This window comes from Silurus meridionalis, chromosome 10 (genome assembly GCF_014805685.1).
Source record: "Silurus meridionalis isolate SWU-2019-XX chromosome 10, ASM1480568v1, whole genome shotgun sequence".
NCBI classification, from domain to species: Eukaryota; Metazoa; Chordata; class Actinopteri; order Siluriformes; family Siluridae; genus Silurus; species Silurus meridionalis.
Genome location: NC_060893.1, coordinates 4,474,254 through 4,762,611, shown reverse-complemented (window position 1 = coordinate 4,762,611; position 288,358 = coordinate 4,474,254). Strand labels below are relative to the sequence as shown.

Below are 288,358 nucleotides of genomic sequence, written 5' to 3'. Positions count from 1 at the left end.
AGGAGCTGCTCAAAGATGTTTTATACAAGGGGTGAGAGACGTTCTCCAGCAATGATGATAGTTTAGCTACCATCCTCCTTTCTCCCACCTCCTGTACAGTGTCCAGGGGAATCCCCAAGACTGAGTTGGCCTTCCTGATCACCTTGTCCAGTCTCCTCCTGTCTGCAGTAGAGATGCTGTCGCACCAGCAGACCACACCATAGAATATGGCTGAGGCCACCACAGAGTCAACAAAGGTCTTCAGTAGTGCTCCCTGCACTCCAAAAGACCTGAGTCTCCTCAGCAGAAAGAGTCTGCTCTGTCCTTTCTTATAAATTGCCTCAGTGTTATCTGTCCAGTCCAGTTTGCTGTTCAGATAAACCTTTTTGTAAATTGTTTCTGTTTCTGTAAATGGTTTTCCAGTGGGTACGAAATTAGAGAAAATTGTTTGTTTCTGTGCAAATTCTACAGGAAAGAAAACCCAAAAGTATAAATGGTTCTCGGAAAAGCTTAACAACTGTTTCGAACTGTTTTGGCTATAAAATCAGTTTGCAAGCTCCGCCGATTGCACTCTCTGACCATCTAATCAAAGGACATAAAACTGCTGTTGTTATTGGACGCCCGCTAGATGGCCTTGTAGTGGCCAGGTCAAAATCTGATTGCTTAAAGCAACAGACTTCAAGCAGCATGAATTGTATGCTACAAGCACCCTCAATGTTAATTTGTAAAGGCCTCACAGTAGATTTTGACCGTGGCAACACGTGATGTGATAGCTAAAATCCAGTTGGATAGAAACTCCAATGTAAACAGACACTCCTTGTAGCATACCTATAAGAAACATTATGAGGAATGAAGATAGAATAATACATATTTATGGACAAAATATACCAGATCTTAAAGGTATACCCAGGAAAGCCATGACATGCTGTAATTTTGAGCGAAAGATTCTCGTCATCAAGAAGGTGTGTGAAAAAGCTTATATTCAAATCCATTTTTCAACTCTTCATTTGGAACCATTTAGTTTCAATGCACTATATTAATTGTACTGGACTTCATTTTCAGTAACTGCTTCATCATGCTCTTGGTTCTAGTGGATACATAGTGGATAGTATTTAATCACTGGGCATCACACACACAAACACACAACTGCACACAAATCCACACCTGAGGTCCATTTAGAATGAACAAGTCTGAACCTACAAGTCTGCTTTGTGAGGTGACTGAAAACCGAGTACAAACAAGGTCAGTGGTGGGGAATGCATTGACCTCATTGTCTAGAGATTGTAAATCCAAATCCCACAATGACTTAGCTACATGTGATTGCCCAGGAAGCACAGTTGCAGTCTGGGACGGTGGGATGGGAGACACTCGCCTTCCTGTTAATCGTGTTGACACTAAGCAATAGGTGGCTATTAATATGGGCTCATGTTCAAAGAAGAGGGCAGGTTTGTCATGTAGGTTGATTGCTTATATTAATATAATGTCTTTCTTTCTCAATTCTCTAATAATATGTGTGTATGTTTAGCAACAGCTGGTTTTTATGAAGTGAGTCAGCTAAAAGGACAGGTCTCTAGTTTACTGGCATGAAACTCAATCCAGCCATTGAGCTCTTATCTCCAATACCCTAGCATTCTCACGGTCCATGGCCTCTGGTTGCGAATCCCACAGAGTACTGGGGTCTTTTGTAAACAGCAGTTTTGCAGCACTGTCACCATGTCACAGGAAAATGAAATCCCTTTACTCAGAGATAAAGAGGTACAGTAGAGTTTAACTTTGAAGCTGCAGAACTGCTCTAATCAATCTTAGTGGTTTCTGGCAAAGCATCACAAGCGCTGTTTGTGAAGGGTAAATCGATGCAGACATCCTGAGCCATGTCCTGGGGGTTGCTTGTGAAGTTAAAAGCACATACAGTATCTCATAAAATGAGTACACCCCTCACATTTCAGCAACCATTTTAGTATACAATACTAAAGAAATAAAACTTGAATATATTGTAGATTAATCAGTATTTTAGATTAAGTGCTGGAAGTGCTGGATAACAATGGTGTTCACACAAAATATTGACACTTTGGACACAGTTTTGACATGTTCACTTAGGGTGTACTCAATTTTGTTGCCAGTTATTTTGACATAATGGTTGTATGTTGAGTGTTTTTCAAACGGACAGTAAATCTGTACTGCTATACAAGCTGCACATTAACTTCTCTAAAATATATCATTTCTATAGTATTGTCCCTTGAGAAGATATACTAAAATGGTTGCTGAAGTGTAAAGGGTGCACCTATTTTTGTCAGATAACGTACATGATGAAGTAACTCTGTGCTCAAAGATAAGTGAGTCATATTTTAAATGGCAAATACAAATGTACATTTGTTTCCATGTGGGTTTTATGTGAGTACACATATAGAGTCTTTTTCGGGGTCTTTTAAAAGCTACGCTCATGATGCCCAGATGTCACTGGGTTTCAGCTGAAAAGACCAGATGCACCATTTACATCTGGTTCAGCCAGATGAGGAGGAAGAGCAGATGCTAATACAGCTGTCTGAAAGCCAGAGTATTGCATGGCAATAAATAACAGGACAAAATTCACTGTAAAAAAAAAATCACATGTACAGTGTTAGCTTTAATCACCTATTTTACAATAAGGGGAAAATAAACACACAAAAAATGAGAGGCATGCTGGAGCATATTTCAAAGACTGATATGACACCAATTTACTTTTCATGAAATGTCTTCTGTAAAGATTTGAGGTTTCCTAAATCATGTTTTAGGAACTTTGGAAATCCGTACGTGCTTTTTGAACGTCCCATTCCACATTTAGTCCCTATTTCCTGTTATAATAACCTCCACTCTTCTGAGCAGATGGTCCACCAGATTTAAGAGTGTGCTTGTGGAGATTTGTGCTCATTTAGCCACAAGGGTGTTAGTAACGTCAGGCACCGAGGTAGGTGATTCAAGGAAGCCTGGCATCATCTCACAGTTTTTTACATCCCCTAGTTCAAGTGAAGGGAAAGTTCCTTGATACTGAAAGCAAAGACTTTCAATACAATTGTGTGCCTCCAGTTTTGTGGTAACAGTTTGGAGAAAAACCACATGTGGCTAGAGGAGTCATGTGTGCCAAAACATTTGTTCAAATAGTGCATGTAACCATTGGTATGAAAATGTTTATTTTTATGAATTGGGCAATTCTTATTGATCATCAGTCATATTGTTCGGATCAATTGTATTATTATTTTTATTATTATTTAATCATACATTTATCCTTTACCATTATTCAGTAATTACTATAAATGCATGTGTTCCTACAATGAAACGAACTGATAAGGTATCAATCACATTCATGCTGTTCCAACAAAGCTGCAACAAGCAAACATGTTTGTCATGAACGTCTTAATAGGTTGTAATGTTTCCTTTTAACTTTAATTGAAGGACCTGGAGCTGTTTCATCATGGCCATGCATGCTAATAAATAGAGATATCTAAAGACAAACACCTTTGGCATGAACTTTTAGAGAGTTTAAATGGTGAATGTATCTGGCGATGTCACTGCAATTCTAACCACGATTTGTTTGTCTGAGTCAAATTTAATTCCCAGTTTAAATTATGGAAAACGTAAAGGTTCCTGTAATCCGAGGCTAAAATCTGTAGTCTTCGATAGCTGGTTTGAGATGTTTACCAACAGTCGATTAATGGCCTTTGCGAACATTTTTTCCTCAGATGAAATTGTAGCAGTTTCAGAAGTTTTTAGACATTTTCCTGCAGGACTTCTCCTACGACGACAATCAAACCAAGAACCAATAGGTGCCAAACCTGATGACGCAATTAGCGTGACAACTTCAAACCACCTCAGGGAAAATGCGAAGTCAGGTGGAAGAGAAACGTATTGAATTATATATTACATATTGTTTTTGTTTGCTGCCAGCTACCATTAGCGAGAGAACGTGGGTCTGAACGTGGTGGCATAAAACTTCGAACGAGTCTTTTTTGTGTGCGTAAGTTTTTGACTTGTCGGACATTATGGCAACTGAGATCTTACACTGTGACACGGGGATAACGATTGAACAATCAGACAAGCAACAATCGCAAAGGACTATTAAAAATGTCACAATGTGAGCCTGGCATTAGGTAGGCAGTGGTCAAGACTTGCTAATAATATTAACATGGTAGAAAGACATGTCTTCTTTAACTCGCCAAATGAGACTAGTTATTTGAAAGGATTTGTAGTAGCTACATGTATTTTACCTTTGTGTATTTGTGTTTGAGTGTGTTTTTGGTAGTACACAGCATACAAGTCAAGTTCAATGACTTAACATAGCCTTTGAGTTGTACAGCTGTCAACGCTTGATCTTTTTTTTTCACATATTAATAGAATTAGCTTTGAAAAGGCGTTCTGTTTGAAGAAAGAAACATTCAAAGACTATCTGCAAACGTATACACAATGATGACGTGATCTGGTATGGTATAAAAGTACACAAAACGAACACATGTCCTCACAATAGTAACCCATAAAAAAAAGTGTCTCGTGTTTGAAGAGTTTAATTAAAGCAAATGAGAAAAATCCCCACCCTTTGTCCACAGGGACAAACAATACCATCTTTTTACAGGAACACTTCAAAAAAACGTGTCTGTTTAATTCCCTTGTGGAAAACTTATACTGACATTTAGTAATACCAACAACCATCTGGTATTAGTGATCTTATTTTAAAGGATTTTTTTTTCCTTTTTTAAGAATTGTAAAGTATGGGATTAAGAACAAAGGTCCTTTCTTTTTCAGCTTATTTACATCACCGGTGTCTCACTCACAGTGATGAGTGACATGCCCCAAATAAATGGAAGACACAGAAGAAGGTATGAGCATCCATATGTCTCGGATTTAATTTGACTTGTGTATTAGAAAGTAAGATACCTGACATCAATCAAGCTTTGAGAATCTTTAATGTTTTTAAAAGTAAATACATGTAAATAGTTAAATTATTACAATTACGACATCATGTTCATACAAGTATTGCAGAACTACAGTAGGTTATAGTAAAATGCAGCTAGATGGCAAACTAGTGGACTTGATGAAGTAATGGTATGATGTTTTCAAGTTAGAGAAATACGGAAAAGAGAGAGAGAGAGAGAGAGAGAGAGAGAGAGAGAGAGAGAGAGCTTCTTTAATACAGGTTGCTGTGGTTTGCACTCAGTCACGCACAGCGGATTGTCATTATAAAGCCAAAATGAATGGAAAACATTTACAAAGTCATCTCACCCTCTTACTATAGGCACATATGAGTAAACCTTTCTCAGCACTCACAATATGGAGTGGCTGCATGGTCATGGGTAATGTTAATTATTAATAAGCGGGTCAAAAGTATTTATCAGCGCTCATAAGATCAATTGTATTGTTATTATTATTATTATTATCATCATTATTATTCCATTATTCAATAAAAACTATGAACTTACACTATATAAGCAAAATCGAATACCTGACCCATTAAAAATATGTCAGCTTATGTTGCATTATTATAATTTTCTGTTATAATAACCTCCACTCTTCTGGGAAGATGTTCCACTAGATTTTGGGGTGTAATCGTGGAGATTTGTTCTCATTCAGCTAGGGATTTAGTAAAATCAGTTACCACAGTTACCTGTTCAGTGTTCAGTAGGGTCACTGATCAGAAATCAGAGCTCTATAGCTCTATATCACCTACCCTTAAATTACCTAAACTAACTTTTTAACCTGATTCAACCATCTCCAATACAACTACTTAGATTTTCATTTGGGGATTCACCCCTAACTTCAACTAGCTTAACTAGCTTTTACTGATTCAAGTAGCATAAACATTTTTATAAAAGTATTATTAATTAAAATATCTTCACCATAGTTAACTAAATTAGCCTTGATTTAATCTTATCTTGCTCAAAAAAAAACATATATTTGATTCAATCACCTACATCACAACTATCCAAGCCAGCAAACCACCTACTCTACAACTACCTAAACTAGCGTTTATGGATTCAGACACCTACCTTACACCTACCTAAACTGGCTTTTATTGATTTAACTACCTACACTAGATTCTATAGAATCAGTCATCTCCACTACATAAACTAGCTTTTATGGATTTAGCCATTTACTTTACAACTACCTAAACTAGCTTCTATCGATTCAACCATCTCCCCAAAACTTCAAAAATATCTGAACTAGCTTTTATGGATTTAATCACCCACCCTACAACTACCAAGACTATCTTAAATTAATCCAACCATCTATACCACAACTGCCTAATATAGCTTTTATAGATTCAACCATCTACCCTACAGCTATCTAAACAAGCTTTAATGGATCCAACCATCTACCCTACAGCTACGTAAACAAGCTTTAATGGATTCAACCATCTACCCTACCGCAATCTAAACAAGCTTTCTTGGATTCAGACACCTACCCTACAGCTACCTAATCCAGTCTTTATGGAGTCAACAACCTACCCTACAACTACCTAATCCATCTTTTATGGATTTAGACACCTACCCTACATCTACCTAAACAAGCTTTCTTGGATTCAGACACCTACCCTACATCTACCTAAACCAGCTTTTATGGATTTACACACTACCCTACAACTACCTAAACTAGCGTTCTTGGATTCAGACACCTACCCTACAACTACCTAGAGTTCTTTGATTCAGACACATACCCTACAACTACCTAAACTAGCGTTCTTGGATTCAGACACCTACCCTACAACTACCTAAACTAGCGTTCTTGGATTAAGACACATACCCTACAACTACCTAAACTAGCGTTCTTGAATTCAGACACCTACCCTACAACTACCTAAACTAGCGTTCTTTGATTCAGACACATAACCTAAAACTACCTAAACTAGAGTTCTTTGATTCAGACACATACCCTACAACTACCTAAACTAGCGTTCTTGGATTCAGACACATACCCCACAACTACCTAAACTAGCGTTCTTTGATTCAGACACCTAAACCAGCTTTTATGGATTAGGACACCTACCCTACAACCACCTAAACAATCTTAAATGGATTTAAAAATTTACCTTACAACTACCTAAACTAGCATTTATAGATTTAACCACCTCCATTGCAAGTAGATAACCTAGCTTTTATAGATAAAACCTAAACTAGCGTTTTTGGATTCAGACACCTACCCAACATCTACCTAAACCAGCTTTTATGGATTCACACACCTACCCTAAATCTACCTAAACAAGCTTTCTTGGATTAAGACACATACCCTACATCTACATAAACTAGCGTTCTTGGATTTGAATTTAGAAATTTACCTTACAACTACCTAAACTAGCATTTATAGATTCAACCACATCCACTGCAAGTAGATAACCTAGCTTTTATGGATTTAACCACCTTCCCCAACAACTACCTAAACAAGCTTTAATGGCTTCAGCCACCTGCCCCGCAAATACCTAAACCAGCTTTTAGACACCAGTTGCCTTTTACTGACCCCCTCAAAAGCATTTGTGGTTTAAATCGTGTGTGAAATTCCTTTTACACCCTCATGTGCAGCCTGATAAAGTTCGTCCCGCGCTCCCAGCAGCGGCGCACATACTCGGTGTAGGCGTGGCTTCAGACACCTGCCTTCGCCTACCTGCCTCCAGGCAGAAAGAACTTTGAGATGTCGTCAGGACACAGAGAGCAGCTCTCGATGCGCTTTGGAACCTGATAGCCTCCACCTTCCCACATTCCGCCGGGAGGGAGAGGAGGAGAGAAAGTGTCGAAGAGGGAACTTGAGAAGCAGGTTCACCTGACGAGGAGAGTAGAAGAAACTCAAATCTGTTCTGCTTTCTTTTTTTTTTTCTCTCTCTCTCTTTTTTGTTAAACAAAAGAGCACGACGGAGGGAACGCCAGGAACGACACGGGTTCACTTCTCAAAAGTGTGTGTGTGTGTGTATAAATATGAGTGCGCGCCTGAGCGTGCTCGTGAGTGTGTGCGTATGTTTTACTCCAAACAAAAGACTCGCATAGCATCTACTGGCTTCATTTTAACTTTCACTATGGGTGTCGGATTCCCGAAGCCTTTTAAAGGAACTCGGAGCACCTTGCCCGCCAGACGGATACAGTTGCTTCACCTGTGACTGTACGCCGAAGCGAAGTGCCAATGTGAGAGAAGCTTGTTGGAGTTAATGGCCCGGGCACAGCGCTTTTTAACACCATGCCCAGATCCCTAACCCAGTGGATGATAAAAGTGCTGCTCTGTTTCACCATCATTTACTTGCGCCTCGGGTGAGTTACGCCTTTATACAGTGATCTGACGTGGGTCAAATGGGGGGGTCTCATGAGTAGAGTGTTTATCAGGTAATGGGCATAGGCATTGTCTATATAACATCTGTTGGCAACTTTGTTGGCATCTTGGCTAGAATAAAGGTCAGTTTAACAACATGGCACTTCGCGCTTCTCCATTAAAGCACCTGTAACCGGTATTAGTACATTTCTGAACTGCTTTGCATAGCTGTCCAGAGCATGTAGGCCAAAACACCATGCATGTTACGTGAATGATCTGTACATGCTCTCTCTCTCTCTCTCTCTCTCTCTCTCTCTCACACACACACACATACACACACACTTTTCATAACCCTCATTAATAACAGCTCGAGCTGTATTTCCACATTCCTTCGCTCACACTGTGCATGTTGCAATCGCCTCACCTGTAGTCTAGAGTGTATTATAAATGAAAAAAAAAATGGATGCAACTTACATAATATTATTGCTAAAAAAACTACACAGCTTTCTTTTCTTTTTTTCTAAATGATGTATTACCTTTTTTTTTTTTGCTGTAATTACATCTTAATTAAAATACTCTGCTCAAACCTTATGCACAAGTTTTGGTCACCTTTTCTTCTATTTGGATGTGTATCATTATTATTTTTATATTTTTATAGTTTTTTTTTATGTGAACATGTTGTTCGGTGCATGCACTTATTTCGAATGCAAAAATTGCACGCACACAAATAAACATACGTGTTGGGATGCATACAATAGGATTGTTTTTTTTTTTTTTTTGCATGCCGTATAAAGAAAAGAGGATATTAAGTAACAGACCGCTTTTCAGATAACATTCAGATCCAGGCCGTTCTGGAATTACCTGCAGAAACATAAGCAAGTGAGACAGTCAAAGTCGACAAAAGAGCTACGGCGAGCTCTCCGAGATGTTTGGAATAACTTAGGGGCTGATTTCCTTATAAAACGACACCACAGAGAACCAGTGCCATGTTTTTTTTTTAAAGGTGTTAAAGGTTTAAAAGGGATATTAGTTTTCAGTTATCACCGCTAACATTTTTCCTTGAAAAACACACTATACACAGAATTTCACAAAAGTAAGTACACCCCTTCGCATACCTTCTCAAGGGACAATACTATATAAATTAAATGTGGATATATTTAAAAGTAGTCAGCTTGTATAGCAGATTTACTGTCCTCTAAAAATAACTCAACATACATCCATTATTGTTTAAATAACTGCTAACAAAAGTGAGTACACCCTAAGTGATAACAGCTGTACGTTATGAAAACGTGCAAAGCCACATGTCTTATTCGTCATGGTCATGTTTTTGTCTGCTTGACAGAAACATACACATTTGTGTATCTTGTATTAGAACAGTTCAAATGTGGTGCTTTGGGTACAATTCTCTCATACTGACCACTGGATGTTCAACATGGCACCTCATAGCAAAGAACTTTATGAGGATTTGGGAATTAGAATTGTTGCTCTCCAAAAAGACGCCGAGGCTCTAAGAAGCTCGGTAACACCCTGAAACTGAGTTACAGTACAGTGGCCAGGGCCATACAAAGGTTTTCCAATTAAAACAGGTCTTGTGAGGGTCCATCAAAGAAGTTGAGAACTTGTGCTGTGCGTCAGGTGCGGAAGCTGGCTTCAAAAAACATATGCATAAGCGCTGCCAGAATTGTTTTAGAGGTTGCAGAAGCAGAAGGTCTGCTTGTCAGTGCTCAGACCACACGTTGTAAACTGCAACAAGTCGGTTTGCATGGCGTCGTCCCTGAAGGAAGCCTCTTTTGAAGCTGGATCACAAAAAAGCAAGCAAAAGGTTTACTGAAGACAACCTGTCTAAGAGCATTAATTACTGGAACCATGTCCTGCGGTCTGATGAGACTAAGATAAACTGGTTTGGCTCAAATGGTGTCCAGCTTGTGCGGCAATGCCTTGGTGAGGAGAACCAAGAAAATTGTGTCTTGCCTACAGTCAGCCATGGTGGTGGTAGCATCATGGTCCGGGGCTGCATGAGTGCTGCTGGTACTGGGGAGCTGCTGTTCAATGAGGGAAAAATAGTTTCCGACATGTGACATTCTAAAAGCAGGACATTATGCCCTCTCTTCAGAAACTTGGCCGAAAACACACCGCCAAGATGACAACTGCATTACTGTGGAAGCTGAAAGTTAAGGTGATTGAGTGGCCAAGTATGTCCCCAGACCTTAAACCTATTGAACCCCAGTGGGGCATATTCAAAGCAGAAGGTGGAGAATTGCAATGTGTCTAACATCCAGCTCAGTGAAGGAGTGGATGAAGGTCCCAGCAGCAAACTTTGCTGCTCTGATGAATTTCATGACTAGGAGTATTAAGGGAGTAAGCGAGCCAGTGGCGACTGTGCCAAGCAAAAACTTCCCGAGATGGCATGATGAAGAAACCTCGAGAGGAACGTCAAGAAATTCAATAGGGAACCCATCCTCATGCAACTCAACCCTGAAGTGAATAAAGACATGTATGATACAGAGCAGGCAAGTTGTGTATAAAGATGTGCAGAACAAACCCTATCAGACCCGTTTGCTTCCCCTCGGGCCCTCACCCACCATGACTGTAGCACTCGGCTGAGATACGAGACAGTGGGTGATGACAGATCGGCTTTCAGGTGCTTGTGCAGACAGATCTGAAATCTGTCTCAGGTTTCATAGTGGAGACCCCCTACCCTGTTTCCTTTTGTGTGTGTGTGTTGGATTCAGCAGTAGGGGAATGATCCAGCTTAAGATGAAACCTGATTGTTTGTTAAGCTTGGGGAAATTAACTAAAGATATAGGAGGACGCCTTGAAGCATGGCTAAGCATGGCCAGAAACTCAGAATGAAGCTGATGTCCACGATGTGTTGAAAGTGGAGTCAGGGTTGCCCCTTTTTGTCAGGAGTAAAGTGGGCGGACAGACGCGCATCTACCCAATGGCAGCCCCCGAATACGAGAGAAAGAAAGAGACTCTCTTTTTTTTTTCTTCCTCCCCTTGCCATTCGAAAATCCTTAAAACCATCATCGTTCCAGTTTTGGCACACACATGGTGAGGAGCCTCGCCCGCAGAGACATGACACACTCGCTCTCCGCGCTCGCCGCCGCTGCGCCGCGCAAAAAGCTGTTCCGCGGAGCCGCTCCAAGCCGAGGAGACTCCACTCCTGCCTAACGCTCGACTCCAAAAAGGATACACCGAGAAGATCTCCTTTTATTTATTCTATTTTTTTCTTCTTCTTCTTCTCCTCCTTCCTCCCGAGTCGATCTGCGAAGCGGCACATCGCTCCATGTCACCATGATCGTGTTCTCGTCGCGCACTGCGCTCCTGTCAGTCTACTACCCGCAGATCTTCCTCATCCTCACCAGCGGCAGCTACCTGTAAGTGCGAGCATCCAATAAGGTTCACCCCTAGTGACCTACAAAAGTCAAGTTCTAAACTTACTATGTAGTTTTGTGCATCTCCTCTGATTAGTAAGTTGACTCGTATGTCTAATGCTCATATTTAATACGTTTTAAAAAATATATATAATATTGTCACGGATTTCTGCATGAAACTGCTGTGGAGTCGTGATCCGGAAAAAAAGAACTCATTTGGCCACTGAGTGGCAGAAATGTTCAGAGACATCGAAAGGCCAAGGGCAGCTTGAGTTCCTGCACAGGTGCTGTCTCATGGTTTTCATCTCACCTTTGGGTTCTGCCAGAAGGAAACCTTTTAAATAGTCACCTGAGACAAGAAACAGAGGAGAACAGAGAAAGAGACAGAAAGACTCTCTGTGCCTGACTCTATCTATCTATCTATCTATCTGTCTATCTATCTATCTATCTATCTATCTATCTATCTATCTATCTATCTATCAAGTAACATTGCTACTAACTATTTATCTAGTAAAATATCTATCTATCTATCTATCTATCTATCTATCTATCTATCTATCTATCTATCTATCTATCTATCTATCTATCTATCTATCTAAGTAACATTGCTACTAACTATTTATCCAGTATCATATCTATCTATCTATCTATCTATCTATCTATCTATCTATCTATCTATCTATCTATCTATCTATCTATCTATCTATCTATCTATCTATCTATCTATCAAGTAACATTGCTACTAACTATTTATCTAGTAAAATATCTATCTATCTATCTATCTATCTATCTATCTATCTATCTATCTATCTATCTATCTATCTATCTATCTATCTATCTATCTATCTATCTATCTATCTATCTATCTACGCATATTACAGTATATTCGTCTATGTGTTCAGCTGAAGTAAATTGGACTGCCAGACGGACACCCCCCGAATTCAAAGGTTAATATAAATGCGGTTTTGAGTCCCTGTGGTCAACACTTCAGTACCAGACGATACGCCATTGTTTCTGTTTTTTAAACCTTCTTAATTCAGCATATAGTATTTCTAGTATTTCTAATGTTCTAAGTCACTAGAATGAAAAAGCTCCAGGTTGTGATCAATGAACAGATGTAATAATAAAAATTAAAAAAGATTTGTAAAAAAAAATCAATAAAATCATCAATAAAATAATAATAATAATATTAATAAAAGTGGAATACTTGTACAATAATAATAGGACTAAAAGACATTATTGCAACTATAATAGAAATAATAATAATGATTATTAATAAATATAAAATGATTAATTTTTGAAATAATAATTATAATAAAAATCTAGTGCTTTTTATTACAATTGACACCACCTTCATGCCAGGATATTTTCTGTATTGTTTATGTCCAGGGCCTACCACGGAATCTCTACGTCAGCGCAGTTATGTTTTAACAAAACTATAATCATCAACAGATTTGCAAATTCAGTTTAATGGAACGGAAACTATTTTTTTTTCACTCCCATTGTGCAAAAGTAAACAGTAGGAGCTGAGAGAGGTTGTGAGGTTGAGATCGGAGAGTTTCCCGTAAGCATGTGGTGCCAGCCAGTTCACATGGGTAGCTTTGAGGTTGTTTAAGTCAGTTTTGTTTTAAGTGGACAGTGAACTGCATGATATCTCAAGCCAAGCACAAAGACACCATTTATTTTCTCTTGTTTAAATGGAGAGTGCATTTACTTGTCCGGCCGGATTATTTATTTATCATTTACCAGAAAGTCCTGCTCAGTTTTTCGCGTTTGATTTATTTCGCTATATTTTCCGTCGACCGCAATTCCATCCACCGCAGTTCCATCAACCGATGCGTGGTTTACATGTAATGGTACCCCAATTAAATTAATGTTTTTACATTCTGTTTATAGAGCTAGCAGAAAAAAATTGTCTTTGAGAGCATGTGTGTGAGAGCTTTAGAACAAAAAAAACTCCTCGATATTTCACCGGTTTACTTTTGCCACGAAGCCTGTGAACCTATTAATCCTTTCCGGACTGCTGAGCCTGTAGAAACGTAGTGTCAGGTCATCCACCTTTGCCGGTCGGTGGAAAAGCACTGCAGCTGAATGTAGAGGTGGAGAGCGAGCAGTACACTGTACACCCACACACACGGGTTTCCTGAAAGCTTCGTCACCAGACCGTGACATGATCAACAAACAGTGTCAACTGCATGCAATGGGATGGTGACATCACCACAGACCTGCCAGCCAGTGATTGTGTCTCGTCCCCGCTTTCTTCCTTTTTTTCGTCACAACCTGACCTGAGGTACAACGTTTATATTCAGATTGTTGAACCAAAATCACCACTGAGCAGACGTGCCAGTCAGGGCATTATACTTGCTGGAAAGCTGGCATGTCATTATACGTAGCCTTTTCTGGACACTGAATAAACAATATGATGGTTTGGGAACGGTTTAGTGTAAAGAGTTCCACAATAATGTCGATTTTGTGTCGCGAAATTTTCAAAAAAAGCTTATTTACAAATGAGGTCGAAAAGGCATTCTGGATATACTGTATATATATATATATATATATATATATATATATATATATATATATATATATATATACACTGAGATTTTTTGTAGCTGTAGATTTTTACATTTTTTCTTCACTTTAATGTAAATTTATACCAACTCAAGTAGCACTCAAATAAACAAGTTAGTAAGAAGAAGAAAATATACATTCAGTATGATTTAATCTGTACTGTACACCAACCAGAGGATGATCAGTTTCAGTATTTTGTAAGCTATATTGCAAACCCCTTCCCTCTTTTTTTTTGTCTTATTGGGTTCCCTTAATTTCTGGAATGTTCTTTGACTATAGTGACAATTAAAATCCAGGAGCATTTTAACATAAAATCGTTCAAATTTGCATGATTTCTTTTTGTTGTTGTCTGAAATACAACCTAAAATACTGTCGAAATGTCTCAAATTTTTTTTTTGTTCGAACTTCCTTATTTAAGATTAACTCTGAAATCTTGTGGTAACTCCAGGGAACCTTCTCTTTTGTTAAAAAGGTAATGTTTCTCAAAGATTTCTGACATAATATCATAAAAAAGGGGATGCACCAGTGTGAGAATTTCTCTGCTGAAAAATATTGCAGAATTATGGTTCGGAAATTGACTTATATGTGATCCGGTCCTAAAAAATTAAAAGGAAAACTGTCAAAAAAAGCAAACATTTGGAAGGTAGAGAGATTAGAGGCTAGAATATTGGGTGTTTTAGTTTTAATTTCGAGTTTGAGATTGGCCAAAATATTTTTATTAGTTGCTATTTTTATTAGCTGTTTTTTTTTTCATTTGTGTTATTTTGTGCTGGCGTGTTTTTCTCGCCGGAGTTCATGTTTATTACGGGGCTGTTAGAAGTTAAATAAAACTTGTTTGAGGATGATTGGCTTTGCGAAAAGCTTGAAGCAGAGGTATGGGTCCACCGTCTCCGTGATGCGGTCTTCGTTTAGTTTTCTTGCAAATATTCAGTATGTGTTAGGGTCCTTCTTGCTGCGACACCTTCCTTTTTTTTAAGATTTAGTTGCATTACCTGCTTGCATTTGCAGTCCAAAACACATGGATTTGATTGTCTGCAGAGACGAGAGATGTCTCCCGATCTTGGAGCGAAGGACACGTTTGTTGGTTCCTCATCTCTGTCTTTATTGCACATGTGGTTTTGTATTTAAGAATAATACTTAAGCCTTTGTGGACATGGAAATGCAACTAAAGTAGACTCAAGCCAACCATATCCAATTTCCAATGAACATTCCCTCCCTTCCCAACAAACCCCCACCCCCAACCCCATCCACAACTTTCATGTGTTTTGTAAGGGAATCCATAAGTAGTAAGTGCCCTACCCCCACCCCCACCTCATTTTTTTATTTTTTTGCTGACACACATCTTGCATGCTGCAGCCTGCCCTGCTTGTGGTGGAGTCCTCGGTGGTCGACGTCATACTTCAAAGCTGCCAGTGTGCTTCCATGGGCTTTTCACAGCCCTTGTTTCTGATATGTTTGAAAAACTTATATCTGCATGGGTTTAGATGGTTGTAAACACAAGGGCTTGGTTGTTTAGCTTTTTTTATCACAAGCACAAACTATGCCCAAAATACCCAATGCCTACTTGGGAACGATCGTCAGGAGCGAATCAACACAAGAACAGGGCTGAGTTTACTGATTTCTGAAAACTCAGCAGAATTCTGTCAAAACGATCTCATTTATTGACATCGTATTATAAACCAATCATCCTTATGTGTTATATTAAATGCTGCTGAAATGCTGCCTAATAAATGCTTAATTCATTTTTAGTTGATTTGTATAGCACTTTTAAACAATGGATATGGTTCCGAAGTAGGTTTCAAGAAATAAATTGATTACAAATATACATTTCAGTATTAAATAATAATTCAGTTAATTCATTATTTATTTAAATTTTATTTGTTTAGCGCTTTTTACAATGGAAATTCTATCAAAGCAGCTTTACACAGATAAAGCGGTAATATTTGTCCTTGAGATCCTCTGAGGAAGAACCCTGGGTGACACTGAATTTCCATTCATAACAGTTCCATCGTTGTTGAAAGTTATCATTTGTTCACTGATGGACTCTTGAATGCAGAAACTGTTATGAATATATAAAATTATACATCCCCTATTCACCTTTAAACGTCTAGGAACGTTGCATGAATGTCTCATGAACTTTTCTTTTTCGTCATACCATCTACGTTTTGTAAATACAGTGAGATACCAGATTTGAAGGAATAACAGTTATGGTGATTTGAGGGACATGGATGTGAACCACTTCTAAATTTGAGAAGCAGAAATTACAAATCGTGTCGTCGCCTGCGGCGTGTCCGCCGCTGGTTAGGTCTGGAAACAATTGCAGCCATGTTACCTAACAATTAGTGTACCAACCCAACTTACTTTATCAGGGACTCGTGCCAAACCATTGTGGCCAGACCTCACCCACAAGCAAATAAACACAATCTCATTTTCTGCTCTGACCTTTCCGACATGCATTGTCCAATGTTTGTCTTTTATACCTTCTAAAATATATTGTGATGTCATTTCTTTTCAGGAGATTGTATTGAGAAACTTTTAATAAGGCTCTGTCTATTAATTGTACTAATATTGTTATAAACTATAAAATAGTTTATGATACTGAATTCAATTACGGCAATGTTTTTTTTTTTAAGCCTGTAGGGGAAATGTATTGCGTATTGCATTGTATTGTATTCTCTCGATTTCCTACATTTATCATACATACATACTTCTGTTTATAATTAAGGTCTCTCTGCTTCTCTTCCCCTTCAAGGGCCCTTTCTTCTGTGGTGGCCCTGGGTGCCAACATCATCTGCAATAAAATTCCAGGCCTGGCTCCTCGCCAGAGGGCCATCTGCCAAAGTCGTCCTGACGCCATCATTGTGATAGGCGAGGGAGCTCAGCTGGGCATCAATGAGTGTCAGTACCAGTTCCGCTACGGCCGTTGGAATTGTTCGGCGCTGGGAGAGCGTACTGTCTTTGGCCAGGAACTCCGAGTAGGTCAGTTCTGTGCTAAAGGCTATTTTTGGTTCACTCTGAGAAAGAAAAAGGTCAGTTGAAGATCTCATTCGATGTAATTAAGAAGAAATCTCTGGTGATTATTTCACCTACATATTGTTTTTTTTTTTGTTGTTATGACTGATAACGTTGGTTTTTAATTAAAATAACTAATCAAAATTTAACGTTTTGCTGCACCAAATTTGTAAAAATTAAAAATATATATATATATATATATACAAATATATATATATTTGTATTTTTTTGGTGAGATTTTGACGTGCTTAAGTTCACTAAAGCGTTAGTTGTATGAGAAAGAATATGAAAATGTCTTAAGTGGCAGTTTTTACTGCAATACTGGTTCATATAAGTCACATACATTTAAGGACATCACAGTCTAAAGAATTTTCTTTTAAGAACATTTGTCAAATTAAAGTAGGGCTGCAACTAACGATTATTTTGAAAATCAATTAATACGGCGATTCTTTTTATTTTCTCGATTCTTCAGATAAAATAATAACAATAATAATAATAAAAAAAAAGCTGTTTTGCTTATTATAACTAGAGAGAACGCTAATTCAGGGTATTTATGTATAAAAGTGTACATAGAAAATGCAAAAGCCACATTTTTGCTGAGGAGTGTATAGTGGATTTCTCCATGAACAAATTGCCTCATGCTGGGTTTTTTCTTTTTGTAAAAAAAAAAAAAAAAAAAAAAGCATTTGAGCATGCGAGGTATAAATTGTGTAAATTAACATTTTATTGTTTTTAATGATAAATGCAGATGGCAAGTTGACAACCGTGCTTTAAAAAATACACAGACATTTTGTTTAGTTGTGAAAATATAAGCATTTAAAATATAATGAATTGAATTTTGTATAACCATTAAATGATATACGCGTAAATTAAATATACAAACATCGAAAACAAGCGTTTGAACGTAGTAAAGCCGCAGTACATCACGTTTGAAAACGGATAAGTTACTAGCAGACAAACGCTATTAAAGAGAACAGAACGGAGAAATGCAGCACGCTAACGAAGTTAGCAAACAAACAGTTTGCACGATAGCGCTTCATTAAACTACACCATTTTAACACGATGAGGTTTTTGCTCACCGTGTTGATGTTCCGATTTCATCCGTGACTCCAGTGTGTTTTCTTTTCCCGCTGCCGGTTGACCCCGTACTCATTTCGCACGTGGCCGTGTTATCTTGCTGTCACGCTGAGCCGTAACTTGAGCAGCCCAACTAACCGATAACGGCATTCGTTGACAACGAATTTCATTTGTACATTATAATTTTATTTGTTCATTAAATACAAGCAAAGTATTTCAGCTGAATGTTTGTAGAGAGACTAATTATCCAGCAGTGTATAAAGTTCTTATTCACGCTAAGGTGGACACCTGTCCATGAGATTCATACGTGCTTTTTGAACATCCCAACCATAATTCTGAGTGTGTCCCATGGATACTCTGGTCCAAATAGTGCCAGTGACTTAATATATAGGTTTATAAATGGTTGCATTTCTGGTTCTTTTTCTCCACTTTTCTGTCAAAAGGAAGTCAAATATTTTGGATTGACATTTCAGGCAAAGTCCTAGAGAAGTATGGCTTTTTATATATTTCTCTCCATTTCAGAATACTTTAATAAGAAATATTTTGAGAAATGTGATAATAGCTAATATGCAGATGTACTCGAAGTGAAATAAATATAGTACATGATTTGTTATTCATATTGCTTATCTAAAGAAAATTAGAGAATTTGTCTCTTTTTTTAATTTGCTGCATGTAAAACTTTTGAAATGGCTACAAATGACTAGCAGTAGACATAATAACAAACATGGGCCAGAGAATCGCGTGCCAAAAACGACATATAAATACAATTCTGAAATGTAATAATTAATCAGGACAATATTGTTATTTTAAACTATTGTCACTTATAAAAATTGCCTCCAGAGCTGTTTCTCCAGTTGAGGAATATGTTAATTGTGGTTGTAATATAACTGCCAAGCTTATAGCTATAATTCTCATTTCTGCTTTCAGATGTGGTTGTGTTTTTTGTTTCAATGGCAAAATTGTATTTTGTTATGTCCGTTTGCTCTTTGATACAGTCCAAGGTCTAACGTTTATTTATTAGGGCCAGGAGTGCTGTTTTATTTAAGCTTCAAATCTAGCAATTGATTGCACATAAACTTCACATGCAGAACATCAGTCTGTCATGATTGTGGATAGATGAACCTAAGTGCAGGATTTTATTAAAACCTGTGTAGCAGACAAACAAAAGAGCCAGACAATACTTAGACACATGAGGCAGGCTAATGGTCCAGCAATCAGATTATCTGGATAAAACAAATGGTCAAACAAATCTTTAACTGGTTCCTCTGAAGGTTTCCTCCTCATGCCATCTCAGGGAGGTTCTTCCTGAAATGATTGCTTCTGGCTTACTCATTAGGGATAAATGTATTAAAACAAATATTAGATTTCTTTATTTCTGTCAGACTGCTTTGTATAAAAAATGTCATTTGTTAAAAGCATACAAATAAAACGGAATTTCAACATAATTGAAAAACTGGGCGAATACCAAAAGCTTGAACTCGTCACAGATATAATTCTAAAATGAGACTTGGCAAATGTCATAAACAGCGTATGAAGGATGTTCAACACTGAAGTCAGAGCTCAGTGGTTATGGCTCTCATTTACTGATAAGAGGGTTTGGGTTTAAGCCCCAGTATTGCCAAGCTGCCCCTCTTGAGCCCTTGAGCAAGGCCCTTATCTCAGTGTTCTTCAGGAGCGCTGTATCATGGCTGATCCTGCACCCTGACCCCAGCTTCCTAACATCGCTGGGATATACGAACAAAGAATTTCAGTGTGCTCTATTCTATTCTATTCTATTCTATTCTATTCTATTCTATTCTATTCTATTCTATTCTATTTTATGAGATTAGGAATAGTGAATTCCAGATCACAATGTGTTGAAGTGAGAATCCAAAATGTTTCTGGATGATTTACTATTTCTGGAAAGTGTGGATTTCTGGACACTTTTTCAGATAATACCGCTCACAGCTTCTTGTGCGAGGGAGGAGGAGTTTTGTGATAAGAGATGCATTTTAGAGAGGTGTTAATGAAATGTGGGAAAACAGCTCAATGGAATGAGATTAATTAAATTCTATAGTATACATTGAGTATACACTGTACGGACAAAAGTTCAGGGACCTTTCCAGCCATATGTGCTTCTTCTCCAAACTGTTCCCACAATGTTGGAGGCACACAATTGTATAGGACGTCTTTGGATGCTGTAGAATGAAATGTTCCCTTCACTTAAACTATATATAGTAGTCCAGATTTAAAGTGTCCCAGTTTGGTTGCCACTAAAGTGTTCATGTGCTAGTCAGTGTATCCTAGCATTTGCTTACTCTTGTGCTAAGCAGTCAAAAGTAGGCACTTTTTGTGCATAGTGTAAGTAGGCATGCTGTATTTGGGACACAGCAATGGACTTGGAGGTTATTTAAAGGGAGTAGAGGGATAGCAAAACAGAGGTCTGTTAGTAATCATGTGACCAGGCTACACATTCTCACTTACAACCCGTCACATATGGTTTGTCAGGATGCCTTGGCATCACTTTTTTGATGCCCTGGGTATCGCTTTGGCGTCTTTTTTGAATCTGCAGGGTTAAGGGTAGGGTTAGGGGTAGGGTTAGGGGGTAGAGAGAACAGGTCAGGGTTAGGGTTCGTTAGGATTAAGAACGTGTAGATGAATGCTGTTTCACAGATGGCACTTTGATATCAGGCAGGGAGTGAATTTTCAAATCAAAAAATCATTTGGAGAGCTAGATAAATATGACCTTGGGGCAGTTTGCTTACCTAACATGTCAAATTTCAACATATATATGTTTATAAATGATTATATTATATTCATTACAAGAGATAATCTGTACACAATGTCATCTGAGATTTCACTAATCAGCTCTTCATTGTTCATGCGATTTTCGGATTTTCGACTATACTTTTCACAATTGTAGAAAAAAAAAAGACATAGAAACTTTTATTAGTGGTTTGAGAAAAAATTCAACTGTTGAAGTTTAACTGTTCCATAGTCAAGCCTGTCCAAAAAACACAGTTTTTATCTTCTGAGTTTTTAAACCTCTTAACCATATGAATAATTTTACAGCTAAGATGAAGTTGTTTTTAATGGCTTCAGTGGGTTTTTACTTTTCTGTTGACTTGTTTCAGATAGACTCAGAGAGACTCAAGTTTGTTACTTTCGCACTAATTGAAAATATCCTTCTCGGGTTACTTCCAAGAAAATAATTCCTCCTCATTCCAGTTACTTAATGTATTTATTTATTTTTATATATACTGTTAGTCTTCCAGTTTCTATCCAACAATTTTCTTTGAATGAATGGTGTTTCAACTCAAAGAGTTAAAGGTCATTTAACCGCAAAGCTGATTCGCTCTCCGCTTGGCCAGTCTCAGAAAGCTTCGACAATCTCTGGTCGTTCTATTTTGGCTTTTCAATGCAGCACACATTACTAGCCGGGTTATTGGATATTACTGAGCCCCTGAGATTTTGTTCAAGGAAAGATTCTGTTTCAGAAAATGGTCAGGTAATCCGATCCTCATTTTAGTATTAACCGGGAAATATAAATATCTGCGGAAGGAAAATGGTGGCTAAATATCTTTATATCCTACTGTTGAAAAACATAACTGATACTGACAAGGAAGAACCTAGAAACAGCAAAAGTTAGACTGAAAAAAGGTTGTAATTTAGAATAACAGCTGCTCCCCAAACAGCATCAAATGAAAAAAGTTCTAATTCAATTTCAGTCAAGTCAATAAAGCGTCTTTGTGCGTTGTAAGTCTTTTCCAATCTCCACTATGCAAGTAAGTTGTTGAAACTGGAAAATTTTGCATATATTGGTTTGTAATCCTGGTTATTCGGTGCATCCATGTAAAAAAAAAAAAAATTGCTTGAAAACAAGAGTATACCGATCTCATACACTTCAGCGCAAGGTAAATGAAAGGGCAGGTGAATGAGTCCTTCAACCTTAAATGGTTTTAGAATTTTATCAAGCATAGGCTAGGAGTAAGACAGAGTACATGTGTGTGAATGAGAGGGAGGGCAGCAGGGAGAAGAGTTGGAGTAGATGGAGGAGTCCAGGAGGAGGAGTCCAGGTACAACGATCAACAGTGCAAAGTAATGGAGAGTGTGTTGGAGAAGTGAATAAAAGAGTGCTGGCAGGGTGGAGTGGGTGGAGAAAAGTGATAGCAGGAGTGATTTGTGATAAAAGAGTATCTGTGAGAGTGAAAGGGAAAGTTTATAGGACTGTGGTGAGACCTGCGATGTTGTATGGAATAGACACAGTGGCATTGAGTAAAAGACAGGAGGTGGAGCTGGAGGTAGCAGAGCTGAAGATGTTAAGGTTTTCGTTGGGAGTGACGAGGATGGACAGGATTAGAAATGAGTTTATTAGAGGGACAGCGCATGTAGGACGTTTTGGAGACAAGGTGAGGGAGGCGAGATTAAGATGGTTTGGACATGTGCAGAGGAAGGACATGGGGTATATCGGTAGGAGAATGCTGAGGATGGAGGCACCAGGAAGGAGGAAAAGAGGAAGACCAAGAAGGCGGTTTATGAAAGTGGTGAGGGAAGACATGCAGGTAGTTGTGTTAAAAAAGGCAGATGTAGAGGACATGGGGGTATTAAGACAGATTATCCGCTGTGGTGACTTCTAATGGGAGAAGCCGAAAGAAGAGGAAGAAGATATTCATAGTAAAAAAAGATTTTCAGGTTTGATGCAAATGACTGAAAGCATCCATCAATCCATCCATCAATCCATTTGTCCTCACAGATTAACAAGAATAACAAGAGAGCTCTCTATCTTCTCTATCTAAAAAATCTGAAATAAGTGGAATATCGCCAGAGACGTTTGTTGTTTGTCAATGTTTAGTTTTTTTTTTTTATTGAAACGGGATGTTAATATGTATTTTTGACAGTCAATAATACAAGATACCCCCTCTAACAGTGGTCCACTTAGTGACATAGTGAATGCACAGACCTTTTCCGGAAACTTTAAAATTCTAATAAATATATTTATTATGCAATATTGATATCACAACATTCTGGTTAGGAGCTATGAGATTCTATTCAAATTCAAAAAATTATTGTCAGGGTTAAATACTTATAAAACAATTTTACTTTCCAACACAGTCTTTACAACAGATGGAAACACACACCTTAATAGTTCCCTTTTTTCCTTAACTAGCAACTTACTATTATATAAAGTCACATCATCAGAACTTTATTATTATCTGATAATTCTACCATCTGAGCTATAAAGGTTGTAGAGCATTCAGATCGAGAGCGGCGTGAAGGCGCACAGAGTAGCATTGCTGCAGCTAAATCTCGCCAAGGTGTGAATGAATGAGTGAATGGTGCACTCTGACGGACTGGGATCCCATTCAGGGCACATGATCCCTCCCAGTCTGGATTGTTACCGGCACTGGCTCAGTTACATAGTTCTTGCCAGTTCACAATTTCATCCTTTTTCTTTTTTTTTTTTTGAGGGATGTTTATCAGTAGCCAGGTGTCCTGGTTATAGAGGCAAAAGAAATGATTAAATAGAGCTGTATGCATAGAGAAAGCACTAAAGGAAGATAAGAATGAATATGAAAAAATGGTGTCGCAAGTAGCTTGGAATTTCTTGGCATTGGCTCCACTTAGAACGTATAAACAAGTGAAAAGAGAGTGAAAAAAGTACATTCAATGCATGCTGTAATAAATGAAACACCTATACTATTAATCTAGGACATATACAGTATTTACCACCTTGATCTATTCTTTTTATATAAGTTTATTCATAGCTACCCTTCTTGTACCATACTAAAGACTAAAGAGTTTGACATATTATTTAGATTTGTCCTCTGACAAATGATTCCTTATAAAGAAGTAAATGACCTTCTGTCTTTTTTCTAACAAACTTTGGAAAGTCTTTCACTATCTTTTCATTTTACTGGACTTCTCCAGAATAAATGTCCAGAGTATTTACAAAGAAATCAAATAGTGGTTTATATGCATTTGGACAAGAAATGGGTGATACCATAATTCAAATTCAGTACCAAGCAATAGCAAGATTAGTTTATTTAGCAAAATCTAGTCAGGTATTAAAACCAGTGAAAATGTGAATATTAGGAATTATATGTTAAATAATACGGGGGGGAAGAGATATAGAAATTACAATAAACTGAATTCACTGGCTAAAGGTTTGTAGACTAAAGCTTACCATTACACCTTTGTGTGAGCCATCCATAAACTGTAACACAAAAGTTGGATTGTATAGGATCTCTATTTGCAAACTGTGGTGCTACAATTTCTTATCACTAGGTGATGGCACAAACCTTTGATGGCCAAAATTAGAGTGAAAGAACTCGAGTATTTGATCCAGAGTCAATACCACAGCCTACACACAGAACACTTTAATAATAAGCTGCCACTCTTTGGGACCCTGAGCAAGGTCCTCAACCCTCAATGCTCCAGTGGCTCTGTATCATGCTTTGCCCTGAGTTCTGACCCTATCCTAACATCAGGTATGCAAGGAAAGAATGTCAATGTGCTGTAAAAGTTCATGTGACAAGTATAAAGCACCTTTCAAGCAACCTTTCAAGCAACCTTCTAAACAGTATTCAGAACTGGAAGACCAACTGAACCCCAGACTTCCTCACACACATCAACATCAGAACCTGGTCTCACTAATACACTAGTGGCTGAATGATCACAAATCCCCACAGCCATGTTCCAAAATTTCAATCAAATCTAAAACCTTTCTAGAATAGTTGAGTTTGTTATAACAGTTAAGTGGAATTGTATCTGGAGATGAGATGTTCAAAAGGTATGATGCCCACAAACTTTGGCCATATAGTGTGTTTTTGAGTGTGTCTGTGTTGAAGTTTTACATTCTGTTTGATAAATCAATAAGCAGACAATATTAATATTTCTATGTTATGATTTTGCTCCTGCATTGTTTAAAAGACTGTGTGCTGATGCAGCATTTTACTTGGTAACCCCCCTACCCCATCCCACCCTATCCCTGTTAGCCAACAAAGCCTGATTGCCAAATAGACTGGGTAGGAAGCATTATCAGTCTAATCTGTATCCGCCTCTGGTGGCTCGGCCAATGTAGGCATGCCTGGAACTTTGCATGGACAAATGGATAGACAGTCGGATGGATGGAAGGGCAGAGGGATGGGTTGTGTAGGCTGTGTTATCAGGCCAAATCTGTGTGCCTCTGTTGGCTTGGACAGTGGAGGTGGTGAAACGGGATGTTTGCAGATCAGATTGCTCAGCTCCACACAATGCGATGAATGCGCTGCATTGATTGGCGAGGGAGAGACTGGCTGGATTCCTATTACAGTTTTTCTCCCAAATGTGTTAGTTGAATACAATTGTATTTTCAGACGCATAAAAAGATGTTCGATTTGACCTTTTTATAGCATTTGGAACCTTCTGGGACAGGGTGGACAGTAATGAAGTGAATGTAATTCTTAAGTGGATTTTTCGTGTATCTGTACTTTAATGAAGTATTTCCATTTGGGAAACCTTTGACTTTAACTTCACTACATTTCAAAGTGAAATATCGTACTTTTTCCTCAACTACATTTTGTGAAATCAGTCGTTCGTTTTCATTTATGAGTGGATAAAAATGTAACTGGTTATCCACGCAGCAATCCACCAATCAGTGTAGAGGCTGTTTTTTGAACTTCTTTTGATTGGCACTTGGTGTATCTATTTATCACCAACATACAGTTGAGCGTCAGTTCAACATCAAGTAGAACATTTTAAAAGTAATAAATGATGAAAGAAACTTCTGATTCAAATTCGCCACAACACCCGTGGCCTTCTTTTTGCGATTTTCTTGTAGTTGAAAAGAAGGTTTTGAGCTCATGATTATTAGAATAAATATCGATCAGTGTTTGACTCATTAATATCATTCTATTATTAGATTGGGGTGCTGAGAGTCACATTAGAGTCTTTTTACATAAACTGAGTTGATTAAGCAAAGACTCTTGTTACAAAAATGATAATATGAACATTATAGCCACAATAAATCATAGTGCTTTGGAAAGGGAGCAATAATATTTTACTTAGTGTGTCTCTACTTTAACTCAACTACATGGTTTGTGTACTTTGTGATGCAATTCAAGAGCATGCAAATGTGAATGGGGTCACAATCCAATCATTTCATTGTGAAATACTGTAAAATATTTAACTGCATGCTCATATAGTACTTTAATGTATATAGTATTGTTATGTATATAGTATTGTTATGTATATAGTACTGTAACACATGTAATACTGTAACATATATATATATATATATATATATATATATATATATATATATATATATATATATATATATTACTGTAATTCACATAGATCTGTACTGTAATGTATATAATTCTGTAGTATTATGAATTTTTGCTTGGTCTTGAATGGAATAATATCCTAAGGCCCTTAACAAGTTTCAACCTTTTTTTTTTTTTTATTTGAATGAATTTTAAAGCAATGCTTGATTTGAAGGCATAAAGGCCTTGCTATGGTGAACATGTACAAGTAACACATAAACACACATTTGAACATCTGTGAATGCATCAGTTAATACTCAACCCCCTTTAAGCATTTTTGCATCCTCTAACTGTAAAACTCATGAACCACAGCATTGTATATACTTTTTACAATAATGCATGTTCAAAGCAATGTGAAAATCAAAGTTACCCATTTATTGAGCAGTTTCTCTGTTGTTTATATACAAGAAGTACTAAGTTTTGCTTCTGCTTGAAAAAACATTGATGGCGTATTCCCATGTATCTCCTATAAGGGACCCCAAAAGTTAGTGCAAAGTTGACATGATTTTGCTCAGCTGTTATATAATTAACGCTTATCATAATATACTAATCTACATAGTGTTTTGGTTTGAAGCTTAATCCAAACCTGGTTAACTCCAGACCTGCAGCACCCTATAACCACCAGTGGGTGCCACTTTTTTCTCTGTATTTATTCAAGCATCAACAAGCACCTTGTGTGACTAAGTGGTGCAAAATGCACTTCATGCAGACAAATGCTTCAGTGGTGAATAAACATTTGAGGAAAGCTCAGACCTAGGAAGGTAGTATAGGCACAGTGTAGTCACTGGAGATCAACACTTGAGAAATATATGCAGTTAAACGCCTCCAGGGTTCAAGTGTGCCCAAGCCTCAAGGTGCAAGTGTGTAATATCCCTGTGTTTCTGACTAATATCTTACCACAAAGTGCTCTAGTGTTCTCCCACATATAATTTTGAGGCTGGGGAAAAAGATCACGGTGTAGCTCTCTCAGGTCATTTTTCAGCATTGCTATACTCTGCCAAATTCAGCAGGTACTGAGAGAGCTTACTGGGGTACAAGGAGTTCTAAGTAAATCTTCCAAACTCTTCCAAAGGAAAAAGCTCAAAAATAGTTTCACTGCAGAACTGCATCGGGATAATTACTTTGCCGATGTGGATTATATAAAATCAAATGTTTTGACAGGTTTGTCTTTGTTTTAGGATGTTTCAGTGCTCTCCTATTCATAGTGGCCATAAATGTGTTCTTTAGTTTTAGTAGTATGTATAAACTGCACACTTTTACATTGGACAGCCACAAAATTCAATTCAATTCTGTACAATTTTAAATATGTATAGCGCTCTTAATAATGGACAATGTCTTAAAGCTTTACACAGATAAAAAGGTTCTAAAGTTGTATAAAATAACGTATGCGTATAGTTTTGTTCCATTTAATTTTAAGTTTATCCCTAATGAGCAAGCCAGTGGTAGGTGACTATAGCCAGGAAAAACTCCCTGAAATGGCATGAGAAAGAAACCTTAACAGAAACCAGACTCAAAAGGGAACTTCATGGATCTTAGGCTGTTGATGTGGAACCATCCCCAGCTGCACAGAATGTCTCCAATTGAAGTGAACTTCATCCATATGTAGAGTGTAGGGGTGACTCAGGCAGATCAGAAGAGAAGAAAGAGAAGGGAACACTGGTCACTGGTACCTCAGAAGCATGTTTAAATAACGAGGAAATTTTAAGAACTGTTTCCTCGATAGTTGTAATGGTTGCAATCTGATCAGTTGTTTTATACAGAGTTTGTTTAGTAAAAGATCTCAGCTGCTACACACACCACAGACACACATACTATATTGACAAACGTTTATGGACACCTGACCATAAGATTCATATGTGTTTTTTTAACATCCCATTCCACATTAAGTCAGAACAGGTTTGAACAGGTTTGGGTCTTCAAGTACAAGTGAAGGGAAACTTTCATGCAACTGCATCCAAAGACATCCTATACAATTGTGTGCCTCCAACTTTGTGGTCACAGTTTGTGGAAAACACATTGCTGGAAATTTCAGGTGTTCCAATACTTTTGTTTATATAGTGTATTTTTTCTATACATAAGGAGGTCAAACTGACCTATTTCTAAATCAGAGGAGAGAAAAACTATCTGAAGCATCTTTCTTTTTTCCTATTCATCTTGGACTCTTGTCACAGACACTTGCCACTGAACTCTTTGAGCCACGTGGTTTAATAATGCCGTGTTATTCTCCCCGGGCAGCTCCAAGTCCATTGAGGTTTTGCTGGTCAGTCCAATTTTCCACTGGCATAGCACAAGGCTATCCTAGGGTGGTTCCTCCTGGAACAGAGTTACATCATTGTTACTGGACTCTTCACATCCTTTAAAAAAAATTCTGGATGTCAGGATCCACATTAATGCAGAATGGGGTAAAAGGAAGAAAGTGAGACACAAATAGAGAAAACAAATGCAGCCGTAAATATGTTTTTTTTTTTTCTCCTTGACGAGATCAAGCAGTCTGTGCGTAAACAGGGACAAACACTGCAAACAACATCAGCATGACTGCAGCAGGAAAAGTTGTACTTTTTAAATAAGCACTGTGTGTGTGTGTGTATGTGTGTGTGTTTGTATGTATGTATGTAAGTGTGTATGGGTGACAATAGCATATAGAAAGAAAGTCTTCTACCCTGCGAAGACCACCGAACAAAGCTGTTTGCATAAATGTTTAGCCAAGCGCATGAAGAATATGTTATTAAAAAAAATCATAACCCATTACAGTAAGGTTGGATATGGGTGCTATATAGGTTTCTAATCCATTTAAAAATTAAAGCATTGTCAGAAGATAAGGTTTTACATTTGCATGCTACTTGCTTTAGGTACTTTATATACTTTGTGATCTATTTAATAGCATTAGCAGGAGCACAGGGTTCTGGTTGTCATACTGTATGTGTACCATTGGGAAAACTGTATTCATCTTCGGAGACAGAGAAGCATGTGGCCTTTTCTCTCTTTCATGTGGCCAGCATACAAGGTGCTTTGCTTGAGGAATTCAGCACTTTGGACAGCACCTGCACAACTTTTTTTTTTTTGCACTGTCAGTGTGCCATGGTTTTGTGCAGACTGTTTGTTAGACTGCAATGTTTTACATTTGAAAGAATTATGAGAAATTATTTAGAATATATATATATATATATATATATATATATATATATATATATATATATATATATATATATATATATATTAATTACTATAAATACCAATCATCTACCAATCATCCTAAACAAAACATGCATAGTACAGTTTAAGTTTTAGGTTTTAGACCCAATGCTTCTAGCTATTTTAATCTTCCTTTAGCATACAGTGTGAACGAGTGGAGCAGATATCACAGGCTAATCTCTTTTTCCCCAGGCAGCAAGGAGGCTGCATTCACCTACGCCATCACAGCTGCCGGAGTGGCCCATGCGGTGACGGCGGCATGTAGCCAAGGCAACATGAGCCATTGTGGCTGTGATCGTGAGAAACAAGGCTACACCAACCAAGAGGAGGGCTGGAAGTGGGGAGGTTGCTCCGCCGACATAAAACACGGCATCGAGTTCTCCCGGAGATTTGTGGACGCTCGGGAGATAAAAAAAAATGCCCGCCGACTGATGAACCTGCACAACAACGAAGCAGGGAGAAAGGTAGTCCTTATAATACACACTCTATTTGTATATGGTTTCAATTGTTTAGTCTCTAGGAATGCATACTGGCTTGAATTAAGATTTGGTCATGAGTGACCAGTAACCAATAGGTAATTATGATGCTTAAAACAATTCAAGATTGCTGATAATTTGCACAGGATATAAAGAGATGATTATGGTAAAGCTCAGGTTAGTATACCGTTTATTGTAGGTATTTGGGGGTGTAGTAGCTTAGTGGTTAAGACTTTGGACTTTGGATCTAAAGGTTGTGAGTTCAAATTCCAGACACACCAAGCTTCTACTCCTGGCCCCCTGAGCAGGGCCCTTAACCCCATAGCTGCTCAGTTATTTTAAAAAGATCAGTGTGAGTCACTCTGGATAAGGGTCTCTGCCAAATGCCATAAATGTAAATAAATAAGTGTGGGAAAGAGAGAAGAATAATCTGATAAAAACTTGATTTAAAATTTTTTATTTTTATGTCAGATGTCTTGTATCTGATGAGAGTTTGTTGCCACCCTCTGGTTTTTACCTTGTAGCTGTTGGTGGAGCAACTTTGATGCGGGATGCTCTCTGTGCTACACTGGCATAAGATGAGGATGAGTAGAGTCCAAGCTTCTCAATATAGAGACTGTAGTGACTCAGGAAGGCAGATAATATAATCAGGTCATCGCTGATGTGTACACCAAAGACAATGACCAAATTTTGGCAGAGCTATGATTATAAAAAAAAAAATACTTTGCATATCTACAGTATTTGCAGTTTTGTGTGAACATGAAGTACAAGAGGGGGATGTGTATATATCTTTGGAGGTGTATCATCTCTGTTCAGGATCAGTGTAAAGGAGCTTCACCATTAGCACTTGGAGTCTACTTTTGAAGAAGTTGCATGTAGAGATGTTCAGGACCCTGATCTTCATTATGAGGTTTGATAGGAATGATGGTGTTTAATGCCAACACATAACATTTATGCATCTCTGGATGCATGAGATCCTTGTGCATTATTATATGTTATGTTAGGTTTCGGTCGAACAAGTGTTTGAAGAGAATTCCATATGACTATGAAGCACACTAGGCAACTCCCCATACAACGGCGCGCAGGGTGCGATTTTGAAAAGCTTCGGCTGATAAGTAACAGTCAAAACATTTTTGACAGCTTGTTTTCCTTTAGCCAATTACTGTGCGCTTTCCCTCCACCATCTTGTGGCATCCTCCCCAATTCCAGCACTGGTTTGGCTTGGCTCTGCTCCCCTTGGCCATGTTTGTTTGTTATTAGTCATCCAAAAACATAAAATAACATGCACCCTAACAGCACAGCTCTTCTGCTTCAGAGTGCACTCTGGTGGCAAATGGATCTAATTAATAACGCAGCTCTTTATTGTGTGTGCTGGACGAGCCAGGCTGAGCGAAGTGGAGCGGAGCCCCGGCTGCGGTTGCCAGATGGAGCCCTGCCATTCACCCCCCACCACCCTTCTAGTTCATTGCATGGAATCATGAAGTGTAAAGTCAGTAACAGGATATTATTGTAAGGCTCTTTCTGCTGCCCTGAAAACACAGTATTCGCTTCAGTGCATCAATGTTTTTTCCCTATGCCTTTTTATAAAGAAGCCATCATTGTAATAGTTGAACGGTGGCATCACCAAGTAGGAGGGGAGGTTGGGAGGGTTTTCATTGACCATGTGACTCTGCAACGAAACAGGGGCTCTGCTGCTTCTCTGGAATTTCAATTGCTATCAGACGTGTGTGTGGTTTCAGCTTGCTTTGAAGAACTTCGGGCAAAACTGGTGTAGATCATCCGACTAAACGTAAAACGTACTCTCTCAAGTGCGTACAGCCGAGCTGCCATTAATGAAAAAGGACTAATGTGGAGTTAAAACTGTATAATCCATCTTGGATGGGTTTGGATATTAGTGAAAACAAGCTGAATAAAGATGTTTTTTGGAAGACGTTGAAAATTGTGGCTCAATGCAAACAATCTGTGCCAAAATATGGCGAGGTGATAGCTCAGCTTAAGGCATTGGACTCTGGATCGGAGGGTCGTAAGTTTAAATCCCAGCACCACCAAGCTGCCATTGCTGGGCCCTTGAGCAAGTCCCTTAACCCCCAACTGCGTAGTTTAAGTCACTCTGGATAAATAAAAGAAAATAAATAAATGTTTTACAGACTTGCTGTAAGAATTTATGCATACAGGTAGTGATGTTGGGAAAGCTGAATTACTCAGATAATTATATTATATATATATATATATATATATATAAAAAACAAAACAAAAGGAATACAAATATACTTAGTTTAAAGATGTGGTTGACTGAATGATCCACATTCTTGGTAAATGATAATCAAATTCTTGGTCTTCACCAAGGCAGAAGGATTAATACATGAATGTAATATGACTAAGTACATGTCTATAGTTTTATTTCTTTTATTTACACCTCTTTTCCGGTTATAATTATTATCAATAATTATTACCCTGATATTGTCAATAAAAATGAATTACTAATATAATGACTGTCAAAGGATTGGACAGATAGTCGTTCATCGTTTTTGAGAGACACGGGCATGTTCTTCGTGATCTTCGTGATCTTCTCCCAAGTTCCTTTTGCCAAAAATGTCTTTTTTTTAATCATCTGTCCACAAAACCTTCTTCCAGTCATTCATTGTCCATTGTAGTGTGCCTTATTATTGGCAGGTACTGTAAAATGAAACTATGGCACATGCTTAACAGAATCCCATCACATAAAATCCTGTTTAATGCTCTTCTCCAGAACGCTTTATCATAACTCCTGTCTCTTTTGTCCTCAGGTGCTGGAAGAGCGGATGAAGCTGGAGTGTAAATGCCACGGCGTGTCCGGCTCTTGCACCACGAAGACATGCTGGACCACCCTTCCAAAGTTCAGAGAAATAGGCTACGTCCTGAAGGACAAGTACAATAAAGCGGTCCACGTGGAGGTCGTCCGAGCCAGTAGACTACGCCAGCCTACTTTCCTCAAAGTGAAGAAAATCCACGGCTATCAAAAACCAGAGGAGACAGACTTGGTGTACATTGAGCGCTCACCGAACTACTGCGAGGAGGACGCTAAGACGGGCAGCGTAGGAACGCAGGGACGCTTATGCAACAGAACGTCTCCACATACAGACGGCTGCGACCTCATGTGCTGCGGCCGAGGCTACAACACTCACCAGTACACCAAGGTGTGGCAGTGTAACTGCAAGTTTCAGTGGTGCTGCTTTGTCAAATGCAACACCTGCAGCGAGAGGACGGAGGTTTTCACCTGCAAATGAACAATCGTGTATCGATCAGGACATGTACGAACCAATATGGTGGAAGAATTACTGACAGAGAGAAATTATTTTAAAGAAATATATATAAATATATATTAATACAAATTTCCCGAAACCTAATGGAAATTTGACAGTCTTCAGCTCTTCACAGCATCGTTTTGCACAGCAGAATGTTCATACTTGCTTTTCTCACAGAGGTTAAATCCTAACCTCACTACACACCAGTCCAGCTTTTCTTTTAACGAGTTTAAACTCTCAAAAGCTCATGCACTGATGTATCCATACTGACTCAAAGAATAAGGGCTACTTGATGCATGCTATGCCATGCCTGGGACAACGCATGCATTCTGGGGACTGTATTTTTTTCATTTAATATGATGCTGAGAAATCAAGGACCCAAAGGAGGCCATGAACATTTGGATATTAAGAAAAATCAAATAAGGATGGGCTGAGGTAACCACATTTATAATATAGGGCTAATACATCCTTAACTCTGTAATAAAAGAGAGGTTAGTACAGTCTGAAAAACTGAGTTTTGCTACATTAAACCTCCTACTGCCAACTGGAACTTGGTGGGATACAGTATGTTAGCTGTCCAGTCACACTGGAACTGTATGTTTGAACACTGAAAATGTTTATTTATGTAATAGTATCTAAGAAAAAAAAAAAAAAAAAAAAAGCGAAGCACTAACGGGTAGAAAATGTTCTTATTTTGTACTAAATGTAAATAAACAGAGAAAGATGGGGGAACAAAAAACTGTATAAACTCCTGACTGAAAGTGACTGACAGACTTCTCGAGAAAAAAAAAAGTCCTGAGACAAACTTCTATTTTCCTAACATGGTTCAACCCAAGAATAAGTGTGTCGTTTTCCGGAACCACTTTTCTTTTTTTTTTTAAAGACAATATAAATATTTAACATTGTGCTGTAGCTTAGGGTCAGAGTGCAGTGAGGTATGCACTAAAACTTTTGAACATTCCACTTTAAAAAATAAAATAAAAACCTTAGACAATAAATAAAACGCACTCCTTAATGACCTTTTCTCAATTTTCTGGATATGTTGCTGCACTGATCTTTTTTATTTCTAGAAACGAAATAAATTTGCATTTGACTGACTTTGAGATTTGATTGGATAAATACGTGGCCTAGTTTGCTTTTCAGAATCAGGATATTGATCCCCTATGGAAATTGTTTTTTTATTGTTTTAAATGTTTTATATTTTTTATATACAGTTACCTTTATGGCAAAAGTAACTGGATATATACACTATATGAGCAAAGTTTGTGGACACCTGACTAGAAGATTTATATGTCCCTTTTAAACATCCCATTCCACATTTAGTCCCCATTTGCTGGTATAATAACTTCCACTCTTCTGGGAAGATGTTCCACTAGATTTTGGAGTGTGCTTGTAGAGAGCTTTAGTCACAAGGGTGTTAATAAAGTGTGATGTACGTAAGGAGGCCCTGAGTGTAGTTGGAATTTCAATGAATCCAGAATATACTGTATCTGGTTTATTTATATATTTAGCCTTTATAGGTTTATGCCATTTTTTTATGCTAATAACATTCAGTGGTGAAGTATTTTTTACTGTATTAAAGTACATTTTAAAGGTATCTGTACTGTAACTTCAGGAAACCGACTTCACTACATTTTCATCTCATTTTTAACTCCACTACATTTCAGAAAAAAAATCATGACTTTCCTCACTACTTTGAAGTGAATGCATTCACTGTGTCGAATGAGAAATCTGTCAGAAGACCACAAGTGTATTGGTTCTGGTCAAGTGTGTGTGGAGTAAGTGTTCTCTCACTGTATGTCTGTAACTATAGAAAACTTTTCTGATGAAGGTCTGGTGTGCAGGTGAATGGCACACTGAACTGCGTCCGTTATTCACATAGAGTTCTTATAGATCAGTACTTTAATTTTTAAACTTAGGTCAATTCAAAAGACAGTAGTATTTACTGAAATTGGAATGTAAAAGGAGTGCATTAACTGTTCCTGAAGACATATTTAAACCTGGGATTTGTACTTTTCCTTAAGTGTAGAAATGGTGTGCTTCGGTCACCATTGATAACAATCATAATACAATAGTATACTACAGTAAAACCCTGTTGGTTTCCATGGTAATTTTATTTACTTTCGTTTTCCCAGCACCATCACTGATTTTCTTGGGAGACATTTTTCAAGATTTCTAGTGAAAATAAAATTTGCTCTTGAAATAGGGTTAAATTTTGCGAGCAAGATCGCTCGTATCTCCGTTTGCTCGTACTATTAGTTGCTCGTACAACAGGGTTTTACTGTATTAGTTTACTATTCAAAAAACAGTGAGGATCGAGGACCATTACCCTTTCCAGCTGTTATGTATTTCTAGTCAAAGTCGTCTACGTTGTTTCTCTTGGTAAAAACCTGCTTTCCACAGTCATGAATTGAGACCCTATTTGGGATTGTTCCCCTAAACAAGGCAATAATATTCATAATGCAAGAAAGTTGTGCCAATTCTTGTACACTGAGAAAAGTCCCTTATTCTCCAGATGTTCCAACCACCTCTAAATACGACCACTGGCCATGTGGATGAAACATAAATCATTAAAAAACATGAAAACACAATAAATCTGTCTAACTTGCTGACTTGGACCTTATTTTGTACACACCACATGGTCATAATAACTTGTGGTCACATCCCTTGATTATGGTATGCATGATAGTTATCTCTGGCAGGAAAAAACAAAAAATCAGGAGCCCATCTTTTACTGAGCTGTTGGATGGGAAGGATGGGAGTTCTACCATTTCAAAGGTGTTGTGTAATTCTTTGACAGAATGTAATTTTAAGGTGTTGTATGAATGCTGAAATCTATCTTTGTTAGGATTCCAGTGGGCACAAGGAAAAAAAATAAATAGGAAAAAGGCTTGGCAAATAAATATTTTAATGAAGTCCCTCAGAATATATTTTTATTATTTTATTTATTTATATTTTACTTTATTGATCCCACATGGAAATTGTTATTTCTTCACATATCTCAGCGATGTTTGGATGCAGGGGTCAGAGTGCAGGGTCAGCCATGATGCTGCACCCCTTGAGCACAGAGGGTTATGGGCCTTGAGAGCAGATTGGCGATATCGGTGGTTGAACCCCCCACCTATATATAGTAGGTGGGGGGGGTTCAACCACCGATATCGCCAATTTGCTCTCAAGGCCCATAACCCCATAATAATATATATATAGTAGGTGGGGGGTTCAACGACCGATTATGGCTTCATAATGGCACTCGTCAGTGGGTGGGATATTATAATTAGGCAGCACGTGAACATTTTGTCCTTAAATTTGATGTGTTGGAAGTAGAAAGAAATGTGATTGAGTGAGTTTATCAAGGTCCAAATTGTGATGTCTAGATGACAGAGCATCTCCAAAACTACAGCTCTTGTGGCATGTTTCTGGTCTGCAGTGGTCAGTATCTATCAAAAGTGGTCCAAGAAAGGAACAGTGGTGACCCCGCGACAGGGTCATGGGTGACCAAGGTTTATTGATGCACGTGTGGAGAGAAACTGGCCCGTGTGGTCCAATCCAACAGACGAGCTCCTATAGCTCAAATTGCTGAAGAATTTAATGCTGTTAATGCTTGACAGGTCAGGACTGTTTTGGCAGCAATATATATATATATATATATATATATATATATATATATATATATATATATATATATATATATATATATATATATATATACACAGTATATACAGCCTAAAGGTCAACACTTTCTTTTCTCCACATCATATGACACATGGGACCGCCCTGAATATAATCTCCTCTTAAAATTACGTTTTGCAGCTTATTAACTTAGCATTCAAGTCAAACTGTTCAAACTGGCATCAAAGAGAGTCTTATCCTTTCTACATGATTGATATTACTCATAAGGATTGCTGCATTTATTAGGCCTGTATTCCTGTTTCTGCACTGATTATACTGATAGGCCAAAAAGACTAAGATTACATACAGTTACAGCTGGTCATGCACCCTTGGTAATTTAATATTAGATGTATTTTAATATACAGTGTATGTATTTTCAAGTAAAGAGAAGTAAGCATGTTTGCCTTTACATATTATGCCATCCATATACTTTATTTTGTCCAAGAGATAATGATGGTTCAGGTCAAAGACTCACAGGCTTGAAGCTTTAAGAGATTAGGATCTGAAAACTTTTTTAAGGTTGTTCATGTCATTTTAATAGAAATGCAATGATTTATAAACACTTAAAACTCTATAATTCAGCTAGCCAAGGTTCATCCAAAGGATAGCTTCTGAAGGAATAATAATAGAAAGCAATAAAGCATATCAAATAATTACCCCCCAAAAACCAAAAAAAAAAAAAAAATTAAAATTTATATATATATATATATATATATATATATATATATATATATATATATATATATAAAGTATTACTATTTTTTAATTTTTTAATTTTAAATTTTTTTTTTTAAACTCGCCAGTATCTGGTTTTACAGATAAGCAGCAACACAGAATTAAGATTAGATTTGCCATAAAGGATTTTGACAAAAAACATTTTAAACATTAAAATAATATGAAAGACGAAAAAAAAAAGTACCCTGCTGCATGTATTCACTTCTAAAGCACTTTATGCCAAGTTGTCAGGATCATTAGTTAATCATGAGTTTTATGCTGATAGCTAATGCCAGGTCAGTGGTCATTTATCTGCAGTGTGGTTTTAGAGCAGGATTACACCGGTCAAGCAGAAAGCTTACAGGAAGCTGGGATTTATACTGTATTCTCTAATAAGTGATACTGTGACATTCACAGTCTTTTCAATGAATGAATTTAGAAGAGAGATTAATCTTTAGTTTTTGTGCTGTGACACTTTTGAGAAGCCTGAAATAAATAGGGTCAAAAGCTCTTTTGAACCTTGAATCATGGTTCTAATGCCCTGGCTTTAACACTCTGATTAATCTGAGAAACTGGGCTCAGATCCGTGTTCCTTTTCAATAGCTTCATGGGTGGTTGGACTAAACAACATGAGCAAGACAATCTGTTAACGTCTGCCAGTAGTTTCCAAGTGAGATAATTCTAATCGGAAGCCCAGAATACATTTAGCAGGCAGTAAACAGGTAAAATTTGAGTAACTGGGAGGTCTTTAATTGTGAAAAGTGCAAGATGAATAGTCAACCGGCTGCCAACTGTCACTTAGCTCCCATAACTAACTTTTGGAGGCCAAGAACAAGAGAGGAAAATACAAACCAGGATTCTAGATGCTGTTGATAAAATCCTTCCCTGTTTCCTGTGGTGATTTGGCTCATTGGTATCGAAAGAGTTGCCCATGGTTTGACCCGTCTGTGCTCTCTCTCATCCTCACACAAAGTCCTTCTTTCAGGCTTTCAGGAAATGGGCCTCATCAGTCTGCTTCAATGAAGCTCTGGCAGTGTCGTTGAAGCCAGTTGCCAGGCATCAGGCAGACAGCGGGGCATAGATGCTGTGAGTGTATGGGCAAAGGAAAGTTTTTGTAGTCGTAGAAAAGGTTGACCGAGTTCACATTTGCTTGACGTATCCAAACACTTATTTAAGATAAGAATACGTTGTAGGGGTGTTTGTCTTGGGCATAAACTGAATGAATATAATCAGGTGACGTGGTCAATAGCATGTCAATTGGTGCCTTTGAGTGCAGTAATTACGATTATCATAGAATTATCAGGAATACAGGGTTTTTCACTATTCACCATGACAAGTGAACATAGTATTCTGTATTACAATATCAAAAAATATATAATAATATAGTAGTAATATTATAGCAATATTATATTTTACTAGTAATTATAGAAAAATAGTATTATAGTATGGTATTTGGGATGCCGGTATCACAGGTTTCAATTACATCTCTCACTCTCAGTGTTTCAGGCACTGCTTTCCAAATACTTTTCCAAGGTCGCACACATAAAGCACGATAACACGACCAAGCAACACATTTTGTGGCACTCAAAAGCGGAACAGCAAATCTCCTGGTAATCTGAACGAGACCCACAGCCTTCAAACAAGCTGTGTTTTGCTCTCTGTGGAGATAATACACAGCTGTGAGGGGGAGACTTGCGAGAGTGGTGAAAAATAAATTACAGCAAAAAAAAAAAGGAAAAAAAAATGAGGAGGGAGTGATGGGTGAAGTCTAAGAAGTCAAGGGGTCTTTTCAGCTGACAAGTGAAATTTACCAGAGTGGTAAAGAAAGCGGCGCTGTCCTCCACTCACTGCCAAATCTGTTTCAGAGCTGCTAAAGCCTTTACCTCAGTGTGTGAAGAGGAACTGGGAAGCAGTGCATCTCTTATACGGTTTCTGGGTTTTGTTTTCTGAACATATTGGCATGAAATTGAGTGATGACTTACGAAGCGAGGGCAGAATTTCATCTGACTTACAATGTTTCACAAAGAAAAGGATTTGAAACTTGTTATCGGTTGCAGTTTAATATAGATTTAGAAAATTATAGTTGAATTTATAATTATCTACTAAATCACTGAAAAAGTGATTTGGAACGTACTTGTATTTCTGAATACTACAGCAATTCATCATCCAACTGCATCCATGTCAGACTGACTTCCCCAAATGTAACTGTTTAAAAAGTCCTTTGGGGTAAGTCTGGGAAATTACCAATTGCAGTTGTTTTCAATTGTCATGCAAATGTCACAAAAAGATATGCATCCCTAAGTTGTCCCATATGTGTCTGATACAGGATTCTTGCTTCTAAACAGTTCTGGGTGTCCTTTGTTGTGTTTTTCGTTTCATGATTGCCAAATGTTAGTCTAGGCAGGCCAGTTCACCACACATTACACCACACACACTATTCTACTACGAATTCATGCTATTGCAATAGATGCAGTATTAAGTTGCATTGTCTTGCTCAAAAATGCAAGACCTTCCCTGAAAAGAAAAATGTGTTGCTCTAAGACCTGTATATGCCCTTCAGCATTGATAGAGCCTTTCTGAAAGTGCAAGCTGATTATTACACAGGCACTAATGTACTCCCATACATCAGAGATGCGGCTTTTTAAACTGAACGCTGATAACAAGCCAGACGGTCCCTCTCCTCTTTAGTCCGGAGGATGTGGTGTCCATGGTTTCCAAAAAGAAAATAACATTTTAATTTGTCTGACCACAGAAAAGTTTTCCAATTTGCCTTTACCATGCTTACACATGCCTTCTTCTTTGCATGATCAAGTTTTAACCTGCATTTGTGGATAATATGGCAAATTGTGTTCACAGACAATAGTTTCTGGAGGTGTTAATTAGCCCATGCAGGGATTTCCATTACAGAATCATGACTGTTCCGACATGACATGAACATCCAATTGCGATTTTCACCCTTGTCTATTGTTCACAAAGATTTCTCCAGAATCTTTTAAACTTTTAATCATATTATGTACTGTAAATAAGCAAATATTCAACTGTTTTTCAAGTTTATGTTGGGAAACATTATTCTGAAATTGTTCCACAATTTGTAGACACATTCTTGCACAAATTGGTGAACCTCTGCCCATCTTTACTTCTGAGACACTCTGCCTCTCTGAGATACACAATCTGTACCCAATTATCTTACTGACCTGCTGCTAACTAGTAGCAATATGTTTCTTCAACTGTTTATTTTTTAATAACTTCCTTAATTACTTACTTACTTAGTTTTTTGTTTCCCGATCCAAACTTTTTTTTATCTGTGTTGCGTCCATTAAATTCAAAATGACATAATTTTTCCCTTAAAATCGTACATGTACTCAGATTAAACTTTTGATATGTTTTTTTTGTGTTCTATTGTGAATAAAATATGGGTTCATGTAATTTACAATCAATGCATTCTGTTTTTATTTACATTTCACACTGTGTCCGAACTTTTTTGGTAAAAATAAACATAAATAAATTAGTAAATATTATTATTATTATTATTATTATTATTATGATTATTGTTATTATTAATATAACGTGTGTTTTTCCAGCCTTTAGTCAATACGTTTCATCGTAATTTTTTTTTAAGCTGTAGTATTTTCAGGATGTTGTTTTGAGCTCAAATATGAACAAAAGTGACACCTCAAGTTTCGTCTTTCCCCACATTCCCACAGTGGCATTGTTCAATACGTCCAAGAATTTAACCCAGCCTTGAGCCACAGTATGCAAAGCCCTGTAGCCTGGAAACAAATGCAAAGCTTTGTCTGGAAATTGTGTCTCTCATGATCCTCGTTGTTTTGACTGCTTGTCTCATTTAAAGTCTATCATTTCGAGGTTCCATATCATCTGTTTAATATTAGCGGTAAGGAACACATAGTCGTTCAAAGGCAAAGGACGGGTGACATCATGCGTGGTACGATGGTCGGGAATGAAGCACGCATGGTAAATGGATAGGAGGAGGGTAGGAAGAAAGAGGGATGAAAATAATATAAAAGAGCAACCTGAATGTCCCCACAAGTTTACACATACAAACATATTTACATGTACAGAACATTTCATTATTTAAAGCAAACAGATGTTTATTACAGGCCATTTAAACTTCGGATAATCGTTCCTTGAAATTTCTTTAACATCTCTCCTTCTTACGTCTGCTGGTGCATTTGGACAAACAATCTCAAGCAGATAACTGCAACTATCCATTATGGCTTGTTGGAACTCATTTCCACTACTGGGAAATAATAGATTTATTGCAAGCACTCCCTGGTGAGAACGTTTAATAACTATGCTTTAATAACTAGCTGTTCTCGTGCATAACAGCAAAGCATAAATAACGTTGAATAAGCAGATATATTGCAGGGAATATATATGTACAAGGCGAAGGACAGGAGAGACAATAGAACAGTAAAGAATTGCTCTCAACTTGGCCAATGTGTCTATTTATGTTGGCTGGGTTGGGCTAGCAGTACTTGCAAAACTCAAGTGGGGTTAATGTGTGTGTGTGTGTGTGTGTGTGTGTGTGTGTGTGTGTGTTGCCTCCCTCCAACCTCACACCACGACTAGCATCAGCAGTCTGAGAGGGTGGGATTGTAAAAAAGGGCCAGAGGAAGAGGCTAGTGTGTGTGTCTGGGTTTGTGCGGTTGGGTTTGCATATATCTTTGGTGTCTTATGCAATATGTGTGTGTGTGTGTGTGTGTGTGTGTGTGTGTGTGTCTTTGCCTGCCTGTTGTAAAATTGTTTTCTGTTGGTCTCTAAGAAACCTGTATATAAGAATACCGGTGTGTGTTACTTGTGTGTGTATATGTGTGTGTGTGTGTGTGTGTGTGTGTGTGTGTGTGTGGGTGTGTGGGTGGGTGTGGGTTTGTGCCCATGTATTTCTGTACGAGAAATTTTCGAGGACGGCCCACACACGTCCGGATCCCACAGCTACCCCGGACTCACCCTCCCCTTTCTGCAATCAGACTATAATATAGTGAGAAACTTTCACGATGTTTTCCCGTTTTATGATTTCTGTCTCTTAGAGACAGAGCGAGTCCAAATGTCTCAAAAGATAATAACTACTGCTCTGTCCATTAGAAATAAAAATGGAAAACATTGCATGGCTAAGAAGATACATTTGAATGACTTTAGATTCAATGAAATAGTTTTAATAATAATTTGAAAATTCATAGAACCATGTTAGAATGCCAATAAAATGGCATATAAATGTGATAAAGGATGCCTTGAACTACATTGTATAAAAGGAAATATTGGGACACAACTAAATAGGATGTATATGTACAATTGGAGGCACACAATTGTCTTTGGATGCGGAAATACAAGACTCAAAATCAGTTCCAGCGTGACAATGCCTCTATGCACAAAGCTCCATGAAGATATGATTTCTATGGTTTGGGGTGGAAGATATTAAAGCTCTGACCTCAACCAAACCAAACTGAACACCTTTGAAATAATTGGAACTTTGACTGCACCCCAGGCCTCCTCATATCACCTACATCAGTTCCTGACTTCACTAACACACACTTGTGGCTAAATGAGCACAAATCTCCAAAAGCACACTCCAAAACTAGTGGAACATCTTTCCAAAAATGTGGAGATTATTATAACAGGAAATGGTGACTGAATATGGAATAGGGTGTTCAAAAGCACATTCCAATTGTATAATCATTTGTCTATAAAAGTTTGCCATTATAGAGTTGTTTAGTGAGGTTTAGTTCACATTAGTGTGCTTGGAAACAAGCTAGATTTAGAGTAAGCCAAATGGTACTGGGGTTTTAGTAACTTGATATGTTGGATAGCTTGCTAGGTACAGTAGGTTGCTTACAACATCTGTGCTCATCAGCCTTTTCTTTATCAGCAATTCAGGATTTGATATAAATTTCCTGAATCGTGTTGAAGTCTGTCATCTTAATAAAAACATAGATATAGTGCCCTCCACTAATATTAGCACAATTTGAATATATCAGTAAAGAAGGCTGTGAAAAATTGTCTAAATTGTTTAACGGTCTAAACTTTTCTTCCAAAAACTCACTCTCATGGATATCAAATATTTGTGAAATATATGTGCTGTTAGCACGCTTTTAGTCAAACATTTTGTGCTACATCTCTTGGCCAAGATAAAATCTCTGAGTCCTCTTATATAACACCTGATGAGGTTGGAGAATACATTACAGAGATCTGAGATCATTCTTTTATACACCATCTTTCTAGATCCTTTAAATTTCACTGATGGTGGTTTTTGGTTATCTCTATGTTAATATACAGTAACATTCAAAAGTGCAAAATTTCACCATGCTGCTTGAAAAGCTTACCAAAGGCATTCTTTATTAACTGGAGATTTCATTCGGACCTTGGTGACTAGGCAGGCCATTCCATTATCCATAACACTTAACAAAACCAACTGCTCGTTCTGTAAATAACACTTACAGAAATTACTGCATGTCATTGGATTGTATGGTGAAGCTGGTTCCAATTAGACACAGTAGAAACAGAATTGCATTGTTTTGAAGTACGGAATGGTTGCCATGTTGGTTCAGTATTTATTTTCACCACCTGTAATAAGTCTCCAACCTTCCCTGATCCAAAACAACTCCAAACCATTATGTTTCCACCTCCATGTTTGACTGTGAGGGTGAGGCAGTCCGCTAACATTTTTCTCCAGGTATCTGTTTTACAGAAGTTCTTCTTTTAGAGAAATTTTGAAGTTGGACTCATTTGTCCACAGAACATTCTTTCAGTCATTCACTGTCCAATTCTTGTGGGTTTTTGCCTTTTATCGAGTTTGTTTTATGGAATCAAGAGGAACATGCATGTGCCTCTAAGACTAACTTTCCAAACTTTTGGCAGGTACTGTAAACAAATTATGACATCTGACATGAAATATTTTTTACATTTTATAGATTGTTATAGAGGTTTTGAAACAAGTAGAGTGTTACAGACATAACAATGGGCTGTAATTCAAAACAGTTCAAAACCCATTCAGTCATGTTCAAACAGTAGCACTTTTTATTATTTTTATTAGTAGTAGTAGTAATAGTAATAATAGTAGTAGTAGTAGAAGTAGTAGTAGTAGTATATTTGTTTTAATAAAACTTGAAATTTGTGGAGGCATTTAAACGCATATAGACTTTAAGTAGTCCAGGCAGGGCTTTTGCATTTTAAAACCGCCTGTCTGAATGCCATGTTCTGAATACCACTGATAAAGCTTCAATGTGCAGCACAGCTGAGACCGCAAAACTTGATACCTCAAAGCAAAAATCCCAGGACATTTGGAAAATATTTGCATTTTCAACATCTTGGTTAGGTCTCAAAGCATGCATGATGTTTCCAGTAAAAAAAACACATTCTAAAATATGTTTGACATATGAGGATGAACATCCTGTAGGGAATTCAATTCAGTTTCAGGCTTTGTAACAGATTATGTGGCACATGAGTTGGATCAAATACAGACATGGATTTATATATGGTCCAACCTACAATTAAAACAAGTCTATCATCCGGTACAAATCCCGACAGTTTCAAATCTTGCTGTATTTCAGGTTTCTATTTCCAGGTCCAGATCTACGTGAATCAAATGCTAATAGAGTTAACTGGTAAACACTCAAATGTTACACATCAAGTCCTCATTACAACAGCTCAACAACCTGGTATCCCATGTGAAGCTGCAGGTAGGAGCCATGCTTATGTGGCACACTAGGAATAAGCAGATCAAACCTAAAGAATTTATATGTTTACTATTGGTGTTGTATCAAGTGGACCTCAAATTACAATATCAATCCTACCTGCAATTTTTTAAACGATTGAGTTTAATATTCACTTATTATAAATAGGAATTACACTTCTTGGATAAAAAATAAGGACTGGGACACCTGCCTTTCCAGCCATATGTGGTTCTTCCCCAAACTACTACCACAAAGTTGGAGGCACACAGTTGTACAGGACGTCTTTGGATGCATAACATTTTTCCTTCACTTGATATTTATTAGAAAACCCAAAATACCCCAGTGCACAAAGCAAACTCTATGCAGATATGCACCACATGGTTTGAGTGGAAGATCTTGAGTAGCCTGCTATAGAGAACGCTGAATGCACCTCAGACCTCCTCACCTCACCTACATCAATATCCGCCTTAGTAAAGTCAGATATTGATGTAGGTGAGGCAGATCACCTTTATCCACACAATGTATTTCCTCTTGCACTGTGCCTCAGTTCATAGAACAAGTCAGTATTCTGTCAATAAATCATATATCTTGAAGTAATGATGTCACCTGTATGTTATGAGCAAATGACAATAGGATTATGATTTGTTAAAGATTTATTTGATAATAATGACTATAAAATCCCAGAGAAAAAAAAATTCATAGAAGTATTGGTATTAATGATATCGATACCAATCCCTATTGCACACCTACCTGACTGTATGTGTGAGAATCTTTTATTTGTAATTGTGCTATTGTATATCATCAAATCAAGTTTTTGTCAACTGAAAAAGAGTCACTTTGTGTTTAAAACCACAATGCATTTGGTTCAGCGCATATCCACCAGAATGTCAGCCATAACATTAAAACTAATGACCAAATAACTTTACATTGATTACCTCACTGCAATTACATCTGTCAAAAAAAGGGATATAATAAGCAACAAAGGAACAGCTAGTTCTCAAAGTTAATGTGTTGGAAGCAGGAAAAATGGGCAAGCATATGGATCTGATGGATCAATAACAAGTGCCAAAGAGCCTGATCCAACACTGTTTGCTATTGCATTGGATTTAAAGGTTGAGCCAAAGATATAGAGATGGAGCTGATGGTGATTAGCCATTGCCTAACTGTCTTTGGTAGTTAACATAATCATTACAAACCCTAGACTAACTCTCAGTGTTAGCAAATCAGCGAAAAATATTTAAGAAACCTTTCTCACATGTATGGCATAATGACATGTTCTACTGATTCCCTGAGTTTCCCATTTTATTTGGTGTTACTTTAAGTGAAAGGCTGATTTAGCTACCACCATATACAGTGAGCATAACAATAACAAATGCAGGTAAAGTATACAGGACCAATGGTTGATGAGCATATAGGGTGGTATCAAAGATTTAGAGCCTCGGGCACCACAGATCTGGTCGCTTTCGCAGAATGTCCTCCCTCAGATGCCTGCTCAAAGATGATGAGCATGCACTTGGTTTAGCTGTGGACCCAGTTTCACACAGAACTTGCTGTCCATGATAAAATTAGACATGGTAATGTGTGTGGTCAAAATAGTACCAGTTGCACAGCTCTCTATATGCACAGGACGATGTCTTTTAGCACACTGACATAAAGGTCGGTGCTTCCTGTGACAGTGCGTGCAGCCTTGTGCTGCCATCTATTGGTGTGTTAAAACATTTTGTTACCACCTTTTTGCCCTGCACTTGAGGAAAATACATAAACTTATCAAAAATTAAAATGTCAGAAATGTGGATTGAGAAATGTGGAGCAGAGTTCTCCAACTGGCTGGCCAGAGAAGCTGTGCATCCACCAATGAGGTCGCACTGGGAAAAAACACAAAACACCTCTGATGAACTTCCCAATCATTCTCTTCACTATGCATACATGAAAAAAATACTTTACACATATTCTGTAAGTGATTAACTTGCCAAGAATCCACGTGTGTTCATGGTAGGCCCTGAAGACAGACAACATCACAGCAACCAGATCATTAGGGGTTATAAAAGATTAAGAGAATCTGACATGATGTCAGAAAGACTATTGTAGATGATGTTAGTAGGACTATGTTTATTAACCATTTGAATAGCTGTAGGTTTTCATGTTTTGAAAACCATACCTAATAGCATATACATTATACAGACAAAAGTGTGTATACACCTGATCATAGTTTTGTTGTTGTTGCTTTTTGAACATCCCATCCCACATTTGCTGTTATAATAACCTCCAATCTTTTGGGAAGATGTTGCACTCCACATTTTGGAGTGTGCTTGTGAAGATTTACTTAGGCCATGTTCACACTAATTTGTTTTCATTTAAAAACATATTTTTCTCTGCATTTTGGCCTTCCGTCCACAGTGAGATGACGTTTTCAGTCAACGAAAATGTAGCTTTTTGAAAAAAGTGGATACATTTAAAAACTCTATTTCATATGTTGCAGTGTGGACTGTGAAAAAGGAGGTTTTCCGGAAATTTTTTTTAGTCATTTCTTCAACGTTTCAAAGAGCCGAAAAGTGAACAAACGCCAGGTGAGGTCAAAGCTCTAAAGCAGGCCACTCAAGATCTTCCACTCCAATCCATGTTCACCATATCTTCATGGAGCTAACTTTGTGCACATGGGCATTGTCATTCTGTAACAGGTTTTGCTGTTTTATTTCGAATGAAGGGAACATTACATTCATAGCCATCCTATACAATTGTGTGTCTTCAACTTTGCGATAACAGTTTGGGGAAGAACCTCCATATAGCAGGAAAATTCAGGTGTCCCAATACTTTTCTCTATATAATGTATTGTGGCATTGCTTTGGTATTCAATAGATAATAAGATATTAGATTCAATGGAAAAATGCAGTAATGCACAATGTGCATTTGTCCCATGAGTCCTGAATATGGTAAAAAGCCTAATGTGATTTGACCTGTCTATGGGAACATGGATCGCATAATTTATACAATATAACAGGGGCTTTCTGTACAAACGTCCAACTGGATTACAGGGTTATTTTCCTTAAACCCTAAAAAAATAGTAATGATTCTGTCATTTCTGTGTGAAAGGATAAAATATGAAAAACAAAGTCCATGGGATGTAGCCTATTGGCGCATTTGGTATTTTCTGGATTATTGTGGTCAGCGATAATAGGGAATAAGGATAAGATGCTTGGCTTTTCTAGCCAGTGTCTGCATTCCATAGGAGAAGCGATGAATGTATGAAAAGAAAAACACTGGTCATAGTTCAGAAATTACAATATGAACTAGCCTACTTCTGTAACAGACCATTGACTGCTTATCCAGTTATGATATTATGTAAATGATTTAGAGAAAGTAGCTACAGGGAGAGCTGTAATGAAAGGGTTTTAAATGACAACACAACTTTGAACATTGTTTAAAAAAAAAAAAAGTTTTCAAAACCAAATGGCCAGACAACATTCTATTTAGTCTCTCTTCTTCAACATAGATGTAGAGCTGTGTCTCAGGGGAAAATATGCTAGTTTACTATGACATGTTAACATCCAACTAATCTGACAGAAGCTTTTTTCCAGAGTGACTTACAAAGTGCTTCGCAGTCTCCATCAATAAATACATTCTAATTATGGTGTACTAGGACAAATAGGAGTCTAAGATATTAATAAGATATTAGAAGACCTGTGACTTAGCTGTTCAGACATCAAGTGGAATTTTGTACCACGACCTTGGTGCCAGTACATAGAATAGTCTAGAAGTATATCTTCTTTGTACCTGGAAAGATAGTGGGACCAGTTGAGCAGTGGTTAAGAATCAGAAAGAGTATGGTGTGGTATGGAGGGAGATAATAGCTGTGAGGTAGAGGGGTGCTGGCCTATTTTTTTGGCTTTGTAGCTAAGCATTAGTGTTTTGAATCTAACTTAGGCAGCTACAGGAAGCCAGTGGAAGGAGCGTAACGGTGGATTAATGTTGGAGAACTTATAGCGGTTGAAAACAAGTAATTCAGCTGCATTGTGGATCAGTTGCAGAGATCAGATGTCTTTCAGAGGCAGACCTGCCAGGACTGAGTAGCAGTAGTCCAGATTTGAGATGCAGAGAGACCGAACAAGCACCTGGTTGCCCTGTGTGGAAACAGAAACAGTCAAATTCTTCTGATGTTGTAAAGGAGAAATTGGCATGAGCATTCTACATTAGCAATGTGAGAAGAAAGAACAGTTGATTGTTCACGGTTACCCCCAGGTGTTGTGAAGTGACCAAAGGTGTTTACTGACATTAAGCATGAATTTTTCTATTATTATTGCCCAGATAAAATTATTGATATTTTGGGAAATAGAACCAACTAACTTTGTTTGGCAGTATAATACGCATTTGCAAACCAAAATAATAATTCACTCATTTTTAAGGATTAGTTTTCAATGGAAGTGGACTTGAGTGGGATTAAAGCCCAAAATAGTTTGCAACTATTAATTTAACACAAATCTCACAGCCATGATCCAAGTGGTAAAGCAAAAGCTTCTGTAGCAGGAGCAAAATCAAGTCTTATTGTATTATTGTCTGGTTTTATTGAGATGCTCAACAAGCACATATGGGTGCGATGGTCAGGTGTACACACTTTTGGGCATGTGTAAGTATAGAATTTTGATGTAAATGGGGTTACAAATGTTATATTAGATACATTTTAAGAAATTCTGATTTTTGATCATTATCATATTCATATATTATTTATACTAATTACAAGAAACCAATTAGTCTGCATTATTTTATTTATTTATTTATTTATTTATTTATTTATTTTATTATTTTGTTTATTTAATTATTTATTTTATTATTTTAGACATTTTGGGTTATTCCCAAGGTATAACTGCTCTTTATTTTTTAATTAAATGTTTTGTTGTTTTTAGAACATTCAATTTAGTATAAATAAATTCTATAACAAATACTATTATTTCTATTTATTTTATGGCTACTATTATATCTTTGGTTGGTTTCACATTAGTTACTACATTGCTTCCTCTGACACACGTCCTCTCTGCGTCTACAAACCAGTAATTACTGCCCAGGAATGTTCTTTTTAGTCAAACACCAAGTCAGGTCAATAGGGCCTCTGGAGGAATGCTCTCCTGAGCATTCCACTGATAATCATCCTTAAGGTTATGGTATTGGGGAACTGACCTGTTCAACAATGATGCATAGGTCAATGGTTAGCTCTTTCTCACAGGCCTGGTGGTGTGAACTAAACATTCCTAATGTTAAGCCAACTCTTTGTGGTCATGGCCCTTTACTGTGATTTGAAAAAAAAAGGAGTCTAATTTAAATCACGAGGTCCATCTATTTCCCCATCAATCAGTTGTGGTTAGAGATAAATTGCTTTGACATTCCAATGACCATGAGAAGCTTCTCTGACAGATGTCTAGAGTTACCCATCTCTTACCAGAAATCCTCTCAGCTGCTTTTAAATGCGCCTCTCATGCTGTGAAGTTCACCCATTTTAACCTCCTTCAACAAAAATGCAAAGGCTTTGCATCAATTAATCTACTATAGAAGCTCAAGTAAAGGTGCTTTTAGACAGGAGAATAAGCCATTTCAAATTAAATGATAAAAACAGTTTGAAAATGGAGATGACCATTAAAATAATTAAACCACAGCAAATAATGTCTTCTGTCTGTTTTTTTTTTCTTCAGTCCCTTCTTTAAAACGTATAAAATAAATAAAAATAAAACATTTTTTTAAAGTCATAATGGAAACAAGAATCTCCAGAGAGAGGCATTAGATCTATATGTACATTTATGCTATTCAGCATTTTATTGTTATTATATGTCTATTTCTTAATCAGAGCACCGATCATACAGTATAACAAGGCAAGTCTGGGACTAAAGTAATGGCCATCAGCGCAAACATGGTTTAGAACATATGCAAACATTAAGAGTTGCAAATATTTGTGTTAAGACAATGCAATTGATGGCTTTATATACACCACAAAGCAGGAAGTAACCTGGGAAGTTACAAATAAGTGGTAAGCTAGATATTAGGGGGATGAGAAAGCTAAGCTATGAATTCTTATTGATTCAATGCAATGAATGTGTGTTTTTTTCCAGTAGCTTGGTAAGGACATATATAATTAGAGCATGTATATCATTCATATATACATTTACTTAACAGCTAATAATATCACAAAGCACACAAGGCAAAAGGAGCACTGACTAGACTATAAGACATATATTCACAGTGTACTAACGATTCAAGATTTCTGATAATTTTAAAACCAATACCACTAAGAGGTCACTGCTGGGCTCTTACACAAGGCCCTTAACCATCAGCTGCCCAGTTTTATAAAAATAAAAAAAAAAAACAGAAAGTTCTGGATGAAGGCATCTGTCAAATGCCATGAATGTAAAAAAGGCTTAATTTGGTTTTTTTCTGATCAAAATAAGTTTAAATGCGTGTAAATACAGGTATGACATGGTGTAAATATACTGTATAAGCAATGCTTTATATCACATACACACACACACACAAATACTGTAATGTGTTAAATTATTAACAAATAACAGTATACTACCCCATACTGATCACCATTCTTTAAAACTTCTAGGTAGACTAAGCCAGTGGTCCCCAACCTTTTTTACGCCACGGACTGGTTTAATGTCGGACACTATTTGACCGGATCAGCCATTAAGGACTGGTGAATAAATACAACAAAGTAAATTATACGACCACCGTAAAAACTGGTATTTTCTAAATATAATAATAAACGTGAATCCACTGTGTTGTTGTTTGTTCATTTTGCTAGCTTGGGGGTTTCAGTTTAGCAGTAATGTATTATGTGTTAGCATCCGGAGCAGCCCCTTTAAGAAGGTAGGGGTTGGAGGTAAGACATGTGACCGAGGCATCATGACATGCATCAAGAGTGAGTCATAGACAGATGTGGCGGAGAGAATCCGGTCATAGTTCAGAAAATAATAAATAAAATGGAAATAATGTAAGTTATGTATACTTTCTGTGTGGCCCGTTACCAATTGACCCACAGACCGGTGGCGGTCCGCAGCCCGGGGGTTGGGGACCACTGGATTAGCCTTTGTCTCAACTTACAATGTTTTCAAGTTACGATGGGCTCATTGTAACTCATCTACATCGTAAGTCTGGAACTACCTGTACCAAACATGGTCAATAGTAAACTTTTCGGTTTCTGTAATGAGTGCATTTCGAAGAGCCTGATAGACCAAAAAACTTATAGGGAATTGTTTTTTAATGGAGTTTTATGTTGAAATAATGAAATGTATTTATAAAAATATAATGATTTATTATAAATTAAAGTAAAATGTTAATACAGTACAGTACTGTATACATAAAAAAGCATGGAACGTAACTACCGCAATAAACGAGGGATTACTGTACATTCATTTAGTCTATTGCCGGTAAATTGCTCCTCCAAAAACATTTCGTGGAATTAATCTGCATTATTCATGTTCATTACATCTGTGACTACGCTTCAGGTACGCATTTTTACCTGAAAAACCAGGAAGTAACCCGAAAGTGGTAAGTTAGGACTCTGGGGAGAGATAATTCAGCTTGCAGGGAGGTGCAAAGACTTTTGCACATGTTACTTTTTTATATTTATAAATTGTGTGTTTTATTGAAATTAACTCAAACACTGTATGTCTTCAGAATATAGTTATATTTCCTTAAGACACACGAGACAATAGTAATTTAAGAACCTTTTGCACATCTGCACAGAGCTGTTGGTTCGGTGGAATAAAATCTTACTGTATTATTCTATCTGCTTTATAATATCATTTCAACAAAACCCATATACACAGACACACTAATATGGGGAAACAAATCTTGAATGTATTACTATATTTATTTACTTTGGCTGGGTCCTAGACATGTATGGGAGGTCATTGTGGCATTTGTGGGCTTGTGTTTATTGTTTATGCAATTTTTTTTCCTCCTAATTAATGCTATGATGACGACCTCTGTCAAAGACATGACCAGAAGACATCTGAATCTCACGCAATGTACAGCTGAAGCCCAAGGCTGCGGCTTTGAGGGTTGCGGATGTACTAAGCCACTGGCTTCGAGGAAGACAGATGTGAATGAAAGAAAGACACCCAGAAGCAACACATTCAAAAAGCATTTAGCATTTATCAAGCTTGTTTAGTAACAACAGAACATAACATAGCATAACAACAATAATTATATTAATATTGCCTTCATATACATATTTATTAGATTTTCAATATTGAAAATATTATATACCTTTTAAAATCATAGATTAAACCCATCTCTGTATCCCATCATTAGAAGGATGGAGATCTTCATGTACAAATATATTTAGCAAAAAATGCATGAAGTCATTCAATGTAAAAAAAAGATGCCCACTTGCCCTCGGACTCGTTCTTTCCTGCTGTATGAGGAAATGCTTTGAAATTCTTGCGTAATTATTCATATACCACATGTAATCACTGGGAATTAGGTTGAAACAAAAATGGGTAAAAGGTATGGTTTTTTTTTGGTGTGTGAGTAATGTGACCATGTGCTTTAAATAGGAATATCTATCTATCTATCTATCTATCTATCTATCTATCTATCTATCTATCTATCTATCTATCTATCTATCTATCTATCTATCTATCTATCTATCTATTTTTTTAGCTTTATTTTTTACAAAGATGAAAATCTGCTGTGACATACACTTCTGATTGTATACTGAAACTGCCTGTCTTAATGCCTCACTCAGTAAAGTCATTATAGACCCCTGTGGTTTTCTCAGCCAAGCATGTTCAGTTTCTTCTGGAGATGTTGACTCATTCATATCGTCTCATTTGAGTGGAATGGCTTAGCCAGAAGACCCTAAAAAAACCTTCGGGGGAAGTCAGAGTTAAAAAACGCCTTATTTTTGCAGCATGGTCAGAAAAAAATACTACATGAGACTAAAGGGACGTTGGACGTTATCGGAATATATTAACCCTGGAGAGGAGGGTAGCTGGCCTTTAGTTCCAGAAAGCCTGGCAATGCCTACGTTTAACCTTCTAGAGTTGTGGTTTGGGTGGTGCGCAGCCATTCATTCAGACATAAATGTTTTTAACCAGACCCCTAAATAGCGCACAGCATACATCAGCACCTGGAGCTTTGCAGGACTTCTTCTCCAAGACACAGGAATTAAAATATTTTGTGTTTTTGTTGTATAATATGCATCAGGTATGAGCTGAATGCTACAAAAATGTATGTATGTTTTATATATATATATATCTATCTATCTATATATAATTTTTTATTATTTTTTTATAAACTTTATATTTGAAAGCGAAAAGAGTGATGACTCCACTAAAGGAGAGGCTCTGGTGTCCCAGACAGGGTCAGGGCCTTGGGGTCAGAGCCACAGGAACAGGATGTGGGTATCCACTAGTCTGGAAACTATTATAAAGGGCAGGCCAGCACAGTGGTCTACACTAAACATTACAGTGACAGTGATATTGGACGCTTTCTTTTTCTTTCTTTTTTTTTTTTACTATTGTTTATCATTTATGCATGCATCCTTTATTCATGCTTTCACTCATTACCCTTCCAGTCATTACTCTCCGTGTGGCATGAGATTAGTCTTATGAGACCAGATTTCCTTCCACTGTTGTCTCAATCTTTTCTGACTGTGTCATCAAGCCCACCACATATTCCCAATATAGAGCAAAGCCTCACTCTCCATGCTCTCTTTTACACTATTGCTGAACAGTAATGATTTTTCCTTACACACACACACACACACACACAGACAATGTGCGTAAAACATGACCTTTATTCTGTTCTTCCAGTGTGTCACCAGCAGAGGCGACATGAAAAAAAAAAAAACAGCTGGACAGGACATTTTTTTTCCTTTTCCCATTTCTTTTTTTCAAGTGTGAGTGAGGCCTAAATGATTTTATTGGGGCGGTGATCCAATGACTTTGAATATAACGTAACACAATAATATTCCTTAGAATAAATATATTTTAGAACAAAACATATTTAGAAAGTAGATGTTCTTGAAAACGGCTTGACGTCTTAAAGATAGATAAAAACCATTTCTTTATATCCAGCTTTCGTTCTGAACATTTGGTCCCTGCAAATTTTTTTTTTCTCACCGACTAAATATTTCCATTTGAACTTGCGAATCCAGGCATCGCTCTGTGATACAATGAGACAAGTGTTTGCATAGAAACTGAGAAGGCTTTCTGCTGAGTTTGTATGCTGCCAGAAATACAAGTGACTGGTGCTCTGTTGACTGGAGCACTTCTCATCCCAGACCTGGCCACATCTTTTGTGTGCTCTGTGTGGGGGCTCTCCATTCAAATCTAACTGTGGGATAATAGCTTACTGATACAACCCTCATACACCTCTTTCTTACTTCGCCTGATTCAGAGTTGTAATTGCATTCCCTTGAGTTGAAAGGAGGGATGTAGGTGTAGATGAAAAAAAGAAAAGTTAGAACCTTACATTACCTTACCTTATGAAACAACCAAACCGAGATCCTACAGTACTCTGGAAAAAAGCATATTTAAAGATTAGACTACCTTTTATTTTGTAGTTACACCAGAGCTGAGATTTTCAATGTCTGGCGAGGTGGAGTTTGATGAGGCGGTTTAATCCCCCTGTGGTATTTTTAATGGAAGTCTCTTCAGGAGCTCTAGTCATGTGCAGGAACAAGTGGCACTGCTGTGCTGAGGGATTAGACCCTCATGTGGGAATTAAAAGCCATTTAACAATACAGTAATCAGCATGTTTCCCTCTGAAAGAGCCTCTAGTCTCCCATTTTAGAAAACCTGGAGTATTACACTCTTTCTCCAGGAACACAAAACCCCTTCAAACGTCCTGTTTAGAGGAAACGAATTAATCCTGTGTGTTCTACATGACCCACTTCTTGAAGAGAAGAAAGAGATGGACAAAAGGAACGGAGAACCAATGTGGACACCCACTGTTAGGCTTCTGCATTCCGATTTCTTTTTTTTTTTCATAAGTTTAAATGAAATGTAAGTAAATTTAAGTATTAAAGCTTACCCAAAGATGAAACGATATCTGATATAGGTTTGCTTTTGAGACTTAATGAGCAGTGGCATATGCTAAGACATATCACATGTATGAGATTGGAAGACAGCAAAACAGAGCACAAATGACTGGCCGTATTTAACTGTGCCATCAACACCAAGTTCAAGTTTATTTCTATAACACTTTTCACAATGGATATTGTCTCAAAGCAGCTTTACATAATTTAAGAATTAAAGTGAATGATGTGTTTTTATCCCTCATGAACAGCCGTGGCGACTGTGGCAAGGAAAAACTCCCTTAGATGTTATGAGGAATAAACCATGAGAGGAGCCAGACTCAAAAGGGGAACCCATCCTCATTTGGGTGATATCAAGAGGCTGTTTATAAATCTTTAAAACCATACAAAACAACTAACATGGATACCGGAACGTGTGATTGTGAGTAATGTCCTTTCTACAGTCTTATACAGTCATTTGACGTTATAACACTCAAAGAGGTCCAATGTCAAAACTCCACATGAAGTGGAATCCAAATGGCGCTGGTACGTCTCTAGATGATTGGGGATGTTTGCGGGTTCGGCATCTACTTCTTTAAAGGTTCGTAATCATGAGGTGGGACGACAACCAACCAACCCAACCAATCTTTAACAAATGCGGACATAATGTTTTTAAACAGAGCTGAAACGTGATGTTGCATTGAGGCCGGCATTCATGTTTTTGAAAATTTGACCACATCCACAAATGAAGACTTTGCATTTCAAAACAAATTTTATTGATTATCGTTAAATATAAACAAAACGCACTCAGCAGACTTATAATAAAACACAAACATTTACGAATGTTAGGTTAGCGGACAGGTTCAGTAAATACACATTTGTACAGAACTGACTGCCTCGTCCTGAGCATCATGTTTCATTTAATACATCTGTGAATAATCATGGTTCAAAGACAACAAACTCCTTTGTAATCGGGACAGACCCAACTTGATTTCTCTTTTTTTTTTTAAGCTCTTTTGTAAGCAAAAGGTTCTCACATTCATCTCAAATTCTGACACTGTCAAGCCATTAACAAGTACTAGGTGGGGAATAAAGTAATGAAATTGCTTGCTAGATGCAGGATAATTTCTTAAACATGAATTTATGACATTCTTTGGTAAAAAATAAATGTAATTCAGTGCCACCCAGATAAGGATCGGTTCCCATTTGATTCTGGTTTCTTTTAAGGTTTCCTCCTTGTGCCATTTCAGGGAGTTTTACTTGCCAATCTCTTAAAATCGCTATACAAATAAAATTTTAACAATGTAATTGTGAGCTACAGAAAATGTGCACTTCAACCTCTAAATATAAAAAAATAATTATACCTCAGTTTTTAATACCTCAGTGTGATTTCCACATAAAGAAAATAATCTTTTAAATAGAACTTGGCTTTTAGCAAAAAGGTGGTATCAAAAAAGTTTTGAGACTAGCTTTGTAACAAGCCAACAGATGGCAGCACAAGGCTGCATGCACAGTCACAGGGAGCGCTGACCTTTATTTGTCAGTGTGCCAAAAGACATTGTCCTGTGTACACTGTGAACTGTGCAACTGGAGCTACATGCATTACCATATCTTCTACTCTGAGATCTTTTTACACGTCAGTTTCCCAACGGAAACAACATGATCCCACTTCCACAGCCACCTTCCTCAACAGATTTGGCTCCTGCAGACTTCGCCCCCTTCCCGAAAATGTAGAATCAGCTTAAAGTGTCAATCAGAAAAGGTGCTGGGGGTGAATTTAATAGCATTTTTCAAAGAAATGTGCATCTCCAGGGCTACAGTATTTCACAAAAGTGAGTACACCCTTTACATTTCATCAAACATTTTAGCATATCTTCTCAAGGGACAATACTATAGAAATGAAACTTGCATATTTTAGTCAATGTGCAGCCTGTATAGCAGTATTGATTTACTGTCCACTGAAATTAACTCAACATTCAGCTATTATTGTCAAAAGAGCTGGCAAGTGATAACAGCTGTACATCACCCTGTTAGCTGTAAGCCACATGCCCTATTCATCATGGTAATGTTTTTGTCTGCCTGACAGACAATGTGTGAATCTTGTATTAAAGCAGTTAAAATTTGGTGCTTTGTGTACAATTCTCTCTAGACCCCTGGATGTTCAACATGGCACCTCATGGCAAAGACTCTCTGAAGATTTGAGAATTAGAATTGTTGCTCTCTAGATACCGAAGCTATTAGTAACACCCTGAAACTAAGCTACAGTACAATGGCCAAAGTCATACTGAGGTTTTCTAAGATGGGTTCCACTCGAAACAGTCCTCACAAGGGTCCATCAAAGAAGTTGAGTTCTCGTGCTGTGTGTCAGGTGCAGAAGCTGGCTTTGAGATAACAGATGCATGAGTGCTGCCAGCGTTGCTTTAGAGGTTGCAGAAGCGGAAGGTCAACTTGTCAGTGCTCATCTATATGCCGCAACAAAACAGTTTGCTACAGTCAAGCATGGTGGTGGTATCATCATGGTCTGGGGCTGCATAAATGCTGATGGTACTCATTGTGCTGTGGCTCATTGAGGGAAACATGGATTACAACATGTACTGTGACATTCTGAAGCAGAACCTAATGACCTGTCTTCAAAAACTGGGACGAACGACGGTTTTCCACATAATTTACATTTGCGGCATTTAGCAGAAGCCCTTATCCAGAGCGACGTACAAAAGTGCTTTGAGTCTCTAGCAATGAATAAATCTACACTGGTTCACAAGATTACAAACTTAATATAAATATACATCTTGAATTCTACAAAGCAAACTTGGAAAGGGCTAATTTAAGTGTTTCAGAAAGAGGTACGTCTTCAACCATCGCATGAAGATAGTCAGGGACTCCGCTGTACGGACATCTAGGGGAAGTTCATTCCACCACCTCGGTGCCAGAACAGAGAAGAGCCTTGAAGTATATTTACCTCTCATTCTGAGAGAAGATGGTACCAGTCACGCAGTGCTTGAGGATCTCAGGCAGCGTGGTGCAGTGCGAGATGTGATGAGGTCTCTGAGGTAAGATGGTACTGGTCCATTTTTGGCCTTGTAGGCAAGCATCAGTGTTTTGAATCTAATACGTGCAGCTACTGGAAGCTTGTGAAGGGAGCGCAGCAGTGGGGTGGTGTGGGAGAACTTGGGCAGGTTGAACACAAGTCGTGCAGCTGCGTTTTGGATCATTTGCAGTGGACGAATAGCGTTCAGAGGAAGCCTGTGTGGACAGAAATGGTCGAATCCTTCAGATGTTGTAGAGAAGAAATAGACAGGAACTAACCACATTAAGTAAGAAGAAGGACAGTTCATTGTCCATAGTTACCCCAAGGTTACAAGCAGGGGCTGAAGGGGAGAGCAGAGAGTCATGAAGAGTTGTTCAGAAATCTTGACCTGGAGATGAATCACCTGGGATGCCCAGCAGTTCTGTTTTGCTGGGGTTGAGTTTTTGTTGATGAGCACTCATCCATGAAGAAATGTCTGTCAAGCATGCCGAGTTCTGAGCGGAAGCTGTGGTATCTGATGAAGGTGAAGAAAAGATGAGTTGAGTGTCATCTGCATAGCAGTGGTAAGAAAACCCATGTGAGGATATGACTTCACCAATGGAGTGGGTATAGAGGGAGAAAAGATAATAACAACCTCAAACACATCGCCAAGATGACAACTGCCTTGTTGAGGAAGCTGAAGGTGATGGAGTGGCCAAGTTTGTCTCAAGAACTAAACCCTATTGAGAAGCTGTAAGGCATCCTTAAGAGAAAAGTAAAGAAGTTCCATGTGTCTAACATCCAGCAATGTCATTATGGAGTTGAAGAGGATCCAACAACAACCAGTGCAGCTCTGGTGAATTTCATGCCCAAGAGGATTAAGGCAGTGCTACATAACAATGGTGCTCACACTAAATATTGACATTTTGAACACAGTTTTGATATGTTCAATTTTGTGCCAGTTATTTTGACAATATGGCTGTATGTTAATTTATTTTAAGTAAATCTGCTCACTGACTACTCTAAAATATATCACATTTTCATTTCTATAGTATTGTCCCTTGAGAAGATATACTAAAATTGTTGCTGAAATGTGAGGGGTGTACTCACGTTAAGATACTGCAGCTAAGAAATAAAAAAAGGGTTACTCATTTCCAGTGTGCACCACATCCAGCTGGTTACTCCATGTATTTCAGTATCTAATGTGTATATTTTTTTTTGTTGCCCAACCTGTCAATAATGTTCAACTCATTTACTTTTACACAGTATGAGCAAATTCTATGACACAGAGACACATGCTCCTTCACTTCACTGATTGGCCTACAGTCTAAGTTTCTAGCAATATGTCTTTCTTTATATACTCCTTTCTGAGGCTATGCAAAACACTGTTTAAATCATCTGCCGTAACGCATGAGGTAATGACTAGTCAATGCTATTGGCAGTGATCATCCAGTACATGACATATGTGTACCTCATTTATTCATCGTGTTCACACCTCTGAGTATTGCTAAAGACAGTTCGCTTTTATGGATCCCGATTTGTCTTTCATCAACCATCACCTCCTCTGCATTCCATGCTGCCTCCCACTGCATTTTGCAATAATCCTTGCCTCAACCTTCCACCTACATCATGCCTATGTGCACAGCTGAGAACTTAGTAGTGTGCCTCATGTCTACCTGAATTTATTATCTGCTTGATAAAGCAGTATTAAGAATAGATCCAGGTAATGTTATGAATGATGTATGTAAAAAATGCTAAAACAGTAAGAAACACAATAAAGGCTTGAAAAGTCCTTTATCAGCTGTAAAAGCAAAGTATCTTTAAAACTGTGTAAAACTGAGTGAAACTGACAAATGAACCTTTTCAGCATTTTAGTAAATGTTTACGTCTCAGGACATTTGGACTCTAGATCAAGCAGATGGTTTTAAGTAAAAAAAAAGTGATTTGTTTCGATAATATTTTTCTCCTGTACTGTGAAACAATTAATAGCTCTGTCAGTAAAGGCCTGTTTTTCTAATTAAATGTTGGCAAAAGGTGAAGTCCCTGCTGAACTTCATGTCCTCCATCCAGCAAAACCAAAATAAAAACAAAACAGACATGCTCACTCGCGGTCTTGCATACCGGCAAAGCCACGACAAAGGCTTTCCATGCCTCCATGCATGACAGAATCCAATAATTCCACAGGCAGCATAAGTAGGGGAGGGGGAATGAATGAATGAAGTGAAACCAATGCTGTTTCCAGGCTAGCCCATCTTCTCCTTTGACTGATGTCATACACAGTTCAAAGTTCATAACCACACCATCTTCAAAGCTCTGTGTACTAAGAGCAGATGCAGTAAGGGAAATGGAGTTTAAGATAAATTTAAATACAGGATGGGGGGATGGAGATGGGTTTTCCTAAAAGGGCTGAGGAAAGCTTAACTCCCTCCCCCCCATCCTGACCACGTTCTACAGAGGGACCATTGAGAGCATCTTGAGCAGCTGCATCACTGCCTGGTTTGGGAACTGCACCGTCTCGGATCGCAAGACCCTACAGAGGAGAGTGAGGACGGCTGAGAAGATCATCGGAGTCTATCTCCCCTCTATTATATACATTTACACCACATGCTGCATCCGCAAATCCAACAGCATTGTGGATGACCCCACACACCCTTCACACACACTCTTCCCCCTCCTACCATCAGGAAAGCGGTTCCGAACCATTCGGGCCTCACATCCAGACAGTGTCAAGCCATCAGGCTTCTTAACACAGATCTCAACTAAACTGACACACAGACACACACACACACACACACAAAAATGTGTGACTGATCTATACAACCCGGACTCAACACACAATCGTACTCACTTCGCACATCTATGTCTTCAGCACCACTTACATTACATCACTTCAAACTGTTTACATGCCGTTTTTGCACATCTTTTCTGGATTGCTGCTATTTGCTCTTCTTCTATTTGCGCTTGTTCTGAACATTTTTGTTACTGTTCACTTTACGTCTTTACAAAAGGTTTACTGGCCCTGTCCTGAGTCCTGAGCCCTGTGTTTTTTGTTTTCTGTGATTGTTGTATGTAGCACCAGGGTTCAGAAGGAACATTCTTTTATTTCACTGTGTAAAGAGTCAGCTATATATAGTTGAAATGACAATAAAAGCTTCTTGACTTGACTTGACTGTTGACAATACAAGGTCACAACTTCCACATATAATAATTAAATTTCTTAACTCAATTCCGCAACAACTTTAAAATAAATGTTTGTTAAACATGCTCCTGAGGTACCAGTGACCACTGCCCATCTCCTCCTGCCCACTTCATCCCGACCTGCCTCTGGATGGTTTTCTCTTTGATTTGAGGCCACTCTGGACAGCCAGGGATGGTTTTACATCAATGGCCTGGGGATACATGAAATTATAGAGTAATACATGAGCATTTAATGGTGGATTTGGACTGTACTTAATGTCAACAGTCTGCTACACTGACTCAGGACTACAGTTTGCATTTGATCACCATCACTGCATGCCGTTTAGCTGTAAAAAAAAATAGACATTCGGTGCCACCCAGATGAGGATGGGTTCCCTCTTGGAGGACAATGTCTATTGTTAAAAGCTCTATACAAATCAAATTGAATTGAATAAATATTTGCGCAGAAAAAAAACATAAGATTCATTTAATCTATTATAATATGCGTTTTAAATGTTTTAGGATGGCAAAAACAAACGTGTATATAAAACTGAAAGTAAGTAAGTAAACAAGTTAGTAAGTATGATAGTAAGTAAAGAACGAAAGAACGAAAGAACGAAAGAAAGAAAGAAAGAAGGAAGGAAGGAAGGAAGGAAGGAAAATAAGTAAATAAGTTTGTAAGTAGGCAAATATGGATGTAATTAGGTAAAGAAGAAAGAAGGAGATAAATACTGTAAGTATGTTAATACTGTAAATAAATACATAGGTCAAAAGTATAAATGCAAATAAATGAATATGTAAGAAATAAGTAAAAATGGAAAAAATTTGGTGATAAAAAATTCAGGCAGGTAAATAAGTCAATAAGTAAGCAAGTAAGTAATAAGTAGTTACAGTAGGTACAAAAGTTAATAAGTAAGCAAGTGGATATGTAAGTAAGAAGGTAAATAAGTAGGCAAATAAGTATGTATGTTTCAGTGGCGGGCCGTGCATTTGATACCTGGGCCTTCAGTGGGGACGTACCTGACTTAATCCACCTCTTAATACCACCAGTATCACGTCGCAATTATAGAAACCATCAATACAATACAAAAACACAATATAACAACACATGGCATTACAAAGAGAGAGGCATATGGAGGGTGAAAATCATTTTACTAAAGCAAGAAATCCAGTTAAGGCTCCAAACCTTTACTGAACCGGTGTAAGTATGTAAGTTAGTGAATTAGTAGGTAAGTAGGTACAGTAGGTATGCGGTATAAAAAATATGGTGTAGGTATAAAGATGTAAATATGAGTAAGTAAGTAACTAAGTAAAAGTAAGTAAAAAGTATATAAGTAAGTAAAATGATATGTAATAAAGTAAGTAGGAAGGTAAGTAGACAAATAAGTAAGTAAGTAAGAATGTATGTATGTGATTAAGAAAGGTAATAAAGAAGTAAGTAGGTAGGTAAATAAGAAGGTAAATAAGTAAGCAGATATGTAAGTTAGTAAGTAAATAGGAAATAGTTTATTAAATAGTTTATTTTTTATTAAGTAAGTAATATGTTCTTGGCTTTGTTTTGAGGAGAAAAAGTTCTGTACAGTATTTCTAACTTGTTACATTGTGAAGTAAATACAACATTAATAACTAGCAAAGTAGCCATTAGACAATGCACATATATCAAATGGGTCTATTAAATGTAAAACGGTGGGTGCAATTTTAAATGGCATCAAATGCAGGTGCATTCAAGTTCATTTGTTAAAGGAAGTTACAGGAAGCCATTTGTCTGGGCGATAGGTACTACATACATCCACACACACATAAACCATGCCACAGAAGGTGTACACAGTCTGTCCAAAACCTTTTAAATATTACCATTTGTCACCAATGTGCTACAGAATGGCCAGACTCTGGGGATTTATCCGATCAGTTAGAGAGGATGAATTTGCGACTGGTTTTGCTGTAGAAACAGGTTTCAGAATGCGATGATCGATCACTGAGACTTGCTCGAGTGCACTCTCATGCTCTACCAGTTCCCAAGGTATTTAGGATTTCCATTCTTCAGAGAGATCAAATAAGGTTTCTGACACAAATAAAGTGCATCTAGATCACAATAATCCACAAAACCACTCTCTGGGAACACTATTAATATGCGCACAGTTAAATTGACAGTGTGCCTTTCTTGGCGGTGAGGGAATTAATCCTCTTTATATCCTTAGAGTGAAACAAAGTGTCACCTAGTAATGTGCTTTTAATCTAAAAAGCTTTAGCTGACTACTTTATATAGACTTTCACACTGAGGGAACTAGCAAAATGTGGTTTAGGAAAGATTTATGCTAACTTTTGTTTATGAGTATTTATGAGTTAAACTAAAATGGAGACAGTAAAGCCATAGCAGTTTTTAGATGGAGTTGCTATTGCTATCCATAAATGGAAATAAGTTTCAAATTAACTACTGAAATAAACTATAACCTCAGGACTACTGAATCTTTTCTACTACCACAATCATTTTATTAGTGCAGACCAAACAAAATAACATATATGAAGAAATCCTTAGCCAAATCAGAGAACTTTCACTGCTTTAAATTTTGACCTATAGTGTTAATTGGTAATTTTTTTGTCCATTCTTCAGTCGATCTATAGTGATTTTGTTTCACTCTGCTTTGATTAACAGAAGCCAAATATAGATGAAGTAAGTAATGTCCAAAACTAGTGGGTTCGTATCTATATGGACCAAATATCATTATGAACCCACCTATTAAACAATATTGCAAACCATGCGGCTACTCGATCCATACTGGAAACACAATTTATACTGGGCATGTGCAAAATCAGCTGCCACTTAATGTCCTCACCAATGTTAGCAATGACTAGCAATATAGATTTTATCGTTTTTATGTAAAGGTTCTAAAATTTCTGTGTGAATGAATGGACTGATGAAAGGAATTAATAAATTTTTGAATAAATACATTAAATAAATAAATAAACATGATAATGTTACATTTTTGGTACCAGGAGTGGGGCAATCTGATGGTCGGGAACAGTATAGTGTCGATCGCATCATTGTTTTGTTTTGTTTTGTTTTGTTTAAAAAAAAAAAGCTGTGTGGTGTTCATCCAAGTGCTGGAGACGTAGGCCGAGGGTTTGAGGCCAAGGGACGGGTAAACTGGAGGGAGAGGAGACATCAGTAGTTGCTACTGAACTGCGAGTGTGGTTGCGGATCGGGAACCAGTGACGTGTGTTTTGCAGAAGTGGACGAGAGTGTTATATGCACATTACAGACAGTATATCATTTTAACTGGGAAACAAAAAGCTTCTCACAAAGACTTTGTGTTGTTGAAAAGACTTTTAAGCATGTCACAGCTGGAGGAAGAGGCTGGGATAGAACCTGGTGTTGCTAGTGGGGATGGTGTGGGTAATGTGCAAAAACAGATACAAGAGCTCAGTAGAAAGCATGCTGAAGCTATGGCAGCTATTGCCAACCTGAGTAGAGAACCAACTAGGTCCTATGTATATGTGCCCAGAAAGCGCCACATTCAGCCTTTTAGTGGCAATCTATGCAAAGATGGTAGAAATGTGGATGAGTTTATTGAAGAGGTGGAAAGAGTGCTGCTTGTGAGAAATCAAACACCTGAAGATCAAGCTGATTTTGTTCTTTCTCTGCTAAAAGGTGCTGCTGTAGAAGAGGTTAGGTTAAGGCAAGGGTGGCGGCCTCCACGAACAGAGGACATTTTCTTGTATTTAAGATCGGCCTTTAGAGAAATACGCAGACCAGCTCAGCTGTTACAGACATTCTACACTCGCAGACAGCTGGAGGGTGAAGACCTCCGTACATACTCTCATGCCCTTTCACAGATGTTGAATACTATTTCAAAGCAGTCCTCTGATGCTATCGCCAATGCTGGCCTTGCACTAAGAGACCAGTTCGTTGAGGGAGTCAGAGATGTAACACTCCGACACCACCCTGGGTGGAGAGTTAGAGTCTGACTGGAGAGAAGTTTTCCAGCAAATGCAAATCGTCAGTCAAGCTAAGAAACAGATGGTTGCTCATATCGCCGGGAAGAAGACAGTGCATATTCCTGCTTGGTCAGTTTCGACGTTGACAGTCAGGGGAAAGGGGAATAGGTGTCCAGAGGGTTCGTCTCACCTGTTGTTGGAGCCGGGGAAGTTTCCCCTCCCTCAGGGGCTGATAATGGTACCTTCTCTTGTTTCCACTTCAGCAGCACTATTTCCGGTGCGAGTTGTGAATCTCTCTACAGAGGATATATGGCTGGGTATTCTCTCTCCTGTTGAATCATTATGTTCTGGAGAGGGTTGTGAAGTAAAGTTCAAGTGAGTCGCAGCTGGGGTGGAGGAGATTACCGTGAGCACAGAGGAGAGGCAAGTGGTGGCAGAGGGCTTACCAGACTTGCTTACCAAGCTGAGTTTGGGTGGAACTGCTGAGCAGCAGGCTGAACTCAAAAAGTTTGCAGTAAACGATGAGGAATTAGGGTTTTCCGACAAAGTGCAGCACAAGATCCATCTGGTTGATGATGTACCGATAACACAGCCATACCGTCGCATTCCACCTACCCAATATGGGGAAGTCAGGGAACACATCACTAAGCTACTCCAAAAAGGGGTCATTAAGCCTAGTAGTAGTCCATACGCATCACCCATAGTACTCGTGCAGAAAACAGATGGAAACTTGAGATTGTGCGTTGACTACAGGCACTTAAACGCCAAAACAAAGCGAGATGTGTTGCAGGGTGCGAAATTCTTCTCCACCATCGACTTGGCTAGCGGGTACCATCAGATAGCCGTGCGAAAACAAGACCAACCTAAAACCATGTTTACCACCCTGTTTGGGATATTTGAATACTCCCGTATGCCTTTTGGTGTGTGTAATGGACCGTCCACATTCCAACGCCTTATGCAGTCCGTAATGGGGGATTTAGTATTTCAGACTCTGTTGGTTTATTTGGATGATATCCTTGTCTATTCGTCTACCTTCCAGGAACATCTCAATAGACTGGAGGTGGTTTTCGGTAGGCTAAGGGAGGCTGGACTTAAGGTTAAGCCTGATAAGTGTAGTTTTCTCCAAGAACAGGTGAAGTTCTTAGGTCATCAGATCTCTGCTCAAGGGATTGGAACCGATCCAGGAAAGGTAGAGGCTGTAAGAAATTGGGAGAGGCCAAGTTCTGTGAAAGAATTAAGGTCCTTTCTAGTGTTCTGTAGCTACTACAGAAAATTTATTGAAGGGTTTCTAAAATCGCCGGTCCTCTCCATGACCTGGTGAACTTTTGTCTGAGACAACAGAGTATGGTGAAGAGACCTGAGTTTTGTGCACTTTGGACAGAGGAGTGTTGTACAGCTTTTGAACTGTTAAAGGAGAAGCTTACTTCGGCCCCAGTCTTGGGTTTTGCAGATTTCTCTCTTCCGTTTACCGTTGAGACTGATGCTAGCAAAGACGGTTTAGGTGCTATCCTTTACCAACAACAAGGGGACTCTAAGAGAGTGATTGCCTATGCAAGTCGTCGGCTATGCAATGCAGAGAGAAACGATAGGCATTATAGCAGTATGAAGCTTGAACTGCTAGCCCTTAAGTGGGCGGTTTCAGAAAAGTTCAGGGGGTACCTGTTAGGTGCCAAATTTGTGGTTGTCACCGACAACAACCCATTATGTCATCTGAAAACAGCAAAGCTGGGTGCCATTGAGCAAAGGTGGGTAGCTCAATTAGCTGTTTTCGATTTTGAGGTACAGTATCGTCCTGGATGAAATAATGTCGCAGCAGACGCCCTCTCTAGGCACCCGTTGGCAGGTGAACTTGACAGTTCGGAAGAGTTTGATGACTGTGTTGCCATCTGTAATGTGGTCAATAGGGGTACACCTTTAGACCCTAATTTGTTGATTGCGGGTGTCCAGTGTTGCAAGGTTAGACAGATCCTGGCCTGGGAGGGTAGTCCAGGGAAAAGTGACATGCAGGAGTGTACGTTTGCTCTTCCAGGTTATACCATGGCTCAGTTGAAGGAATTTCAGCTAAGTGACCCTGTTTTGGGTTCCTTCAATGAATTTTGGGGTAGCCAGAGAAAGCCTACTAATCGTGAGAGAAGCAACTTACCTAGACCTGCGTTGTCGCTGTTGAAGCAGTGGAAATATACCCAAGTGTTGGATGGGTTGTTTTACAGGGATGTGAATGACCTTCGCTTGGGTGAGTGTAAACAGTTGCTTTTTCCAGCCTGTTTAAAAGAACAAGTACTGAGCAGTGTCCACGATAAGATGGGACATCAAGGCATCGAACGGACGCTCGATCTGTTGAGACAACGTTGCTTCTGGGTTGGTATGTACAATGATGTTGAGAGGTGGATTAAGAAGTGTCAGCGTTGCATTCTTACCAAAATGCCAGATCCGCGTATCCGTCCGCCTATGAAGCCATTTTTAGCGTCCAGACCGTTGGAAGTGGTGGCTGTGGATTACACTGTGCTTGAGCCCGCCACGGATGGTCGCGAAAATGTGTTGTTTGTCACTGATGTGTTTACTAAGTTTACACAGGCATTCCCCACCAGAGACCAGAAAGCGGATACTACAGCCAAGATTCTGTTGAGGGAGTGGTTCATGAAATATGGGGTACCCGAGCGGTTGCATTCGGATCAGGGTAGGAATTTTGAGAGTGAGGTGGTGGCTGAGTTGTGTCGCTTGTATGGGGTTAAGAAAACACGCACAACCCCTTATCATCCGCAAGGTAATGCACAATGCGAGCGCTTTAATCAAACACTCCATGAGTTGCTAAAAACACTTCCTCCTGAAAAGAAGAGGCGATGGCCAGAGCACCTTCCTGAGCTGATTTATGCATATAATGTAACCCCACATGCTACAACTGGGTATTCACCTTATTTCTTGTTGTTTGGAGTAGAACCACGCCTTCCTGTAGATGCTCTCCTGGGCAAAGAACATCCTGTGAGTAAAGGGCAGGATTGGTTAGCTATTCACCAGAGTCGTTTTAAAGACGCTCATGAAAAGGCGAGAGCATTTACAGAGCAGAAAGCGGACGAGAGACTGGCTCCTCTTAGGTTTACTGTCCCTCAGTTTAGGTTGGGTTGACAGTGTACTTGCGTCACCGGTCTGTAGGCAGACATAAGATACAGGATGCTTGGGCTCCTGTGGTGTACCGGGTAGTCGATGTGCAAGGTACTACATATACGGTTGAGCCTGTAGAGGGAGGTCCTCAGAAGCGGGTCCACAGAGTTGACTTGCAACCGTGTGCGATACCTGTGGTTGAAACAGCAGATGCAGTAGGTAGTGTAACCACTCCAGCAGCTGTGGTTCCCTCTGATTCAGCAGAAACCGATCCTGTGGATCCAAAGTGTGTAATAGTGGAAGAGGTTACTTTGCCCCATGTTGAAGTGACTGTAGATGTGGAAATGAAAGTTTCCCAGTCAGATTTCCCTTTCACAGGCGTGAAAAATAGAACAGACATTTTTTTGGAGAACTCTGTGAAACAGTCGCATGCTGTGTGTTGTTTCGATATCGAGGAGGATTTATTCTAAAATGGTGCTGTTCCTCCTGATGAGATCGGTTCGAGTATAATCTGCGTGATCCTCGTGTCACGTGCAAATACAAGTTTCTGTCACTACCGTATTTCATTTACTTTATTTTCTTTATCGTATTCTTGCTTATTTTTGTTTTGTTATATTCTCTGAGCCTGTGTGTTCAGTAAATTGGGTGAGAAAAGTTTTTGTTAAACAATCTCTTAGATTGTGTACATTCTTACGCCCTCATTAACACTCAAGATGTCTTTTGGTGTTTAAGTGTAATTTATTGAGTGTGCATGTGGTGCTGGGATTCTAACCAGTAGTAAAAAACAGCAGTCAGATAAACCCCTTTAAAATAAATTAACTATTCTGTTGCCGTGTGTGTTTCTTCGCTACCACCCGGTTACATGAAGTTGTGAATGAGTCTCTTTTTCTACGAAATTAAACCCTTTTCTAAAACTGCAAGGTAAATTGCTTTTACCCAATTCTACCATTCAAGGCACTGTAGAATTTCAAAATATCCATCCTTTTTTTCTTGCCAAACTGAAAGAAAAGCTTGCTTGCTTGAATTACCACAGGAAATTATTAATAATGTTATTGATGAGTTGTCTAAAGAGGATTTGCTGACAGATTATAATAGTAGGGTTTTAAGTACAGCTCAGAGGAGAATGTCCCAGTTGAGCAGACCATCAGTGCCTTGTTTCAATATCAATCTGTCAGAGATCAATATAAACAGATGCATTCACAAATAGCTGAAAGCTGCTTGTTTTGGGATAGAAAGGATGGTAAAATTGTGTGTTTCAAACTGAAAATGTCATCTCTGGGTTTGATCATATACCATGATTTATTTGAGGTGGTAAATCATTTAGGCTCATCTAGAAAGAAACACAATTAGCTGGCAGCTTATCTTTTCCTGGACTGATGTTTTGCCTCACTGCAGGTCAAACATAGACCACATGGAACTTGTTCTTCTGTGTAATGAGCAAGATTTTAAGCATTTCGGACCTGGTAATGTTTTAAGATCATTGAATGAAGATCTAAAAGATCTTGAAGAGAATAGAGTTGTTGTGAATACTGGCAAAACTTTAGTTACTTACTAGGGGCCAGTAAAGCAAAACCTTACTGGCCCCTAGAGCTGCACTGGCTCTAAGCTTACCAGAGGTCAGTCTCGAGAGACTGATACCCTTAAGAAACCAGCCTGGAAAGCTCAGACAGACATGTCTCGGTGGGTCGTGCATACTGTAGAAAGAGGCTATCTGTTTCAGTTCGGGTCTCGTCCGCCCCGGTTCGACAGGCAATCCCATCCACTTTATGAAGGTCACGTGGCCATTTTTGGCCTTGTAGGCAAACATCAGTGTTTTGAATCTGATACATGCAGCTACTGGAAGCCAGTGAAGGGAGCGCAGCAGTGATGTGGTGTGGGAGAACTTGGGCAGGTTGAACACAAGTCGTGCAGCTGCGTTTTGTATCATTTGCAGTGGACGAATAGAGTTCAGAGAAAGACCTGCCAGCAGAGAGTTAAAGTAGTCCAGTCTTAAAATAACAAGAGACTGAACAAGCACCTGGGCAGCCTGTGTGGACAGAAATGGTCGAATCCTTTGGATGTTGTAGAGAAGAAATCTACAAGAACGAGCCACATTAGCGACATGTGAGGACAGTTCATTGTCCATGTGTCTCTGCACATTCAAAAGTGCACCGCAACACAAGTGTTAAGTGCTGACAGAATTTTCATTCATAACTTAAGAATTAAAAAGAATTATCTGTGTTTATCCCTGATGAGCAACCTGGGCGACTGTGGCAAGGAAAAACTCCCTTAGGTGTTATGAGGAAGAGACCTTGAGAGGAACCAGACTCAAAAGGGAACCCGTCCTCATTTGAGTGATATCAAGAGTGTGATTATAAATCTTAAAACAATACAGCCCACCGGAAAGTGAGAACCACCATGAGTGTGTGATTATGAGTATTGTCCTTTCTACAGTCTTATACACTCAGTTGACGTTGTGGAACCAGGAGCTACTGAGCAACTCGTAAAAACTGAGCAACTCATGCAGCTTTATAGCAAAAGTAGTTTTGTACAAATCATTATTATCATAATAAAAACACCTGTAGTTGTTCTGTGAATTGAATTTTAAATGCTCAAACTGACTGTAAAATGTTTTTATGGCAGTTCATGTAAATTTAGTTGCTTTTCATTCCAATGCACAGTAAATTTAACAGTAAATATACTGTAATTTTACAGAGAAATCTGTAACATTTTTACAGCTGTATATATACATAAACAGTACAATTGAAGTTTATAATTTACAGAACTCTTGTATTTTTTTTACACTCTTACTGGCAACTAAAATTGCCAGTAAGTTACTGTAAATTTTACAGTACATTTTTTTACAGTATAGCAAATCCCTGAACAAGTACTGGAAATGACTAGCAACACACTAGCCTTGCTATCTTCAAAGACAGGGCATCACGATGGTGGTTTAGGAGCGTCAGCATTCAAACTCTCAACAGTTCAAACTAATATATTTGCCAATTATATGGGTTTTTGTTGATAGACAGTTTTGGGCTATTTGAGGTGGGGGTAATGAGCATATTTAACATTTACAGTAAAAGGTGAAAATAAAACCAGTTCTCCAGCACTAAGCAAATGTACACCAATCATTTCTGGTTAAAACGTATAGAATGGCTTTTTAACGCCTGATTTATTTTTTTTTTTTTTCAATGGGTTGTTTTGATTCTCTCTAGTGAATGGGATCTAAACAATCCTTGGTACATTATCCAAAGTACATAGTTTTTCCAGTCCAGTTTACATGCGACAGCAAACAACACAACAGTAACTATTCGGCACAAACGAAAATATGAAGCCACCTTCCAGAAACTGTGAAAACATAGTACACAAGACCACAGGCCCTGTCATGCTCAAGAAAAGGGCAACGACCTACCGTGGTATTTCATGCTCTCATATACCAACACACATACATACACACACACACGCATTATGGAAATCCCACAGATTACAGACCACTTTTCACATAATTACTACTCCGCAAACCAGAGCATAATTATGCCATTTCCTCTGAGATGCATTATCCAACAATATCTATATCAAGTGAACATTTCGCCAGCTAATTTGAGAAATTGAAGCAGTGTCAGATAATTAGTGAGATTTAGTCAAATCCCGGTACTCGTCGACTCTCCTACCATGTGTTAATCTGCGATTACACATAAGTACCCATAACATGTGGTAAGATGTTTGGCAGGAAAATAGTAAACAAAATGAAAAACTATGATTGACCAAAACCAAGAGTATTAAGGCTAGGTCTGGCATGCAATTCTGTGCACCTGCTTGTATATATATTCAGTGCACCATGAAAAATCTACTGGGAACTGAAACTAAGTGTTTTTTTTTTTTAATCAATTATTTGAATCAGAACCACCCAAGCACATGTGCATGTACACATCCTTGGTACAAGCTGCAGACAATTAGAGACAGCATAAAGCAGTGTTCTCCAACTCTTTGTACACCATTCATAGTGCCCCCTAGTGGTGTGAAATTCTGTTTCCAATTTTTCCCCGTTTTAATTCGAATTAACTTATAAGCACTATGCAGATCCAGCTTGGTGAATTGTCGTGCTTGTCTGAGTTGTTCTAGGGCAGCAGGTCCAGCTGAAGTGGATATTAGTAACGAAACGTGATGGAGTTCAGGCCACGGTAATCAATAAGGAGTCTTAGTCCTCCATCCTTTTTCTCTACAAAAAAGGATCCTGCTGCAGCTGAGGATGTGGAGAGATTAATAAACCCAGCTGCTAATGCTTCCTCAATATAGTCTTCCATGGCTTTTGTCTCGGGTGTGGAGAGGGGAAAGACTTTGCATTAAAGGGGTGCCGTATTATGGAGCAATTCTATGGATCATTCCCCTGGTCGATGTGGTGGAAGCATAGTGGCACATTCCTTGTTAAAGATCTCCTTGAGGTCATGGTATTCCTTCAGGATGGAAATGGGTACAACAGGTGTAGAGCTTTTGATGTGCTTCCGAGACCACCATGAGTGGCAGCCTTTCCAGCACAAACCAAACTTGTTTATAGAACTACTTGCTCTGAAAATGTCCCCTGCTGATGTGGTTCCCTATTTACCTGACAAGATGTGCAGAGTACAGGAAACTGATCCAGGACTTTGTTGCATGGTGTGACTTCAATTACCTGCACCTCAACACCACCAAATCCAAAAAGATGGTGGAGGATTTTAGGAGGCCCAGGCCTCATCTGGAGCCTGTGACTATCAACGGTGATGGTGTGACATTTGTAAAGACTTACAATTACCTGGGAGTGCAGCTGGATGATAAACTGGACAGGACTGCTAACACGGACGCTCTTTGCAGGAGAGGACAGAGCTAGTTTTACTTCCTTAGAAGACTGGCATCCTTTACTATCTGCAAAAAGCTGTTGCAGATGTTCATCAGACTGTTGTGGCGAGTGCCTTCTTTTATGAGGCAGTGTGCTGGGGAGGCAGCATCAAGAAGAAGAAAGGCTCACATGGGACAGCATATGAAGGTTGCAGTTGTAGTTGTAGTTCATGTCGGCCATGTTTGGAGGCTGTTGTGTTTGTTGAGTCTCAGCCGACTGAGATTTCACAATAATAGCATGCTCAACAAAGCTTTCTGATCTTTTCAGGATGTAACAAACAGAAACATACATTTAAATTCAAGATAATAAATCTGTTAAAATATGATTTTCTGCAGCCCAAATAAAACTTTTTTTAATTGGTAAAATAAAAATAGGTCATAGATAAATAAAGTAATGTCCTGCAAATTGTTATAATAGTTTTTTTTATTATTATTATAAACATCTTTGTTTATTTTGTTTGTTTGTTTTAGTTTTTTTGAGCCCAGGCACAGTGAGTGGTTTGCTACTGTATGAGAAAGTCAGATGTGTCAGAGATGTATGTAAGGGTGGTGCAGGACATGTATGAAGACAGTGTGACAGCAATAAAGTGTGCACTAGGAACGACAGCTTGGTTCAAGGTGAAGGTTGGACTGCCTCAAGAATCAGCTCTGAGCCCTTTCCTGTTTGCAGTGGTGATGGACAGGTTGACGGGCGAGGTCAGACAGGAGTCTCTATGGACTATCATGTTTGTATCGGGTTTGGAAAATTAGCAGGTTCTCATTTGGAACCTGACTAACAGCGAGTTGCAGATTATCTTAAAATTCGCGGGAATCCGCAGCGGGACCAAATGTACAGGACCGTTAGGAATAACATTTTGTTATGTATTTACTAACAAATTTCATAAAATATTGTAATAAAGTGACATAATGTCTAGATTATGTCACTTTAGGATTAAGGTACACTTTGGATTAAGGTACCATAGGGGCTGCGGGGATCCAAAATTAGCAGATTTCCGAGTTCCGGGGGACCACTCTACATTTATTGATTTGACAGATGCCCTTATCCAGAGTGACTTACAATTACAAATGAGCAGTTGAGGATTAACGCCCTTTCTCAAGGGCCCAGCAGTGACAGCTTGGTTTGGTGGTGCTGGGATTTGAACTCATGGCTTTCTGCTTTAAAAATCCAATGCTTTGACCAGTGAGATACCACTTCCAATAATGCATTTACATTTACAATATTTGCCAGAAGGCCTTATCCAGAGTGACTTACAATTCTTATTCATACAAATGAGCAGTTGATGGTTAAGGTCCTTGCTGAAGGGCTAAGCAGTAGTAGTTAAATAGTGGTGGGATTTGAACTCACAACCTTCTAATCAGAAGTCAGAACAGCTAAACCCCTTTGCCTAATACAAATAATAGCACTGCATTACACCCCCACACACATACATCATTACAGTGAAAAGCACATACTCAGATTTATGATGGCATATACAATAACATCCATTAGTTGTATTTTACCATGGGAAACTAGAATGTCTGGGATCCATTGAGCAACTGTAACTGGATGTCTAAAGCACCCTGTCCACCCTGTGAAGTCTAACACCTCTGAGCATACCAGACATAGATATACAGTATATTACAAATATACACCAGTGGACATACTGTTTGTGAGATATAGCATCTGTCAGGTTCTTGGCTAATTGTTGCGCAGTGTCTCTGTTCATGCTATATATTTTAATTCAAGCATGGTTTTGGCTTTCTGTCAAATACACATTCCTTTAGTGTGAGGCAAAATTGAATCACACCTTATGTTTTTAGTCTAATGTAAAGACAATCTATATCTATAGGCTATCACCATCCTGTAATTTGACCGTCATCAATTATTATTTAAACCAAACAATATATTGAGAACATTTGTTGATGTTTTGTAGATATAGAATGTAGAATCTGTACACACTCCACAGACTAAGATTTACATTTATGGCATTTGGCAGATGCCCTTATCTAGACAGACAGACAGACAGACAGACAGATAGAACTTTATTTTCATTGCATAGTACAGGTACACATATATGAAAAGCACAATATGTGTAGAGAATAAGGGATATAAAAATACAATATGTAATATGTACATGGTATGAATGATTATGAAGAAGTTGTTTACAGTGTTTATTCAGTGTTCTAAAGGTGTAGTGTAGTGTTCTTGATGGGAAGTGTCTCCTGCTGTTAGTTTTCAAAAAATCCACAATGAGCTCTTTAGTCTTTATGGCATTGAGGGTCAGGTTGTTGGTGGTACACCACGCTGTCAGGCTTCAGATCTCTTCGATGTAGGCAGATTCGTCATCATTGCTGATCTGGCTGGACACGGTGGTGTCATATGCATACTTGATAAAGATGTTGGATTTGTGCAGAGGAGCACAGTCATGGGTGAATAGGGAGTAGAGTAGTTGGTTACTCACACAGCCCTGTGGGATGCCAGTGTTCAGAATAAGGGTTGAGGATACCTGTTTAAGAAAGTCCAATATCCATCTGCATGTGGAGGTGCAGATACCCAGGTAGGTGAGCTAAGTGATCTGTACAGTGGGGGGGACTGTATTGTACGCAAAGCTAAAGTCAATGAACAGCATTTTGATTCAGGTGGGTGAGAGCTGAATGAAAAGCCTTGGGAAAATGCATCCTTTGTTGACCTGTTTGGGTGCAAACTGGTGTGGGGCCAGTGTAGGTGGTAGACCTGCAGTGAGGTGATTCAGAACCAGTTTCTCAAAGTACTTTAGAACAATAGGGGTTAGTGCAACTGGGCATAAGTCATTCAGGCATTCGCAGCTGAGTGCTTAGGCACTGGTATGTAGTCTTGTGAAGACTTGTGCCAGTTGCCCAGCGCATGCTCTGAGAACATGTCCTGGAATGCTGTCTGGACCATCTTCCTTGCGTGCATCCACTCTGCTAAATGCTGAATAAACCTTGACTGTTGAGAGTGAAAGTGAACTGTGAGCAGTAGAAGAGTCAGTGGTTGAGGTGAAATGTCCTATGCCTTGATGCCAAGCAAAAAAGTGAATGAGTTTGTTCGGTAGGAAGGCACTGCTGGTTGGTTGAAATTGTGGTGTCGGTTTGTAGTCTGTGATGGTCCGGATGTCTTTCCACATGCATCTGGTGTCAGAGTTGTGGAAGTGCTCGTCTTTGTGTATTTTGTATGTATGTTTGGCTCTCGTAATCCTCTTTATAGGTTGGTCCTGGCTCTGTTGTAGTCCTCCACTTTGTCAGATATAAAATCAGCATCTCTTGTTTTCAATAGTAGCCGGACCTGAAAGTTCATCCACAGCTTCTGATTAGGAAAGCATAGAGCAACTCACAACTGAGCAGGGGAGGGTTTAGGCCCTTGCTCAAGGGCCAAGCAGTAGCATCTTGGTGGTGGTGGGATACAAACCTGTGACCTTCCGATCTAAAGTCCAATGCCTTAACCACTGAGCTACCACCTCCATCTTCTCAGTCAACTAGGTGGTCAAGTATTTGAAGTCAACAAAAGAGTTATTCTCCATTCATGATTGATGGGAACCTTGTGGGGAGGGTGAGCAGCTCTAAATATCTTGAAGTACACACCTCTGAAAAACCGACATGGTCACACAATCTTAGGGGAAGAAAGGTAGACAAAGACTGCATCATCTTTAGCAGCTTTGGAAATTCAGGGATTCACCGGCAATCCAGAAAACCTTCTATACTTCTACACCCATCCCTTATTTTCAGTTCTCCTTTACAATCACACTCATGTTCATTCTGCATTTGCACACAGCACCATATATTGCCATTGTCACTGTAAATTCATTTTTTTTGGTTTGTTATTGCCATACATCATTACATTACATTCACTTTGTATTTTGTACCCTTTTGCACATTACATATATGAGCACTATTTTCAACAACCAGTTTAACATTATCATATATTTTTCTCATTATTTTCTCTTATCTTATATTTATAATCCATTTTATGTAATGCACAATAATCTGAGCAGCCAATCAGGTTTACATATCACTGCTGAAAGTTGTATTCTGCATATAACTATTTTTATATAATAATCTTATATAATTATCTTGAATCTTGGAGTTATCTACAGAGAGAAGAATCTGCTAATGTCTCAAATGGTGTAGTATCAACGTAATAATTATTATTTTATGAACTGGGTTTTTTATTCCTATTAAATTACATTGATGTAAAAACATCCGGAAAGTTAAATAAATACAACATAATTTTAAAAAGCATCATCAGAACACCACAAAATCTAACCAAGTCACTGACTAAAACATTCATTCATTTATTTCCAGTAACCACTTTGCCTTCGGATTTGGAGCCAATCCTAGTAACACTGATCACAAATCAGGAAAATATACTCTGGATGAGACGCCAGGCCACTGTGAGGCACCCTTTCACTTATACATTCATATATTCAATAACACCAAAATGTAGTATGTGGTCCATTCGTGTGTGAAATGTGGCTGAATAGATTGGTGTAATGAATATTTTTTGGGAAGGTCAGTTGCCAATATGTAGTGGAAGACCTACTAATGCCCTGTTGTCACATCCAGAGGTGAGATGAACTTGGTTCACACCAAGATAAATAAGTCTAGGTTTTGGAATTAATATCAACAATCTACTACAATGGCTCAGGACCACAGGTTGCATTTAACTGCATCACAATGTCTATTGTTAAAAGGAAGGATGATAGACCTAAATGTCCTGGATGTAAGATTTGATCATTTTGTTCTCTCTCGTATAATAAATTGGGGGGATTAATGTTATTCCGTGCATGCTGAGCTAATTAACACTGTTAAAGAGTTTGATTTCCTACCTAAACATAGCCAAAGTTTTTAAAGAGGATTTGGACATATAACTGTGCCAAAAACACTACTATCGGGTTTGGATACGTTTCGGGAAAATGTTTTTTTGGAGTATTTCCCTTCATGACGTCTAGAAGGGTGGAATTCCTTGTATGCTGTTCATACAGCAACCAGAGTGAGAGCAAGAGCACAATGATCAACGTGCTACATTTGGTTACGGAAGTTGTTGCAGTGCTGCACAGGACTTGATCGAGAAGAAGGTTTCCAAAGAAATGTGATTTTGGATGTGAAAGAAGGAGAACCTTGTTCAGTACTTACCGTATACAGTAGACGCTTCCTGTTGTTTTAATGTTCAAGTTCAGACTCGAGATCCAATTCTGAATCAAATATGTACGGCTGGATCTGATTATTAGGCATAGTTAATTTAAAACCATACGTTTTTTTTCATTTGTTTTATTTATAGCGATGTTTTAGACAATTGCTATGCAAAAGCGAAGAGATGACGTAGAGATGACAATCTGTTAGCAAATATTTGTAACTTTAATCACTGTAAGATATACGTTGGCATTTATGCATCATAATTAAGCAAATTATGTGTAGGATTTGTCATCTCGACATTCGTTTTACTTTGCTAAAAATATCCTTTTCGCAAATATGCACAGTTGACTGCATATGAAAGTTTTCTACATTTAACGGTTTGAAAACAAATTGTGTACATGAAGTGAAACTTGTGACTTCATTGCAAAAAATTCTAACTATTATCTACTTTAATTATTTGAGAGATCGCAGCAATGTTACATCATTCCACATTTGTACATTTTTTACTCCGGTTTGGGACAATGATTAATTATGGCATGTTTTCCTTTTTCTTTTTAAAAAAAATAGTTTTCATTAATTAACTTTATTTGTGTAATTTCTTTGTAAAAAAGGATGTCTCTTGTTTTCTCTCCCTTTTTTTAATTTTAGATATGTGAGTTTTGGGATTGACATTATTCCAATTTTTTTACTTCAGTTTAATTATTTAGTATACCATGCAGTGATATCACAAATATACTTTGAAAATGTGAAAATAATGTTAAATGTTACAGTTTTGTTACATTATGTTTAATGTTAGATTAGTTTTCTTGTTGATTCCTGTTACTTGTTGGCACACAGGTTTTAAACAATTGCTTTTTTAAATTTTCAAATTTAAGTACTGCATTATGTCCTGCTGCTTGCTTTTTTTTTCTTACTCCGGAAGAAATTATAAACCAACAAAAAATTTCCATTTATTTGATAGATGTGAATAAATCTGTGTATAAAAACTGCCATTTCTGTAATATTTTCTGTGTGCAAATATCTGACATATATTTCTATTTCCGTGAAATCCAAACATGAACACATATGCAAATTATATACTTTGCATATATTGCTAAATATTAGATTTTGGTATAATAAAAAAAATTCAGAAGAATCGTGCGTATATTTGTAGCCTGAATTTAGAAAAAAAACCCCGATAAATATTATATTTATAAAAAAACATCAAGACTTAACAGTTAAGCTGTTGCTGATTCAATCACTGTTCAATATTTCAACAATTTCTGTGTTGAAAAGTCAGAAAATAACCACTGAATCCAATACAAGGCCAATTAAGAAGTTTAGAAATAAAGCTACAGAGAATTAAGGAGATAAAAATGTATAATAAAAAAGAATACACAGCTATAGTAAGCTTTTAAGACATGAACTATCATAGAACTGTGGCATTGTTTTGCATTGGTTAAGGCATTATAGTTTTGGTTTGGAACTGTTAGCAAGCATGGCAGCTCTCCAGCTTGTAGAGCACTTTATTATGTGTGCTTTGTCCCCTTGATGGCTGTGTGGGAGTAATGAATAGTCCACTCTTTCCCATTAAAATAATAGCCTCATCAAACACACTCATGCCTGAGATGCCTATTCAGTGCCAGGCTTTGGTATTTATTTCCTAAAAGCCAAAGGAATGCCAGTCTAAAGCTCGAATTTTAATTGCTTCATTAAAAATCAGCGAGTCCTTGAAATGCGAAGAGCTGCAGAAGTGGGATGACATGGTGGCAATCATTTGGTTTGTTGACTACTCTGGGCACAAATAAAAGTCTGATCAGATGGGCTGAGAGAACAGAGAAACTTCCTCTCACACCATCATCTTGGACAGGTCTTGGAGAATAAATACAAAAGGTTGCATATGTTTTTTAAGGATCATAAGAGATTATCAGGGTTAATCTTTGATCTTATGTAGTCCTATGATGCTTCTTCATGGTGTACCCTTTCATGAACCTTCTCAAACTATAAATTATTAATTGTGATGCAATCGCACATTTTCTCTGCCTTAAATGAACCTTAATCAATACATTTCAAGTTTTTAATACTCTAATCAACGTGGGCATGGATGCTTTATGCAAATGTGTGTTTATTATTGGTAAAACCATATTTATCATAGAGCATGAAGACAAAATTTTCTTGTAAATGTTTTAAAGTAATTGTGGTGTTTTAAATGACGTAATCATCAGGACACCAACTGGGACTTTGCCATGTTTCCACACATACAGTTTTAATTGCACCTCTGTGTCATTACGGTGCAACACTCCCCTACCCACATCAGCTGTCCGTTAGCGACTTTTTAGCGATGTTGGCCTCAGTATTAGTCTAAAAAAAGCTTGACTAATTTCTAAAAAACATTGAAAAGCAGCTTTTGTTGAAGTTTAACAAAACTATTGTCCCACTGAAGGGTACATCACATGACAGTCAGCTCATATTTAGTTATACTTTATCTCAAATTATTTACTTTCATTTTATTTGTCCATTGACTAGAAAAACCTTTTTGAAAGATTGCTTTACTGCTTTGTTTTTTTGACTTACATGTTGAATCTTTTAAAAAAATTTTTTATTTTTTCATGTTGAAGAGGTGGTTGTGTTGGTCTTGATTCATGTAGTGTTGTGGTGTACAATTTGATTTGTATTTTGGGAAATAAAACCTCACAAATCAATTGCTTTTGGCTTTTCACTAACGTGTCTTGATGTTGAGGACTAGTGCATCTTTGAGCCTACGTTCAATATAAGTCAAATACTTAAATACTGTTCTCAAGTCATAATGGAATTTATGATATTTAACTTGTAATAGAGTAAGTTTTGCAGAAAGGTACACCTCTTTACATTTCTGTACATTATCAAGTTTACAAAAAATTAATTCCATCTACATTAAACCTTCAGTAGGTTGAATGGGAATTGAGAAGTAAAAAATGTGAATAGAGTATCAACATATAACTACATTTTCAAATAATCCACTAGCAATTAATTTTTTATAAAAATATAATTTGATAATGTTTATTTCTGTATTCGGATTAGTACACCTTAACAGTCTTTTCGATTGCAGCCTTAGTTTTATTTCATGTCCACATAAGAGTTTCCAGCTATACGTCCAACCTTCCTTCTAATTAAAGCAGCCAATGAAAGCAAAATATTACTTCAGAAAAAAAAAGATTTAAAAATTCAGGTCCTAATTTTTATGATCATGGCTTGAGGTCAAACGTAAGAGCGCATTAGTAGGATTCTGGTTTTACGCTGTATCTTCTCAGTATTCTCCTGACCAACACATTTTATACTTGGCATAGAGAGTATTTGTGAAAGGGGTCTGTATTACAATGAAAACAATGAAAGGGTTTCCATTGGTATGTGTTACAATGGATTCTCAATCTGCAGAATAAAAAAAGAACATTATAATAACTTGGAACAATCGAATGTTCTGTTTTCTGTCACATACAGTATATAAGTTGTAATGTGTACAGCAGGACTGGATAAAATCAAAAATAATTAGTGACAATGTCGTTTTTGTTTTAAAAAATGTGATGAATTATTACATTTTAAATGGTGACCCAATATAATAATAAAAATAATAAAAAAACGTTTTTTTTTTTTTCTTTTTTATAAATGTCTCCTTTATAAAAATATGGGTTAACCACAAAAGTCTACATTCATAGCACATAACCCCCTTCCTACCCCCTTACCCAGACCCCATGGTAGAAGCTTGGTAGAAGTATAGAAGTTGACAAAGAGGTAAATGGTTCAAAGAAAACTAAAAAAAGATACCTCAGCCATCCGAGTCCCAGCATTAACCACTGAGCTGTCACTAAATGACCATGCTTTTTAACTGGTTTGTTACCCATTGTTTTCACCATGATCGTTTACTTATACATAACCTGTTGTGTCTATGTCTCGCTGACAAGTCTTGTTGATCGTATCCTTTATTTCTAAGTTCTATTGTTCTTAGTTTCTAATGTTTTTAGTTTGAGCTAGTAATTAAAACCCACAAAACATGAGGAAAATGTCAATGTAAATGAGCATGTTCATTACTATGCATACGGTCAAGGCATGTTTCCTACTGCAGAGTTTTCTGGTGTGGAGCTCCTTTTTCTAGGAACAGAGAACATTCATAGGACTGACGTGGACCATACAAGACAGGGACAATTCATTTGTTGGAAATGCTAGGTACCCTGCTACTCCATTGTGTTTAACCAGTTAAGACCACTGTGGGCATTTATATTGGCAGACATCCCATATCTAGAGTGTGCTACAATGATCCCATTTATTTGAGAATTAACTTTAGATAGAGTATGTTCAATTATCCCATTTATATCCTATTTACTAAGCAGTTGAGGGTTCAGAGCCTTCATTAAAGGGCCATCATTGGCAGTCTGGTGGCGTTGGGTTTTGAACTCACGATTGAATCTTACTGAGCTACCACATCCCATGGTATCTATGCCAGTAAAGGCCTTAAGTAACAATAGAAAGCACTACATTATAATAGATTCCCTCTCACATTGTAACAGAACAACTTTAGCTGATATAAATTGCAACCTGCATGAACTGTTGATGTGTATATGTGACTCATTTCCTATACTTGGTGTCTACAGTATGCTAAGCCTTTTGAGTGCTTGGTTAGAATCTTCAAATAGAAAAGTAAAGTAAATATGTGTGCACAAAACGGAGGAAAAAGTGGTGGGCTGAATGACCAAACAACCCCGGGTAGGATTGTCTTAGGTTTTGGCTCAAACTAATTTGTTTTGTCTGTAGTTGTGCCTGGTTGTTTGTTTGAGGTAAATGTTCCAACTCTTGAGGCTTTCCAATTCCTTAAAACCAAAAGTATGTCTATTTGGTGTACCTCAAGAAGAAGTATTCTTTTACTTTATTTCTAACGGTCACCACATTTAAATATCTTTCAGATTCTGTTATCATCTTGACAAAAAAAACATAGAAAGTCTCAGGAACTACACTCCAAGGAATTCCACTGTAAACCCAAATTCATTTGGAAACAGTATATACAGTATGGTTAATGTAAAAACATTAACTTATAGGCCTTGTTGAAGCCAGAAAAAGTAATACTGCTCGTGGGTTCAGTGGACCTGTTAAGTTTTGACAATTAGCTGATTTATTGTTCCAAAAAATTTACTATTTTAAATGTGAAATATAATCATTTTAATTTTAATGGACGATTACCACATTCCCAAATAAATGGATAGCAGTTTATCTGTCAGTATAGATGTCATTATAGCCCATTAAGGGAAACCATCCATTCTTGTCAACTGTCAGAATGTATGATTAATGCTTCAACAATTTTCTCAACTTACACACTTGACCAAAATTCCTGGCACAGAATTATAGTGCAAAAGTCTGTTTACAGGACCATAATAATAGAACGGAATGGGTATAATATATCTCATGCATAATATGTGTGGTACTAGCACTTATTGGTTTGATTGGAAAGATATCAGCTGTTCTGTTTTTTCTATCAAGACAATACACTAGCAATATGTTGCTTAGCTGCTTTCTGAGAATATATCATGGACATAATACACTAAACATTTCTCCTGAGGGTCTTGGGAACACCTAATAAAAAACAACAAACATAATTAAAATCATTGAGGAGGCAGGGTGGTATAGCGGGTATGATGTCTGCCTCCAGTTTCTTGGTTTGATCCTGAGCTCGGTTTATTGCTTGTATACATGCCATAAAGTGGATAGGCTATATAAAACTGCCCCCCAGATGAGTTATATCCATGAGGTGTTGTCCACCGCATGCCAAGTCTCTGGGTTTGACTTTAAACTCACTGTAAAACTTATAATAAATACATAATGGAAGATAAATAAATGATGATGAATGAATGTCAAATCTCTATGCTGTAACAACTAATATGCAATCTGTTGTTAAGGCAGCAAGCTCTCACATTTACAGCTTATTTTAAAAAGCTCATCTGAGGTCGACGAAAACAAAGAAAACCTATACAGATGAAATATTATCAGTAGCTTTTTTTTTGTCAAAATTAAGATAAAAATATTGAGTAAAATATATACAATGCTACTAGGGAGACAAGGAGGCTGTTTGGGAAGTGGGAGTATAGTGGTCAAGGCTCTGGGTTTGGGAGTTTAAACCCCAGAATTGACAAGCTGCCACTCTTGGGCCCTTGAGCAAGGCTCTTAACCCTATGTGCTCCAGGGGAAATTGTAGCATGGCTGCCCCTGTGCTCTGACCCCAGCTTTCTAGCATTGCTGGAATATGCCAGGATAGAATCTCTCTGTGCAGCTTAATGTACAGTATAATATACCTTTACCTTGATCTGCAGAGAGGATATTTTTTTCTGTCCTTTTCATCATACAATCTTTTTTTGGCTATTTAAAAGCATATAAAAAGCTTAAAAAATATTATATTCAAAAGCATATAAAATGGATGCAGCTGAATATTTGAAGCGATGAAAGAGTATTGTGATGGAGGGACAGCTGTGGGTTGCTCAAGTTGGAGATTCAAGATGTTTCCTTGCTTAAGACCTCTGACCAGAAGGTCTGGATATGTGGACAACAAAATGAGTTGTTGGTCCGGTAAGAAAAAGATAAAAATACATGTGTTAATCTACTAGATGTCAGGGATCCCCCTGCCACACCTCCCTCGGCCGCTGTCAGGGATTCCCCTGCCACGCCTCCCTCGGCCGCTGTCAGAGATTCACCCTGCCATGCCCCCCTCGGTAGCTGTCACGCTGCCTCGTTATCCCGTGCCTGCCATGATCACCGACAGCTGTGGCTCGTTTTGGATCAGACTATATGAACTCATGTTCTCGAGTCACAGGCTGTCAGTTCTTGAACATCATGCTGGTGATTTCCCGTGGCTGCTTTCCCCGCTGGTTCTTTCTCTGAACTCCGTTCCTGTTAGGACTCTTTCTATGTTGTGGGAGTTTACTTTCGTTTTCGGACTCTGGTTTTCTTGAGGATTTCTCGTCCCGAGCAGATACTTTTGGTTTGTGGACATTTGCTTGATTTGTATTTGTGTTTAGAAAATAAAAGGACAATGATTGAGTTATTTACGCTTCCGCGTCATGGTCGTCAGCCTGACAGAAGAACCGACCGAAAGCGGATTTACCCAACCGCGATGCCAACCGCGATGGATCGGCAGCCGAACCCGGTTTCGGATTTCCACCGGAAGCTCAGTGCCGCTCCTCGCAGTTTGGAACCACAGACGCCGGACCATGAGAGTGCGGCTGTGCCACGGCCCTCCGCGAGCACGAGGGGATTTCCGGCTCGTTTCTCTGGGAGACGAATTGGGCAGGTTCCTGCGGAGCATCGGCGAGTATGTGGAGGAAAATGTTTTAGAGCATCTACAAGCTCGCTGCTCTGTTCCGAGGTTCCTATGGGTGCGCCTCTCCGCCATAGTGTCTCCAGGAGCGAGCCTCTCCGCCACTGACCCTTTACGAGCGCGACGAGCCGCCAAAGACCCTTTACCAGCGCGACGAGCCGCCACTGACCCTTCACGAGCACGCCGAACCGCCACGGACCCTTCACGGGAGCGCCGCGCCGCCACAGAGTTCCGCCGAGGGTGCCGCTCAGCTTTAGAGTTCCGCTGAGGGTGCCGCTCAGCCTCAGAGTTCTGCAGAGGGTGCCACTCAGCCTCAGAGTTCCGCCGGGGGTGCCGCTCAGCCACAGATTCCCGCCAGGGGCGCCGCTCAGCCACAGATTTCCCATGTGAGCTCCGCCTCGTTCCAGAGTCCCCATGTGAGCTCCGCCTCGTTCCAGAGTCCCCATGTGAGCTCCGCCTCGTTCCACAGTCCCCATGTGAGGTCAGCCTCTTTCCAGAGTCCCCAAGAGAGCTCAGCCCCGTTCCAAAGTCCCCAAGAGAGCTCAGCCCCGTTTCAGAGTCCCCAAGAGAGCTCAGCCCTGTTCCCAAATCCCCAGGAGCACTCAGTCCCGTTCAAAGGCCGCGAGAAGGACGTTGTACCGCCGCCTGGCCGCGAGAAGGACGTCGTACCGCCGCCTGGCCATGAAGAGGACGTCAGAGACCGCCGCCTGGCCGCGAAGAGGACGTTGTACCGCCGCCTGGTCGTGAAGAGGTCATTGTACTGCCTCCTGGTCAGCAGAAGGACGTCCAACCGCCGCCCCCGAGCTCCACAGAAGGCGACGTCTCGCCCCCGAGCTCCACAGAAGGCGACGTCTCGCCCCCGAGCTCCACAGAAGGTGAAGGCACGCCCCTGAGCTCCACAGAAGGCGAAGGCTCGCCCCAAGTTCTCCTCAGTGCAAAGGCTCGCCCCCAAGTTCTCCTCAGGGTGAAGGCTCGCCTTCCGGCTCCCCGCACGGCGACGGCTCGCCTCCAGGCTCCCCGCACGGCGACGGCTCGCCTCCAGGCTCCCCGCACGGCGAAGTCTCGCCCCCCAAGTCTCCCTCAGGGCGAAGGCTCACCCCCAAGTTCCCCTCAAGGCGAAGGCTCGCCCCCAAGTTCTCCTCAGGGCGAAGGCTCACCCCCAAGTTCTCCTCAGGGCGAAGGCTCACCCCCCATTTCTCCTCAGGGCGAAGGCTTGCCCCCAAGTTCTCCTCAGGGTGAAGGCTCGCCTCCCGGCTCCCCGCAGGGCGACGGCTTGCTTCCAGGCTCACCGCAGGGCGAAGGCTCGACCCCATGTGCTCCTCAGGGTGAAGGTTTGCCCCAAGTCTCCCTTAGGGCGAAGGCTCGCCCCCAAGGTCCCTCTAATGATGACGTTGGTCCTCCAGGTCCCTCTGATGACGACTTCGGTCCTCCAGGTCCCTCTGACGACGGCAAGGCTCTCCAGAGTCTCTCCGAGGGTGTCGTTACGGCCCAACGTCCTGCTGAAAGTGCCCCTGTGTTCCTGGTCTCCGCCGTGGACGTCGCTTGGCCTCTGGTCTCCGCCGTGGACGTTGCTCGGCCTTCGGCCTTCGTCGTGGACGGTGTACGGTTCCCCGCCATGGAGGTCGCGCCGCCGCTGATCTCCGCCAGGAACTTCGCTTAGCCTCCGGTCTTTTCGAGGGCCATTGTCCTGTTCCTGATCCTGACCGAGGACGCCGCTTTGCCTTGGGCCCCTTCCGGTCTTCCCCTGTTCCATGCCGATGCTCACGGGGCCTACTTTGACCCTGGTTGGTTGGAGAGGCCTTCCTCAGAGTACCCTGGCCCGCCTGGCGTTGGTGGGTTTTGAGGCGTCAGGTGCCGCCCCTGGGGTACTGTCAGGGATCCCCCTGCCACGCCTCCCTTGGCCGCTGTCAGGGATTCCCCTGCCACGCCTCCCTCGGCCGATGTCAGAGATTCACCCTGCTACGCCCCCCTCACTAGCTGTCACGCCATGATCACCGACAGCTGTGGCTCGTTTTGGATCAGACTATATGAACTCGTTCTCGAGTCACAGGCTGTCAGTTCTTGAACGTCATGCTGGTGATTTCCCGTGGCTGCTTTCCCCGCTGGTTCTTTCTCTGAACTCCGTTCCTGTGAGGACTATTCTATGTCGTGGGAGTTTACTTTCGTTTTCGGACTCTGGTTTTGTTGAGGAGTTCTCGTCCCGAGCGGATACTTTTGGTTTGTGGACATTTGCTTGATTTGTGTTTGTGTTTAGAAAATAAAAGGACAATGAGTTATTTCCGCTTCCGCGTCATGGTCGTCAGCCTGACACTAGAATATTATAGAATAACGTATAATGTAATGTATTTAGAATTGTTGGCTGAACACCAAGCTGAAATTTTACTTAATTTTTTTTTTAAATGTCATCTTTGGATGAAAATTAGAACAAGAGGAAGAAGAAGAAGAAGAAGAAGAAGAAAGAAGCATCTATTGCATACTTATTCGGAGAGCTTTGTTGTGTAACTCAATCAGCATAAGCATTTCCAGAAGTATAAACTAGTTTAATTTCAAATTATAATATTGTAAAATTAAATTTATTTTTATAAATTTTATAAAGTTATTTGTACAGTTTACTTGCTCCACCTTCTTTGCATTTCTCAATCAGGTATATCATTTGTGTGTGTGTGTGTGTGTGTGTGTGTGTGTGTGTGTGTGTGTGTGTGTGTGTGTGTGTGTGTGTAAACAAGTTAATTAAGTAGTCTTCGGTGGTTTTGCCTGTCTCTATAAGAACTGATATAAATGTCTATACTTATAATAATATAATATAAACATATTATCATATTATACCGCTTTTAGGTGTAGGTGGGCATTAAGTAGTATTGATGATAAAATAATGCACAAAATTCTTTAACTTGTTTAAAAGCTAACCACTGGACTGAAGTATATTATAGGAATAAAAAAATTACTTACTGGGGAATGTCATATATATATATATATATATATATATATATATATATATATATATATATATATATATATATATATATATATGCGCCAGTTATGTGCTTAATCAGTAGCTTGGAGATGCAGAGCAAGTGAGTGTGTGTGCGTGTGTGTGCGTGTGGTTTTGGAGTTTAAGTTTGCGGCTTCCATATTTGGAGGCCGCAGTGGTGGTGAAATCTGGAACTTGGTGAAAACTGGCTGTGATCTGACAGGTAAATATACTTATTTTGTTCATGGGAATAATCCTCAAGGCTCTGTTTACTAAGAAACTGTTTTCAGTGCATGACCAGAATTGAGAAAAATGATCTACGGAATGTTGGTAGAGTTTACATTTTTTCACAATTGTTTAAACCCATACAGTAAAGATGTGGTAATAAAGTAAATCTGTAAAATCCTATATTATATAAATTCAACTTGTGGTTAGATATGACACCCCCACCCTCTATCGAGTTAAACACACTACTGAGGTACCAGCGATCCTGTTACTTTTGGAAAACCACTTGCTGCAGCTGCAGTTTCCCATGAACAGTCTATAGATCAATTCAGTTACTGTGGAGGATTAAACTCAAGAACCTTGCAAGATGGATTTGGACTGTAATGAATATAATCTGCTACAATGGTTCAGGACTACAGTTTTCATTAGCTGTTTTTGCACTCAAGTGTCCACTTGTTAACACCTCAACAGTGATGAACTGTAATGAATGGACATTTGGTGTCAGCCAGATGAGGATGGGTTCCCTTCTCAGTCTGGTTCCTCTAAGGGTTTCCGCCTCATACCATCTCATTCATGTTTTCCTTGCCAATGTTGCCACTATTCAAAAGTTATATTTATAATATGTTTAATTCTGTAAAGCTATTTTGCGACAAGGTCCACTGTTAAAAGTGCTATACAAATAAACTTGAATCAAATTTTATTGAATTACATTATTATGCAAATACCAAAAAGTATAAACTTGCATTGACTCTGCAAATAATGTTTAGTTTAAACCTCTGTTGTGTTGATGTTTAACTTTTCTCCCACACAGCTTAGACCTCAATATGTCTGATGGACATTTTGCTATGGATGGGCGCTCAACTGAAATAAATCTTGGAAGCTGCTGCTAACTGAACTTGTATTATTTGTGAAGATCATTTCCCTCTTGGATCACAACTCCAGCACTCCAGCACACATCGCAAGGGTTGTCTGGAACAACCACCAATTACATGGATCTAAACAAAGTATTCTGCAGACAAAAAGAGAAGATTTTTACCATGTTATATTTCTTTTGTCTTGGGTCTTGTGGTTTAGGCTTCAGATCCACACAACCCTATAAAAATAAAGTTCTAACTGAAGATGAGTAAATGAAACATTTTATAACTAATACAACCATTTAAATCTACGTTTCCAATCTACATATGAGCAATATATTTTTTTAGAGTGTACATATAGGTGCCGGAATACTCCTGAACTACTTACTTATACCTACTCACTTTTTTTTGCAACACCCTGAAATTATTTGTTCCCATTCCCTCTAACATTTCCGAATATTTGATATTGCACAGAAAAAATGACAATACTATTAGTTTCCTTGCCATCACCAGCCATACCAGGGTATTTGTATGTGTCTTTCCATGATATAGATCATAAAAAATGTCTCACCACACAGTACAAAGAGACTTTATTTGTCACATACACATTATAGGCCAGTAAAAATGATTTCCTTTTGCATGTCCTTGCTTGTAAGGAATCCAGGGTATAAGAGTACACGGAGATACAGTGCGCCTGGAGAAGACAGAGTGAGGCGTTTTGCTCAAGGGCCCAACATCAACAGCTCCTTAGTACTAGAGCTTGAACTGGCAACCTTCTAATCAGTAATCTGAACTTAACTGTTTAGCTACTACTCCCCATAAAAGCCTAATTCCCATGTGCTGTTTCGACTTCTGACAGAAAAACTGGACAAAATTGAGAAATCATTTATTCTTGGAGCCACAGGGAAGGAAAAAAAATCATTGAAGAATGAGATCTTTCATCTGTAATTAAAAATAGGAATACTCCTGAACTACTTACTCATACTGTACTTACTCACTTTTTCGCAACGCCCTGCAATCTTTCTTTGTTCCCATTTCCTCTAACATTTCCACTAGAGCTTAAAGCTTTATAATTTGGTTGAAATGTCTGAAACAAAAGCAAAACTTATGGGTCTGGTTTGGCTTGTTGTTTGAGGAGTGACCCTGGCATGTGGTTGTTTGAGCTAGAACAGAGAGAGGTGAGGTGGGAAATGGAATTCATGTGCATTTATTAAACATTTGAAAGAAGAAATCCCAGTCCCAACAAAACTGAATGCGGTATCAACCAGCAGTTGATCTCAACTGGTTTATGCAGAGAAATGGAACAAAGTCAGTGATTTTTATTTATTTATTTATTTTTATTTTTTATACAACATCCCACATTTGACCTTCTGTGCACCAAAGATTGAAGTACTTATTTCAATAAAATTGGGTTAAGAAAACAAACTTATCTTAAGGGATCGTGGATAGAGGTATATTAGAATAATCAAATTTAGAACAGTAATAGACTAGGGGTTACTTTCTAATGCCTTGTTGTAACACTATGGTATTATTTCTTAATAAACCAGTAACTATTCAATAGAAAATCTATTGTAATAACTACTTAGGAATTTGTGTGTTTGGATTTATTATGTTTTTTCCAACCCCATAGTTAAAATAAAATCTAAACAGTTTTACTAATTCGGGATGTGCTTGTTTTTAGTCTATGGTCATGAGGGCCTCGGGACAGACGGTTCCAGATTTTATTTAAAAAAGGATGTCAAACTATAATAATCCAGCCCAGTGTTTGGGTATTGACCCGCCCAATCCAGACATCATCTGATATTATGTCTGAAATATTACTGCCTGTTGGACCTGACAAACGACCTAAATTCTGTATCTGGCACCAAGAATTTAAATGTTGTTTTCATAGGCTGTGGATCATACGACTTCCATCAGATACAGAAGGATATTGTTGAGAAGGTTTAATAAGTAAACTTCATCCATCTTGGTGTATCGTAGTTTATGGTTAGTACTTACATAATTGCTTAACCATGCTAGGAGGCATCAGTCAACTTGTGCAGTCTGGGACAAGAAACCAGCCTGGACTCAGTTACAATGAAGCGAAGGGAAAAAAAAGAGAGGGAGAGACAATTAGAAGTACATAATATTCCAGTCACAGAAAAATGACTGCATGCTGAATAATCTGAAATGTTATAAAAGACTCCCCTTCTTCTTCCCTTCTTTTTCTTCTTTAGCTGCTCTCATTAGGGGTCACCACAGCAGGTCATCTGTCTCCATACTACTTTGTCTTCTACATCTGCCTCTTTCAAATTAACTACCTGCATGTCTTCCCTCACCACAACCATTAACCTCCTCCTTGGCCTTCCTCTTTACCTCCATCCTGGTGGCTCCATCCTTAGCATTCTTCTACCAATGTACCATATGTCCCTCCTCTGCACATGACCAAACCATCTCAATCTCGCCTCCCTCACCTTGTCTCCAAAATGTCCTACATCTGCTGTCCCTCTAATAAACTCGTTTCTGAACCTGTCCATCCTCGTCACTCCTAACGAAAACCTCAACATCTTCAGCTCCGTTATAAAGTACTTCCTTATATTAATTAATAGATGTTGAAAAACAATCATTGTGTCTGATAATTAAAAAAGGTACTAAAAGAAAAAATGGCAAGAAAATAAATCAATACCCTCATGCACTGGTATCTTTGCAATAGTTGAAAAATCTGATATTATAACAGTAGCCCAATTTCCACCAGTACCCTGTTGGCTAACGATACCTGTGGCGGTCGTTGGTTGGCCTCGACCAATCCGGTATGAAATTCTCTTTCATGATCCACATATTTAATTTGCCACGTTTTATGCTGGATAACCTTCCTAACGCAACCCTCCCCATTTATCCGGGCTTGGGACCGGCACTAAGAGTGCACTGGCTTGTGCAACCCTAATGGCTGGGTTAAGCTATTTTGCATTACACTAATATATACTAATTAGAAGTAGGTCACTCATGTGCCTGGAATGTAACTAAAGTTTCTATTGTGGCTTTTTATTATATTTGTCGTTTGTAACTGGACATGGCATTTTAACCAGCAGGTTGTTTAGGCTGCAGCATTTGGGGCAGAATCAGGATGTAAATCTTCCAGTCATGTGTGTTGTCGTCTATTTTCAGCTTATGCAGATGCTTAAGTTGAGATTTACTGTTCTAAGTTGTTAGATTTGTTTTTTTTTTAAATATTAATAGGAAAGAGGATTTTAAACATCATCTACAACATTGTGACACTCTATGTGATGTACATGTGATTCTGTATGTTTATAAAGCAAAAAATATGTGTGATGTCATTTGGACTTTGTTCAAGTAAATCACTGACCACCACAAAGTATAAGAACTCTCAGGTGGTGCCAAACTAACTCTGCTGGGCCCTTGAGACAGGCTCTTTACCCTCAAATGCTCAGTTGTAAGTCTATCTGGATAGCTGCTTCTGTCAAATGCTATAATGTAAATGTTTTACCAACTCTGTGGATTTTCATTATCTGTCTGGTTTTCCATTTTGGTTTTCACATTTTTTGGCCTTGTCTGGTTCGCATTGTTTGTTCGTTGTCTGACCATTGCCTGTTTTTTATCTTGCGTTAGGCAAATTTTTTGACAAATCTGCTGCCTGACAGAATCTTTTGCCATTACTGTAAGAGAACCACCAGCCACGCTCAACACTCCCACTCAGCCTCTCCCTCCTACTAATCACCTACACCTGTTTCCCCTGATCGAGAATCATTTAAAAGATCCCTCTCCCCTTCACTCGCTGTCCAATCTATAGTATGCATACCTCAGATCATTTGGACTTCTCACGGATCCCGCGTTCCCCGCTGTTTCCCCGTATTTCTTGCTACCCTTCTCATGAACCTCACTTCAGCTAAATGGACTATTTCCAGTACTCCCTTCACTGATATTTCTTTGTTTGCTATGTTAAGATCAATAGGTGTGTGCTTGTGAAGATTGGTGTTTATTAAGCCACTGTAGGTGAGGTGAGAAGGCCTGGGGTGCAGTAAGCGTTCCAATTAGATTAGATTAGGTTAGATTAGATTAGATTACTTTATATATAATTTAAAAAGTTATAATAATATATTTTGTTATATGTTAATACTATCAAGTTATAATAAATTTACTGTCATTGTACAAGTACAGAGCTAATGAAATGCAATTTATCCCGGTCATCCAGTAGGCTTGAGTTTAGAGTGCTATAGAAGGCCAGGTATGATCTTCTACTCCAACCCATGTAAACCATATGTTTATACATTTACGTCATTCGGCAGGCGCTCTTATCCATAGCGACTTACACTTATCTCATCCATACAACCAAGCAGCTATGGGGTTAAGGGCCTTGCTCAGGGGCCCATGAGTGCCAGCTTTGTGTGGGTGGGATTTGAACTTATGACCTTTAGATGCAAAGTCCAATGACTTTAACACTAAGCTATCACCTTTCCTCACCTTTATAAAGCTGGCTTCATGCACAGGGACATTGTCATACTGGAACAGGGTCATGTGAAGTGAAGTGAAGTGAAGTGAAGTGAAGTGAAGTGAAGTGAAGTGAAAATTGAATGCTACTGCATCCAAAGGCATCCTATCCAAGTGTGTGCCTTCAACTTTGTGGTAACAGTTTGGAGAAGGACTACATATAGCTGAAAAAGTCAGGTGTCCCAATACCTTTGACAATACTTAGACTTGCCTTAATGCACCAGGGGTGCACTCTTTCATTACTATTCATTTTTTTATAACAGTCTTCCTTATATAAAAGGAAAGGCACATTTCCTATACTGTAAATAGCAGGCAAATCTACTACAACTAATAGCATTCACAGACCAAAATCTGGATATAATATCTGGATGCTGAAAAATAAACCATGAAACGAGGAACACCAGAATGCCCATTCTGAACAAATAGTAAAATTAAATATGCTACATTTTTTTTAAATGTATTTGTTTATTAATGTTAATGTCAATGATAAAGTAAACTGAAAACATCTCTCAAATGATAAAATGTCAAGACACATACAACCAATATCACAAAATATATTAATACAATTAAAAATGAACATGATACATACTTCAGTTGTTTGCTATTATGTCTAGAATTCGGAATTCCGAAGTGGAGAAAAGTGGTCCAATATTTTGAGACGTATGACACACAACTCATGGGAAAATGACTGGGTGTGTATTTACCACCTCAGACAAAACAAAACTATGACACAGCTAAATATTTGTTTTTCAGACTAGGAAAATCAAAACTGTAGGTTGGGTGATGTCAGTAAAGTATAGAAGGATCTCACTGCTCACTGCTGAAATCTTCTTCTCATTTTTCAAGTGTATTTATACCCATTTATACTACCAATAAAATATACTAATAAACCGTTTTCCTTAAACAAACACTTTATAAACATATATATATATATATATATATATATATATATATATATATATATATATATATATATATATATATATATATATATACAGTGCCCTCCACAATTATTGGCACCCCTGTTTAAGATGTGGTCGTGGACTTCTAAAAATTCTCCTTTTTTTTAAAACAACATAGAACCCAAATGCAAAAAAAGAGAAAAATCCAACCTTTTATTTAAGTACATTACTTTGGTGGTAAAAAAATCACACATTTAGAAAAAAAAAAAAAATTGAAATCATGTGTGCCATAATTATTGGCACCCCTGATGTTAATACTTTGTACAACCTCCTTTTGCCAACAAGACAGCTCTTAATCTCCTCCTATAACATTTCACAAAATTGGAGAACACAGAGAGAGGGATTTTTTTCTTCTTTGCACAATCTTTCTAGATCATCCAGTGTCCTGGGTCCTCTCTTATGCACTCTTCTCTTTAGCTCGCCCCACAGGTTTTCGATTGGGTTGAGGTCTGGGGACTGAGATGGCCATGGGAGGACCTTGAGTTTGTGACTGCTGAACCACTTTTGTGTAGATTTTGCCACATGTTTTGGATCATTATCCTGCTGAAAGACCCAATGACGACCCATCTTCAGCTTTCTGGCAGGGGCCATCAGGTTTTTATTTAAAATATCCTGGTACTTCAAAGCGTTCATAATGCCATGCACCCTAACAAGGTTCCCAGGGCCTTTGGAAGAGAAACAGGCCCACAGCATCACAGATCCTCCACCATACTTCACGGTGGGCATGAGGTGCTTTTCGGCATACTCATCTTTTGTTTTACGCCAGACCCACTTAGAGTGTTTGTTGCCAAAAAGCTCAATCTTAGTCTCATCTGACCAAAGCACACGATCCCAGTTGAAGTCCCAGTACCGCTTAGCAAACTCCAGACGTTTACGTTTGTGAGTGTTAGTGAGAAAAGGCTTTTTCCTTGCATGCCTCCCAAACAGCTTGTTGGCATGTAGAGAGCGTCTGATGGTTGTTTTGGAGACTCTGTGACCCCAAGATGCCACTCTTTGATGCAATTCTGTGACGGTGAGCTTGGGAATTTTTTTTATTTTTACTTCTCTTACCATCCTCCTCACTGTGCGTTGTGGCAAGATAAACTTGGGACCTCTTCCAGCCTTGTTTGTCACTGTTCCAGTTGTTTTAAACTTCTTAATGATTCCTCTGACTGTAGATACCGGCAAGTTAAGGCGAGTGGCTATTTTCTTGTAGCCATTGCCTGACTTATGAAGGTCGACACACATCTGCCTTACTTGAATGGTGTGTTCTCTTGTCTTTGCCATGTTGACAAATGGGTAAGAGAATTAGGCCTCTGTGTCACGTCATATTTATACCCCAGGGAAACAGGAAATCATGAATTACTAATTAAAAGTCCCTAGATACCCTGACCAACCTTAGCAACTACAGAAAAATATATATAAAAAAAAAAATAATTAAATTTTTCAGAGGAATTGTTAGGGGTGCCAATAATTGTGGGACACATGATTTCAAGTTTTTTTTTTTTTCTAAATGTATGATTTTTTTTACCACCAAAGTTATGTACTTAAATGAAAGGTTGGATTTTTCTCTTTTTTTGCATTTGGGTTCTATGTTGTTTTAAAAAAAAGGAGAATTTTTAGAAGTCCACGACCACATCTTAAACAGGGGTGCCAATAATTGTGGAGGGCACTGTATATATATATATATATATATATATATATATATATATATATATATATATATATATATATATGCTTCCTCTGGGTGAAATTATATATAAACATGGCATTTGTTTACATTGCTATGCTGATGATACACAGTTTTATGTTTCAGCAAAGCAAGATGAGAGAAATCATCTTAAAAATGTTGAGGAGTGTGTAAAGGACATTAGACAGTGGATGCTTGAGGACTTCCTTCTGCTCAACTTGGATAAGACGGAAGTACTTTTTCTAGGACCATATGCAGCTAGAAGCAAACTTTTCCCGATTACGTAGCATCTCTGGATGGTGTTTCTGTCTCACTGTGTTCAGCAGTCAAAGACCTTGGTGTGATTATTGACCCGAGTCTTTCCTTTAAAGCTCATGTTATATGATAATAACATTACCAGGATCGCCTTCTTTTACCTTAGAAATTTTGCTCAAATTAGAAATATGATGTCGTTACAGGATGCTCACCACAGTATCTGAGTGAAATTCTGTACCAGTATGACCCCTCACACCTACTTAGATCAAAAGATGCAGGTTATTTATACCTCAAATAATGAAGACTACAGCAGGGGGCAGATCTTTTTGTTATAAACCCCACAGTTATGGAACAGCCTTCCAATTAGTGTTCAGGACTCAGACACAGTCTCAGTGTTCAAGTCGAGGATGAAAAAATATTTATTTAGTCAGCTTTTTATCTGTATGTTTTTCTTAGTTAAAGGCGCAAATCTGACGGGATCATTGATATAGAGTGTTCGTAAACTGGGATGTTTGTATGCTGTCGTCCCCTCACTCACACGTTCACTCAGGTTTGTTGACGGTGTTGTGGTGGGTCGCCTCTTATCCCAGAGATCCATCATGTCTGTGTTACCTTCTGGTTCTCCTTTTTAGTTATGCTGCCATAGCGAGTCTTGCCAGAATCCCCAACTGCACAGTGTAAGTAACTTTTATATAACAATAAGGATACTTAATGATCTATATCTTACTCTCCCTGTCACCCCTGTTCTCTCTCTCTCTTGATCGAGTTAAACATGCTCCTGAGGTCCCAGTGACCACTGTTTCTGCCCCTCTCCCCTCCTCGGATCTGCCCGCTTCATCCAGCCTGCCTCTGTATGGTGTTTTCTTCGACTGGAGGCCACTCTGTGCAGCTGGGGATGGTTTCTCATCAACGGCCTGGGGATCAATGAAAATATGGAGTAAGAACGGGAGCTTTGAGGATTTGGATTTGGACTGTAGTTAATGTCAACTGTCTGCTGACTGGTGACACAGGACTAGAGTTTGCATCTGATCACCATCACTGCACCTCAACATTGTTTATCTGTAATAAATAGACATTTGGTGCAACCCAGATGAGGATGGGTTTCCTCTTGAGTCTGGTTTCTCTCAAGGTTTCTCTTGAGTTTCTCTTGAGTCACAATTTCTCCACAATCGCCACCGGCTCGCTTATCAGGGACAAACTTACACATAAAGAACTTATTGGTTATTCATTTTTATCACTGCTTTATCGGTGTAAAGCTGCTTTGAGACAATGTTTATTGTTAAACGCGCTATACAAATAAAAATGTATTGAATTTAATGATTTACTATTTAAAACTCTATGTACATAAAATTTTTGTTTCACCTTATATATCAAATAAACTGCACATATTTCAGTTTAACCTGCTATCATCTTGTCGACACCTTGCCAAAGTCAAACTAAATTTGTATAAACTTACAAATGTAAAAGAATCGCCTCAGGGCAACAAAAAGAATCCTGCGAAATTACGGGGCACAATTGAGTTGTTTTTTTTCCGATTTAGCAGCTGCAAGGACATCAAAAGAAAGCCACTTGTTTCAATTATGACTGTGTGGGCTATGAATGTCCCAGTAAACCATGCCACAGTTCCTGAAGGATCTAGTGTGTACTTCTGCGTGGCTCTAGCTAGAACTGGTTGGAGTTGGTTAGCCTTGGAGCTGTAAGTTAAATAAATGTGGGCATCTGATTTGAAGATGCTGGGTAACACTCTCACTTTCAATTCCAGAAGCCTCTGGGAATCTTGTAATTGGTAGAGTGTGTGATGTGATAAGCAATGCCAAAAAAAGGACTAGCGTTGTGTGTGTCTGCCACCTGTTGGGCTGCTCTACAATTAGCACTCGGTTTTGTTTTTGTTTTTTGTTGATGTGGGTCAAACAAATGGAATAAATTAAAGAATTCTAATAGCAAATGATGCAAAAAAGTATGTCATTGCAAACACGTCATTGACGTAGGAAAGCAAAGTGCTGGGAAAAAGAAATCAGTAAGAGATTGTTTAAATCTGAATCAGACTGTGTTGAATTTCTGGGAATCTGAATCAGACGGGAAACACCATCGGATTGGCTCCTGCAGGCTAATTGCTGCTGTCTCCTGATTGGTGGTTGACACTTTAAAAGGCATCTTGTCTCTTTGTGCCATTTATTCAGCATATTCAGTAAGAATATGCATATTTAATATTCATATTTATTTTTGGTATTAAGAAGGTTTTGGAGATTGTCAGAACTATTGTTTGCTTGTTTAAACAGGGGTTGTTTTCACCCCCTTAAACCCCCGTAAACCTTTTGTTTGGCTCTGTAAATAACCATGTAAATACTCTAAATACTAAAATTGGGGTAATCTGACGCCATTTCTTTTTGAACTTTTTTTTTGGGCTAGGTAGGTAGGATAGTAAATTGTATTTTTTTTTTTCTATGCCTTAATCATTATAGATGTGTTGTGTTTGAAGAGAACATCGTTTTACATTAGACGACAATAAAAATGTATCTCTGATTTAACAGATATTTTTAAGTTTTTAACTGATTAGTTAGAAATCCCTGACTCGCAAGTGTCCTATTCTTTTTCTATCACGTTTTGTCCTTCTGCAATATAAAATACACAACTGATTCAGTTAGGATATGCAGCATAGGCTGGTCCTTATTAGTTGCATTGGATAAATCTTGGCTCATCTTCCAAAAAAAATAATTCCACATGCATTCATGTAAAAAAATCGACACTGCATCCACATTTAAATGCATTCACAAAAAGAGTGTTTCCTTGCCTTTAGGGATTAAATGTTTGAAAAGCATCCACAACAGGCTGTATGTTTTTGATGTATAAAAGTAGCAGTTTTGTGTTTAACATAATGAGAAACAATGGTTAGAAAAACCAGAAGAGAAATACTCTCGCATTTTTATTAAAAGAACTCACTTGTATCTTAAAACATGTGTTGCGGTGGGGGACAGGGGTTCTGGCCAGGAAAAAGCAGAGGGTGTTTGTGTGTGTGTGTGTGTGTGTGTGTGTGTGTGTGTGTGTGTGTGTGTGTGTGTGTGTGTGTGTGTGTGAGCGCACGTGCGCAGACTGTGTGTGCCTACACTGTGCATATGAATGCACTTTGCCTGTGTGTGTGTTTAAGTGTGTGTGTGTGTGTGTGTGTGTGTGTGTGAGAGAGACTAGGATGACCCTATATAGTCTGTTAGCCCAGAACTGGGACCTTTTCCCAACCGACCCTGGAAAAGCTGGACTTTACACTCCCTCATCCCTCGTTCCCCTTTCTCTCTCTCTTTTCACTCTCCTCTCCATCTTTCTTTTTTCACTACTCTCCACAGCCAAAAAACCCTCTTTCCTCCTGTGCTCTGACCACTACACACACTCACACACACACACGTATACGCCTACATACGCACGGCCAGACCACCACCTGGCCACAACACAGTATATCAACACACACACACACACACACACACACACACACACACACACACACATACACACACACACACACACACACACATGCTTCCATTGGGTTTGCTGCCCTGCAATAATTCAGTGACAATTTGATTGCTCTTGTGGCAACTACCAGCAGCTCTTCACATAGCAGAATGGAGGAAAATTGGGCTCTACTTTACTCCACACATGCTCATGTTTCTCCTTGTTGGTTTTTCACATTTTAATAGCTGAGGAGATTGTTTCTATTGTAAAATCTTTTTTACAAATTTTTGTCAAAACAACCTTCAATGTAAAATATACAGTAATGCATTAATTAAGCAAAAATCTTTGCTATCCTGTTAAATATTTTTATAACTTCAATTTGCAACTTTTAACCTAAACCATATGCAAAAGTGTATTCCCATGTGTTGGTAGACAGCATTTATGAGAAAACTGTGCTTTCTGGAATGCTTGCTCTCCATGGATGAGAAAAACCCCACAGTATGAGCTATGTCGAGGGCATTATGCTTCTTCATTGAAGTGCTGGTCAGCAATGGTTTCGTCCCAACCACAGTGATGATTAACCAGCCATGGTTCAGACTAGTCCCTCCATCTGCTCAAATGAGCTAAGGCTGCTTGCCTCATGTCCCCCGACATTGAGAAAAGACAGTCTCGGTTCAGTGGCCCCCGCTGGCAGGGATGTGGTCGCACATAAGCTTTCTAAACCTCCTTTACCATATGCATTTTCCAGTGCAAAACTTAACTTGGTAATGCGAGTTTGCATAGCATACACTATAATGATCACGCTCAGTATGCGAACAACAGGATTGTGGAACTTGTGGACATTTTTTGGCATTTATGCATGTCTTAAATTGACCAGTGAGAAAAAACAGAAACCTTTTATTATTTGTGCAGACAACCAAGCCAAGTAACATGGAAAGTTTGATTTAGTAATGATTTGAAACAAACCAACTAAATTATGGTCAAATTGTAAGCCTGCGTAATAATTAAATTACTCATTTTTACCAGGACACTAATAGTGTGTGGGGAATTTGCGGTTTGAGTAGTTTATTTTGACTATAGATTACTGAGGTCAGGATATATATATATATATATATATATATATATATATATATATATATATATATATATATATATATATATATATATATTATTCGAAAACAACTTAAACATAACATTTGTTTTATTGATACATGTATAATGAAACGAATACTAGTTTACTGGAGTGTACAATTAGTGAATGAACAGTCATTATCTCTACTAGTGAGCAGTCTTCCTGTGGATGGAGTCCTCTTCATTTGGGGCTGGGAATGGTTCCACATGAATAGCGTAAAGATCTATTAAATTACTGAGCAACTCTGTAATTAATTAATGAATTAATCACTCTGTAATTAATATCAACAGTCTACTACAATGGCTCAGGACCACAGTTGCATTTAATCGCCTATCACTGAACAGCTCAACAATGATGGAACTGTAATGAGTGGAACCTTTTGAGTCTGGTTCCTCTTAAAGTTTCTTATTCTTGCCATCTCAGGGAGTTTTTCCTTGCCACACTCACCACTGGTTCACTCATTAGAGATAAACTTAAATTATAAGGAATGAACTTATACGGTTTAGAGACTGTGGCATTGAGTAAAAGACAGGAGGTGGAGCTGGAGGTAGCAGAGTTGAAGATGTCGAGGTTTTCGTTGGGAGTGGTGACGATGGACAAGATTAGAGATTTATTAGAGGGACAGCGCGAGGCGAGATTGAGATGGTTTGGACATGTGCAGAGGAGGGACATGGGGTATATCGGTAGAAGAATGCTGAGAATGGAGCTACCAGGAAGGAGGAAAAGAGGAAGACTAAGGAGGAGGTTTATGGATGTGTTGAAGGAAGACATGCAGGTAGTTGGTTTGAAAGAGGCAGATGTAGAGGACAGGGGGGTATGGAGACGGATGATCCGCTGTGTCGACCCCTAATGGGAGAAGCCGTAAAAAGAAGAAGAAGAAGAAGAAGAAACATACATTCTTTTAGAACTGCATTATCTCTGTGCAGCTGCTTTGGGATAATTGTCTATTGTTAAAATCGCTATACAAGTACAACTGTATTAAATTAAATTCATACAGTAGCATCATGGCAATAGCATGAGTCCACCCGCTTTTAAAAAACTAGCTTACACCGACCACTTTATGGCCACAAATCAGGCATAACCTTATGACCACCTAATATTGTGTTGGTCTCCCTTTTGATGCCAAAACAGTCGTGACCTGTCGGAAATTAACTTCTTCAGCAGTTTGAGCTACAGGAGCTCATCTGTTGGATTGGACCATATGAACCAGCTTTAGCTGCCCACATGCATCAATTATCCTTAGTCACCTTTGACCCTGTCGCGGTTCACCACTGTTCCTTCCTTGGACCACTTTTGATATATACTGACCACTGCAGACCGGGAACATCCCAAAAGAGCTGCAGTTTGGTAGATGCTCTGACCCAGTCGTCTAGACATCACAAATTGGCACCTGTCAAACTCACTCAAATCCTTACACTTGCCCATTTTTCCTGCTTCTAACATGTCAACTTTTAGGGCAAAATGAAGAGATCATCATTGTTATTGACCTCACCAGTTCTAATGATATAATGTAATAATGTTATGCTTGTTTATTACTCCCAGTGTTTCAGTCTAATTCCCCAAAACAGATTCAGAAAAAACCTACTTGAATTAATAATTGTTCCTGACCAGGATAAAAGTTGATTGATTGATTAATTGGATGATTGAATGTGTGAATGAATGAGAATTAATACAACACAATGACAAACATGAAAAGAAATCAACAGAGCCACGTCTCTATTTGTGTAAAAATAACTTGTGGACATACTGAGTAAAACCTTAAACAAATCTGTGAAAAAATGACTGATTTAGCTGTGAAGAATGAGGACATCAATACATTCAAGCAACAAGTAAAGAATTTAAGGTTGCTTATGTTTCGTAGATAATCTATAACATTACTGACTATCACAGACTATCAGAAGTCACATATCACATTTGTTTGCTTTCATTTTATCTGAACAATATATAATTTGTTGTTGATGTATAAAACGGATTCCCAACTCATCTTTTTACTTCTCAAACAATTTTAAATCCAGCCCGTGTGGACTCTACTGATACGGTTTATGACATGCTGTTTAAATATGGTTATGTTACACTGCTTCGTGAATGTTTTATAGACAGTCTAAACTACATTATCAAAATAAAGGTTTAGCTATTATTATTATACTCTGTATTAGATTGTGGCATGCAAACATTTCAACAATTTTTAGAGGCTCAAAAATAGAAATCTACGTGAAAAATAGATGCTGTCCATTTAAAACCAGAATTCAGAGACATAGATGTGAACGTTGATGATGTTCCGATAAGAGATGACTCCATTTGTGACGTAATTCATGGCGAGCTTCAGAACCGTTTTCAAAGGGCCAACCAGGGGCTTCACCTGTCTGACAACACCTGAGAAGAACAATGTAAAATCAATAAAGGTAAATTCTTTGCAAATCAGTAGCACACTTTCATTACAGGTGATGTTTGGGGTATAATATTGGGATGTAATGTATAATGCCATGTTTAATTTGAAGACCTTTATGAGTGAATTTCCATTTAAATATTATAACATTCATTTATTTATTATGTGTAACTGTTAAGTATGTTATTGCTGAATAATATAATAATGAATGAATGAATGAATGAATGAATGGCTAAATAATGGAACGAACAAATAAATGAATAAATTTAATAGGGTGTGGATGTGAATGGTTTATGAAGACATTACATAAATCAGTTATCATATTATCATATCATTTGTAAGGTGGGGAGTGTCTGTATATATCTTTTGTCTAGTTTTTGCCATCTGGCGAATGAACACATAATCATATTGAAACAATCCCCCACCCCAATTTTTCCTCTTATTTTTCAAATACTATACAAGAAATTAGAACTTCAGGGGAAATTAAAGTCGCTCAGTAATCCTAAGATTTGCCACATTTGCAAAACCCCATCACAAAAAATAACTAAAATATTACACATAGCATATCACTGCCAAGCTTGTTCTTTCTCTAAATTTGAGTACTACATGTACTATGAAAGAGTATATTCATTGCATTTGTATTACTTTATTGATATTATTAGATTGAGACAAAGTCTTTCTACCATATACGTGGTCTACAGACACATCATCTTTAACCTTTTAGACCTAATTTATGCAAGACTTCTTCCCATCACAGGCTAAGTTAACTAACACAGCGGTTTGCCTGCAAAAGGTGAATTGAATGCTAAGATAAACCCTTCTGGATCTGATTTCCTTCTTACAAAATTCAAATAAAATGTGACAAGGAACATTGGCTGTGGATTTCTGACAACGTGGTATAGTTTACTAAAGTAACAGCCATTCCATGTCACGACATTCCATCTTTGGAACATTATCTTGCTGATACAGTTACTTAGTGCAATGTTTCAGTGTACAATAGACCCTCATTTGAGCAGATTTTACTCTTCCATACATTAAGGCCTCTATAAACCAAGCTTCATGAGCTGAGAGTTTACAGAACAGACTACAGAGTTCTAGGTTTGCAGAGATGCACTAATTAGTGGTGAAATCACAAGTGGAAACTTAAAGTGGGGCAATAATCTAAAGGAGGCCTTCGGTGTCACCTCTGCATCTATTTAACTTAAGCATTCATTCCATTTACTATTCCCATGATAAATCTCCACTCCTTTTTAGAGCCACCAGGGATTTACTATAAAGTTTTTACCACTATGATAAGAAGTACTTTCTGGGGAATTGATGTGAAGTCTTGAGAAGTATGGTTCTTATCTGGACCTGGGCTTTATATTTCTTTGCTCATTGTGCTGTAGTTGAGACCTCCATTGTCAAGTCTAAGACAGGAGTTTGAGGCTAAGTCAAGTTTAAGACCAAATAAAAATGAGACAGGGCCAGTATTATAACTAAAAATTAAAAACCACATATCAGATTCAAAACACGGATGCTTGCCTACAAGCATCAGTGGACCAGCACCATCTTACCTCAGAGACCTCATCACACCTCACACTGCACCACGTTGTCTAAGATCCTTCAGCACTACTCGACTGGTACCACCTTCTCTCAGAATTAGTGGTAAGTATACTTCTTCTCTACCTACCTCTTCCTGAAACACTCAAATTAAGCACTTTCAAAGTTTGCTTTGTAGAATTCAAGAATTATATTTATATTAAGTTTGTAATCTAGTGTACCAGTGTTGATTTATTAAATGCTAGAGACTCAAAGTGCTTTTGTACGTCGCTTTGGACAAGGGCGTCTGCTAAATGCAAATGTAAATGTAAATGTAAAAAACAAAACTTATGGTGATAGAGTTTGGTGATATCGTTGTTGGTCAATATATGCTGTACATAAGATTGTACAGCTTGTTTTACAATATTGTCAAACTTAGAGAGTACATAATACTTACAACAGAAAAGTTATGATATAATTACTTATATCTACGTATATTTAATACAATTATTATATTTATAAATAACTGAAAACAAAACTAATCATACATTTCCCGATCAGAATCAATTGCCATAAATCATTTAAAAGTTTAAACGTTAATTACATACAGTCTGAGTAGGACAGGAGGTTCACTGACCAGCTGGTTATTCATACAATCTGTTTCTGTTTATGGCAATATTGTAATAAGTTCCTGAGCAGATAAATGGCCCGCAAAGGAACATACTTCTTTGCTTATTCAAGTATTTCTCTCACAACAGCTGAATACTTCCTCTCAGCTGGAGGTAGGATATGGGCTGCAAATGCAAACACATGTCTAATACTGTCTAAGTTATACATGTACACCATTAAGTCTAAAGCATATGTAGAATAACTGGGCAGCTGGGGATCAGAAATAGCTCTAGCAACTAGTCTTATTTATCTAGATGCCTAATTTAGGCATCATTACCAGTTAGGATGTCACAATTGTGGCCAAGCCAGCAAGGGGCTACTTGAAGAAGACAGACTCCATACTGGTGAACTCTCTCCAGATGTCCCAGAAGCATAGCAATGGGGGGTATACAGGCATGGCCTCAGAGTTCAGTCCAAGAGGAGCTGGGTAAATAAAGGAAAACCGGAGGGGACAGTGCAAAGTCTCTCTAGTCGCAAACAGGTTGTGCTCTGTAAAACTTCCTCCATATTTGCTTCACCACTTCTGGGTGGAGACTCCATTCCCCAGGCCTTGGCCCTTGCCTCGAAAGGGCATCTGCTACCTGGTTTAGGCACCCTGGGATGTATACTGCCCACAGTGAACAGCTTCCTTTGGGACTACAGGATGACCCCTCATGTCTGGGAGGAAATGCTTCAGCACTAGAAGCATGGCCAGCATCTCCAGGCAGTTGATGTGCCTCAAGAGATAGGGCCCTTTCCATAGACCTTGGGTGGAGTGGCCACTCATGACTGCCACTTAGCCCATGAGGGAGGCATCTGTCATTAATATGTGACGACAAGGAGCTCCCAACATGGGGCCCTGTGACAGGAACCATGGTTTCTTTCACATGTCTAAAGCCCGAAGGTTTGCCGCATGACCTTGATCATGCGGCGTGGGTTGCACCTCCGGGAAAACCCTCCGGTTCTGAGCCACCACTGCAGGGGTCTCATGTGCAGAAGGGCAAACATATATCACATTGGACGTAGTTGCCATCAAACCAAGCAGTCTTTGAAATTGCTTTACAGTGAGTGACTGGCCTTCTCTTACTCTCTTGACAGCCGTGAGGATCGACTCGATTCAAGCAGGAGACAAGTTCACCTGCATTGTGGTTGAATCCCATACTATGCCTAGATAGGTGGTCCTCTGTACTGGAGAAAGCACACTTTTATTGGCTTTTATTTTCAAGCCCAACGTCTTCATGTGGGCGAGAACAACATCTAAATGCAAAGTCAAACAATCATCGATCTAATACAGTATGCGGTTTAGAGGAGCAAGAGCTGCATCCACACACTTGTGAAAGTGCGAGGTGAGAGTGCAAGAAAAACCTGATATTGTTAAGCTTCGCCCACAAAAGCAATTCTCAGGAACTTCCTGTGTGGAGGAAAATGGGTATATGGAAGTATGCGTCTCTCAGATCTATCGGGACGAACTAGTCCTTGGACCTGATTTAAGACATGACTTGTTTCAGCGTGAGCATCTTAAACCTAAGCTTCATGAGTGAGATCTGAAATGGGGCGCAGCCCCCCATCCTTTTTGGGAGCTATGAAGTACCAGCTGTAGAACCCGAACTCTCTGTCAGGGGAAGGGACCACCTCGATGGCCTCCTTTCTCAATAGAGTGTTTACTTCTTGTTGCATGACCAGAGTGGGAAACACCCTGTTGAACCGAGGTGGAAGAGACCTGAACCGAATCTTGTAGCCTCTATCTACGGTGTGCAGGGCCTATGGAGACACATTTGGCAGGATTTTCCAGGCTGCCAGATAGGCTACTAAGGGAATCAGTCTCTCGAGAACGTCCTATGGCATGCCTAGAGCAGCTAGAGAGCTAGAGTGTTCTAGAGGGCTCCTGGGATGCCGCAGGCCACCCAACACCGCTACGTTCCCAGGCAAAAGCTGAGGGAGGCACTCACTGGAGACCGCTGTGCCCTGAAACACTGAGTGGCAGCATTAACCAAACAATCTCCTGAGGGCACTGAGGAGAAGCGGGCACAGTGTATTTTGTAGCCAGCTTTTAAGCACCATCATAGCACAGAAACTGCTCTAGTTAAAATCACTAATGACCTGTTTTTAGCTTCAGACCAAGGCAACATCTATCTGTTAGTTCTGCTAAATCTTAGTGCTGCATTCGACACTATAGATCATGATCTCCTACATTGCTTACAAAATTACATCGGCATTCAGGGACAGGCATTAAGCTGGTTTAAATCCTACCTGTCTGATCGTTACCATTTCGTAGATTTAAATAGAGAACTATCCAGGTTAATGCAAGTAAATGATGGGGTGCCACAAGGTTCAGTTCTAGGACCCCTGCTTTTTACAATAAACATGTTTCCCTTGAGAAATATTATTAGAAGGCATGTGATTAGTTCCACTGTTATGCTGATGATACCCAACTATATATCTCATCGAAATCAGACGATACAGGTCAATTGGCTTGATGAGGCTGTTCAGCTCATAGATTATCTGGTGCTGTATTGTGTAGCAGGCAGCCCCTTCCTTACACATTAAACTTTCTTTTTGAGTGTGTCAAACAATTAAAAGATTGGATGACTCATAACACTCTATTAATAAATCTTGATAAGACTAAGATTTTGCTCGGCCTAAAAAACAGTACACAGAAGCTCCAGCATTTCAACCAACATTTAGAAGGATTTTCTGTGACTACTAGTTCAACAGTAAAAGACCTGGGAGTTATTTTAGACAGCAACTTGTCTTTTAAAAATCATATCATCTATATTACAAAAACAGCCTTTTTTCACCTTAGAAATATTGCTAAGCTAAGAAACATGTTATCTATATCTGATGCAGAAAAGATCATCCATGCATTCATGATATCCAGACTGGACTATTGTAATGCATTACTAGTTGTCCTGCATCATTAATAAACAAGCTACAGTTGGTCCAGAATGCAGCAGCCAAAGTTCTCACAAGGTCGAAAAAATATGATAATTGAACCCTAATCTTATCATCCCTACACTGGTTACCTGTTAAGTTTCGAATCGACTACAAACAACTACTTCTTACCTACAAAACACTTAATGGTTTGGCTTCTATTTAACTTTATAGTCTTCAAACACGCTATAGTCTGTCAAGCTCCTTGAGATCTCAAAACTCCGGACTTCTAGTAGTTCCTAGAATAGCAAAGTCCACTAAAGGTGGTGGAACATTTTCACATTTAGCTCCTAAACTTTGTAGTTTTCCTGACAGTGTTCGGGGCTCAGACACACTCTCCCAGGTCAAGTGCTTAGCAAGGCCAACACATAACACACATCACATAATAACCATCTGCTTCAGTACATCTGATCACATGCACATTAAGAACTTGTGCCTGTTAATATCATGAACAGGAGCTATGCTAATTCCTCTCCACTGCTTCTCTCTCTCTACCCATCCCGAGGCATCCTGAGGTTGCTCCAGCTCCAGTCACGTCCCACCTCATGAAGATTGTGGACCTTTAAAGAAGTAGATGCCGACCCTACAAACATCCTAAACCATCTAGAGAAGTACAATTGAGAAGTACGCCATTTGGATTCCACTTCATGTGGAGTTTTGACATTGGATCTCTTTGAGTGTTTAAAGGCTCTGGCATGAAGAATCTGGTGTTGGATTTATGATGATCGCAAATGTTGAGCTATTTATGAATTGCTCAGTAGCTCCTGGTTCCATAAACTCAAATATCTGTGTGAAAAGCACTATAGAAATAAACTTGACTTGACTTGAGTTTTGTAGCTTTCTGGTCACTACATGACCCCGCCGGTGACGCCACATGCTTCCCAGATTACACAAGTGGTTCAGAATGTGGTCACGCAGAGGCGTTCCCAAAGCATTGTTGACGTAGCTCAAGTTCCTGAAAGGGAACAAAAAGATTGAGACTAGTTTTTGTAACACACCCACAAATGGTAGCACAAGGCTGCATGCACAGTCACAGGAAGCAACAACCTTGTAAAGTCAATGTGCCAAAAAACATCATCCTGTGTACATCAGGAGCTATACAACTGGTGCTATTCTGACCATGTTGCTCTCCCCACACGTGAGTTTTTTTGCCGGAAACAACATGATCTCACTTCCACACCCATCCTACTCGCCAGATTTGGCTCCTGTGGACTTCGCCATCTTCCCGAAGATGAAGATCCAGCTTAAACATTGCCTTTAACACCATTGCACAGATCTAGTGCAAATCACAGAAGGTCTTTCACAGGTGCTTCCAGGACACATTCCAGAAGTGGCAAAAACACTGGGAGAGCTGTGCTGTGAAGGTGATAATGTGTAAGGAAGGGGGGGTCCCTGGTGGTCTAGTGGTTAGGATGCTGCGCTCTCACCGCTGCGGCCCGGGTTCGATCCCCGGTTGGGGAACCAACCCCAGCCACTCTCAGTGCTGGTCCCAAGCCCGGATAAATGGGGAGGGTTGTGTTAGGAAGGGCATCCAGTGTAAAACATGTGCCAAATCAAATATGTGGATGATCCGCTGTAGCGACCCCTAATGGGAGAAGCCGAAAGAAAGTTTATTGTGTAAGGAAGGGGCTGTCTGCTAGACAATACAGCACCAGATAATCTATGAGCTGAACAGCCTTATCTAGAGTAGCCAGCTATTTGCCCCAGAGCAATATGATAAAATGATCCTGCACCATTTGATCAATTACCCTACCGCTCTATGCTAACCAAGCACACTCTACAAAACCCAAAAGGTTTCTAGATCATTCTCTTACAGCATGCTACTTTCCAGCTGACCATTAGCTATAATGATAGAAGGATAGAATAATGATAGACAGGATAGAAGATAGGGAAAACACTGGAAGTGTCCCCTAGCTTGTGCTATAGTCAGAATATTGTAAAACTTTGCCATAGGTATGCTGCAACCAAACGTTGTACTTTATACAGTATGTCTTTTTTTTTTCCTATTAAACATGTGCTGCTTTATTTATTTTATCAATACATTCTCATAAGTATGTAAAAGGTAGCATTGGGTTAAATTGAATACTTTTTGAATGGCTTTTAATGTCACTTGAAATTCAAGTCCAAGTTTACAATTTACAATTATATACCAAATTTAAGCATTTGAGCATTTTATTTCAAGATAGAAAAGAGCATAATAGGAGACCAGAAGATATCAGCTTCTGTACCACTTTTTAGCAGCAAGAATAACAAGCCATGTGTAATGTGCAAGGACAATTTTTTATTTTATTTTTTATTTTTATAAAAAATAAAAAAAATTATTGTTTTCTGCTGTTCAGCTGAGCCTCAAAAACTGAATAAGTCCTACAGAGAAGCTGCGAAGCAAATAAAGATTGAAGAGCCCATATTCTAGAATTAAGAGGTACATTACAAGAAAAGCAAGTGCACCACTATAAAATATAGATATCTTATGTGGATCTTGTAGTTTAAGTCAAATGCAATCATTTAAACATGAAATTTAAAGTAGCTACGATACTTGATGCTTTTCATGAAAATTGTGGTATTGAAATAGATTTATCATCTTAAATGCACCATCATAAGACTGCATACATGAAAATGTATTGTTGCTTATCGAGTTAACTGCATAAAATCAACAAAACTCATGACCAAATCTTTCCCCTACCAGCTAGTAGATTCAAGATACGTGGACAAGGTAGCTTGTTCTAACAAATCATTTGGAAAAGTATCGAGACACATTATGCCCGAAAAAAATCGGTTGAGACCCACATATAGGTTTCAAAAAGAATGTTGCTTGATGAAAACCTCAACAATAAATCAAACTGTGAGACTGAAAACATAATGTACATGCTTAATGTTCTGAAATGACCTCTTAGTGCTGGCAGAAAAGTCAGTTCTTAAGTGATTCTCTGCTCTACCATGCATCAATAACATGGTCACATTTATTTTTCATTATTTCTCCACCACTAAATGGTAAAAGCATTATGGTCCATGTCCATGTGTTCATGCTAGAGCCTCATTAGCGAGAACGAGTAGTTCCACTTTGAGGGTTAAGGATGAATTATCATTGTAAAGAGAACATGATGTGCTCTGATTTTGAAATAGGTCCAATCAGGTTTGAGGGCAAAATGTCTAAAATGATTTGTCTTCGAAATAGCTTGCTTTATGCTTTAAATATATTTGAATATATTTTTTAATAGACATACAAATAAAATCAAGACGCTCCCCAAAGTCCCTAAACTACAGCCAGCCGGCCGAATACGGCCCGCCCCACAGCCCTCTGAACAATGCCAGAAACACATCTAGAAAATTTTCATTTAAATATATGTTTTACATATATCATGTCTGTATTTGATAATGAAAGTTGGCTTTTTAACTAAACTTTCCATTAGTTATTAATAGAGGCCTTAGTACTGATAGTCAGCAAAAATTCATACTGATAGTTTTTCCGGCTTTTTGTCCGCTGTCATACCGGTAGCGGCCTCTAGAGGTGATTCACTGACCCCACGTGCTGTTTGTTTTTACTGCACGGAGCCCGCTGTACTATTATAATTATTTGAAATGTATTATTTACATAATTATATTAATTAATGAATATATACATATTTTTTCCTTTAGCAAATGTTCATGTTTTTTTTTTTTATAAAAGAATAAAGTGTAAAATAAAGTTATTTTGCATGGAATTACATTTTACTATTTCACATGGAGTGTTATGTTTGATATTTTATCCAGTAACATTCGCTCAATCCGTAGAAGCAATGGAAAAGTCAATAAAAAAAAAATCAAATCAGGTGAATTGCAGTAAACATTTATCAATCCTGATGTCTATAAAGGCTTCTCTAGTGAAGGTTTACATGTAAACAGTACAATTTATGGTTTTATGGTTACACCAGCTTGGGAAAGAAGCATATGACATCGCATCTGTAATGAGCAGGTTCAACACTAGGAACAAATGCAAAGTATGAGTTGCCTGAACCACAGTATTGGATAATCACATGCTAGCCAACAAGTGATCCACTAAAAGAATTGAAATAGACCAAATAGCAATGCTCAGTCTACAATGGAAAGCCCAGTAAGCTTTTCCCCAATGGGCCACCAAAGAGGGCACAAAATGCCTGGCTAGGCATGCTCTGGGCAGTTTTATACAAACACCCTCCAGCATCTTTAATATAAGAAAGTCTTTTTTCTGACCGGTTTCATCTAGAATGTGCCTCGCATGGTCTAATTTCTTTTTTTGCGTTTAAACTACACATGCTCTACTGATTAGGATGAAAGCATGAATGGAAAATAAATTTTGTCAGTGAGCTGATACTCTAGTTTTTGGGGAGTCCCTTTCTCATGTTGCTGTATAACCCACTGGTCCCCAAAGACCGGTCTGTGGGTCAATCGGTCAAAACAGAAAGAATACATAACTTACATTATTTCCGATTTATTTATTATCTGATTCTAAACAATGTTTTATTTTGGAAAATTGCCAGATTCCCCCCGCCGCATCTGTCTATGACTCACTCTTGATCCATGTCAAGATGCCTCGGTCACATGTCTTACCTACACCCGCTACCTTCATAAAGGGGCTGCTCCAGCCGCTAACACATAATACATTACCCAAAAGAATTAAACCCCCAAGCTAGAAAATGAACAAAAAACAAAAGAGTGGTTTATTATTATATTTAGAAAATACCAGTTTTTATGCCGGTCGTATCATTTTATTTTTTCACCTGTCCGTGAAAATATTGTCTGAAATTAATCCGAAAAAGTTTGGGGACCACTTGTATAACCCATAATCCTAATACCCAATTTCTATCAATTATAAAAAACTTTTTTTTTTCATACATAAATCTGTAAAATCCGTCTGAACGGATGCCGAACAGATTATCCTGTGACATGGATGTGCTGGCACCCTGCGTGATGTTATCCAGTGTATAATACAACAGTCAGTGTGTAAAACACCCTGAAGATCCATGAAGTTACTGAGAACTTTGGGGATGGATTTGGACTGTAATTAATATCAACCGTCTACTAAAGTGTCTTAGAACCACAGGTTGCATGAACAGCTTGGCATTTAGCACTCATCACTGAACCCCTCAACACTAATAGAACGGTAATTATTGGACATTCTGTGACACCCAGATGAGGACAGAGTCCCTTTTAAGTCTTGTTCCTCTTAAGTTTTTTCCTCATGCCATCTCAGGGAGTTTTTTCTGTTCTGCAGTCACCACTGGTTCACTCATTAGGAAAAAACTTACAACTTATAGGTACTGAACAGTGCGTCATTCTTTAAAGACTTCAGTTTTTAGCAGGGTCTTTCTTAGCCTTGGTTATCATGTGAACACATTTTTGGAATATGCAAAAAAGTAGCTTTTCTTAGTGAGTTTCCACTAGAAGTCAGCGAAAGACAAACTGGCTATTTTATGGCATTAACAACAACATTTTTCTTTACAAATTCTTAGGTTTTAAGTCAAATCTCAAACAATGTCTTGATCATATCTTGTGACAGGTATGAACTCTTGTGAATTCTTTAAATTGCTCTTAAAGGTTGTTGTTTCTTTCAGTTTTGTGTTATTGTGATGATTTCAGGGTAGCAGTCAAAGATAGACGAAAGGATCATATTTTTCAAACTCACACACACTCATACTCACACACACGTGCACACACCGTCCATTCAGAAAGCCTAACACGGTTCCATTAAATTCCATTGGTTTGTGTGAAGGACAGGAGCCACTGCCAGTGGCACATACCTAAACACAGACAACCTGTCTATTGAGTCACTTCCCACCATGATGCCATTCCGATACAAGTTAGTTCATTATTTAAAGCCGAATCATACCACAGGTGCATAATCCCTATCCAATGTTCTGAATTCTTTTCCAAATCATATTTTTCCAATTGTTTTATTAATCAACCCTTGTTGTTAGTCCGAATCTGGATCTCTTTAAATGAAAAGGCAACTCCTTCAATTTTTTCAACAAGCGTTCTTTCCGTTGTTGGCAGTCTGAGGAATCCGAAATGCGCGGTTTTCTTTAGGCTTGAATTTTGGCTTTGCTTATGTCATTAGTGGATCAAATCCAAATGAGCATATGTGCAGAAAGATCTGATGTAACAGTACTTTAGAAGATAATATGAAAGAGGGGACTGTTGCACAAAGGTGTGCATGGAAAATCTCGCACATCTCTACTACCTGCATCAGACAAACACAGGGTTATTCCAGTCTCGTTCAATACGGAAAACGTTTTACTCATACAAGACGTACTGTATCTTACAGGGTGTAACGTACTGACTGCTGAGAAAGCGAATGGCCAGTAAAGGTGTTATAAACAGATATGACTGAAGGCATCATGTTTGCATTATTTCATATCTCAACTTAAAAAGAGGCGTTGATTCCGATGCCTCAGCAAGATCTAGTTTTGCAGTTTGTTCTACTAGTGACAGATGCGAATGAAAAAAGCGGATGCTCTTTTTTTTTTCGTTGAAGTCGCTTGGCAAAAGAAAGCATCGCGCAAAAATGAAAAGTATATGTCATGTCATATCTAGTTTTGAATTACAACAATGTTTTAGTGTGATATAAAAAAAAAAAATCTAAGATTATAAGAGAAGTCGTAATATTTTGGGAAAAAAAGTCAAACTTGTGGAAAAAAAAGTCAAAATATGTTGAGAATGAAGTCAAAGCAATATGAGATTAAAGTGGTAATATTTTGAGACAAATCACAGAATTGCGAGAAAAATTTAGCTGTTTTGCATAAAAATGGATGTGGAGGATTCGCCTAAATTCTACTTTAGGCTAGGATTTAGCAATAAGGAAATGAATTACAATAAAGTCGTAATATTTTGAGAAAAATGTCACATTTATGAGAATAAATTCGTAGCAGTACGAGAATAAGGTCAAAGTTACGAGAATAAAGTTGAAATTATGAGAATAAAATCGCAGCAATATAAGAATAAAGTCCATATGCCCCAACGCATTGAGACATCGGCGTCAGAAACATCAGGTCAATTTCTTTGATTACCATCCTTATAGTCTCTTGAGAAACAACATATCCAGTAACCATTGATATCCTTTGACTCAACCCACTGGCCGTCATTTCGGACTGCACAAAAGAGGCAGTTTCCAATGTCTGTCTGATTGTTTTCATCAGAAAAAAATAAGTTTCCCATAGAACCGCTGCAGTGTCCAATTTTATGACTTATAATTCAGTGGAGTGAAACGTTTCTCGCAATTCTGTGATGTTTTTATAAAATATTACTACTTCAAACTCGTATTGCAACAAATTTATTCTCAGAATATTTTCACTTTATTCTCATAATATTTACTTTGTTCTCAAAATATTTTGACTTTATTCTTATACTGCTTCCACATTATTATCGTAATTACGACTTTATTCTCAAAATATTTCAACTTTATTCTTATACTGCTATGACTTAATTCCCGTAATTTCGACTTTATTCTTAAAATATTTTGCCTTTATTATCGTAATTACGACTTTATTCTCAAAATATTTCGACTTTTATTCTAATACTGCTACCACTAAATTCTTGTAATTACGACCTTATTCTCAAAATATTTCGACTTTATTCTTATACTGCTACGACTTAATTCCCGTAATTTTGACTTTATTCTTAAAATATTTTGACTTTATTATCGTAATTCTGACTTTATTCTCAAAATATTTCGACTTTTATTCTAATACTGCTACGACATAATTCTCGTAATTTCTACCTTATTCTTAAAATATTTCGAATTTATTCTCATAATTACGACTTTATTTGCAAAATATTTCGACTTTATTCTTATACTGCTATGACTTTATTCTTGTAATTTTGACTTTATTCTTAAAATATTTAGACTTTATTATTGAATAGACATTTCCAAACGGAAAATCCTAATTGATTCTAATGGATCACTAAAGAAACAAAAACTCGTAGAAAACCGAAGAGAATAATTTCTCTGTGTAAAAGGATAAGTAAAAGGATATGGGATGCACAATTATTGAGGCAAAATGGCCTAAAAGCATTTTTGTGAGCAAATTCGTTCCATATGCTCCCCCCCCACCCCATCATTTCCTCATTGTCAGCATAGTCACATAGACTTGTGATGCCTCTGTCTTTGTCTACTTTGCCACTGTAGGTCCTTGTCATTAAATTCCTTTGCATTAAATGGTGAAACTTAAATGGTATGTGGGAAAAATATTCGCAATAAAGGCAAATGAGGTTTTTATATCGTGGCCAAATCTGTGGCTCACACGCCAAACCAGACACTACAGAGGACTGGAGGGAACAGCATGTAACAATGAGCAACTGCATGAATCACACATCATGACATGATATTAGCATTCCACAGAACCATGGCTGCCTGCTGTTTGAATGACTTGTGCAATGTTTGTTGTTTTCTTTTTTTGGACTCTCCCAACAGGATTTAGCTGAGAAACAAGACATTCACCTTCTGGTTTGGGACATTTAAATATGTTGGTTGGATAGTTGAAAAGGGCAAATCTGTTATTACTGATTAAAAAAACCCTAACAAATGTACCTAGAGGTAAATGGGTTATGTTTTCCTTTTGTGCAATCTTCACCCAACAGTTTCTGTGTCAAATATTCCCCCATATAATAGTGTTAATGTCTCCCCCTCGACACGCACCATTTTGTTAACCTTCCTATCACCCAGTTTACAAAGATTTTACAACAATAACCGTTTTGTCCCTGAAAACCTTTTTGGGATCTTTCAAAACAGACATGAATAAACAAAGCTTGCAGTTACTGAGTCAAGTGAAGTCAGCTTGGCCACAAGAGAAAAAAATGTGCATCGTGAAAAAAAAAAGTGCCTCATTCATCTAAAAGGATGAACACAACATGAACAGCTTTTTCTCTAAAGGGGCCATGTAAAGGCTGAAGTGACCACAAAAGATGCAAGAGACTCTTAAGGCCTATCATCAAGTGAACCAGTGCTGGAAGAGTGGTGTCACGATCACCTAAGTGGAATAAGCATCTAAATGCTGTTTCCAGGCCTCTTGATCTTCTTGTCTCTCTCTTTCTCTCTCTTTTTCTCCCACACAGAGACACATATGCAATTGGTTTGTTTAGTTTTTTTTTTTTAAAGCAGGAGAATTTTTTTTTTGTGATGCAAAATTAGGTCAGAAAACCACTTGAGACAAATTAAATTTCCAGAGAACTGGGCCCCAGGGTTCAGTCTGTGATCATTGGGCATTGTTAAACAGATGCCAGAGTGCCACTTACCCACAATCATGCCATGCTCGAAACGTTTAATGATGTCAAACGAGTTCTGGATGTTTCCGCTTTGAATGTCATAGACGATCTCTGGGGAATCCATATGTGGATAGTGGGATGAGGTTATGGATCTCAGGAAAACGATTTCTGGCAAGAGAAAATAATAATAATTAAAAAGTCCTTGTGTCAGAGCATAATCTTTTTTAACATAATTTCACATAAAAGTGTTTGAAATAACTTACCTTCTGGTTTAGTGAATTCTCTAAAGGTAGGCAGAGAGATGACCGTGTGTGAGATAGAGTGAACAGGATCCAACGCACAGGTGATATCATTGGGTTGGCAGGATTTTAAACAGCGCATAATGTCCGAGCGATCGATCCTTGGTCTGCTGTAAAGACAAAGAGTGTTTAAAGGCTGTTTAAAGGGATGGCATGAAGAAGCTAATGCTGGATCTGTGAGGATCACAAATGTTGAGCTCATAAAACTAGGATTCTTCTAACCATATAGACTGCATAAGACTGCAGAAAGAACATTACTTATAATCTTATACTCCAGTACTCATGTTAGTTCTCTCTCTCCAGTGTTCTGTATTGTTGAAAGATTTATGATCACATTCTTGATGTCACCCAAATGAGGATGGGTTCCCCTTTTGAGTCTGGTTCCTCTCAAGGTTTCCTCCTCATAACATCTAAGGGAGTTTTTCCTTGCCACAGTCACCACGGCTGCTCATCAGGGATAAATGCACACCATTCACCTTAAATGTTGATTACTGTAAAGCTGCTTTGAGACAATGTCTGTTGTGAAAAGCGCTATAGAAATAAACTTGACTTGACTTGACTTGACAAAGAGATTGTCTTTTAAAGCGATGCTTAAACCAAGTTTGGAACTATTGTTTGTGGCAATCAGGAAGGAATACTGTTGCTTTAAATTGATGATCAAATGAACATTGATGGGATGCCTTCCATGAACATCACACCACAAATCCTGATGCCCAGCAGGCAAGTGAAATGTCTACTATCCAAATATTATCAAAACAAATACAATGGGCATTTCTTAAAATTGAACTCGCATTTCAGCCAATCGTTTTTTCGGAGTTGGGATAGAATAAGAATAGAATCAGAAAAGAAGCCAAAAATCACACCAGAAAAGAAACATGGTGGTCAAGTTTCCTGTTCGCCACTTGTTGAATTTCTCCTGTTTCTCCAGGATGAAGCTCCGACACAAATCCTAAAGCCTGTTGGTAAAAACATTTGGGTTTTGTGAAGCAGATTTAACTTTATATCCAATAGTATCCATGTAGAATTTATGGGGAAGTGAGTTGAGTCTTTGAAAACTCAGACTAGACGACTCTCAAGTTTCAGCAAGGCTGTGCAATGAATTAATTTTGTTTGTGTCACAGGATAATCAGAAGCAGATTTGGTCATAAGAAGAGTTTTGATTTAGGACCATTTTCCCAATGACGCATTTTTCCAAGTTACCCGTTTGGCTCATTAAGCAATTCGGAGGAAATTTCTTTATTATTGCATTTTCTATGTAACCATGTTTTTAACATCTGTATAGTGAGAATGTTTTATATATGCATGAGGCGTCAAACCAGGACTTTTGAATGTATAAAATAAAATAAAAATTTTAAAGAGTGGAAACTGCATTTATTTGTAGACATTCTTCCCTGCTACATTTATAAACTAATCCCAGCGTTTAACCAATGTCTAAAAAGACTTAGCATAGACAGATTTGTCAATACGCCTGAACCATCCTAGGACAGTCCGCTTTACTTCGTCATCAGGGAAGCACCATGGGATCGTCACTGACGTACGTATGGCCATCTTTAAAACATTTACACCATTCAAATGTCTTCCTTCCATCACCATCACCTTCAGCTTCCCAAGCAAGGCAGTTGTCAGCTTGGCATTGTGTTTGGGGTTGTTATTATTTTGGAAAACTGCGGTTTGGCCCAGTTTCTGAAGAGAGGCATCATGTTCTGCTTCATAATGTCACAGAACATGTTGAAATCCATGTGTCCCTCAATCAACCGCAGCTCCACAGTACCAGCAGCACTCATGCAGCCACAGACCATAATGCTACCACCACCATGCTTGACTGTAGGCAAGACATAATTTCTTTGGTCCCCCCACCAGGGCATCACCGCACATGCTAAACACCATCTAAACCAATCAGGTTTATCTTAGTCTCATCAGACCACAGGTCATAGTTTTAGTAATTCATGTCTTCAGTAAACTGTTTGCTGGCTTTCTTGTGATCCAGCTTCAGAAGAGGCTCCTTCTGGAACGACAGCCACGTAAACCAACTTGTTGCAGTGTACGGCGGTCTGAGCACTGACAAGAGGACCTTCTGCTTCTGCAACCACTAAAGCAATGCTGCAGCACTCATGTATCTGTTTCTGCACCTGACGCAGGTCTGTTCCCAGTGGAACCCGTCTTGGAAAACCTCTGTATGACCCTGGCCACTGTATTGTAACTCAGTTTCAGGGTGATACCGATCTTCTTTTAGCCTCGGCGTCTTTGTGGAGAGCAACAATTGTCATTCTTAAATCAGACAGTCTTTGCCATGAGGTGCCATGTTGAACATCCAGTGGTCTGTATGAGAGAATTGTACTCAAAGCACCAAATTGTAACTGCTTTAATACAAGATATACAAATTTGTATGGTCCTGTCAAGCAGACAAAAACATGAACATGATGAAAAGGGCATTTTTCGCCCGGTTAAACGACGTACAGCTGGTATCACTTAATGTGTGCTCACTTTTGTTGCCAAATATTTTGACAATAATGGTTACATGCTTATTTTCAGAGGACAGTAAATCTGTTCTGCTATACAAACTGCACATTGACTACTCTAAAATATATCCAAAATTAATTTTCATTATTCCTTGAGAAGATATATTAAAACGGTTGAAATGTGAGGGGTGTACTCACTTTTGTGAAATACTGTGTGTGTGTGTGTGTATGTGTATATATATATATATATATATATATATATATATATATATATATATATATATATATATATATATATATACACACAGTACAGACCAAAAGTTTGGACACACCTTCTCATTCAAAGAGTTTTCTTTATTTTCATGACTATGAAAATAGTAGATTCACACTGAAGGCATCAAAACTATGAATTAACACATGTGGAAGTATATATGGAATTATATAAATAACAAAAAAGTGTGAAACAACTGAAAATATGTCATATTCTAGGTTCTTCAAAGTAGCCACCTTTTGCTTTGATTACTGCTTTGCACACTCTTGGCATTCTCTTGATGAGCTTCAAGAGGTAGTCACCTGAAATGGTCTTCCAACAGTCTTGAAGGAGTTCCCAGAGATGCTTGGCACTTGTTGGCCCTTTTGCCTTCATTTTGCGGTCCAGCTCACCCCAAACCATCTCGATTGGGTTCAGGTCCGGTGACTGTGGAGGCCAGGTTATCTGGCGCAGCACCCCAAGTGCTCTCCTTCTTGGTCAAATAGCCCTTACACAGCCTGGAGGTGTGTTTGGGGTCATTGTCCTGTTAAAAAATAAATGATGGTCCAACTAAACGCAAACCGGATGGAATAGCATGCCGCTGCAAGATGCTGTGGTAGCCATGCTGGTTCAGTATGCCTTCAATTTTGAATAAATCCCCAACAGTGTCACCAGCAAAGCACCCCCACACCATCACACCTCCTCCTCCATGCTTCACGGTGGGAACCAGGCATGTAAAGTCCATCCGTTCACCTTTTCTGCATCGCACAAAGACACGGTGCTTGGAACCAAAGATCTCAAATTTGGACTTATCAGACCAAAGCACAGATTTCCACTGGTCTAATGTCCATTCCTTGTGTTCTTTAGCCCAAACAAGTCTCTTTTGCTTGTTGCCTTTCTTTAGCAGTGGTTTCCTAGCAGATATTTTACCATGAAGGCCTGATTCACACAGTCTCCTCTTAACAGTTGTTGTAGAGATGTGTCTGCTGCTAGAACTCTGTGTGCCATTGACCTGGTCTCTAATCTGAGCTGCTGTTAACCTGCAATTTCTGAGGCTGGTGACTCGGATGAACTTATCCTCCGCAGCAGAGGTGACTCTTGGTCTTCCTTTCCTGGGGCGGTCCGCATGTGAGCCAGTTTCTTTGTAGCGCTTGATGGTTTTTGTGACTGCACTTGGGGACACTTTCAAAGTTTTCCCAATTTTTCGGACTGACTGACCTTCATTTCTTAATGATGGCCACTCGCTTTTCTGTACTTAGCTGCTTTTTTCTTGCCATAATACAAATTCTAACAGTCTATTCAGTAGGACTATCAGCTGTGTATCCACCTGACTTCTGCACAACACAACTGATGGTCCCAACCCCATTTATAAGGCAAGAAATCACGCTTATTAAACCTGACAGGGCACACCTGTGAAGTGAAAACCATTTCAGGTGACTACCTCTTGAAGCTCATCAAGAGAATGCCAAGAGTGTGCAAAGCAGTAATCAAAGCAAAAGGTGGCTACTTTGAAGAACCTGGAATATGACATATTTTCAGTTGTTTCACACTTTTTTGTTATGTATATAATTCCACATGTGTTAATTCATAGTTTTGATGCCTTCAGTGTGACTCTACAAGTTTCATAGTCATGAAAATAAAGAAAACTCTTTGAATGAGAAGGTGTGTCCAAACTTTTGGTCTTTTATATCTAAAAATAAAACCCAGCCATTAGGGTTGCACAAGCCAGTGTACTCTTAGTGCCGGTCCCAAGCCCGGATAAATGGGGAGGGTTGCGTTAGGAAGACCATCCAGCGTAAAACATGTGGCAAATCACAGATATCGTTAGCCAACTGGGTACCGGTGGAAATTTGGCTACCGTTGGCCAAATGAGGAGAAGGAGAGAAGGAAGATGACTACAGAGACAGCAGCAAAACGAGAAGTAGAGGAGAGTGAAGGTTAGGGTTGGTTTTTATGGATGTGGTGAGGAAGACATGCAGGTAGTTGAGTTGAAAGAGGCAGATGTACAGGACGGGGGGTTATCTAGACCGATGATCCACTGTGGCGACCCCTAATGGAAGAAGCCAAAAGAAGAAGAAGAAGAAGAAGAAGAAGAAGATATATATCTATATATATTAGTGGTGTCAAAATGTTTAGAGACTAATGGTTTTAACTGGTGCTATTCTCACCACATGCGTTACCACATTTGCGATTTCATCAAGGATAGAACAAAGATTAAACGTAAAATTCTGCATGAAACGTGGCAAATCTACAAAGGCATTTAAAACAACATATGTTTGACAAACGGCGATGCTGGAATTAGTTATTCGAGGTGTTCTGAGTGGCATCCGTACTTAAAGAGCAGAAGAACATCACTGGACACTGGAAGACGACGAGAGATCAGGAAGACCTTCAACGAGCTCAACCCCCTGAAGAGTTCTTACAAATATCTGGTAAAAATCTAATGTCAATAGCACCTTTAGAATTATATTTACTGAGAAATATGGTGACGTGTTCAATACTTATTTTAACCGCTATATATATATATATATATATATATATTTGAATCGATTGACAGCCCTGATATATATATATATATATATATATATATATATATATATATATATATATATATATATATATATATATATATATATATATCCATGTACCAAATAAGTTACCAATAATATTTAATAATAGTATTTGCTAGTTTAATTAATACCAGCTAATCTAATGTTTGAGTATGATTACGAGGAAAATACTTTCTCAGTTGATTTGATTTAACAATAGTAAGACAATTATGGCCTCCAACTGAAACACAAAAGAATGCGCAGCGGTGTTAGGGCTGAGATTAGTTAACCATCCATCGATGTGTTCTTTCATCGGGATGCAGAAGCTGCAGCGAAACCTCAAGGCCTGGATCAGGTTACAAGCGTTCTTTCATGCTGAGAGGGGAGAAGCCCCTGACAGAAAAAGTCAAGCCACCACCGAGCATTGACTTGTAATTAGCAATTAGCGGGTGGGTCCACGTTTTGCTTAGATCTGAGCCAAAACCACAAAATGTTCTCCTCACCCATAATAACTCGCCTTGTGCACGGCACGCACAGAAGACAACTCGTGCAACTCGTGGCAACAGTTACGATTGACCATAGACTGGATTTACAAGGACATAAAGACCCAAACTGAACTCTTACTTTTAAGTTAACAGCTTGGATAACATCAAAGCTGGACATGAGTCTAATTATGCCTCATAATCATACAGGAGGTGGTCTGAAGATACACTTGGAAGGAAATTATCTTTCTTTAATATGTCAAGACCCTATGGTCAAACACAAGTTCCTTTTTTCTCTGGTAATTGTTATTTATAGTCAGCATGTTGATAAAGCCCCAACACAAACTCTGAATCCCATCATTCTTGGTGCACAGTGGTGATGCTTCTGCACCACAAATTGTGCAGACCACCATCCAGAGCCCAGTCCCATAACTCAGTGTCAGAAACTAAGTAGCACACATCCACGCTTGGTTTTTTTTTATCAGTATTTTAAGAACATGCTCTGCCTGAGCGGCTGAACATCCTCTTGCGGTAGGCGAACCCCGTTCTCAAATGTAACTGTACGTTAACTGAATTTACAGTATTAAAAATACTGCAATATTCAAAAGAGAAATGTGAATCAGACGGCTATAAAAAAAACCAAAAGGAGCTATTCCAGGAACACTTGTGTGAATGTCTTTGAAACAAATTAAAGTAGGAAAACATATCAATTACACTTTTTTTTCAATTTTATTGTGCTAACAGAAAACAGACACATTGCTCTTATGAATGGATGACACCAGATAGCTTTGGTTTCTCCAAAAGCTCCATCTAGTGGCTTCAAATTATAAACACAGCAAAAAAATAATTAAAATTGGACAACATTGGCCACATTATAAACACTCGCCAGACCAAGACATTCTCATCTGTTCAAAAAACTCTCTAATGTTCCCCCTAATGCACGTGTGGGGATACGACTGGTTGCCAAATAATTCTTAAAATTGGGGAGATTTCTATTATTCTCATGTTTTATTCTTAAAAGAAATAAAGGAAAAGCACCTAAACTAAAGGATCAAGATTCCAAACATGACATAAAGGTACTAAAAGTACACAACAAACATTACAAATGTTCCAAGTATTTCATACAGCCATATGAAACTGATATTATTTGAGAATATTATTCAAGTAAGCCCAACCCGAAAACCAACCCACTTCTGATGCACCTTTGTCAATCTCATTCATTTCATATTCATACACTATGGAACTTTCAACACATGAGTAAGTGTTTCATTTCTAATCAAAATCAATGAAAATTTCTAAGGATTACTAATCAGTTTATCATCATGTAAAAAGACTGAATTGCTAAGATCTTCATCAGTTACAAACACCCGAATTTTGGAAAGGTAGGTGCTCATTCTCATCCAACGCCACATTGTCATTTTCACCGAAATTTCAAAGTCCTGCGGCACGGCAATTGGCTTCTGGACAATAATGACCGCTCCGTTATCTATGTACTTTGTCTCAAAGTAGCCTGCCTGGTTTCCATCCACTATGTCCACCTGCAAGTTGTCCCCACCCTCCATGTTGGAAGGGGCCATTCGGAAGATGTTGGTGGGTACGGGGATGTTGGTGGGAAAAGTGAGGTGGTAGTAGGTTATTCTCACAGGCAAGGCCAGGCATTCTCTATTCTCAGAGCAAGGCAAGCGTTCACAGCGACTGCAAAATGGGACAGAGAGAGAGAGATGGAGAGGAGGGAGATGAAAGAGGAAAATGTTAGGGTGATGCAGTGCTGGACATGCAGCGAAGGTAAGTAACGGCACACTTTTTGGTGGAAACAGAGCCATACTAATAAAACCTTATTTTCATAAAAACGTTTTAATTGATGTATATTTATATATACTGTAGTGAAACTAAAACGCATTTATCTGGGATAGTATAAATTTTCATCTCCATACTTTTCCAGACTAAAAAGAAAGATTTTCCCTAAAGATTTAGAAGACCATATTTACCATCTGAAATAATGATTTTAAATTCCAACTATAACATTCGTTACGTTACATTCTTGCTGATGTATGTCAGACTCAGAATCTCTGAGGTTTTCCATGTGTTTAGTCGCACAGTCGGGGGGCGCTGTACTTTCTTGGCAACTACTGCCACACAGCGTGGCAACCGGTCACAGTTGTGCAGACCCAGAGTCGGCTCCTAACTCATCGAAAAAACACCTTTAAATCTTTAAAATGAACGAATCTTTTTTGAGTCATTCAGTTCATTTCGTACCTTTGGTCGGAAATAAAAAAATGTTTGCCTCCCATAACTTTGACTATAGTTCCACATATACATATATAAATATATATACAGTATAACTGCTTATCATCTATGGGAGTCACGTGACAATAAAATGAATGACTCCGACTAGCAAAGTGTAGAGAGGTGAACTAATCACATTAAAGACTTTTTCAAAACAAACGAATTGTTAATGAATGACACATCAATAGTCCACACTGAAAACGTCGCTTTTTGAAAACCCTCTTCAAACGAAACTACCGTAATTTCCGGACTATTAAGCGCACCCATATATAAGCCGCACCCACTGAATTTGACAAGGATTTTAATTTTAAACATAAATAAGCCGCACCTGTCTATAAGCCGCAGGTGTCTACACTGAAACTAATTAACTTTACACAGGCTTTAACGAAAGACAGTGTCTGTTACACAGTGTAACTGGTGAAATATGTTGTGGCTCCTTTAAGAGCAGAGCGGCATTTTGGGAATAGCCTGCCGCCGCATCTTTCCGCTATTACTGCATGTGTGCAAGACCGAGGAATATGTCCTTTTTATTTTCTGATGCTCATTTCTAAGTTTCTTTGACTTACCCGTAACGCTGTTGCCAAGAAAAATAAAACAGCACGAGTTTTGGAAACCTGTGCTTATATGATTTCTGTTGCAACTGGAGTTAGCGAGCTCTCCCATGACCCAGACTCAACACGTTACAACGGCTTGTATCTAAACAGAAGCCTACCAAGAAAGTCATTGTTCACTGTCTTCCTCCTTCCTTTCACAACAATTTCTCTCGGGAGTTTATCTTTTGGCATCGTCGTGCAGCTTTTCCGTTTCTGTTCGGAAATTTCATTGGTCTAATGTTATGGGGTTCAGTTTTTTGGCTTGAAGTTTGTGAAACTGGGAAAAACCCAAGAAAAATCCATAAATTAGCCGTTGTTTAAGCCGCGGGGTTCAAAACGTGAAAAATAGTATAGTCCGAAAAAAACGGTATTTGAAAATAATGGCACATTTTAAGTCATTGCTACTGTGTTTCAAAGCAGCGGAAAGTAAATAAGCGGCAGGTGGAAATGATGCAGTACAGGGATGTAAGTGTTTTCAGACGTTTCAGTGTGGATGAGCAACTTTTGGGAAACGATAGAAAACGAAAGTGTGGACACGGAGCAGTTTTATACAAAAACTAATCCAGACCTGGAAATCACTCAAATCAAATTCCATACTTTATCATACTTTTCCAAAAAGTGTAAGAACCCTGTTCCCTGTTCTATAGAACTTTTAAAAACACAAAACCTTCTACTTTTCAGCATCTATCTTTTAAACTTTAAAAAAAAATACAGGCTACATTTGGCAAACATTAAGCATTAGGATTTAAGCAATTATAACTATATTGCATGCAGTGTTTCAGTGACAAAGATGCCCACAGAACTTTAGCCACCCATCTTACACATTTGTGATTTTCCTGACTTTTGCTCACGTGCAGTTGTCTGATGTCAAATCATAATCAACTTATTGTGTGTATATTTTGGTAGAAATCGACTATTGTGTACTTACTTCTCACTTGAGCGCCTGTAGTTGTTAGGACAATCGAAATTCAGGCATCTGAATCCTCCTTGAATATTAAAGCAGCTCTCTGTCTCGGAGCAAGTGTGCGACCCGGTCACACACTCGTCGATGTCTAGGCATGAGATGAGAGGCAACAGACAATATTGTCAAGGTTGTAAGCAGAGTTGTTCACGATTGACTTTTATGGTTGTCCATGTTACATTTCAGGACACTGGAGTTGTGCGCTGAACGATGATAATAAAGTTGATTTGATTTGTTGTGATTTGATTTGGTTCGATTTAAATCTAGGGCAGTGGTGGTCCAGTGGTTAAGGCTCTGGGTTATTGATCAGAAGGTTGAGGGTTTAAGCCTATTGCCAAGCTGCCACTATTGCGACCCTTGAGCAAGGCCACTAAACCTCAGTGGTCCAGGAGTGCTGTATCATGGTTCACCCTGCACTCTAAACCCTCAGCATTCTAATTTCACAATGCTATGCGAAGAAAGAATTTTACTGTACTGTGAAGAATTACATGTGACAAGCATAAAGTACGTTTCTTTTCTTTCTTAATTGTCTGGGCTAAGTACAGTCTCATAAAATTAGAGTTAAATTGACATTTATGACATTTGGCACACGCCCTTATCCTGAGAGACTAACTACAGTCTTATTTTTCTACAACTGTGCAGTTGAGGGTTAAGCGCCTTGCTCAAAGGCCCAGAAGTGCCAGCTTAGCGGTGCAGAGAATTTAACTCAAGACCTCCTAATCAAAAGTCCAACATCTTAACCACCGAGCTACCCCTTCCTTGAATGTGGTTTACAATTTGAAAAAAAAATTCAAAAAGACAATTTATAATTTATTTTTTTACCCTGACAGCTCCGTCCATTGGGGGCAAGTGTGTAACCCTGAACGGGGCACGTGCAGTGGAAGCTGCCTGGTGTGTTGTGGCAGCGGTAGGAACAGATGTGCCCTCCAGTGGGCAAAGCACACTCATCAATATCTGAGAAAAGAAAACGCATTACGTTTGAACATTTTGTATAATAAATATAGATAAAAAATCCGAACCTTCTGTTTTCTATCCATTACCTACCTTCACATGTAACTCCATCCACATCACTCAGCTGGTAGCCACGGCGACAGTAGCACTGGTAGGAGCCGTAAACGTTAGCGCACTCTTGACTGCAGGGATTGGTCTCACACTCATTGAGATCTAAATGTCAGTCAGCCAGTAAGAGAGTAAGTACAGTCACCATTTTTTGATTCAGTACAAACCCTCACGATTGGATTCGTTTGTAATAAATGTGTTTACAAAGCGGCATGATAATTTTCTCCAGTTCAGCTAAAACTATTAAACTATTACACTGATAAAATTGATAATATTAAAGTATTTCCTTTATAACGGTGAATTTATTAAACATCATTTGTAATGCTCTAACTGCTGTCTTACCTTCACAGTTCCTCTCATCACTGGCTAACTTGAAGCCTGTGGTGCAGCTGCACTTGTAGGACCCCAGAATGTTGTCACATTTATGTGCACACAGACGGCCAGGATAGTGCCGGCATTCGTTAACGTCTGAATTCAGAGTAAAATGAGATTAGACATGGTAATCTTTTAGAATCATATATAAACAATGAAGGGCCAGGAACTAAAGGATCCTTTATGTGTTGATAAAATGACACTAGCAGAAGATGAATGCCTCAGAAAAGATGTATATAAAGTCTCAGAACAACCAGTGTCCCAACTACCTAACACACACACACACACACACACACACACACACACACACACACATATATACCACATGTCCAAACGATTGTGGACGCCTGACCATCATACCCATATGTGATATTTAAACATATTTTTCCAGCTTTGTTCAACCTATTTTTGCGTTTTGCTGTGTAGACATGGATGGTGGGTTTTTATTTGGATGGATGGATGGATGGATGGATGGATGGATGGATGGATGGATGGATGGATGGATGGATGGATAGATAGATGGATGGATAAGTGGATGGATGGATATGATTCTTGGCACTCCACTCTTCTGTGTAGGAATGGACAGACTGATGTTGGGATGGATTGATGGGTTTAGGGATGGATGAGTGGATGGAAGGGTGGGCTGGTGGGAGGGTGGGTAAAGGGATGGATGGATGGATGATGGATGGATGGATGGATGGATGGATGGATGGATGGATGGATGGATGGATGGATGAATGTAGACATCGATGGGTGGGTGTAGCAACAGATGTGTGTTTGGGTTAGGATGAATGGATAGATGGATGAGTCGAGTGATTGGTTGGATGGATGGATGGATGGATGGATGGATGGATGGATGGATGGATGGATGGATGGATGGATATGATTCTTGGCGCTCCACTCTTCTGTGTAGGAATAGACAGACTGATGTTGGGATGGATTGGTGGGTTTAGGGATGGATAAGTGGATGGAAGGGTGGGCTGGTGGGAGGGTGGGTAAATGGATGGATGGATGGATGGATGGATGGATGGATGGATGGATGGATGGATGGAGACATCAATGAATGGGTGTAGCGACAGATGTGTGTTTGGGTTAGGATGAGTGGATAAATAGATGAGTCGGTTGATTTGTTGGATGGATGGATGGATGGATGGATGGATGGATGGATGGATGGATGGATGGATGGATGGATATATGGATGATGGATGGATGGATGGATGGATGGATGGATGGATGGATATGATTTTTGCACTCTACGATTCTGTGGATGAATAGACAGACTGATGTAGGGATGGATGAGTAAGGATGACTGTATGGATAAGTGGGTATTTGGTTGAATAGATAAAGTTGGATTTCAGTTCTGACTTTGGCAAATCATGTGTTCTTGGAGTTCTCTTTGCGCAGTGGGCATTGTTATACTAAAACATGTTTTGGCTTCATCGTTCCTGTAGAAGAAATTTATAATGCAGCTGAATACAAAGTCATCTGATTCAATTGTGGGTCTTCAACTTTGTGGCTAAAGTTTGAAAAAGAACCACATACAGACTTCAGGTGCCAGGAAACTCAATTAGTGTTGCTTTGGAATGGAGCCAGAGCTGATTTAAAATTGAATTTGTTGTTTCAACAGAATGACCAAAATGAATTAAGTTAGTTCATCCAACACTTTTTTGGCAATGTAAGTACTGAAAAAGGAATCTGAATGGAAATGTAATTGATAATATTTAAGAGTACACTTACCCTCACAGGATTTGCTGACACTATTAAAGTTATAACCAGACTTGCATTCGCAGCGGTAAGAGCCCACAACATTGACGCAGCTGTGACCACCACACACATCATCCAGAGAATTACATTCATCAATATCTGCACGGAATATAAACAATCTTACTTGAATGTGCAGTTTGTGTTTGGATAACACAGACAGACAGACAGACAGACAGACAGACAGACAGACAGACAGACAGACAGACAGACAGACAGACAGACAGACAGACAGATAGATAGATAGATAGATAGATAGATAGATAGATAGATAGATAGATAGATAGATAATTAACATAAAAAGATTGATCTTACCTACACAGCGTGTGCCCTCAGTATTTAGGTGGTAGCCACGGCCACAGTTCATTGTGTTCCTGTGACATGTGTATGAGCCGAGAGTGTTCACACACGTCTGACCAGCTGGACATGGAGCTGCCACACTCAGACACTCATTAATATCTGAGGCACAACAAGGAATACATATAAGAAACATCATTTTGACAATTATGGTTAAGAATTTGTCAACATGGAACATGTTTGAATCTCATATTTGTAATAAAGGGAAAATCGAAAGCTACCACATATAAAGGCATCATCTATCTATCTATCTATCTATCTATCTATCTATCTATCTATCTATCTATCTATCTATCTATCTATCTATCTATCTATCTATCTATCTATCTATCTATCTATCTATCTAGCTAGCTATCTAGCTATCTATCTAGCTATCTATAGCTAGCTAGCTAGCTAGCGTGATTAATCGTAACTTAATCGCACATTTGTATTTGATCTCAATGTACCTTAAATGTATACTTTTTTACTCTAATCAACATAAGTATGGACAAATATTGATGCTTTATGCAAATGTTTTTATGTGTGAAACCAAACTTAACATAGAGCATAAAAACAAAATATTCTTGTAAATGTTTTAAAGACATTATGGTGTTTTAAATAGAAGATTTTTTGGTGGAGCTTTTTATTTATATATATATATATATATATATATATATATATATATATATATATATATATATATATATATATAAAGCTCCACTGAAAAATCGTTTTGTCGTGAATAAATGTGTGTTGCCTTAAAGGATTTAATTTTGTCTCTTTTATATGTATTTATTTATATTTTGAATAGAAATTGTCAAACAGAAATGCATTCATGTCGCAAAATTAGTGGCATTTTAATTAATGAGCACTAATAAGCTATTAATGTGTTATTATTGACAGCCCCAATATATATATATATATATATACATATATATATATATATATATATATATATATATATATATATATATATATATATATATATATATATATATTGCAAAATGTGTTGTATTCACATGAATAGTATCTAAAAAATTAACATTCTCTCATTCAAACTCTTTTAGAATGAGTGTACTGCAGTTGCTAATCACCAATGCAGCTGCCCAGAGCATCCTGGGTGAATCCCATGTTGCATTTCACCTTGGGCCTGCAACGGAACGACCCCGGCGTGTTCTGGCACTCAAACTCCACAGGACAGTTATGAGTTCCTGTCTCACACTCATCAATATCTAAAAAAACACAAAAAGATCAAAGTGGTTCAAGGCATTTTTCTAGTCATTCTTTCTCTGGAAGATGCAGAAAAAAAGAAGCTTGTTTTAACTTTCAAATCACTTTTCTTTAATCAACCTGAACACAAATCCAACAAGATGTAGCTTCTGACTGTTTGCTTAATCACCATTGCAGCTGTTATTGTCGGTGAGCTCATAGCCTGTGCCACAGCTGACCTCCCTCTGGCAGCGGTACGAGCCGCGGGTGTTAATACAGCGTTCACCAGGACGGCAGTGATGAGAGCCAATCAAACACTCGTTTATGTCTGCGAACAGGAAGCATGCGAGAGATTGTATGTGAGTGGGTCGGGATATGAGAAGAGAAAGACGAGGACAGGTCAAGATCTGTGAAGATAAAAAAACTTTCATGTATTTTTTCATATTCAAAATAACCTTAAGGCTGTGGTAGGCAGTCAGGACCAGTAAAGCCTTTTGTGCTGGCCTAAACACTATCAGAAGCACTGACCAATATTTACAACCTAAATTCTAATATTTGTTCCATGAACTTGTATTAATTTATTCCCAACCGTTTATTCTCTTCATTTCGTAGTGTTTTTCTTGGCTGCACTGCTTCCAGTGGATGTTAGATTGTTTGTCCAATCAGATTTTAGCCATGTCAATCTAATCTGCCCAGGGCCTTCAAAGTCTGTACTGCTGGCCTTTTTACCATAGTCTCTTTAAGAAATAGCTTTGTTTCTTTAACCAATCAGATTTCATATTCTCCTCACAGGGTTAGCTATCTGGCCCAGAATAGCATCAGCATTTTTTGTCCTCTGATTGGTTGGTCAGAGGTAAACTGTTACAGCCAAGTTCGACTGGCAAAACATGTGTGTAGCTCTGCACACATTAATACATCTGAGTTAGACTTTTTATTATGCCTACAGAGGAAGAGAAATTGATTTGGTCTCAGACATACTTAAAAATCAATTTTCAAGAAAAGCTAGACATCATGAGGTGGTCGGTCAACCCCGAAGCTAGCTAGCGTGTCTCAGCCCAGGAAAGAGTTTGTTCACCACTTCCAGACCAGTGAATACGAGCGGTACCACTGGATTACAGCCTCTGAGGAGCGGTGCAAATTATGAGTCTGTATCTCTGGTGAGTAGGTTGTATTTTATTTACATTTTAATGTTTTTGTCATGTTATTAGACTAATATTGATTCTGAACTGTAGGTGGCACAGTTGTGGTTGTAGTGTAGAGGTTTGGAGTCTTAACTGGGTTTCTTGCTTTAGTAAAATGGTGTTCACCCTCCATATGTGAAATACCTCTCTCTCTGTAATGCCACGCCTGGTTATATTGCGTTTTTGTAAAGTATTGATAATTTCTATAAGTGCAATGTGATAGTGATGGTATTAAGAGGTGGATTAAGTCGGGTAAGTCCTCACTGAAGGCCCAGGTATCAAACGCATGCCTTTAAGTATACATTATATAGACATAAGTTTGTGGACATGTGACAATTGCACACCATCCATCCTATTCACTAAAGCCAGCTACATGAAGATATGCTGGATTGGAGTGGAAGATCTCCTGCTATAAAGCCCTGATCTCAACCCTATTGAACACCTTTGGGGATGAACTGGAACACCAGACTTTTTCACCTCACCTACATCAGTACCTGACTTCACCAACAGCCTTGTGGCTGAATGAATACTCCATAACTATGCTCTGAAATTTTGTGCAACATCTTCCCAGAATAACTGAGATTATTATTAGAGCAAATGAGGATTAAATACACACATATGCATCTTACGGTCAGGTACAAACTTTTGTCTATTCAACATGTAAATCCAATAAATGTGTGTATGATATTAAGGTAAGAAATCTTTTCAATTTTTTCTACCTTCACAGTTTTTCCCATCGGGTTTGAGCTTATAGCCTGTAAAGCAGGTGCATGTGCTGTTTTCAATACAGCTTTGAGCACAGTTCCCAGGTCCAACTGCAAAACACACACACACACACACACACACACACACAATGTTAATATTTAATATAGTAAGAGCAACTTAATTGTGATAGAAGAGTAACTGCAAGAGTGAAAGGGAAAGTTTGAAGGATGGTGGTGAGACCTGCTGTGTTATATGGTTTAGTGACAGTGGCACTGACAAGAAGTCAGGAGGTGGAGCTTTAATTTTCATTAAGAGTGACGACGATGGACAGAATTAGAAACAAGTTTATTAGAGGGATGTAGGACGTTTTGGAGACAAGGTAAGGGAGGTGAGATTGAGATGGTTTGGACATGTGCAGAGGAGGGACATGGGGTATATCGGTAGGAGAATGCTGAGGATGGAGCCGCCAGGAAGGAGGTAAAGAGCAAGAGAAAGGAGAAGGTTTATGGATGTGTTGAGGAAAGACATGCAGGTAGTTCATTTAAAGGAAGCAGATATAGAGGACAGAGTGTCATGTAGACAGCGGAACCCTAATGAAAGCACCAGAAAGAAGAAGGAGAATAGAATGACTGATTGTTCCAGAGAGTTTTAGACATACTGTACCTTTGCATTGTTCACTCTGGGTTGATTGCTGATCACCAATTCCACTGACTTCTAGATATATAAGTACACAGATCAACATGAACATACCTTTGACTATGCTAAACAGGGAGATGTCCCAGAGTGAAACATTGTTTTAATAAAAAAAAATTCATAATAAACCTCATGTACAGTGCATACTGATGCCAGCCCACTAGAGGGTAGCAGAATCCTTACAAATAGAGCGCAGGTTAGTGTGGACGTGAAGCTGCATCTCTACAAATCAGACCATCACCAATTTTTGGATTATCTATCAACTAAGGCTACTTTTAAGGACATTTACAAAATGTATTGCATTTTTATTACTTATTTTAAATGGTTAACTAGAGCAGATATGCCAGACTTTAGGTCACAATGCTGCAAAAACAATGAAGTAAAAGTGGACCATCAAATGTTCTACATTTACAGCATTGGGCAGACGGTGTAATCCAGAGCAATTTATAATTATTCCTCATTTATACACCTGAGCAGTTGAGAGTTCAGAGCCTTGCACAAATGCCAAGGAGGAGAAGCTTAAATGGGCACGGATTTGAACTCACAACCTTCTGATCAAGACTTGACCAATGAGTTACCACTTAGCTTATTCTATATGTTCTATAAAATGCAGATTCTATCAATTATATAATACTCTATCTATCTATCTATCTATCTATCTATCTATCTATCTATCTATCTATCTATCTATCTATCTATACTGTATTGTATGAAATTGTAGCTAATTGGTTAAGGCATTGTATTTTGGTTTAAAAGGTCATGAATTTAAATCCCACGAGTAAAGCCCTTAACCCCATAGCTGCTCAGGTGTGTGAATGAGATACAGTACAGACCAAAAGTTTGGACACACCTTCTCATTCAAAGAGTTTTCTTTATTTTCATGACTATGAAAATTGTAGAGTCACACTGAAGGCATCAAGGGCTATTTGACCAAGAAGGAGAGTAATGGGGTGCTGCGCCAGATGACCTGGCCTCCACAGTCACCGGACCTGAACCCAATCGAGATGGTTTAGGGGTGAGCTGGACCGCAGAGTGAAGGCAAAAGGGCCAACAAGTGCCAAGCATCTCTCGGGGAACTCCTTCAAGACTGTTGGAAGACCATTTCAGGTGACTACCTCTTGAAGCTCATCAAGAGAATGCCAAGAGTGTGCAAAGCAGTAATCAAAGCAAAAGGTGGCTACTTTGAAGAACCTAGAATATGACTTATTTCAGTTGTTTCACACTTTTTTGTTATGTATATAATTCCATATATAATTCCACATGTGTTAATTCATAGTTTTGATGCCTTCAGTGTGAATCTACAATTTTCATAGTCATGAAAATAAAGAAAACTCTTTGAATGAGAAGGTGTGTCCAAACTTTTGGTCTGTACTGTAAATATAAATCGCTCTGGATAAGGGCCTCTCCAAAATGCCATAAATGTAAGTGTGTGAGTGCAGTGCAGTCTGTGCTAACCTGAAGAGTTGTCCTTACTCTCTGGTGAATTACAGCAGGACTGAAACACAGAGCCACACTGGGAGCTGAGATTTAAGTCACAAGTCAGACCCTGCTTCTGAGCCTCCCGACCGAGTAAACAGCACTCGCAACACACCTGCGGGAAAGAGCAGGAACACGCGATGAGCTTGAAAAATGAGGTTTTTTTTGTCTGGTGACATTACCCCAGGTTTTGTGCCAATATTCAATATTCAAATATTTATCTTCTTCTTCTTCTTCCTTCGGCTTCTCACATTAGGGGTCGCCACAGCGGATCATCCGTCTCCATACCCCCCTGTCGTCTACATCTGCCTCTTTCACCCCAACCACCCGCATTTCTTCCCTCACCACATCCATAAACCTCCTCTTTCGCCTTCCTCTTTTTCTCTCTCCTGGTGGCTCCATCCTCAGAATTCTCCTACCCGATATACCCCATGTCCCTCCTCTGCACATGTCCAAACCATCTCAATCTCGCCTCCCTAACCAAAACATTGTTCAGCTTTCATGCAACATTTGCTTTCATCCCACGGGCCTTAACCGAGTTTGATTTTTGGCCCTTTTGCATTAAAACTTCTGGGCACCTCTGCTGTAGGACGTTCACATCGGAGCTGTGTACCTTTTTGGTGCCTTAGGAGAGATTCCTAATGACCCCCCAAATGACTCTGCCCTCCCACCCACATGCTCCTTCCCCCACACCATACAAATCATTTGCAACCTCCTACAAAAAAATTTAACATTTTAATAGTTCAATAATTATTGAATTGAGTGGTTGCACCCTAGGTGGCGGCCTAGAGACTGTGCTGGCTCACATTCTGAAAAACAGGTTACAGATGATCTTCTCTTAATAACCTGGAAAAGCCACTTTTTTAAGATCTAAAACACAAACTGAAACAGATCGCGCAGTCAGTCATCGCTATGAAAATAAAATGTCAGGGTTAAGCAAAGGACAACTGCAATAAAAAGCACTCATCTTTCACTACCAGCTGAGTCCATTAAAAACACACCCTGTAATAGTAGAATGTTAGTTATTAATCACTTAATGTCTTAACACATTACTCCTGACAGGAGTTTATTGGCCTGGTGACAACTGTTGAAAGCAGGCTGACAGATTTAAATAAATATTCTGAAAACCCGGCACCTGCTGAACATTTAATGGCCTTCAGGCATGCGTTTTTTTCCCCACCAATTGTCAAGTACAAGATTGGAGGATTAAAAAAATAGCATGATGCATTCCATTTTGACAAATCTACTCAAGCTTCTGTCTGAGAAAGTCTGAGAAAGAAGAAACATGGAAAAAAAAAAATCTCATTTAGTACCTTAGCTGTCTTAGTCTCACAGGTGTTTCCAGATAGCAGATCATCACAGCTGCCCAGCTGTTTGGCCATAGTGATACCATTGTTACAAGTGATATCCTCCAGCACTGATGCACAACACTGTTCTTGGGCTATTCTGTAGAAATAACGTTAATATAAAAAAAGATATAATATCACTATAATATTATTATAAAATATAATAAAATATTTATATATAAAAACCCAGATGCTGTTTATGTGGTGATGTAAAATGTTGTGCTACGGACGTGATAGCTTAGTGTTTAAGGCATTGGACTTTGGATCTGAAAGTCATGAGTTAAAATCCCAGCCACACCAAGTTGCCACTTCTGGGCCCCTGAGCAAGGCCCTTAACCTTTAACTGCTCTGGATAAGGCTCTGGATAAGGGCTACTGCCAAATGCTGTAAATGGTCCAGTGAATGTAAGAATTGTGCTGCTCCATTATAAGCCAGCAAACACCTTTAATTATTTATTACTTTCAGTATACCTTTTGAAAGTGCTTCTCGAAAGAGTGGAACCGTTTAAATTTCCAGCATTTGGCAGATGCCCTTATCCAGAGCGACTGACAATTATATCATTAATATCATCACTTCCCCTACAATACACTTTCAAACAATGGATCATTTAATATAACTGTGCATTTTCTTTGAGTTGGCCCAGGAATGGTGAGCATGCACCATTTAAATTATAGCATGATTCTATAATTATAAAATTAATTCTATTATTTGAAGTAATTTTATATATTAAAGTTCGCCCGGTTAATTGGCACTGATAATCGATTGCTGGACCTATCGGCAATCGACAAAAATCCATACAGATAGTTTTTCCATGTTCCAGTCCGATGTCATTACGTGAGCGACCTCTAGAGGCGAATCACTGACAACATGATGTTTGGTTTTACAAATGAGACTGCACGCTGCACAGAGAGCGCTATTTTATATTTATCATTTATTAATAATATAATTATATTTGTTAATTTATATGTTCATATTGATTTCATTTAGCATATTTTCATGTTTCATGTTAAATAAAGTAAAATAAAGTTCAGTAGTATTTTATATGAGTGTTTTTTTGCTTTTATTTCTAGTATCCAATTTAAAAACATTATTAATTATTATTATAATTATTAATAAAAGATGCATAAATTAATCAGTTGACTAATCAGTTATCAGCAAGTAATATATATATATATATATATATATATATATATATATATATATATATATATATATATATATATATGCACACACACACACTAATTTACACTTATTACAGTGTAAAAAAAAAAGAAAAGTGTAATTGTCTTACATCATTTGCACTTCCCCCATTATTCACTGTTATAGTGCCTTTTAAGGACACAGACACTTTCCTGAATGTTTTATTTATTTATTTTTTTTTTTTGATGTCTGAAATAATCCGCAGATTTCCTGTTATTGCTCCCTGCACTTCTCCATCACTTCTCAATTTTTTCACCTCAGTGGAATTTCCTGAATTTGGAAATACCCCCTTGACCACCCCCAAACCCAAAACCCCGTCTCCTCACACACTCTCAAATTTGAACAAATTCTTGATTCACTAGCTTGCCAAAACAAACGCATTTGCCTTCTGAAAGGCCAGACAGAGTAACCCTTTTGGTTTGGAAACGAGCTAAATATTTGGCAGAACGTCTCCTAGTTGCACTGCTGTTCGTCTTGCTGCCGATCCCACGATACATCTAGAGTTCAGAAGAAGAAGCCTTCGACAAGAATCACCGAAGACTGCTTTTATGATTATGCAATTCCCAGAAGGCTACATAATGAAATGCAATAAATGGATTCATTGCCGTAATTGTATTTCCATTTCGTTTCCCAAATATTACTGCGCAAGCATTGCTCAACAGATGATGAATGTAGAACAACCTATGAGGATGGATTTTTTTTTTCTTTTTCAAACCACCGGACATGCAGCACTGCCAAATCCTACTGAGTGGTTTACTATGTAAAGTGACTAAGCAGAGATCTGGGAGAAAGACAGCGAAATTGTCCTGGCAATCAGTACACATGATCATATACTTTATAATATAACACTGCATTAAGAACCTCTATTTTAATAGAAATGATTAGCCATGGTATAGACATGCATGCTATTGTCTGAAAGGAGAACATTGACAAAACCTATTCGAACCTGCAGGTGGTAGATTCAGAAATGAGAGGGATGCGTGTGCAGTCCTGGGATTCTGTTGCTTTCTCTCTACCATCCTTACAGCAGTCATCCAGCGAGATTGGATCTGTGGTCTCTGTGGAACAGACAGGTACTCAGCTTTAAGTTATGCAAACAAAAAGCAGATTTTCTTTGGACCACTGTAGATCCACTGGACCGGATTTGCCACGACTTGCCCGGTATAAAGGATTTCAGAAGTATTACATATCATATAATCTGTGGTTCTCGTGTTAGATGATCGGGGCACAGTGAATTGTGTCTAGGTGGCTGATTTCCATGTGAAACCAAATGCTAAAATATATAGGCTGAATATAAGTAAATAATGCTATCTTTACTCTGCAGAAAGACCCTTGGGTTTGTGCATGATATCTTGTGTTGCAGGACGGTCTTAACTCAACTAATGTCAACTTGGGTTGTTATGATGCATTTTTCTCATATTGTTTTTATTAGTTTGGAATGTGTCTAAAAGATTTCACAAATGATTTTTCCTCAATGTTCAACTAATTCATTCCCCAGTCCCTAATGTTTCAAACTATTTTCTTATTAGTTTTGTGGCTGTGCTTCTGTGTCAGTTAGTATATTGTGACTTATTCTTCTAATCTATTTATATTTCCAATCCCTCACATGCTGTTAAACGCAAAAATAAATTAAAGACGTATTGATTGTGTGGGCGGTCAACAATGCACTGTCCGTTCTGCTACATTAAAGTTTAAAATATCTAAACAAGGTCTGGTCTTGTCATTTGGACAAATATATTCATTTCCCTGCGGTTTCCTTGATCAGCCAAACACCAAATACCTTTGGCATTCGAGTCATTTGGCCTCCCTTTTATTCTGGCTTTAGCAGGCAGCTCATTGCCAAGCTGGTTTTATGCACGATGATCCTTTTAAATAGAGAACGAATGCAGCTTGTTTTTTTTCCCAGGTTAGCTCAACGAAATATTTGCACAACATGGTTGAGGTACAAACAAGTCCTAGCTTTTCTAGAACTTTGGGTTATCCTTTCTTCATAGAATTAGTATGTTCTTTTGGTTTGCCAGTGTATTTTAAGTATCCATTGTGTATTTTAAGCCTCCAAAAACTGGCAGGTCACCCAGAAAAAACAATTTAGAGTACTCAAAAAAAGCAGATATCGAGAGAAAGGGATTGCTCAATACAGAAGATATACAAAGGCCAATTCTGGCTGCTGCAAAACAATAGAGTAACTGAGTGAGCTTGTTCTTTCCTCCAGCTGATAAAAGTATTAAAACCCCACCTACTACTAAGCCTTCGTTACTCAGCCTGTCAAAAAACGATTCCTCTTTACCTCTTACAACAATTCACACTTGTGTTCAGATACGAAGTTGTAAAAAAAAAAAAAGAAAGAAATATCTGTTGTTTTGTCAGTCTAGGCATTTCACCAAGCTACAACGGCTCTCGTAGAACTCCCTAATGCATTGTCGTCTTCTCTTAAACCCTGGATCTCGTCTTGGAACACACTGGCACTTTAACACGGAACACAAAAACACACAGCAGGCTTAATGAGTCTTGCTCCACAAGAGCCTAGGACTCTGTATGGGTTCTCCAAATGATCAAAGAACACATGATATAGAAGGGATAGACCTAGATAAAGGGGTGCTAGATAAAGCCTCCTGTGTTTCGTTTACAGCATTGATTAAGACCTGACGTAAAACTGCATGCGCCTGATGAATTGAAGTCCGTCACCCATTCGTGTGAGGACAGATGATGTCCTTGAATAGGAAAGTCCCAAATATTATTGTTCATTTCTAAACAAAAACATTGATGACGAAAGAATGGACGTCTCACTTTCAAAGCCTGATGATTCACATTGATGTTTAGACTCAAGTAGATTATATCAAAGGTTGAAATCAGAATGGCTCCTGTGTCTCAATTTTGGCATCTTTAAGTTTCCAATATCTCTTTTTTTTCAGGTTTTAAACATCAGAATGATATATAGTGTGTATAGTTTCAGACATGATCGGTAACCAGTGCGGATTTTTGGTACTAAACCTGTAATAAACAAATAGATAAATCACTGTTGGTGTTTTAAGCGGCGAAAAAGTTCCAGCATTGTGCAATTACGAGGCTCATGTAGAGGTTTCCAGACCTCTCTAATTTCAAATTTAATGCTATCCATTAATTATATCAACCAGTTGGGAGAGGAAATTCTTGTCTTTTATAATCTTTCGGGGAACACTTGCGTGACATTAGTGATAGTAAGGTTAGTACAGTTCTATTTGGGTTACAGATGACTAAAAGATGATATGGTTTAATATTAAGGTAAAGATCATATCAATATAAATAAGAGCATGAACATTATCATTTTTCAGTGCTCGGTATTGATTGGGGTGCTTTAAAAAAAAAAAGTGCTGAGTAATGTGTTTTAAAAAATCATATATTTTAATCTAAAGCTAGAAGAAATTGAGCTTGTTTTGAGGGCAAGTGCAAATGCATGCGCAAAAATAAAGCAAAAAAAGGGGTCGCTCCAAACAGGAATATTGTTTATTATTTTATTTCTGGTTACATTAGATGTAATATGAGCCGAATTCACTCCAAACAAAGGTGACTTACCTTGACTGCGGGTCGCACAGCACAAAGAGACGAGGATGAGCAGCAGGAGTGCCATTCTGACGCGCAATTTCTTTCTTCTTTTTTTTGTAAAGTCTCCCAAGGTTCTCAAGATACCTGAAGTCGTTTTCAGACGGAGTAGAAAGGGACCTGCATGTGGGGGTGTTAGATCTAAGAAAAGACTGCTGGTTACAAAATAGAAAAGAAAAAAAAAATAGTCCGTCCAATTAGTGCGTCTGTGAGGGGGCGGGTGAACCTCCCCAAGGCGCGCACAGTGTTTGGTCAAGTCTCAGTGGCGCATGAGATTTGACGCTGACTGCTCTCCAAACTTAGGACAGAAGGTCATGCCAGGTTACGCAAGAAGCTACCACAATCGACATACTGTCCATTAAAGGTGTTTACATGGACAAAAGAGCATGCGCGTCAGCAATTCATTCATGTCTGTCCTGTAAGAGTACCTGCCCTGAAGAGCCTGGAGTGGAAATATAAGCGCAAACAGCTGGAATGGGAATTTTTTTGGAAGGGGGGCGCTTACGTGAAACATCTGGATCGGTTTGCTGGGTGAGCTGTCTGCTGCGGTTTCGTCCAAGACGCTGCAATATGAGACACCCCACACACACACACAAACACACACACACACACACACACACACACACATTCAGCCACCCAAACACACACACACCAAAAAAATTGCGCAGAATTAAAAACTGAAGAATGGTTGCACTTTGAAATATTTATGGTGCTCCAGAGCGCAGACGGGACTTAACTTGGCTCGCGTCATTACGCACGCACGCATCGCGGCGATATTTCAAGCAGCCGACACTCGGCCCACTGGAGACACGAGTTGGTTTTATAGGGTCCTTCCAGACACTCGCAGACACTTCCGAGAACTTTTGGCTCCGTGGAACCAAATGGCTGCACTTTCACTCTTTGCTAGGCGAGCTCATGACGCTCAAAGGCGCACATCAAATCTGGGTCGAAAAGCTTGTTTCCTTTCTTACACGACTAATTTCCTGAAATTAGAAAATTCTGAGGAAAGGGAAGGAATGGGGGAGAAAAGAATAATGGTCAGGCAGCTCATGCCTTCAGTGCCAGTCGACGCTGTCTGTAGTTTTAATCATGGCTAGATCCAGAGATGTAAACCACCCTAATCATAGCCACATGTGCGCTCCAAAAAGAAGCCAGTCTGGAAGGTCACAACGTGTGTGTGTGTGTAAGAGAGAAAGATGTAATGCAACCAGCACACTCCTGGGCACTTACTCACTTTTTATCCTTTCTAATAAATCATCAATAGTCCACAAAAAGAGCTAGAATTAAAATAAAAAAATAAACTAACAATAAAACATTTTATTATGCTCTTCTTGCATGCAAAGATCAACTGATAATAATGATTGAAATGCAAAAATTCCACACGTCTGGATTCCCAACATTCGACAACATTGAGTTTTCTTTCTGGGGGAAAAAACTGTCCAAAAGTTCAAACATTCAAAGAAACCAAAGAAAACATCACCTACCAGATTACTTGATCTATTTCTTTATTTCTTGCTCAATATTTGATCAAGGATATATTAATATAACCTTTAAAAGCTTAATATTTTGGCATTTAAGTCATTTTTACAGTTAGACGCTGTAGAACGTATACAATATAATGATACGGAATATTTTCATCCTTTAAACTTTTTTAATGGCAGTGAAGGGAGTCAAGCACTTTTGTTTTGTTTGTCATTTATTCCAATATACAGTACAGACCAAAAGTTTGGACACACCTTCTCATTCAAAGAGTTTTCTTTATTTTCATGACTATGAAAATTGTAGAGTCACACTGAAGGCATCAAGGGCTATTTGACCAAGAAGGAGAGTGATGGGGTGCTGCGCCAGATGACCTGGCCTCCACAGTCACCGGACCTGAACCCAATCGAGATGGTTTAGGGGTGAGCTGGACCGCAGAGTGAAGGCAAAAGGGCCAACAAGTGCCAAGCATCTCTCGGGGAACTCCTTCAAGACTGTTGGAAGACCATTTCAGGTGACTACCTCTTGAAGCTCATCAAGAGAATGCCAAGAGTGTGCAAAGCAGTAATCAAAGCAAAAGGTGGCTACTTTGAAGAACCTAGATCTGCTCAACAGTTCTGGGTGTCCTTTGTTGTATTTTTCGTTTCATGATGCAGAAAATGTTTTTGAATGGTAAAAGGTCTAGACTGTAGGCAGGCCAGTTCAGCACCCGGACTCTTCTACTTTGAATTCATGATACTGTAATAGATGCAATATATCAAATATGCAAGACCTCCCGTGATGAAATCATTTGTTACCTGTATATAAGCATTGAGATTTGATGCAAATGTACAAGCTGCCCATTCGACAGGAAATAATGCACTCTCATCCAACATAGATGTGTTTTTTTTTACCTGAGCTCTGATAACACATCGGATGGTCCCTCTCCTCTTTAGTCCAGAGGACATGGTATCCGTGGTTTCCAAAAAGAAATTATTTAGATTTGTCTGACCACAGAACAGTTTTCCACTTTGCCTCAGTACATTTTAAATTTAACTTTGGCCCAAAGAGGATGGCAGCAGTTCTGGATCACGTTTACGCGTGCCTTCTTCCTTGCATTTGTGGATCACATGGCAAACTGTGTTCACTATGATTTCTTCAGGTGTTAATGAGCACATATAGTGATTTCCATTACAGAATTATGACTGTTTTAAATGCAGTGCATCTTTCTGACCTGCTGTCAATTAGCCTTATTAGTTGCAAAATGTTTTTGCAACTGTTTAATTTTAATAAAACTTACATCTCAAGACTTTTTTTGCTGTTTTGGGACAACTTTTTTTAAACGTGTTGCAGCCAGCAAATTCTGTTTAAACATTTGATATGTTTTTATGTTCTATTAGGAATAAAATATGTGTTTATGAGATTTGCAAATCATCGTATTCCGGTTTTATTGACATTTTACCCAACTTTTTTGGTTGTATATCCCACTTCTGAACTCTAATAATAAAAGTAATACAAACTTTTAGGGGAAAATGTTTTTTTTTTCCATTACTTTTGTCGTCTTCTGTCTAAAATGTTGTACGTGTGAGGTAAAGGCTGACCGCAGACAACAGTTCTCTTACAAGGCTGTTAAAAGTCTCATAAAATGACCGGTAATCAAGAGCAGACTTCAAGTGTAGCTTTCTGACTTGATATCTAACTTTTTAGAACCTGGAATTTATGCATCTGACTCTCAGTCTGAATGTTCTACATGCTTTCTCTTTCTTTCTTTTTCACTCTCCTCTCCCTATCCCCTTTTTCTTCAGGGCTTTAACAAGAAACAGCAGAAAGCAATCTTACCGCTGTCAGGCAAAGGAAATTACCGGTGCAGAGGGCATTTTAAATGACCATAATCTTCCAGAGGGCACTGATTTTCTTTTGAACTCAAAGGAGCTCCATCCTGTCACGAGCGTGTTACTCAGCAGTGGGCCACTAACGACGAGCATCCTTTCCGAGTGGCCCCTAATAAGGGCCTTTACCCACCGATGCCTGAATTAAAGCCTCGTAGACTTACAGTACACAACTGTCTCATGTTTCCTACTCTTTATTATTAAAGAGTTTATTTTAAAAAGAAATCATATCATTGTGTAATTAGTATGATGGTCAAACTGCATCTACAATGAAAATCTGGGTTGGTTTTTTTTGGAGATTAATCTGTAATCTATAGATTATAAAAAATGACAAATAATTAAATCATTTAAATAATAGCTACATGTAATACTGAAAGGTATGGCATAGATATTATGATTATATAAGTTATTGAAATGTCACAACATACTAAAAGTATAGTACAAGCATTAGCAATTATTATTTACCATTTTTATTATTATTTAATTGCAGTAGTAATTATCGTTTTTGGGACACATGCATGTTTGTTTTGTTTCATTTCGTTTCAAACTAGCTAATTTAATGGTATTGAAGATTTACTTATAAGATCTATAAATGTACAGATGTTAAACTTTATTTCTACTGAAAAATCCTCCTTTAGCATGAATAACAGCTTTACACACTGCTGTTTCTCCAAGCATTCAGCTAAAACATTTTGCCATGCCTCTTGTAAAACTCACTAAGGGTGGTCTTCAGTTATCCAGTTCATCCCAGAATAGTTCAATAGGATTTAAGTGCTGTAACGGAGCTTAGATGTACGCTTAGGGTAATTGCGTTGGAGTATTGTGACGTTGGTTCCAATGAGCCGCAGTCCAGATGGAATTGCATGGTGTTGAAGTATGGAATGGTAACCATGTTGGTTGAGAAGTCCTTTCACTTTCCGGGAAATAAGTCTCCAAATTCCCTGAAAACCATTAAGCTTCCACCTCCATGTTTCACTGTCTGCTCTTCTGTTAGAGACAAAAATGTCACATTTGGACTCCACAGAACTTTCTTCCAGTCAGTCACTATTCAACTCTTGTTTGTTTTTGCCTTTTACCTGTTGTATCTAAATAAAAGGATCATGCATGTGTCTCGAAAACAATTTTCCAAACTTTTCACAGGCACTGCATGCACTGCATCTTGGTATATAAAATCATAATATCCAGTTTAATCTAATATATACAATTATTTAATGGTAAAGGTTTCCCAGGTGAGTAAATATCCCTGACTGTCAAAGACAAGACCCATTTGGTAATAATTAAACTAGGACAGCACCATGATCCATCTCTTTCTGTCTGCTCTTATATTATGATTCCTTCAAATCAGTCACTTATTCATTCATAAATTATGTTACTCTTATGATGGTGGTAGTGGAAAAGTCCAAAAATGGCTAAATATTCAGCTTTTAATCATCATAGCAAACCATTGGTCAGAAAAACAAGTAAGAAATTGATAAATAAATGAAGTAATGGATTCGTTAACAGTTTTTCACTTTGATTTCTTCTCACATTTAAGTCTTGTGTGGAAACCACATCTAAAACTACACTGGCTGGTTATTTTATCATTTTATATATTGTTATAGCTATATTAAAGACCACAAGTATATATGATTTTTTTTCCTCTAAATGTAACAATGCAGACAAAGACTAATTTTAATGTCTCATCGTCCTCACATTCAAAAACGCAGTACCTACCTCATAGCTTTAACTGCAGAGTTACTCCTGCCAAAAGCACAGACACTTCCTGTATTTGGCAGGAGTAACACTGCAGTTAAGGCTTTGAGGTAGTAAATCCAACATTGCAAGTTCACATCCCAGGACTGCCAGACAATTGTTCTCGAATCAGACGACTATTCCTCAACTGCATATATATTATTTTGTAAATCAATTGGGATAAAAATAAATCACTTTGAATCGAAAATTAAAATGCATTTGCTCAATAGTGAGTCCAATATCACTAGTTCGAGAAATGTAATTTTATAAAGGACTATATTCTAATCCATATTAAAAGATACAGCAGAGAACAGAGATTTTCCGAATAATTAAATACATATTAGGAATCTAGAGATTTGAGCAAATCTGGGCTGTTTCTTTCAGCAACACAGAGGTGCTTTAAGGGGATTTTATTCTATAAAATACAGTATGTGCCATGTTTAGGGTAAGAAATAAGGTATAGAAAGCCTCAGAATCAGTGGTGGATAAAGTACACAAACCATATTCAGGAGTTAAAGTAGAGATACACTCGGTATAATATTATTCCAGTACAGTGCTCCCTTTAACTTTCACTTAAGTAAAAGTACAAAAGTATTTGCATTTAAAAGAACATAAGTATCCAAAGTACTATGATTTGTTATGACTATAATCATAACCCTTTATAACCCTTTATCATTTCTGGCACAAGACTCTTTGCTTAATCAACTGAATTTATGTGCAAAGTCTCTAATGTTTTTCTCAATGCATCAATAGAATGCATCTATCAATAGAAAGATATTAATGAGTTAAACACTGATCGATATCTATTCAAATTATCATGAGCCCAGAAACTTGTTATCAAATTCTTAAGAAAACCGTGCAAATAAGGCCACGGGTGTTTTGGCAAATTCAAGTCAGGAGTTTCTTCAATCTTTTATTCCTTTCTAAATATTCAGTTTGACTTTGAAATGTAGTGAAAGTCGCCCCAAACGGAAATACTTACAGATACAGATACGCAAAAAGTACAGTAACGAATTACATTACCTTACATTTTATATATCAGTTTCTAGACCATCAAATAATTTTCTGCATTTTCCTCTCAATAAATAAATACATATAGGGCTTTGTTCCAAATGAAATGTGTTTAAAGCGAAAGACTGACGTATTGCAGAGATTGTTTGACTCGGACTTTGAAATGTGAAGCATAAGCTACAACAGCTTGTTTGAATCAGTATACTGCCAATGAGCTCATGTACTCGTTTGTTCTTAAATCCAAACACCAGAATGTTCTACATTGTTCCTTATCCACAGTAAAACAAAAAGTCTGCACAATCCAGACCAAAACACGTCAGACTGAGACTCAAGCAACCCTAAGAGCCTTTACAACTGGGAGGAAGCCTAGACTAAACAACTTCATCAAGTACATGTCAAGATGTCAGCACACACTCCTCTTTGCTAATGCACATGGCCCACTACGTTTACACTGTACTTTCTTTAGGTTTTGCAAGTGTCTAGTTACTGACCTTCACAATCTTAGATGCATTGTGCCCAAGATTTGGATGGTTTGCAGGTCCATTTGGGACAGATCCATTTGCTGTCAGTCCCTGCTATAAATCCCATCTGGTTCTTTCACCAAAACACACATTTCCTCACCTGTGACAAGACTCCTGGGGAGATATATGCAGCTCATATGGAGGGTTGTAAACCTCCTGGGGGCAAAGGATCCCAGGATACAAAACAAGTGATTAAAAGCATGAGGCATGAATGGACACGCATGGGGTTACCTTTTCCATTTGTAGCAGAAGCTGGTTCAAAAAACAGGATGAGATGTGAGAAGGAGAAAGATTTTTCAAGCTGATCTGTCCAGCTGTAGTGTTTTTCACCAAATGGCCAAAGATAAGATTTTTTTGTGTTTTTCTTTACCATTTACCATGTTGTGACACTGTAATGTTGAAATGGTGAATTATCAATGAGGGGCGGGCAGTCCTGCTGGAAAATCTGGTTTTTACCAGATTAATTTGAGGACTGTTCATGTTGACCAGCCGGCCTTGTATATTTAGAGCTGGTTGAAGTGGTATTTCAACTTGGGGATGTGAGCTTTAAGATATATAGCTATAAAGAGTAAAGCTAAAGCAGTGTTTTACTTGTTACAAGAACATAACAGCAATTCTTACTTTGCATATTCCAGTAATGTTGGGAAACTCAGGTCAGAGTGCAGAGTCAGCCATGGTACAGCACCGAGCACAAAGAGTCAATGGTCTTTTGCAGGAGCCCAAAAGGGGCAGATTGGCAATACTGGGGCTTGAACCACCAATCTGCCGATCAGCAACCCAGTGCTTTAACCAGTGAGCTACCACCACTTTCAAAGCTGGTGAAAGCATGATTAAACTATTTAAGGGAGTTAGATAATGCACAGCTTAACTGGTGGACCAGCATTGTGATGCTAAAAGCAGGGCTGAAATAATGGAACAGCTTAATATAGATTAATAATTTAGAGAAGAATGAAGTAGACTTTCCTAAAAAAGTAAATGTCAAAACTTTATACTTAAGTATTGACTTAAGTATCAAAAGTAAAAGCACTGATCTCTGAGAACTACAGATGTTCTTTAAATTACGATGTCGAATTAAGATCTTACAGTACGATGACGATATCGATATAAATGTTGTTTTTCTATATTTAAATTTTTATGCACCATTAAAATTTTCTTATAATACATTGGGTTGCTAGCAGGATGTACGCATCTCCCGCCTTCAGTTCTCTCGTTGTTGAAGCGCATATTTTTTTTTTATGTTTTTTTTTTTCTATGGTGGGAATTTTAAAGGTCAATTTTAGTTATTGTCTCTCTCCTTTTTATCAACATTGCTGGACGTTGAAACAGAGCGTGTCCAGCTCTGCCCTCCACTCACGAACCGCCGCTTATGCACTATTATTCACTGTTGTCAGGAATGGAGGAGGGTTGAATGCCTGGAGCCTGACAGGTGGTGGGATGAGAGAGGGCATCTTGGGGATGTAACCCACGCTAAAGTGCAGGAAGGCACTGGTCATGCCTAGAGTAAACTCCAGGAAAGAGGGGGCCACAGAAAGGGCCTGTAAATCACCTACTCTCCTTAGAGAGCAGATGACCAGCAAGAAAGTCTCAGCCAAGGCTCGAAGGGGGCTCATATAGAGCCTCCAACATTATGGCCAGGTCCCAACCAGACACTCTGGGACGCAGCGGAGGCTTCAGCCTCCAGGTGCCACAGAGAAAATGCGTCAGGAATGGGTCTCTGCCCAGTGAATGCCCGGACACTGGGGCGTGATACGCCAAAACAGCGGACGCGTAGACTTTAATGGTGGACGGAGCCAACCCTTTTGCAAACTGCTCCTGCAGAAACTCCAGCACTAAACCAACCAGACAGTGAATTGGGTCCTGTTGGTGCCGAGTGCACCATGCAGTGAACAGATGCCATCTCGTGGCATACGACCTCCTTAGGGAGGGAGCTCTGGTGGAGAACCATAGGGCTTTAGCCGAAATCTCCAAAAATGCTTAACCACCTGGGGATGGAGGCGCCACTCCCCGGGCTTGGACCCCTGTCTCGACAGGGTGTCTGCTGCCTCATTTAAGTGGCCCGGGATATAAGCTGCTCTGAAGGAGAGGAGCATCCCCTGGGCCCACAGGAGGATCTGGAGCACCAGCCTGTATGTTGGTGCGAACGCAGACCCCCCCTGGTGGTTGATATACGAGACCACCAAGGTGTTGCCCGAGGAGGAAGTGCTTCAAAGCCAGAAGCACGGCCAGCATTTCAAGGCACTTGATGTGCCACCTCAGATGGACACTGTCCTATATGTCCTATACCTTGTGCATAGTGGCCACTCATGACCGGTCCCCATCCCGTGAAAGATGAGGTGGCACTTGATGTGCCACCTCAGATGTGCCACCTCATGTGCCACCTCAGATGGACACTGTCCTATATGTCCTATACCTTGTGCATAGTGGCCACTCATGACCGGTCCCCATCCCGTGAAAGATGCATCTGTCGTAAGCACAATGCAATGACCAGGAACTCCCAACACCAGGCCTTGGAGTAGAAACGAAGGATCTTTTAATGCATCTAAGGCACGTAGACTTCGCCGTGTGAGCTTGATCATGTGGAGGAGATTTCCCCTCCGTCCCTGAAGTGGCTGGAAAGAAACGGGCACCGAGAAACTGGTGCTACACGCCTCTCGGTCATTCCCTTCACAGGTCAGGTCAGGACCTTTTTGGCCGAAGCCCTCTTCCTGAAGATGACAGTCCTCAGATCTGTCACCTTACGGGGCTTTGAGACAGGGTGCAAAGGGGGAGAGCACAACATGACGCTCTGTCTCTGCACTGCGGTACAAGCAGCCCCATGAGAGCAGCATGGGAAATACCGTTGGAACACAGCAGATTGTCTCTTGGACTCCTGGACTTCTGTTGACTACCGAATCAACGGCATCACCAAACAGGCCCGAAGGAGAGAGTGGGGCGTTCAGCAGCACAACCTTGTCCCTGTCTGGTATTTCAGACAGGGTAAGCCAGAGATGTCTCTCAATGGCTATTAAGGCGGCCTTAGACCGGCCGATGGCTCGGCTTGGTATACCTGCAGTACCGACATGGTGTGCAAACATCCAGCGGCCTGACCTGCTGAGGCGTAAGCCTTACCCACCAGCGCTGAGGTAGTGCACAGGGGCTTGGTGGGCAATGTCGGGGGTTTTAGGAAAGATGCCACAGCCGGGGAGAGATAGCATGCGTCTCTTCAACCCATGGTATGACACTATAGCCCTAATCCATAAACCCAGAGACGTTGGAATAAACCACGGTCTTGGGGCTGAAGGGGCGGGACTAGAAAGGTGTGCAGGTCAGAGCAAAAGGGTTGCGCGCTCTTGTAATGGGGGGAAGACATCGCCGAGAGGTGTTCCCCCGAAGCCGAAGGAGGACAAGCCTATCTTCAAACCTTCTACAAGAGCGCTGCTCTGAGTCAGCAAGAGCAGGATCCGAACCACGGGGAGTGGGGGCGTTCTCCTCAAAGAGTGCCCACCAGGAGCGGAGCAGCCGCATAGGCATGCGAGTGCAGTGAAATCGCATGCTCCGCTTCTAAACAAGCCACACACAAGCTGTGTGTATCCCTTCCCGAAATTAAACGAGGATACTCCAGAAAGAAGCAAGCAAGGCCACCCATTTTGTCTTTATGCTTTCAAAGGATCAACTTAAGTTAAATTAAACTTAATAAAACTCAGTTTACCCCTTTTGTTTTGACCTCCTGACTCTTTATAATGAAACCAGACACTTTATAATTTTGCAAGTAAAATTAGTAAAATCTGATCTTTAAATGACATTTACTTTGAATTATTGATGACCAGTTAAAAGTGATTTCTCAGTGGTTACTGTGTTAACCTTTAGTTTTAGAAAGTCATTAACCCAAATCGCTATACTTTTATTATTTAGAAAGTGATTAATACAAAATAAGCAATATTTTCTATTTAGATTGATTTCTCCTCGCTAAACTGTTTCTCGAGCGTGTTCTCTCAGTACCACTGCTGCTAAGTGAATATGACGTATCGCATGGCTACGGAGACCGAGACATGTCCTGAAAGTCACATAGAATACAGATTAAGATGGCTATTAATGTGTCTAACATCCAGCAGCTCCGTGACATCATTATGAAGGAGTGGAAGAGAATTCAAGCAACAACCTGTGCAGCTGTGGTGAATTTCATGCCCAGGAGGATTAAGGCAGTGCTACATAAAAATAGTGCTCACACAAAATATGGACAATTTGGACACAGATTTGACATGTTCCTTTCTTGTTGCCAGTTATTTATAAAATGGCTGTATGTTGAGTTATTTTCAGATTAGAGTAAATCTGTACTGCTATAAAGCTGCATATTAACTACTCTAAAATATATCCAAGTTTCATTTCTATAGTATTGTGCTTTCAAAGGATATACTGAAATGGTTGCTGAAATGTGAGGGATGCACTTACTTTTGTGAGATACTGTATATACAGTACATATTTTGTATGAAATAAGAATATGTCACTTTTCATGTGAATTGTGTTTCTTTGTGGCCAATGATTTGTTGTCAAGCCCATAAACAAAAATCTATATTCTGCCATTTTTTGTAATTTTTTTGGATCAACAGCATTCACCATGCTTTGAACCATTCCACATGGTGACAGATACATGACAGATCTGCATGAATTATTGTATATTACTAAATAATTAACCCAGGGCAGTATTTTGCATTGCTGCATGGTGCTTGTGTAATTATAGTATTGCAACCTTGTCGGTGTGCCTGTTTGTGTTTTGTGGTACAGGTAAGTTAAAGTTCAACCCAAAGTTAGCTTGCAAACCTCTGTGTACTTTAAACTCACTAAGGACCACTTTCCGACTTGTGTTATGCTCGTGTCTGGAACTGAAGTAAAAATGTCTGTGTATTATAATTGTTTTTATTTGATATTATTTATAAGACCCACTTTAACATCTTTTAAACCACCATTTAGCTCTGTAATAACATGCTTAGGGCTATAATTAACAGTAAGCTTTGGTCAGATTGTTATGTCTGTGATTTTAATAAAAGGAGACAGACAGTCTTCTTCAGATGTGGCCAAGTCTTGGCTGTTGACCAACCACTGAAGTGAGAAACAGCATGAAACTGCAAAATGAAGGGGCAAAACAGAATTTCAAAATCCTCGTGTTCTTTCATGTATTCTGAAAACCACAAATTATAACAATCGCTTTTGACAAATCCTCGACGGAATTTGGGTACAGCACAGCTTTTAGGTCACAACAAAACCAAAAATGTGATTCATTTATTTTACATTGATTTATGAAAATGCAATTCCACATGTGAAAATAAGTGGAAGAAAAACAGTTCTAAATGTAGCAATAATGTCTTTATATGCTTTATGTTTAATTCCTGATCAATCTTTTATTGGACTTTATTGGGAAGGTTTTATGCTTGCAAACCCTTTGCTTCCTGTGTTGCTTTCTACTTCCTGGATTTCACACTTGCCTGTATTTTCATGTCAGTATTATCTGTTTAATGTTGTCTGGCACTGATATGACTAGCAATGGGCATATCAATCCTGAAGTAGTAATACTTTTGATACTGGTGCTCAATTCTTATATTAAATGTATTAATCCATACAGAAATAATTAAAAAATGAGTGTGATATTGCATTTTAAATATTTAACTTGAACAGGAACTGTTCTTCTGCCTCCTTTTAACGTATGAACAAACCTGCATTCTGTCGGTCATTATATCATGTGTGCTCTGTGAGCAAATTCAAGGAATAAACAGGTTCAATGAGAAACTTCTTCCTTTACAAATACCTATAAAGTGAGACAAAAATTTGTGTAGATTTTGTGTCTGAAACAAAAGAGAAATCCAGTCTGTTGAAATGTATTTATTATTAATAATGATGGCTTTCAAAACTCCTCATATTGGTATCATTACAATTTAATTCAATTCATCTTTATTTGTATAGCGCTTTTAACAATGAACATTGTCTCAAAGCAGCTTTACACAGATAATGTGGTGATAAAAAAATGTATGTGTTCTTTATAAGTAAGTTTGTCCGGTGGCGACTGCGGCAAGGAAAAACTCCCCGAGATGGCATAAGGAAGAAACCTTGAGAGGAACCAGACTCAAGAGGGAAACCATCCTCATCTGGTATCATACCCACATCGACAATACTATTTAAAACTACTTGGAATTTGATCGAAAAGAGAAAATTCCCATCCCTATTTATGACCCTAGTTATGACACCTGTAACCCAGCCGTTAGAATTGCACAAGCCAGTGCACTCTTAGTGCAAGTCAAATATGCGATCACCCCAGGTATTGTTAGCCAACAGGGTACTGGTGGAAATTGAGATAATGTTGGCCAAAAGAGAGAAGAAGAGGAGGGAGACATCTACAGAGACAGCAGGGAAAGGAGTAGTGTAGGAGAGTGGAGGTTTGGGTGGGCATGTTAAATACTATGACTGGTAAAGGGAGAGAGGTAGCTGATATGATGGAGAGGAGAAAGGTAGATATGTTGTGTGTTCAGGAGACCAAGTGGAAGGGGAGTAAGGCCAGGAACATTGGAGGGGGTTTGAACTGTTCTATCATGGTGTGGATGGAAAGAGAAATGGTGTAGGGGTGATTCTGAAGGAAGAGTACAGTAAGAGTGTAGTGGAGGTAAAGAGAGTTTCTGATAAGGTGATGAATGTGAAGCTGGAAAATGAAGGGGTGGTGATAAATGTCATCACAAGTGGGTTGTAAGATGGAGGAGAAGGAATTTCTAGGAATGAATGGTGATTGGGGCAGTATCCAATGGCAATGTTGGTGAAGGTTAACATGAAGTTGATCAGCCACACCATGAAGTTATGGGAAAGAGTAGTGGAAGCCAAGCTGAGGGAAGAGACGACCATCTGTAAGCAACAGTATGGTTTCATGCCAAGGAAGAGCTTTACAGATGCATAATTTGCTGTGAGAATATTGATCGAGAAGTATAGAGAAGGTCAAAAAGAGTTGCATTGTGTGTTTGGGGATTTAGAGAAAGCGTATGACATGGTGCTGAGAAAGGAGTTGTGGTATTGTATGAGGAAGTCTGGTGTGGCATGTATAAGGACAGTGTGACAGCAGTGAAGTGTGCAGTAGGAATGACAGACTGGTTCAAAAAGGAGGTTGGACTGCATCAAGGATCGGCTCTGAGCCCTTTCCTGTTTCCATGGACTATGATGTTTGCGTATTATATTGTGATTTGTGGTGAGAGTAGGGAGCAGCTGGAGAAGAGCCTGGATAGGTGGAAGTATGCGCTGGAGAGAAGGGGAACAAAAGTCAGTAGGAGTAAGACAGAGTACATGTGTGTGAATGAGAGGGAGGAGTGGAGTGGTGTGGTTGTAGGAAGAAGAGGTGGAGTACCTGGTGTCAACTGTGCAAAGTAATGGAAAGTGTGTCAGAGAAGTGAAGAAAAGAGTGCAGGCAGGGTGGAGTGGGTGGAGAAGAGTGATAGCAGGAGTGATTTGTGAAAGAAGAGTATCTGCAAGAGTGAAAGGGAAAGTTTATAGGACCGTGGTGAAACTTGTGATGTTGTATGATTTAGAGATAGTGGCATTTAATAAAAGACAGGAGGTGGAGCTGGAGGTATCAGAGCTGAAGATGTTAAGATTATAATTGGGAGTAACAAGGATGGACAGGATTAGAAATTAGTTTATTAATAGGACAGCAAATGTAGGACGTTTTTGGGGACAAAGTGAAAGAGGCCCGATTGAGATGGTTTGGTTATGTGCAGAGGAGGGACATGGGGTATATCAGTTGAAGAATGCTGAGGATGGAGCCACCAGGAAGGAGGAAAAGTGGAAGGACAAAGAGGGGTTTATGGATGTGGTGAGGGAAGACATGCAGGTAGTTTGTTAGAAAGAGGCAGATTTAAAAGACAGAATAGTATGGAGACTTTTGATCGGCTGTGGCGACCCCTAATGAGAGCAACCAAAAGAAGTAGTTATGACACCTTTAAAAGAATTGGACAATTATTATATATTATTTCTGCAACTATAAAACAACTTTTTTTGGCTAGGTAAAGATGGCATCAAATTTGTCCACATAAAATTCGATTTCACAATATATTAGACACTTATTTATTTAATCTTTAATTCACTCTATCAGTATTCCTGTGGATCAAATTCCAGTCAAAAGAATCGTCCAGTCAGGAAATTACAGGAATTGGTAAATAAAACTTCCGAAACTTTTCATTGCCCAATTGTCTCCTGTAATAAGGAGTATCATGGGAAAATTCAAGCAATCCAACCAACCTTTACAAAGTTGCAAATCTCCAGAAGACCAGTTTCACCTTAGAAGCAATTTGCAAACAACTGGTTCAAACAAGATCTGGTCAAATCATTGTACACAAATATACAATCCCAATTCTAAAATAATTAATTTTTTTTTTTTACAATTATTGTTACTGAGAAGAAACAACTATACTATAATTTATGCTACTGTTGAATCCACTTTAAAGAGTCTGAGAGAGGATGGCAGTGTTTTTGGATAATGTGCACGCATGCCTTCTTCTTTGCATAAAGGAAATACAAAATGCAAAGATGCAAAATGCTTCTCCAACTGTTTAATTTGAATAATACTTACTTTTTGCAGACTTTTGTTCCACATTTTTTGAGACATGTTGGAGTCATCAAATTCAAAACTACCTTGTTTGCTCTCTTTTCTATGTTCTATTGCAAATAAAATATGGGTTTTGGGAACTTTTTGAAATTGGGGTTGTATTGTTATTTATATATGTTTTATTGCAGCGGACTGTTGAAAAAGTATTTTTTTTCTAGTCAAGTGGTCTTTCACGATGTTACATTGCTAGTCAAGGCAGTGAGAACTGGCCATGGTGGCCTTCTGACCGTGTGCCAGTCTTTGAGACATTTTGTGGGCCGAGCGGGAGGGCAAAAAAAGTTATGTAATCCTCCTGTCACTCTCATAGGCTTCACAAGCCTCCAATGTGCTGTTTCATGAATGAAAAAATTAGGGGGAGGAGTTGTTAACACTTCATTGAGGGCTGAGTGGAGAGATGGACCCGGATCCCTCCTATGCTTGCACTCACATTAAATCGTCAAATCGTCAAATTTCCTGGTCACATTGCCGACTTGATTACTGCATTACACACCAATCCAATGCCAGGTGAGTGAGGTCAGCTGCATCATTCAATTATTATGCATATTATCTCTATTATTCTTCATGACAAGTATAAAGTTATAGATTTGCTGGTTTTGGTTGTTGTTTTTTTCCGAATATATTGAAAGTACACATAGTATAAATGTTATTAGCATTTACCAAAAATAGGCAGAATTGACTGAATATGTACTGATTTCTGCCTGTTCTTAGACCTTGAATATGACATTGAGCACCAAATTGGTCAAATACTGGTCAGGATTTTTAGGTTATTTGTAAATGTGTATTACTTTAGTAAATTAGTACAGAGGCTCATTGTTCATTGTTGGTTTTTGGAAATTCTACCGGTTCTGCCAGATTAATTAACAAACTAACTAAAAAAAACCTTGACCTTATGTAAATGTTGAGCAAAAAAAAAATCTATATCTCAATCTAATATCTGTAATTTTTATTTTATTTTATATTATTTAAATAATTAGTTTTTTGTGTTTTTTTACCGGTTAATATGTTTTATTTTTTACATGTGAAAAATTTTTTTTGCTTGTATTTGCTTGTTCCTTTTCTGTCCAATTAATATTTATTCTATGACCTCATAACTGCAAGACAGATATTGTCCACTATTATGTCATATGACAGCCATTTCCAAAAATAGAGCGATTCTGTTTCTGAAAATTCACACCTACTCAGCAGAGAGCACATCTTATGTTTTTTTTTTCTATTAACTTTATGTGAATTTTCACTGCTTGGTAATCATGCCCCCTTATTTTTTCCAGCCCCATGAGCTTGTGAAAACCAAGGTAAACTGTGATCAAGCTGCCTGGCATTGAGGTTTTGATTCAAACACAAAGACCTCCGGCCCTCAGGCCTATTCTGTTCAATGCTCGATGCCAACCCTTCATTCCCACCAATTCCTTGTTAAAGCTTGAGTCTTAACTCCCCCTGCCTTGCCTTTTCAGTGCTCAGCCTCATTGGAAAGAGGGTGAGTTGGTGCTGGCTGGCTGCCTCTCTGCTCCAGAGCGGAGGGGGGTAGTTGGGGGAGAAACAGAGCACATTCTCAAGGCTTCTGGCACTGCAGGATGCCATCACCGTTTGTTGTTTAAAACCTCAACTATGTCAAGGGGACAGTTATATCTATTACCCCTGGGGAGAAAGAGAGAGAGACGGAGGTCTGGAATGTGCTTATGCTCAGACCCCTGTGAACTGGACCTTTAGTGTATGGGCCACTGTCTAGCCTCTTATTATCCAGTCTGTTTGTTAATTTGTTAGATTCAGTTTCTAGAGAGATTTTTTCTTTCTTTCTCTATTCGAACAAAACGTACTCTGGTGGGTCCGAATGGATTTTAATGTAAGCTGACAGGAGTGAGCAAAGTCAGAGAGTTTTCTGTTTGTTGTCCAGAAAGAGCTCTTTTTTAATGTCTATACTGGGTCACAATTATACGCCTCAATGCTGCACTCAGTCACTACCGCTTGTCGTGAGTTCAGCCTAGCACAATGATATGGGCATATGATATCTAAAAAGGTAAAGCAGAAATACACAAGGTAAAATATTGCTCCAGTAAAAGTAAAAACTTTCACTTGAGTAAAAGAACAGAAGTTTTGCCTTTAAATTTACTTAAGTAACCAAAGTATTATGATTTATTATGGATATAATGTTCCTATTATCATATATAAAAATATATACAAAAGATATAGATGTAGTATAAGGCTGTGATGTGGCAGTGCAATGGGGTGATATATGAGTAGACCTGAGGCCCATGAACCAGTTCTAGGTTTTTGACCAAATGAACGAAGATCGGGATGACAAGTGGGTATTTTTTGCCATAGCCCTGATCACCTTTATATCCCTTCACACAGCTAAACACAGATTTTAATGGTTACAAAGATACCACCATCCTTTACATAATAGTCTCTGTGCACCCAAAAAGAAATCAAATTAGATTTCGCAATACATGTTGGACAAGCTGTCTTAGAATAAAGAACAATTTTTTATTATCTTTTTAGTCAGAAAATAAAGAAAGTCAGTGTACTTCCTGTTTGTTTTGTCTTTTCATGGAATGTTTGTATTTTGTCCCAGGAGAAAAGAATATAAGGGCCAAGATGGATTCATCCAATGGTTTGAATCGACCGCTGGACATTGTACCAATCACTGATGAGAAGATGAAGGACAGGGGCCAGTGGAGTAATAAACTGGAGTTTGTGCTTTCAGTAGCTGGAGAAATTATTGGATTAGGGAACGTGTGGCGCTTCCCTTACCTCTGTTATAAAAATGGAGGAGGTAAGCTTGAGACATTTGTGACAGTATTTACTTGCTTGATGCTAGTCTGAATTATTTTGCCTTTTAAGTTCATTTACTGTAGATTTAATAAAGAACTTAAGAAATGTTTACTACAATGGCTAAGAACTACAATCATCATGAACAGATTTGCTCTCAAGTCTCCCTCAGTGAGCAGCTGATAACCTAAACAGTTTTATAGAACTATAATAAATGGATGTTAAGTGTCACCCAGATGGGGATGGGTTTCCTTTTGAGTCTGGTTTCTCTCAAGGTTTCTTCTTACACCATCTCATGTTTTTTTGCCACTGCTTTACTCGTTAGTAATAAACTTGTAAGGGATAACCTTAGAAATTAATTTACACATTTAAAATGTATATTTGTAATCGTTTTAGTTTTGTAAAGCTTGTGATCCAGTTCATCCCAGAGCAGTTCAATAGGATGTAAATGCGGTGACTAACAGGCCATGCCATGAAAGATACAGTGCTTGGTCGTATGCTTCGGGTTATCGTCTTGTATTGTCCGCAGTCCAGACAGAATCGCATGGTGATAAAATATTGAATGGTAGTCGTGTTGGTTCAGTATTCCATTTACCATGTACTATACATTACCCCTACATGTATATAATGAGTTAGCATGTGCTTTAGATATAAACATAAACTTGTGAAGTGGAATGTGACATAGCTGCATGTATTTCATCCAAAACCTACTGTTATTGCCTAAGGGAGCAGTTTGATCAAAATAAGTGCCATTAAATTATCCAGTGTGTAGAATATAAACGAAAGGAACATTTGTCTGTTAAAAATATAAAAGACAAGGTGTTTCCAAACTTTTGACAACATCTGGCAGTTATTTGTAAAGCTAAAACCACTCAAGATGTAGAATATGTTAAATGTTAAAAGAATGGGGTTTTTTTGTTTGTTAGTATATATGAGTCTGATGATTGATTGATTGATTGATTGATTGATTGATTGATTGATTGATTGATTGATTTAAAATGTCACTTTTCAACTTTCACACTTTGTTAGTAAAAACAAGTTCAGCTTTATTTCACTGGAAAAAAAAACTATTTTGTATACTTTTATACCAATAATTATCATGACCAGTCATTTATTATGAATGCAGAATTTCCAGAGCCAATTTTATAGCTGCAGGAATTACATTTACTGCAGGAATTAGAAATTTACCCTTGCACTGTTTATATTAGTATTTCAGTAAAGCTTCCTTATGACACTCTCTTTTTAACACACACAAAAAAAGAAATATCAATATCTTGATCATCCTAAAAAAATTGTTTGTCACCTACACATTTACACAGTGTATGACATAGAGTAAAGTGCTTTTTTACGATTGTCCAACATGTAATAGAAATTGGAGATAGAATATGAGGAAATGAAAAAAATTTAAATATAAATTACAAAAGTATACAAATATATTAAAGGGGTTAAGTGTAACTATAAAGTATACAAATATATAATATAAAAAAAAAAACCCTGAATATGTAAAAAGAATAATAGTGTATTATATACAGTGTATATATATATATATATATATATATATATATATATATATATATATATATATATATATATATATATATATATATAAAAGAATTAGACAGTAAGGGATGGGAATGAATATATGAGAGATATTGACAGTAATCCAGATTTAAAGTGTTCCAGTGTGATTGTTCTCATGTGCTAATATTAAAGTGACACTGAGGTAAATAAATCGTTTGAAACTTTCTATATAATAAATAACCCAAATAAAATTCTGACTCGAGAGTGTCTGAGTTGTTTTTATGTTTGCCAGGTGGCCACAAAGTTGACCTCTTGATCTGTTGAGTTCTTGAAAACAAAGCTTTCTGGCTTGACGTCACCAGATGTTGTTTGATTAGTCCGTGGAATGTGTCCATGGAAGACGGACATCTGGGAAAATATTAGCTCCATATATCTAAGCCAAACCAACAAGTTCTTGGTGTTCATTCTCAACATCATATATGATGCAGTATGTTTTTATTATTCTGTAAATTTTCTTTGACTTGGTGTTAATTTGTTTTGGTGTATGTACCACACAGGTGCTTTCTTCATCCCATACTTAATTTTCCTCGCCACTTGCGGAATCCCAGTGTTCTTTCTAGAGACAGCACTGGGGCAGTACACCAGTGAGGGGGGAGTTACCTGCTGGAGGAAAATCAGCCCATTGTTTGAAGGTTAGAATAGCTCCAAGGTGTACTATAAGGCAGTAATAATTTTTGGTCTATTTGAATCATAAAATGATCAATAGACTAATGTTGATCTGTCGTAAAAATTTCAGCTGATGTGTAGGTTTGAGGAGGATTTAATTAGAATATACATATCGAATTTAGATATAAACCCTGGATTTGAATTAGTTCAGACATTAGTGTCAAAGCCTGTTAATTTAAATAATTAATCAGCAACTTCTGACAATTTAGAAATGAGTATACTTATATAATTTTTGAACAAATCAAATCATTTGTAATTTAACACACACAGCAGCAGCAATACGGGTGAAGCACTGTTACCTAAACATACACTATATAAACAAATAGTTAATGGAAACCTGACCATAAGCTTCTTATGAGTTTCTTTTTTAAATCCCATTCCACATTTAGTCCCTATTTGCTGTTATAATAACCTTCACTTCTCTGGGAAGATGTTCCACTCGATTTTGGAGTGTGCTTGTAGAGATCCATGTAATTACATTGGTGTTAGTAAGGTCAGGTACTGATGTAGGTGACGTGAGGAGGTCTAGGGTACAGTCAGAGTTCCAATTCATCCCAAAGGTGTTCAAAGAGCTTACACTCCAACTGAAGTATATCTTCATGGAGCTGTATTCATGCACAGGCCCATTGTCATGCTGGAACAGGATTGGGTTTCTTAGTTCAAGTGAAGGGAATATTTAATGCTTTCACATCCAAAAACAATTGTGTGCCTCCAACTTTGTGGCAACGTGGAATGAACAGGTGATGGACCACATATGGCTGGTGTTTTAATATCTGGGGATGGTACACATTTTTCTTATTAAAATAGTTATTAGACAGTTAATATAGTCTGATTCTGATAAGCTGAGGAAATATTTTGATTCAAACCACAGTAACAACATTGTTTTGTAACATTTTTGGGACAGTACCTAATGCTGCTTTTTTCCTCTTCTAATATATATTTTTTTAATACAGGAATCGGTTATGCAACTCAAGTCATAGTAGCCTTACTGAATATCTATTACATAATCGTTCTGGCCTGGGGGATCTTTTATCTGTCCTTTTCCTTCTCTTGGGACCTGCCATGGTCCTCCTGCAACAACACCTGGAACACAGGTGTGTTGATTTCACATGTACTTCTCAGCCCTTATACATTGTCTACTCATGTAACTCTGTATGCGACATTGCATAACAAAAAACCTAAGATTGCATTATCCTTTGATTGTTACTAATAGCAAATGATGTTGTTTAGATAAGTGCATGGAATTTCAGCGAAGGCACGATTCCATCGACCAGAGTCATATGGAGAATGTAACCTCCCCAGTTACTGAATTTTGGGAGTAAGTATAATAGAAAAATTTTCCACCCATATTTTTCTCATGAATAGATCTGTTTTGTATTTGAGGCTAAACAAAGTACTGAGTTTATTGCACAGAATGCTTTAGTTTAGTGTGTAAATCATAGCAGTTGTTATACTCCGCTTAATAAGGGCTATTTATATGCTTTCTTCTGGGCTTTTGGATTTTTCAATTACAGCTGTTGTTTTCTTGATTTAGACTTAAAGTAGCCTAATAGTAGCAGGGTTGCCAGTACATTACTGTTTTTCTACAGTTTGCTTCTTGTAAACTTAACAAAAGATTATTATTTATTTTGATGTGCAATGTAAGCTATATTTAGTAAACTTTTAATCTCTGTGCTGCTGTAATACATGAATGTCTTCATGGGAACAATAAGGTGAAGTCTATCTATCTATCTATCTATCTATCTATCTATCTATCTATCTATCTATCTATCTATCTATCTATCTATCTATCAATCTATCGATCCATTCATCCATCCATCCATCCATCCATCCATCCATCCATCCATCCATCCAGTGGTACCTTGACCTACGAGTTTAATTCGTTCCGTGGACGAGCTCGTATCTTAATTTGCTCGCACATCAAATCAGTTTTCCATATTGAAAATACTTAAAATGGCATTAATCCGTTCCAACCCTCAAAATGCCACCCTGTTTTTATGTTTCATGTTATTAAATGAGGAAAATACATTTCTAAATAACAAATCTTGTATAAAAACATAAAAGAAAGAGTATGTAAAGATATAATAAGGTTTTACGCAATGTATTTACCTTGGAAATGAGACAACTTGAGCTAACGAAAACCCCGGTGGAGGGGGCAGGGGGATGGTAGAGGCGATGGGAAAACTCGTTTTTTACTATCACTACTATACACTACGTATCCCTAAACTTGTAATTTTTTACATTTTCTTCTTTGCTTATCTTAATTTACATCACAATCTTCGCTTCCTGGCTTTGTTTCGCCATCTAGCAGCGGCGTTTCGAGCTCGTACCTCAATTCTTTGCTTGCATAACAAAGCAAAAAATCGACAGAGTGACCGCTCGTACCTCGGAAAACTCGTACATTAATGCACTTGTAGGTCAAGGTACCACTGTATAGAGTATTTATCTATGTTTCCACACGGACGGTTTTAATTGCCAGATGTGTTCATAATGGTGGAGTTATCATTAGCTACAAGTAATGTTACCTATTTGAATAATAATACACAATAAATTTAAAAGAAATCCATAAACCCATAAGCACAATATTGCTTGTGGTCACAAACCAAAAGACCTAATTATAAAATGGTCTAACTTTGAAATATACAAAACTTGGTTTAAAGAATTAGACCATAGAAAAGCTTAGCATTCCTGCTGTACTCTTCAGACAGAATTAGAGTGCCACAAAATAGCTTAGTCCTTACCGCTGACTTAGTCCAAATTAAGCTTCAAAGTTTCTTTGTTGTCTTTGTTCAGGAGAAGAGTCTTGCGGATTTCCTCGGGTATCGATGAAATTGGAGAGCTGCACTGGGACATGGTCATGTGTCTGCTGCTTGCATGGATTCTTTGCTACTTCTGCATTTGGAAGGGCGTCAAGTCTACTGGAAAGGTGAGATAATGGGAAGATGATCGGGTTTAATATACATACTCATACTTTTGAAAAGGAAAAATATTCCTATATACAACCTCAATTCCATAAAAGTTGGGACACTGTGTAAAATGTATATGTAAATGTTGTCTTCTTTAAACATGCAAGGCCTTCTCTGAAAAATACATTTTCTAGATGGAAGCATTTGTAGCTCTAAAACCTGTATATACCATTCAGCATTGTCTTTCCAAATGTGCAAGGTGCCCATTTCACAGGCACTAATACACTCCAATACCATTGTAGATGTGGCTTTTTGAACCGAGACCTGATAATGAGCCAGATGTTCCCTCTCCATTTAAGTCTCAAGAACTTGGTGTCCTCGGTTTCCAAAAAGGAATTAGTCCTCCAATTTGCCTCAGTAAATTTTAAATGAGCGGATGGCACTGTCTCTGGCTCATGTTCACGCATGCCTTCTTCTGTGCATGGTAGAGATTTAACCTGCATTTGTGGATGACACTGCAAACTGTGTTCAAAATGTTTGAAGATGGTGTTTCTGAGCCCATGCAGTGATTTCCATTACAGAATCAAAACTGTTTTAAATGCAGTGCCACCTGAAGGCCCGAAGATCACCGGCATCCAAAATTGATTTTCGCCCTTGTTCCTTAAGATTTCTCCAGATTCTTTGAAACTTTTGATGTTATTATGTGCTGTTAATGATGAGATATAGCTGTTTTGCAATTTTATGTTGAGGAACATTATTCTGGAAATTTGTCTTTCAGAGAGTCTTTTACAGATTGGTGAAGCTCTGCCTGTCTTTACTTCTGAGAGACTCTGCCACTCTAAGATACACTTTTTATACCCAATTATCTTACTGACCTGTTAACAATGAACCTCATTAGTTTTCAAATGTTACTCCATCTGTATAATTTTTATAACACTTTTTCCAGACTTTTGTTGCCCCGTCCCAGCTTTTTTGAGACGTGTTGCAGCAATCAAATTAAAAATGTTTGATATTCAATCAATATTTTCCTCAGTTTAAACATTTGAAATGTTTTATGGTGAATAGAATATGAATTAGTGATATTTGCAAATCATTGCATTCTGTTTTTATTTTTTACATTTTACATTTTTTTTGGAATGAGGTTGTATTTATATTGGTATTAATGGAAACATAATGAGTTCGGCCAAATCCCATGCCATGTTGTAAGCAGAGATGAGTGTTTAATGCTCCTGTGTACCTGTTGTGGCTTCCCAGGTGGTTTATTTCACTGCGACCTTTCCATATTTAATGCTGCTGATTCTGCTAATCAGAGGGATTACATTGCCGGGGGCATCACGGGGCATCCAGTTTTATCTTTACCCTGATCTAGGACGTCTGGCTGATCCACAGGTATTCAGCATCACTCACTTGGAGAGCCAGATTTTAAACTTGCTGTCCATCAGATATATTCCATCATGTTGTACAGGAGTTGGAAAAAAAACTCACTTGTGGTCTATAAAGCTGCAAAGCATCCATATAACCTTTTAACGACATGAGAAGGTTTACAAAAAGGCACTTAAGTGAAGTGTGCCGTCATTTATTTTGCTGGATTATGGACTGTTTTGCAGTCACGCATGAAACCTAGTTCCTCTAAATTCTTTCTCGGGTAAAAAAAAAAAAAAAAAGTTTTTTCTTTGCTATCCTGGAGAGTATCGACCAGGTGTTTGATGTACCCTAAAGCTGGTCACCCTGCATGAAAAACATTGTTTGTTTCATCTCTATGGCGTGTCCTGCTGTGCATTTTGACCTCTGCTCCAGTTTCCCATCTGTTCCAAAATGAGGGTTCTCCCATGGGAAAAAAGACAGGGAAGTGTTCAAAAGAGCAAAAGGACATACCGATTTAGTATTAATCTGCTTAAATAGCTGCAGTGTCTTCACTTTTTTAAGAACTTTGTTTAACATTATACTTTAAATATGAAGGTGCTTTTTACTTGTCACATGTACATTACAGCACAGTGAAATTCTTTCTACAAATATCTAAGCAATGTTAGAAAGCTGGGGTCAGAGCACAGGGTCAGCCATATTACAGCACCCCTGGAGCACAGAGACTTAAGGGCCTTGACAAAGAGTTGCAGGTTGGCGATACTGGGACTTAAACCCCTGAACTTCTGATCAGTGACCCAGAGCCTTAACCATTATGCTGCTATTTCCCCTAGAAGATCCCACTGAATTTTCTTATGTTTGTTTTACATATCTGTATTTTGAAATAGAGAAGTTTTGTCTGCAACACAGTTTAACCACATGTATTTTTATTTGTAGTATATAGTATTTAGATTAAAATGGATTTGTTGCATTTTCACGTGTGCATAATATCTCAGGACTGCAACTGAGCCGCAATTTATAATGTAGATTATCCTTATCCATTATTGACTTGCATTTCCAAAACTGAGAGATTCGCATCTCGAAGCATAGCCAATAATACAATACATTAAAAATACACATGCAGCAGCTACCAATGCGATGTGATATGATTCACCCCTACTACAGCATGATCTGATTTTGATTTGATTCAACACAATGCGATACGATGCAATGGTGCTGTGCAATTCAATATGAAACAGATAGTTCGCTTTTATTCCTTTGCTTCAGGCAGACAACAAATCATGCAGAACTGATCGTGGGACAGCCAAGGGCACCTTGGGGACATACCCCAGTCTGGGTTAGAGGAAGGCACTGGCCATGCCTGGATAAAACTCCAGACAAGAGGGTCTCACAAAAAGGGCGTGAAGGTTCCCAACCCTCTTTAGAAATGAGATGGCCAGTAGAAATCTTGACTGTGAGAAATTTCAAGTGCAGCTTAGACATAGGCTCGAAGGGGGGCTCAGACAGGGCCTCCAGGACAATGGCTAAGTCCTATACAGCATGATAAGCCGCAATAGAGGACACATAAACCTTTAGGGTGGAAGGAGACAACCCTTTGGTGAACTGTTCTTGAAGAAATTTTATCAATGAGCCAACCAGGCAGTTAACAGGGTCTAACTGGTGACTTTCGCACCATTTAGTGAACAGGCACCACTTTGCAGCATACGACCTCCTCGTGGAGGGAGCTCTGGATTGGAGAATGGTCTCTATGACCTCAGTCTAAAAGACCATCGCCCCACAGCCTCCAAAGCTCAGGGTGAGTGTGAAGCAACGCGCCCCCTGCCTGAGAGAAAAGGTTTACCAGGTCAGAGAACCATGGCCAGCCTGGCCAGCATGGGGCCTAGGGGAAACGGCCGGCGAATTCGCTCCAGAACTCCCAGGAGCAGTGCTACAGAGGGAAAAGTGTACAGGTGGAGACGTTTCTTGAGTCACAAACAGGTCCACTTGTGCTCTGTAAAATCTTCTCCATATTTGCACCACCATTTCCAGGTGGAGCCTCCACTATGCCTAGATAGGTGGTTCTCTCAGTATGCGGTCTCAGCGGAGACAAAGCCAAATCTACACACTTTGTGAAGGTGCAGGGTGAGAGTGCTGGGCTGGAACGGAATGAAAGGACCCGATATTGGTAAGCCTCAGCCACAAAAGCAAACCTTAGGAACTTCCTGTGGATGGATACGTGAAAATACATGTCCTTCAGATCTATCTTGATGAACAAGTCCTCTGACCTGATTTGGGACATGACCTGTTTCAGGGTGAGCATCTTCAACCTGAGTCTCATTAGAGATTGGTTCAGCTTATGTAGATCTAAAATAGAACACAGCCCACATACTTCATGGGAATTATGAAGTACTGTAGAGCTGTAGAACATGGACTCTCTGTCGAACAGAGGGACCACCTTGATTAGCTGAGAGTTTCTACTTTTTGTTCCATAACCAGAACCTGCTAGGGCAACCCAACCAGAGTGTGACACACCCTGTTAACCCGGGAGAGACAAGACCCAAACTAAATCATATAGTCTATCTCCACAGTGCGCACGACCCACTGAGACACGTCCGGCAGGTGTTTCCAGGCTGCCAGATAGTCGCTTAAGGGAATCAGTCTCTCGAGGGGCTATGCCCTCGCACAGCTTTAGCGCCTCCTGAGAGGTGGTGAGCCCCCCCATTCACTGGATACTTGGATGAAGGCTAAGTTTATGAGCTGATCCCCTAAAAGCATCGAGAAGGGGCTACTGAGGTGCACGTCGCCCCACCCCTAAAGAGACCCTAAAAACTCCTGACTCATCAGGATCTCTTGGCCAAAGACCTCCTATTAAAGATGACAGTTCTCAGATCAGTAAGTTCCTTGGGCCTCAGCCTGGAACGTCACCCAAGGTCCCTTGTTTCTGGCAACACTCCGTCTCTGAATTTCACGATGCCTAGCACCTGCTGCCATGTAAGCCTTGCCGACAAGAGCTGAGGTAGTCCTCAGAGGCTTGGTGAGCAGGACCGGGGCCTTAAGGGACGATGCAGCACCCAGGGAGAGATAGCCATCCAGCATCTCTTCAACCATGGGCATCATCCCACAACTGCACTCCTTCAGCCCTACTACATTAGTGTAAAGAGAAATGTTGGGGCTGAAGAGGTGGGCTGAATTATTATTATTATTACTATTATTATTATAAAGGTTTATTCCATGACCTGGTCACCTCTGTGTGCAGGTCTGGAAAAAAAGGCAGGCCACGGCATGGAGGTAGTGACGCAGGTTGCAGGAAACATTCGTTCAGCTTGCGCAGGGGACGTAGTTTCTGCTTATCAGCCCAAGCGATATACAGCTTGGCAACAGCAGAAGTCACTACCTGCAGCAGTTTCTCAAACAGAACTGGCTGTAGGGGGGTGTCCTTCACAAGATCACTAATGTCCATCTTCTCCCCCTCCTCTGAGGAAGAGTGGTGGAGCACAGCGCTCACCTCATATGGGGAAGAAACCACCAAAAGGCATGCTTTCAAACCTTGAGAAAGAGAGCGCTGGTTCTGGCAGATCCATTTGCGACCCCCATAAACTCAGTCACCACTTCACCACAAAGGAAATGGGGCCAGAACCGCAAGAAGCGGGAGCACTTTTCTAGAGAGGAGTGTCCGCATGGACATAAGAACGCAATGTGGGCAGCCAACTCTTTCCAACCGAGCATGCTCTGCTCCCAGACAAGCCACACATAGCCTGAAAGACTGCTTGCCTTTACAACTTTTCTTTCTTTCTATTTTTTTATTTCTTTTTTTATATATATTTATATATATATTTTACCATTTACCAATACTAGGGTATACCTTGGAATCACAGCTTTAAGTTTGTATCACGCAATTGTGAGCAAAAAAGTCAGAATTGTGAGATAAAAAGCAATAACCTTTTTTATAGAAAAAGTATTAAACAAAAGCAGATGTTCTTTTCCTGTTCTGTTTCCAGGAAGATGCAGCTCTACCTCTGCCATGTTAATCTATATTCTATGTGTCTCTCTGGACATGCCTCGGTTTCTGTAGTGTTCTGATATGTCATATTCACATAACAGTAGTGGTGCTGAGAGACAGTTTCATGAGAAGAAATCAAACTACATATAAAATATCGGTCTATCAGTCACTTTTGAAATAATAAAAGTATAGGGCATGTGCTAAGAATTATATATAAATAAATTATTTAAACCGATGCAAATATGTCAAAATCAAAGCATCGTGAAACAAATGGCAATTTGTATCCGATGCACACTTTTTAAAATTGAAGAATCAAACTTATTATCCCTACTATCCATATATATTCATGATAATTAATATGAATGAAGGCCACAATCAAGTAAAAACTGGGTCAGTTCCTACTGTACTTCACCCTGAATTTCTACACCTGATCAGTACATATACATTTATGTCATTTGACAGACACCCTTATCTACAGCGACTTACAAAAAACTTTACAAATAAATGCACTTTGATCATAGTTTATGAGGACACAGACTAAGAATACCATCAGTCTAAAAAATCTGTTGGAAGAGAATATAGCTAGAAAGACTAGAAGAAGTGCTAATTTAAGTACTACTGAAAGAGGAAGAGTTTAAGATATAATTTAATGACTACTACTGATGTGGCTAGGATGAAGAAACAAGTGGAAAACAGAAGATCATGAGTTTAAATCCCAGCATTACCAAGCTATCACTGCTGGGCCCCTGCAGCAAAGCCCTTAACCATTTAGTTGAAAGTCACTCTGGATAAGTGCATCTACCAAATGCCTTAAATCTGGTGGTAAATGACAGAAGGAGAGAGGTGGAGTGGTGCAGTGTTGGGTTGAGAGTCCTGCTACAGTAGGAAGAGGGATGCTGGTCCATTTCTGGCTTTGTAGACAAGCATCAGTGATGCAGAAGCTGAAGATGACCAGTGGAAGGAGTATAGTAATGTGTAGTATGGGAGATCTTGAGATTAAAAGTACTTCAGAGTCAGACTGGCCAGAAAGTAGACTGCGGGAGTGTATACAAATGTTTTATTCTATCTGCTTTTTCAGCCTATATACCATTTTGGCTACTGTGTACATTAAATGCCTTGAATTACATTTAGGAGAACCAAATCTTACCTTCATTCTCATTCTGCTGATCTTTTCCAGGTATGGATGGATGCAGGAACACAAATCTTTTTCTCTTATGCCATCTGTCTGGGCTGTTTGACAGCACTTGGTAGCTACAATAAATACAACAACAACTGTTACAGGTGAGAATATTGAAAGGATGCCGTAATTCATCCAAAAAATATCTGTTAACTATGAAATATATTACACTGTATAGGTATAAGTTTGTGGACACCTGACCATAAGATTATTATAAGATTGCTAACATCCCTTTCCACATTTTGTCGCTATTAGGTGTTATAATAAGCACCACTCTTCTGGGAAGATGCTCCACTAGATTTTGGAGTGTGCTTGTGGAGATTTGTGCTCATTTGGCCACAATGGTGTTAGTAAACTCAGGTACTGATGTATTGTAAAAGAGGTGAGGAAGCCTGGGGTTCAGTCAGGGTTTCTAATTCATCCCAAAGCAATTCAAATTCAAATATAGCGGTCAGAACTCAAGATGTTCCACTCAACCCATGTAAAAGCCATATCTTCCTGGAAAGGGCTTTGTGAATAACAGATCCTAGAATCTGTTAAATAATCCTAGTTCAAGTAACAGTAAAGACATCTTTTACAACTGCATGCCAGCAACTTTGTGGTAACAGTTTGGGGATAAAAACCTGGAATAATCAGGTATCCCAATGCTTTTGTCTATGTAGTGTATCTACATAATGGTGGAAAAGTGCTAGATAAGATCCAGGTAAATACATAGAGCCATACAAATCTAGAAAAGTCAGGTCAAGCATGTACTAAAGGATTAAAAAGAAATAAATAAGTGAATTTAATGTGAAAAATTTATTATACATCCATGTCTAAAAGAAGATTTTAAAGCTATGTTGGCAGTAAATATCTCTGTAAGTTTGCTGTTCTCTACTTTTTACCCACAGAGATTGTGTGGCGTTATGCTTCCTGAACAGTGGCACAAGTTTTGTGGCTGGATTTGCAATTTTTTCTATCCTGGGTTTCATGTCTTTTGAGCAAAACGTCCCTATTTCAGAGGTAGCAGAATCAGGTGTGTATTGCATTTTAAATTGTGTTTTCAATTGTGTGGAAAAAAATTGGATAAAGTGTCTTCCAATAATATTGGAACCCTTAAAAAGATATATTCTATAATGCCTGATATGGTTGGAGAATACATGGCAAAGGATCTGAGATCCTTCCTCCATACAGAATCTCTCTAAATCATTCAAATTCTGAAGTTAATGCTGGTGGATTCTCTTCTTCAGTTCACCTCAAAGGTTTATGTTTTTGTGACATTTCTATGCGGTTTATGCCAGGGGACTGAATCAGCCATGACAGGACCTTGATTTGTAGTCAGTATAGCTTTTGTGCTTGCGGATGATATTGTGATTTGTGGTGAGAGTAGGGAACAGGTTAAGAAGAGCCTGGAGAGTTGGAGGTATGCGCTAGAGAGAAGGGGAATGAAAGTCAGTAGGAGTAAGACAGAGTACAAGTGTAAATGAGAGGGAGGGCAGTGGGTGTGGTTGCAGGGAGAAGAGGTGGAGAAGGTGTATCTGTGGTCAACAGTGCAAAGTAATGGAGAGTGTGTTAGTGACATTTAGAAAAGAGTGCAGGCAGGGTGGAGTGGGTGGAGAAGAGTTATAGCAGAAGTTCTTTGTAATAGTAGGGTATCTGCAAAAATGAAAGGGAAAGTTTATAAGAATGTTGTAAAACCTGCAATGTTGTATGGTTTAGAGACAGTGGCTTTGACTGAAAGACAGGAGGTGGAGCTGGAGGTGGCAGAGCTAAAGATACTGAGATTTTCAATGGTTCAGTGGGAGTGACGACGATGGACAGAATTAGAATAGAGTTTTATTAGATGAAAGAAGAAGAGGAAGAAGACAGCATTTTTGTGTTCATTCTGATTTGTGTATTGGATCAGTGTCCTGTTGTAAATCCAAAATGACCATTCAAGCTTTCTGGCAAAGGCATTCAGGTGTTTATTTAATACCTTATATTTGATCCATGATGTCATGCTTCAAAACAAAATGTCCAGGTCCCAAAACATTAAAGATCCACCAAAATATTAACATATGTATATAATATATATATTACAGGACCTAGGGCTCGCAAGTGGACCTTGCAGAGGGGTTGTAGACGTGTTTGTCTATTTCCCCACCCTCACCTGCCCGTTCCAGTGCTTGATTGCAAGGTTTGGATGCAGGCCTTTTAGAGGTTTCTTCGATTTGCGAGGAGAGTTCTTAGCTCTGCCGCTCTTCCTCTAAGGATGGATGGAGGTCTCCGAGTCCCCCAAGACTACCCCTCAGGCTGGCCTTTTCGAGGAGCTATTAGAGGTAGTGACCCGTGCCATGGCCAAACTCGAAATAGAGTGGCCGGCTGATCAGGAGAAGGGTTGTCCACCTAGCAAGCTGGACGAGCACTTCCTGCAACCCACTTCACTGCCTCTGCGTTGGGGCTTCTCTTTTTTCCAAGTCCTGCACATCTAGTTGTCCAGGTCGTGGGCTAGGCTTTATTCCTTCCGCCCCTTTAGTCCCAGGGTGTCGCTATATTCGAATATAGGACTGAGGGAGTGTGGCTATGGGGCGATCCCCCGGATTGAAGAGATGCTAGCTAGCTATCTCTCCCCTGGCGATGCATTGTCTCTCAAAACCCCAGCGCTTTCCACCAAGCCGCTTTCCATTAGCGGGTCAGGCCACAGGCTGCCTGCTCACCATGGCTGTGCTACAGACCTATCAGGCCGATCTGCTGCGGGAGCTGGACATGGGAGATATGTCCCTAAATGCTGTTAAATAGACCGATAAGGCCATTGGCCGGTCCATGGCCACCCTCATCTCCACAAAGAGTCACATTTGGCTCACCCTGTCGGATCTTTCCGACAGGGATAAGGCTGTCCTCCTGGGTGCCGCGCTGGTTCAAGCACTTCCTCCCACATCGCCCCCACGGGGCTGCTCGGCAGGCTCCGGTCATGGAACAGGAAGTAAAAACTCTTTTGAGGAAGGTGGCCATCAAGGTGGTCCCTCCACCAGACAGAGAGGTTGAGTTCAACAGCCGGTACTTTATAGTTCCCGATAAAGTGTTGCATCCTATAGTGCAGCAGTCCCCAACCTTTTTTGTGCCACAGACCGGTTTAATGTCAGACAATTTTTATACGGACTGGCCTTAAAGGTGTGGCGGATAAATACAACAAAATAAAATGATACGACCGGCATAAAAACTGGTATTTTCCAAATATAATAACAGACGTGAATCCATGGTGTTGTTTTTTGTTCATTTTGCTAGCTTAGGGGTTTCAATTTAGTGGTAATGTATTATGTGTTACTGGCCGGAGCAGCCTCTTCAAGAAGGAAGCAGATGTAGGTAAGACATGTGACCGAGGCAAGCATCTTGACATGCATCAAGAGTGAGTCATAGACAGATGTGTCAGAGAGAATCCGGTAATTTTCCAAAATAAAACATCATTCAGAATCAGATAATAAATTAAACGGATATAATGTAAGTTATGTATTTTTTCTGTGTGGCCCGGTACCAATTGACCCATGGACCGGTGCCGGTCCGCAGCCTGGGGGTTGGGGACCACTGCTATACTGGACCTGCATCAGCTGAACCGCTCACTCTTGAGACTCAGGTTGTCCCAAAACCTATTAGGCTCCATGCATTTTCTCCTCCTCCCTTCCAGGCCCCAGACCAAGAGAAGCTTAACCGACATATAAGTCTACAGAACAGAACTGTGGAGGAAGTCAGAGCAGCTGTTTGTCTGCAATGGCCCTCCGAGGAGAGGTCTTCCTGCGAATAAGCAGACTCTCAGCAGATGGATTGTGGATACAATTTTTTCATCTTATGGGTTCTCTGGTCTCCCCGCTCCCTTCGGAGTCAGAGTGCACTCCACTCGAAGTGTGGCAGCCACTAAGGCCTTGTCCTCTGGGGTTTCCCTCCAAGACATTTCCAACACTGCGGGCTGGACCACCACGCTGACCTTTGTCAGGTTCTATAGCCTCAACCTCAGTGCAACTGTTCTTTGATCTAGCTGTGCCCGTCCACACTAGGCAGGGATTGGTAAATCAAAGCGTTTTTAATGCAGCTCGGGTTCCTGAATGGGAATGTCTCCAGTTTACGTATGTAACCATATATTTGGCTTTCCCAAAGCGTTTCTGACGCCGCATCTCGTTCTCAGGGGGAACAATGGTTACATATGTAACCCGAAGACGTTCTTTTTTATACCCATGGCATTGCTGTGTAAGTTTAGTAATAATAATAATAATAATAATAATAATAATAATACCTAATACGTTTCATAGGGGATTTGAACTCAGATGTTCAGCACGTAAAAATGACTGCATAAAGTACACGAGTGTATTAAACCGAAAGTCCTGTACCGAAAAAATTCTGTACAAATACGTGTACCGTTACACCCCTAATATATATATATATATATATATATATATATATATATATATATATATATATATAAATTAAAAGTCTATTAGATTTAAATTCAGTGTTAGGTATCAAAAGGGTGTTAGCAAAGTCAGTTTAACCCAAAATGTATTTCTGTTCATGCAGGAACAGTTTTGGGTCTCCAAATTTTATGCTACCACATCCAGAGACATCCTATGCAATTGCCTTCAACTTTCTTTTTTCAACAGTTCGGGAAAGAAGTACATACTGTATGGATGGAACAGTCATGTTTCCATGATATTGTGTAGATAATGTAACTTAGCATTAGATAGCATTTTCTATATGGTGTTTTTTATCTGCAACATCTAAAGAACAGTACATCATAATAACAATACATGATGTGTAAATATGTGTGTAAAATAAAAATATTTTACACTAATGTTCCAGGCCCTGGATTGGCTTTCATTGCTTATCCACGTGCTGTTTCCATGATGCCTTTCTCTCCTCTGTGGGCCTGTTTTTTCTTCATTATGATTGTGCTGCTCGGCCTGGACAGTCAGGTGAAACACAAATGTGCTAAGTTCCTGAATGTAAAAAGTAATAACATATTTTCCCCAATGAATTTTTATTATAGACTACTGAGATAATTATAGTCGACTAAACAATCAGCTTAAGTGACGGGTAGCAGTAGTGATTTACTTAATAACTACATATCCTTATAGTCATGATGTTGTTTTTAAATAGTATATTTTCCTAAAAAATATATATACTATATGCATATATTTTATTTGTTTTTTTACTATATTATTCAAATCCATTCATCTTCATGAACTAGCTGCTCATTTGTTTTTATTTGTTTGACCTTTTGCTCATCCAGTTGTAATACCATCCTCTTGTAATGCTGTCACTGCACGAAGGATTTCCACTAGTACATTTTACTGACTTTATTTGACTTTGATCTCTCAGTTTGTCTGTGTGGAGAGTCTGGTGACGGCGGTAATCGACATGTACCCGTCAGTGTTTCGTCGTAAAAACCGCAGAGAACTTCTGATCCTTGCTGTGGCCCTCTTCTCCTTTCTCATGGGATTGATCATGCTGACAGAGGTAGGACAATGGCCAAGCAATTGCGTAATATTATAGACCCCGGTATATAAAAAAATGACACATTTATCAGTGTAACCAGTGAACCAGTGGTGGCCTGTTAGTCAAGATTTTATAATGAAATAAATAAAGATATGTGAGACAATATCAAGGTCCTCACTCTCACTTTGTCTCTGTCTTTGTCTTTGTCTCTGGTGTAGGGTGGTATGTATGTCTTCCAGCTGTTTGACTACTATGCAGCCAGTGGGACATGCCTTCTCTTTGTTGGCATTTTTGAGACTATTTGCATTGCTTGGGTTTATGGTAAGAATATGTTCACCAAATATTCTAACACATAGTGTCTTTTCATTTTTTGCGGGCGGGGTTAAAAACATTACTTCGCCCAGCTACTTAAGGTCAAAGATGTATAGGATATAAACATTACATGGACAAAAGCCCTGGGACACCAACCATATGTAATTCATCCTCAAACTTTTACCACAAAGATGTCTTTGGATATGGTGGCATTACATTTTCCTTTCACTTGAACTAGGAGACCCAAACCTGTTCCAGCATGACAATGCCCCTGCGCACAAAGCTAAAGATATGAAGATATGGTATGCATACTGTACCTTGGAGTGGAAGATTCTGAGTGGCCTGCTATAGAGCTCTGACTAAATGTGAACACTGACTGCACTCCAGGCCTCTTCACCTCACATACATTGCTACATACTCTCCACAAACACACTCCAAAATCTAGTGGAACAACTTCCCAATAGAGTGGAGGGTATTATAACAGCAAATGGGATGTTCAAAATGGACATACAAACCTTATGGTATCTTAAGGTGTCCACAACCTTACAAAACCTAATTTCCAAAAATGTTCTAATATTTCTGTTGTAATACACTTACAATTCTTTAGTGCCTTTACGCAAATAACTGGATTTTATCATTAGCAGTTTCGCCAATCGTGCATTTTACAGTGACACATGGTTTTAGCCTTACCATGCTTTTGACCTTATGTTATGCTAGCTTTAATATGCAAACTAGCATTGTTTTACCACCTCTAACATTAGATCAATTGTAAGGATGTATATATAATTCTAATACGCCTATTCTCGACTGCACACAATATAGAGCCTGGATAATAAAGTAATAAATAATATTCAATTTATAAACACTAATTATACAAATGTTAAACGATGGTATTAATATTCCAGTCTGAAAATCATTTCTAGGTGCTGATCGTTTTTATGACAACATTGAGGACATGATTGGTTATCGACCTGGACCCTACATTAAGTACTGCTGGTTGTTCCTGACTCCAGCCACTTGTTTAGTAAGTTTCTTAAATATGTACATAATATATTTGTTATTCATTTGTTTGTTTGGTGTTTAAAACTAGATTTCATAATTCATAATGTATATTGTAATTACACCATATGACCCTGCTTTGCTTCAAGCTACTCCTTTATTCATCCTAATTAACTATAGATTTTGGACATTTTTTATTTCTTTTGTCATTAATATTTTTGTTTCTGTAGGGTACCTTTGCCTTCTCTTTGATTAAGTATACTCCATTGAAGTACAACAATGAGTATGTGTATCCATGGTGGGGTTATACATTGGGCTGGCTTCTGGCTTTGTCATCCATGGTCTGTATCCCTCTGTGGATCGTATATAAGATGGGCACTGCCAAAGGAACGCTAAGAGAGGTGGATCGGCTATTGCAACATAGAAGACACCAAATGCTACAATTAGTTTGAACCTCTTCAACAACTTCTTTTCCTTCTTCTCCATTCTATATCTTTAGAGATTCCATGAGCTGACCAAGCCATCCCCTGATCTGCCCATAACACGGCAGGAGCAGGAGAAACTACAGGTTATATTTGTTGCTGATGGGGATGGTCTTCCACTGAGAAGAGTTTCTACCAAGGATGGATACTTTCCCGTCAGTGAGAAGGAATCGCAATGCTGAATGCCTCAATGGCAAGAGACAATGCAGGATGTTTATGTTACTTTTAAAGTGGTCCTCGAATGCCTTTTGTTTATACCTCACACTGCTGATGACAACCAAATAGCAGCAACCGAGAGGAATGAAAACCTTTTAAGTGGATCTTAGAAAAGGCTATATCGCCCTCTATGGGCAACTTTTCGGTTAACATACTATTTTCTCCACAGGGAGGGGGCCAATAGCCTTTTAGTAAGCAGTGCAATTTTTCATTATAAAAATTTTTTAAACCATTAAAAGTTACCTAGTCCTTGTTAATGTCTGTGGGTTCCATGGCTTATGTTTTTTTCCTTTCACTTCAGAAACATGGAAGTAGATGAATTGGTTATGTAAAATTATCCTAAGTGTGAACAAGTGTGTAAGTAGTATGCATAGGGTCCAGTAACATGCTGGTATCGGGTTAAGGTTTGTCCCCATCAAGTACATAGTTGTGATGTGGATGTTCTTTGGATTCACTGCAAATATGACCAGGATAAATGGATGCTATATATTTTGCCTAATAGTTTTAGATACAACCCTAGGTGGTGTAATCTGGGGGTTTGAGTTATGGACAATGATCTAGAATACAGGAAGTGGTAGCTCAGAGGTTAAGACATCGGACTTCTAGTTGGACAGTTCGGAAGTCCAAATCCATGCACCACCAAGCTGCCAAGCTGCCACTGCTGGGTCTTTGAGCCAACCCTATAACAAATTATATGATTGGTAGTCACTTTGTGTCTTCCAAAATGCCATAAATGTAAATGATTCATCATTTTACATACTTTTTGGTAGAGTTGGTAGATTATTTAAAGTTGATTATCCCTGAAGGAAGTATAGACGAGTGTCAGCCACAAATCATGTCGTAAAATTACATTTTGTAATTAATACCCTATATATAATTTAATCGTTCGAAATATAACCTTTATACAGATTGTAATTTTTTTGATCTAATTATACTAAATCTCTATGGATCTATATTGATATACACTGACTAGGCATAACGGTATGGCCGCTCTTCAGGCATAACATTATGACCGCCTGCCTAATACTGTGTTTGTCCTCCTGACCCTTTAAACATTTTCGCCATTAACTTCTTCAGCAAATTGAGCTACCGGAGCTCATCTGTTGGATCGGACCAAACGTGCCGGCCCTCGCTTCTCGCGTGCATCAGTGAGCCTCAGCCGCCCATGGCCCTGTCGCCGGTTCACCACTGTTCCTTTCTTTGTGCACTTTTGATAGATACTGAACACTGCAGAACAGGAACATCCCACAAGAGCTGCAGTTTTGGAGATGATCTCACCGTCTGACCGCTCAAATCCTTACGCGATTTTTCCTGCTACTAACACATCAACCTTGAGGACAAAATATTCACTTGCTGTCTAATAAATGTATCCCACTTATTAACAGGTACCATGATGAAGAAATAATCAGTGTTATTCACTTTACCGCTTATAATGTTATGAGTGATCGCTGTATGTGTTGTTATGGTTTATTTTTATTACGTTACCCCATACACAGTTTAATTGTGTCTTTATATTTGGAATTTACTCTCCAGTAGGAGTTTACTGGGATTAAAAATTAAAGCCAGTGAAATTTATTCACACTAACTGGCATAGTAATAGAATTTTAATTCGACCAGTAATAGAGATTTATACATACTTTTTACGTTAGAACAGAAAATATGTTGTGATACTTTTGTGATACATGAACATGAAACTGTAAACTGGATATACCAGATACCAATTATTTAAAAATGCATGAACAAATTAATTCTTAAAATAAGTTGCATACTCTAAAAGTATTTCAGCCTAGACTAAGCATTGCTATTACTAAAGTATGTAGGACTGCTATTTCCTGATTAAAAAAAAAAAAGATCTGCCAAATACTGTGGTGAATGTTTTTTTTTTTTTCCCAATGTTTAATCTCTTGTGCAAGACCCTGTACTATAACTGTATTCTGTAAAACAACATAAATATTGCTCTCACTCTTGGCAAAAAGTGCGTATTTGCATTATCAATATTGTGTTGTAAAGTGTTCTGATGAAAATGTAAGTATATTTTTTCCATGTGAATGGAAAACAATTTAGCTAACAGATGTTTTTTTTTTTTCCAAATATGCTGTGTAAATATGTTCACACTTTCATTCTTCTTTCTGAAACACGGTATAGAGTATAATATGTACAGAACGATCACGTTTATGTGACAATTTCATTTTGTATGTTCCATTTCATTGTTAATGAGTCTGAAGTACCCAGATTAAAATGCATTTCATTTCTAATTGGACTCCCTGTAGTTATTGGAATGTACTCAGGGTGAAGCCAGAGCTTGTGGTAACTGAAGCATGGAAATGCTTTGCAGTTTTCTTTTTTATTTCCTTGTGCTATTATTAAATGGTGCGCCACAATGTTTAATGGGATGCAAAATGTATGAGGAATAAAAGTGAAGGGGGAAGGGAAAAAAGGGAAAAAAACACACACACACACAAACACACACACACACACACACACACAAACACTTGTTACAGTGGTTGGTGGAGCCTGTTGTTTTTTAAATGACTACATTTATTATTAGGATTTTATATTTTGAATTGAATTGAATGAGTTTAATGAGTTCTATCAGTTAAATCTTGAGATAAATTGAGGTAAATACATTAAATGGCCAGCTTGTGGACCCCCTTGCAGATCGTGTTAAACCGGTTCCTACTGTTCAGTGGGTTTGAGGTCAGGGCTCTATACAGGACCCTCAAGTTCTTCCACTCCAAACTAAGCATGCTCTGTATACATGGTGCTCATTTTGTTCACATGGATGTTATTATGCAAGGAAGAGGCCTGTCTTTTACGTTTAATGCAAAGACATTATATGCCTCCAAGTTCGTGAAAAGTTCAGTACACTTGCATTATAGTGGCTCCTTTGATTAACCATATTATTGTACATGGAAGGAAAATGTGACAGTAATTTGTTGGATTATTAGGAAAATAACGCTCCATCCGAAAGTGATCATGGCACCAAGAGTGAGCATTTTTGTGGTTGCTGTGGGGAGCTGGGATGGTGGTAACTCAGTGGTTCGAGCCCTGGTATCGCCAACCTGCAGCTCTTGGGCTTTGCCCTTAAGCAAGGCCCTTAATCCTCAGTGCTCCAGGGATGCTGTATAATGGCTGATCATGTGCTCTGACCACAGCTTCCAAAAATCGCTGGGATATGCGAAGAAAGATTTTCACTGTGCTGTAAAGTACATGTGACACGTATAAAGCACCTTTTTTCCCCCTCTTTCTTTGACAGGCACTTTAGAGAGAGAAACAGAAAGAGAGAGAAAGTGTGCCATGGTAGACATAGGCCATTAATTCAGTGTAACTCTGCAGAAGGATGGGGAACTGTAATGAGGTTAATACCTGCTGGAACTACTTCAGCTGTGCATTACCTTGATAGGCAGATAGTGAAGAAAGAGAGAGAAAGAGAGAGAGAGAGAGAGAGAGAGAGAGAGAGAGAGAGAGAGAGAGAGAGAGAGAGAAAGAAAGACTGAGCACCATGGTGGGCATAGGATAATCTTTTTATTATTTACTTGAATTCAGCAGATTGACAGGGTACTATAAAGCGGCAGAGACCAGTGCCTGCCATTTATGTGATATTAGTAGGCAGAAAGACAGAGACAGAAAGAGACCGTCTGCTGTGGAGGACATCATTAACTTTTCTGTTATTTCAGTTTAACTCAGCAGAAGGACAGGGAGCTTGCTGAGTGTTACCTTGATAAGCAAACACAGAGAGCTGGATAGCTAGCTAGCTAGTCAGAGAGCATGCTAGTCAGAGCTATCAACCCGCATCTGTCGCAAACTACACAAGCTTGAATATATTCATGTGAATTAAATGCCATTAAATGGAAATGATTTGGTCGCAGATACAATTACAAGGCCATTTACAAACTGACTTTTCAAGAAAAGCTGGACATCGTGAGAAAAGGCCGGCTTAAACAGTTCAAAACAGTCCGTAAGCATTTTCATAAGCCACTTATACCATTGCATTTGCACAAAATCACACAATTTGCCTTCATTTCAAATCCCCAGGAAAATAATGCATGGAAAACCCGGGGTCATTTTATGAGGTTAATATCGATGCTTCTGCTAGATGTGATGTATGTGGGTGGTGCAGCTGCGGCTACAGTGAAAAGAGACTTGTTGAATTGTGTTCATTGGGTTTTTTGCTTTAGTAATGCCATTAATTACTGGCTATATGAGAGACCTGTCTGTGATGCGGCACTTTGTTATACTTCTATATATTCTATATAATATGGATAGATTCAATATCCATGGTGTCATAATTATGTAGGATGCCATGTCAAGTCAAGTCAAGTTTATTTCTATAGCGCTTTTCACAACAGACATTGTCTCAAAGCAGCTTTACAGAATTTAACAGTTAAGGTGAACAATGTGTATTTATCCCTGATGAGCAGCCATGGTGCCTGTGGCAAGGAAAAACTCCCTTAGGTGTTATAAGGAAGAAACCTTGAGAGGAACCAGACTCAAAAGGGGAACCCATCCTCATTTGGGTGATATTAAGAGTGTGGTTATAGTCTATAAAACAATACAGAACACTGAAGAGTGAGAACTATCATGAGCACTGGAATGTAAGATTATAAGTAAAGTTCTTCCAACAGTCTTATGCAATGAGATTATGGAGCCAGGAGCTACTGAGCAACTCATAAAATAGCTCAACATTTGTGATCATCATAAATCCAACTCCAGCTTCTCCATGTCAGAGCCTTTAAACACTCAAAGAGGTCCAATGGTTAAACTCCACATGAAGTGGGATCCAAATGGCGCTGGTACTTCTTTAGATGGTTCAAGATGACACCAGTGAAGTAAGGCTCGTGGACAGTAAGGAAATAAATGTAATTTGTTACTGTACTTAAGTAGCTTTTTCATGTATCTGTACTTTACTGAAGTATTTTTATTTACTCAACTACATATTGCAAAATCAGTCGTTCCTTTTTATTTCCACCAATCAGGGTCGAGCGCGCTCTCTGTTTTGAACTCGTTTCAAATGGCGCTTGGTGTATCTACTGATCACCAACATACACTTCAGCGTCAGTTCAACAGCAAGCAGAACATTTTGAGAGGAATAAATGATGGAAGAATCTCCTGACTCCGAACTCGCCACAACACCCGTGGCCTTATTTGTGTCATTTGTTTTTATTACGTTGAAACGGTTTGGGTCTCATTAGAGTCTTTTCACATAAACTGAGTTGATGAAGCAAAGAGTCTTGTGACAAAAATTATTTTAGGAACATTATAGTCATCATAGTAGTTTGGATACTTAAGTACATTTGAAGGCAAATACTTTTGTACTTTTATTCAAGTACATGATTTGTGTACTCCGTCAACCGCTGAATTATCGACCAGCCACCAGGGGGCGCTAACGTTTTTCTCCCCAGCCTCTGCTTTTCTGTTTACGGAAGTCTGTGTGACGTGTCAGTATTCACCCAGGCATTGTGGGATTGGAAGCCCGGGTCTTGCCATGGAGAACGCTGAAAACACCGAACTTGAGTGCGGAATTGAGAAATAGAAACGCGGGCGTATGTAGCACCAGGGCCGCGGCCTGTTTATATGATAATGGTAGATCTACGGGCTGAGAGCAAGGCTTCCGGCTGAAGAGCAATGGCTGGCCGTTATGTCATCGCTTGTCTTCACTGAGAACATTCGTGTCCATGGACGTTTGTGCGGTGGCTCCTAAACGTTTCAGAACAACACTTAGGCCTTTTTGGTTTCTTTCTCCAGGACTGGGGAACCGCTTTTTATTGTAAATTTTCATTTTCGCTTCAAGAAAACCAGGGACAATGTCGACGACCACGAGCCCGGAGGCGGTGAGGAAATTACTGGAGAACATGCAGACGGACCTGCGCTCCTTATCCATGGAGTGCAAGAAGAAATTTCCTCCTGTCAAAGAGGTAAACTCACTCATTCATATCACAACTTGTAGGTTTATACTAAACCAGGTCTTTTACAGCCATAGTTTTTTAGTTCAATCCAACATTCATGGATCAGCTGGAGATATCCACCTATTCCACATGATCCAGATGTGAAGAATGAACCGCTGTATGGGCAAAATGTGGTGGACATCTGATTATACGATTTATGCTTTTAGAACCTCTCATTCCACATTTGATTAAGTTCCTGTAACTCTTCTGGGAAGATCTTCCAACTATGATGAAAAGAGTCTCTGTCTCTTTTGTCTTTCTTTCTGTCTCCAAAAAAAACCCATGACTCTCGCTCCTCCTGGACTCTTCTGAAGCGCAGAGATTCCTTCCGAAGAATTTGTACCTGCAGTTCAACCTGTAGATCATCGTGTAATAGAAATTGTGAAAAATCACAAAATTTTGTGTGAATCTGTGATTAAAAAAAAAAAAAACCCTCAAAAAAGTTCTGGGACAAAAGTCGCATTCGAGATTCACATCTGGACCTGGGAAGATGTTCCTTCTGTGACGTCCAGTTTTTCCACCACCGTCTCACTCTCCGTTTCTTTCTCTTTCCGTCTTTCTCCAACTCAAAACTCTTCAGGACCCGTACAATGCGCCGAGATCCCTTCCAGGAAGAACGTGCACATTCCAAGAACCTGTAGAACTTCATATAGCAGAACACATGAAGCTTGAAGTTCAGTGCATGTGAATGTAACCTCAAAAAAACGTTTAGACAGATCTTGGTCTCTCCATTCTCTCTCTGTCTCAAAACAATGGAACATATTCAGGACTCTTACGAAGTGCTTAGGAAGCCTCGGGATTCCTTCTAGGAAGAACTTGTACCTGGAAGAACCTGCCAAAAAAAAAAAAAAAAAGAGGTACTCAAACCTGTAGAACGTCATATAGTGAAAAATGTGAAAAATGTCAACATATGAAGTCTTGACAAAAGTTTGTGGACATGTGACCATGAGATTTATATCTGAACCTCCATTCAGTGAGGACGTATCCCATAACCAGTCTCTCTCTCTCTTTCTCTTTCTCTCTCTCTCTCTCTCTCTCTCTCTCTCTGTCTCAAAAGACAGGACACTTACAAAGCGCAGAGATTTCTTTCTGGAAGAACTTGTCTCTGCCCAAAAAGCCCAACTCGAACCTGTAGAACATCGTATGGTCCAAAATGTGAAGGAAAAAAAAAACAATTCCAGAAAGTCTGTGGACACCTGACCACAAGATTCATATCTGAACCTGCACTCTTCTGGGAAGCTGTTCCAACATTTAGATGACCAGTTATCCCACTATCAATCTCTCATTCTTTCTTTCTTTCTCTCTCCGTTTAAAAAAAAATGCAGGAGGCATTTCAATATTTTCAGGACTCTCTTACAAACAAAGCGCTGAGATTCCTTCCAGGATGAAGTTGTACCTGGAAGAACCTGCCAGAAATTCAAAGCTGTAGAACTTTGTTTAGTAGAAATGGTGAGAAATGTCTTCATGTGGAGCATTAAGTCCTGTGTGGATTCGCGGACCCCAGAAACGATCGCTCGGCTCTGACCAAAGTCGAGAATTACGAATCCACGAGTAATTATTTTTGCAGAAAACCGCAACCGTATAAACGTACGTAAGCGTGAATTCCGCACGTTACGACCATCAGTGTCAGTCAGTGGAAAAAAAAAAAAAGGGGAACAAATCATTTAAAAAAAATAAATAAATAAATAAAAAAGGAAACTGTAAGAAAAAGCGCCAATGTTTCTTTTTAAATATAATTTAAAAATCATGTGGCACTGTAAAAATATCATTTGGTGCCTGTTTTTTTTTATTTATAATTTTTTACCCCTGTAGGAGCCAATGGCACCTTAATTTATACATTTATTTTTACATTTTTTATCATTTATTTTTTTTTCTTTTGAGCTTTGCCATTAGATTCATATCCGAAAGTCCACTCTGCTGCTTCACACGACATTTTTCACATTTGCTCCTATACAAAGTTCTACAGGATCAAGAAAGGAAGGAATCTCGGCGCCCTGTAAGCTTTTTGTAAGCGCTTTTTCTTTTTCAATGGTTAAAAACAAAAAGAAAAAGACAGAGAGCCCAGTGGTGGGACTGGTCATCGCTGCTCGAACACCTTCCCAGAAGACTCGAGGTCCAGATATGAGTTTTCTCAGGGAGTTTCCCCTCAGCACCATCATCCCAAGTTCAGTGTTCAGTATTCAGTAGAAATTGAAACATATGAAACAGATTTTTATTATTTTTTTTTTTTACCTTAAAATTAATATGGTATTTAGGGACACATGGTGGCACGGGAGAGTCACAAGTAAGCTTTAGCTTTTGACGTTTATATTTGACGTTTTTAGAACAATTTAGTGATCGCAGAATCCGTATTTTTTGGGCTCCGGAGCTTTTTTATCGGTCAGTGTTGTATTTCCTGTTCATTCATCATTTTTATGCAAATCTAAAAGTGAAACAATGAAACGTCTGTTTTACAGACCAATGAATTTTTCAGTGTCTTTAGGACTTTAGGGCCACACCTTCACCTACGTTACTTCATTTCTTCCAGGTTCTAATGAACACATACTTTAATGTGTCTAATCAAAGTTGATGTTCTAGAGTTTTGTTTGTAAACTTTCCTGTAGTGTTACAGAAACCAGAAATGTGTCCTGGTCTACACTAGTAGCTCTTAGCAGCAAACTTGGTTTGTTTATTGGTTTAAGATCTTCATGATGAGGTCAGACAGGAGTCTCTGTGGACCATGATGTTTGCGGATGATACTGTGATTTGTGGTGAGAGTAGTGAGCAGGTTGAGAAGAGCCTGGAGAGGTGGAGATATGTGCTGGAGAGAAGAGGAATAAAAGTCAGTAGGAGTAAGACAGAGTACATGTGTGTGAATGAGAGGGAGGGCAGTGGAGGGGTGCGGTTGCAGGGAGAAGAGGTGGAGGAGTTCAGGTACCTGGGGTCAACAGTGCAAAATAATAGAGAGTGTGTTAGAGAAGTGAAGAAAAGAGTGCAGGCAGGATGGAGTGGGTGGAGAAGAGTGGAAGAAGTGATTTGTGATAGAAGAGTATCTGCGAGAGTAAAAGGGAAAGTTTATAGGATTGTGGTGAGACCTGAGATGTTGTATGGTTTAGAGACAGTGGCACTGAGTAAAAGACAGGAGGTGGAGCTGGAGGTAGCAGAGCTGAAGATGTTGAGGAGTGACAACGGTGGACAGGTTCAGAAATGAGTTTATTAGAGGACTGCGCATGTAGGACGTTTTGGAGACTAGGTGAGGGAGGCGAGATTGAGATGGTTTGGACATCTGCAGAGGAGGGACATAGGGTATATCATTAGAAGAATGCTGAGGATGGAGCCACCAGGAAGGGGGAAAACAGAAAAGGCAGATGTAGAGGACAGGGTGGTATGGAGACGGATGATCTGTGTTTTCCTCCTTCCTCTCATCATCTCTCCTGTTCACCATCTTACATATGTTCTTCTGTTAGAGCCAAAAGTGTCCATTTTGGTCTCCTCTGGACTCATCAGAACTTTCTTCCAGTCATTGATCGTCCAATTCGTACATGTTTGTGCGGTTAGGACACTTCAACCAATAAACACGCAGAGAAACTACGCATAGGCTACGCTACTGTACTGTACGCAGTGTGAATGTGATATTTTGTGATAGAAACTTTTTTCCTGAGGGCCACATACAGAAAAATACAATGAAGACCTGATGTTCACTTTTTCACTTTTAATGCACTAATATTGGTAAAATCTTGCAAAAGCTTGCGTTGTGGAGGCGCTGCCTCGCTCAAGACAGTAGCTCCACCTTGTGTTGAAACTCAGAAGTACAATATATTAAAATTTTTATGAGATATATTTTTAGACTTTGATACGGATAGCAGTTTTGATACGCAGTTGACCTGCGGGCCGTAGTTTAAACACCCCTGGCTTAAACAATAAAAAAAAAATTATACTAATAATTTGGGGGGTGGCATCCATTTGTCGCGGAAATTTATTTTTGGGTTCTATATAGTTATAATTAGCAAAACAGCTTATTTATTGATTTTTTTTAATCTGATTAATTAGGGGAAAAAAACAAAAAGAAATAAAGAGATATATTAGAAATACAGCCGTCCTCCGTTTTTTTTTGCAGGAGTTACGTGCCGCAACCGACCGCGCTAAAACAGAGGACGACTGTATTTCTAATGTATCTCTTTATTATTATCCCCCAATTAATCATATATAAAAAAAAAATATCTGAAATGTTCAGGTAAAGGTGCTTTTTTTTTTCCCCCCTATTCCCCGCAGCAGCTCTCCTATGTCTCTGTGTTCTTACTGTCACTTGGTCTTTTCTCACTTCGTCCAGTAAAGAAACTTTGAAGAGATTTGAGAAGTTTGTTTAACCTCATGTTAATTATTAGCTGGCGCGAGTGTGAAAACGCTGTTTTTGAAATGACTGTAGTCTTGGATAGCCGCCTTTAAAGGGCAAAACGGACAAATAAATACAGGGCTTTCAGTTCCATGTGTCCACATGTGTCCTGAATACACTCCTTTTTACATGCTAAACATAGAACACATCCGTCCGTCTGTCTGTCAAAACTGAGCAGTTGAGGGTTAAGGGCCTTGCTCAAGGGCCCAGCAGTGGCAGGTTGGTGGTGGTGGGTTTTTTAACTTGTGACCTTCTGATCCAAAGTCCAGTGCCTTAACCACTGAGAACATGAACCTGTAGAACTTCAACTAGTGGAAGTCATGTGTGAACTCAAATTATACTGTAAACCAGTATACAAGTATACTGTAAAGTTTGTGGACACCTGACCTGCACATGGGGTGCATTCAGCATTCAAATCTATCCCGAAGGTGTTTAATACGGTTGAGGTCAGAGCTCTAGAGCTGGTCACTCAAGAGCAAGATAAATTTGATTATATAAATAACAGTCTCACATTACATCACTTATTTGTCTCTAGAGGCTGCTCTTGTAATGACAAGAGCAGCCGCTACAGCAACGGCTGCAACCCGGAAAAACTATCTATATTTATATCTAGATTATATCGGAAAAACGATCCAACTGATCATTACCGAATGGCTGCATCTCTGTATACTTATACCTACAAGTGCTCCTAAAAATTCCAATAAATCTCTCTCTTTTTTTTTTTCTGGTTTCCAGGCAGCAGAGTCCGGCATTGTTAAGATCAAGACGATAGCAGCAAGAAACACAGAGATCCTCGCTGGTAAACTTTGGTGTTTTTGGACGTGTTGATATTTGAACTTTCCGAGTTTGAAAAAGAATCCAAACAGTGATTCAGGATTTCAAGTGTGTTTGCTAATATATGATTTGCTCTCCCTCTCTCTCTCTTTTGTCAGCTCTGAAGGAAAATAGCTCGGAGGTGGTGCAGCCGTTCCTGATGGGCTGTGGAACCAAAGAGCCCAAAATCACCCAGCTGTGTCTCGCCGCTATTCAGAGACTCATGTCCCACGAGGTGGTGTCTGAGGTACTCACACGTTATTGCGTTGTAAGGTGTCGTGCATTTGTTTATACATGTCATTTACTGTTAGTGTTCTGTTTCTCTCACACACACACACACACACACACACACACACACATATATATATATATATATATATATATATATATATATATATATATATATATATATATATATATATATATATATATATTTGGAACCCTTCTTGGAAAACCTCTGTATGACCCTGGCAACTGTACTGTAACTCAGTTTTCGGGTGATACCGAGCTTCTTGTAGCCTCAGCCATCTTTGTGGAGAGCAACAATCCTAATTCTCAAACCCAGTGGTCAGTATGAGAGGGTCATACCTAGATGACTCTCAGACTCCTCAATCAAAGCAGTGACTCTCTATTTTGATTGGAGGTTGGTGTTCTAGCAAATTAACCCTTCAGACATTGATATTTGTGTCTGATAGTATGGGGGTTGAGGACATCGTGCACCAGACACTCGCTGATCACAGATGAATACAGTCATACATGTTCTCCACAAAGACACACAGTCACTTTGTTTGGGTCTGATGTCATCCTGTCTACCCTAAAGAGTACGGCCAGTTTAGCTCTCTCAGACTCCCCGTCCTGAATGACAGAGGCGTCATCGAGATCTCCTGACAATAGGAGACAAACGCTCCTGACAAACACTTTTCTGTTTGCCCGTAATACATGCATCTGATGTGCATGGAAGTGGTGCACCCATGAACATGTGCCTGTGTGATTATACTCTGAATGTGTGTGTTTTCAGGCAGCAGCAGGAAACATTATTAATATGCTGTGGCAGCTGATGGAGAACGGCCTGGAGGAATTAAAGCTTCTACAAACGGTTCTAGTGCTTCTTACGACCAACACAGTAGTGCACGATGAAGTCCTCTCGAAGGTACCGTCAGGCTACCAAAATACTCTAATGTATGACTGGTATTTTATTTATTTATTTTTTTCATATTGTAAATGAAGAAATGTTGAGAATCGGATTTTAAATTTGCTTAAATCAGTAGTGACCAAAAAGATTTTTGGACAAGATAGGTACTTTTTGAACATCCGATTCCACATTCAGTCCCCATTTGATGTTCTCATAACCTCCACTCTTCTTGGGAAAATGATTTTAGAGCTCATTTAGCCACAAGGGTGTTTGCAAAGTCAGAAATTAATGTTTACACTGAAACTAATGAACTTTACACAGGCTTTAACAAAAGACAGTGTCTGTTACACGACTTGTATCTAAACAGTAGCCTACCAAGTCATTGTTCACTGTCTTCCTCCTTCCTTTCACAACAATTTCTCTCGGGAGTTTTTCTTTTGGTATCATCGTGCGTTTAAAAATCACCATCAGTGAATCTTTTCTCCCGATGCCGTGCAGCTCAGAACACAGGTGAAGTGTGTTTTTTCATGCCCGGTTGTTTTCAGCGTGACGAATGATTCGCATTTCCTGTTGACAGTCCGAGTGAGCGGCAGGTCAAACGTCAGAGGAACCTCATCCATATTTATGATGTGGTGCGGCCCGATTCAGTGGGAGCGCATCTGATTTAATATCAAGAGTTTCATTGGTTCACCTGAACCCGTTCAGCAATTTCATTGGTCTAATGTTATGGGGTTCAGTTTTTTGGCTTGAAGCTTGTGAAACCGGGAAAAACCCAGGAAAAATCCATAAATTAGCGATTATATTAGTCGATTTTTCCTGAACACCGAGCCCAAATTGTATCTGGTTGATAAGGATAAGATCCCTGTAAATGGGCACGATTGGCTTTTTCAAATTCACAAAATCATTCTGACCGTATACCCATTTCCATTAACCCATTGCAAGCAAACGTGTTTTTTCCAGGCTGCCTGGGACTGTATTCCAGCGCTCCTTGTGTTCATTGCCTTCTGTTCTTCTTCTTTCTCCAGGCCATCGTGCTGTGCTTCCGTCTCCACTTCACTAAAGACAACATCACCAACAACACCGCGGCAGCGACGGTCAGGCAGGTCGTCACTGTGGTGTTCGAAAGGATGGTGGCGGAGGATGAAAGATTCAAAGGTATTTCAGAGATTTGCTGGACTAGAATAGAGATGCTGGTAGTAAACAGGGACCACTACCAGCATCTACCAGGGTCTCCATAACCGAGGCCGATGCGATTCAATAATGGTGTGAACGTTTTAGTCCTGAGAAAGAGATGAGTGCCTCTGGTAGGGAGGCTGATGGTACAGGCAGTCAGGTGAAGATATATGTATAGATGATATATTTCCACTAGAAATGATTAAGGACCACGTGATCCACGGCACTGGGTAACCGACCCTTCACAAAGAGTTTAACTGTGGCATGGCCTAAGAAAAATCATGTCAAAAAGCGTTTATTGTTATTTCAGCCATATATACACTGTATTGCCAAAAGTTTTTGGATACCTAGTCAGAAGTACAGTATGTGCTTTTTTTTTTTTTTTTTTTTTTAAACATCACATTCCACATTCAGTCCTAATCAGCTGTTATAATAACCTCCACTCTTCAGGGAAAGAGCTCCACTAGATTTTGTAGTGTGTTTTTGGAAAGGAGCTGAGGAGACCTGGGGTGCAGTCATTCCAATTCATCTCAAAGTTGTTCAATAGGGTTGAGATCAGAGCTCTATAGCAGGAGATCTTCCACTCAAACTCATGTAAAGCACATCTTCATGGAGCTGGTTTTGTGCACATGGGCATTGTCATGCTGGAGCACTGTTTGTGTAACGTGCTGCTGCTGTAAAACAATAATTTCCCTCACGTGATCACTAAAATCCATCCATCCATCCATCCATCCATCCATCCATCCATCCATCCATCCATCCATCCATCCATCCATCCATCCATCCATCCATCCATCCATCCATCCATCCATCCATCCATCCATCCATCCATCCATCCACCTTTCTAAAACAACAGAGAGCTACAGTGAGGAAAATAAGTATTTGAACACCCTGCTATTTTGCAAGTTCTTCCACTTAGAAATCATGGAGAGGTCTGAAATTGTCATCGTAGGTGCATGTCCACTGTGAGAGACATAATCTAAAAATCCAGAAATCACAATATATGATTTTTAAACTATTTATTTGTATGATACAGCTGCAAATAAGTATTTGAACACCTGTCTATCAGCTAGAATTCTGACCCTCAAAGACCTGTTAGTCTGCCTTTAAAATGTCCATCTCCCCTACATTCATTATCCTAAGTTAGATGCACTACACGGGAGGAGCTGGTCAATGACCTGAAAAGAGCTGGGACCACCGTTTCCAAGGTTACTGTTGGTAATACACTAAGACGTCATGGTTTGAAATCATGCATGGCACGGAAGGTTCCCCTGCTTAAACCAGCACATGTCCAGGCACGTCTTAAGTTTGCCAATGACCATTCGGATGATCCAGAGGAGTCATGGGAGAAAGTCATGTGGTCAGATGAGACCAAAATAGAACTTTTGGGTCATAATTCCACTAAACGTGTTTGGAGGAAGAAGAATGATGAGTACCATCCCAAGAACACCATCCCTACTGTGAAGCATGGGGGTGGTAGCATCATGCTTTGGGGGTGTTTTTCAACACCTGCACAACCTCCTTCCCTCAGTTAGAGCATTGAAGATGGGTCGAGGCTGGGTCTTCCGACATGACAATGACCCGAAGCACACAGCCAGGATAACCAAGGAGTGGCTCTGTAAGAAGCATATCAAGGTTCTGGCATGGCCTAGCCAGTCTCCAGACCTAAACCCAATAGAGAATCTTTGGAGGGAGCTCAAACTCCGTGTTTCTTAGCGACAGGATAGAAACCTGATTGATCTAGAGAAGATCTGTGTGGAGGAGTGGGCCAAAATCCCTCCTGCAGTGTGTGCAAACCTGGTGAAAAACTACAGGAAACGTTTGACCTCTGTAATTGCAAACAACGGCTACTGTACCAAATATTAACATCGACTTTCTCAGGTGTTCAAATACTTATTTGCACCTGTATCATACAAATAAATAGTTAAAAAATCATACATTGTAATTTCTGGATTTTTTTTTTTAGATTATGTCTCTCACAGTGGACATGCACCCATACTATGACAATTTCAGACCCCTTCATGATTTCTAAGTGAGAGAACTTGCAAAATAGCAGGGTGTTCAAATACTTATTTTCCTCACTGTACATAAAGGACACAGGGCTAAAGGACTAACGCAAGTGTCCTCGCCACATAAAGTGCATCCGAGAGCAAACAGACCATAAAAACCAGTGTAGGAAAGATACACAAAACATGAGATATTATCAGCAGTAAGCCTGCTGTATAATATGTTCTACAGTACAACTTTTCATTAACACAAATCGTAAACACGAAAATTGTGTGAAACAGTCAAGTAGATGTGCAAAAACGTGTAAACGTATATAGTTATAATAAAATAATACTATAAAAGCAACAGTAACTAAAGAGGGACATTTTTTTTCAGTCTTCTGCAGGACAGTTCGCTGAGATCCTCCAAGCAGCCGTGCAAACTGGACACATGAATAACCACATTTCACGTAGTACACAACCATGTCCATCAAAGGACGTCCTTTTCCTTTAGTTGTTCCGTTTTTTACTTCACTCAGGTTGGACGAAGACAATGAACTGTCGTCATCTTGCATTCGAGAGCATCACCACGTCCTCCGCGATTGCACAGACGATCTCCATAATTCAAAACATTCTGCAAAATCTTCCATTACCGGCGTCCTGGCGACTGCGAGTGACGTCACTTTCCAATAAGTACATGCCCAATAATACAGTCCCACCCCTGACGCTTGATTGACAGCTATCAGCGCAAGGCATCGGAAATTCGAAACGCACACGGAATTGCCATTCCCTTCGAGTTTCGGCAGAGAAAGCGAAAAACTCGGACGTGTACAAATGCAATTTGCAACTGCTTTTTAAAATTGCCCGGAATATTTTTCCATAACCGTGCGTTATTAATGTTATTGGTATTGTTGTTATTATTGTACCTGAGTTTCCCAACACCCTTGTGGCTGAATGAGCCCAAATCTCTGCAATTACCCTCCGAAATCGAGTGGAACATCTTCCCAGAAAAGTGATGGTTATTAGAACAGAAAATATCGAATAAATGTGGGACGGGATGCAACAAACACATATAAATCTCTGTGTTTTTTTTTGAAAATTTGTATGGTTTGTAAAATTGTTTCTGTATAAAAAACATCCTTTTATCTCCAATTTTACATCCTGTTTGTTCATTAATCTTCTATCACTTTTCTATCAGGAATGACAGAGCAGCCTCCCGTTATTCAAGCTAACAGTAACCGCAGGTCCGTGAGCACCCTGAGACCAAGTGCTAAAGATGCCTACATGCTTTTTCAGGTACTCACAGCCCCAATTTCATCATCTTGCTTTTTCCAAAATGTTCTTTTCCCTGCATATTTTTCTTCACAAGAACATCTCCTGAATATCAGTTTGGGGATTTTTAACCCTTTTTATATATAAATACACATATGTTAGTTCCGGTTCACTAATCATTCACGCGTGCGATATAGGACTTGTGTCAGTTGGTGAACGCCGACGCCCCCTACTGGTTGGTGGGAATGACCGAGATGACGCGGACCTTCGGCCTGGAACTTCTGGAGTCTGTCTTGAATGACTTCCCTGGAGTTTTTCTTCAAGTTAGTGCACATTTACTTGCGCAAACACACTCAGCGTAGTTTCTTTTCTTTTTTTTATTTCTTTTCTACATACAAAAATCAATACTTTGTCTTATACTTAAATATTGTCTTGAACTCCTTTTTGTCCCCCGACTACGACCTCAGCACCAAGAGTTCAGTTTCCTGCTAAAGGAACGTGTGTGTCCTCTGGTCATCAAGCTTTTCTCGCCCAACATCAAGTTTCGCCAGGGCAGCTGCAGTAGTGCTGCATCGCCTGCGCCGGTAGAAAAACCCTATTTCCCCATCTGCATGCGCCTGCTGCGGGTCGTCTCCGTGCTCATCAAGCACTTCTACAGCTTGCTGGTGAGAAACTTCCCCACCCTTTCTTTATTACAGATGCCCTGAAGCACACTGCTCTTGTACCCTCATCTTGACCTGTGTGGTGGTGTTGTTCAGGTGACCGAGTGCGAGATCTTCCTGTCTTTGCTGGTGAAGTTCTTGGACGGCGAGAAGCCTCAGTGGCTCAGAGCCGTGGCTGTGGAGTCGGTACACCGGCTTTGTGTGCAGCCACATTTGCTGCGGTGAGAACTTGCTTCTAAGTTCCTGTGTCTCAATTATGAGTATTCCTGTGATTAGTGCATGTCTTTGGAACTAATCAGTTTGCTGTATGTGTCTCTATACTACGTGTAGGTCCTTTTGCCAGTCTTATGACATGAAGCAGCACTCAACCAAAGTGTTCCGAGACATCGTCAATGCGCTTGGATCCTTTATCCAGTCTCTTTTCATTGTACCCAGCATAGGAAATGTGTCTGCTAATGCACCTGCAGGTCTCTGTCTCTCTCTCTCTCTCTGTCTCTCTGTCTCTCTCTCTGGTTTTCTCTGTCTGTCTCTCTGTCTCTCTCTGGTTTTCTCTGTCTCTGTCTCTCTCTCTCTCTTTCTCTCTCTCTCTCTCTCTCTCTCTGTTTTGCACATGCGTTTGTGCGTGTGTGTGTGTGTGTGTGTGTGTGTGTGTGTGTGTGTGTGTGTGTGTGTGTGTGTACGATAAGATAAACCTCTATTCATCCCATCTTATCTCAACTTATATACTTACAGTGGTGTGAAAAAGTGTTTGCCCCCTTCCTGATTTTCTTCTTTTTTTGTCACACTTTAATGTTTCAGGTCATCAAACTAATTTAAATATTAGTAAAAGATTACACAAGTGGACACAAAATGCTGTTTTTAAATAAAGGATTTTATTATTAAGGGAAAACAAAATCCAAAACTACATGGCCCCGTGGGAAACTTTTTCACACCACTGTATGTGTGTGTGTTTGTATATACTGTGTCTGTCTGTCTGTCTGTCTGTCTGTCTCTCTCTCTCTCTCTCTCTTTTTATATTTATATATATATATATATATATATATATATATATATATATATATATATATATATATATATATATATATATAATCTTTTTATTTTTTTATTTTATTTTTGATATATTTTTTTATATTTTTTCTTTCTTGCTGTCTTTCTTCCTTCCTTCTAATTCCCTGATGTCCTTTATTTCTGTTTTTGTGTTTTTCCCCTGTCAGGTGGTTCAGTATCCAGTGCCCAGGCTGCAGCTCAGGGGGGTCCAGGAGCAGCAGGTGGACCTGGGGGTTTGAGTACCCCGGCTGCATTTGAGTACCGTGGCATGTGGATCCCTCTCATGAGCGTCAGCGTGCAGGGCAGCGCCAAGGCCACCTAGTCAGTCACAGGGTTCCAATTCGCGACATTGTTTAAAAGCTACACATTATGTGGCATGGGATTTTCTCTGAGCACCTTCCTTTCTTTTTTTTTCTGCACAAGTTTGGAGATGCTGGATAAGGTGGAACCGCCTTCTATCCCCGAAGGCTACGCGATGTCTGTGGCGTTCAGCGCGTTGCTTGATCTCGTGCGAAGCATCACGTCTATTATCGAGAAAGAGCTGGCCAAGGAGGAGAAGGAGGCTGTTGCCAGAGAAGAGGCAGGGCTTAGTCTCCCACCAGCACAACGTGACGAAAGTCCTCAGGACCCACGTAAGTGCTTTTTCCATCTAATCTGTAGGATATTTAGTAATGTTTCCTTATACAAGGGGTCTCCAAACTGTTTTTTTGTGAGGGCCACTTTATTTTTCCTTCCTTTAATGGGGGCTTGGGCTGTAACAGAATATTACATGGGGCCAGAATGAATTCCAGTATTATTGTTGAGATTTTAGTATGATTTTAAATATATTTTTTATTTTTTTAAGAGATGTGGTAAGTGAAATAAATATGAATCTAGTCATTAATAAATATAATTATATCATTGATAAATTATAAATAATAAATATAAAACAGCGCTCTCAGTGCAGCACGCAGTCTCACTTGTAAAACCAAACGACACGTGCCATCAGTGATTCGCCTCTTAAGGCCACTCTTATCATGACAGCGGACCAGAAGCCAGGAAAAACTATCGGTATGGGTATGGGTTTTTGCCGATAGTTCCAGCAATCAACTTTTAGGGGCTCGACCTTTATTAATAACAAAGAGACATTTTAGTTTGAAAGCCAGCCTTTATTATTGAATACATTTAAAATAATTTCAAAATATGTCTGCCATTGTTCAGAGGGATGTTTGAGATGTGAACCATAGTTTGGGGACCTCTGTTTTATACTGTGGAAAAAAATCAGTTTGAGTTCATTGCTGGAACTATCGACTATCTGCAAAAACTAAATCCATGCCTATAGTTTTTCCGGGTTGCTGGACCAGCCAAGAAGATCTGCTGTCATTATACAGTACAAGAGCGGCCTCTAGAGGTGAATCACTCACGCCATGTGCTGTTTGTTAAAGTGTTTTTTTTTTTTTCTTTAATTCAGTTTGTTGCTTAAAAGTCCCGTTATTACAAACAACGTTTTATTGTGTCTACTGACCCCATAATACACTGGTCTCATCATCTTTATTAAATGGAACCAGGTTTGTTGCTCCAGGACCACATCTTTTGCTGTAAAAACAAAAGCAATGCTGTGTCTGCAAATATTTGTGCAAAATCTTTTAACACCGTTCTTTTTCCTGTCTTGATCTCCGTTTCAACTGAGGTCCGTTTGAATTTGATGAATAAATATGAACTTTATTACAGAACCCAACCAGGTGTGGGAAGAGATGGTGAACGCGTGCTGGTGTGGTCTACTAGCAGCTCTTTCTCTCCTATTAGACGCAAGGTAAGAGGGAATTTCTTGCAGATAATATCCAGGCACGTCAGTATCGAAGAAATGACATTTTACTACCATGTTAGGGATTGTAAGATTCAGCGATTGCATTTAAAGAAAAAAGTGTACATTTGTATTTTTACGGTAAAAATTCAATTCAATTCATTTTTATTTGTATAGCGCTTTTAACAATGAACATTGTCTCAAAGCAGCTTTACACAGATAATGTGGTGATTAAATGTAAATATGTTCTTTGTAAGTATGTTTGTCCCCGATGAGCAACTGTGGCAAGGAAAAACTCCCCGAGATGGCAAAGAAAGAAACCTTGAGAGGAACCAGACTCAAGAGGGAACCCATCCTCACCTGGGTTGCACCAAATGTCCATTTGAAGCATATATGCAAAGTTGCGGGGTACAGTGATGATGATCAGAAGCAAACTGCACTCCCGAGTCAGTGCAGCAGACCGCTGACACCAACTACAGTCCAATCCGTCCTCAAAAGCACCCGTTCTACTCCGGAATTATATGGAACCACCCAAGGTGTTGATGAGAGACCGTCCCGAGCTGCACAGAAGTGTGAAGATCCATGGAGGGGAGAGGGGCAGGAACAGTGGTCACTGGAGCCTCAGGAGCATGTTTAACTCGACCGAGAGAGAGAGAGAGAGAGAGAGAGAGAGAGAGAGAGAGGGTGACGGGAAGAGAAGGATATGGATTATTAAGTGTAACTATTGGTGTATGAAAGTTAATGTCACTGTGCAGTTTGGACTCCGGCAAGACTCGCTATGGCAGCATAACTAAAAGAGAGAACCAGAAGGTAACACAGACATGAGGGATCTCTGGGATAAGAGACGACCCACCACACCACCGCTCAACAAACCTGAGTGAACGTGAATGTGAGGGACGACAGCATACAAATATACCAGTTCACCAAACACTCTATATCCATGCTCCTCCAGATCTGTGCCTTTACCTAAGAAAATCTACTGATAAAAGGCTTGACTAAATAAATAAGTTTTCAACCTCGACTTGAACACTGAGACTGTGTCCGAGTCCCGAACACTGATTGGAAGGCTGTTCCATAACTGTGGGGCTTTATAAGAGAAAGATCTGCCCCCTGCTGTAGTCTTCATTATTTGAGGAACCAACAGATAGCCAGCACCTTTTGATCTAAGTAGGCGTGGAGGATCATACTGGTACAGAAGTTCACTCAGATACTGCGGTGCGAGACCGTTAAGTGCTTTATACGTCAGTAGTAATATTTTATAATCAATGCGAGATTTGATTGGGAGCCAGTGTAGACTAATTAAAACAGGGGTGATGTGGTCATATTTCCTAGATCTAGTGAGGACCCTTGCTGCTGCATTCTGGACTAACTGAAGCTTATTTATGCACTTACTCGCACACCCAGACAGTAAAGCGTTACAGTAGTCTAATCTAGAAGTAACAAAAGCATGAACTAGTTTTTCTGCATCCTGTAACGACATCATATTTCTAATTTTAGCAATATTTCTAAGGTGAAAGAAGGTGATCCTGGTGATATTATTCACGTGAGACTCAAAGGAAAGACTCGGGTCAATAATCACACCAAGGTTTATTTATTTATTATTTATAAAAAGGATTTATTTGTATATATTCATTAGTAGACTCGCTATACTTTTATTATTTAGAAAGCGACCCATAATTTGCGACCGATATTTAATCTGCTGTCAGGTGAACATGACTTATCGCAACACTGCAGAGACAGAGAGTCACATAGAGTACAGATTTACATGGCAGAGGTAGAGCTGCATCTTCCTTGAGACGGAACAGGAAATTAACATATATCTTGTGTATATGTACGTGTATGTATCGCATGGAGATGCACATTCCCTAATGTGTGTGTGTGTGTGTGTGTGTGTGTGTGTGTGTGTGTGTGTGTGGGGTAAAGTACGGACGAGACAGCCACAGAGAGCATCCTGAAGGCCGAACTGACTATGGCGTCTTTGTGTGGTCGTCTTGGCCTTGTGACCCCTCGAGATGCCTTCATCACTGCGATCTGTAAAGCCTCTCTTCCCCCACATTACGCTCTTACGGTACTCTCCAGCAACGCAGCCAGCCTCTCTAACAAAAGTGAGTCATTCTGGACTTTGTAGTCAGATGTCGGTGGGTGTTTGGAGCCTATTTGCCTGCATATGGTATATGTGTGTTGTGTGTGTCGCAGCATACTCCATCCAAGGCCAGAACGTGCAGATCATCAGCCCATCCAGTGAGTCTCATCAGCAGGTGGTGGCCGTGGGACAGCCACTCAGCGCACAACCTCAGGGCACTGTCGTGGTATGAGAAAAATACTGCCAAGCGCTTATTTCAATACATATTTCCTGTCGTTTAATGTTAAAGGGGTTGCATACTTTTTTTTTTTTTTTTTTTCCACTTTACATATGTTTCAGCTCACGGCCAAAAACATCCAGTGTATGCGGACTCTGCTGAATCTAGCTCATTGTCATGGGGCTGTTTTGGGAACCTCATGGCAGCTAGTGCTCGCTACTCTGCAGGTACTAAAACACACTCGTGTGCACATCTGTTGCAAGTTTCTCCGATTGATTTTTATTTGTTTATTTTTTCTATCAGCCGGCCTGCAAACCCTGAAGTACTTTGTTGTTGTTTTTTTTAATGACTACACCTCTATTTTTTGTGCTATAGCAAAATCCGAAGTCGGTCTCATTATTCGAAAATCTGACCTACAGACAGGTTGTTCAACCTCAGGCCATTATTCAGAAAGTGTTTATTGTCTATGTAGGGGTCCTATGCATTTTTGGAAAAGTATGAAAAAGTATATTGTTTGATTCGAGTGATTTCCAGGTCTGGATTAGTATGGAGGGGGGGAAAAAACACTGAGTATAGAAAAATGTTCATGTTTTCATACTATTGCCCTATTCGGTTTTCTAAAACGTAAAATTTAGAATTTGTAATAAAACTAAGGCTAATAAACTACACTAATAAAACAAAGGCTGATAAAACTACACAAAATTAATACAACAAAGGCTAATAAACGAGTGCGTTTTTTCATGCCCGGTTGTTTTCAGCGTGACGAATGATTCGCATTTCCTGTAGACAGTCCGAGTGAGCGGCAGGTCAAACGTCAGATGAACCTCATCCATATTTATGATGTCGTGCGGCCCGATTCAGTGGGAGCGCATCTGATTTAATGTAAAGAGTTTCATTGGTTCACCTGAACCCGTTCTGTAATTTCATTGGTCTAATGTTATGGGGCTCAGTTTTTTGGCTTGAATCTTGTGAAACCGGGAAAAAAATGTTATACAACTTTTTTATTATAATGAGTAATTGGAACATTCGATTATAGATCAAATTGTTTGGGTAAAAAGTAAATTGTTTACATTTGTTAGACACCATTTGGGTCGTAGGCGACGACAGGATGCGGCAGCACAAGTCATGTCTCCGGTACAGATCGTGTAGCGACAGTGACGCTGCCCTCTGCCCACTGCCCTTTCCACCAGTGTGAGGTGGAAACCTCCGGTCCGCACCTAATGTGTTTTTGAGAGAACTCGGATTTGAACTGTTCCGCAAGTAAAACGTATGCATTCGGTACACACGTGCACACTACCGAAACGTTTGGGACGATTACCGAAACGTTTGGGACAATTACCAAACCGTTTCACTCCTAAATGGCATCAGTTTTTTTTTTTTTACTTCACAACCATGCTGTTATAACCAATATAAATGTGTGTGTTGAATACAGTCTCCTCCTACTTCTGTTTTTTCAGCACCTGGTTTGGATTTTGGGGCTGAAGCCAGGGGTCGGTGGAGCTCTGAAGCCTGGGAGAGCAGTGGAGGGTCCAAGCACTGTATGTTTAATGAAATTTTTGTATTTTTTTTTTTTACCCACACATATGATCCCTTTCTGAATTTCTTTTTTTATTTTTATTTAACCCCCTCACAGGTTCTAACAACGGCTGTCATGACAGACCTTCCCGTGATCTCCAACATCCTCTCCAGACTCTTTGAAAGCTCCCAGTAAGTTTTGCACCATGTTTCCTTATTCCATATTGAAATGATGATCCTGCACTGTAGGATTGTCACTGTTTTACATGGTACGTGTCGAACGCAGGTACTTGGACGACGTCTCTCTTCATCATCTGATCAACGCCTTGTGCTCCTTGTCCATGGAGGCTATGGAGATGGCTTACGGCAATAACAAGGTGGGTGTCAATCGGGTCGAAGACGGGAGGATCGTATTGTCACAATGTCTCTGTAAATGACGGTAGTTTATCAGGTTGCTTCAGAGCCAGGGAACTCGTTTTCCTGTTTTTGCCGCCACCTATCTTTTTGCGGGTGTACTGCATTACTGACAATAGACAGTGATTTTGTGCACGTTACCCCCCCTAATGGAGAAAAAAACATACGGCCCAAAAATCTTCTGAGCGTGAACGAAGCTTCCTCAGATCCATTGCATTCTTTATTATTAATGTGTATATATGTGCGTATTTACAAACAGTTTCTGATACTTGTTGTGTCTGGTCGACAGGAGCCCTCTTTGTTTGCAGTTGCGAAGCTGTTGGAGACGGGCCTGGTGAATATGGACCGCATTGAAATCTTATGGAGACCTCTTACTGCACACCTGCTAGAGGTAGCTGGAGAAAACCCCTGGCTGCAAATTTAGCAACGAAGCTCCTTTTCGATTACGGACCAAACAATCAGTTCAGATCGAGTCCGCTTTATAGTTTAGACCTTTTGTCAGTTATACTATATGGACAAAAGTATTGGGACACCTGATATTTTCAGCCTTGTGTGGCTCTGATTTAAACAGTACTACTGTACTTTCTACTGTACTTTTTTTTTTTTTGGATACAGTAGAATAAAATTTTCCCCTTTACTTCGTCCAACTAGAAGATCCAAACCTATCAGGGATGGGCAACTTTCATAATGACGAGTGCCACAGATTTTGACATAATTTCTCGATTTACTCTTAATTCAGGGAACTCAATGAAAAACTGATCAACCAACTTTGTTAAATAACAAACTTTAGTTTATTTTTTATTATTGATTAGTAGCCAAAAAAACATTCTCAAACTTCCATCTGAAAACATTTAAAAGTTCGATATAAAACAGTTAATAAAGAAATAATCTCCCCCACAACAAAAAAAAGGAAAATTGTCATCATTTATTTACATTTATGTTCTTCTGATGGATAGAAACAGAAAGAAACTCGTACAGATTTGGAGCAATATATAGTAATTAATGGCGACTGGCAGAAACTAGCGCCCTCTTCTGGTTAGAGAAGGAACCTCCTGATTATAAAGCAGTCTTTTCATTTTCCTGCGAGCCGTATTTAAAAGATACTGCAGGCCGTATATTTGCCCATCCCTGTTTTTTGCTATAGAGCTCTGCCCCTATTTAAACACCTCCGGGATGAACCGCACCTCAGAGATTTTTACCTCACCCACATGACTACTCAATATCTGAATTTTTGCTGAGTGAGCACAAATCCCTAAAATCTAGTGGAACATTTTCCCAGAAGAGTGGAGGTTATTGTAATAGCAAGTAGAGAATAAATGGGGAATGGGTTCAAAACGGGGTCACGTGTCCACAAAATCTTTTGTCCATATTGTGTACCTTTGGTCCAGCAAGATTTAGTAATATTAGAGATTTTCATCAAATGTATCAATATTAAAGAACGATGCCAGTTCTGGAGTGGAGTGTAGTACAAGGACGCTGTCGTGTTAAGCCACGCAGCCTTTCATCGTCTTAATCTCCTCCTTCTGCTCGTAGTCCCATGTGCCTTTTCTCTAACCGAACCCCTTCTGTAGTCTTGTGTACTAATACAAAAAAACAACTTGTTTTTGTGTCGTACTTTTCATATTTTTCTGTTTGTTTTTTTTGTTTGTTTGTTTGCCTGTTTCTCTCCCAATCTGTCTGTCCCTGTCTGTCTCATCTCCTTCTCTTCTTGCATCATGTCTGTTTTGCAGAAGGTAAGTCCCGAATCTCCCTTTTTTTTTATTAACCAATAAACAAAAAAAAAAAATTAATACAAAAAATTAAAACCCTTTTAATCAGGCTGAGATTTGCACCAGCCACGTCAGTGATCCGAATCAAATTGATGAGCCAAACCCCCCAAAAAGTTGCCTTTGACTTCTACAGATACAAACTTAATAAGAACATACACTACATGCACAAAAGTATTGGGACACCGGCTTTTTCACGGACATATGCGGTTCTTCTTCAACTAGGAGCCAGTTTCATGAAGATGTGTTTTACATGGGCTGGAGTGGATTTTCTGCTGTAGAGCTCTGAACTCCAGAATCTGGTGGAACATCTTCCCAGAGGAGTGGAGTTTATTATAAGAGTAAATGATGTTTTTCAATCTTCTCAATCTCAATCTTAGCATCAGGTGTCCACAAACTTTTGTTTTATATAGTGTATAGCTTTAATTGAACCCCCCACCCACTCAATGAAGTGTATCTGAGTCTAAGTATTAATCACATGAATCCAATCTGTTCACACTACAATTCTATTCTGTTGAGGTTTTTTTCTGAGCACTTGGATTTCTCAGGATCTGTAGGGTGTTCCAGGGGCATCACTGTTCTTGCCCTCTTGTGGCACGTCAAACCTAAAAACTTTTCTATCAACTCGCATCTCACTCGGACTATGAAGTACACAGATTAATATTTGTGTGCTTTACACACATGCACGTGCATATGATAGATCGATAAATAGACGGAAAGATAGAACGATTCAAAAGAAAGCAGTTCAAGTTCACACTTCAAAGTTCTCTGGATCTACCCAAATTGTAGCAAATTGACAAATGTGCATGAGCTGGTAAACAAGTGCCACAAATATATAAATAAACGTATATATATGGACATGTACAGGGTTTACGCTGGGTCTTAAAATGTCTAAAAGTACCACAAACATTCAACTGATTGTATTTTTCAGCTATGAGGAAGTGCAGGTTTAGCGATACTTGTCAATTAGGACCAGTTGCTAACTACGTATTTGTGTGCGTGTTCTTTAAAGTCGTAATTTTGACTTGAAACCTGCAGAAACCCTGGATATAGACGTGATATCATTGCAGTATGTGTGTGTAAGGCACATTGTATTGGTGATACTCAGTTTCCTGCTCATTCTCAAGCACAATTCCAATTTCTAAGTCTCTTATCATTTTGTTCCCGACCAGGTGTGCCAGCACCCGAACACACGTATGAGGGAGTGGGGAGCCGAGGCAGTCACGTCTCTGATCAAAGCTGGCCTTGCCTACAAACATGACCCTCCTCTTTCCCAGAACCAGGTATCTCCATATTCATGGAAAAATAATTTACTGTTTGATTTTGCCTTGGCGTAGATTCTACTTGTTTTCAAGAACGATGCGAATGATATTTATCGTTCTTTCAAAAGAGATTCAAACCCGTCGATGCAATTATCACTTCGAATCTCTTACAGGTGTTCAGATCACTAGAGATCTGCTGACTAGACAATTCATCCCGGTTAGGCCTTTGTTTGACTCGTAGCGAGACGCACACATTGTAGATGAAAATAGTAGAAGCACCAATAGTTAATAACTGGAACCATCTTCTGGTCCGCTGTCATTACGAGAGCGGCCTCTAGAGGCCAATCACTTTTGTTTTCACACACAAGAGTGCGCGCTGCACGGAGATCGTATTTTTTATTTGTAACTTATTCATTGTGTAATTATATTTATTAGGATTACAAATAGACATTTGTATTGGCCGAAAATCTACTTTTTAAACGGGTTGTTTTCCGTTCACAGAGACTGCAGCTCCTTTTGCTGAACCCTCTGAAGGAACTTTCTAACATCCTGCATGCTGATATCAGGCAGAAGCAGCTTGAGTGTGTGCTACAGATTTTGCAGAGTCAAGGAGACAGCCTAGGACCAGGATGGCCTCTGGTGTTAGGGGTCATCGGAGCCATTCGCAATGATCAAGGGTGAGACACGCACAAGTGTATATTTTATTAGGAAACAGCCGTGCCCTTAAACCTTCATGCAGTTGTCTATTGCAGATACCCTTCTATCACAAATCACTCCTGCGATCACTCTTCTCCACCCTGCCTGCACTCTTTTCTTCACTTCTCTAACACACTCTCCATTACTTTTAACACTGTTGACCCCAGGTACCTGAACTCCTCCACCTTCTCCACTTCTTCTCCATGCAACCTCACCCCTCCACCGCCCTCCCTCTCATTCACACACATGTACTCTGTCTTACTCCTACTGACTTTCATTCCCCTTCTCTCCAGCACATACCTCCACCACTCCAGGCTCTTCTCAACCTGCTCACTACTCTCACCACAAATCACAATATTATCCGCAAACATCATAGTCCATGGAGACTCCTGTCTGTCTGCGTCCATCAGCCTGTCCATCACCACTGCAAACAGGAAAGGGCTCAGAGCCGATCCTTGATGCAGTCCAACCTCCACCTTAAACCAGTCTGTCGTTCCTATTGCACACTTCACTGCTACACATTGTCCTCATACATGTCCTGCACCACCCTCACATACTTCTCTGACACATCTGACTTCCTCATACAATAACACAACTCCTCTCTTGGCACCCTGTTGTACGCTTTCTCTAAATCCACAAACACACAATGCAACTCCTTCTGACCTTCTCTGTACCTGTCCATCAACATTCTTTAAGCAAATAATGCATCTGTGGTGCTCTTCCTCAGCATTAAACCATACTGTTGCTCACAGGTGGTCAGATGATTACCTCAGCCTGGCTTCCACTACTCTTTCCCATAACTTCATGGTGTGATTGATCAACTTTATTCCCCTGTAGTTACTGCATCTTCCTTATTCTTAAAGATCGGTACCAGCACACTCCTTCTCCATTCCTTAGGCATCTTCTCACCTTCCAGAATCTTGTTAAAGCTGACATGGGCACAATATATAGTCATTTATTTTGACAACAATCCAAATCTAGTCTAGTGGTAGCTCAGTGGTTAAGGCATTGGACATTGGATCCTAAAGGTCATGAGATTCAATGCAAGCCACACCAAGCTGCCACAACTGGGCACCTGGGAAAGGCCCTTAACCCCATAGCTGCTCAGTGAGTAAGATCAATGTAAGATCTTCAGAGTCTCAGTTTGGACAGAAGGCCAAAACAGGGAGAAAAATATGAAAAACAAATTAGTGTGGACATGGCCAAAAGTGTTTTTGTTAATAGGTTTTAGTTCGGTTTCTGAGCGAATTGCACGAGTGATCCCTCTGTTTCTGTAGCATCGAAGCTTTACAGCTTAAAAATTGCACTGTTTTAATAAAATTTTGTGTATCCAATGTGATTTAGTGTCGTATAAAATGGTTTAAAAAAACTTCAGAAACATATCGAATTTTGCAATGAAAAAAAGTGCAGAAACCCTGCAGGAACCATGCCACAGTTCAAGCCACACACTAACCTGATGTTTTCTTCTTGTTTTGTCTCCCACTTCCAAACCTTTACTTTGGTTTTCAGTGAATCCTTAATCAGAACAGCCTTCCAGTGCCTGCAGCTAGTGGTGACCGACTTCCTTCCCACCATGCCATGCACTTGCCTCCAGATTGTCGTTGACGTCGCCGGCAGCTTTGGTCTTCAAAACCAGGAACTCAACATCAGCCTGACCTCTATAGGCCTTCTGGTACTTTTACCCCCGACTACCAAATAGAACGAAACGCATCACACAGCATCCAATAACAGCCAGATTTCTCTGTTCTCTCTTCTCTAGTGGAACATCTCCGATTATTTCTTCCAAAGAGGAGAGAAGATTACAGAGGAACTGGAGAAAGAGGAAGCCATTCTGACAAAGCAGGCCCGCGAAAAAGGGGAGCCTCTAAACAGACCCTTCCATCCTGCTCCGCCGTTCGACTGTCTGTGGTTGTGTCTTTATGCCAAACTCGGAGAGCTGTGTGTGGATCCTCGGCCAGCTGTCAGGAAAAGTGCAGGCCAGACGATGTTCTCGACAATCGCTGCCCATGGAACCCTGCTACAGCAACCCACATGGCACATAGTAGTGTGGAAGGTATTTAGATGGAGTCTGAAATACTCAGTATACAGTATTTTTGGGTTTTAAGTCACGGTCCGGTTGGATTTCAGTGCGGCCGGAAGAAGAAACGCAAAACATAAAATCGCACGTCAGTTTTTATTAACGTCGTTTATTAGCAACGTTTCCGAACATCAACCTTTTTTCCTTTTTTTAAACAATTTTGAATAAAATGTGTGCTTGGTCCAGATAAAAAAAAAAGAAAAATCTGATGTATCAAAATAAAATAGAATGAATCAAATGAACTTTTTAAATGATTTTGTTCAAATTGAGCAGTAAATAGGCATTGACTTATTGAGTACAATTAAATAATGGAAAATATTGCATTTGTCAGAACCTATTAGGGGAATACAGATTGCAGATGTGCGTGTGTGTGTGCGTGTATTAAACAATATTTAAACAATATTTAATCTTCTCAAGATATTTACTTAACTGTTCCACTTATTTCAGCGTACTTTAACTACCTTGTGTGTTACTTAAATGCACACGTTTGTTGTTTATTTATCCGTTTATTGTTTAGCATTTATTCGTAAATGAATTTGTTCCTTTTATCCTTCATTCATCAGTTCATCCACTCCCTCGGTATGTAGAATTGTCAGGAATTTCTCCTTTTAAGAGAAATTCTTGAAGCTGTACATAAAACAGAAAGAATCCGTATCGACAGACCGGCGGAAAAAACGTCGGCGACGGGAAGCAGCACAATTTGGGCAAAATCTGCGTTTTTTCGCACACACGCGTCACAAATACAGTAGCGACTGCGACGCTGCGCTCAAAAGTGCGAGCAAAGTCGCGATCCAACACTCAACGTGTTCGTGAGGGAACTCAGATTTTAATGATGTTCTAAACAGATAACAGAAAAGGTTCATGTACCGTTAAACCCCTAATAGAATCAAAATCAGAAGGAATTTATTTTGGCTACAGAAGTTTCCATTCGCACATTTTTATAAAGATAAATAAAATGTTTTTGTTTTTTTAATAAATACAATTTTATTAGTTTCATATGTCTAAGATAATAAGACGCTAATCATCTCCACCGTCTAAAATGTCACGGGACTCCGTTGTATCTCGCAGGTGCTCTTTCACTTACTGGACTGCGTGAGGAAGTCGTCCACCACCGCCGACAAGGAGAAGATCGAATCCGGGGGCGGGAACATCCTTATTCATCATTCACGTGACACTGCTGAAAAGCAGTGGGCGGAGACTTGGGTCCTGACTCTGGCTGGCGTAGCACGGATCTTTAACACCAGGAGATACTTGTTGCAGCAACTGGGTAAAAGTTTCTTTCACACAAACGAAAAAGGAATTTCATTGTGTTTATATCAAATATCTTGACCAGTGGAATTTTAGTGGATTTTTTGAAGACACACCATGTTCAATATTCCTGTAGGTGATTTCTTCAAAGCATGGGAGGTGCTGTTGGACCACATCCAGTCTGCCGCCCTCAGCAAAAACAATGAAGTCTCTCTGGCTGCTCTCAAGAGTTTCCAGGAAATCCTCCAGCTCGTGACACCGGTTAAAGATGTCGATAAACCCGACTCTTTGGGTTCCGTGGACCTTCCCCCAGTCCCCATGGTGGACTCGCTTTCATCCTCAGGCCCTGGCAGACCCCTGACTCGTTCGGACTCCCTGGCAGAGCGGCTAGCTCAGCGTTACAATGTGCAGCCGCCCCTTCCTGGGGAAGAGCTGGACGATTCTGCTCTGTGGTGGTCAGCTTGGAGCACGTGGTACCGAACGGGCACAGAATGTACAAGGCCTCCGAACGGTAGCGCCGACAAACTGGCGTTTGTGCCCAGCCAGCCCTTTCTGACGGCGTTGATCCAGATCTTCCCCGCGCTCTACCAGCACATAGCAGGTGGTTTTAGCATGGAGGACTTGCGTAAACTGGGCGTCATACTGCACGGGGCGGTGTCCGTACCCATCAGCTCCGACGCGTCGCCGTTCATTCTGCCGTCCTACACGGAGGCGGTGCTCACCAGCCTGCAGGAGGCCGTCCTCACGGCGCTCGACGTCCTACAGAAGGTGAGGAGGCTTTCACGCCGATATCGAGCCACGAAATGAGTTTTTTTTTTTACTTCGATGCCTAAACATAACTCGCTTTATAAGCAGCTTTAGAATATGACGTTTTCTTAACAAGTAATGCAAAAATGTATTTTAAAAAAAGGCAAAAATTGACAAATTTAAATTTCACGGTTTCAAAAGTCTTAAGTTCGCTGTTCCAGGTTTCAAATCATTTTAAACGTGTATTTACCGACGTCCACGTAACGCTTGCTAATCCAACGCACATCGAAACGCTCCTGTAGTTTTTTTCCTTCAATCCAAATATAATTCGCTGCACAGTCACCCCCTGATAATCGGACAATTTTATGGTAACTAACAGCAAGTTGCGGATTATCTTAAAATTCGCCGGAATCCGAGGCGGGACCAAATGTTCAGAAACGTTAGGAATAAAGTTTTAAACTTTTAACAAATAAAAAAATAAATAAAATGTAATATTATTGTATTAAAGTGATGATGTCTAGGGTCTGCGGGGGTGCGTCCAAAATTCGCAGATTTCCGCAACAAGCAGGTGGACTTAGAACGAGTTCCGGGGGGACCCCACTGTATCGCCACTACAGACCGACACTCAACGTGTTAATCGGCTTTCTGTTAGCGAATCTCTCTCTGTTGGATTGTACCACAGACGTAAAACGGATTTTATTTTTCAGCTACTGGGAAGTACAAGTACAAAAAGCATTTAGGGCTCGGTTAAGGCCGATCGTGATGTAGGTCTTAAATTTCATTCTTAACGGCCTCAAACAGTGAAACCTGCAGAAACCCTAAAATTAGAAAAATTGTGAATGTGTGTATTTATATTGTTATATCGCAAAATTTTGTTTAGTATAAGTACTGGATTTGTGTGTGTGTGTGTGTGTGTGTGTGTGTGTGTGTGTGTGTGTGTGTGTGTGTGTTACCAGGAGTGTAGCTAATGGTGCTTTCTAATGTCTTCAAATATTCACACATTTTCACCATTAACACATTAGCAGCAGATGAGTACAGGAGAGGTGTGTGTGTGTGTGTAGGTGTGTGTGTTGGGTGGGAGGGTCGGGGGGATGTGGGTGAAGGACAGAATGAAGCAAAAGACTGACGGACGAAACAAAATAGAAGGAAGGAGGAAAGAAGGAAATACGGAAGGACGACTGTAATGGAAGCAAGGAAAGAAAGATGAAATGCCTGAAAGGAGAATAAGTAAAAAGGGGAAGAATGTATAAAGTGACTGGAAAAGAGAAGACTGAATGGAAAGAGAGAACAAAGAGTAGACTGGAAGAAGGAAGGACAGAAGGAGTAATAAAATGGAAGGAAGAAACGATTGAAAAGGACAAGGCGGAATGAAAGAAAGAAAGGAAGCTATTAACGAAGGATAGGCGAAATGAAGAAAGGACAGATAAAATGCAAGGAAGGAAAGGTGGAAAATAGGAAAAGACTTTAGGAATGAGGAATAGGGGAAGGAAGGAAAGACGGGAGGACAAATAAAATGGAAGGAAAGAAGGAAAGACAGAAGGTACAAAGGAATGGGATAGACAGAAGGAAAGAAATATGAAAGAGAAAAGACTGAAGCAAGGAGGGAATGAGTGATAGACAAAATGGGAGGGAAGACAGAAAAGGGAAAGACTATAGGAAGGAACGAAGGATAGAAAGAAGGAAAAGACTTAAGGAAGGAGGGAATGAGAGATAGGGGAAAGGAAGGAAAGACAAAAGGATAAATTAGATGCAGGGAAGGAAACTTCGAAAAGAGCAAAAGACTGAAGAAAGGAAGGGAAGAAGGAAAAGTCTGAAGAAAGGAAGGATAGACCGAAGGAAATAAATATGAAAGAGACGAAAAGCCTGAAGGAAGGTGGGAACGAGTGATAGACAAAAGAGGGAAAGACGGAAAAGGGAAAGACTAAAGGAAGGAACAAAGGATAGATAGTAAAATTAAAAAAGGGAAAGACCTGAAGAATGGAAGGAACTAACAAAGTATAGGCGAGAGGAAGGAAGGAAGGAGTGATAGACAAAAGGGAAGACGGAAAAGTGGGAAGACCTGAGGGAAGGAGCGAAGGCCAGAGAGAAGGAAGGAAAGACAGATGGACAAGTAGAATGGAGGAAAGGAAAGACGGAAGGAATTAACGAAGGATAGGCTAACGGAAGAACGAATAAAACGGAAGAAAGGGAAAGACCGAAGAAAGGAAGGAATTACCGAAGGATAGGCAAAAAGGTAAGGAAAGACGGAGGATAAATAAAATGCAAGAAAGGAGAGGCGGTGGGCAAAAAAAAAAGAATAGTTTGAAGGAAGGAGGGAACGAGTGACCGGCAGAAGGAAGGAAAGACGGAAAAGGGGAAGACTGAAGGAAGAAAGCGAAGGGCAGAGAGAAGGAAGGAAAGAAAGATGGATAAGTAAAACGGAAGAAAGGGACAGGCTGAAGGAAGTAAGGAAGGAATGAGCGAAGGATAGGCAGAAGAAAGGACGAATAAATCAGTAGAAAGAGAAAGACGGAAGGATAAATAAAATGCGAAGACGGAAAGGTGGGCAAAAAAAAGAAAAGACTGAAGGAAGTAGGAAACGAAGGACAGACAGCAGGACAGAAATATGAAGGAGAGGAAAAAGACTGAACAAAAGGAGAGAACGAGCGATAGGCAGAATGAAGGAAAGACAGAAAAGGGAATGACTGTAGGAAGGACAGAAGGAAGGACGAATAAAAAGCAAAGGTGGAAAGTAGAAAAAATGGAAAGAAACAAGTTGTTTTTTTGTTTTTGTTTTTTTAATATTTAAAGCCTGCAGCAATGTCTTCCTTTAGCGAAATTGACAATAAAATCAAAACCTGTATATGCATCCACACACACACACACACACACCCACCCCTCTGTGTATGTTACAGGCGATCTGTGTGGGCCCCGAGACCCTGCAGGTGATGTACCCAGCGATTTTCGAGCAGCTCCTGCAGTTCGTCGAGTTTTCCTGCAAGCCGCCACAATACGGCAAGATGGAAACCAAGCATGTGGCTAACGCTAAATACAACCAGGTCAGTGCACCGCGTCGTGTGATTGTTCGTGCCACCTGGTTTGACACAGAAGAATATCGAGGGTTCATTTCAACGCCATGGACTTCGGGTTCCTGTAAACCTGCTGCATAAAAGAACAACAAAAAAAAAAAAAAACAGTTTTTTCTTTTTCATTTAGCGGTTTGCAGAGTGGTTTCGGTCTTTTTGAATGCAGGAGAAAGTTCTGGATACAATGTTCATGTCCTCGAAATTGACGTGTTCGAACGCAGGAAAAATGGAGAGCGTGAGGACATTGACAAATTGTGACGTCTAGACGTCTGGGTCAGAGCATCTCTAAAAAACCGCAGCTCTTGTGGGATGCATAAAATGCGTTATTGTTTTTTTGTTTTTACAAGTCCAAAGCGCCTTTTTTAAAATCTATCCACTTTTTAAAACACAGTGCATTGGTTGACTGGAAAAACAGCACCTCCTTGTGGATAGGAGGCCACAAACAGAGAGATAAATACATGTTTTCAAACCAAAAAAAAACGTATTAGCGTGGACATGGTCGAAAAGCGTTTTTGTTTAAATTGCACGTAAACAAGAGTTTGTAGCGTAACACATGTTAAAGTTAGAAATAAACAATTATTTACTAAATATTTTCAGGAACCCTGTTCATGGCATTACCATATTAGATACCATAATTACCATAATAGATTTAAATGTTATACGAGAGTATGGTATAACAAAATGTCTGAATTTCTTTTCACAATTTTTTCATGGAGTATCAAAGTGATTCTTTTATTTATTTATTTTTTGTAAACTCATTTGTATTGCTTTTCACTTTGAAAGCCCTTGATCGGATGTCCTTTCTGTCAAGGTTGCAGTGTTTTCCCGTCCATTTTTTTTCACTTTCTGTCCCTCTGCTATTTTTTCGTCTTCTTTCAACACAGTCGATCATATTCATATTTTCTCCCTCATTTATTGTAAGGATGTGATTTTTTTAATTTATTTTTTGATTTTTTCCCCTCAAACAATTATTTTTTCATTCAGTCTGCAATGTTCTGTGATTAATCTCACTGCCAGGTAAATATTTGACCACTCTTCTCATTTATTTTTATTTTTGTATTTTTATTTTTTGGTACTTGTCATATGGATCCACTATAAGATCCAACTCTTTGCACCGGTGAGTTTCTACCAAAACCCCCTTTTTTTTTTGTCACCTTTAGCGAATCTTGCCATCGAAGACTTCTTTCTTTTGTGTTTTTGCTTCATTGCAGTAGTTTAAGCACATTCATGCTCAAGTTTTTCTTTTTTTTTCCTTTTTTGTGTGAACAACTGCAACCTAATTTGCCATACAGCTATATCTCACTATAAGACATTGTGTTTAAAGGTTTTGATTTGATGTGTGTCCTGTCAAGATCAGGGGTCTCCAACCTTTTGTACTCTACAACCAGGTTCGTTTTGAAACAGAGTGAGTTGGCGTGACAACAATAAATTACAAATATTTTACAAAATAATCCAACAGATGGACACTAAATGCTGTGTTTTGTGATGCCGGTGCATATTCGAGGGCTTCATTGACCCAAACTGGAATCTACATTTATTTATCCCCTACTAGATTTATACATACAGCCGACGCAATACTCATTAGACAAATTTCCAACGCGCTGCTAAAATTCTGCAAGTTTACAAGGTGAGCGAAAAAGACCATACGTTAGCAACCTGCAACGTGAAATGAATACGAGCAGTTTTTAAAGTCGGAAAGCGCTAAGCGAGAGCGGGAAAGGTTAGCAACGTTTCGGAGACAGCAAGGACACTAAGAAGCATAAAGAAATATCAGGTAAAATCATCATCTGCTGTGGCAGAAGAAGGGTTCTGGCGACTTGTGTCCTATTTAAATACACGTTACACTATTCCACAGTTTAAGACGTTTTTTTTTTTTTTTTTCTGAAATTGCACTGTGTGTAAATTTGGATAGTGGATTAAAAAAATCGCATCTATAGACAATTTTTCCCAGAACGTCCATGTTATCCTGGTTAGCTTACTCTTCCACAGCGTGGTACTTAGGTCATGGTTGGGGACCCCTGGTCTGTATGCTTTGCTTTAACTCATGTCTGGCTTTTTATTCGCTTTTGCCTCCACCGCGAGGAGATATCAGAATTGCATTTGTTTATTAGGCGATTGATTTTATTGAATCACCTGTATCCATATACTTCTCTCCCTGTCTTCCTATAGGCTGAGTGGGTTGCCTTAAACTATGTCCTTTGCTGAGAGGTCTCTTGAAGTGGTGGTAGACCTGTATCATAAAACCGCTTGTCACAAGGCGGTTATCACTGAGAAAGTCTTAGAAAACGTCATTAAGGTAATGATGGGGGTTTTTTTGTGTACCATTTACCTCTGTTGCAGCATACACTTTACACCTGCTTAAACCTGTGCTGTAATTGTCACTGCAGACTCTGACGATGCCTTTAGGGCTGAAGTACGCATGTCCCGCGGAAAGCACGTGGAAGCTCTCCGTCTCTTCTCTGCTCAAAGTGCTTTCCATTGGCCTTCCAGTTGCCCGGCAACATGCCTCCTCGGGCAAATTCGACACCATGTGGCCCGTGCTGGCAAATGCCTTCGGAGACTTCCTTTTTACTAAAAGGTATCTGTGTGTCTGTTGTGTAGATTGCACACAGCAAAGCCTGACATATAGTATTATCTGTCTGTCTGTCTATCTGCTTTTCTATCTGTGTCTGTCTGTCTGTCTATCTGCCGCTCTGTCTGTCTATATATCTGCTTTTCTATATGTCTGTCTGTCTGTCTTCTTTTCTATCTGCCTGTCTTTCTGCCTGTCTATCTGCCTTTCTATCTGTCTGTCTTTCTACCTTTCTATCTGTGTTTGTCTATCTGTTTGTCTATCTGCCTTTCTAGCTATCTGCCTTTCTGTCTGTCTGTCTGTCCTGTTATCGGTCTGTCTGTCTGTCTGTCTATCTATCTGTCTGTCTGTCTATCTATCTGTCTATCTATCTATCTATCTATCTATCTATCTATCTTTTTATCTGCCTTTTATCTGTCTTTTTATCTGTCTTTTTATTTTTGCTTGCGTTTTCATGAATTGTAACCTGGTGACCGTTGTTTGTCTACAGTACACCTCCTGATAACCTGTCTATTCAGGAGTTCCAGAAAAATGAAGCCATTGATGTCGAGGTAAGAACAAATAATTCAAGACTTTTATGTTTTGAGATGTACCTTAATACTGATACATATTTCTGTGAGGAAATATGTTTCTGATTATAAAATGATAAAATAAAAAAAAAATAAAGTGTTTGTCCACTAGGTGGTGCAGTTGATCAGTACAGAGATTCTTCCATACGCCAACTTCCTCCCCAAAGAGTTTGTAGGTCAGATCATGGCCATGCTCAACAGAGGGTCCATTCATTCTCAGCCCTCGTCTTTTACAGGTACGGGATAAGTTGTGCGCAGTGTTTGAATACGTTTGTCTACGTGCGCATGCGTATATGGCGGTCACGTGTTCTGTACATTTTGAATAGCGTAAAGTATCAAACCATTTGTAGCTGATTAGCAGATTAATGGTGTAGATAAATGTTAGGTTATAACCTGGACGATGGATGATAACATTGTTAACGGTGACATTTGATATGGATGTTATATTGAATTGTTTAATATTATTAGAATTGTCATAATTATTTTGCAACTTTCTTCAGAAAATATTACTAATACAACCCTAATTTCAAAAACACAGGGACACTGCGTAACGTCAATGAAAAAAAATGCAATGATAGCAAATCTCGTAAATCCATATTCTATTCACAATAAAATCTAGAAAACACATCAACTGTTTATACTGAGTAAATGTACGCAAGTGTTTTTAAAATTGAACAGTTGGAGAAACATTTTGTATATAATAAGGTTAATTGGCAACAGGTCAGTGAAATGATTGGGTATAATTAGCATATCTTAGAAAGACAAAGTTCCTCAGAAGTAAAGATGGCCAGAGCTTTACCAATCTGGGAAAGACTGTGGAGAATAATGTTCCTCATCATTCAATTGCAAAACAGTTCAATATTGCATCATTTGCAGCACATAAAAAAAAAAATCATAACAATCATAATTGTGTAATGGAAATCACTGCATGGGCTCATAAACGCCTCAAGAAATCATTGTCTGTGAACACAGTTTGTCGTGTCATCCACAAATCCAGGTTAAATCCCTATCATGCAAAGAAGAAGGCATGCGTGAACATGATTCGGAAACGCCCCCATCCTCTCCGGACCATAGCTCATAAAATGTAGTGGAAAACTGTTCTGTGGTCAAAATCTGCATTCTTTTTTCTTTACATTTCAGTGTCCCACGTTTTTTTTATTACAATTGTAGCTTAATATCTTTAAGTTTCTTGCTATATGCAGTGTAAAAATTGCTCTCACGTCGTGGTGCTTACAGAAGCAGAGATTGATATCCGTATGAGAGAAGAGTTCTCGAAGGTGTGTTTCGAGACCCTGCTGCAATTCTCCTTCAGTAATAAAGTGAGCACACCGCAGGAAGGCTACATCTCCCGCATGGCCCTTTCAGTGCTGCTGCACCGAGCTCAGGACGTGCTGCGGCGATACGTCGAAGATGAGAGGCTCAGTGGCCGCTGCCCCCTTCCCAGGTCATTCTGCACAGACACACACACACCTAAGATATCCTGACTTTCACTCTCGAACTGCATTGTTTTTTTTATAGACAAACGTTTATGGACACCTTATTATACGAATCCTATTCTACATCTAGTCCCCATTTGCTGTTATTATAACCCCCACTTTTCTGGGAAGATGTTCCACTAGATTTTGGAGATTGGTGCTCATTCAGCTCGCAAGGCTTTCAGTAGGATTAGAGCTCTATTAGGAGAACTTCCACTCCAACCCATGTCAAGCAAATAAAAAAGGGCGCATTGAACATGACAAAGACTCGTATGCAATTGTGTGCCTCCATTTTTTTTTGTGGTAACAGTTTGGAGAAGAACCACAAACGGGTGGAAAATATAGTGTATGTGGTCTGCTGATGGATCCACAGCTTTATGACTTATTATACATTGTGTGACACTGTTTTTTTTTTTTTGTGTTTTCTCCTTTCTTCTTTTAGGCAACAAGTGACGGAAATTATTTTTGTTTTAAAAGCCGTTAGCACGCTCATGGATTCGCTGAAAAAGACGCAACCGGAGAATGGCAAGTGTAAACATCTATTTTATTTTTATATGTATGTATGTATGTGTATATTTATAAAAAAATATATATATATATATATATATATATATATATATATATATATATATATATACACTATGTATTGAAATTCTTTACCCAAAAGAAAAAAAATTATTTATATATATATATATATATATATATATATATAATTATTATTATTCAGCATGCTGAAATACATATACCAGTTAAGAACACATATTTAGAAAATTAAATATGAAATGTAAAACACACACTTATATACACCTCAGTATGACCCAGACGGGGTCTAACAAAGATGAGATATCAGCCAAAAACTGCAACAGTTTACAAGAAAAAAGAAATATATATTAAAAAAAACAAAAAAACAAAAGGTTATTGACAAATAAATAGAATATTTTGCGTGTACAAATGTATTCAAAAATATAAAAGGTGTGAGGGAACTAAACATATATTGCAACATATTTAATAAAATTTGTATTTAATTTAATTTGATTATATTGATTTGTTTAACCAATTTAATCTGCTTATTTAAGCGATTATTCAATGTGATCAATATAATGAAAAAATGTATAGCATTAATTTGACTTATAATTGCAGGCCTTTTATTAAAAATTGTTTGAAAAAAATGTGAACTGTTGTTTACAAACATTAGTAATAATAAACAACATTCTTTCTTTCTTTCTTCTATTCTTTCTTTTCTTTCTTCTATTCTTTTCTTTCTTTCCTTTATTCTTTCTTTCTCCTTCCTTTCCTTTGTTCTTTCTCTTTCCTCCCTTTCCCCATTCTTTCTCTCACTATTTCCCTCTCTTATTTATCTCCTCCCTTTCTCTTTCTTTCTCTCTTCCCTACCTTTCTTTCTTTCTTTTTCTTTCTTTCTTTCTTTTCCTCTTATTTCTTTCTTTCTTTCTTTCTTCTATTCTTTTCTTTCGTCTATTCTTTCTTTCTTTCTTTCTCTCTCCTTCCTTTCCTCCCTTTCTTCTGTTCTTTCTCTCACTCTTTCCCTCTTATTTATCTCTCCTCCCTTCTTTCTTTCTTTCTTTCTTTCTTTCTTTCTTTCTTTCTTTCTTTTCCTCTTATTTCTTTCTTCTATTCTTTTTCTTTCTTTCTTCTTTCTTTCTCTTTCCTCCCTTTCTTTCTTTCCTCCCTTTCTTTCTTTCCCTATCTTATTTCTCTCTCTCTTCTTTCTTTCTTTCTTTCTTTCTTTCTTTCTTTCTTTCTTTCTTTCTTTCTTTCTCTCCTCCCTTTCTCTTTCTTTCTTTCTTTCTTTCTTTCTTTCTTTCTTTCTTTCTTTCTTTCTTTCTTTCTCTCCTTCCTTTCTTTCTTTCTTTCTCTCCTCCTATCTTTCTCTCCTCCCTTTCTTTCTTTCTTTCTTTCTTTCTTCCTTTCTTTTCTTTCTTTCTTTCTTTCTTTCTTTCTTTCTTTCTTTCTTTCTTTCTTTCTCCTCCCTATCTTTTTTCTTTCTTTCTCTCCTCCCTATCTTTCTCTCCTCCCTTTCTTTCTTTCTTTCTTTCTTTCTTTCTTTCTTTCTTTCTTTCTTTCTTTCTTTCTTTCTCCTCCCTATCTTTCTCTCCTCCCTTTCTTTCTTTCTTTCTTTCTTTCTTTCCTATCTTTCTTTCCTCCCTTTCTTTCTTTCTTTCCTTTCTTTCTTTCTTTCTTTCCCCTATCTTATTTCTCTCTCTCTTCTTTCTTTCTTTCTCATGTATATTTGCAGTGGATGGGAATACCTGGGCTCAGGTGATCGCTCTTTACCCCACCCTGGTAGAATGTATCACCTGCTCATCTCCTGAGGTCAGCTCTGCTCTAAAGGAGGCTCTGGGGCCTTTCAAAGACTTCATGCATCCACCAGGGGCCAAAGTGCAGAACGGCGAGTCGTGATCCATCACGTCCGGAAAGCTTTTTATCCATCTAGAACCATGAATGTGACTCATCAGACGTACACACACAAACATTCACACACAAAAAAGAGACACATTACAGATTTTTTTGTTTTTTTCGCCCCAGCAAACATTTTATCTGCGATTTTCATCGACTGTTTTCAGCTCCTTCTAACAGTAGTTTCAGTTCCAGTACGATTGGCTGATAAGAATGCATTTTCTGCTCTATAACATTTTTTTATTTTTATTTATTTTTATTTTTTTCTTGATTTATTCTCTCCCTGCCTCCAACAATAAAAGAAAAAAAAGTTTCTCTTCCATGACAGGAATTAATATACAGTGTGTGGTGATAGTGCTAATGATGTAACAAAGAATCGCATATTCAACCATGAATCATGAATCATCTCGAAAAGAAGAATGGTCTCAAAATATATATATATATATACACAATGATTAATAAAATTGGTCTTTTTTTTTGTGACATTTTTTTCAAATGCAAAAAGGATTTTATGCAAGATCTGATTGTAACATTCCATGTGATCTCTAGTGAGCTGGAGAAGGGATGGAATCCTGTGTGTGTAAAATAAATGGTACAGTTCTATGAACATCAAATGTTTTTATTTGATTTTTTTTTATTATTCTGCTTTACAGAAGGGAAAAAGAAGCAGCATTGCTGGGCTGTAGTGTGGAGTTTGAATTTGCTTTTTACAGGTGGCATGGGGGGGCGGGTGGTGGGGGTGGGGGGTCTTGATAGCTCTCTGACTTTGGGTTGACTTCCTGTTTAGACATTTTTATCATGTTCTTTCTGGTTTCCTCCCACCTCATGACAGTATACTAGTGAATCGGCTGGTTTCAATTGTCTCTCGTTGAATACGTTTATGGATGTGTGAGTGTCTGATGATCTGCAGTGAAAGTATTCAAACTTCTCTCTCTTTCTTATATTTATAAATATACCCTTTATATTTCAGCAAAAATTCTAGTGTATCTTCTCAAGGGACAATACTATAGAATTGAAACTTGTATATATTTTAGTAAATGTGCAGCTTGTACAGCAGTACAGATTTACAGTCCTCTAAAAATAACTCGACATACAACCATCATTGTCTAAATAACTGGCAACAAAAGTGAGTGAACATGTCAAAACTGTGTCCAAAGTGTCAATATTTTGTGTGAGCATCATTGTTATGTAGCACTGCCTTAATCCTCCTGAGCATGGAATTCACCAGAGCTGCACAGGTTGTTGCTGGGATCCTCTTCCGCTCCTCCATAATGACATCACAGAGCTGCTGGATGTTAGACACATGGTGCCTCTCCACCGTCTGCTTGAGGATCCCCACAGGTGCTCAATACGGTTCAGGTCTGGAGACATACTTGCCCACTCCATCACCTTCACCTTCCTCAGCAAAGCAGTTGTCATCTTGACGGTGTGTTTGGGGTCATTATTACGTTGGATGCAGGGGGGGGTATTCCTTACCTGTTAAATAAACTCCAGATAAAAATATTTTTAATCAGTAAACTTTTGTTTTATTTCTGCGCCAAGTCTCAAATCAAACACAAAAATCCGCCATGTTTTACACAATTAAACCTCTAGATGGCGTTTTGTGGGTTTTTTCCTCATAATGGCGACACAAACTTAAATTACTGTCTTTATTGATCGTACAGATAAAAACAATACATCATTCAAATCTGTAAAATGTCTATAATTTTCTATATATAAGCTTCCTGACTTGACTTGAAGAGGTGCAGTCTCTCCGGTATCACCTCATTAACTGTCCGTGTGGAAACATAGCAAAGGCTCTTAATGATGTCCACACGTCTCTGCACTGATATAGCCTTTATATTGAATCACTGTACATATGCTTACATATATATCACATGCTGTAAATATGATACATGTTTAACACCTCCAAGCTGCCAGTTTTGGGCACCTGAGCAAGCACTTAACTCACTACTGCTCATTTAGTAAATGAGATCATTAAGAGTCGCTCGGGATAAATACTTCCAACAGGAAGTGGCTATATCTCGCTATCTTTGTCTCTATTTTCTCTATCTAATTGTCTCTGTGTCTCTTTTAGTAAATGTCTCTGTCTCACTGTAGATGTCTCTCTCTTGCTGTCTCTCTATTCGTTTCTCACTCTTTCTAAAGCTGCGTCTGTGTCTCTTTGTCTTTGTCTCTGTCTCTGTCTTTCCTGCTTATTTACATGTCTAACAAAGTTTTGAGTTTTGAAGTAATGCCATTAGCGATCTATGATGAAAGACTTTCCTGGTTCGATTCTTACCTCTAGTTTTATATTGAACATTATAAGAAGTTTTTTAAAACAGAACAATGACTGATCATTAAAATTGGTTGCTGGTAAATCATGGTATATCAGTGGTGCAGGTGTTGGAGATGTGGTTCTTGTACCTGAGTCACTTCTCATAGAGTTCCGGTTACTGAGAGAATGTACAGGAAGGAGAAGTTTTGACCCTCTACCATCGTGATCTAAGAGAAAACAGTGGTCTCCTAACTATAGAAAAGCCAAGAGTCCAATAAGCAAAGGCTTGTTTGCCTCTCCTATGTTGGTGTAGTGTTTAGTGAAGTGGTTGCTGCTATCTGACTCCCCTGGTTCGATTCCTACCGCTTAGCTTTCCTTTAAATTGTTTAAAATGTTTTAAAAAAGAACCAAAAAAGGTCCTAAAAATCAGGTTCTTGCAAGAGATCCTGTGGCTCAATTGGAAGAGCTTTGCCTCTGGGTTGAGAGGTTGCCGGTTCAAACCCCGGCCAGGGCTCAAAGTTAAGAGTGCGGAAGGTTCCGGTGACTGTTGTGAGGAAGGTGTCTGGAATGGCTGCGTGGAAGGTTGGATGTGGTTTCGGAGGGCGTATCCTGAAGCAGGGGGCAATATCCGGGCATCTGCCCCCCCAGCATCTGAGAAGCTGAAAACAGGTGGTTATGAAGCAAAAATGTCCAAAAAAGTATCGACTTAGTTTTGCATATATAGGGAAAAATTCTGCCAAAAACCTATCACCCTCACTTTTTCTGAGGCTGTGAAGCAGCAGGTCTTCACAGCCAACCACTCCATTGCTTATCACACACTACTTTCCACACAGCTTACCCAGTGTGGGGACAACCCAGATTCGAACCAGCAACCTCTGAACTCAGAGGTAAGGCTTTTATCACAAAGCCATCAAGTCCCACAACAAACCTTCTTTTTTTTGGGGGGTTTATCCTTCGTTTCATGCTTCAAAGCAAGAAATTCAGACCAGACAGAAACACAGAAAGCAGGAATCGAACCCTGAACCTCACCAACAGCGAAATACCAGTCTTAACCCACTGAACCATAGGGAAGGACCGGCTATAACACTTGTTTAGAGCAGGTCTATCTTTTCTTTCAAACCATCAACACAAGAATATAATGCTAAAGACAGACATAGGAAGCAAACCCATGACATGACCAGCAGGGACAAAGTAGGATTCAAACCCTGATTCACACCATTAGCGAGGCACCAGCATTAACCCACTGAACCATCAGGAAGGACAAGCTGGGGAGCTTGTTTAGAGCATCTTTCTTTTTAACCCATCAAAACAAGAATATGAAGATGTAGGAATCAGGAATTTAACCTGCCCCATGACTAGCAGACAGAAAGCCAGGTTTGAACCCTGACCACCAAGCTTATTTAGAGCAGGTCTATCTTTCTTTTCAACCCATTAAAAACTAAAATATATCGCTAAAGAAAGATGTAGGAAGTGAATCCTGATCGTGACTGGCAGGCAGAAAGCAGGATTCGAACCCTGAACCCCACCAAAAGCAAGAAACCTGATTTAACCCACTGAACCATCAGGGAAGACAGGCCAGGAAGCTTGTTTAGAGCAGGTCTATCTACCTTCAAACCATCAACACAAGAATATAAAGCTAAAGAAAGATTTAGGAAGCAGGAACATACATACACCTACATCGCAACTAGCAGGCAGAATGCAGGATTCAAACCCTGATCCTCACCATCAATGAGGCACCAGCCTTAACCCACTGAACCATGGAAGAGATCAGACTGGGAAGCATGTTTAGATGAGGCACAAGCCTTAAACCACTGAGCGACCACTGCTGAAAAGCATGTGTGCTTTTTGGAGGGTTCATACTTTGTTTCATGCCAGCGCAGTAAGAAAGAAGGCATGTAGGACTGGCTTTGAAACCTTATCACCAGCGTGGACTATATTAAGGACCATGTTCAGGCACAAGCCTTAACCCACTGAGCTACCACTGAAGTGCTTTTTTTTTGGTGGAGTTATCTTTCATTAAAGACCAGGAAATTAATCCAACACAGAAAGGATAGATATAATCTATCATATGATAGATATTCTATCTATCTATCTATCTATCTATCTATCTATCTATCTATCTATCTATCTATCTATCTATCTATCTATCTATCTATCTATCTATCTATCTATCTATCTATCTATCTATCTAATATGATGTGAGGTCCAGTTAACAGCTAAAACAGGTAGAAGTAATAACTACTTTTTACTTAAGTACATGTCAGAGCCAAAACGTCTTTACTTTCACTTGAGTAAAAAAGTATAATCAGTACTTCAACTTTTACCTGAGTATTTTAAAACATGAGTATCTGTACTTCTACTTAAGTAAAGGATGTGTGTACTTTTGCGACCTCTGGTAATGACCATGTTGAGTTCTTTTTAGAGGACAGTAAATCTATACTGTTATACGAGCTGCACATTGATACTCTAAAATATATCCAAGTTTCATTTCTATAGATGATAAAATGTGAGGGGTGCACTCACTTTTGTGATTTATATATAATTATAAGGTGTCTATAATTTCTGAAAAGTCAATATTGTTTTTTTAGCATTGACGGATTCAACAGAAAAATTATCGTTTATCAATGTTAGCAATAAACTCCAAGTTTGCCAACATGTTTTGTGAATGTCAGAACATTTGTGGTGAGGGAAGACATGCAGATAGTTGGTTTGAAAGAGGCAGCTGTAGAGGACAGGGGGGTATGGAGACGGACGATCCGCTGTGGCGCCCCCTAATGGGAGCAGCCGAAAGAAGAAGAAGTCCCATTTGCTGCTATAATCTCCTCCACTTTTTTGAGATGATGTTCCACTAGATTTGGAGTGTGCTTAGGGAGATGTTGCATCTTATACTCTAATTATATTATAATTAATTGTGTGCCTTCAACATTATGGTTACATTTTGGGGAGGAACCACATATGGGTGGAAATGGCAGGTGACCCAATACTTTTTTTTCCATATAATTCATGTTAATTTCTAGTTTCTAATTAATAACTTAGTGTCCATCCTTTTCCGACTGAGTAAATGGAGGTACTGGAGAGTCTCCAGAGTGCATTTGTTTTGCACATTTTCTAAAACAATGATTAGTCCAATAAAATCTTACATTATTTTGTTATTTTGAGTTTGGCCCATATTTATAGTGTAGTGCAGAAACTTAAATATAAAATCTGCAATATATTGAACCCTATACTTTCTTTGTTTTTTTTATTTTTTTATATCTGCTTATTTTAAATGGCGATATGATTAAATATCGGTTCGATTCGATTTTATTTGCATTGCGCTTTTAACAATTGTCTCAAAGCAGCTTTACACAGATAATGCGATAATAAAGAACGAACAAGATCATTGCGTGTGTGTGTGTGTGTGTGTGTGTGTGTGTGTGGGTGTGGGTGTGGTGCGAGGGTTCCAGAAGGATCGGTCGGAATACGTGGTTCATCGTTAGGAAAGAAAAATCAAGGGAAGCTTGTGAACCACTAAAACCAGTGCTCGAATTGAGTCAACTCTTATGAGGGTCTCCAGTTGATGTTTAATTTATATATTTGTTACTAAAATAATCTTGGGGACCCCCTAAGTCTTTTTTTTAACCTTGTCATTGAGGGGTTCCCGGGGGTCCCGGATCCCCCCAGCCCCTATCATCTCTAATATCTAGCACATAAAGACCATTGTACATCCAGCTGATGCTTGGGGTATATCTGTAGAAGAAGAATGTTGAGGATGAAGGCACTATGCAGGAGGGAAAGAGGGCCAATGAGGAGATGTATGGATGTGGTGATGGAGGACATGCTGGTTTGAAAGAGGCAGATGTAGAGGACAGGGTGATATGAAGAAGATGAAGAATGTATAGTCTATAGAGAGATCATGTGCTTTTTGAGGTACCTTTTGTGTAGGATCTCCACGGGTTCATCCCACTGATTTGTGGTTGCTAGGAGGTAATGTGCATCACGTTGAAAGCAAACCTGAATGGCTTCATCAGCTGATTTTGTGCCTTTATGGGCTCCAATTAGTCCCTGGACGCAAGGGGCTGATGAAACGAAGTGGGCGGGGCCTTCTTTCATCTCATTGGCTGAGCTTCGGGCCAATGGCGTGCGCGCACGAGCGTAGTCCGCTCTACAACTGCTTACGCACATGTGCGACTCTCCGGCGTGTCTGGAGGAGGTTCTGGAGCTGCGATCTCCAGCTTTCAGCAGCCATCACTCGGTGCCGCGCGGACATCGAGAGGTTCCTCGGAAGCCTGCATGAGTTTTGCCATGTCCTAGCTGAGGTAGTAGTTTGTGCTGTTGGATGGGATGTGAGATCGCCCGCTTATGGAGGTGACTGCGCAAGCTACTGCCTTGCTAGTGCTGGGCTTTAAACTTCACACGCTGGAGACCTCTCCATCTGTGAGTCTACAAACCAGCATCATGGAGCACTTCCTGCAGATCAGGATACTGCGTTGAATTGAGCATGTGCGCACTCTATTATTATTATTATTATTATTATTATTATTATTATTTTAATACACACTGTATTTAGTAAAAAAAAAAAAAATACAAAATGTTATTACTAATCCCATCTGTTTTTAAATATATTTTTCTCAATAAATTCTCATTTTATGTACAATCCTATGTCTCTTTTTTTGCTGTTTGTTTATTCATTCCTTAATGATGTATCAGTGGTTCCCCCCCAATAACCTTTATTAGAAAACAACTGGAAACCAAACCATGCTGGACATCTGGATTGCTATGGGGACTGAAGGGTTTGTACTGTTGTGATGAACATGCTTCTAATGAATATCTATCTATCTATCTATCTATCTATCTATCTATCTATCTATCTATCTATCTATCTATCTATCTATCATCTATCTATCCATCCATCCATCCATCCATCCATATAGTCATTCTCTCTCTCTCACACACACATACATTTTACATATATATATAATGTAATTTACATGGAGGTCAGCATATTTTAAGCAATAACCAAAAACTGGAATAATCTAAATTTTGTATTTTATGTATGCATGTCTCTCTATTTATCTATCTATAGTAAAAATAACAAACATACATACAGATAGATACACATTTTGACATATAGACATACATGCATACATAGGGTATGTATGTCCACATTATCTATCTATCTATCTATCTATCTATCTATCTATCTATCTATCTATCTATCTATCTATCTATCTATCTATCTATCTATCTATCTATCTATCTATCTATCTATCTATCTATCTATCTATCTATCTATCTATCTATCTATCTATCTATCTATCTATCTATGGTCATAAAACTGGTATATCCTGTATGTATCTAAGGATGGATGGACGCATACGTTGTGTGTGTATACTGTAGTTCAACACATATAAACAGTGCAAACTTGAAACCAGTTTTTCTGCTTGAAATCCACTGACCTCCAAAACTCCCAATCATTTCATAATCACGTTGCTCTACAGTAACTTCTCGTTATCAGACTTGTACATCTATTAGTTTTTGATCAGTTCACATTTCTGACTTCAATTCTTCTTACACTTCTATTACATAAATGAATCTGAGCCCCCTCCCTCCACCATCACACGCACAAAAACAAATCTGTTCGATGAACGCTATTTCATGCAGCTGTTGATTTAAAATAGTGGCTCCTTTATATCCTTTAAGTGTCCATTTTCCACAGAAGGATTTCTCCGAGCCCCTCCTTTGGGCGTCACGCCAGTGAGCATGTGGGTGACCTTGAGGATGCATCCTCCCACACTTCTAGTGCTCAGTGTGATTCCGAACTGCGTGTGTGTGTGTGTGAGGGAATGACGAGGTGAGGGACAGATCTAAGGAAGGAAGAAGCCACTGTGAACATACCATCAGGTCTTCCCAAATGAGCCTTGTTTCCCTTGCGCTATGGTCAGGCTGAGCCAGATGGCCTGTCTCCTCCGGGAGTGTGTTGGTGGTGACCAGCAAATCATATAACACCAAAAAAATAAAAATAATAAAATAAATCACCACCGCAATCTCTCTTTTTTCGGAGCCGAGCGCTAGAATAGGCAAGGGTAGAAACATGAAGGCAATACGTTACTGTTTTTACATTCATTTAATTGTTTAAAAAGAATTTGATGATTATAATAAGGCCAGTGACAGCATAGTTGTTCAGGGTGTCCTAGAAGTCATGACTTGTCCCCCCCAACACTATAAAGTCAAAAGATAAATTTAGCAACGTACTTCGAATGCTGCATAGTGCTATTGCTAATGCGTAGGGATTCACGCTGGCCCCCATTGACCATTAGTTTATAGATTAAATCCGATATATTATGGTGCTGATACAATTTTTTTGACATTTTAATTGACTTCATATTAGGTTTGTCTAGAAAGTATTCAAAAGACAAAAAGATAGCAATAAATTCAGTCCTTTATCAGTCATATCATTATTATTTTTTTAAAATCCTTAGTGTTACCTGTATATAGAGGTCCTTCATGCTCGCTATATGGGAGGTATAAAAAGTGATTTTCAGCTTTGTGCTACTGTAAAACAGACTGAGAAATCAACACTCAGTGTATATGTGGTAAAGCACCACGAAAGGCAGTAATTTTTTTTTTTAAACCCCCTAAAAACAATTCTAAATACATAAGTTTATACACACCGATCAGGCATAACATGTCATTATAAGATTATGAGTGGTGAAGTGAATACCACTGATTATCTCTTCATCATGGCACCTGTTAGTGGGTGGGATATTATTAGGCGGCAATTGAACGTTCTGCCCTCTGCGTGTTAGAAGCAGGAAAAATGGGCGATGTCTAGACCGGCGGTCCCCAACCGTTTTTGAGCCACGGACCGCGGCCTTTAAGGTGTGGCGGATAAATACAACAAAATAAAATGATACGACCAACATAAAAACTGATATTTTCTAAATATAATAAACGTGAATCCACTGTGTTGTTGTTTGTTCATTTTGCTAGCTTGGGAGTTTCAATTTAGCGGTAATGTATTATGTGTTAGCTGCCGGAGCAGCCCCTTTAAGAAGGTAGCGGATGGAGGTAAGACATGTGACCGAGGCATCATGACATGCATCAAGAGTGAGTCATAGACAGATGTGGCTGAGAGAATCCGGTAATTTTCCTAAATAAAACAGAAATAACGTAAGTTATGTATTCTTTCTGTGCGGCCCAGTACCTATTGACCCGGGGGATGGGGACCACTGGTCTAGACGACTGGGTTAGAGCATATCCAAACTGCAGCTCTTGTGGGGATTCCTGATCTGAAGTGGTCCGTTTTTATCAAAAGGAACAGTGGTGAACCGGGGACAGGGTCGTGGGCAGCCGAGGCACATTGATGCACGTTGGCCCCTGTGGTCTGATCCAACAGACGAGCTCCTGTAGCTCAAATTACTGCAGAAGTTAATGCTGTTAATGAGTCAGGACTGTTTTGACAGCAAAAAAGAGGCAGGTGGTCATAATGTTACGCCTGATCGGTGTATATACAATAAAACCAAATTATGCATTCCGAAGATTCTCGTTTATTTCCATTCACAGAATGGACGAGAGAGGAGAAAAAAAACCGAACATAAATCTCTTGGGTTAAAGACAATACATAGACGGAAAGGCGAGAAGAGGAAGACTTGAACGAGACTGACAAATGGTCCTTGGGATTATTCGTAGCTTCAGTGGATCGTAGACATCTAGGGCGTATCGTTTAAAAATTCCGAGCGATTACATGTAAACTCCAGGCATTCAGTCAAAAATCGGCACATGAAACGGGTCGAATCGCCATATTTCATTCCATCCCGGGTCACCTCGGCTGTGGCTGTTTGTTGCCGAGCATTAGAGGAACGATGTAAACAGATATATCGTCACCGGAACCTTGTCTACCGCTCGACGTCCTCCAGCCGTGCTCGGTAAGAACTCCTCGAGCTTTCATCACCAACTCCTGGGCTGCCATTGTGTACCTAAATGACCAGAGAAATGCAGATCAACCAATATCAGGAAATAATGAGTTTGGGTTGTGTAGTGGAAAAAAAACTTTACTAGAGAAAAAAATGGCAAGGCATGTATTTAAACCACTAATTACAGCAGTTTGAAGAATATTAGTTTGCCAAAGCCGTCGTCAAGAAGATGATCGTGTCAGTGTACGTTAGAATTTTCCCGCTATTCTCAGTAAGGAAGTCAATGTAATACGTTACTGTGCTTAAGTACCGTAATTTCCGGACTATTAAGCGCACCCAAATATAAGCCACACCCAAAGATTTTTATTTTGAACATAAATAAGCCGCACCTGAAACTAATGAACTTTACACAGGCTTTAACGAAAGACAGTGTCTGTTACACAGCTTGTATCTAAACAGTAGCCTACCAAGAAAGTCATTGTTCACCGTCTTCCTCCTTCCTTTCACAACAATTTCTCTCGAGTGTTTATCTTTTAGCATCGTCGTGCGTTTAAAAATCACCATCGGTGAATCTTTTCTCCCGATGCCGTGCAGCTCAGAACACAGGTGAAGTGTGTTTTTTCATGGCCGGTTGTTTTCAGCGTGACGAATGATTCGCATTTCGTGTAGACAGTCCGAGTGAGCGGCAGGTCAAACGTCAGAGGAACCGCATCCATATTTATGATGTGGTGCGGCCCGATTCAGTGGGAGCGCATCTGATTTAATATAAAGACTTTCATTGGTTCACCTGAACCTGTTCCGCAATTTCATTGGTCTAATGTTATGGGGTTCACTTTTTTGGCTAAAGTTTGTGAAACCGGAAAAAACCCAGAAAAATCCAAATATTAGTCGCTTCATTGTTTAAGCCGCGGGGTTCAAAGCGTGGGGAAAAAAAGTAGCAGTTTATAGTCCGGAAAATACGGTAGTTTTTTTTTCCACGTATCTGCGATTTACTGAAGTATTTCTATTTGGGGTGGACTTTTTCTTCACTACATTTCAAAGTGAAATATTTTACTTTTTACAGCAAACCACCAATCAGGGTCGAGCGCACGCTCCGTTTTAAACTTGTTTTGATTGGCGCATTGTGTATCTACTGATCACCGACGTACAGCTCAGCATCAGTTCTTCAGCAAGCAGAACATTAGGTTTTCCGCTCATGATATTTTGAATAGAAATCAGTGTTTGACTCAATAATATATCATTCCATTAATAGACTGTTGTCTTTTCACATAAACTGAGTTGATTACGCAAAGAATCTTGTGACAAAAATGATAATAGGAAAATTATAGCCATAATAAATCATACATCTTTGGGTACTTATGTACATTTCAAGGCAAATACTTTAATACTTTTACTCAAGTGAACTTTTTTTCTACTTCATCCACCACTGCAATGCAGTGAAATTGCTGTTCAGTAGGGGTGACCCTATAATCGAAGATTTGATGCTTTTATAAGAGGAGCCTGATTCCAATCTTACAGTTGAATCTTCGCAGAGGTTTTAGAAAACAAGGATCATGCCATTCTGGTTATATATTTGGGGGTGGAGGTCCAAAATCTGATTACACATAGAACTACCGTTTTTCCCAATAAGTTAATAGTTGATATACAGCCTATTATGAAAACACTGTAAAATTATAATACTAAAAGAAAGAAGCTTTTAATAAATATTTTATGTCCCTAAATAAATCCCACCCCCCTTTGTGTACTCATTGTATATAATCCCCCTTCTTTGTACTATTTATTATGTTCATATTATTTATAACATTATTGATTCATTTATTATAATTTATTCAGATCAACCTGTACATATGTAAATATTTTTACAACGCTACCAATTCACTTGGCCTTGGACCGTCATGTGCCATAACTAAATCTAATCTAATCTAATCTGACAGATTGAAGTTTCACTTTTCATGGTCCGTGACTAACACAGGAGTAAATTTTAAATATATATTTACATTTTAAACATTGTCTGTATCGGTATATTCGGTTCTAATTTCATTCTGTAAATGAATTTTTGATTGTTTTTCGGGGCATCCATGTTGCACTGTACTCGCAGCCATTTAGAGCAGATTAGCCGATGAAATCGGATTTGCTGACGCATTAAATCCAAATCCTGCCTGCAGTAAAGCCGTTCTGCTGTTGTTTATTTATTAGCTTTATGGATCCAAAAAATGTAAAAGACAGGAGGTGGAGCTGGAGGTAGCAGAACTGAAGATGTTGAGGTTTTCGTTGGGAGTGATGAGGATGGACATGATTAGAAATGAGTTTATTAGAGGGACAGCCCATGTAGGACATTTTGGAGACAAGGTGAGGGAGGCGAGATTGAGATGGTTTGGACATGAGCAGAGGAGGGACATGGGGTATATCGGTAGGAGAATGCTGAGGATGGAGCCACCAGGTAGGAGGAAAAGAGGAAGACCAAGGAGGAGGTTCATGGATGTGGTGAGGGAAGACATGTAGGTAGTTGGTGTGAAAGAGGCAGATGTAGAGGACAGGGTGGTATGGAGACGGATGATCCGCTGTGGCGCCCCCTAATGGGAGCAGCCGAAAGAAGAAGAAGAATGGATCCAAAAAAAATAATTTTTTATAAAAAATGTTCTGCTCATTGAATTTAAATGTTATTAGGAATCTGGTGAATTTATCACTCGGTGTCGCCCCTATCATGATTCTACTATCAGTTGGCTATAGGCAAGACAATTCTGATTCAAATATATAAATACTTAGTTGGGGACACCCTTAGGAATTTCCCTATTTTTTGAACACAAGTCCAAGATTTACTAACAAACTGATGATTTTAAATAAGTGTTCATAAATACATTATATATAGCAGCAAAACTGTGAGTGTTAACGGCCGAAGAAAATTCACAGATGAATTATCCAGCTCCCTATGGACTACTTATAGACCCTAATTGCAGCCATGTTTCTTTCCTTCTATTATTTCTTTGCTTTATTGGCTCTTGCCATTTTCTCATGCACGTTTCTGCCATACTGTTGGACTTGCCTGTGATGGTTGTCAGGGTCACAGTTTCCAAGGAAACTAGTAACTGCCTCAGCCACATCCTTGTTGGAGAGAACATCCCATAAGCCATCTGTAGCCAAAACCATGACATCGTCAGGTCCGTGCTCAAACTGCTCCAAGTTGTACACTCTCACCTGCAAGCAACATGTACACGTCAATTCCGTTCAAATAGAAATGCTAATTGGTGTGTATTTTTTTTCTTCCCCTCTCAGATACTTTAAAAAAAGGTTGCACACCTCTGGCTTTTTCCTTCCGATTATTTGTCTGAGGACAAACATTCACTCAATCCTCAGTGTTATTCTGGGCACAGGTTGGACACAATTTCCAACACAACCATTGAGCTCTTTTATTCTTCTCAGAGCTCATAATCCACAGCACGACCCGAGTATGTTAGAATACATAGTTCTAGTTTAGAGTGACAGTTCAAGTCGAGATCAAGAAGCGAATCTAGAGTCTTGCTTGTTTTTGTGTAGATGAACTACGGCTGAACTGAAATGTGAGTACACCATGCAGTCAGGAACTGCAGCACCTCGAGAGAAGTTCTTGCGCTTAGGTTCACATCTGCTTGTTGGTAAAAAGGGGCTGCCGTGTCATTTACATTACACACACAAAAAAAAAAAGATCTACTGCACTGATCACAAGACTATCAATGTGTGCAACAGGAAATATATGCTCCATATTTTTCATATCCTTTTACTACAGGGGTCCCTAATCGAGGCCTGTGGGCCATGCCCCCACATTTGGAACGGCCCACTTAACAATGCCAGAGACATATTTACATTTTTTTTTATAATTGTTAATATATGGACTATTGGCTAAAAACCATACCGATCGTTTTTACGGCTTTCAGTCCTCTGTCATAATAAGAGCGCCCTCTAGAGACGAATCACTGACGCTATGTGCTGTATGTATTTACACGAGACTGCGCGCTGCACAGAGCGCGCTAATATTATACTTATTTCTTGAATTATCAATTATATTATAATATTTATTAATTTATATATTCATATATTCAAGTTCACGTTTATTTCTATAGCGCTTTTCACAATGGATAATGTCTCAAAACCGCTTTACAAAACTTAATCCCTGATGAGCAGCCTGGGGGTTTTTTTTCATAAAAAAATCTCCACAATAATACTGATAGTCACTCTGGCCCATGTAATTTTCTGTTACAGACCGACCCGGTCCCCATTAAAGAAAAAATCATGTGGTCCTCACAGAAAATTTGTGGGGACCCCTTCGTTACAGTCTTCATATTCAACTGATATCTTTATGTGTAGAATGTGTTAAAGATGTAAATAACTACCTCTGGACTGCAGGAGAGGAAAGGTTTAATGGAGATGTCTGTGCCATGAACCTTAAGATCATGATCACCAAGTCCTCTGGTAACACCAATAGTGGCCAACACCCGAGCCTGTGACACCAGAAGAGCGTTTACAATTCACTCTATTTCACTCGTTTGTCATTTATATCACATACAGTCTGTCAAAAGTTTGGGAACACCTAATCTTTATATTTTCGAGAGTTTAAGATGACTCAATGGCAGAACGATACAAGAATTGGACATCGAATGACTGGAAGAAAGTTCTGCACACAGATGAGTCCAAATGAGACATTTTTGCATTGAATTTAACCATGCTAGCTTAAGAATGTCCTTGTTATTAGATGTCTTATTGGCTTACTATAAAGAGCAGACCTATAATTTTATCATCATAGACTCATACCTTCTTCCCTCGCCGAAAACCAGTGGAAACTTCAGATCATCATCCTGCAAGGTTTTATATGCCCTGGGCAAAGAAACAGCACTTGAATAAGAGCATTTTGGAGCATAATCACCCTGAAGTGTAGACATAACATAAAATACGAGTTGTCTGTTAAATTTTCACTAACTGGAAATATTTGTGATATAACTTGAACAACTGTAAGTCGAAAGAACCAGCAAGTCCCTCCCTAGTCTCCTGATGTCACTATTTGAATACATTTAGACATCACGGAGACTTTGTAATCTACTTCTGGGTGTAGTTTTTCTTCAACTGGAAACCATTCACTGCAGCTGAGGGTGGTCCATATGAACAGCTTGAGAATCCATTAAGTTACCGTGGAGGGTTTAACTCAAGACCTCTGTCATTACGAGAGTGCCCTCTAGAGGCGAAACACTGTCGACACGTGCTGTATGTATTTTCACGAGACTGCGCGCTGCACGGAGAGCGCTATTATATTTCTTATTTTTTCATTATTATTTATATTATTATATTTTATAATGAATATAATCGTATGTTCAGTTTATTTCTTTAGAGCTTTTCACAATGGACATCGTCTCAAAGCAGCTTTACAGAATGTAAGAAGTACAGAACAGAATTTACTTATATTTAAATTTGTGTGTGTTTATCTCTGATGAGCAGCCTGGACGACTGTGGCAAGAAGAAATCTCCCTTAGATCGTATGAGGAAGAAACCTTGATAGGAACCAGACTCAAAATGAGAACCCATCCTCATTCGGGTTACACCAAGAGTGTGATTATAAATCATTAAACATTCCAAACACCAGAGTGTGAGAAATCTCATGAGTGATTATGAGTAATGTCCTTTCTACAGTCAGTTGGATTTGTGGAACCAAAAGCTCCTGAGCAACATATACATTAGCTCAATATCTAAAATTATTATAGATGGTAAAGACCAACTCCTTTATTCCAGAGCCTTTATATGTCTAATGATGGAGAAACAGTATATGGAGCATATGGAGCAAAAGAAAGCGTGTTTTTGTTTTTTACAAACACGTAAATGAAGTACTTCTTAATGAAACACTGTATAAACACAAAGAAAACTGCTTTACAATTATACATACAATGAACATATTCCATAATGTACTTTGTATACTCCTCATTTTCTACACATATTGTGCCTTGCATACATCTGTACAACTGTACATTCTGCCTAATATTTCACATACACACATTATATAAGTACACTATGCAATGTCAATACAGTTCTATCTATCTATCTATCTATCTATCTATCTATCTATCTATCTGTCTGTCTGTCTGTCTGTCTATCTATCTATCTATCTATCTATCTATCTATCTATCTATCTATCTATCTATCTATCTATCTATCTATCTATCTATCTATCTATCTATCTATCTATCTATCTATCTATCTATCCTACATCTTTAGGATGAGACATAAGACAAATGTCCAAAATCTTCATGAAATATATTTGTACAATATATATAAAATATAAACACTGTTACAGAGGTTTGGGCCTGAAATCATTATAAACAGATTTGCACTCAGTTGTCTATTAGGTGAAACCTGAATAATGATGTAACTATAATGAATGGACATTTGGTGTCTCTCAGATGACATGGGTTCCTCTCAAGGTTTTTTCCTTATACCATCTCAGGGAGTTTTTCCTTCACATTTTCGCCACTGGACCACTCATTAGAGATACACAGAGAAACTAACATTTATATTTGTAATCTATTTCAACTTGTAAAGCAGTTGTTGGGACAATGTTCATTATTCAAAGCTCTATACAAATACAATTTAACTGGATTGCACCACTCTGTTTATTTACATCGGAATAGCTGAAAATGTTTCAGTTTGAGGATTTTCAAAGCATATAATATTTCACCTGATGTTTGGGAACAATCTGATCAACTCGTTATGCAATGTATTCAGATATCAAATGCGATTTTAGTATAAAATCTATCAATACAAAATACTAAAAGTTATTAGACTATGATTTTAGACAGACTTTATGTGAAAAATCATGTTTTGATAAAAATGTGACTTTTGCATTAAAACATTTTTATGCTAATGTGCATCGTGATGTCATAGTAAACTTTAATTAATTATTCATCAAAAAATGCATTAACACGATTACGGAGAACTGTGTACGTGTCGACACGTGAGCGATGATATTACCTACATCTTTAAGATGAGACATAAGACAAATCCTGTTTGTAATGAAAAAAGTGACTTTTCAGTAAAATACGATTGTTTCTATTAATATATACATTTTTATATTTTCCATAATATATGAATAAAAAGAAAATCTGAAAAAAAAGGAATTCATTTGAAAAAGCAGGTCATGAAATAAATATTCCACATTAGTAAATGCGGTTTATACAAAAGTCCTAAGAAACCATTATAATATTTTTTTCTTTCTTGTGATCACGACTGAATTTCCCCCCCGAACATAACAATAGCGATTTTCCCGTTATCACGATTTTATTTTCCGACAAGTTCAGTGTCGCTAATTTGTCTCTGACGACAAAGTTGCAGACCCCACGGCCTCCTTTCTCTAGTGTCAGATGCTTAAGTGGAAGTTGTCACTTTGAGTCCCAGATCAAAGTAAAATCGAATATGATCATCCATGATGCTGCTTCTAGAACATGCTCTTTTCTCGCAAATGCAGAAAAATGAAGTACCGGTCACAACAAAACAACTTATGTTGAGATCGCTAGAAAATTGTTGTGATAACGAGAAATTATTTATTATGTCGAGAAGTAATACTACAATGCATGGCCTTTAAGGACTTCCTTAGGTTTATATGTTATTTAAAATTTGATTAAAAATCAGCTGACAGAAATCTCACATAGGGAAAACAAGCTTTTCATGGAAATCAAAATGATGACACTGTGCCAACTAGGCGATGCATTTCCCTTTACGACGCCTTGATCCAGAGCGACTTGATGTTAGAGGTTTTGCTCAAAGGCCCTGCATTTTAGTTTGGTGGTGCTGGGATTTGAACTTGTGACCTTCTGAGCCAGAGTCCAATGCCTTAACCACTGAGCTACCACTTCTCAGTTAAGAGCCTGGTTGTGAGTTTGAGAGTAGACGTTACACATGATATTGCAAAAAAAATGTAAATAAAATCTAAATATCTGAAGAAGAAAAAAAAAAATTGGCTTAGATCGATCTTTAAACACTATAATCCGCTGGTGCATAATCTAGAGAAGTGCTTGAATGTAAATAGTATTGTTCAAAATGCGTATATTATATTTGAGCCAAAAGGGTGGTGACCTGAAAGAGAACCTACTAATGAATATGTTTAGGAAATAAACAAAATATGAACACACAAAACCACGGTGAAATTTGCACTTACCAGCCTTTCATGCTGTAGTCTCTATACAGCATTCTCTTTCCCACCTCCCTTTTGCAAACTGTTCTAGGGAACTCCAAATGTGTGAACTCATTTCCCAACAAGTGAGGCTGCATAAAAGCCTGAGTGAGGAAAAAAAAACGACAGGTGATAGAAATGCCATCGAGTCTACCATTTTTTTTTTTTCAGTCAGATAAATGTGGATCAAACTTACGCTAGTTCTGAAAGAAGTATTGTAGCATAATGACTTACGATAGTAGATTTTAAAAAATGATGCATATCCTGTAAAGCTTGTCGAGTAAAATGTCTCCAGATCACCTACACAATATGGACAAAAGTTCGCTGACACCAGACTATAAGATCTCTATTGTTCTTTGTGAACATCTCTTTCCACATCCCCATTTTCTATTCTAATAACCACCATTCTTCTGAGATGTTCCACCAGATTTGGAGTGTGCTTGTGGAGATTTGTGCTCATTCAACCACAAGGGTGTTAGTAAAGTCAGGTACTGATGTAGATGAGATAAGGAGGTCTGGGGTGCAGTCAGCGTTCACATTCAATCCAGAAAAGGTTTTTTTCAGGACTGTTTTGGCAGCAAAATGGGACCAACACTTATTATTATTAGGCGGGTGGTCATAATGTTATGGCTGATTGGTGGCCGTAAAGTAATGTCTGGACGGTGTATAATAGATGTGATTCAAAGTTTTTAACACTTTTTTTTAGCTTTTACATTTTAGAGTAAACTGTTTATTTAATAGTCTAACACCCGTGCTTTTCTTACAGGAATCATTTATCAGTGGCATATTAATAGATTTTTGATTGTTATTACTAATAAAATGATTTCATTCTCTTTTATTTTGTGTATATCACATGATTTGCACGCTAGGCCACTGATGATAAAAAAAAATACATGACAACTAAAACAAAACAAAAAAACGTAAAAATCTTTGTATAAATACAGATCAATACAGTCAAACTCTTTTTAACCATCCAAAGGGTTATTATCTTTGCCTTTGTAAAAAGCTTTGATATAAAAGTTTCAAGAAAATGCCATAAACATCCAATCTTACGATGGTCCGAATAAACAAAAAGAACCGCTACCATTAAATTTTCTTAAAAGATGCCTTTTGTCCTACAGAATTTCTGTTAATATGGACTTTTTTTTTCTTACCAAACACTGAAGCCTCTGTCTCTCTGACTCCGGAGTGAAGGCACTTGACATCGGAATGATTTCCCCACCACGCAGAATGATGGCCCTGGTGGAGAAACAGAAAACACAACCGTGCCTTAAGGGGAAATTGAAAAGGTTGGTTCCTCTCACCAAACGTGGCTTGGTGTGACTGGAAAGTGAACATCCACATGTTTATATGTGTGCATATGAGTACTGTAACATAGCTTTGTCTGTATTGTACCCTTGTACCCCACACCACTGCTTACTATAGCTCATTGGAAACAAAGAGAAATCAAGGTCATGTGGTGCAAGATGTACCAGACGCAGGAGAAAACTGTGCACATGGGATGTTACACAGCTGTATTTCAGGATCCAGTCGCTGCTAAAGCGTGCGATGGATGTCAGCAGTTGTTACAATGCATTCTAAGGTGTACTAGATACAATTCTAACCAAACCCTTGGCATTTCAGGAAGCAGAAATAAGCTCAGATCAGCAAAATGGTCTCACCAAAGGACGTTTTTTTAATGTTCATGATTATCAGCAGAAATGATACGCTTCCAGAAGGGATGTTATAAAAAGCTTTACCTGCTGTCTCCTGCATTGGCCACGTAAAGCTTCCCCAGTAAGCACACGACTGCCAAAGCTGTACACCCTCCAGAGATATCATACACACACTTCTCTCGGCCAATATGCTTGTCCTGCAGGTGCGCAATCCCATAATAGTAAAAAACAAACAAACAAAAAAAAACAGTTAATAGGATCTAACAAAATGTCTTGAGTTGTTTATGAACAAACATACATTTCGTGAGCAAAGCATCACAACATCTTCGTAGGTCACGTACAGGAAACAGAATCGAGTAGTTCATCTTGTGAGACCTCTGGTCCAAGTTCGTTCCCCTCAATAGACGCTACACAATGCAGGTTTCTTCGGTCCGAATCTTAACATTATTGCTACAATAATTATAGTTATTATTGGGGTCACGTGACGACAGAACTACCGACACGTACCAGAAGATATGAGAGGTGAGCTGCTTATTTTGTTAATTTGACCTAAGCTGCTTTGTCATATACCATATAAATGATTGGAACTGTAGTCATTAATTCGTGTATGTAAAGGTTTTGGGGAATCTCATTTTTCAATATGTACCCTTTTATTTTATTTGTGATCAAAATGAACTAAATGACTAAAAAACAGATTTGTTTATTTTGATGAATGAAAGACTAAAATGAGCAGATCTTCCCATCACTATTTAAACCATGTGCACACAAGTCAAACTTTGTCTGCCATCTAGTGGCTATTCACAAGAAACCGACAGGAACCAGGACAAATTTGCTGGTACCCCTAAAAATATACCTAATGTCTCAAATGAGTTTTTAGTTTTCTTAAAAATGTGCCAAAATGCATACTGACACGCCACGATGCATCTGAGAGAATGTGCTTTGGAGAAATGAGACCACAAAGAAAACAAGTAGACCTAGTGGTGAAACATGGAGGACGCTTGATTATGTTTTTGTCTGGCATTGTGGAGCCTTGAATCTGAGTAGGCCACGAAGAAAACTCCCAACCACCGAACCATTCAGAAACAAAACCTACTGCCCATCATCAGAAAACCAAAAGTGGAAAGACCAAAACAATGAACGATTCCAAACTCAAGCTATTCCTGAACTCGATCGGAATCTCTGCCTTACGTTTTATTATATTTTTCTCTGAAAATATGTATTCAATTATTCCCAAGAGTCTATTTTCTTTATTTCATAACCATTCTCTATATAGATTCGAATCTAGGTTTCTTGAAGTCATTATTTTAACCAATCAGATTGTAATTTTTACTTAAAGACACGTATAAACATGTCATCATTTCCGGCTCCTTTGATTGGACGGTCAGAGCGCACGCTAGACAGAGCCTTTAATCCGCATCTGTAAAAACCTGCATATGCTCAAATATATTAGTGTCGATTTAATTTTTTATTCTGCGATAACTGACAGAGGAGAAGAAATGGTTTTGGTCGCAAATACGCTCTCAAGGACGGCTTCCCTGTAGAATTTGCATAAAAACACACAATTTGGTTTGATTTCAAATTTTAAAAAAAAGCACAAAAATGCAGGGAAACCTTAAAGGGTTAATATCATGCTTCTGCTTGAGATGATGTACGTGGGTGGTGAAGCTGTGGCTACAGTGAAAGGAGACTTTTTGTATTGTGTTTATTGGGTTTCTTGCTTTAGTGATGGCTTTTATTCTCACTGTATGAGATTCCTTTGTGTGAAGACTTTTATACTGCGTTTCTGTATAATATTAAAGGTTTCTATAGCCGTGGTGTCATAATGATGGTATTAAAAGGTGGAGTGAATCAGGTTGGACACCACTGAAGGCCATTTAACATCTATGCAGTCTGAAGAAAAGTGGTTGAGATGTACAGAAGTTTTGTTTGTGGCTGATTGCCTCTAAAGATTAACCATCAATTTACATTTATGGCATTTGGACAACTAAGCAGCTATGGGGTTAAGGGCCTTGCTCAGGGGTCCTGGAATGGCAGATTGGTGTGGCTGGGATTTGAATTTATGACCTTTAGATCCAAAGTCCAACACATTAACCACTGAGCTTTTACCTTCTAACTTGTTTTATTATTTAAAATGTTCTATTAAATCCAAACTCAAATGCAAAGTGGATGATGACTTTAGTTATTTCTGGGAAAACTGTGGGTTCTACTTTTTTTTCATGGAGGAACCCCAACAAATTTGTCCACATCCATGTTTATTTCCAAAGCAAAAAGGGTTGAATTTTCCAGTTTATTCACCAGCTCTAAAATACAACAAACCCTATCAGCCATGCCACGGTCTTCCAAACTCACCATCTCTTTGAACGCATTTTCAATTGCACCAATCACCAGGCTTTCCTGCTTTACTTTCTTCTCCATTAGGAATCGTGGAGTTAGCGTGTTAGGCGAACCTGGGGCTCCTGCAGCACCTCGCAGCGACGCGGCTCTGGACAACGCTCGCTGTGATGAGCCTCCGTTTGGCCGAATGTACAGGCTGGCCTCCTCGCCATAACAAGTAGGGGGCTGCAGGGAAGGCTTCTGCAGGATTTCCAGCACACTCTGCAGCTGCTCCTCAATATGCAGGTGCAGGAGCTTGGATGCGAAGACCGCGGCACCTGAACCAGCATGGCCATCAAAGAGCGCCCAGTAGTGGAAATACAGATCTTCCTCCTCATGCTTGAGGCAAATGCATAACACATACATACTATGCCAACACTGATATATTTCCTTACACACTCTAAGACAAAAGTATTGGGACACCTGACATTTCCAGCAATATGTGCTTCTTCCTCATACTGTAACCACAAACTTGGAGGTACACAATTATATAAATGTATCGAACAACCTGTATAAGCATTTAAGATCTTGATTTCGAAGCGCTTGTAATCTGGGCATTTTCACCCTATATCAGTACCTGGCTTTACTAACACCCTCGTGGCTGAATAAGCATACATTTCCACAAGTACACTCTGAAATCTAGTGGAACATCTTCCCAGAAGAATGGAGGTTATTATAATTGGGAATGGGGACTATATGTGGTATTAGATGTCTATATGTTCAGGTTTTTATAGCAGGTTACTCAAGATGTTCCACTCCAACCCCTCTACCACTCCAATGTAAAGCAGATCTTCACAAATCTGATTTGTTCACAGGGGAATTGTCTTGCTGGAAAATGTTTGGGTCTCCTAGTTCAACAGAAGGGAAGATTTAATGTTAATGCATCTATAGTGCCCCCAACTTTGTGGAAAAAAAAAAATGCTGGAAAATAGGGGTAAATTGATTCATCGGTTTTATCTGCAAAAATCCAGACAGATAGTTTTTCTGGGTTGCTGTATACAGTAGAAAAGCGGTTTCTAGAGGTGATTCACTGACACCACATGCTCTTTATTTAAAGTGTCTCTTTTTTTTTTTTTGATTATTTGGAAAATGGATTTTTGTTTCTGTTCGAAAGCATGTCTTTTTATTATCCTCAATATTTATTACTATAATTAATATATTTAAATTGATTTCATTTAGCACATTTTTTATGATTCAGTACTGTTCAGTACTATTTCACATGGACTGGTATTTCTATTTTTTTATTTTTTAAATCCAGTATTCATTTTTCAGCACGATCCAACCAAGCTATCAGTATCGGAAAAATCCATTATCAGTCAACTTATACTGGAAATGTCAAGTGTCCCAATACATTTGTCCATAAAGTGTGTATACAAAGCCATACATTTGTCATATTTTAAAAACTATTTCATAATTATATCTTTAAATTCACTATAAAATCAAGCTTTTCAACTTATTCTTGGAAACTTCTAAATGATTCAGCACGTCCAATGCTCACCCTATTTTATTAATTAAACCATTACGTGAGTCATCACTTATTTCTTTTACATTTGATTGGATTAGAAAAAAAGAAAAGTCAATGCTAAGCTCGTTGCATGCTGTAAGACTTGATAAGGCACTCACCAAGCTCTCCTGAGTGACAGAGTCGTCCTTAGACTCCAAAGACTCTCTGGTTGGTAATGAAGATCGCCTCCTGGTGGTGGGAGTGTAGTTAGGACTGGCTGGATCAGCAGGTCTTTTCCTCAGCTCCACCACCTCACAGCAGGCCTGGTCTTCATTCAGAGCACTCTTACCCGCATTAATTACCCTAAACACATAAAATAGCAAATATTAAACAAAAAAAATTTCAAAAAATTAACAAATGATGCAAGTTATACAAACTATACTTCAATAATAAGTAGTCCCTTTATATATATATATATATATATATATATATATATATATATATATATATATATATATATATATATATATATATATATATATAAAAATAAAAATAAAATTTCCCTTGTGCTAGTTTTTCAGGCTCATTTTACATTAAACATTTAAGCCATCATTATACTCGCAAGAATACAAAAAAATATAGAAATTCATGGAACCTGGTTATTTTAAAATGATTGTTTTTATATTTGAAGATGGCAATTTTAAGCATGACAGTTTGGATTTCTGTGAAATAGTAACGCTTTAAAGTAAGATTCAATTTGTTACATTAACTGCAGTAAAAGTATTGTTTATTTGGTAATTTTTACATTTACTAATACATTTTGAAATGAAGTTAATTTTATCTGTTAACTTAATGCATTATGAGGCCTAACATGTATGAGGTACAGGAAGCAGTCTTGCGTGTCAAAGTAAACAGCAGGTGGTGTCAGTGATTCACCCTAGAGGCCGCTATCGTACTGTATAATGCTCTAGCAACCCGGAAAAACTATCGGTACGGATATTTGCCAATAGTCAAATAGTCAAATTGCCAAAAATAATTACATTTCCCCTTCACTTAAACTACGAGACCCAAACCTGTTCCAGCATGACGATGCCCCTGTGTGCAAAACCAGCTCCATGGTGATATGCTTTACATGGGTGAAAGATCTTGAGTGGCCTGCTAGGACCTCAACCCTATTGAACACCTTTTGGATGAATGTGAAAACTGACTGCAACCCAGGCCTCTCACCTTACCTACACAAGTGCCTGACTTTACCAAGACACTTGTAATTACATGAATCTCTACAAGCATACTGCAAATATTTTGTAGAACATTTTCCCAGAAGAATGAATGATATAAGAACAGCAAACGGGCCCTAAATGTGGAGTGGGATGTTTAAAAAAAACACATACCAACCTTATGGTTAGTATCCACAAATTTACCATACCATCGTTTATATAGTATGGTACATTTATGTTGGTTTCAATTACTTTAAATAAAGTATAAATGACAAAATAACGTAATTTCTACACTTTCTTCAATCTTTATTATTTATTCATTAGAACTGCTAGATACTAAAATATTTATCATAACTTCAATATACTGAAATATTTATATCTCCTTAAGCATTTCATGAAGTTGAATCTGGCATCTTGTATGAAAAAAAGTGCAATAAGGAAAACAGATCTTGTATGGTTTGTACAATTCCTCACATTCTCAAACCCACATCTGTTCTTCATTATCCTACTACTACAGGAAGTAAAGTGAGAAACCATTCATTTCCTTTTGGAGTAAAAAAAATACCAACAAATACCAGGCATTAACAAATAGCCTAAGAGAAATCCTGTAAAAGAATTTTGATGTGAAGGGGGATTTTTGTTAATCAAAGTTTGTCATCGTTGATGTTTAATATTAGAGGTCGACTGATTCATTGGTTTTGCCCATTATTCTGCACCGATTGTTGATTGCTGTAGACTATCGGCAAAAAGTCATACTGATAGTTTTTCCGGGTTGCAATATACAGTACAATATTGGCCTCTAGTGGAAAATCACTGACACCACCTGCTGTTTATTTAAAATATTAATTTTGGATGTAACTGTTTTTATTTATTTAAAGTTTTAATTTTGTTTTTGTCAGTTTAAATGCCTGTCTTTTGTTTTCCTCTATATTTATTAGTATATTAATATTTATTACATTTAGCATATTTTTATGAATAATTTATTTTTTTTAAACAAAGTTCAGTATTATTTTACATGGAGTGTTATGCTTGTTTGTTTTTATCCAGTATTCATTAAAAAAAACTATGGCTTGATGAATCAATTATCAGCAAATACGATCTAACCTAGCTATCGTTATCAGTAAAATGGGTAGACATCTATTTAACATAACACACCGACCTGAATTCATGTAACTGAAATGTGAAAGCTGCTGATGTATAGATGACCAATTGATAAAAAAAAAAAACACAGTATTTAAAATGTTGGACTGATTTGTAGCTGGCTTGAGAACATATTAACCAAGTCAGTATTCATGGCCTTGATTTGAGAGCATTCCCATCTGGATAGGTAGAAATAAAGCTGAACATTAACTTTGGATAGATTTGCAAAGACACTACCATGTTTTATTGATCTTACAAAACAATCTTACATATCCCTGAATATGTCTGCATCTGCAGCTTTTAAGGATTCACTAACAGTCAATATATTGATCATTCCATTAACTAATGGCTCTATGAAAGCAACAAGGTATATGCAATGTAGAGTTATTCTCTATCCAAATGGAATTTTTAGTGTGGCCAAGAGACCAGCTGCTTGGAAGTTGAAAGCACCTGCACTGGCATGTTCCTCTGATCTACTGCCTACTGTGTGTGTGTGTGTGTGTGTGTGTGTGTGTGTGTGTGTGTGTGTGTGTGTGTGTGTGTGTGTGTAAAACATGGATGACCAAAATTAAAACAAGCCAGGGCACATTATTATTATTATTATTATTATTATTAGCATCAGCAGCATATACTGACTATTGTCCTAAAAAAAATGACAGAACGAGCAAGTCAGCATTTTCTCTCACAATCACTATCTATCTCCACCCATCTCTCGATCTCTCTATCTCTCTTTCTAGATTTCTCCTTTTTTCTCTCTTTCTCAATCCTATACTATCTTAATCCATTCATCTCACTTTCTATCTCTTTATACACCTCTTATCTATCTATCTATCTATCTATCTATCTATCTATCTATCTATCTATCTATCTATCTACACCTCTCTCTCTTTCTCTCTATCCATCCATCCATCTCTTTATACACCTATCTATCTATCTATCTATCTATCTATCTATCTATCTATCTATCTATCTATCTCTCTCTTTATACACCTCTCTCTTTCTCTATCCATCCATCCATCTCTTTATACACCTCTTACTCTTTCTCTCTCTCTCTCTCTCTCCATCCATCTTTTTATACACCTCACTATCTATCTATCTATCTATCTATCTATCTATCTATCTATCTATCTATCTATCTATCTATCTATCTATCATAAGTAATGAGTAATGAGTAATGGGAGGTGAAGCTGCACTGCAGAGAAACCTTCAGGAGCAGATCTGGAGGACAGGGCGCTTACTCTGCATAGCCGGTGGACCAGGGCAGCCTGCTGTCTTCCCTGACGTGCACGACGGGTCTGTCGATGTGATCGGTCACACCCTCCATCTGATCCGCACTCAGGCCGAGGAATTCGGGGCGGGAGTACGGGAATCTCAGCGGTAAATTAGTCCCTCCATCGTCGTTGTCTTTCTGCTCGTTTGCACCACCGCCGCCGCCGCCGCCAGAAGCCATGATGCCGCCGATCATGTGGGAAACGGCGGATCTCATCCGTGTCAGCATGCCGAGAGAGGAGATACAGACGTGCCGCAGTGTAGTCGCCGGAATTCAAGGCTTTAACGCATAACCCGATACCATAAACACATTGACCGGCCAACTTCATCCAGCTCCTGCAGCACGGAGTCAACGCGGAACTGAACTCCTGCTCCATGACGTCATGGTGCCCAACCTGCCCCGCAGTCCTCATAGTGGTCCGAGCTTCCTGACTTTTCAGCAGATGGCCCACTTCTCTTCATCTTTACCTCCTCTTCCTTCATTTTCATTGTAACGTTTATTTACAATGGAATCAGGAATGTGCAAAAAAAAATTATAATAAAAAAAAAAATCCCACATATAGATCACTCCATTGTAAGAAAAAGGTTTTAATAATATAAAAAAAAAAAAAAACAAGAAATCATTGACCAAAAATGATCAAGAATTTACCAAATGCACTCCAGAGGCACTCCTATTCATATTCATATGTGTACACACATACACACAAAAACAAAGAAAGAAAATAAACAGACATATAGAACACGTAAGAAAAAATGATAAAATATTGAGTTTTTAATGGTCTGAACAAGAAATCAAAGAAAATGATCAAGAATTAACTAAATCCTGTCTTGGGATACTCCTATACCAACATTTCACCATTTCAATAGACTTCCTGCTTCCTCCAAAAAAAATTAGCAGAGAGGTGAATTGACTTGAGTTGATATTCTTCTTTTTTCTCTTCTTTCTTCTTCTGTCTCTACATCACCTCTTTTGAACCAACCATCTGCATGTCTTCCCACACACATCTATTAATCTCCACCTTGGCCTTCCTCTTTTCCTCCTGCCTTTCAGCTCCATCCTCATAATTCTTCTAACGATATACCCATGTTCCTCCTCCTCTGCACATGTCCAAACCATCTCACCTCATCTCCAAAAACTCCTAACCTTCCCCTAATAAACTCATTTATCCTGTCCATCCTCGTCACTCCCAGTGCGTCTTCAAATCTGCCACCTCCAGCTTTGCCTCCTGTCTTTTTTCTTCAATGCCACTGTCTCAAAACCTTCTAACTTTTCCACCCACTCCACCCTGCCTGCACTCTTTTCTTCAGTTCTCCAACACACCCTTCATTACTCAGCACAGTTGACCCCAGAGATTTCAACTCATCGACCTTCACCACCTCGACTCCTTGCAACAGTACTACTCCACTGCCCTCACACGCCCTTATTCAGAACGATGATTTAGTGCACAGCTTCAATACAGCCTTGCAGGTCTGGGAGGCATGGGTAGTTATGTCTGTAGAACACAGTTTTAGGGGACACTGACCGAACATTTCGTCTTAGCTAAGCATATGGGACTAAAGGCTACTGTTCAGGCTCATGGCCGATGACCCATGACCCATGTTTTCGCATCAGTGGATAGAAGGATACAGCATGTTCCACAGCCAACCAGAGCACACGGGAGGTTTAAAGTCAGGGCAAAGGCTATCAGTGGTGACTGATTTAACTATATTGATTGTGGAAGTGCTAGAACAAAACATCAGTAATAATTAGATACATGATTGTACAGTGCTATTGGTTGAATTTATTTTTGGAATTTTAAAAAAGTAACCCGGTAGGAGAATGCTGAGGATGGAGACACCAGGAAGGAGGAAAAGAGGAAGACCAAAAAGGAGGTTTATGGATGTGGTGAGGGAAGACATGCAGGTAGTTGGGTTAAAAAAGGCAGATGTAGAGGACAGGGGGGGGTATGGAGAAGGATGACCTGCCGTGGCGCCCCCTAATGGGAGAAGATGAAAGAAGAAGAACTGATTTGATGACTATGCTGTAAAGTAAATCCTTAAGGAGTATAAGGAAGAAATGGTAGGTGGGTACAGCGGTGTTATAAAAATTCCTGCCACTTCTGGAATATGTCTTGGATATGTTTTCTTTTTGTCAAGCAACTTCTGCGATTCGCATTGGATCTCCGCAAAGGTGTAAAAACAACAATCTATGGAAAGAGGGCAAAGTCCACAGGAGTCAAATCTGGCGAGTAGGGTGGGTGTGGGGGTGAGAACATGTTGTTTCCGGCGAGAGCAGACTCTTTCTGCTGAGGAGACTATGGTCTTTTGGAGTGCAGGGAGCGCTATTGAAGACCTTTTTTGACTCTGTGGTGGCCTCAGCCATATTCTATAGTGTGGTCTGCTGGTGCAGCAGCATCTCTACTGCAGACAGGAAGAGACTGGACAAGCTGATCAGGAAGACCAGCTCAGTCCTGGGGTTTCCCCTGGACACTGTACAGGAGGTGGTAGAAAGGAGGATGGTAGCTAAACTATCATCATTGCTGGAGAACGTCTCTCACCCCCCGTATGAAACAGTTTCATCGTTGAGCAGCTCCTTCAGTTGACAGTGACAATAATAACAATAACAAAGTTTTTATATGCAATAAATGTGCAAAAAACTATCATTTTAAACCATGCAATATTACGTATGTGCAATATGTTTGATAGTGTATCTACCTATTCGTGCAGATGTGGTAACATCAGGCACAGCCCCCGATGTACACAGGATGATGTCCTTTGGTACACTGACCTACAATTTAGGTTAATATCTAGTTATTTTTTGACAGGCAGTTAAGCAAGAAACAAGAAAATGCATTCTGGCTTAAAAAGCCAGTGTTCTGAAGCACAGTCGATTACATTAAATAAAACAGAAATCTTTTGAATCCAGTCACTTGGACATCTCTCAGTACAAGTAGATCCATATCATGGCTGACCCTGCCCTTTGACCCCAATGTCCTGGGAACAAGCTGGGATGTACAAAGGATTACATTTCACACTGTTTAAAGGCTCTTCCTTCTTCATATCTGACACAACGCTGCCATCTTTCTGTTTAATTGGCCTAATTGGAATTATAATGGTTTCCAGTTGCTGAATTGCACTCTATAGACAGTAATAGCCCAGCCAGTTATGCAGTTAGTTAGATAACAATATCGATTAAACATGCTAATCACATCCTTTCTAATCAGGATTGAAAATGATAGACTACAAATGTACTTTAGCAGTGTCCATTTCAAAATTGGACACTCGTTGTTTAAAACTGCAGATATGGTAACTATTGTTTTGGTGTGTGAAATAAACACAGAAATGCTAATATCATTATCTTCTCTGTTTGCTGCCCCTCCTCCATTCGTGATCTTGGGGCAGAGTGATTCCTGGCCTAGTGGGCATGTTTTGTTTTGTTTTTCTGCTGATCAATATTTGCAATAATAATAATGCTATAAAAGTAGTGAGGCAGCGTATATGCTACGTCCAGAAAAGAAATCAATTCAAAAGAACATCAGCTGATATCTAATATATATTTGTTATTTAGGAGCTACTAATAGTTATTTTGCTAGAAATGTAGCCTCTAACACTGGTGTATCCACGTCCCGTCATATTTGGAAAGGGCCACTGGGGGTGCACGTTTTATTCCAACTAAGCACAAGCCAGACATATGTATATCATAAAATTTAAGTTTAACTAATTAAATGGAATAAAACCCTGCACCCACCTGCACACCAGCCCTGTCCAAATAAGATTTGACGCCAATACGAGAAATTACGTTTGACACTTCTGCTCCTGTCCAAAAGGGGGCAGTGTGTGCCTGGAGTTTGGTTAGGAAACATCTTAAAAATGTGCAATCAGTGGACATCCTTCACAGTTTGCAAACAGATATATTACCTTATGACTGCATAGTGGAAAATAAACAGACAGCCCACATAGGCTGTATACATAGAAAATAATAATAATATTAATAATAATTATTAAAAAAGCATCAGAATCAGTATCAGAATCAAACTTTATACATTACGGTGCTGTAAATTGCTCTGTTTTGCTTAATAAATTACACCATACTTTCCCATACCATTCTCCATTCTTTAAAACTTCTGGATAGGCTATGTCTCGACTTACGGTATTTTCAAGTTACGATGGGGTTAATTGCAACACATCTCCATCGTTAGTTAGGGACTACCTGTTGGTCAACTATATGGACAAAAGCGTATATACAGTTATGTGGTACAATATGTGGTTCTTTCTCAAACTGTTATTGCAAAGCTAAAGTCACACAATTGTACAGGGTGTCTTTGGATGCAGTAGCGTGAAATTTTCCCTTCACTTGAACTAGTAGACCAAAAACCTGTTCCAGCATGACGATGCCTCTGTGCACAACGCAAACTCCATGAAGATGTGCTTTGCATGGGTTGAAGTAGAAGATCTCCTGTTATAGAGCTCTGACCTCAACCCTATTAAACACATTTAGAATGAATTTGAACACTGACTGCACCCCAGGCCTCTTCGCATCACCCACATCAGTACCTGACTTTACTAAAACCCTTGTGTTTGAATGAACACACATATCCACAAGCACACTCTACCACTCTATCTTCCCAGAGGAGTGAAGGGAATTCTAAGAGTAAATTGGAAATGTGGGAATGTGGAATGCGATGCTCAAAAAAAGCACATACCGTACTTATGACCAGGTGTCCGTATACTTTTAGCAATACAATGTTTCGTGTCAGCCTACATTACCCATGAACATCGAGGATCCAATTTGCATCTTCAGGACTTTTCTTTTTAAAAAGTATAAATAAAAATAATTTAGTGAGATTGTTTTTTTTTCATTGAAAATATTTTTGTATGTATCTCTATACACCTCACTGTACCTCTACACACCTCACTGTATCTCTATACACCTTACTGTACCTCTACACACCTCACTGTACCTCTACAAAGCTCACTGTATCGCTATACACCTCACTGTATCTCTACACACGTCACTGTACCTCTACACAGCTCACTGTATCTCTATACACCTCACTGTACCTCTACACACCTCACTGTATCTCCATACACCTCACTGTATCTCTACACACCTCACTGTATCTCTACACACCTCAATGTACCTCTACACAGCTCACTGTATCTCTACACACCTTACTATATCTCTACACACCTCACTGTATCTCCATACACCTCACTGTATCTCTACACACCTCACTGTATCTCTACACACCTCACTGTACCTCTACTCACCTAACTGTATCTCTACACACCTCACTGTACCTCTACACACCTCACTGTATCAATACACACCTCACTGTATCTCTATACAACTCACTATATTTCTATACACCTCACTGTACCTCCACACACCTTACTGTATCTCTATACACCTCACTGTATCTCTATACACCTCACTGTACCTCCACACACCTCACTGTATCTCTATACATCTCACTGTATCTCCACACACCTCACTGTATCTCTACACACCTCACTGTACCTCTACACATCTAACTGTATCTATACACACCTCACTGTACCTCCACACACCTCACTGTATATCTATACATCTCACTGTATCTCCACACACCTCACTGTATCTCTACACACCTTACTGTATATCTATACACATCACTGTACCTCTACACACCTCACTGTATCTTTATACACCTCACTGTATCTCTACACACCTCACTGTACCTCTACTCACTTAACTGTATCTCTATACACCTCACTGTACCTCCACACACCTCACTGTACCTCCACACACCTCACTGTATCTCTACACACCTCACTGTACCTCTACACATCTAACTGTATCTTTACACACTTCACTGTATCTCTACACATCTAACTGTATCTCTACACATCCGACTGTATCTCTACAAACCTCACTGTACCTCTACACATCTAACTGTATCTTTACACACCTCACTGTATCTCTACACATCCAACTGTATCTCTACACATCCAACTGTATCTCTACACCTCACTGTATCTCCACACACCTAACTGTATCTCTACACATTTAGCTGTATCTCTACACACCTTACTATATCTTTACACACCTCACTGTATCTCTATACACCTCACTGTACCTCTACACATCTAACTGTACCTCCACACACCTCACTGTATCTCTACACACATTACCGTATCTCTACACACTTTACTGTACCTATACACACCTCACTGTATCTCTACACATCTAACTCTATCTCTACACACCTCACTGTATCTCTACACATCTATCTCTATCTCTACACACCTCACTGTATCTCTACACATCTAACTGTACCTCCACACATCTAACTGTACCTCCACACACCTCTCTATATCTTTACACACCTCACTGTATCTCCACACATCTAACTGTAATTCTACACACCTCACTGTATCTCTGCACACCTTACTGTATCGCTACACATCTAACTGTATCTCTACACACCTTACTGTATCTTTACACACCTCACTGTACCTCCACACACCTCACTGTATCTTTACACACCTAACTGTACCTCTACACATCTTACTCAAACACTACACACCTGACTGTACCTTTACACACCTGGCTGTACCTTTACACACCTCATAACTCCTCTACAAGTTGGAAATGCCAATTAGTCTACAACAAATGTCCGGAGTAAGGAAACTAAAGTACCCAGAGAAAACCCCGAATGGAAAAAAAAGCAAAGCCATGTATAATAAATTATCTATGTAAATGAGCAAACATATTTATCAGTAACATTTGACCAATATGTAATTCTGATACCATTAATGTATTCACTACTCATCGAGACCACAGCTGTAAAAAAAAATAAATCATACGAAAAAAAAAGAAAGAAGGCTTTTTACTTTATTGTGATTTGAAACTGATACATACAAAGGCGTCATGAGACAGAGTGAATTCGTATGCGTTTGATTTTCCAACACCAGATTACTCACTGATCCTTTGTCACATCGAGCAGGTCTAATGATTGGAAAGTGTGACTCCTTCTGTTTCTAATGATGTGAGTCTTGTTCCTGAGCAATAAATGGTTCCTGTGTTATGAAACCGAGAAGCCAGAGAGTAGAAATGCCTGCAAATTACGTTTGTCGGGTTCTAAGGGTTAATGGTAATTAGAGTAATCATCAGACTGAGGTGAGCTGTGTGCCTGCTCTGTTTGGAGTGATTTTAACCAGGCTGAAAATCAAACTCAGCCCCTCTTTGTTTGTAAAGGATTTGAAGCTGGGCTCGAAAAACGTTGCCCTGAGAGCCAGAGCCCTCATGTGTGTTTTTTCTTTTTTCGTTTCTTGCCTCTGTGGGCATAAGTTTGTTAGTGTTTATTTAAATGGCTGGCTTTTTCATCACAATCCATGGAACCTTGCTGAAAACCCAACTGCCCACACTGCCTCATTTTTGTCCAAACCGCTACACTTCCCACAGAGCAGACGAGCGCTGCTTCACAGGGTGTTAAAGAGATCAGGGGCCAGGTAGGAGCGAGCCGAGTAGATGCCTTGGCAGAATATTCACCGAATCAATAATCCTAGTAATTTTCATGGCTCGGGGGGTAGCCGCTCATCCATATGGAGCAGAGGTTTCCCACGCCTGCGGCCTGATCGATTTCCCTGCTGGGAAGGTAATTGTCTGGTCCAGTTCTTCTGTACGGCTTCTCTCAGAAGATTTCTCCTTAATGCAGTCCTTCTGCAGAGAAACTACCAAAAGAACACCGGCACTCAGCCAGGGATTACTTGCTGACTGAAATTAGTCACTAGTGCAAAGTTATCACCTTTTATGAGTCCAAATTACTCTGGACTCATAAGTCATTATGAGGCCATTAATGCATACCTTTACAAAAGTATAGACACCTAACATTTCTCAGCCATATGTGGTTATTTCCTAAAATGTTACCACAAAGTTGGGGGTTACACAATTGCATTGGACGTCTTCAAATGCTGTAGCATCAAATGTTCATTATTCATCATTAAATTGTATCCACTTCGGGTGCGATTCTGAAAAAATAAAACAATCATTTACCCCAAGAATCAATTTAACATTTCAATGACTTAATTTCTTCACATCTGTAGTCATTTTCTTGGTAAATGGATGCGAAATGTATGTATATTGAGTAGAAATAAAACAGGATACCTCATGTTATAATAGTAATAATCACTGATAGCATGGTGTGATGATACTCACTCTAAAGCTTAACATTATCTCAAGGTGCTGGACGAAATACACAAACCATGTATTGGAGTTAAAGTAGAGATACACTCGGTAAAATAATACTCCAGTAAATGATTCATGTTTTAAATCTGTTGATGTGGAGTTTCTACTGGAGAACTAATTCTGTGGTTGCTCAGTGGTTAAGATGTTGCAGTTCCGATAGGGCTTCTGAAAGGCCATGAGTTCAAATCCCAGCACTGCCAAATTACTCTGGACTCATAAGTCATTATGAGGCCATTAATGCATACCTTCACAAAAGTATAGACACCTAACATTTCTCAGCCATATGTGGTTCTTTCCCAAAATGTTACCACAAAGTTGGGGGTTACACAATTGTATAGGACGTCTTCAAATGCTGTAGCATTAAATGTTCTCCATTTACTTGAACTAGGAGACCAAAACATGTTCCAGCTTGACAATGCCCCGGTGCATAAAGCCAGCTAAATGAAGATATGCTTTACATGGATCGGAATGGCTGATCTCTTGCTTATAATCCTCTAATCCTATTGAACACCTTTGGGATGAATTGGAATGCTGACTGCACCTCAGACCTCGTCACCTCACCTACACCAGTACCTGACTTTACTAACACCCTCTAAGCTGAATGAGCTCAAATCTCCTAAATATAGTAGAACATCTTCCCAGAGGAGTGTAGGTTATTATTAACAGGAAATGAGGATTAAATGTTAAATGGGATGTTTAAAAAGCACATACCAATATATTTGGAAAGCTTTTTCCAATTGTGCTTCCAACACCAACAGCTCCCATTTAAATTGTCCTGTCACTTTTCTCATTGTGTAGAATAATACTTTTCTGGTGGATATCCATTTACTGCTGTATATTAATTCACCTTTTGAAGTGAAGAGAATTGGATTAACTGACATGTCTTAAATAGATTGACCGGTCTGCAATGATTTCCACTTGATGATAGACTGTATGCATTATTGCTTAGTGTTTAAGAAGTACGAGATCTATATGATGACTCCTCTTCCAAAGATTATCATGTGATGAAAGATGCTAATATAAAGGCTTGCCAAACCAATAACTGATTGTTACAAAGCAATGGAAGAAGGGACTTCTTGGAAAATGCTAAATAAACATAATCTCACAGGAAAAAGATCCCCATATTAGCAATTACACAGTGTTTTAAAACAGAAACAATAATGTATACACAAGATAAAAGTATAAAAGTATCGGGACACCTGACTTCTCCAGTCGTATAAGTTGCTTCTTCAAATTACATAATTAAATTATACACCACATAAGTATTTTTTGGCCTGCTAATAGTGTTATAGTCTCAACCGATCTAGGTCTCTGTCTTGTCTCTGTCATGTCTCGGTCTCAAACTAAGAGGACTGGGTATTTTATTTCAAGATACAGGTTAAAGAAAAAGGTTAATCTCAGCATATGTATTTGTTTGCTCATAGAAACAAAGGGAACACTTCTACACATACAATTCGCCTCTGCAAATGACTTACTATTATTATTTTATTATGATCTTTCAGACGAATTTGAAACGTTTTGTTCAGGTCTTGGTCCTGACTTGGGCTCATCATGCCTTGGTTTTTCTTGGTCTCAATCTCTAAAAGTCTTGGTCTTGACACATTCTGGTCTTGGACTTATTGTGGTTTCATCACACTCTGGTCTTGATGCTCTCTGGTCTTGGTCTTGTTATAGTTTCAACACTCTGTGGTCTTTTATTTGACTTGGTCTCAACACACTGATTTTGGAATTTACTTGGTTTTGATGCACTCTGGATTTGGATTTGACTTGGTCTTGACAAACTCTGGTGTTAGTCTTGAATTGGTCTTGACACATTCTGGTTGTGGTCTTATCTTGGTCTTGACACACTATGGTCTTGGTCTTGACATAGCCTCAACATATTCTGGTCCTTGTCTTTTACTTGGTCTTGACACCCTTAGGTCTTGACTTGGTCTAGAAACAGTCCGGTTTTGGAATAACTTGGTCTTGGCACACTCTGGTCTTGGTCCTGACATAATCTCAACAACACTCTGGTCCTTGGCTTGACGTGGTCTCTGTTATGACCGGGGCTCAAACAGTGGTCGTCAATGTGAGAGTCTAGCACTCTAGAGATCTGCCACTGGCGGGGCCAAGGATTCACATGCAGAGAGTAGGACAAACACAGCAGTGCAGATGCAATATTTACTGAGGAAGAGGGGAGAACACAAATAGGAGAGGAGTGTTAGAGGGAGTGTACATCCAAGAAGAAGAAGAAGAAGGAGAAGGAGAAGAGGTAGAAGAAGAAAAGAAGAAGAAGTTGATGATGATGATGAAAATGAAGAACATGATGCTGATAAAGTGAAAAGAATAATGATGATGATGATGATGATGATGATAATAAAGTGGAAGATGGTGATAAAGAGGAAGATGACAGTGATGATAATGGAGGAGAGGATTGTAGTTAAGAACAAAAGATGATGATGACGATGATGATTATGATGATGATGACGATAAAGGCAATCATGATGAAGAAGAAGAACATGGTAATAAAGATGAAGAAGAAAATGATGATGGTGAGGAAAAGAAAATAAGCATGAAAAGGAAAATGGAAATGATGATAATGAAGAACAAGAAGAAAATTATGGTAAAAAATATGAAGAAGAATAAAAAACAAAACAAGAAAAACCAGTTGATGATGATACTGAAAATAAAAAGGAAAATGATGATGATGCTGGTGCTGGTGTTGGAAAATGATTATGAAAAAGAGAAAGATGACAATGATGATAATAAAGATGCTGCTGTTGCTGCTGCTGCTGTTGATGATGATACGATAATGATTATAATGATGAAAATGAAGAAGGAGAAGATGTTAATGATGATAAAATAAGGAAAATGATGATGATGATGATGATGATGATGATGGTGGTGAAAGATGATTATGATCAAAAGGAAGATGACAATGATGATAATAAGGATGCTGCTCCTGCTGATGATGAGGGTGGTGGTGGTGGTTGAAGATGATTAAAATAAAGAAGATGACAGTGATCATATAAAAAAAAAGAAGAAGACGACGATGCTGATAATAAAGTGAAAAAATTTAATGATGATGATTATAATGATAATGATAAAGTGAAAGATGATAAAGAGGAAGATGATGAAGATAATGAAGAAAAAGAAAAAGAAGATGATGATAAAAAGAAAGATGAGAATAATATGATGATGATGATAAAGAGGAAGATGATGTTAAAGATGATGGGGAAAACTGTAACAACTCTATCCATCAGTAAAAGATAGAACACAAAGGAAGACAAAAGAGAGCACAGTGAGATCTTTTTTATCATAGCATGTTGGGAATCTTGGATTGATGGACCCTTGCGATACCTGTTCCAGAGTGGAACCCATTTCGGAAACACACAATGTGTATGGTCCTGTCAAGCAGATAAAAACATTGAGTTAACATTGAGTTATTTTTAGATGACAGTAAATCTATACTACTATACAAGCTTCACATTGACTCCTCTAAAATATATTATATAAAAGTTTCATTTCTATAGTATTTTCCCTTGAGAAGATACTAAAATGATTGCTGAAATGTAAGGGGTGTACAATACATTACCACATTAATCTACACTCAATTAATTATAATCTTTACTGTTTTTCATGTTTAGCAAATTAAACTTGGCATAGATTTAAACAGATTTTTGTTAGGAGTGACTATGATGGACAGGATTATAAACACATTTATTAGAGGGACGCATGTGGGACATTTTGGAGACAAGGTGAGGGAGGCCAGATTGAGATGGTTTGGACATGTGCAGAGGAGAGACATGGGGTACATCGGTAGGAGAATGCTGAGGATGGAGCCACCAGGAAGAAGGAAAAGAGGAAGACCAAGGAGGAGGTTTATGGATGTGGTGAGGGAAGACATGCAGGTAGTTGGTTTGAAAGAGGCAGATGTATGGGACAGGGGGTATGGAGACGGATGATCCGCTGTGGCGACTCCTAATGGGAGAAGCCGAAAGAAGAAGAAGAAGAAGAAGAAAGATTCACACAGATTTGTGTAGAACTAAAAGAACAGAAGTTACATATACCTTAACCATTTTATTTAGTTTATGTCTTTCCAATTCAGGTTCAGGTAAATTCAATCACACATTAGACTCTATTTTTATGGACCCATATAAAATGTGCACCCCAGTGTATGTATATCATTTCTTGAATCAACAAAAACCATACAAGGATACTTGTTTCATGTTGACACCCCTCATAATTCTCATGACACCCCCTTCCCACCCCATAAATAATTTTCTAGCTGTTCCCTGGTTCCAGCATTACAATGTGCGCAAAATGACCTCTATGAAGACGAAGAACTCGAGTGTTCTGCAACTGAACCCCAGACCTCCATGTCTAACACCAGGACCTGATTTCACTAATGTTCTTAAAGGAATCCCCACATCCACACTCCCAAATATTATAAAACACTTCCCAGAAGACTGGGGATATATATAACAGAGACAGCTCTGATAATCAGGTGTCCACTAACAATACAGGACCAGTCATAAACACGTGTGTATACTTATGTATATGTGTATACATGCTCGGTCTTGATCGCACACGGTACTTCCTACACCTACGCTGTTTTCGCAGGGTCGTGGGGTGCGTTCACCTCACACCAACTTTTCTTTCCACTTCACTTCTCACACACACCCACTTTGCTTTCTCAAGCACATACTTTCATGCGGCTCGAGACAGCGATCGAGACAAGCAGTCTGGACGAAAAGTGAATGAAAGGCAGATACTGTAACCCAAGCCTGGATCTCCAGTTATCTCTCTGTATGTTTAATCCATACAGAGATAGCCAATAGGTAACCCGGTTGTGTCTGTAGGTGTTTGTTGTTGCTGTTTATGTAAAGTGTATTTAGTATTAGCTAGGTGTTTTCTAGCTAGGCTAGTAAATGTTTATGCTAGCAGTACTTGAGTACAGGGGTTTCTGTGGCAGTTTTATAGGTGATTTATACTGTATAAAGTAAAAATTTCAGGCCCTCTGGGAATTCAAATGGTCCAGTTTGCAGAAGGCAATGTCAATTCCTGCTGTATTTTTAATGGTTAGACTGCACACATAGTACACACACACACACACACACACACACCAGACACAGACACAGGACTCAGGGCAATGCATGGTGTCGGTCAGATGTTTAATCCATTCAATACAGGATTGTTTAATCAGTGCAAGTGCCAAGGAATATGAGTTCAGTGAAGAGCATGTGTATGTGTGTGTGTGTGTGTGTGTGTGGGTGTGTTTATGTACAACTTGTACTGTACACATAAAAATAAATCATAGACATGAACGTTCTTAGGACTGAATCTTTGGACGACATGTGCGGCATCCAGGTCAGCAGCAAAGAAAAACCAAAAAAAAAAAAAACCAGTAATACAAAACCCCCCACAAAAACAACAAAAACAAATGAATGCCAAAGCGAGAAGAAAACAGCTAAATGGCTTAAAAAAAAAAAAAAAAAAAAAAAAGAGGGCTGTTTTTTTTCTTCATTCAAATAACCACAAAATAATTCAGTTAATGGCATTACTTGAATATAGATTTATATTTATATATATCTAAAGTGCATTATGGTACAAAATATATAAAAAAAAGGTCAGCAGCACCTTGATACCTTTACAAAATAAATACACCATTCAAACAAAATAAATTATGAAAATCTGACATTGATAATTGGTATAGTCCTTACAAAAAAAAAAAAAAATTATATATATAAACCGAAAAAAAAAAAAAATGAATAAAGCATTGTATTCACAAAAATCCAAATCTAGCTCCCACAGAGCAACAGGATAATGTTTTATCATTATCTTTTATTATTTGTTTATTACTAATTAAGAATATTTACATAAAATAAATATCGTTCCGCGCTCCCAACTATCGCTGTTACAGTGAATACTGCAACATGAGCATTGTGGTGTCCATGTGTCATGTATAATGTCCTTATAAATCTGAAAGACAAAACACAAAGATGCCAGGTCAGCTTTATCAGATATATACATCACAATAATTTCATTACTGATGGTGTGCAGATTTCTTTTGTTTTTATGTGTGTATATAATGAGCATGTTGAGCGTTTTTTTTGGGCAGAAGAAAAAGATATTGTGGGACAATCTGTACAGGTGTTTAAAATTTTGCAAAAGAGACATCTGGAAACCTCTGCAACTTCGAAAAAAAGTGCAAAAGACCTTTCGCTATTGCCAAAGTATTTGTGTGTGATGTGTTGTGTGTTTCCAGAAACCAATTCCCAAATGTATTAGTGACCTATGTTAATTAATACTATTAATAAAGAAAAAAATAATACTTGAATATATATATATATATATATATATATATATATATATATATATATATATATATATATATATATATATAAATTTTGCCTGCATGAACCATTATATTGTTGCCAAAAACTTCAATAATAAAGCATATATTTTTTCCCCCTCAGTTTTTTTTTTTTTTTTGCTTGAGGAGAATGAAGATTGCATAAATGTAATAAACACTGATGGAGTGACTCCAGTGACTGAAACTGATAAGAAGTAATGATTTCAGTCACTGCTACATTTACTGTAGGTCTCCTTTGATTTCTTGGAAAGTTTTGTTAAAACGAGATTATTAAACATTTCTAGACATTTCTACTGATTTTTTCAAGCTTGAAATGCGTACGCTTTGGTGTAATCTATAAAACATCAAAGACTAGATACATCAAAGTTTATTTAAGAGGGATTTACATGGTAAGATGCACAGGCTGTAATGATGAAGACTGATGATTGTGGTGTCATGAGAAATGGTATAACAAGTAAAGTCGCTTTACCGTTGTCAGAGACTGACAGTGTTCTAGTGCACCGCTGCTCGCTGGGCCGTGTGTATCCACTGCTCCACGTGGAAGCCGTTGTCCGGTTCGATCGCCTCTGGCCGGTCAGGCGAACGAGTTCTTCGTTTCCTCTTCTCCCCATCCCTCCGCTTTCCAGCTTTTCCTTTCTTCTTCTTTTTCATTCCGGCCTTGGGTGCTCCATCTTTGTATATCTGTGACTTGTTGGTCTCTTGGGGAAGGTTAGTGCCTTCCTCATCTTCTGGGCTGAAGCTGATCGGCAGGTTCTTGGTGCCGCCCACGGGTTTAGGGTTAGCTGTGCCAGGACTCAAACTGATGCCCATTCCCACCCCCATGGGAACTCCGACACTGATAGACCCACCTCCACCGCTGATTCCACCACGCTGCTGCACTTCATGGAGCTCTGCTGTATGGACTTCATGCAGCAGCTCCTGCAGCCACATACGCCGCTTGAATTCTTGCAGGGTTCGACCTTTGTCGTGCATCAGTTGGGCATGCGTCACTGACCGCTTTCTAATAAAGAGGGAGAGAAGAAGGGGTAGAGATCAAATACCTTCTGGGTCCAAATGGACACTAAACAAAGAGACAAATACACTGTAAATACACTGACATCTTGTTACGCTCAGGTCAAAATAAGAAGTAATTATCAATATATACATTTGATTTTATCATTTATATTACAATATAAATTGTATTAAATATATCCAAATGCACTGTATTGCCAAAAGTAAGCGGACACTCTACGGTACGATATGTGCTTTTTGAGCATCACATTCCACATTTAGTCGCAATTTGCTATAACAGTATAATTCCCTCTACTCTTATGGAAAGATGTTCCACTAGATTTTGGAATGTGCTTCTAGACATTTGTCTTCATCAGCCACAAGAGTGTTAGTAAAGTCAGGTACTGATGTAGGTGAGGTGAGGAGGCCTGGGGGTGCAGTTACTGTTCCAATTTATTCCAAAGGTGTTCAGTAGGGATGAGATCAGAGCTCTAAAACTCTCAAGATCTTTCTCTCCAATTCATGTAAACCAGATCTGCTGGAACAGGTTTGGGTTGCCAAATTTTAAGTAAACACAACATTTTATTAGACCGCATTTAAAAAAAAATCCTATACATTATGTGTCTACAGGATTGTGGTAACAGTTTGGAGAAGAACCACATATACTAGGAAAGGTCAAGTGTCCCAATACTTTTGCACATACAGTGTATGATATGAATATACTTTTTTTTTTTTATTTAAAGGATCTTCGTCTTTCACTCTGGAATATAAGAAACTTGGTAGCTCAGTTATTAATTCTTTGGGTTTTTGATTAGAAGGTCGGGGGGTTAAGCCACACTTAACCATATTACACTGTTTACATGCTGTTTTTTGCACCTCTCGACTGCTGCTACTGCTGTTTTTGCACTGCATAGTGGTTTTGTAAATATACTCTTTGTTTTAGTCTTTTTAGTCCTCTTTGCACAGTACTGTATATTCAAAGTATACAGTGGGTTTACTGGTCGGCGCCATCTTGTATTATGTGTATTGTCTTGTGTTGTCTTGTGTTGTCTGCCTGTCTGTACTGTTTTTTGTCTGCACTTGATGCACTTTTTGTAGCTTTATATTGTGTTTTGTAGCTCTATGTTGTTGTGTAGCACCAGGGTTCTGGAGGAATGTTGTCTTGTTTTTACTGTGTACTGTGCACCACTGTGTATAGTAGAAATGACAATAAAAGCCTCTTGACTTGACTTGACTTGAGTATCGCCAAGCTGCCACTGTTGGGCCCTTGAGCAAGGCCCTCAACCCTTTGTGCTCCAAAGGGGTGCTGTATCATGGCTGACCATGTGCTCTGATGTGGTTTTCTTCGGATTTGTTATGCAGTCATCCATGTTGTGTGTGTGTGTGTGTGTGTGTGTGTGTGTGTGTGTGTGTGTGTCTGCTTTAAATCAGAATGATCATAATCCAATCCCAAATCCAACCCACAACACTGTACATTTTAACTGGGATTCACACAGAGGTTTGACACATGAGCCAAATCGACTCCTTTTCTGCCTTGTGAAACTCTGTCCTTGGCCTTGGGCCTTGCTCAGCCTTTCCCCAAAAACTCACCAGTTCCAGATCCCTTCATCTAACCATAATAAATCACTTCGCGATGATGTGAAACGCCTTTCGAATGAAAGAGTGGGCGGTAGAACGGTCTGCTGGGGGTGCGGAGGGGTTTATGCTTTACTGATTTGAGATGCCCCTTCACGTTTTCACATTATTAACTCTGAGTTTTAAACACAGGCCTTCAGAGCTGCCTCGTCCCTGTGCGATGGCAAAGCTAATAATAAAAAAAAGCTAATTTTCCTGAATACAAATGTTGATGGGAAGCCTACACTTGTTTAGCATTAATTCTAAAAAAATTCAAATGGTTTACATGTTCAGGTGCCTGTACCTTTGACAATTGCTTTTGCAGTTGCAAAAAAAAAAAAAAACCTTTGCTATCGTGTGCACTTTTGAGTACTGGGCACACGGTCCAAATGTCTTGAAACAATTACACATATCACAGAGCTGGTGCATGCAAAGTGCCAAAGTAAAGCATAATTCAGGGCTATTTCAAAATATTCACTCTTTCACTTAGTAGAAAGAAAGAGAGAGAGAGGGAGAGCGGCGGTGGGTCTGACACTGTGCTCTCCTGCAGTTGTGTAGGTGGAAACCATGGACCAGAGCTACCAGTAGGTGGCAGTAATGCAACTATTAAGCGTAATAAATGGACTGGTCATATCAGGACAATTTCAGTCATGTCTTTGCACTGTCCAAAAGAAACAAAACACTGTCTCTGTCATAGGAACATTTCTCGTTTTTATACCTGATTAATTTTTTTTGTACTGGTCTCATCCCATTTATTTATAACCGTCAAACTGATCCCAAGTGGCTCCGAATTCCCTTATATGATTGCTTGACAGTCTATTCGAACTAAATAATGGCTTCCGCAACCCATTAAACATTTTGTACTTCAGCTTTAACAGGTCCTTCTTCATGCTCTGATGTGTAAAACACTACACAGGAATAAAATACGCGGAATTGCCTCAGCCGATCTGTTAAACAGATCCTGCAAGAAACGATTAGCCCCAGCGTATTTAAATGAGTTTTTCCTTCTTTGGAAAAACAGTTTATCATCTCCAACACGTGTTCTAAATAGTTCATGAGAGAAAAAGTTAAGCACTAAGCACTGATTTCTAAAAGGCCCCCGTATAAAAAAAATCGAGTTTCTCTGTGTGTTTAACTGATGGGATAAAAGTGACAAGTCAAAGGCTAAGAGCTGAATGTCAGTGCACACACACACACACAAAAACAAGAAGCCCTTGTTCTTGGTTTCAAACGGCCCCCGAACACAAACACAAGCGGACTGCGTTTCACGGAAGACTGAAAATACACATCCATGACCTTTAGTCAGATTCGATATGCTTCATTGTATGTACTGTACACTGATATGATGGATTTGTTCCCACAGGATTTGCCAGTGGACACAAAGTGATTTTTTCCCCTTGTGTGATGTTTGAAGGAGACGTAAATGAGAAGGTATGCGATCTGGGTCTAAAAATATCCAATACCTTTTTGGATGGATCATGGAGGACACGGGTTTGATGGGATTGAAGGGATCCACTACACGCTTACACGCTTAAAGAGTGTGTGGTAGTGCCTATGTTTATATATATATATATATATATATATATATATATATATATATATATATATATATATATATATATATATATATATACATACATGTGTGTGTGTGTGTGTGTGTGTGGTGTGGATTATTTATGATACTAATTTATTCTTTGGTTTGACAAAGAAAATTTGAATAAAAATAAACACAGTTATTAATTACTTATAATCACTGCAGCTATGAAACTTTTCATTTCTCAAACCCAAATTTTTAAAACCTAAATCTGGTCTCAAATTTCATATTTACATCTTTTCACACATGCTCTTCTCCCGAGAAACCTTTAAAGAGTCCAAAGAATTCAAATTGCTGTGCAATAAGAAGAAAAATATATAATTGTTCGGCAATATTATTATATAGCCAAACTTATATTATATTATTATATATATTATTACTAGGCGCTAACTGCATTTCATTAGCTCTGTACACGTACTTTGCACAATGACAATAAAGTTAAATCGAATCTAATCTAATCTAATCTATATTTCCATGTAACACGTTTGAATGCTGATTTAATCGATCATTGATAACAAAACGAAGCGTACTGCGTGAATCGTTTCTCCTTATGCATCCTAAGGCCCGATCAGAAATAAACGTGAGGTAAAAAGGTGGGAGAAGGAAAAAAAAACAAAAGTGTTCGCATGCAAGCTGTCAAGCTGTTGCTTTTTGAAGCAACACACCTGAGGACGTGAAGATGCTTATCTGTGTTGTTTGAAAAAACAGAGCTCGAGTGGGAGTGCCCTGTAATTGGCCCTGTAATGGAATGCGAGTACTCCGAGAAATCTTTTCTGCCGCATGTGCGTTTGATCTTCCCCGGCTGAGTTGGGAAGCAGCCAGTTTAAACTCCAGTAAGAGGCATTGTGCTCAATGGCAGACTGTCAGAGACGCCGGCTTGTCAGCAGAAGCTTGTTAAAGACAGCGAACGCCCATTTGGATGTTTTGCGAGAGCCCCTACACAGATAAAAGATCTTGAGTGGATCCTGATGAAAGGCCTGCGCTGTGTTCGGATCCAAGGGCCTCCAAATGATACTTTAATATCCTCGGCTCAAGCGGGAATTTGGACTATTAAGAGATTGTTATAGGGGCTTAGTATTTGACTTAGTACATTGGACTAAATCTAAATAGATAAATAAGAGGCTACTACCATTGTCCTGGCAGTGATTAGGCCAGATGAATGAAATCAGCAGGACCGTTCATGTTTTTCTCTTTAAAGTGTAGTTCGCTCCGAGTAGGCGGTGAAGTAACGAGAAATGTCTGACTATCCCGAGGTTAAAGGTGAAATGATGCATTGGTGTGTTTGGCCGAGACCGAGGCCGAGCCGAGCCCGTGCTTTCGTTCCAACAACCAGTCACCACCTTCTACCAACAACAAACAAACATGCATGGAACTCGCTTGTATGGGTGTAGAGACCACACACACACTCAACATGCAGACATACAGTATGAATCAGCCCAGGGCTCGATCCTGCATCAACACGACAGCTCCAACAGATCCTCCCTGTAATGCTAGAACGATGGAAACGAGCTCACTGCGAGCATTTTTTTTTTTTTACCATGCAGACACACAGTCCGAGTGTGTCTCTCTACTTTCTGATCTAGTTTGTGCAAAAATCCGTCTATCTAATACTTCTAGATATCGTGGGTGCTAATAAATCATCGTTTTACACAAACCCTCTGGAATGCTCCGAACTCTCGGTAGGAGAAAACTCTAAGAAAAAGGAGGAAGCTCAGAGATCAGGCAAAGACAAACAAAAAGCTTCTCTCTCACACACACAAACACAGGTTTTTTCCCCTGACCAAATACATGAATCTTGGCTTGTAGACACTGTCACACGCCCTCATTCTTTTTTTTTTTTTCGCTTCATTAAAAGCTGATCGGAGGGTTAAACCACTACAGGCAGGGCCAAGGAGTGCACAAGCATTATGAGAGATTAGCTTTCCAAAGCAAATGGCTCTCCAGAACTATGTTTTGCATCCTGGGCCCTGGTTGGGGTTGCGCCGGACATGAAAGCACATTTACTCGGCGCGGCATAATGTACTCCAGCAGGAGAGTGCGTTTAGCTTGGGTCGCCGCCTAGTCCAGCATCAGCACTCTCTCTCTCTCTCTCTCTCTCTCTCTCTCTCTCTCTTTTTCTCGCTCTTTTACTCCTCACCTCAACTCTGTAAGCGCAGTCTCTATCAGACAGCAAGCCCCTTGTGGCAGGGGGCTGAGGGTAAGCCCGCCGGAGAAATGGATGGCAGAAGGCAACTGGCACGCTAGAAAATTGAGTCACGGCCCAACAAGCCTGAGAGAAGGCAGCGATCTGAGAAGGCGGGGAGGTCGAGGGGGTCCGAACGCTCCCATCGGGGTACGTGTTTCACCCCCCTCTCTAAGTAAACACACAGGTGGGCGCTAGCAATGAAAACAACTCCTAGCACGATCTCCAAATGAGAACATTTTCCATCCTGGTAGAGCCACCCACCTCACACCTCAGTCGCGCAGTGTTCGACAGGTGATATAAGTAAGAGCAGCAGAAGTACTGTTATGAAAGAAATGTATTTGTTTATTTATTTTCTTCCTATTTTATATCATTCTATTTATTCTAGATGTAGTATTATTCTATTCCCTTTTTCCTTCATAGATTTGTAAGACATTAAAAAGCAGTTTTTCTTGCTCTTACTTACACTTACACTCGTTTACACACTAACACACACTCACACACACACTCACACACACAACGCATCGACTTACATTCTGTTGCTCAGGGCGTCGATGGGCCTGCCGTAGTGTGGCACAGGAGAACACAATAAAAACACAGCCAAACACCACTGCTGAAGAATCCTCCCTGAACACAACATCCTGGTAATCTATAAAAAAACACAAAAAAAACACACAGTCATCAGATAAAGATCTGAATCCACGTGCTGGAGGACACATAATTTCTCCGTATCTGAATCATCTGTAAACTTGGCACGGCAAGCGGAAATGTAAGTACGTCTGGCGTCAGGCGTTCGTTGTGACTTTACTGTGTAGCGTAGAAACGCAACCGGACAATGGAAGAAATGTTTTTTTTCTCGATCACAAAATAAATTGAATAAATATCTGGCATTGCTTTTATGTCTTATAGGAATGAGTTTCAAGGAGAAAAGTCTTGGAAGGCTACAGGACATGGTTAACTCGAACCAGAACATGGTTCAAAAGAAAAAAATGATAAATTCCACAAGTCTTTCGGGCCACAACAAAACTTCTTGTAAAAAGACAAGTCAGCTGAGAGACAACACATTTGCACACACACTCAGAAAGAAACACACACAAAAAACACACAAGCAGAACTTACTCTCCCAACAGTAAGGTCTTTTTTTCTCAAACTGGCCTCTTGCTTCTGTCCTCTCAGTACTGTAAAGACTAACAAAAGTGTCCAGGCTTCTATAAAATCAAAACCAAACAGCAGCCCCCAGAAGATGACCTCCCTCCCAGATGCTGACGTCTTCTTTTGTCGGCGAGGAAAAATGTCACCAAATCAACTCTCCAACATGTATCACAACTCCTTGTTTTCTCTCTTCTTATCTCCAACAAACTAATTCAAAGTCAACCAGAAGTAAGGCGAAAGGAATCCAGAGGCTAAGTCATGTAGTGTGTTTGTGTGTGTGTGTGTGTATGTGTGTGAAAGTTCTCCAGGTGATCTGAGTACGGCAGTCTCTTTTATTCTGCTGCCTGAGGCTGTGCTCCAGCCTGTTATAGAGGAGGCTGTGGACCAGCGCAGTGATGGGAAAGTTTAAGCACAACTGTCTGAGTGCAGGTTGAGGGAGTGAACGAGGGGGGGAGAGAGCGAGAGAGAGAGAGAGAGAGAGAGAGAGAGAGAGAGAGAGAGAATGAAGGAGGGAAAAGAGAGAGAGAGAGAGGGTGGGGGGTGGAAAGGAAGAGAGGGAGTGGGAGGGGAGGTTATGACTTGGAAAGCCCTCACAAAGAGTCAATCCTTGTGTAGTGAGCATGAACGTGTGTGTGTTTTTTAGATAGAAGAAAAAGAGGCCAGATGTGGCAAGAAGGTGGCGCCCAAGAAGCATTTCAGCTAGACATGAAATATGGTCCATGTGTGAGATAGAGACCTATGTGTGATTTGTACACGTGTGAAAAAAGTGATTAAATAGGAAGTTTGGAGATGCTTCTATCTAACAGGCATGCTACATGGATTGCTGGGTTTCCACTGAAGGAAATTTACCAAATTTTTTTTACACCCCAAAGAGCCAATTTAGGGCCGTGTGCTAAATGGGGTGTAAGAAGTCCAGAGACATAGCGGGGCTCATTAGAAATGAGCATGTTGGGGTTGTTGGGTTGTATTTCTTTACGCTCGCTGGTGACTTATACGACAGACTAGAGGACTGTTAACAATGGGAGATTTCTTAGGCACATGCTTGAACCATTTTTTATTTTTAGTTCGGTCAGAATTGCCAACATGGATAAGACATTGTACACAACGGTACACAAAAAAACGGTTCGATACGTACCTCGGTTTTAAAGTCACAATCCGGTTCAATTTCATTACAATTTAGGGAGGGGGGGGAATGCAAAGAAATGCATTCAATCACCCCTTGATATGCAGAATTTTCAGGATTCAGTTCTTTTAACAGAATCTGTACATCAGATGCAAAAGAATCCATTTTGCTGGACTGCTGTAAAAACGTTGGCAGGAAGTGGAAGCGATTTCACACATACGCTAAACAAAATCTGTAGTTTTACAACGCAGTACAAATCATATTAGGGTGCACAACAAATGCAGTATTAATCGATGACACTGCGCTAACTATAGTTTCTAGTGTATCTTTTCAAATTTAATAATAAAAAAAAAATTATAAAATAAAAAGCAGTCACACTGCGTTCAAAACAAACTTGAGGTCTGCCACTTAATTAATCCGCACGTAAAAAGGATTGCATTTGGTACACATGAGCACCAACCCGAAAGCCCTGTGCTGAGAAATCGTATTGTATTATGTATATATAATATGTATTTTATACATATAATAATATGTATCGTATTATGCCAAGGTTTGTTGAAATACTCTATTCCAATTGGCTGGAAGGTGTGAGGTCAAACTGTTGAACAATCAGAATCACATTCGAAATGTATGTGCTGCATTATAAACCCTTATAGCCATAGATTCATACAGCTACAGTCGTTTACAGAGTGAGATGGCTACTGTAAGGCAGGGAGGTGGTAGCTAGTGGTTAAAGCATTGGACTTATGAGCTTCAGATCAAGAGATTAAATACCTGCCACAACAAGCTGGCACTTTTGAGCCCCTAAAAAAAGCCCCTTAACCCCGTTTCTGCTCAGCTGTATGAATAAAATAAATGTAAGTCGCTCTGAATAGGTTGTCTGCCAATATGTTAATTCTAATGATTATTGAGCTAAATGGAGGAGTTGGAGTCGATGGTCAAGGTTATTTAACCCCGTATGGAGCATTACAAAGTGGGAATATGTTTTATATTCAGGGCGCTGAAATGTTATTCAGCATACAGTACTAACAGTACATGGACGCTTGTGACGTGTAGTATCTATCCACGTACAGTATCTCACAAATGTTAGTACACCCCTCACATTTTAGCAACCATTTTAGTCTTTTAAAGGGACAACGTATAAAAATAAAGCTTGGGTATATTTTAGAGTAGTAAATGTGCAGCTTGTAAAGCAGTATAGATTTACTGTCCTCTGAAAATAACTCAACATACAGCCATTATTGTCAAAATAGCTGCCAACAAAAGTGAGTCCACCCTAAGTGAACATGTCAAAACTGTGTCCAAAGTGTACTGTGTGAGATACTGAATATATAATATTATTTGGATTATTAAAAAAATTATAGCTGCCATTCTGGAAGTCAGAAACCCCTTCACTTTACTGCATCCTTGTCCTGCACATATTCTGCACTTTTGTTACTGTGCTTAAAAGTTCTTAGTAGCAGATCATTTCTTTTTTCTAAAAAATGATCCCCAGTAGAACAACACTCTGTCAAGCTTGAACTGATTTACGAATGACTAGAAATAGGTTTAATACTTAAAAATGTTTTCTTTAGAATATATTTCAACAGTAGGAAATACCAAATATAGTGTATGGACAAAATATTGGGATGCCTGATTTTTTTTTTCACCCTTATGTGGTTCTTACTTTGACTGTTACCAGAAAGTAGGAGTCACACAATTGGGTCCCAAACCTGATCCAGCATGATAATGCCCCTGTGCACAAAGCCAGCTCCATGAAGATATCGGTTCACACACACCATACAAAATGTTATATTCAGGTATCCAATTCTAGACACTAGTAATTTCGGAGTCATTGAGTTTAGATGCAGTATTTTTGCAGCTTGAAGTCTTGAGTTTGGATGCAGTATTTTTTCAGTATTTTTACAGGACCATAATGTAGAGAATCAACAACAAAAACGGCCAACGTGGACCAGAACTCTGAACTGGATCATACTTTTGTGTCATCAGAAAAGTCATCCTTGGAAAATTGCATTTATAGCGACCCACGCAGCTTCATACATTTGGCATTAACTCCCACATAGTAAATTGCTACAAGGAGCTGGACACGCAGCTTTGAATTTGGAGCCTGTTTATAGGAAACATTCCTGTCCTTCACTGTAACTCAGCTGGAGAGATACCTAAGTGTTCTCATGAGGCAACAATCCAATCTGGCTCTCTGATTGAGCATAAGGCACCCGAGGACTTCCTTCTGTCTTTCATATGCGACCTTTGAAAGCCATATGTGGCCCCACTGTTTTTGCCCGTTTTTTTTTTTACTGGTCTGACTTCTCATTTCTCAAGCTGTCATGGTTCAAAAGACCATGATGGCACCTATTTCCTGTCATTTCACAGAAGATCTCTAGAGTCCCAGGCCTTGATGTCTAATGGCTGGCGTTCATCACCGATTTCCGTTTTTCCGGCTTTAATCAGAAATAACCAATCTGACCCACTCATCATCGGGATGAACGATCGGAGCGCTCATCCAGGATTAGCGCATTGCTTCCTAATAAATGTTTGGCTAATGTTGTTTGCCTTGTCCAGTACTCTGCGAGAGCAAAATATTTTGCAAAACAGAGCTGACGTGCCATGAAAAAAAGTAATTGGCTGCTGTGTAAAAAGCCTTTGCTCAGGGATTTTCATAATGCCCTCCTGCCAATACAAACTGTTGCAACTGCTTTATTTATTTATTTGTTTGTTTATTTATATTTGTTGTTTATTTGTACATTTCAAAAGTCAATCGAAAAGACTGCAGTTCTTCAGATGTCATAAAGTTATAATCCTGCATTGCTCCCCGAATCCTGAAGAGAGTCGTACGTCCCTGAGTCAAACCGAACCGTTATTCAGTTCTCCGTCCCGTTTCCACAGTTTGACACTCCACAGATACAGATGTTAAACCTCCGTCTATTGATTTTCATGGCCCGACTTTTTAGCTTCGTATCCCACCCACAGACACATCAAGGAAATTCTAGGAATTCCTCCAAGCTGGATTTGCCAATGCGCAGCAGAAATGCTCATTCAGCATCGCCATAGGCGCCTTTAAACCGCCAGAGAGGCTTCGGTCGCACAGTTACGTGCTGTTAGGTGTGATTTTAGCTTTAGGTCTTTAAGAAGCTTAAAGATAAATTCATTTGCTTGTTTACTGGTGCGAGAGATTTTTGCACTTTGTCTCTCCCTCTCTATCTCTTAAAAGAAAAGGATCGATGCATGTGAATCATTATCTTAAAAGCAGGACCTCATGAGAGATTTTTTTGCCTTTCGAAGCAATTTTAACCAGAAGAATTCTTTTCTTTTCTTTTTTTTTTTTTAAGAGATAAAGATGGAGGAAAAAAAAGGCCCTATAAAATGCATTTGGATTCTATTAATGAATAGGTTCTGGACCACGTGTTCCAGCACTTCCTTCCTTCCTTCCTTCTTTCTTTCTTTCTATCTATCTATCTATCTATCTATCTATCTATCTATCTATCTATCTATCTATCTATCTATCTATCTATCTATCTATCTATCTATCTATCTATCTATCTATCTATCTATCTACTCATTTACTTACTGCCTTCAGTAACAATCTTTCTCATCCAGAAGCTCTTTCAATTTGCAAGACTCCCCCCCCTTTTATAAATGACTTGCCCCCAAGTGAGGCGGTGGAGTGCAAATTAGTGCCGTCTCTGGCATTTTATGACCCCCCCCCATTAAATGTCTCCTTTGAGCTCTTCTGGTGTTGTCCTGATTCACTTATCCTGCCTACCTGTTATTCACTCCACAGCCCATGTGGTCCTTTCGGCCCTTATATAAAGCTTTTTCACATTTTCAAGGAGGGAAAAAAAGGACTCTCATTCAAGGTCACTTAAAAGTCTACATTACCTGCATATAAACAGGTGAAAAAAAAGTCTTTCCTGGCAGGCAGGATCCAGTGGGGAACGAGCCAGGAATGCTGTTTTAGCTTCATCAAAACTTTCTGTCGTTCAGCAGTGTAATATAAAAGCCTGCTTTTAATCGATGGATGTTTTTTTTCATCCGTATTGAGTTTTTTAAGCTATCGACCAATTTTTCTCCTTTTGTGCGGTTAAAAAAAAAAACACTGTGCGTGGAAGTACTTTTAATCTAGTCATATTGATCTTATTTATTTATTATATCTTATTATATTATTAGAATTAAACCGTATATAACATAATTATATCTAGAAATACGAAAAAGATACATAGATTTAGATATAACAATTTATTTCAGACGTTCATATTTATTTATATATATATATATATATATATATATATATATATATATATATATATATATATAATTTTTTTTTTTTTTTACAGATCCTTCTGGCTAAACTGCAGCTCTATAGAACTAGATCAAATTTATAAACATGAAAACAAATAAAACATCAATTTATATATATTTATCAGATAAGCTTTTTTCTATATTTTTCTGTACTCGTGCTTCATATGTTTAGAAATTTTAATTTTAATTTTTTTGTATCTAAATGCAATGACGGACAGTCATCCAGCTGAACTGCAACTCCATAGATCTAAATCAAATCTAGAAATACGGGGGGGAAAATATATAAAATATATATATAAAAAATATATTAATATGTTTAGATTATTTTTTATCCATATGCATCGATTGACAGCTCTCAAGTTAAACCACAGCTCCCTAGATCTAAATCGTTTCTAGAAATATTGCTTTACAGATTTTATATATTTATCAGATTATTATTATTTTTTTTATATTAATGTGTTCAAATGTTCTGATTTTTTTTTTTTCGTTATCCAAATGCAATGATGGACAGCCATCAAGCTAAACCACAGCTCCACAGATCTAGATAGATAAATCTAGAAATGTAAAAAAAACCCACAGATTTAGATATATTAATCAGATTTTTCTATCCAAATGATGGACAGCCATCAAGCTAAACCACAGCTCAACAGACCACCTGTATAAAGCTTTAAACCGTGTAAAGGTACTGCAGCTCACAGCTAAATCTTTCTTGATTCACTGTCCATCCCATAACTGTGCATCCACCTAAATATGAGGCTGAATGTAAAGAAGGAATATTGATTTGTACACTGTAAATATGACAGCAAGTAAAAACTACATTATATGGACAAAAGTACTGGGACACCAAACTTTTCCAGCCATATGTGGTTCTTTCCCAATCTTTTACCACAAACTTCACTTAAACTAGGGGACTGAACCTGTTTCACCATGACGAACAGTCAGCTCCATGAAGATATGATTTACATGGGTTGACATGGAAGATCTCCTGCTAAAGAGCTCTGATCTCAACCCTTTCAAACACCTTTGGAATGAATTGGAACATTCGTTGGTACCTGACTTACTAACACCCATGTGACTAAATGAATCTCCACAAATCTCCACAAGTACACTGCAAAATCTAGTGGAACATCTACCCAGAAGATCGGAGGTTATTATAACAGAAAATGGGGACTAAATGTGGAATGGGATGGTGAAAATGCACACATGAATCTTATGAAAACATTTTGTCTATATAATGTATCATGAATAAAGTCACATTTCTCTATTATTAATACAATAAACCAAATATAAGACTTTTTACTCATTGAAAGAAGCAAAATGATCTTACAGGACAAGAAAATGTCCAGAAATAGGAATCTTTTATTCAGGTTAATCTTTCTATTAGGAAATGGGAAAGTTTCTTGAGAACCTTATGTCCTGAAGCCTTTTGACCAAACATTTCATACAGACTTACTCTAACACAGCATAAAGTGAAAGAGAAAGAAAAAAAAGGAAGAGGAGTAAATGAGAAACATCATCATTACAATGCGTTAATGTAAATGTGTGTCTGGCTGTTCATGCTAGTAGATCATGCCATACTGCCTGAACCGAGCAAAAACCCGTGGCTCTGCATTTAATTAGAGATGAGTTGCCTTTCAGCACATGCTACAATAGAAGGGGAATTCAGTCTGAACCGGAGCATGAAAAATGACTTTTTGCTGCTTACTGACATGATGTAAAGCCCCCATGTGTGATACGGCATGCTGTTTGTCTGCTTGGCCACATATCGGTGACAGAGCCGACATGGAATTGTGTTGATTTAGGATCGTCACTATCACGACTATGCTCAAACACCAAACAACAAGATCTTCCTCGAACAGTTGGAACAGACATGCACTTTGGAGAAGAAAGAGAAAGAGAGACACTTTTTTCTTCCACTCATTGATCGAGCCTCATATTCACCAAGCATTTCTTAAACAAAATCAGATTAGTGGACAGTGTAAATCGATGCAATCAATGCATCCAACACTTTTTAACTGTATTCATTTAACTATAAAATAAATGTTTATAATGGAGTTCATTCACAAATGTTATATGAATATTTCAAAAAGATGAATTTAAGGAGTGATACAGCGTTCAGTTTGACAGTTCGGAGTTGACTTGGGTGCTTGGACCCCTAAACATAACGGTTATGATAATGTGAGCTCTGATTTCCATCATGAAATATTCTCAAACAATTGAACCTGGCATACACTCTTGTATTCTTAAGAGAGAGATATGCCACCTATGCAACAAAAATCAAGATACTCAGCATTAACGTCTTCAATAAGGTCTCACATCTCAGTTTTTTGTTCCTCTAACATGATAAAGACACAAGATCTGTAATGAACTCCTTATTCTGAGACTGTCCACATATGAAAGTCTACAGCGAGTTCACTGTTTCCGGAGAAGTAGTTCATATTCCTATAACGTTGAACGTTCACTGTTTGAAACATCTGGGACAATTTGGAGAACATGGGAAGATTCTTATACTTACTGTCGTGATGAAGAACAGATGCTTCTAACCCGAAAAATGTCTACGCTATCCAGCCAGAAAAAGTTCTTGCAGTTCTTTCAGAGATGTGTCTCATCCAGGGAAGAGTGTGATGGTTTTTGTCTTGAGCAGAGGACGTCCTCTGAAAACTTTCTAGTGTCAGGACAGTTGGACTTTCAGTATATATATATATATGTAGATATGTACATCCACCAATCCAAGGTTAAGGCCCACTGCTGACATCATTAGAAAAGCATCATCACTGACTCACTGTAACACAAACCATGCAAGATATACAATTAGAGGATGCTCTTACTCATACACACTCCTCTGCCTACACACACACACACACACACCCACTAGCCCTTTTTTTTACCAAGACACATGTTAGTGAAAAGCCAAAAACAGTTGATTTGTAAGGTTTTGTTTCCAAAAATACAAATCAACATCACAACCGCCTCTTAAACATGCCAGAATGAAACAAAAATCAAACAAGTCAGTCAAAAAAAGAAAAAGTAGTAAAGCAATTTTTTTTTAAATGGGATCTCCAATTAACAAATGAAATTACAGTATGATGTCACAAAGGAGAAAATTAACATAAGTATTCAATGGACAAATTAAATGAAAGTTATTCATTTTTGCAAGTAGATGCAAATATTTATGACTGTGATGTAATGCACCGCTCAGTTTTAATATTCAACTTCAACAAAAGATGGTTCTCAAAGTTTTGGAAATTTTTGGACTTTAATGACATCTTTAACAGAGGTGCAAAATGTAATTGGTATTGGTCATTGTCAATTAAAGAATAGTGGAGCATATTTACTCAATTATTTTACACCACTGCATCTCTATATACACTGTTTATAACCTTATACAGTCACTATATTCCATATTGTCAATGTATACAGTATATCCCACTGCCTTACACACATCTTGCACTAATATAACTTCATATAAAGTATATGTCAAAATATATGTTTATATTTTAGTGTACTTGTTTATCAGATCTATCTATCTATCTGTCTGTCTGTCTGTCTGTCTGTCTGTCTGTCTGTCTGTCTATCTATCTATCTATCTATCTATCTATCTATCTATCTATCTATCTATCTATCTATCTATTTATCTATTTTTGTTATACATCTTTATAGAGATAACCTACAATGCTACAATGGTTAGGGGCAGCAATTACCCTGAACAGTTTTTGTATGCAAGTGAGCATTTGATAACCTGAATCTATAATGGAAGTGTAATAAATAGACTTTCGGTGTCACCCAGATGAGGACGGGTTTTGGGTTTAGTCTGGGTCCTCTTAAGGTTTTTTTATTATACATTATAGTTTTTCCCAGTTGCTTCGAAGCGTTTCTCAGATCAGAAATGAAATCAAATTGCGACTGCTTTGGTACAATAAAATAATCGATTGTGTACAAGTGTCTGCTGTTTCCTACATTATCCTACATGTTTATCAAAATATATTATACTGGTTATAGTTTTAACCCCCAAAACATCTCAGCATCAGTTCATTGCATAAGTCATTGAATGCAAAATGATTAAACTAGTTGTTATTATCTGTCTAAAATTTATATTAAACTTTTTTTTTGTAAATGTGACTTGAATTGATGAATTGTGCAGATCAATCTTCACTAATGTAGGCGAGTGAACAACATCAAGATGGCGACAAAGTAAAAACAGAATTACAATTTCTCAGAACATCCAAAAAACAAACCGACAATAAAACAGTACAGTAAAAATGTGAATCCTGTCTGGTCTCTTCTAATCAATAGAAATCAAATATGTACTAAAATAAATGAATTTGTGCTGCGGAAATTCATAGATGCCAAACAGAAGAAATTCAACTTTTGCATTTTCAATCATCGTAATTCAAACTGTAGTTTATATCAAGAAACACTGAAACTGTGCAACGTCATACTGACAACATAGCATATGTTCATTAACACAAATACTTACTTTTGAGAGATGAACTAATGATTTTGAGAAAAGTACAAGCCTTTTGAGAATGCACTGGTTTGCAAATATTAAGGATGACTTTCTCCAACGCAACTGAGAAAAACTCCAAAACCTTTTTTCTCACCATCATTGCCACTGGCTCGGTCATTATTGACCAAAATAATAAAGACTAATTTATGAAACTAATTTATTCCTCAAAGTGGCTTTCTGACAATGTCCATTGTTACAAGTTTTTTTACAAATAAATGTAATTAAATTTCAAGGTTTCCTACTGATTTTATTCAGTTCTGCTTCTTTGCTTCCTTGTTATATAAATGCTGAAATGAAGACACATTTTCATAGTCTGACAATTAGATCATGAATATTTCAAGTTTAGAATGAGGATCTTATTCCATATTTAGTCCCCATTTGCTGTTATAATACCTTTCACTCTTCTGGGAAGATGTTCCATAAGATTTCAGAGTGAGCTTGTGGAGATTTGTGCTTATTCAACCACAAGAGTGTTAGTAAAGTCAGGTACTGATGTAGGTGAGGTGAGGAGGCCTAGGGTGCAGTCAGCATTCCAATTTATCTTGTTAAATAGGATGGAGGTCAGAGATTTATAGCAGGAGATCTTCAACTCTGATCATTCCATGTATGCTATATCTACATGAAGCTTTCTTTGTGCACAGACACACTGTCATACTGGAACAGGTTTGGGTCTCATAGTTCAAATAAAGTAACATTTATGAATTTTGCACCCCGAGTTTGTGGTTGTGATTTAGGGAAGTAATACATATGGCTGGAAAAGTCAGGTGTCCCAATACTTTTTGTCCATGTAGTGTAGGTTTAATACTTGTATATCGGTTAATTTGTTCACTTTCTTTTTTCTACTAATGTTGTGTCTTTTTTCCTTTTTTGAAAAACAAAAATGCTATGATTATTGTGTTTCACACCACACACACACACACACGCGCGCACACAAACTTAGCCACACCACGTCACCAAGGTGCTCCAGCATGAACCCCTGCGCTCAGACTTGATATTCTACAAGACGAATGACTGTTATTACGTGGGCCTGCACACTACACAAACTATTTCAGGGACATTAATATTATCATTTAAAAATATAAAAACAGGGAGATGAGACAGTGCCGGGTTCCTCTGTTTTGTCTGCCGGAGAGGAGAAACAGTGTGCTGCCAGGGTGGTAATTAGGAGACGAACCCACAAGGGAAAGATTCCTGTTTTTTTTTTTTTTTTTTTACTTTTTTTCCTTTGGCCAAGCTGCAGTAAAAGAAAAAAGTCTGAGGGGCTGCGTTACATTCGTAGAAAGAGCGCACTCTGGTTCCCAGCTGAAACTGGCTTCTCACTTGTCTGGCCTGGATTTCGCTCTATGTTTAGCTGGTGGTTTGGGCTCTACGCTCAGCTGCAGCTCTGGAGCACAGAGCACCAACCTCAGTGTGTACTAAGACCTTTAGCATGACCGGACTGTCCTTCTTTGTGTGTGTCTCCTGGAATGAGCGTTGTTTTGGCCACTGTTGAGGAATGAATACTAAAAAAAGATGAACACTAAAAATATCAGATAGATTGTTACCAAAGCTCAGTGAAAAAAAAAAAAGTTTCAGTGGTTCCTTAAATGTTAAAAACATAAAGTAAGTGATTAAAACGACCTTCTGTATTATAGTTTTTCTCAGTTGCTTTGGAGCGTTTCTCAGATCAGAAATGAAATTCTCAAAACTCCTTTTTTAACCTCCAAAACATTTAATCACTTGTGCACATCATAACAGCATTTCTTGTTGCTTTGATTAAATTGCCACTGCTTTGGTACATTCATATAATCGCTTGTGTACAAGTGTCCAAGCTTCCTAGATAATCAGTCGTTTATGTTCATGTTGATCAAAATATATTACACTGATTTCACCTGAATAGTATTAACCCCCAAAACATCTCGGCAAATCATCAGTTCCTTGCATTAGTCATTGAATGCATAATGGGTAAACCAGACATGTCATCTAAAATTTCTATTAAACTAAATTCTTTTTGTAAATGTGTCGAATTGATGAATTGTCCAGATGAATGTCTCTAAAGTGAATCTTGTGAACCTTCAGTTGGAGAATGTATGCAGACTGAGCAAAACAAAGAATTATACATTCTGAAATTTGGATGAACAACTAAGAAACAAACGAACACAGTACAATAAAAGTGTGAATCCTATCCGGTCTTTTGCAATCAAATAAATCAATTTGTGCTGTTAAAATGCATATATTCTCTCAGCCCCACTGGTGCTACGTTTACATGACTCATCACAACACTACAGAACCTGACAAGTGTCCTAAGAGTCACATAGAATAAAGATTAACATGGCAGAGATAGAGCTGCATTTTCTTGGAGACAGAACAGGGAAAATGTCTGGCTTTATTTTATCTTGGGTTTTTTTTTTTTTGCAATACAAAGGCCAAGCGTTAGAAATCAGAAGGCACTTAAGAAAATATATGATTTGCTGTCTGTCTGAACCAAAGAAATAAAAGTGATTTGCACAATATTGAATTGCACAATAACATATATTTTTTTACATTGCATTAAATTGCACTGAATCGCATTGTGTTCAAATCGAAATCAGATCTCAATAAAAAAAGTGTTGAAATGTATTGCATCGCATCACATCGGTGTTCCATACGCACACACACACACACACACACACACACACACACACACACACACACACACACATAAAGTAACATATGTATGTGTGTGTGTATGGAATACCGATGTGATGTCTATTTATAGTGCATAATATTATATGGTTAGTTGTGTATGTAGGAACTTAGGAATGCCTTCTGAACATGAGCATCAGTGTCAATTACCGTAATTTCCGGACTATAAAGTGCACCCATATATAAGCCGCACCCACTGATTTTGACAAAGATTTTTAATTTGAAAATAAATAAGCCGCACCTGTCTATTAGCCGCTACATTGTCTACATTGAAACTAGTGAACTTTACACAGGCTTTACTGAAAGACAGTGTCTGTTACACGGTGTAACGGGTGAAATATGTTGTGGCTCCTTTAAGAGCAGAGCGGCATTTTGGGAATAGCCTGCCGCTGAATTTTTCCGCTATTACTGCATGTGTGCAAGGCTGAGGAATATGTCCTTATTATTTTCTGATGCTCATTTCAAAGTTTCTTTGACTAACCCGTAACGCTGTTGCCAAGAAAAATAAAAAAGCATGAGTTTTGGAAACCTGTCTGATCTTATATGATTTCTGTTGCAACTGGAGTTAGTGAGCTCTCCCATAACCCAGACTCAACGCGTTACCATGGCTTGTATCTAAACAGCATCGTCATGTGTTTAAAAAAAAATTTGTTTTTTCTCCCGATGCCGTGCAGCTCAGAACACAGGTAAGGTTATGGGACTCATAAATAAGCTAATTTAGCCGCTTCGTTGTTCAAGCCGCGGGGTTCAAAACATGGGGAAAAAGGAGCGGCTTATTGTCCGAAAAATACGGTAATCATTTTAACTTGAAGTCTGTTGTGAAAGTTAAAATGTTCACTCATGAAGACTTAAATGCAAAATTGTAGCTGTTGCATTCCTAAAGCCTTCAATGCAACCGGTTCTCTCTGCGTTTGCCATTTGTTTAAATATTTGATGAAATTCCAAGATATGACAACTGAGATCCAGAAGGGAATTGTTTCTCTTCCATTTGTTTCTTCAATCTGCAGGCAGTCAGCTGGCATGCTTGGATGTGTACATTTCTGTTTTTGTATTTTAATAATTTTTTAAAAATTGCGTTTAAGAGGGTCTTGTTACAGGTCTATTAGTCAGTACAGCGACCTGGCGGTAGATATAGGATAAATCAGAGTATGTTTCTGGTGCCCGTGAGCCAGCGAATTTCTTGGTGTGAGCTCAGAGCTGCTAAAGCTCATTGCTGTGTGGTCCTCACGCAGTGCCAAGCATTCTCCACCTCCGCTTTCCCATCAGTTCTTTCGCCTGAGCTGCCCATCTCTAAGCTGTCCAACTTTGATCTGATGCTTTGACTACTTCCTTTGCTTCCTGGCATTTATTTCTTAAAAAAAAAAATAAAGAAAAAAAACCTTTTTTTTGCACTCTTGCTGGAAATAAATTCACCTGGCAAAGGTGCATGGAGTTTGCAGCCAACACATACTGTATACACCTCGACTGTTTGTTTTTCAGATGCGAGACCTGAGCGCCGTTTTTGACCTGCAGGTCATTTAAATGTCTGAGATCTTTTTTCCCACTCGGTGGTAAATCACTGTGGTTTTTCTAGCGTGCAGGTATTTTTTTACTCATACCGGTCGTCGTACCTCAAACATGTTGTGCCTCTTTGAAGGCCCTTGAAAAAGAAGATGGATGGCATGAGGTCAGCCTGGTGCCTGGCCTCACATATTCCGCTTCTCGGCTATCCAACAGAAACGGTGGACACTGCACTCGTCCCTATAAATCATACGGTTACAGGAAAAGCGTGTGTGTGTGTTGTGGGGGGTTTGTATGTGTATGTGTGAGTGTCGTTTAGCGGTTTCGCTCGACTGCCAACATGTGACATCCTCAAACTCAAGCTTTCTTAAAAGATTGTCTGCCGCTATTCGCACTTTCATGGGTTTTTCTTTTTTGCCTAATAATTAACCACCATTTCTCCCAAACAAGTGTATTGCAAATGTGTGTGCAGGTTCCCATGGCGACCTATAGGTCCTAATAGTTAGGTCGCTAAGCTATTTTGTCAGATACAAAGCAGGCCCTGCGTGTGTTTATGTGATTACATAATCATGTTGAAAGCCTGAATGAGTGACAGAGTATATGAAGTATGGCGAGAGTGTGAATTCGAGACGAGCGCGCGTGTTGCCATGAGGTAATGCCGTAAAGTTACCGCCAGCCATTTGCAGGAGATATGGTCTGTAAAGCAAAAAAGGGAAGAAGAT

General features: G+C 38.9%; 6 protein-coding genes across 9 annotated transcripts; 3 read left to right on the top strand and 3 right to left on the bottom strand.

Annotated features, from left to right (window-relative positions):
* Positions 1-7,683: 7,683 nt before the first annotated feature.
* Positions 7,684-36,424, top strand: wnt7bb (wingless-type MMTV integration site family, member 7Bb). 2 transcript variants are annotated; one of them, XM_046860098.1, is made up of 4 exons: positions 7,684-8,237; positions 16,936-17,162; positions 29,942-30,213; positions 33,012-36,424. In XM_046860098.1, exons 1-4 carry the CDS (start codon positions 8,167-8,169, stop codon positions 33,489-33,491), a joined length of 1,050 nt encoding a protein of 349 aa, XP_046716054.1. In that variant the 5' UTR covers positions 7,684-8,166; the 3' UTR covers positions 33,492-36,424. The 2 variants fall into 2 exon arrangements, with proteins under 2 accessions (XP_046716054.1, XP_046716053.1); XM_046860097.1 differs by lacking the exon at positions 7,684-8,237 and adding an exon at positions 11,075-11,615.
* Positions 36,425-104,791: 68,367 nt separating this feature from the next.
* fbln1 (fibulin 1) lies at positions 104,792-145,120 on the bottom strand. Of its 2 annotated transcripts, XM_046860141.1 has the most exons (18): positions 145,104-145,120; positions 144,572-144,739; positions 141,966-142,077; positions 139,787-139,919; positions 138,453-138,588; positions 136,968-137,018; positions 136,319-136,414; positions 134,609-134,746; positions 134,304-134,441; positions 133,189-133,332; positions 132,850-132,975; positions 131,083-131,208; positions 130,726-130,845; positions 130,504-130,635; positions 129,649-129,772; positions 120,066-120,211; positions 119,833-119,970; positions 104,792-105,473 (listed from the first exon to the last, which is right to left on the bottom strand). In XM_046860141.1, exons 2-18 carry the CDS (start codon positions 144,624-144,626, stop codon positions 105,334-105,336), a joined length of 2,055 nt encoding a protein of 684 aa, XP_046716097.1. In that variant the 5' UTR covers positions 144,627-144,739; positions 145,104-145,120; the 3' UTR covers positions 104,792-105,333. The 2 variants fall into 2 exon arrangements, with proteins under 2 accessions (XP_046716097.1, XP_046716098.1); XM_046860142.1 differs by lacking the exons at positions 104,792-105,473; positions 119,833-119,970; positions 120,066-120,211; positions 145,104-145,120 and adding an exon at positions 126,564-127,536 and having other exon boundaries at positions 144,572-145,059.
* A 15,067-nt stretch (positions 145,121-160,187) lies between these two features.
* slc6a13 (solute carrier family 6 member 13) lies at positions 160,188-183,962 on the top strand. 2 transcript variants are annotated; one of them, XM_046860267.1, is made up of 16 exons: positions 160,190-160,323; positions 161,088-161,293; positions 162,389-162,589; positions 164,664-164,798; positions 165,786-165,926; positions 166,063-166,150; positions 167,626-167,758; positions 168,993-169,127; positions 174,257-174,360; positions 175,147-175,271; positions 179,063-179,175; positions 179,582-179,719; positions 179,917-180,019; positions 180,934-181,034; positions 181,240-181,410; positions 181,509-183,962. In XM_046860267.1, exons 3-16 carry the CDS (start codon positions 162,412-162,414, stop codon positions 181,671-181,673), a joined length of 1,830 nt encoding a protein of 609 aa, XP_046716223.1. In that variant the 5' UTR covers positions 160,190-160,323; positions 161,088-161,293; positions 162,389-162,411; the 3' UTR covers positions 181,674-183,962. The 2 variants fall into 2 exon arrangements, with proteins under 2 accessions (XP_046716222.1, XP_046716223.1); XM_046860266.1 differs by lacking the exon at positions 161,088-161,293 and having other exon boundaries at positions 160,188-160,323.
* A 3,165-nt stretch (positions 183,963-187,127) lies between these two features.
* mon2 (MON2 homolog, regulator of endosome-to-Golgi trafficking) lies at positions 187,128-224,619 on the top strand. Its single transcript, XM_046860265.1, is given in 36 exon segments — positions 187,128-187,622; positions 192,760-192,823; positions 192,957-193,084; positions 193,856-193,987; positions 194,995-195,124; positions 198,326-198,423; positions 198,597-198,722; positions 198,867-199,064; positions 199,158-199,282; positions 199,392-199,528; positions 200,276-200,429; positions 200,532-200,740; positions 201,819-201,900; positions 203,815-203,996; positions 204,088-204,200; positions 204,314-204,418; positions 205,649-205,729; positions 205,825-205,898; positions 205,993-206,083; positions 206,410-206,511; positions 209,059-209,169; positions 209,650-209,825; positions 211,354-211,516; positions 211,604-211,897; positions 212,990-213,188; positions 213,306-213,937; positions 216,811-216,954; positions 218,081-218,098; positions 219,151-219,176; positions 219,178-219,277; positions 219,369-219,559; positions 220,044-220,104; positions 220,235-220,358; positions 221,359-221,566; positions 222,040-222,122; positions 223,852-224,619. Coding segments are annotated over 36 exon segments (5,136 nt in total). The 5' UTR covers positions 187,128-187,511; the 3' UTR covers positions 224,016-224,619.
* Positions 224,620-233,778: 9,159 nt separating this feature from the next.
* ppm1h (protein phosphatase, Mg2+/Mn2+ dependent, 1H) lies at positions 233,779-252,109 on the bottom strand. The gene is made up of 11 exons (XM_046859751.1): positions 251,417-252,109; positions 248,001-248,184; positions 246,354-246,716; positions 244,089-244,201; positions 243,504-243,588; positions 242,335-242,453; positions 238,950-239,012; positions 238,791-238,812; positions 238,532-238,639; positions 237,208-237,359; positions 233,779-234,227 (listed from the first exon to the last, which is right to left on the bottom strand). The coding sequence occupies exons 1-11, from the start codon at positions 251,674-251,676 to the stop codon at positions 234,071-234,073; spliced, it is 1,626 nt and encodes a 541-aa protein (XP_046715707.1). The 5' UTR covers positions 251,677-252,109; the 3' UTR covers positions 233,779-234,070.
* A 13,039-nt stretch (positions 252,110-265,148) lies between these two features.
* pthlha (parathyroid hormone-like hormone a) lies at positions 265,149-273,941 on the bottom strand. The gene is made up of 4 exons (XM_046859748.1): positions 273,511-273,941; positions 272,925-273,040; positions 266,481-267,011; positions 265,149-265,617 (listed from the first exon to the last, which is right to left on the bottom strand). The coding sequence occupies exons 2-3, from the start codon at positions 273,029-273,031 to the stop codon at positions 266,504-266,506; spliced, it is 615 nt and encodes a 204-aa protein (XP_046715704.1). The 5' UTR covers positions 273,032-273,040; positions 273,511-273,941; the 3' UTR covers positions 265,149-265,617; positions 266,481-266,503.
* Between the last annotated feature and the right edge of the window lie 14,417 nt (positions 273,942-288,358).

Bases quoted from the DNA above. Each gene is read 5' to 3' on its own strand.
- wnt7bb (XM_046860097.1), top strand. From the start codon at position 11,533: ATGATCGTGTTCTCGTCGCGCACTGCGCTCCTGTCAGTCTACTACCCG. The intron at 11,616-16,935 runs GTAAGTGCGAGC...TTCCCCTTCAAG, and splicing joins CTCACCAGCGGCAGCTACCT to GGCCCTTTCTTCTGTGGTGG. The intron at 30,214-33,011 runs GTAGTCCTTATA...TTTTGTCCTCAG, and splicing joins ACAACGAAGCAGGGAGAAAG to GTGCTGGAAGAGCGGATGAA.
- fbln1 (XM_046860141.1), bottom strand. From the start codon at position 144,626: ATGGCACTCCTGCTGCTCATCCTCGTCTCTTTGTGCTGTGCGACCCGC. The intron at 137,019-138,452 runs GTTAGCACAGAC...TTATATATCTAG, and splicing joins GAGTAAGGACAACTCTTCAG to AAGTCAGTGGAATTGGTGAT. The intron at 120,212-129,648 runs GTAAGTACACAA...TTGTCTTTACAG, and splicing joins TACAGGCGCTCAAGTGAGAA to CAGACCAAGGATCGATCGCT.
- slc6a13 (XM_046860266.1), top strand. From the start codon at position 160,233: ATGCTTGCACTCACATTAAATCGTCAAATCGTCAAATTTCCTGGTCAC. The intron at 166,151-167,625 runs GTAAGTATAATA...GTCTTTGTTCAG, and splicing joins CCAGTTACTGAATTTTGGGA to GAGAAGAGTCTTGCGGATTT. The intron at 167,759-168,992 runs GTGAGATAATGG...GTGGCTTCCCAG, and splicing joins GCGTCAAGTCTACTGGAAAG to GTGGTTTATTTCACTGCGAC.
- ppm1h (XM_046859751.1), bottom strand. From the start codon at position 251,676: ATGCTGACACGGATGAGATCCGCCGTTTCCCACATGATCGGCGGCATC. The intron at 239,013-242,334 runs GTAAGTGCAAAT...TTCTTTGCCCAG, and splicing joins GACTACAGCATGAAAGGCTG to GGCATATAAAACCTTGCAGG. The intron at 238,813-238,949 runs GTATGAGTCTAT...ATCTGTGTGCAG, and splicing joins GTTTTCGGCGAGGGAAGAAG to AACTTTCTTCCAGTCATTCG.
- pthlha (XM_046859748.1), bottom strand. From the start codon at position 273,031: ATGTTGTGTTCAGGGAGGATTCTTCAGCAGTGGTGTTTGGCTGTGTTT. The intron at 267,012-272,924 runs GTAAGTCGATGC...CCTCTTTATTAG, and splicing joins GACGCCCTGAGCAACAGAAT to AAAGCGGTCAGTGACGCATG.